The 288,358-nt window shown below is 37.1% G+C and overlaps 1 protein-coding gene across 1 annotated transcript; it reads left to right on the top strand.

The window, feature by feature from the left end:
• Positions 1–112,091: 112,091 nt before the first annotated feature.
• On the top strand, positions 112,092–229,560 carry LOC131033405 (AT-hook motif nuclear-localized protein 10). The gene is made up of 6 exons (XM_057964641.2): positions 112,092–112,765; positions 154,951–155,003; positions 189,288–189,419; positions 189,766–189,927; positions 190,019–190,328; positions 229,083–229,560. The coding sequence occupies exons 1-6, from the start codon at positions 112,294–112,296 to the stop codon at positions 229,142–229,144; spliced, it is 1,191 nt and encodes a 396-aa protein (XP_057820624.2). The 5' UTR covers positions 112,092–112,293; the 3' UTR covers positions 229,145–229,560.
• Positions 229,561–288,358: the final 58,798 nt, after the last annotated feature.

Here is a 288,358-nt window from a genome sequence, read left to right as displayed (position 1 = left end):
TGTTTATGGCATAGTCGAATGCGATATTGGTATAGTTGGCAGTATTTTTTTATGCATTGGAACTAGAAGCCTTCCCTTTGTCATGTTTGATGAAAGGATCCTTAAAAATGGTATGATCTATTTTTGGTGCCTTATTGGTATCCATAGTAATGTCACCTTGATCAATGAGATCTTGGATGAGGTTTTTCAATTTGTAGCAACTTGATGTCTTGTGACCCTTATTGCGGTGATACTCACAAAAATAATTGCCATTCCACCAAGAGGGCTTGAATGGACCTGGTTCATATGGTCTAGCTTCTGGTAAAGTTATGGCATTGCTCTATATCAATTTTTTGAGTGTTGATTCAATAGGTTCACCAAGGGGTGTAAAGCTTCTTCTAGGTATGCTTGCCCTAGGTGGTCTTCAATTGCTTGATTATAGTGCATTGGTGTTGTTTATCTGAGTTTGATTCGTATTGGAAAAATCAGCTGGTCCTTGCAAAGATAGTGTTGGTTGAGCTCTGTTTACAACATAGGCATCAACAACTCCATCATTTGTGATATTCTTATTCCTAGGCTAAAATTTTGGCCTTTCATTGTTTGTACTTGGCCCTTTATCTTTGTGGTGTTTTCATATCCCTTGTTCTAATAGGCCTCTTTCATATTTGATGCCTTTTTCTATGATACCTTTAAAATTGTTTAGGCATTGCATTTGTAATGGATACTTAATTGGAGGTACAAGATTTTTATTGAAAATATCTACTTGCTTAGCTTCAAGGATGTGACTAAGACATCTGCGGTATAAACCTCTCCATCTTTGCAAGAATGTAGCGAAGGTTTCTCCTTCCTTTTGCTATGTTGCACATAAATCCATCAAGGTAGCTGGATTATCTATATTGAATGCAAAGATTGATATGAATAACTCATCCAGTTCACCCCACGAAGTAATCTTAGGTGGGAGGTGTGAAAACCATTCTAATGTTGTCCCTCCAAGACTTTTGGAAAATAGCCTCATTAAGTATGTATCATCATGAGATACCTCGATACATGTCGTGAATAATTCTTTGACATGATCTCGAGGATCACCTTTCCCTCTATATTTGTCAAACCGTGGAGTTACAAAATGCGTGGGAAAAGGTGGCATGTATAACATTTTGTCAAAACGATATGGACAGAGGTCCTCCATTGAATAGCTCTTTTTATCATTAACTATTTGCAAATTGGTCATATGTTTCTGAAGATTCTCTATTTGTTGAGTCAAAATCTCTATTTGTGTCAATGGTGTATTGACTTGATGAGTGTTTCCCATAAAAGGGATAGTATTGGAGTACCTTTGAGCTTGTTGAAATGTAGACTGGCCATGTAGTTGTGTACCATAAGTCCCACTAGGTGGTGTAAAGTATGAAAATTGTACATTGACATTCGGCTGAGATGAGCTAGTTATTCCCTGATTCACATTTTGGCCACTATAGGTGGATCCACCTGAAACTAAAGGTTGAGTTATACTTGTCGAAGCGGGGTTTTGAGCTATTTTAGCTTGCATTGTTACACTGAGCATCATCTGAGATATAACTTTAGTACTTGTTGATGGAACTGTTGACAGTGCTGGAGTTGCAATCGCTTGAGTATTTAGAGATACACCTTGGGTTGATGTAGCAAGTGTTGCTTCACTTTGTGTAACAGTAGGTACTTGAGGAATATTCAATGTCACACCTAGCAGCAATATAGCTGAAATGTCCATCCCTGGAGGTAATTTTGCCCCATTTTGGACTAATAGTGTGAGATATTTGTCTCTATCATTATTGATGAGAGCGTTGAGAATCATAAGTGTCGCAGGATCTTGTTGGGCTGCTTCCAATTCTTCTTTTGTCAAATTATATTGTATTTCATTAATGGAAGGCATCATGTTTGTGTTTGTTGATAAGGTTGTGAGTCTTTGACCCAGTGTTTGTTGATTTGTGGGCAAGTTCATATTCCATGTTGGGTTAATTGAAGGGTCATTGTTAGGCTCCATCTAATATTTCACCTTTTGAGTACGTGTTAATGGTATGAATGTTATTCCAACGTGATCTTGACTCTTTAAGACTCTAAAATTCAAATGCAAGACTCAACTAAATGTAGCTAGATATGCTTCTAAGACTTTCTAAAGACTAAAATGCAGAGAATGCAATCTATGAGTGAAGACTTGCTATCAAGGATTTCAAAATTCAAACACAAGATCTTCAGCGTATTGCTGAAATGCTTCAAATTATGCCTCTTCTTTGATTTGATTTTTGAGGTCTATGTCAATTTGTACTAACTTCCGAACTTCCTCATCTATGAGAGCTTGGACTATGTCGAATTGGTCTTGATTAACTATCAATTCCTTAGCAAGTATGTTTAACCCATAAATTATTTCTAATTGAACATTGTTTGACCCAAGATTAGGTTGTTCAAATGGGAATTTATTGTTTCCTTTTAGACCCATGCGTTGAAGACTTTAATGCAGACTATGCAGGACCTAAGAATGATTGAGACTTTTCTCTGAGGAATTTTAAGGAGGATTAAGAAACTCTGTTATGGTATTTTCAACCAATTGTCTGATGGCTTCTTTTTGAGATGCCTTTTCGATCTTTTTCCTCAATTTTTCATCAATATGAACAGATTTTCAGATCTCATTATCTATGGCAGTTTCAACTATATCGTACTGAGCATGATCAACTTTTAGTTTACAAGCAAGGTTATCCAAACTATCATTTATTGCTATTTGGTCATTGTTTGGTCCAAGATTGGGTTGCTCAAATAGAAATTCACCGTCTCCTTTCAGGCCTATGTATTGAGGTATGTTCCTTATATTCTAATGTAATACTAAATTCTATTTGAGTGGATGCAACTTGGTTGAAGACTACTCTTTTTGTGATGTGAGGACTTGTGCAAAAAACTTTGTGCAGTATGATGACACTAAAGGACTTATGCATGAACTAGATGTCGAGGACTTAAGATCACTTGAGAATACCATGTTTTTCAATTTTGTAAAAGTTTTGGTTTGATGTTGACGTTTGACACTTGACTTTGAAGCATTTGATCTTGTTGATATTTTTTATTATGCCTGGTTGAGATTCCACTTTGTTTTTGGTATATTGTAAAATGTTTTAATTTGGTGAAATGTAGCAAAGGACACAATAGACACATCAAAAAGAATAGTAACACAGAAAGAATACTTGTTTAAATAACTTTCTCAAATAATCATTAATATTAGAGTCTTTTTCAAAACCCCATTTTGTTTTCATTGTATTTGGGCAATTCGATAGCATATCAAGTAGACTCTCCTAAGGTCAAAAGGTCACAAGTATTATCATAGCCCACATCTTGATACTCTATCGGCTTAAACAACCCTGACACACCCTAGGGTGCGCCCATTTTTTTGTCTTTTTCTAGAAATTAGACCAAAGAAGATTGCTCCTCAATTGGTCCGTTATCCTGGGAGATATATGGTGAGTGTCTTGGGGGCAGATTCTTCCCCACCCTTTCACTATGATAATCGAAGTTTCTGGTCACTGACTTGGTTTGGCTTCTAATTCCTAAGGTTTTTAGAAAGGGTTTTGTTTGAGTGGTCACAATCAGTAGTGTTTTACACTCCATTAAGGGAGGCCTGCCAGTCTGTAGAGGTTATGCTCTATAGATTTTAATGTACCTTATAGGCACTAGGGAGACATAACATCATTGTGACAACATGTAACACTCTTCGCATATGATTTTCATTACATATGCATTTATTTATGGTGGCTTGGATTACTTGGCTTTAGCCATTACCACTTAGGTCATTTCCCTCTCACCAACTTAATGGTGCCCTAAGGGCAACTCAAAAGGGCAAGCCTTCTAAAGGATGTAAGTACAAAAATTTACTGAAAGCATAAAAGAAGAGAGTCTGGTTTTCTAATCACCCATTGGAAGGGAGAGAATAATACCTATCCCTTTGAAGACACAAAAAAAAAATTTCTTTTTATCCTTTCATTGCAATGATTTTTTATTCTAAGTGGAGATGTTTCTCCAAAAAAGCATGGGGTTCAGTTTTATCCTTCATAGCAATGTGTGAGAAAAGATAAAAGGAAAATTGAGTTTGCTCTTTTTAAGAGCACCACAAGGAAATTTTCTATTCTAACCTTGCAGAGAAAATAACATTAGTAGACACATGGTGGGCTATCCAGCCTAATTTTTCTCAATTACAAAGCTCTGTCTTTTCACAGACAGATAGCAATTCTGATAAAAAGCAAAAATAAATTAAAATAGAATGAAACAAATCTAATCTAGCAATTGCAACCTAACTACTGAGCAAATGCAAATTGATATACCATCAAATATGAATTATTGTTGTAGCAATTGCGAATTGATATAAGGTCAATTGCTCATCAGTAAAAAAATAAAAATAAAAATTATTTTGAATTTAAAAAAACAGCAGAAAGAGATAGAAGATAGAGAAGTTATTCAACAATTATGTTATCCCACACCACCTAAGCCATCACATCAATGTCATCGTAGAATTTGTACTTGGCTAAGAAGCGGTGGATATTTCTATGATACTGGGCAATCTCTTCTTTTTCCTCAATCTCACGAAGTTCCCTTTCTGCCTTTAAGAGTCTTTGGTATGTTCTTTGTTCTCTCCTATGTTGTTTTTCCCTTCTTGCACCTAAAATTATGAATGTTACCTTTCCTTCCATTGGATTAGATACATTTTATGCATAAAAAAAAATGAAATCTCCAGAATTTAATGATTTTTCTGGGTTAGGTGCACAAGTTTATACAATCAAGAAGCGGCATTTTTAAAAAAAATTTGCAACCCTTTCAGTCAATTGCGAGATGTTTTATCAATTGCAATACAATATCTGAACAATTGCAAAGTATTATGATAGCAATTGTGAAATGTTATGAGAAATTGCAAATTTATGTATATGCAAGTGCAAACTGAGGATTCCTATGCACGTACAGATCTGCAAAATCATTCAAAATAGGAAGTGAAGGTTAGCATGATTCACGTCAGGTTCATCAAATGTATCTAGGGGTAAAATAAATTTAAATTGTATAATTAGATATCAAAGAGTGAATCACAACTCTAATCTAATTAATATTACTCCTAAATTACAATGGAATGATAAAAAATCAATTGAAATGAAAGAAAGATCTATCTAAAACTCCCTCAATTGACATAGTGAGGCTTCCATTTCTCTTCTCTATTATTGTTGATGTAGGTGGCTCTCAGGTATTGCACCGATTTCCTGCATAAGATGGACTAAGCTTTGAAGACAATGATTCTATCTTGAATTGAGAAAATAGGTTGAATTTATAGATTTTCAATACAGAGGGGGTGAGAAATAGAACTCAAGTGTTGATTGATAGATAATTTATTTAGATTGATCAGTTAACAGAGTTGATTGATTTATTAACTTAATAGATTGGAGAGTAAACTAAATAGATTGGCTAGTGAACTCAATTGATAGATCAATAGACTGAATTGACTAGCTAGTTGACTAGATTGATTAGGGAGATGACTAATTAGATGGATTAGTCAAAAAAAGGGGATTGAGAGTTAAAAAGGATGATTGATGAGTTAACTGAGTTAACTAATTAGACAACCGATTTGATCAATTAATTCTGATTTTGGCATGTGTTGTAGGATTTTGAAATTAAATTTGATTCTCCTTTTCAATTTGGATTTGAATTTGGACTTTCGAATACTGAAATGCACATGAAATTAATTGAAATTCAGATTTGGTGAAATGTGAATTTGGAGGAAATGAAATTAATTGGAATTAGAATTTGGGAGAAATTAAATGAAATTAGATGGAATTAATTAAAATTATAATTTGAGGAATTGGAGGAATTTAATTAATTAATTTGAATATAGGAAATTGAATTAATTAAATAATAAAGATTATTTAACTAAGTAAAAGGTCACAATTAATTAAATAATTGATATTTAATTAATAATTGAGATAGGGTTAATTAATTGGAAATGCAGAAGTTGAAATTGGACAATTAATAATGATTTGAATTGATTAGAAGAATAAGTTAGTTTAATTAAATAATTAAAGAATTACTTAATTAAATAGACGAACAATTAGTGTAAGATCGATGAGACATTTTTAGGTGTCTACAGTGTTTATCATAGAATGTGATGCAAGTGGCTTTGCCATAAGTGTTGTCCTAGCCTTTTTCAGTGAGAAACTCAATGAAGCTAGCCAAGAAGTAGTATTCATCCTATGACTTGGATGTATGCCATGGTGCAATCATTGAAGAAGTGGAGATATTATCTCCTTCCTAAAGAGTTTATTGTGTATATTGACAATCATGCTCTTCAATTTCTTAGTAATTAGGACAAATGATGCAATACAGAGAGGGAGAATTGTCGAATCATGGGTATGACCCTAGTTGTGAATTGTTCAACCAAGTTGAATTCATACAACAACATATATGTACAGGAAACAAAGGAATTGCATAAAAATGACCCTTTAATATGATGCCAATGATTACAAAATTTTGAAACTTAGTTACAGAATCAAATTTAGAAATTTAAATTCTCATATTACTCCTTTCGAAATCATTTTTCAACATTGCTATATAATTTGTACCTTCCCGCCATGACCGTTGGACTACATGACTGTTCGACTACCAGATTTGAAAAAAAATCAAATTTTAACATAGACATCGGAATAACAATTCTGAATTGACTAAACACTACTAGATACCGATGTTGGGATAGAAATCCCAAACTAAAGTCTTTTTCCACCCATCCGAATAACCAATATCAGTAGGGTAACCTTTCTGTGCAATTATGATAACGTAAACTTACCCAATGTCCCTATGTTGATGTAGCTATACTTAACGAGGCAATTGGACAACTATCAAGATAACCTTCCATAGTTGGCTAAATAATATTTGCCAATCCCAATAGAAGAACCTATCTCAATGACTCTTTTATCGGGATAACTATCCTTATGAAAAACTTGACACTTCTTTTACAACAGTGACACCTCACTGAGATAACTATCTGATAGGTCAATGATGAACCATTAGTACCAAATCAGTACTGAGAGGGGGGGTGAATCAGTACAAACACAAATACAATAAAAAACCGGTTTGACAACAAATGCTCCAAATGACTGACAAACAGGGATACCGGTAAAGAAGAGTGCAACCGATAACATCCAGTATAGCTCAATCAGTTATGAACCGGTCACTCAATAAGCTTTCCTCTTAGCTCAATACTACAGTATCATTATATTCTCATGCATAAACCAGTAAACTTGACCATCAAATCTTCACAACAATGAGTTCAATATGTTTTATAGACAGGCATAAAACATAGAACCTTCATGTGCTTAACAGGTAAAACAAAGAATCACAAGATAGAAGCATTTCACATGACACACATATTTTTCACATGGAAACCCAACTGGGAAAAACCACGATGGGGATGAATACCCACAAGCTACTTTTTGAACTCTTTAGAAGTCCACTCTGTTAGGAGCCTTGTCCGGTTAAGGACATTACAATAGGTTCTGGTAGGAACCGATCCTGTTAAGGATCACCTGGTTAAGGGATACCCGATTAAGGGTTAAACCCGGTAGGGTCACCTTGTTAGAGGATTTCAAGAACTCAATAGCTGAAAGGATCTCCTAAGCTTCTCTAACTTCTCAGAACTCATTAGCCTGGAGTTACCCGGTTAAGGGATTTGAAACAAGCCGGTTAAGACCACTCGATTTAAGGGATTTTTTGAATCAAGCTAGTTAAGGCTACCCTGTTAGGGGATTTTACAACTGTTGAAGTGGTTAGAGATCAATAGGTATTACAATGATCTGTTAACAACACTTAATGCTAATGTAGATCCATTTAGGCTCCTCATTTCCTTCTGCACATTCACTTTGCAAGTATCTCTTCTCTTCTTTGGTCTGGCAAGAATCACGTATCACTTTCCTTGGATACACACTCACAATTTTTGCCAACAACCTCAGAAAGAAACCCAACATCAACCTTATAAGAAACATACAGGTTGGTAGCAAAAACCCTAAACCCTAAACCTGTTAGGTTAAGCAATTCAAATGGTTCGATCCTGACCGTTGAATCATGTTGCATTAAATGCAACAATCTTGAATCGATCTCAAGACATTCTCCATCGACCATTATCCACCATTTTTATGGTGGCTAATAACCCATCACACATTATCACTGTTTGACAGACTTTGCACATTCCCGAGGTAGATAGGAATATTCATCTTCATGCAAGATCCTTCACGCACATAGAGCTTACGTGTCAACATGATCTGTCCTTCATCATACTGCTAACTCATCACACAAAGATCACTGATTGAGTCACACAAACTTGAGGTACTCCAACCAGAAACCCCGAAGTGGAAGCTACCTACCAACTAGTAGTCATACAATGCTTCCATGTGTCGGTTGCCATAACTGCATGCCGGTTCACCTTGAACAAATATGCCGCTTCACTTTCCTTGAACAAATATGTTGCTTCACTTTGGCATATAAACCGGTTCATACATATGTCGGTTCCTCTCTCTTCACTTATCACATGTGCCAGTTCACACTATGTCCCATATTGACATCAATGACAACATATAATATCATTATGTCTTCATGCCAGTTTACATAATGCCAACACTATCCCAATGACAACATTGACAATTTTTACAACAATGACACTTTATGGGTATAACTTATCCCAATGAAAACATTCACAACTTTTACAAACTTGTAAAATATGACTCCAAATTTGACATACAGACCTAAAAACATGAAATGACATTACAAATGGTCTCCATAGACCTTATTGAATCAGAATGACATGACCCCTAACTTCTGAGACTCAAACATCTGATTGACATAGAAACTAAACTCTAGGTACTCCTGCACCATACACCCAGAGAGGAAAGATTTCATGCTCCTAATGAAATAAGTTCTGCAACTGAGACCCCATGTTGTGCTATATCCCCCTCTGACATCCAGGTGGCATCTTCATTTGGTAGTCCTAGCCACTTGACTAGGTGCTCCTTATGAACTTTCCTCCTTGTCCTCTTCACTTCTCTTGAGTCTAAAATGGCTTCAAGTTTCATAGCTTGATTAGGTGGAAGGTCTATGACCCATTCCATATCATCATCTTCAACTCCTTCTTCTCCTTGACCTACAAAATCAGGTTCCTTATAGGGATACAAATCTGGTACACTGAATATAGGTGAGATAGCAACCCCCGGTGGGAGTTAAATCTCATAAGAATTGTTGCCATACTTGTGAGCCACTTTACATGGCCCTATCTTCTTCATCATCAACTTTTTATACTTGCCCTTTAGGAATCTCTCCTTCCTCAAATGTGCCAATACTAGATCACCCACCTTGAATTGTACATCTCTCTTCTTCAAGTATTCCTTCCTCTTATACTTGTCCACGGTCTTCTCAAGTGTCTCCTTGACCTGTTTGTGGATGTCATGCATGGCTACTGCAAAGTCTTCACCTTGGGCACTCCTCCTATCCATTCCACTCAAATTTATCAATTCATAGATACCTCTAGGATGCACTCCATAGAAAAATTCAAATGGACTCTTCCCTATGCTCCAATTGATTGAATTGTTATATGCATACTCTGCCTGTGGTAGGATTAGATCCCACAACTGATTGTGCTCCTTAGTTAGACATCTCAGCAGGTTGCCTAATGACCTATTGATAACCTCAATCTGCCCATCCGTTTGAGGATGATAGGCAGAATTAAAAGTCAGTTTGGTTCCTAGTTTTCTCCACAATGTTCTCCAAAAGTATCCAATAAAATTTGAATCTCTATCAGACACAATGGATAATGGCAATCCATGGATCCTTACAATCTCCTTAAAGAATAAGTTTGCAATGTGGGAGGGATCATTGGTTGTTTTGCATGCAATGAAGTGAGCCATCTTGCTGAACCTGTCCACAACTACATACACATTGTCATATCCCCATTTGGTCCTTGGTAGACCCAAAACAAAATCCATACTGATGGCTTCCCATGGTCTATTGGGTATGGGCAGAGGTTGATATAACCCTACATTAGAATTTGACCCCTTTTCTCTCTAACATATACCACATCCTTCCATAAACTTCTTCAAATCTAGGTGCATATTAGGCCAATAGTAAAACCTTTTGACCTGATCCAATTTATTATCACATCCAAAATTTCCACCAAAATTGCCACTATGCTTCTCTCTGATCATATTTTCCCTCATAGAACACTTTAGGACACATAACTAAGCTCCCTTAAATAAAAGACCACCTTGTACTACATAATCTGCACACTCACTTGAAAAGAACCTGATTGCTCACAAACAACAAACACTTCATGAAAGTTTGCATCATTCTGATACATACCTCTTAAGGAATCAATTCCTACACTTTGAAACTACACCTCTTGTATCATCATTGTCCTCCTGCTCAAAGCATCAACTACCTTGTTAGCCTTCCCTTTCTTGTGCTTTATGATAAAAGTATAGGATTTCAATTTCTCTACCCATTTCATTTTCCGATGACTCAACTTCTCTTGAGTGTTTAGAAAACTCAAAGCATGGTTATCTATGTATACCACAAACTCCTTGGGCAGTAGGTAGTGTCTCCATTTTTTGAGTGCTTTCACCATGGCATATAGCTCCAAATCATAAGATGAATACTTATTTTTGGCTTCATTCAATTTCTCACTAAAGAAAGCTATTGGCTTCCCTTCTTGACTTAATATAAATTACCCAATGTCCCTATGTTGGCGTAGCTATACCAAATGAGGCAATTGGAAAACTATTCGGATAACCTTCCACAGTTGGCTAAATAATATTTTTCAATCCCGATAGAAGAACCTAACCCGGTGACTCTTTTATCGGGATAACTATCCTGATGACAAAATTGACACTTCATTTACAACAGTGACACCTCATCGGGATAACTATACCAATGACAACATTGACAGTTTTTACAACAATGACATTTTATCGGTATAACTTATCCCGATGACAACATTGACAACTTTTATAGACTTGCAAAATATGACTCCAAATTTGACATACAGACCTAAAAACATGAAATGACATTACAAATGGTCTCCAGAGACCTTATTAAACCAGAATGATATGACCCCTAACTTCTAAGACTCAAACATCTGATTGACATAGCAACTAAACTCTAGGTGCTCTTGCATCAACAAACTAAGCCATAAACACATCAAGTGGGTAGAATACCTACTAAGATTCACTTTCACCATCAAGCACAAGAAGGGGCAGTCCAATAAGGTGGCTAATGCATTGAGTAGATGGATATTAATGGTCCAAGAAATTCAGTTACAAAGTGTAGGTATTGAATCCCTAAAAGGTATGTATGTTGATGATGATGATTTCAAGGATATCTATGCTTCTTGTAGTCAATTTAATAGGGTTTTTCATGAAGAAAATTCTGATTTTTTTATCCAAGAAGGTGTTCAATTGGGCTCAACTTTGTGTGCTAGGTGCTCAATGAGGGATAATTTGATAAAAGAGAAATATAGTGGTAGTCTTGCGGGTCATTTTGGTCTAGATATGACCTTAAAGTAGGTAATAAGGCACTATTATTCACCTAAGATGCAAAATGATGTGAGGACATTTGTAGAGAAATATGTTATATGTCAAAGAGAAAAGGTATGTAGCACCAATGCAGAGTTATAGCATCCTCTTCCCATTCCATATAGGCCTTGGGAGTCCATTGGTATGGATTTTGTCATGGGGTTACCCAAAATAGAAAGGGGTTTTGATTCAGTGTTTGTTGTGGTAGATAGGTTCTCAAAGATGGTGCACTTCATTCCATTAAAGAACACTAATGATGCCTCATATGTTGTAGGTTTTTTCTTCAAGGAGGTGGTAAGAATTCATGGTGTACCATTGAATATTGTTTCAGATAGGGATAGCAAGTTTATTGGTCATTTTTGGAGGACTTTGTGGGAAAAAATTGGTACTAACTTAAGTTTTAGTTCGGCCTATCACCCCCAAAATAACGGGAAGACCGAAGTGGTTAATAGGAGCCTTGGGAACCTTCTCAAATGTCTCATCACAAAGGAGCATTCAACCAAATGGGATTTGATTTTGCCTCAAGTTGAGTTTGCATATAATGATTTGATGAATAAGAGTGTAGAAAAGAGTCCTTTTGATATTGTATATGGTTTGTAGCCTAGGGGTGTGTTTGAACTCAGAGTGGGATGGAAAGGAGGAGTGCTAAGGGTGAGAAATTTGTTGTGGCTATGCAGGAGATCCACCAACAAGTCAAGGATAATCTCCAAAGGAGTGTGGACAAATACAAGCATCATGTTGATCTAAAAAGGAGAGAGGTTCACTACAAGGTTGGAGACTTGGTTTTGGCTCATTTAAGGAAGAAAATATTTCCTAAGGGGCAGTACTCTAAACTACAAATGAATAATATTAGGCCATGCAAGGTGGTGCACAAGTTTGGAGATAATGCCTATGAGATAAAGCTCCCTCCCGGTATTGCCATTTCTCCTATTTTTTAATGTCTCTACCTATACCCTTATAAAGGGGATGTTGTTGCAGGAAATAATGCAGGTTCCTTAGTGCTCTTAGATGAAGATTGGGTCAAGGACCTTCCACCCAGCAATCCATTGGAGTTGGAGGCCATCATTAACACTAAAGAACTCAAAAAGACAAGGAAGAATATTTACTATCAATACCTAGTCAAGTGGAAAGGCCTTCCCATATAGGATTCCACTTGGATGTATGAAAATTATATCATTCAACATGGATGTACTATTATAAGCTTGAACTCAAGTGGAACTTGAGTTTTTCTTCCTTGGGAGTATGGTGCAGGAGCACCCTAGGGACCTAGGTTTGGCCAAAAGGGTCAAAATTTGATATTTTTGTTTGCTTGTGTTCTTTAATGTAAATAAGGCCATTTGAGGCCATTATGATGTATTTGGACCTAGTTGGGAAAGTTTGAGGTCCACTGGGGAAAAAATGTAAAAGTTGTAAAAAGTTGTCATTATTGTCATGACAACTTTTACAGCCTTGTAGCAACTTTCTTAAAATTTGGTTGGGAACTTGGTTTTTGGTGGTTTGAGGGCATAACCCATTTTTATGGGAATAAATAGGCCTTTGGCACACCATCCAAGGGTTTCTTGTTGATTTTTTTTAAGTTTTGATAAGAGAAACTGGAGATTTTTGTGCATACAAATACATTGCAATCTGATTCTCATTAACTTTTATTGTTAAATTCATCCTATTTTCATTGGAAGTTAATTGGATATGGTAGAGTAGTGAATTAATTTCATTTTATCTTTTGTATCATCGAGATCCATTGAGATTTTAAGAAGATATCATCATTTTTTTTTAAATTGTCAAAACCCTCAATAGGGTTTCCAGTGAGTGAGAAAAAATGTATTTTTGGCCTTTCCAACATTATGACCTCACATCAGTGATTGGAAAGGCTTTTGTAAACATGTATTTATATTTTATTTTCTTACATGGCTCCAAAACCTCTGAGGCACGTGCTAAACTAGATTGATTGGTCTGATATCCATCATGTATCAGACCTCTAAGAAAACATAGAGAAAGTGGAATATTGTTGGAATCCAAGAACACTGAGAGGGGGGGTGAATCGGTGTTCTATCGATAATGACAGTTTTGAACTTATTGATTATTAACTAGTTAACAATAAATAAAATTAAAGTGCATACTGTAATACCCTAAATTGGTCACCTAAACTATGGGCCCCTAATTTCGACAACATCACCAAGGTCCTAACCAAAGGCAATTAAATCAACTTTGAGCACACAATTAATTAATTCTTCAATCATCAAATATTACATGGCAAGTGAATTATTCTATATTAATTAAATATTTATTTAATTAATTAAATCATTCCAAGGAAATCATTATGATCAATTATCCTATTTAATTTATTAAATATCCTTGCATATTTAATTAATTAATAAATTTGCCATTTAATCATAAAAAAGGATTAATTTATTACAAAAGAGGAATTAATATCACAAAGCAAAAGTTAAATTGAAAATAAAATAAAAGAATTGAATTGAAAGAGAAATCAAACTTGAGATATTGTTTCTTTCTTCTAAATTGAGAACTTGAAATCAGAAAAGTAATTAAATGAATTTAATCATTCTCTAAAACTGGAACTCAAAGCTTTTGAGAAAAGAAGTTCAGTTGCATTGAAAAGACTCTTTTCTTGAATAAATCAAAGAATTACCTATTTTTATCTCAAGTGCATGGAATTAATTGAATTATATCTCTAATGCAAACTAAAACTTCTTTTCTGAATGCATTTCAATTAAACTATAATTGGAATCTATCTCAAGGTTAACTGAATCTGATTTCTCAATTATTTCAATTATCCTAAATCTTGCTTTTTCTTGATCTCTCTTGTGATTCTCTATAAATTCAACCTTCATCTCTCATTCAAAACACCCTGGAGATTTATTGTTATTATACAGTTTTTGCTCTGGAGTCATTGAAGATTTTGTTCTTGCTTTTTGAGATTATTGCATCCTAGTTTAATTTCTTTTTGCATATTTCATGATTGCTTAAATTCATATAGATTACTATTCATCCATCTAGCGTAACCTTGCATCCATTTAGCTTAATCTCATACTCATATAGATTAAATCCTTCATCTTGGTGTAGTCTAGTAACTGGTATTGCTTATACAAATATGAGAGAAATCTTATACTTGCGTCTTTTAGAAGGCAATTAGTTGATTTGTTATGGTTTTCATATTCATTCTTATATCTGTCTAACCATACATGTAATGACTTAATTGAAGTGTTGTGTCTTGCAGCTTACAAACTTATTTCACTTTTTCACACACACATTTTTGGTGCCCACAGAAGACTACATCTTTTGGCCTCAGAGACTAACTTTTTTCTTATTTTTTAGATTTTTAATTTTTGGATTTTCGTCCATACAGTTTCTGCGAATTGTCATATGAATTTTCCCACAGTGCCAAATGACAAATTGCAAATATCGTAGATCTCATACGAATTATCGTACGACTCAGTGAGAATTATCGTACGGTACTCTGTGTTTCTGGGCTAAAAAGCATATTTCTTTCTTCAAGTTTTCTCAATCAATTTTCATCATACTAACGTTTACCGTGGCTTGTTGTTCGTCTGCCTGAGAAATTTTTACAGCCTAATCAGTTTTTGTAGAACGCTTGTCGAAGAATATACTTGTCAAACAAAGACAATATGACTACTGATTCGTTGTCTTTGCAAGTTGCCTGAGGAGATTCGAGCAAACATTGTGTATTCATTAAATTCATTTTTTTTAGGCACCTAACTTGCTGTCTAGTTAATGAACAAATCTATCTTTCATGTTTTAAGAAAATTTTGAGAGGTAGGAGAGTATGCTCTTGTCTGCATAGACAATCAGAAATACAGACCCTTGAGGCATTTTCTTTAAGTTTGAGATTTGTATATCTTTAGCGGGACTGCCCTCCCAAGGAGCTAATAACTCAAAGCCATTACGAGCAGAGAGAGGGGAACGTCCCAAGTGGGAACATCTAAACACCAAGTACTCCAACCCACTAAAAATAAACGTGATTTGATGAAAATCAAGTCAATGGCATTGCTCGGGAACAGCTCTCCTCTGTACCTTTGGGTATATTAAACCTTGGTTTTCAAGGCTGGGAGACCTCTTAATTGCATTTATACCCCAACACACCGAATGGATCCCTTACTAGTTCCAATTAAAATTAGAAGCTACCTGGTTCACCTCCAAAAGGAGGAAGAATCTTTGTGTAAGAGAGATAGTAACTCTCCCAAGATACTTGTCATTTCATGCCCCCATTAGCGTTTGGAGCCAGCTAATATGACGTTGAGAATCCATTGCATGAGACTCAATGGTTGTATTCTTATTAGCTATTGGGTGTGTACCTGAGTCTACAAGCAAAGGTTTTCTTCTCTCACCAATTTCCATAGGGTTTGCATGTTGTGATTGGAGTCATTATACGTATTGCGTGTTTTCTGTGTTTTCATCCCTGAAACTGAAATTGAAATACCAAAACTGAAGAAAATAATAAACAACTCAGTAGTTGAAACTTTGTCCCTATCAAAAAATAGTCTATCCTAGTCGAAACTCTATCTGTGTCAAAAACTAGTCTATCCTAGTCGAAACTATGTCCATGTCAAAACTAGTATATCTCAGCTATCCAAAAAAAGAAAAAATCAATCCATCTCAAAACCAATCGTCATCAATCATTAAAAACTCATCCTGTCAGAAATTTTGTCTCTGTCCAGTAAACTCTCGTATGAGCCTTCTGATTTATCAACCTGCTACATATGTATTTCATATGAAATTTAATCCGGTCTAACAGTCTATCGTTTGAGTGTGCATTTTGTGTCGTACGAGACTTGAAAAACTATCGTTCTATTTAGGGAACTATCATTTCACCTTTGATCCTATGTTGTATGATAAAACTTTGCTTTCATTAGTTTGTCATTTCAGACTTACCCATGTGTCGTACGGTCATAGGTAGCAACTCGTATGAAATACTACTAATATCATCCTGGAGCTATCAAACTATCATCTGGTCCTGTAAAACCTATCGTATGAATCTCTAATTTTGTCATTCTAGAACAGTCAAACTTGCCTAAAATAGTCTACAGTGAGCATAAAACTGGTTATCATCATTCTGAGCATAAACAAATCTAAACAGTGCACTATTGTCGTAGTGTTGCATGATTTTGTCAGTCATCTTTCAGCTAGTTCAATCAACCATTTATCAAACTTGAATCACTTAGATAACGTCTTACACAGGATAGATCATCCCTGAAACCAGACTGAGTCTTAGTCACTTCTCTTAAATCAAACTAGGTAACTTAGATAAACGTCTTACACAGGATAGATCTTTCCTAAAACCAGAGTAAATCTTAGTTGCTTCTCTCAATCAATACCTTAAATGAACAACTAGCTCCAAATTTGATCTTGACTTCTACATCACAAACAGCTCTAGGTCACATCAGTCAATAAAAATGCCTATTCAAACCATAAGCTCTTCTAAAAATTCTGATAAAAGTAAAAAGCCCGTGACTACCTTAGCTCAACAAATTCAAGTTCTCAAGAGAGAAATATATGACATTCAAGCTCAACGAAAAGATTCAATGACTCCTCTTGAGATGAAAATTCATGATATTAAGAACAATAGACTTCAAGAAATGCTAAAACAATTACATAAGATGGAACAGAAAGTAATTGAAAACAAAAGTCAAATCTCATACAAGATCACAAGGCATCTTCACCAAGACAAAAAGACATATATTCCCTAGATAGACAGCTTACACCTTTCGGGCAATCTATTAAGTCAACTTTGGAAGAGCTTCTTAATATAATCTTATCATATTACCTAAAAAGACCATAAGGGGATGTGAAGTTTTGAGTAAATACTATGAATACCATAGGCATAACAAACATAAGACTTCAACATGTATGGAATTAAAACATAAAATTCAATACCTCCTTGATGAGGGTGTTATTGAAATTGAAGATTCTGAAAATTCACCTAAAGAGAAACCAGATGTCATTACCAAGCATGATCAAACTTATGAACCTATGTCTAGCAATGGCTTACATGTAGCCTCCATATCTTCCATGATGCCTCCATCTCCTAATGCTTCTCAACAACAATCCATACCATGTCTCTCAAATAATGAACCTAATGATGAAACTTTTCACGTTGATCCTCAAGGGCTATCTCAAGGGCCATCCTATCCAATGGTTGAAAAAGATCCCATCTCACTGGAATCCCATGATGATTACCTTATACCTTTCCATTTATTCCTAGATGATCCCTTTCCATCTAAAGAGAAAATAATACTTCTTAAGAAAGATCATGATGCCTCTTCCACCTTTTCAAATGATCCTATTTGAAATGAAGAGTCAAACATCATTCCTACTCTATCCAATGACCCTCTTCCATGTCAAGATCAAATTATACCTTCATCTCCTTGTCCTAATCCTCCACATTCACCTCAAGGATCTGTCATGCCTAAAACCCCTCTCATGATCCTACAAGTCAAAATATTTATAAACACAAAGGGGTAGACCTTCACAAGAAAGAACCCCTCCATGTTAAAGACAATATTAAGGGTCATGGCCTCAATGACATTCCTCAAGATGGTGGTATCCCTACTAAACCAAAATCCAAATGCACGCCTTCCCCTTCATCTCTTCCATCCATTTTAGGACACTATATTCCTCCATCCCTTGTGCAGGATCAACAAAGGCATACATCTTCGCGTACCTTCCATCCATATAAAAGGACACAAAAGCCCACTAAGCAAAAGAAATAAAAATCAAAAGTTATATGGGTTCCTACGGCACTTGTAGATGTGATGCGTTCCAAGAAAATACAAAAGCATGAAAAATCAAAAGCCATGTGGATCCCTAAGCATCTCCTTGAAGCACAACAGTCTAAAGAAAAACCCAAATCAACAACCAAGATTGTTGTTCCTCCATCCAAACCTTCCAAATCTATTTCTCCATTACCTCCTTCATCCATTTTGGATCTTTATACCCCCAAATCCCTGGTTGTTCCTCCATCCAAATCTCAAAATTTGAGATCCACTTTTCCTCCATCAATCCACCATCCCTCAAGATGTGTGCCAATGGTGATACCGCAAATGTTTCCATTCACTTATGCACCAAACTTTCAATATCTGGTCCATTATCCAACACCTCATTTTCATCCTTCTATACCCCTTATCTAATCCTTTGCATAATACTTTACCCAAGTTTCATCACAAAATCCAAAAACTAAGGAAATCAACATTGGAGATGATGGACATGTACACTTAGCTGAGTCCTTGGAAAGCCATCTTTATGCTGGACCAATGAACTACCTACACAAAACTCCTTGAACCTATGAATAACATGCACCTTAAATGATATATATCTAAGGGTTGGGTTAGTTTTGGTTTTGGTTTTTGCATTGCATGTCATTTTATTAAAAGCATTGCATCACATATAGTTTCTTTTTCAAATGCATCTCATTCATACAATTTCTGCATTTGCATATAGCAGCATCAATAAAATAAGGCAACTATCCAAGTTTATCATTTGTTTGCATTCAAGACAAACAAGGGTCATCTCCTTTCTTAGATATTCAGAAATGAAGTCCTTGAGGTCATAAGGTCATTCATTTTCAACATTACCCTATGACGACGCTTTACTTATGGTTGGGTAGTGATTTCACTATTTGAGACTTGTTAACCCAAAATCCATCAATTTCTATATCTCAAACACATTAAAAAATCTCTAATTCATTCTAGACACCTAGTTGATCATATGACTAGTGAAAAATCTAAAATTGTACTTCAGCGCCGTTGTAATTGTCACACCCAAGTAGGTTTCATTACTTACAAGTCAAGGCAAGAAAAAAGAAAAAAAAGAAAAGTGTCATGCCAAATATTCATCTCAAGGCAAAAGAGCAATGATATATAACTGAAATATCATGCATGCAAGTGCGACAAAAATCTTGACTATGGGACCATGTGAATAACTCCATCAGGGCTATGAATGCCTACTGGAAATGGAGCAATATTTGAGAAATTACAATCTATAACCTTGTCGGAGCTCTAAATGCTTGTTGGCAATGAGGCTCTATTCGGAATGCTTTTGAAGTTAGAATAAACCATGTAGCTAGTCATATAGTATGCTAAGGATCTTTAGTGAACACAAGAGTGGGAATTAACTCATTTGCACTCATATGGGCAAAAGAAGATCAAAGTTTCAAGAACCAATGGGGAAGTTTTTTGCGTCTCCATTTGTAAATCCTAGTCACTAAGTGTGTAATTCGGATGTTCCAAGGGACCTATGGATCAATTGACCGCTTATCTATGAAATGTTTTGTACCTCCAATTCAATTGGTGTATTACAAAGTGCTAAACAAACATTGTCATCCTTGTTCAAATAGGAAATGCATCTTCATCATGCATATTGCATTAATATATATCATATCAAAAATCATTATCTCTGCATGCATTTTGCAGATCATCGTGTCATATAGGTTTGCATACTAGTGGCATAGCTAAGAAAATCCTAAAAAAAAAGTCATAAAATATCCTAAACAGAGTCCTAAAAATCATAAAATGTCTTGAACAAAATCCTAAAAATAAAAATAAACTCACTAAATCAAAAACTGAAAAAAATCAAAGCAAGAAAGCATAGACTATCCTTCAAACCAAATCAACCACAGACAAACTCTCAAAGCCTGCAATCAAACTTATCGCATGTCTTGTTAATCTATCTATCAAACTCCATCAAACATCAACATGTCTTATATAGGGAAGGGTACACTCGAAACTAGACATATCGGTCTTATACGGGGTACCTACTCTTTGAAACCAAACATTCCTATCAATGGTCACCAAATAAAAACAATGACATAGATCAGTATGGTTGTTGGATTTTGTCCAGGTTAGTCTTATCTCTTGTACTAAAGTGCTACATCTACGATTTTGTTTGTACATATATTTTAGTCACTTTTATGACATCCTAGTTCTTTTAAAACCCTCATGGCTTGAAACTGATCAATGTCCTAGTATTAGGGTAATCGACTGAGCAATTTACATGTCCTAAGAAGTGTCAACCAAGTCATCATTCTATTAGTGATACCTAGTTGTCCAATCTGAGTCAATCACCTATCTCCTAACTACTGAAGAGTTTTATCACTAAGTACACAAGAAAAACAACATAACTAAAAACAACCACTAAATAGTTTGAGACATGCATGAAAATTTTCTGTGTGTTATCTTTTATATTGTTTTTTTTATTATTATCCCTCTGAGTAACTCAAGGAAGTCTATCTTGACTAAGAGGATCAAGGATTGGGGGCATAATATTTTCTTTGTTTTCTACTTGTAGGAATGATTTCGATGATCTGGAAACATCTAATCAACTGGGTGTCTGTGATAAGAGCCTTCACATCAAGGTGAAATCGCCACACATACCTCAACTCCACTTATTTGTATGCTACAGGGAGGTTGGCATCATTTCTTTGTCTGTTTTGAGGGAATTTCTTTAAATGTGCAATCTGAGTCCATGCATAATCTATCCAAGGATATGAATGAAAAAAGGGTCATTGCGGACAAGATAATTAATATTGCACATGAAAAGGAAGGAACTCTAATCTGCTTGCTATGTTTGTAAACGCTCAGTGATGAACATTAAGAATTCCAAATACAATGACTAGTTTAAGTTGCATTCATTTTGCATTTTCTGCATTCCGAGTGATTTTCGCATGATAACAATGAGCTCTTTATCTTCTGAATGAGAGTTTGAAGTTTCATCATTTCTAAGCTAAGTGGTCTCTCTTTCATCATTTCTAAGCTAAGTGGTCTATTTTTCATCCTTTCTCCGATCGAGTACTTGTGTATTGAGATGTTAGTTGCATATATACGCATCTTATATAGATTTACACATTCATTTGCATTCATATTATTGCATAGAAAAAAAGAAAAAAATTGTAGTACTCATTATTCATTTTCATCATTTATTTGCATATGCAAAGAAACAAAAATAAACATTCATATTCATTTGCATTGCATACATCCATACTGAACAGATATGCATACATATAGAATAAAGCATATAGCAAAACATCTCATAATCAATCAACACAAGTATGATGAAATCAAATCAAGAGCTCGTAAATCAGTTGTCTTGAGTCCATTTTCAGGATCGAAATTGAAATCCGAGATCATTCTCCTAGTCAATTTCGTACAACCTAGACCACTTAGCGCTTTTCATCAAATGCTCATTATTTCTCCAATTTATGCTCAATTTCTCATCAATCATCGCTAAATCTTCAAATGTTCCTCCAACTCATTGTTTATTCTCAAATAATTATCATCGCCAATAATTGCCTAAAATCATGTACCCTCGCTCTTTTTCGATTTTGCTCCTGAGGGGGCGGGCATACTCAAATCCGTATGACCTCATATCTTCAATGTCAAGAAGAATTTTCAAATCTTCATTAAAATTCGAGAAAAAAAAATTCAACTAAAGAAAATCAAACAAATTCTTATTGCTAAGGGGCATCTCAGCTTCATCGCTTCATATCAAGTTGAGATCTTTTGTTCATCTGAGTTGAATCAATCGCTAGGGGCATATCAGTTTCATTGCTTTAAATCAAGTTGATATTTGCCTTCATCTAAATCAGTCTCTTAATGTTAATCCATTTCATCGCTTTTCATCAAGCTGATTATTCATTTAAACTCAATCAAAATTTTAAAGAGTATCTTTGATCACACACTCAATCTAAGCAGGTGTTCAGTTTCATCGCATCAAATCAAGCTGGATAGTTTATCTTCGCTCATCGTGTCTTGATCCATCAAGTTCAGGAATCAATTTTATCTTCACTCACTGTGTCTAGTTCAATCAAGTTCTAGATTAGTAAGATCCGCTTCTTGAACAATCAAGTTCAAGTTCAGTATCTTTTCTCTTCATTGGTCCTAGTTCAATCAAGTTCGGGATCGGTTTCGCTTTAATCAACTTTGTTCAGCTTCATCGCTTCAAATCAAGCTAAACACCTCGCTTTGCATCTAGTTCATGATCAATCAAGTTCAGAAATGGTAACTCCTAGACATCAACTATTCTTTGAACCAACGCACTGCTCGCACATTAATTCAAAGAGGGGCAAATATAATACCCTAAAATTGGTCACCTAAACCATGAGCCCCTAATTTCGACAACATCACCAAGGTCCTAACCAAAGCCAATTAAATCAACCTTGAGCACACAATTAATTAATTATTCAATCATCAAATGTTACATGGCAAGTGAATTATTCTATATTAATTAAATATTTATTTAATTAATTAAATCATTCCAAGAAAATCATTTTGACCAATTATCCTATTTAATTTATTAAATATCCTTGCATATTTAAGTAATAAATAAATTTGCCATTTAATCATAAAAAAGGATTAATTTATTACAAAAGAGGAATTAATATCACAAAGCAAAAGTTAAATTGAAAATAAAATAAAAGAATTGAATTGAAAGAGAAATCAAACTTGAGATATTGTTTCTTTCTTCTAAATTGAGAACTTGAAATCAGAAAAGTAATTAAATGAATTTAATCATTCTCTAAAACTGGAACTCAAAGCTTTTGAGAAAAGAAGTTCAGTTGCATTGAAAAGACTATTTTCTTGAATAAATCAAAGAATTACCTTTTTTAATCTCAAGTGCATGGAATTAATTGAATTATATCTCTAATGCAAACTCAAACTTCTTTTCTGAATGCATTTCAATTAAACTATAATTGGAATCTATCTCAAGGTTAACTGAATCTGATTTCTCAATTATTTCAATTATCCGAAATTATGCTTTTTCTTGATCTCTCTTGTGATTCTCTATAAATTCAGCCTTCATCTCTCATTCAAAAAACCTTGGAGATTTATTGTTATTATACAGTTTTTGCTCTGGAGTCATTGAAGATTTTGTGCTTGTTTTTTGAGATTATTGCATCCAAGTTTAATTTATTTTTGCATATTTAATGATTGCTTGAATTCATATAGCTTACTATTCATCCATCTAGCGTAAGCTTGCATCCATTTAGCTTAATCTCATACTCATATAGATTAAATCCTTCGTCTTGGTGTAGTCTAGTCACTGGTATTGCTTATATAAATCTGAGAGCAATCTTATACTCGCATCTTTTAGAAGGCAATTAGTCAATTTGTTATGGTTTTCATATTCATGCTTATATCTATCTAACCATACATGTAATGACTTAATTGAAGTGTTGTATCTTGCAGCTTATAGACTTTTTTCACTTTTTCACACACATACATACACCAAATAACACAAAAAGAGGCAACACTATAACACTATGATTTATACATGGAAAACCCTGTAAAGGGAAAAATCGCGGTGGGGATGATACCCACAATATCTATATACTTGATCAAGGCATACAAATATTACATGAGGGGTCTGCACATGTAGAAAGGCCAACTGCCTAGAGCTCACTGCTCAAACACAAAATAAGAAGTCTCACTGACTTACAAAATATTACAGTGTTTACAAATGAAAATGAACTTATAAATTGCATCTGACCATGTTGGATAAGTTCTAGTGAATGCTCTGATATCCTTTTCTGTATATCGATTGTCTAATGCTTTGTTCTGCTACTGGTTATGTTGTGCACATGAAACTACACACAGATGCTTCTAATCGCTGACCAAAATGTGTATCGATACTCACTGAAATATTCGCAACCAAAAATTTGCATTCAATTCCATCACATATATGAGCTATCGCTGAAATGATCCTCTTAAATATCCTTCCAACTTTACCATGTCATCTTTAATGAGAAATATAAACATGTCGATTGTCGGTACATAATGAGTTTCAAACATAATCCTAATGACCATGTCAGCCATCACACGTTACCAAAAAATCCATGAAAGAAATAATCAGGACCAAAAGATTTCCTATATAGGTCCTATCCATTACCGGGTTCCATATACAAGTTACCAGGATCGGGACTTGGTTGGGTATGAAGTGAATGTCGATGTCGGTGTAAAGTAATGTGAATACCAATTAAGTGCAATGAATTTCGGTCAACCAAATAATGAAACCATTTACCCTTAGATGATGATTTTCCATCAATGACAACCCAAAAATTCCATTAACTCAGTGTCAATTGCCAACAATATCCCCCTTTGGCATTGATGGCAACATTGATGTAAAAAATGGTGTCAACACTGAATTTGTCTCTAAATCTACATAACCTCCTGACCATGTACATGAATCTTCTATATACATCTGATTCTCCCCCTGAGAAATATATACATTTTTCACTTATTCCTCCCCCTTTGGCATCAATGACAAAGCGGGGTGCCCCCAAAGAATTCAATATAGTTATAAACATGAGCCAGTTCTATACAAACTTCAAAATATCTGCATACATATTTTTCAAAAATAAAAAGTATGTATCCCAACCCTTCTTAAGAGATTCAAGAATGGAGATGAATCCATTCAAGATACCATCATAATACTCTGTTTCTTCTAAAGTAGTGGGATCCTCCTTCTGCAAATTAGAAATACACTTTGTTTTATGAAACAACAAATTAGCAAGTCGGGAACCAATCAGATTCTGGAGCTCATTTTCTCTCCTAATTATTTTGTCCATATCCTTCTCCAATTTCAAAATTTGATCCATAACCACCAAAATTGGACCATCCAAAGAGTTTGTTAGATTGGCTATCGAGTTGTAAGAGTTAGAAATCTGAATTAAGTTTTTTCTTACAGTCAGACAGTTGCTTGTCTATGGAGTTGGTGATCTTATCAAAATCTAGACAAGTCTTATATATATTGCCTCCTTCAGCCAAAGCTACATCAATGGATTGCAAATAGGTCTGGAGTTTCTCCTTATCAATCTCAATCATTTACAAAAATGTTAACTTCTGGGCAACCAAAAAATTTCTTTAGCCTCTGTTAGTGAAATTTTCAATAAAGAATCATATTGCTTAGGGATAAAATCAATAATTTCTTCTATTTTACCTGAAGAGCTTGCACAATCCCAAGCTTTAAATTCAGGGACTAACCGGTTCAAAACCTCAAAATTGTGTTCAATCAATTTTATGTCCTTTGACTCTTCTTGAGCCAATTCCTGAGTCGCCTGTACCTGAAGAGATGATGTTGCCAAAAACTTCTCTGTCGGTGATATTTTGTGGTAGGGTTTGTCAAAACTGATGGAAAGTTGTGGTAAATTTCCTTTAGCTATGGCAGAAGTGTCAATTGCCAAGCCAGAGGAGAGATCCACCATAGTCTCCTTACCCTTATCAGTCGATGAGATAACTTAGAATCTTTCAGCTCTTATGCATCGGTGGCTTCGCCACTTGGTGCCTTATCCAAAACCTATACATCCTATGTATCCTTTACAATCTATACATTTTCTGTCAGTATATCCTTTGTTACAAAATGAGACTCAGTAATTAGTACAGTGGTATCCAATGGAGTGCTAGCTAGTTTCTCAGTATCTACACTTTGTTGATCTTATGATTGCTTATCCTTAGGCAGCTGTATATTCTGAGATTCCATAAAACTAGAAATCAACTCATAGCCTAAACCCAAAATAATCCTTACCTTGATATCAATTGTTTCCTTCCTAATCTCCTCAAATTTTTCCAACATAAGACTGTTAATTCTGTGCTTAGGGTTGAATTCTGATGATCCTATTTTATTCATCAAGTCCTCCATTTCTGGAGGAGTTATTGTGGGATAAAGATTGACCAATTCGATCTCCTTAATATATTGGTCCAAAGACTGAGCATTTAGTTTCACAACCTCTAACTTATCATATAACTCCTTAGGAAAAAAATTCTCCAATTCAATCAATGTCTTACTAAAAGAATCAAGATACAAAAGAATAGTCTCTTCAATCTACTTCTTGTCCACCTCATTAAAATTATCAAAGAATGAACAAATATTATCTAGATTACCATCTTTTATTATCTGATCAATTAAATCTTGAGTGTTCATATTCTTCTTATCGGTTCTTCTTTTTGGTTCCGATTTGGATTGCTCATTAGATTTAGGTTTTCTCTTATGTACAATCGTAACCTTTGGCTTCCAAGGAATCTCCTTAACTGGTTCTTGCTTTGTTCCTCTTTCTTCTCCCTTTCTAATGCTTTCTTCTTTGGAATTTCCTTTACACCCTCATCTGATTATGTTTCCTGAGAAGAAACAGTCATGTATTGTCTGGTGGCCTTCTGCTTGGCCGGTTTAGAAGTAACAGGATCAGCTGTGGATACTTTCAGTTGTTTGGAAGTTTCTATTGTAACCGAGACCATATTGGGAGTGGCCTGAGCTTCTTTCTAGGCTTCCCTTTCCTCTTTTCTCTTATGCTTCATTTCCTCCTTCCTTTGTCCTTCCAAAATTTTGACTTTCTTCTCAACCTTGGCCATGTCATGATCTTCACTAATCAATGTTTTCTCTGCCACCTTAGTCATTTTCTTTCTAATTGCTAGGGCAACATGTTGGTTCCCAAAACCATAGATTGGGAATCAAAAGGGCTTGCCAAATCCCCAACTGATCCAATCAGCCTTGGCCAACGAACAAGAATGGTCAAAGACCAAATTCCTCTGCACTTTAGGCTCCACTAAACCTAGGTGGGTATACCCTAATCTCTAAAGCATAAAGAGATTTCTTTATAGTGAATTTAAATTGTTAAAAACAGTTGTTTACAAGACTGGCAAACAATTTCCTGCAACTACGCTTTATTGATATGCTTTTAACTTGTTTTAATTTTAAATTTGATTATAATTGGATGCAAATAAAAGTTATAACAGAATGCTGCTGGAACTAAGAGTAATTATGAAAGAATGAGGCAAGTAAAAACTAGCAATATATTTCTCCAATGAGGACTTTGTGCACACTTAATCTATTCACAAGAAACCAGAAACAAACCAGTGCCTTATCTGACAGTTTACATGTCACTTAATGGACAAATACTTGTAATATTTGGAGATAGTGTGAAGAAACAAACTATCACTGCAATATATTCAATGTAAGCTATAAGAACAAAAAAACAATTATGCTATCTCTATACCAACAGATGATAAAACATTGCAACAAATCTTCTTCAAATTTATCTGAAAGATTTTAAATCATCAACATCATATGACATGAAACGATCTGAAGATGAAAACAACGAACCTTGTATATTAATTTATGGGAATAATTGGTGTACAAAAACTACAAATTCACAGATACTTCATGATTACACTTGTTTGCACAAAATGGATTTTCATTTCTATAGACTTATCTTACATAACACTATAGGTTCCAATAGACAATCTATAAGGAATAATCATAGTCCCCCATAGAGCACCAAATGACTCATCATATATACATGACTTAAAAAATGTGAATGAAAGGACACACCCTTTCATTAGCACAAACTAAGACTAACAAAAAACTACCTATCCCTCTTAACTGCTATAACTAAAACACATTACAATGACATAGACTAACTCTTTCCATCCAACCGCTGACCACATTTCTAGATATGTCAAAGATATTTTTTCTCTTTATATGTGCAAGTGTTGAAGATAATATCTCTGACTACTATCTCTGTTGTAACAAAAACTTCAACATGTTCCCCTATTTCATTCATATCCAACGCATCCGCATGGGCAATGCTAAGGGCTGAACTGAGTAGAGATCTACATTCGGTAATCCACTGGTGCTTATCCTTCATAACCCATGTATCATCTACCACACTTGGAAATCCATGATTAACAATCCCTTTACATTCCTCATATTCAGTATTCAACTCTATTGTGAATCATTAATGAGTGTCAATTAATTTTTTGACTTTATTGATCATTTTGTCACTCAGTGTCTGATCCTGCAGTAGCATGTTTAACCTATCAAGGATCCTTTGATGTGATAATGTATTATCCATGGTTTTTTGGTAAACAGTCCAGAATTCCTCCAATACCTTCTGCAGATTTTCAAATCATTTTGACAATAAGACACGTGTTGTGTCTGTCCTTATGCTCTATATTCTTTCCTTCAATTTTTTGTTTTCCTTGTACAATTCTTCACACTTCTTTTTTAGTTTGGATTCGTCTTCTATCTGGGGTACAAGCTAGGCCCTACTTCTCAAAAGTTCTTCATACAATGATTTATACTTTCCTGCTTCTTTCATCAACATCTTCATCTATGGTTTATTTAATTTTGAGATATCAACTCCCATATCTATCGTCACCATGGGATCAACCTCTCCAACCTTCAACTTCATCATGTGTCCAAAATCCTTGTCCACGTCTATGATCTTTGGCCTTTTTTGTGGGGGATAAAAAGCCAACAAACACATAACCTCATCACCTGGATCATATCTTGATCCAATGAAGATGTCATTCACACCCTGAATGTCCAATTTGAAATCCTTCTTCTCTAAATGCAATAGGCTATAAAAAATAAAAGATGCACTAAGATCCAAGCCTGGAAAAAGGATGATTCCCGCCTCTACTAGAAGTTGCCTTCCCCTTTGAGGGGTCATGCCTTCTACCTCTGCATCTATATCAGCCTTCAGTTTCCTAATAATCTCTACCTCATTCTTTGGTGTGATATCAGACATTTCTTCTCTTAGCCTTTTTCCTTTAAAATGATACAAGAAGGACCTAAATTCCTTTGATTTGATGAACTCATCATCAAACACAAAAGAGGTATGCTCCTCTAGTCTAACATCTACATCTGCATTTATCCTCGCAACAGTTATGTCCTATGCTTCAGACTCTTCTCCCCTTTTAGGCCTCCTAAATCTAGAAATGGCTTCATTTTCTCCTAACTCAATCTCTGCCTCTTCTTCCTCTCCTATCTCCTACAGCCGTTGTTTCTTCTTATCCAATTTCTATTATAAATCTTGGAATATTTGCATAGCCTCCTGAGACTCCTTGTTCCTAAAGATATCACAGGCTTCAACATACTCATGAAAGTAATCACCCAGATTTTAATTTTTCCTGCCCTGGTGGATATAGCCCTCAGGGTCATAGTTCTTCTGACCTGTGTGCTCATAGAGGTTGTAATCTTCTATCAACCTCTTGTAAATGATCTCATATGCCTTTGTGGAGATAATTTTGAAATCACTGAAATGTAAGGTCCCAGACAAGAAAACTTGCTTGTGAGCACCCCCAAAATGCATTGCATTTGAGACACTCATCTGCCTTACAATCTCTAGGTAAGTGATTCTGTTAGGTGCAGGCTTCGGCAGAACATAAGGAGCTCCTTCAAATCCAAAAAATCTAACATAGGTGAAGTCCTGGCACACATACCATTCACCCTAATTGTGGTTTACTTTGGTATCCCCATGTTCATGGGGTCTAAGGAATCTTTTGATTTCCTCTGAAAATGACCCATCAAAAGAGACTCCAAAAGCTATTAATAAAGGCTGCACAAAAAACTCTTCAAACTTGATATAGTGGGATCTCATGAAACATGAATCCCACAATGACCACCATAACTGTACAGGCTGCTCCTCTCCATCTTTACCATGAATATTCAGCTTTAGCTCCTCAATCCACATTCCCCTGAGTTGTCCATAAAACAAGACAACATGCATCAACAAAGAGTAAAACTTAAAATATTTGTCAGGGTTATTTTGAAGGCTTAAGAAATCTTCATGTATTTTCTCAATAATATAAGTAGCATAGTCAAATTGTCTCGGCCCATGCATCTGTGTGTCGACAGCAAGGACCAGAGGTCATATTTGAGCTATATTTGGGACTTCAACTCCTCCCACTTGACCGCCCACCATATGGGTATACTGCATATACTGCCTGAAGATATTGATATCAAATGGGGGCCCGTCCTCTTCTATCAATTTTCCCTTTTCAACCTTATGAATGGCCAAATTCCACCCATTGTACATGGTGTCCATCTTTGTATACTCTTCCTCTAGTTTCTCAAAAGACAAAGGAACATTAGATTCAAAACCTAGACCAAAAACCTCCTGGATGGTGGCTAATGAGATATGGATGAAAACGTTGCCATTGGGTAACTGAATAGATCTTTTTGCAGCATTGTAAGCCCTAGCCAATGTTTTCATTAATTGGACATTCACAAAGACGTTAGGGACTACAAGCTTACCCAATCCAATCATCCATGGGTTTGAAATTGGGGTCGGCTTATTTCTCTTTGTATAATGATACAAGAACAATTCATGACCTCTAATCTTGGTCCAGACATCACCAATTTCTTTGAAATCATCCTCTAACTAGTCACAGATGGGTAGTTAACCTTTGATCTCTAGGATTTGGCTCCTGGTGAGCTCATTTGATCAATCATATCCTGGTTCAACTTTCATTTCAGTGCACCTTCTCCCCCTTTAAACTTCTTAGAAGCACTTTCAGAGACTTTTGTGACCTTCCTCTTGCCCTTGGAACTAGAACCATCCATATTTGAATCCTTCAAGCTTTCTGTAATTCAATTCTCTATAGTTTAACTTTGCTTCAATCTCTTTGTTCACTTCAAACTATTATGCAAAATCCTCATATTGACTCTTCATATAAGGATCTGACAGATTAGAAGCATTTACTCAATTGAAATCCTGCTATGATTTTCCTCGTGTGAACACCAAGCTACCCATTCTCTGCATTTAATAATGGCAGGTTGATTCATTTGTAATCAGATTCTGCAATGGCTAATCGACATAACCTTTTCTGATAATTCAATCATTTGGAGCAACCTGTCCTTCAGTCGGCATAAGTCTCACCAATCACTTCACCTCCTGGCTAGGTTCTACTTTCACCTTTATATCACATCAATGTAGGTCATTCTGATGTACCCTCCTTTATTCCTCCGTGGCATTCTGCTTGTCAGGTTTCCGCACAACTCCAAATATGTTCCTCTGATAGTGAAAAGTTATTCCGATGAATCCTCCTTAGTAGTCTGTATCTCATTCATTACATCGGGTCACTTTATCAGGTATCGGGACAACTTATTTTATGTTTCCCCGATGACCCGATGACATTTACTTCATGCTTGTGCTTCCCTTTTACTTCTCTGGTATATCGGCATATGATTTCCTGATGAAACTTCCCTCTTAGTCATCATGTTGCAAATTTTATCGGGTGTCGGGACAACCCTTCCTGTGTTTCTCTGATGACCCAATGACATTGGGCTCCAGCCTGTTTGTTTTCAGATCCATCGGCTTATGCTCCCTCAATGAGGTCTCCTTCCCGATATGCGCTTTAGATTCCTCATCGGGTATCGACATAGCACAAAATGTCTTCCTCCGAAGGGCTGATGTCATCCTGATGACTTTACCTTGTCGCTCTTTTAGTCACTTACTTCAGTGTAGGCTATCCCGATGAAACCTCATTTCTATCCATCATGATATCTACCCTATCGGGTATCGGGGTATCTTTTTCTTACACTGTCTGATATCCCGATGATTTCAAAAAATCTGCTCCGCATTCTCCTTAGTTGGTGTAAGTCATACTGATAACCTCCTCCTTTGTTCTTGGCTTTGTCTTTCTTATTGGGTATCGGCATAACCCAAAACTCCTTTCACTGATGGTTTGAGTTATCCTAATGGCTTAGTATTCCTACCTTTTGGTATTGCCTCATTGGAATAAGTCATGCCGATGACACCTCCTTTTCCATCTAGCCCATCAGGTATCGGGGTAGCACGAAATATCATTTTCTGACAACCCAATGATATTTAATGTCTACTTCACAATCTCTTTCATTGGTGTAGGTTATACTGATTACCTCATCGACTATTGGCACAACATTTTTCTCATGCCTCCGATAGTGAATGTTATGCCAATGAAAACCTTCTTCTAAACTTCCTTTTGGTTCTCCTTCGGAGTGATCGGTCTAAGTCATGCCAATATGTTCTCTCATTATTTATACCAGTTGGTCTTATCGGGGTAACTTACACCGATAGTTAAAACTTGATAATTATGCAAATTAAGCTCCTCTTCATATATCACTTGCACTTGTAACCTTTTATGGAAACTCTGCATATGCTAATAGATGACAAAGACTATCACATAGGCCTAGAGAATGCCTTATAAGGATCCCAATGTTGTCATGCTGAAATTTCCTCATGTAGTTCCTACTCAAGGCCAACCCTTAGCATGCCCTAGCGGTGCTTGTCCAATTCTGAAAAACAGGTCATAGTAGGGCTTTCCTAGTACTGCAGTATACTTCTTGCATATAAAATCCAGCAATAAATGCTCTTATGTTTTAAATGTACATATAAAACATCAAAGAAATAGCATAGAATATTTTATAAAAATGTGTGCTAACACAACCTATTCCTAATAAACTTTTAGACCTTTTTCTTGGGCAGTGCCAATTTTTTCTTCCTTTTTATCTACTAGTGCCTGCAATGGGTGTTGTGCATAGGAATCCAATGTGGCCTCGTCTACCTCATATCCCATTGGCATTATCCAGATTATTCTAGGTTGTACAACCTCCATCATACATTCATCTTTATTGACCATAAAAAAAAATTGTATCCTGATACTTCTCTATTATAGATCTAGGGATCTGGGAACTATTATTCATTTCCTCTTGAAATGTCTTGAAAAATGCCCATAATTTTGCTTAGCCAAGCTTGTCCCGTTTCCTATCCAAAATTTGTGCTATTTGAGTTTCTACCAGGTGGTCAAAAGCCTATTAAATCTTGCCAAAACTGGGAATTGTGCACAATAAGTAAAATACCAAACAGAAAACTAGAGATCCATACCGGAAAGTGTTCTTCTTGTCTTGCTTGATTTTCTGCAGGTTAGTCATGAGTTCTTTCAACATTACACTGCATAGATCATAATGTGCATCCTCCTTAACCATCTGATGTGTCATCAAAATTGTGTTACTAGAGATAGAGTTTAACCGGTTTGACTAATAAACCTTGTATTTGATAATCATCACTGCAAACCTCACATCTATATCCCTGACATCATCTACTCTTAAAGAATGCCCATCAAAAGTTGTGCCAGTAATTTTATTGAGCTCAGTGGTAGATAACTTACACCTTGTGTCAGGAACGCCTCCGATTTTGTGCAAACAGGTAACATTTTTTATGACTTCCTCTGTAATCTTGTACGATCGGTCCAACCAGATGAAATCTCCATGAATGTGGCTCAAAACATATTGCACCCATTTTGCCTCATCAAAAGCTGGAAAATCAATGAACTGTGTAAAACCCTTCCTCTGTAGGTGTGCAAATTCTAGTTTGAGCAGGTTGTCAGTAATTAGGTTTTGGGTAAAAATGCAGGACAACTCATATCCTCCAGGTTCCTCAATATCGCAATGGATATAGGCCCTAATATCCTCAATATGAATAACTCCATGGTGAACCTTCAAAAATGCACCCAATGGTTCATCCAAAAGTGACTTAAAGGGATGCTTCTTGAAAACTAGGTGGGGGCAGTTCTTGATCTCAACCACCAAAGGAGTGTCAATGTTGGATGATGAAGAAGCCATAATAACCAGATATTGAAACTAGGGTTTCTACAAATGAAAAATACCTCAAGACACTGCCGAGAGATGAAATTGCTTTTGAAAGAAAGTGCTCGCTCAAATTGCCTTGAACTCTGAATTGCTTTGGGAATTCGCTCATCTGAATGCTTGATCGTTGTGTGAAGAAAATAATTTAACCTTTCCCTTTTATCGTCGTTAACCCTAATTTTTCATTGTCATAAATATTGTCGAGAAGCATTACTGATTCACATAGTATGCAAGTAGGTTCCAATAAACTCCTAAAATCTTCTAAGTACCTATCCGCAATCAAAATTTTGTGACTACAGACCTAATCTGGGGTATTCACATGATTTTCAATGATTTAACTTCCCCTAAGGCAAAGTATCATAGTTACCGGTAGTATCTGTTACCGATGTAGGACCAAATGACTCTACCAGTTGTTTTGCCTGTGGTGTATCAGATATTCTTACCCATCTCATCTCATGTTGTTTTATGATGTCTTCCACTTTTGCTTTTCCCTTCTCATTTGAATTTCCATTAGTTGTTGATGGGTTCTTACTTCTGCAATATTTAATTAGCAATATGTCCAACCTGTTGCATGCATAACAGACAATATTGTTCTTCTAAACTACCTTGTTAACCCCTTGATTTCCTTGATTTCCATTTGATCTAAATTTGCTAGCCATGTGTCCAAATTTGATACATGCATGACATCTTACATTTCCAAGAGCGGTGAATGATGCATTGTTCTGATTATTCTTATTTATGCACTGACTAGCCATATGACCATATTTATTGCAAACAAACATGTACCATTGACTTTGTGAGCATTAGGTTGTCTTACCGGTGATTTTTGGTTACGGTTGATGGTATGATTTTTCTTTTGTTGTACAATGCCAAAGCTTCACCTTCTTCATAACCAGGACCTCTTCTCTCATTAGCCTCTCTCTGATTCTTCAGCAATTCATCAAGTTTAGCAGAGCTATCCTTAAACTTGTCCTTGTACTCATTTGCAATAACCATACCATCCCTCATGATTATAATTTGTCTCTCAAGTTCCCATTCATTGTTTTGGGATTGAACCAATTCAAGTTTCAGCATATCATTCTCATGTGTCAGTCTGTTGCATTCCGCAAAACTATCCTTCAATGCATGAGCTAGGTTTTCTTCATTTTTCTTTTTGTCCTCAATCTCCTTGCACATTCTCATGGTTAGGGCTTGCATCTCATTCTTTAAGATAGTGTTCTCCTAGGTGAGTTTCTGACATTGATCCTTCATAGCATCTTCCTCATCATTGTTCTGATTTTGCAATTGATCATAAAGTTCCCTTCTCTTAGCCTTAACAACTAAAAGCTTTCCTTGCAATGAAATGATGTGTTCTTTGGCTTTCTTCAGTTTATTATTTTTCATCTGCTCATTATCAAGATCCTCAAGAGCAAGCCGAAGTTGATGTTGCAGACCGGTTTCCATTTGTTAGGGTTTCAAGCAGATTCGAAGCAAATATGAACTAACAATTATATGCAGATTTAAATACAAAAGATAAAGAAATAAAATAGGACACAGATAACACAGAGATTTAACGTGGTTCACCTAGAATGGGTTACGTCCACCATACACAGCCGTCCAATCTTTCTTATTATCCAGCAAAAATAGTACATCAACCTTACAATGCCTTAAGCATCCCAGCTGCTTATAACATGCATTTTTAGGGCAAAAACAAAGTCGGCCTTTTTAGGGTTTTATTACAATGTCGGCTTTCATCAACAAAAAAATACCCAAAAAAGGTGAGGATACATGCTGAGTGTACAGTACTTTGTTGATCAGTCACCACATTTAAACAATCTCCCACTTGGAGACTGATCAAGCTCCACACCGAACAATCTCCCACTTGGAGACTAATACTACACGACACCATTATACATGTAGCATCTGTTGGATAAAACACTAGGACTCGACTGGTATAAATTCCACAATTATCAATCAAGAAGACCAACAAAAACTGATGAAGAAATCAGCTTCTCCTATGGAACTTCCTTCGTGAACATATCGGCAGGATTCTCACTTGTGTGAATCTTCTCAAGCCGTAACTGACCCTCCTCCAAAATAGTCTGGATGAAGTGGTACCTGAGCTGAATGTGCTTTGTCCTTGAATGAGAAGTAGAGTTCTTCGCAAGATGAATGGCACTCTGGCTATCAGTCTACAATGGGCTATCCTCCTATGTCTAACCCAATTCCTCAAGAAAATATTGTAACCAAATCATCTCCTCGTTGTCTTTTGTAGCAGCAACATACTCAGCTTCAGTGGTTGAAAGTGCAACAACCTTTTGCAGCCTAGAAATCCAACTGACTGCAGTTCCCCCTATAGTAAAAACATACCCTATAGTACTCCTCCATGAATCAATATCACCTACCAGATAAGATTCAACAAATCCACTCAAAGCAACATTAGATCCTTTGAAACATAATGTCTTCGTAGTAGTTCCTTTCAAATACTGAAGAATCCATTTCACAGCATTCCAATGTTCCATACCCGGATTACTCATAAACTTGCTCACAACTTCCACTGCATGTGCAATATTTGGTCTTGTGCATACCATTGCATACATCAGACTGCCAACAGCTGATGAATATGAGATGTTAGACATTTTATTAACCTCTTCCTGTGCCTTTGGGCACATCTCCTTGGTCAATTTGAAATGACTAGCCAAAGGTGTACTAACTGCTTTTCCATCCTGCATGTTAAATCTTTTCAACACCTTCTTTATATACTCACTTTGGGACAAATTCAAGGTTCTATTTTTCCTATCCCATGTAATCCTCATACCAAGAATTTAATTAGCTGCACCCAAATCCTTCATAGCAAATGAGCTGGCTAATTTCTATTTAAGATCATTTATATGTTGCATGTTAGACCCAGCCACAAGCATGTCATCAACATAAAGCAACAGGATAATATAACTGTCATTATCCAATCTCTTAAAATATACACAATGATCAGAATGACATCTATGATAACCGTGTTCAGCAATGAAACTATCAAATTTTAAATACCATTGTTGGGGTGCTTGCTTTAGGCCATACAAACTTTTCTTCAATCTGCACACCAAGTTCTCCTTACCTTTGACCTCATATCCCTGTGGTTGCAACATGTAAATTTCCTCCTCCAAATCTCCATGGAGAAAATTTGTTTTGACATCTAATTGTTCAAGATGTAAATCATCTGCAGCTACAAGACTAAGTACAGTTCTAATTGAAGTCATTTTTACAACTGGAGAAGATATTTCATCATAATCTATACCCTTTTTCTATGCAAAACCTTTTACCACAAGTCTGGCTTTATATCTTTTCTGACCTCCTTCCTCCTCCTTCAACCTATAAACCCATTTGTTAGGCAATGCTCTTTTTTCTGCAGGTAAAGGGACTAAGTCCCAAGTCTTATTTTTCATCAAGGAGTCCATCTCCTCTTTCATGCCTAGCTCCCACTGTTGTTTGGCATCTACCTGCATTGCTTCTTCATATTCTTCTGGTTCACCAAAATCCATTAATAAAATAGAATACAAAGAAGGAGAAAATATTTTAGGGGGTCTACTTGACCTCATAGAACGTCTAACACTTGCAGGAGTTTTTGGGACAGTCTGTTGTTGCTGAGCATTAGGTACCTGTGGCATTTCATTTTCAGGAATCTCATCCAACACCACATATTCTCGTTTGTCCTATTCATGCTTCTTTTCCTCCATCTGTTCTTTATACATGACCTTCTCATTGAATATAATATCTCTACTTCTAATTATTTTCTTATTTTCAAAATCCCATAACCGATAGCCATATTCATCTATCCCATATCTAATGAAGGTACATTTCTGAGATTTAGCATCAAGCTTGGTTCTGTTTTCTTTATCAACATGGACAAAAGCTTCACAACCAAAGGTTTTCAGAAAAGAATAATTTACCTTTTTACTAGTCCATGCCTCCTCTAGAATACCACCATCCAAAGGGGTTGAAGGTCCTCTATTTATCAAATAGATAGCAGTATGTACAGCATCTACCCAAAAATGTAAGGGCAATCCAACATGCAATCTCATGCTCCTTGCGCGTTCCATGATAGTCCTATTCATTCTCTCTAACACACCATTTTCCTGTGGAGTTCCTAGAACTGTCTTCTTCTTTTGAATCCCATTTAAGGAGCAGTAATCTTCAAATGCTTTGCTACAATACTCACCTCCATTATCCGATCTAAGACACTTCAACTTTTTCCCTGTCTCATTCTCAACCAAAGTTTTCCATTTCTTAAAAGTTTCAAAAACATCTGATTTTTGTTTTAGGAAATATACCCATGTTTTTCTGGTTGAGTCATCAATAAAAATAACATAATAAAAAGAGCCACCAAGAGATGATACCTGAGCCGGTCCCCATACATCTAAATGTACAAGCTCTAACTTCTCACTCTTCTTCTCTTTCCCAACCTTGAGAAATCTGACTCTTTTCTGTTTACCATAAACACAGTTTTCATAGAACTCTAAATCAATATTCTTTAGTCCTGGCAATATATTTTTGGAGTGAAGGGTTTTCATCCCTTTCTCACTCATGTGCCCAAGCCTATGGTGCCACATTATCGAATCTATTCTTGCAACATCTATTATTATTGTCCCTGCAGTAACTTTATCTATAGCAGCTAGGGTAGAGTAAGTGTTACCTATACATAGATATAATGTGCCTACCTTTGCACCTTTAGCTATTACTAATGATCCTTTACTGACCTTCCACATACTTTCTGAGAGGGTAACTATGCAACCTTCACTACCTAGTTGCCCAGCAGAAATTAAATTTCTTCTTAAATTAGGAACATGTCTTACCTCCTGTAGAAACCAGTCATTTCCATTCTGCAACTTGATCTTTATCTTTCCTTTTCCAACAATTTGACAGCGCTCATCATCACCCAAATATACCTGTCCAAAATCACCTTGAACATAATCTAGAAAATATTTTCTATGGGGTGTAGCATGAAATGAAGCCCCAAAATCTATAACCCAGGAATCATTAACATTATCCAAACATAAGATTAAAGCATCTTGTAAAGTATTACTTGCAATATTAGCTTCCTTACTGTCATTTTCATTTTTGTCTCCTTCTTTGTATTTCCGAGACCAACAGTCTTTCTTTAGATGACCAGGCTTTCCACAGTACTAGCAATCTTTCTTTCCTCTAGATTGAGAGCGTCCTTTCTTTGACTTCCCTCGTGACTTCTCATTCCTAGGGCCTTTTCCTCTTTCCTTTGATCTTCCTATGTTCTCCACATTCAAAACACTACCCAATGATGTTGGAGTCTCACCTGTGCTTTTCCTTTGCATTTCCTCGCTTAAGATAACACCAACAATATCATCAAATACCAAAGTATTTTTACTAGAGACAGAATTACTTACAGCCATAACCAAGCTATTCCAGCTTTCTGGCAAAGAACATAAAATCAAGAGAGCCCTAACCTCTTCTGCAAAGGTAATTTTTACTGAAGACTGTTGACTGGTAATTGTATTAAATTCATTTAAGTGCTCTGCTACAGATCCTCCCTCACTCATTTTCAAATTAAACAAACACTTCATAAGAAATACCTTATTCGAAGCCGAGGGTTTCTCATACAACTTTGCCAATGTCGCCATCAAATCTACAGTCATTTTTGCTTCTGTTATATTGAATGTTATAGACGGTGCAAGGCACAATCGAATGGATCCCAGTGCCTTTCTATCTAAAATGTCCCACTCTTCATCTGACATTGTGGTCGCTTTCTTTGCCTTTCCTTCCAATGGCTGCCACAAATCCTTTTGATATAGGTAATCCTCCATCTGCATTTTCCATAACTGATAGTTCTGGCTGTTAAAATTTTTGACCTTGAATTTGGAATCCTCCATTGCTCCCACTCAAATCTGAGAGTCCTACCAATTTACAGAAAACCTCTCTTTGATACCAATTGTTAGGGTTTCAAGCAAATATGAACTAACAATTATATGCAGATTTAAATACAAAAGATAAAGAAATAAAAGAGGACATAGATAATACAAAGATTTAACATGGTTCACCCAGAATGGGGTACGTCCACCATAAACAACCATCCAATCTTTCTTATTATCCAGCAAAAATAGTACATCAACCTTACAATGCCTTAAGCATCCCAGCCACTTATAACATGCATTTTTAGGGCAAAAACAAAGTCAGTTTTCATCAACAAAAAAAATACCAAAAAAAAAATTTCTCGAGGGCTCTCGCCCCTGAACCCCTGCTTTTCTTGGGGGCTGCCACCCCCGAACCCCTGCCCGAAGCCCGGCCCGGCCCCGGACCCCGGTGAGGATACATGCTGAGTGTATAGTACTTTGTTGATCAATCGCCACATTTCAACACCATTGATTCCAAATTCCAGATCTTCCTCAAGTGGTTAAACTTTTTCCAAGGAACCTGGCTCTGATACCAATTGTTGGAATCCAAGAACATCGAGACGAGGGGCGAATCAGTGTTCTACAGGTAATGACATTTTTTAACTTATTAATTATTAACCAGTTAAAAATAAATAAAATTAAAGTGCATAGACCAAATAACACGTAAAGAGGCAACACTGTACCAACAGGATTTATACATGGAAAACCTTGTAAAGGGAAAAACCACAATGGGGCTAATAAACACAATATCTATATACTTGATCAAGGCATACAAATATTACATGAGGGGGTCTGCACATGCAAAAACACCAACTTCTTAGAGATCACTACTCAAACACAAAATAAGAATTCTCACTGACTTACAGAATATTACAAAGTGTTTACAAATGAAAATGAATATATAAATTGCATCTAACCATGTTGGATAAGTTTCGATGAATGCTCTAATATCCTTCTCTGTATTTCGGTTGTCTAATGCTATATTTTTCTACTGGTTATGCTATGCACGTGAAACTGCACACAGATGCTTCTAATCACTAGCCAAAATGTGTACCGATACTCACTGAAATATTCGCAACCAAAAATTCGCATTCGATTCCATCACATATATGATCTATCGCTGAAATGATCTTCTTAAATATCCTTCCAACTTTACCATGTCGGCTTCAATGTGAAATATAAACATGTTGGTTGCCGGTACATAATGAGTTTCAAACATAATCCTAATGACCATGTATGCCAATCACACGTTACCACAAAATCCATGAAAGAAATCATCGGGACCAAAAGATTTCCTATCTGGGTCCTATCCATTATCGACTTCCATATACACGTTACCGGGATCAAGACTTGGTCGAGTATGAAGTGAATGCCAGTGCCAATGTAAAGCAATGTGAATACCGGTTAAGTGCAATGAATATCGGTTAACCAAATAATGAAACCATTTACTCTGAGATGATGAGTTGTCATCAATGACAACCCAAAATGTCATTAACTCTTACCGAATGAGTGTCAAATGCCAACAATATATAAGATAAGAGAAAGTAATTTACCTTGGACGATGTGTTGGGAGATATGTTTGGAACCCTTTCACACCTTATAGAAGCAGTTGAGAGTCATAACAAAGGGCCATAGACCATGTATTAATGAATGTCCTAGGGGTATTGACTATCACAGTCATAGTTTTACCAGTGACTGCCTTTCAAACAAAGTTATGTTTGGAGACCCTAAGTGGGGATGTGTAATGAAGATATGAAAGGATTTAAAAGAAGTCCCTTACACTAGTAAACACAAACCTTGGTGTCACAATGATGCTGGTTTGGCTTTTGGCCAAAGGTGATTGACTGTCACAATTAGGACAGTTATCTTAGTTTCAAACTACCAATCAAACATATGCTACAAAGTAATGAAATGTTGAAGTCATTCTTGGTTGTAATGACCATGGGAAGTGTGAAATATTGTGTAGGGTCTTCGTAACCTATCCTAAAGGAGTTTGGGGTGTTGATATCATAGAGTTGTATTATTTACCCATCAAGTAGATAGTCCTAATTGCAAGGGACTGATTTGTTATCAAAGGAAGTGAAAGTAGAAACCTTGAGGCTAAAAATTGATTTTGTTGCATTGACACATGCCCTAAAATAGTATGTTCACCTTGTCCAAGTTGGTATCCAAGGTTCAATGAATTCCCAAGTCCTTTTGTAAGGAATCAAGACTTGTAGTGGCCTATGGTGGAGATTAGTAGGTATGTCAAATGAGTTGTTTTCAATTTTGAATTGTAGAAGCCCTATATGTTGAGTGTACCTTTGTGAGTTTAACCCCTGCCTCTACATCACTTATGCTTTTTGTCCTTAACTCTTTTAAATTAATTTCAAATTACTTCTTTCCAAGTATTTCTTCTTGATCGATTTCTTGATCTCATTTTCTCTTCTCTCTTCTTCCTACTCTTGCATTGCTTGGGGATGGGTCCTAGTATGGGAGTCGTGACCCTTCATAACATCCCTTTATATTTTTATTCATATTGAAATTTCATTCATTAGTGATCATAGTTCCTCTCCCAAATTAAATTCAATCTTCTTATCTTTAACTATTCCTTCTTTCCTCAATTTCCTGATACTTCTTCTGACTAATTCTTCTGAATATTATTCTTGAAAGGACAAAATATTTTTTAGAGTTTTAAAAAAATTCAGAAATCTATCATCCAACCTAATTAATAGGTTTTACAGACCTAGTTTGATCTTCATACTTTTAGAGAGTTGTGATAGGAGTGGAGCCTTTGTGCTACTAAAATATCCTAAAAATAACTCTTTCAATTTTCCGTAATATCTTGTCCTTCTCTAAATTGGTTAATATTTTTCCTACTTTTTCCACCTATAACTTGACTTCTATGGGGTCTTCCATTATTATTTTATATTTTCTTTCCCTCTCTCTTTGAAAGCACCCACCTTGGTATGCTTCGCAACACCCCCATCAGTGCGCTCAATCCTCATCTTCTTCGTATTCTTTTTTTTTTGTAGTGTCTCTCCTCTCTCTTATAATTTTTTATTTGTCTTGTTTCTTCTCCATGTGGCCTTGCCATGTTCATTTTCTTTCCTAATTTAATTTATTCTCTAATCACTCTTAAGTTTTTCTTATCTTCTTTGGTCATGGGTGTGTTTGGTTTTTTATTACATTACTTTATCTTTTCTCATGGTACTTAGTTGGTATATTTGTATCAGTCACATATTTTCAAGGATTCCCTTTGAAATTCCTCCCCATTTTCATTCTCCATCCACTTGGTGCCTAATCTTCTCCCATGAGGCAAATGATAAGAGAACAATGTTATATATTATCATACACCCCTCAACCTTATGTCTTCCCTTATATTCAATTTAAATTTTTAAAATTTGTCCCTAGTGTCCTTTATACAACCTAATTAGGGTCTTGACAATGGAACCAATGTTAGAAAGAAAATGGGGACCACAAACCAAAGTTTTGAGCCCCAAGTACTTTTTTAGTGTTGTATTTATACCTTGGACTTAGTTATATAAAGGGAGTAAGGAGTTAATCTAGACGAAGTACTATCTAGTTAACTAAAAATAAAATAATATCACATAGCACATCATATATATAATTTTGATATATTTATATTATCAAGATCAATCAAGTACATTTATTTATCTTTATATATACTTTTACATCATCTATCTTTCTTATTCATTCTCATATATCTTCTCTTTATAGTAAATCCTCATACACAGTCTCACTTTGTTACATATATCTTTTCTTATACATATATCTAGAGGATGGGACTCGAATAATCTATTATATCCCTAGCCTAATGATATCTTTTGAATCTTAGGCTCCATAAATGCTTTGCAATGGAATGCGGTAAGATTTCCTCAACTATGTTTGCACTATTCTACTTTCTTTCCAACAATGAGTTTTATACAAAGATAAATACACACACACCCATCTATAATGACTTGTTTTTTATCCCCTCCATGTGCCCAATATAACCAATGTTACTTCATCATTCACCCATCTATCGACTTAATCATCAAGTACCATTTTAATTGTCATGTGTCACATCTTATATACCTTGTAAAGTTCCTACCTAATTATTATCACTCTTTTAAGAATGAATCAAATGATTGCCTTCATATTTTAGCTTCATATATAAAACAAGCTACTTGGTATGTTTTCATTGTATTGCCAAGTTCCTTTGCATGGACAAGCACCTTCTTCATTTTCATGCCACTATATAATATTTGATATGTGCTTCATTTCTTAATGAAGTGAGATACTATAGGTACATACATTATTATCCACATCTTTCAATTTTATTCCATGTGGATATTGAATTTATCTTAGAATGTGGACTAGTAATTTTGGAACTCATAGAGAATCCATACTAAATTTCATATTCCCTTTATATTGAAAAGTTCATAAATAGTTCTTTAATCACATCAATGCTATGCATGTGTAGTGATTAATTATTTCATACTATTCTGTTTATTTATAATTAAAGTATATACATAATCAAATACTATAAATATTCATTTTAATATCACATGTTGCATTCCCTTCAATCAAAAGTTGGTTCCTTTACATTGCAATAAGTTTTTGTCTCACTTCACCATTGTGTGATGTGAAATGTGCTTTGAGTAGAATTATATGTGGATTGTACCATGGAAATGAAACTACTCTCAAAACATCCACATTTCAAGTTATAGAGTGATCTCAACTTTGGTGTATAGTATAATGTAGTATAAATGGGATTCACTAGTCTAATCATGCCAACTAGGAACCAAACCCAATCCCACAAATTTCATTGGAGAATAATCAAATAGGCCCAACTATAGACCCTTGGGAGAGTTGGGTATTGTGGTTTGATTGTTCTCTTTTTTAATTGATTGGATAAGTTGGATGTAAGAACTAGGTTAAATGGTGCAAAATTGGTAATGAACAACACAAATATAGACAAATGCAAATATGGAGATGAGTTGAGATGTACAAAACTAAAAAGGAGATATAGAGAGGAACCTATTAGACAAAACTGAGCTAAAACTAATTGGACACTATATCTAGGCATTGTAGTTCTAACAAGTGTTTGGGTGTAGAACAAGAATCTAACCAAACTTGGGACCTTCCAAACATCTTTTTGGTCAACCCTCGAGTCAAACCACCTAGACTATGGTGCTAGGCGCCCTAGTCCTAGTTGACATGGGTGCTAGTTGTCAGTTTCCACCTCTATTTTAATAAAATTTATCATTGGTCCTATTTATTTCTATATTATGCTCATGTATCCATTGTTTGAGCTTGAAACCTATTTTTGGGCCCGCAAATGCACAAAAGAGGAAAAAAAGGTATTGGGGTGTTGTGAATTAAGGTGTCTCAACCTTAGAAATTCCAAATTATGTTTTTATTATTATTTTATATTTTCTTATGGTTATTTGGTATTCATGTAATTAAATAATTATATTCCATCATAAGGGGCATTGATTTTATTAGTTGGCACTTTTGTCATATGTTGATGCTTTAAAATTCAAGAATTGGCTATCAAAAGATGCCCATCCAGTGGTATAACATGGAAGACTTATTTTTAGGGATGTTATGAGATTCTATGACAACTGTAAGGGCTAAAAGTAGGGTAAATTATTTTGTGTTGAACCCACAACAAGACTGAGAGGGGGGTTGAATCAATCCAAATCTTCTAAAATATTGATCTATCAAACTTTAAGAAACTTATAACTATTCTACAACAATAGTGAAAACATCAACACATGAACACCAATATATACATGGAAAAACCATGGTGAGATTCACACTCACAATATAAATAAAATTGATTACAATATTTTAGGCTCACTACCAAGGAGAAACATGCACTTGATGGACTTTCAAGGCTAAGAGACACAGCCTTAGGGAAAGATACAATGACTTGCACAACTGAAACTCACTGCTTTATGACAAGATACAAAGAGTTACCAAGAGACTCACTATCTTCTGACAACAGAAAGAATATGAGAACTGAATTGAAAAGAATATCTTGATCATGAAACTATCCTTGAACCACTATGTCAAGCAACCAATATCATGGCAAATACATCTAACATCAACCACTATCTTAAAAAATTGTCACGCCGAATATATCATCAAGGCTCTTCACAAACTGACTTACGAACATTTGTTGTATCAAATATGATTGCTTAACATCCACATTCACTTCACATTAATTTACACATATTATACACATAAACTCACATATCCACACATCTTAAATATAAGTTAGATCATCAAAAACCTAGTTGAGGGTCGACCACAAGTAGAATATAAAATATCACATAAAATAAGCCACCTAGACTGCAAATACTCAACGTTGTCCACTCCAAGAGATAAAGGGAGCCCAAATCCATCACAACACATCCTTCTAAGTCAAATCCAATTAATTGTATATGCTAAAATATCCTCCAAAGTTGACATCAAACGTGATGTGTTAATAAACAATACAACTCAGCAACTAGTCAGCCCAAATACCTTCCAATGTAAATTACTTAACATGGATCTCCACACACCATGGTGAGACCCATAACAATATTCTAACTTAGCCTCTAATGCATATCCAAACCAAAAAGTATGATCCAAACAAGATAATTCAACTAGGCATGCTAAAAACATAACACAATTGAACATACCAAGCATAGACCAACATAACTCGCTTACGGAACAAAAATACCACCAAAGAATTGCACTAGAATATTGTACAAACCAAATAAACATGTCCTCAAAACCATAACACCCAAATTCACATATCTAAAAGCTATCAAGCATATTATGAACCAGTCTGACAAACACTCTTACTATCAGAAAGTAACAACAACCTCATCATTTGAGCAATCAAAGAAACCATAAACTTGACAGTACACTACTCACAGAACATTAAAATTATATCCAAATTTGCACACCATACTCTTCATAATCTGAAAGAATATAAAACATTCTTCCATTGGGACATTAAGTATTGTTTCCTGCATATTGAAACTTCTACTGTACCACCCTTCTGGAAATACTTCATTTGAACATCTGCAACAATTTGCTACAACTTTTTCAATACTACATACTATTGATAAAGACAATACAACATCGGTATAAGCTCATCAACAACATTAATAAGAGACAACACACATTGTTAGCCATTAGGTTGACATCAATGACACCATATATTGCCAAAAACTCCCAAGTTTCCAACCTATGTACACTATTGAACATCTACAACAACTTCTTCATTCCCACATACACCCAACTATGAAAAATAACCATACAAGTTTGACATCAATGACATCACATCATATCACTGACAACATTCACAAGCATTCTCCAAGTTTCCCACATTTTGGATGTGAGAAATAGCTATTATGGAATCTGTAAGAGGATCTTACATTTGTTATTAATAATCTATGATGCATGTATGAGTATATCCTTTACTTGAGGGATTCTTATGACAATGTGTAAGCAAGTGTAATGTCATGTAAGAGGCTATGTTCGACATGTAGGGGTCATGTGGATTTTTACCATGGTTTTTTAGAACCTTATTTTGACCCAAGATAATGTTTTATGGTGGTAAATATAACATAAGCTATTTTACAGGTACACATATGCTACTTAACTGAAGAAAGATAGAGGAAATGTTTTTGTATTGTAATCCCTTTGAAGAGTAATACAATTTTTCCCTCTTTTCTTGGTGGATTTTTTTTCTCGAAAGGGTTTCTCCACCTAATCATAGTGTTATGTGTTCAATTGTCTATGGTGTCAACTTATTGTTGTTATAGCTGATTTTATTTTCATTTAATAAACATTGTTAGATCTGATTTATAGTTTGATTTGAATCTTCTATTATTATTTTTCGCCTCTTCTTTTCTAACATTTGGTATAAAAACCTAGCTATTTTTGTGTCTTGGGTGGTAGGAGGGAGGTTTTTTGAGCCTTTGTGGGAGTTTCTGCTGATCCATTTTTTGCAAATCTATGTTGATATCATTGCTGAAACTACATCTAACTTGGACATTGAAATGTTCAATGGAATGGGTTATGAGTTGTGGAAGCTAAAAATGGAAGATCTCCTTAAAGAATGAGATCGATGGGTGGGTGTAATAAATAAAGAGAAACTCAATAATATTTTCGATGAAGACTGGGAGAAGGTGGATAAAAAGTCATCTAGGGTACTATCAAATTGTGTCTTTTTTATTTTGTTCTTTTGAATGTGTCAAATAAAAAGACTACACATGCTTTGTGGAGCTGAATTGGTGAGATGTACCAAGTCAAACATCTTGTCAATAATTTACTTGAAACAAAAATTATTTTCTCTAAAGATGAAGGAAGGTGATACAATAGTTGATCATTTGAATTCATTTAACTTAATTTTGACTCAACTAGCCTCTATTGATATTTTAGTTGAATAAGAGGATAAATGTATCATGCTTCTTTATTATTTACCTGATTCATGGGAAAATTTCATTCTTGCTATCACTTCTAATCTCAAATATCCAAAGATGGATGCACTTGTTGGATCTTTGTTGGCATAGGAAATGAGGAGAATGGATATGGATGGTTCAAGCGATGCTCATATTTCAGGCAAAGGCATAAAGAAAGAAGGTATAAACGAGATAAGAATGGGCCTAAGGACAAGTCTAAAAGCAGATCTAAAACTCTTGGTAAAAAAATCATAGTGAAGTGTTGGAACTGTAGTAAGAGAGAAAATGTCAAGAAGGAATGCAAGAATTCAAAGAAACAGTTTGATTCCTCTATAGAGAAATCCTCAAACTCAAGTGATTATGCTTTTATTTATATTCTTCATGTTATGACTAAAGAACATTGGTTAATTGATTCAGGATGCCCGTACCATATGAATCCTCATAAGGAGTGGTTTTCCACATGTGAGAAGTATGATGGAGGAGAAATATACCTCGGTGATAATTCTTCGTATCCTATTTGTCCAAAGGGGTAAGATTCAGTTGTATCTCAGTGATGGGAGAATAAAATCTCTTTTAGTTGTTTTTCATGTAACAAGTCTAGAAATAAATTTAATTTTGTTTCTATGTTAAATGATATCGGATTGCATGTAAAATTTGACAAGCATGGTTGCATGTTAGTAAGAGGAAACTTGGTGGTAGCAAGAGGGATAAGGAAGAGGACTCTTTTTAAGCTTTAAGCCACTACAATTGTAACTGAATCTAAATAAATACTTGTATGTTGTGGCACCATAGAATTGGCCACATTAGTGAGAATGGTTTGAAAACTATTTTGAGTAAAAATTTGTTAGACATTTTGCCTATTTTGATGAGTATTTTGAATTTTGTGAACATTGTGTGTTTGGAAAACAAAATAGGAAGTTATTTCCTTTAGGAAGTGATAAATCTAAGACTAAATTGGGAATTATTCACGCAGATGTATTTAGTCCATGGGATGTTGAATCAATTGGAAGATATAGTTATTTTGTCTCCTTCATTGATGATGTTTCTAGATATACCTAATTATATTTTATAAGGCATAAATATGAAGATTTCACTAAGTTTAAAGAATTTGAGGCCTTAGTTGAAAATCAAACAAATTTTAAAATCAAGGTTTTAAGAATTGATAGTGGAGGAGAATATAGTTCTAAGGAATTTGATGAATTTTGTAAGCATGCAGGAATTGTAAGACAAAAAAAACTACTCTATACACTTCACAAAAAAAGAGTGGCAAAAAGATTAAATTGGACAATAATGGAAAGTAGGAATATGTTAAGTGGTTCACAGCTTGATAGATGCTTTTGGGTAGAAGTTGTAAGTATGACTTGTTACTTGTTAAATAGATCTTCATGTAAGGATCTTGATACAACACCTTATGAAATGTGGACAAGTAAGAAACCTTCCATTTCACATTTAAGGGTATTTGGATATTAGGATTATGTGCATGTGCCTAAATAAAAATGAACCAAGTTGGATCTAAAATCTAAAAAGTGCATTTTCATTGGATATGGTGATAATGTAAAAGGATATAAGTTATGGAATCCGCTAACCAAGAAAATTATCTTTTCTAGAGATGTGATTTTCAAGTAACTTAATGTTATTTCTAATTAAGAACAACCAAAAGAAAAAGATAAGGAAAAGAGAGTGCATTTTAAAATCAAGCATGAAAGTGCACCTCAAGAAGAACAAAGACATGGACATGAGGATGAGGACAAGGAAGAAGAAGATGAGAGTTTAGAAATAGTTATCTATCAAATTGAAGAACAAGAAGAGGTTGAGAAAGATCAAGAGCAACAAGAGACCCATACTCCTCTTCTCAAAAGGTTCACAAGATAATAAAATATAGTTAACAGGTATAGCCCACTATATTTTCATCTTATATTTGATTTATTAAGTATTGATGATGAACCTAGATCCTATAAGGAAGCTATTTTAGAAACTGATTGTGATTCTTGGCATCCAGCCATGCTAGAGTAGATGATGGCATTGGAATCATATGATACATGGGATCTTGTTTGTTTGCCCAAAGGAAGAAAAGCCATAGGATGTAAATGGGTCTACAAAAAGAAATTTAGAGTAGATGGTTCATTGGAAAAGTAAAAAGCTAGACTAGTAGCTAAGGGCTACTCCTAGAGAGATGGAGTTGATTTTTGTGAGTTTTTTTCTCTTGTTGCTAATTTTTTCTTTATTTGATTGCTTTTATCTATTGTTGTAGCTAATGATTTTGAGACTGAGAAAATGGATGTTAAAATTGTTGCAAGATGTGTGCCCTTGGTCTCCTTGTGTTGTTCAATGCAGTGCTCAGGTTTGTGGCATGGCTTAACCACCGCTTGTGGATTTTTATAAGTCTAGTGGTTTTATCGGGCATTAACAAGTCAGTCTTTTGGTGCAACAACAACCACACTTGTAACAAGTGGTATCAGATCTTGGTCATAGGTTCAAACTCCTCGCTTGCACTGGGGGGAATTGTTGCAAGGTGTGCACCCGTGGTCTACTTGTGTTGTGCAATGCAACGCTCAAGTTTGTGACATGGCTTAACCGCCTCCTGTGGATTCTATAAGTCTAGTGGTTGTATTAGGAATTAACAAGTCGATCTTTTGGTGCAATGACAACCACACTTGTAACAAAAACTACTTTTTTGCACAAAGACTTGGAAGAGGAAATTTATATGCAACAACCTAAATGATTTGAGATAAAAGGAAATGAACACTTGTTTTGTAGGTTAAAATGGACTCTTTATGGTTTAAAACAATCTCCCTAAATGTGGTATCAAAAATTTGATTCGTTTGTCATGAAATTAGGTTTTGTTAGAAGTGAAGAAGATTATTGTGTATACATTAAATGTATTGATGATCATATTCTAATCATTGTCTTGTATGTGGATGATATTCTACTTATTAGAAATTTTAAGGAAATGGATAGTGAGCTTAAAGCTTAGCTTTTAGAGGTATTTGATATGAAATTTTTTGGAGCTTCAAAGTACATACATGGTATGGAAATCAAAAGAGAGGGTAAACAGAAAGCTTTGGTTATCACAAAGTAAGTATGTTGGCACTATTTTGAGGAGATTTAATATGTAGGATTGTAAACCAGAATTACTTTATAGGTTGGCACTAAGATTTCATTAGATATGGTTCCTAAGAATGATGATTATTTATAGGATATGTCTAATGTGCCTTATGCTAGTGTTGTAGGAGGTTTAATGTATGCAATGGTTTTCACTGGACCAAATATTGCACAAACAATAGGATTTTTAAGAAAGTTTATATCTAACCCTAGTAGAGAACATTAGAATCATATTAAAATGGTGTTTAGATATTTGCAAGGAATTACTAGTTATTCTTTAGAATATTCTAGGAATACCAGTGTGAATAAGATGTTGGACATATAGGGATTTGTTGATGCTCATTGGGCAAGTAACTTGGATAGTCAAAGGTCCACAAGTGGGTATGTGTTTACTTTGTTTGGAGGAGTTGTAAGTTGGATGAGTAAGAGGTAGCCTATGATTTCTTTATCCACTATAAAGCAAAGTACATGGTTGCTACCCATGCTTCTAAGGAGACAATATGGTTACAAAGGTTGTGTGCAGGTACTGGATTTTATTGTAGGATAAATTAGATTGGTTGTGATAGCTACAGTGAAATTCATTTAGCTAATAATTATATGTATCATGCACAAACTAAACTTGTGGATTTACAATACCATTTTGTTTGTGTGTTGGTTGAAAATGGATAGCTTGAGTTGAATAAATTTGACACTCAGGTGAACGTTGCAGATTGTCTCACCAAACCATTGAGCATAAAAAAATTTACTTGGTTCAGAAAGGCCATAGGCCTTGTTTCTTGTTCCAAAGTTGATTCCATGATGGTGTAATTCCCTTGGATCTTGCAAGGTATTCAACAAGTGAGATAATGTAGGGAATTAATGTTTCTCAACCTTAGCAATTTAAAATTATGTTTTTATTATTATTGTATATTTCCCCATTATTATTTGGCATTCATGTAATTAAAAAATTGTTCTCCATCATAAGGAGTGTGGGTTTTATTAGTTGGTAATTTTTCCATATGTCGGTCCCTTAAAAATCAAGTTTCTAGTTGTCAAAAGATGCCTATCAAGTGGTATAACATAAGGTCTATTTTTAGGGATGTTATTATAGATTCTCTGACAATTGTAAGGGCTAAAAGTGGTGTGAATTATTTTAGAAGTGAGAATTGGTTATTATGGCATGCGTAAGAGGATCCTTATATTTGTTATAAATGTTCTATGATGCATGTAAGAATGTCTTCTATATTTGGGAGATTCTTATGACAACTTATAAGAAGGTGTAATGTCATGTGAGAGGCTATGTGTGGCATGTAGGAGTTGTATGGATTTTTACCATGGTTTTTTAGAACCTTGTTTTAACCCATGATAATATTCTATGGTGGTAGATTGAGCCTCCAAGGATCTATATATTGAGGGGTTAATATGGGGACAACATAAGTTATTTTATAGGTAAACAAATGCTGCTAAAATTGAAGCAAGATTGATGAAATTTTTTTGTCTTCTAATCTCTTTGAAGAGAAATACAAATTTTCCCTTTTTTATTGGTGGAGTTTTTTCCTAAAAGGGTTTCTCCATGTAATCACGGTGTTATGTGCTTAGTTGTCTATAGTGTTCTCTTGTTGTTGTTATAGCTAATTGTATTTATATTAAATAAACACTATTAGATCTGATTAATAGTTTTATTTGAAGCATCTATTATTCATGTTCACCTCTTCTTTTCTAACGTTGGGTTGTATGGGGGCTTGCCTAAGGCAAACCCTAGGTTGGACTCAACCCTATAGCAATGATGATTATGAAAGAAATAGAAATCTGAAATGAAATGATTGATTGATAATGCTCTATTGAAATGATTATAGCTTCAATTGATGATACAATTCTCTTAGGATAGGTCCTCCATGTGTTGATGAATGACATGATAAATCATCACAAAATCCATCATGAAAATATAATTGAAGATGTCTTGTTGCTCTTATTGCTCCTTAAACTCAATATGCTCTTGAAGAATACTATTTTCTCTTGAATAAGAATGATAGGATAAAAATGAGATGAAGAAATGAATTAGGGAGTGATGTTTTATATAGGATTATTAAGGTAAATTCACCTTTTGGTTGACTTAAAATAACCATTTCAAACTTTGAGGATAATCTGGAAATGGCAAGGTTGACACTTTTATCCTTTGGAAATTTCAACCCAAAAGTGTTGGACACTAGGGTACCCTAGTGTCCCCACAAAATAGGCTCTGATACCAAATCTATAATTTATGTGAAAAATGATAATTTTTAAGTGGGGGAAAAGGTGCAATGAAATTTAAAATGAGATAAGACCCATATATTCTTAAAATGATATGAGATGAAGGGCACACTTAAAATAAGGGCCCAATTATAATTGTGTTGAAACTTTAAAGTAAAATAGGACTCCTATTCTTGAATTGAAGATTAATTCAAGGAAAGAGAAGGTCCCAAAATACTTAGAGTAATGGGAATATTAAAATAATTTCCAAGGAGAGTGTGAAATTGGACTCGTAATTAAAGGAGTATAATTTACGACACTAAATTTAGCCCCCTCTTTAGTGGAATATGAGCTTACCTTCATACTCATGGTAAAATAGAAGTGAAGAGATAGAGTATCTAAGAGAAAGATGAGATAGAGTATCTAAGAGAATGATGAGATAGGGATATGATGTCACTAAATTTGGGGGATGTGTAAGGCTCCAAGAATAGGATCCTATCATTCCATGCAAATAATCTTCAAGTAGACATAAAGCAAACAATGTTATTACTAAAAAAAATAAAAAAAGGTCCCAAGTGTAGTACCCCTTCTCAATTGGACTTATTAGATTGATATTTTGGTTGCAGTTTACTTTTCAGTTGATACATTCTGCTAAACATTATTTAGACATATTGGATATTATTTCATGTTTATCTGGATATGAGATGTATGAGTTATTTTCAGTATTTCAGTACTTGTAATTGTAGCATTTATGGATTATTGCATTGTAATGACACCATACTTTATCTATGCGATGTGTCATATATATATGTTGCGTGTCTGCGATTGTATTGGATGCAAGGGGACGATTTTCCTTCACTCACTTCGGTGAGACAGGGAACATTGCAATTCTCCTTCATCGGTGTGTGTGTCATGTACTCTATATTTATATACATGCATGTGTGATTCGATGATGCAGGATATTGCAGGTACAAGTACCGGGTAAGTACGGGGTATCGTCTCCACCTGACTTCATAGGTCTGAGCATGCCTTATATGTCGAATGGGAGTGGAGGAGATAGTTGTTGACCCTAATTCTTACCCTCAATCTACTCTTGTGAGTGTCGTTAGTCAGTCATCCGTTCCTTTTGTTTGGCCTTCGAGTCTTCTTGCTTTTTCCTTGATTTGCGTGTCATAGTGGGTTCGGTTATTTATTCAAGTTTAAGTCATCATTTCATAGTGGTATAAGAAATTTATGTATTATTATGCCTTTGTGTTATGAGCTTAGCTTATTTGGTTAATTTATTAGATTTAAATCTATGGGTGTTTTATTTTGAAAAGTAACCATGTTTAAATCATATAGAAAAATAAAATATATAAGGTTAATTCTATTGATTTTAGATTTAAAAAAAAAAAAGAGTTAAAATTATTGATTTTTACTTTTGTTGAAAAAGTAATTAAATTTCATTATGTGAGAAATGTATTTTTTTTCAATAAAGAAGAAATTCCCATTTATTTTTGAAGGAAAATAGAAAAAAGTCAATTTGTTTATTAAATGTTTTTCATGAGAAAAATATTTCAACCTAAAAGCTTAGGTTAAAATATTTTTCCCTATTTATCCCTAAAAATATTTTTGGAAGAGGATGCTTGTTTTTGGAGGAGAAAACAAATTTTGGAAAATTGCTTGGAAGGAAGATTTTGGTTTTGGTCTGGTAATTTGTTAAAGGAGAGAAGCTCACAAATTTCTTCCAGGAAGCTCCATAGGTTGAATGATTTCTATTTTGTTGTTTTAAAAAAAAATATATGCTTCTTTCCCTTCTTCTGTGTGTTGTTAAAAATTTGATTAAATGAGTGATATGTTATGGAATTTGTTTGCTATGAAGATTATTGATAATCCCAATCTATTTTGTCATTAAAATGCAATTTCAAACTCTCCCAAATCAATTTCATGAAATTTTTGGTTTAAAAATCCATTCTTCATTTTGATTATGCAAGAAATTTCATTTCCTGGTGATGGTAGTTTTGTTTATTTTTGTGATTTTGGGTAGAGTCATGCTAGCAAAATTTTGCCAAAAAATTTCCCTTCATGCCTTCAATTTAAAAAATATATAATCCTTCCTGGTATTTTCCAAATTGGGGAAAAATTATGAGTTAAATTCTCCTTGTTCTATTGTTGTTTGGGAAAAATTCCAATTGGAGAATGGCAATCAATTCATTTCCCAGCAAATTTGAATTTGGAATTGAATTTGTTTGATTTGGGAAACAAATTCTTATCTCTATTTGTCTCTGAGATTTTTCTTGCTGGTAAAATTTAACTACCAGTCATAAATTTAATTTTTTCAATTCTGTTTTTTGTTTCAAAAAAAATAAATTTATTTTTGTTTTATTTAACTCTGTTTTCTCAAAGTGAGCAAGAACAGATATTTAAATCTTTGTATTCCAATGTGTTTTGGAATTTATATGTAATTGTTTTATGTTAAAAAAAAAAATTAATAAAAAAATAAAAATAAAAATGAGGTTTGGGGGCGGTGGCAGGGAGCTGGGCTCAACCCAGCGCACGCACCCCCCTTGGCAGCTTGTTGCGTCCCCTCTTACCAGGGCTAGCAACAGCGCTTCTACCTCATACTTGAGGTAGCAAGTGCTGCTGCCGTGGAGGCCTTGGGCCCCAGGTTGCATTCTTTTTTTAATATTTTTTTTTTGTTTAAAAAAAAAATATTAATGTTTAAATATAATAATAAAATTAATGCTATTTAATATTAAATAATAATATCAATGTTATTTAAAATTAAATAATAATATTAATATTATTTGAGATATTTGTTTATTTATTTTTTTGTTTTATGAAAAATAAATAAAATAATAAGTTATTATTAACTTTGGAAATAAAGGGAAATTTGGTAAATTAGATATTATGTTTTTTTTTTTATATATATGTAATATAATATAATCTTATATATTATATTCAATGAATATATATTACATTGAGATTATATATATATATATATATATATATATATATATATATATATATATATATATATATATATATATATATATATATATATATATATATATATATATATATATATATATATATATATATATATATATATATATATATATATATATATATATATATATATATATATATATGTTTTATTTGGATTTAAATGTAAACTTGGTTATAGTTGATTTGGTTTAATTATAAATTAATCATGATCAAATAATTGGGGGGTTTAGATTTTTTTTAATGTGGTTCAATTAATTAGACATGTGACTTTATCGTTTCCTTATGTTAAAATAGATATGATTTCTTTATTTCTGGAAATCTTTATTGCAAGTATTTTATGCTATCAACTGCTTAAAGAAAAGATTGCCTGTTTAGGATCTTGTGTTAATAATAATTGCAGTCTAGTTTTAAATGTCATTGCAATTTTGGTAAGTTGTCATGATGTCGTTTGATGTTTACCCCTTAGTCGGGTGTCATTGTTTAAACCCTGAGGATGTGAGCCATGGTGAGTCATGTTTCCATATGGTCAATCTTGGGTTAGTGATTGTGAACCCTTCACTTGTGTTATGTCAGGATTATTTATCGCAGTCAGTTTCGCCATAGAGTTCTCATAGTGAGGTACTTTTCCTGTTAGTGTCCTAGGAGAGAGAGTGGCTTTCGAGCGGGGGCTGCACCGAAGTGGATGGCAGGATAACCCCTCGGAAGTCAGATAATAAATGATAACGTAATAATTGATTAGGGGGTGAGTAGTTATTTAAATTAATTAAGATATTGTACCCCGCACACGGTTGAGTGCTTGTATAGGCTCAAGGTGTGTGGGAAGGCCTGGAATGGCAAACCTACCATCGTGTCTTCGCGAAAGGTTGGTAGGGTCCACATGATGCTTAGATGGAGCCGGTGGTTCGGGAAAGGTTACCAAGATAACCCAGGATGGGGGTCGGAACCTATGGAGACCTACCTAGGGTAACCATCTTAAGCCATGTGATGACACTCTCTTTTTAGGGTCACTAGTGTTTTATGAGTTGAGTCACTTGAGTTCTGCGGAGTCATGTGTACTATTGTACTTGTCTTATTGTTTTCTTGAGGGTCTCCTGCTATCTCCTAGCATGGTGGGGTGGTTCCATTATGGGATCACATGGTCGGGTGGTAGTGCCACTTCCCATCGGATATCTTGGTTCTTACCTTCTTGCGAGGATCGGCTTCATTGGTGGTTCTTGGTTCATGATTCTTGTATCAGCTCTTGTTCGAGATTATTGTACAATTGTGACCATGTGGTCATTGCATTTTAACTTTGTAACCTTGGCTTTATAACCTATGTACTTTATTTGTTCTATTGAAGCCATGTAATTTATGGAATGTTGTAATTTGAAATTCAATGAAATGTATGTTATTTCAGTCATCCTTCATCTTATGTATAAATGAATCATTGGAAGTATATATGTTGTAATTCTTTAAACCTATCTATTAGGAATCAGTTATTAATTTGAGTTAATTAATCATAATTGATTTTCCCTAATTTAGATGGATAATTGGATTAACATTGTGATGTAGTTTGAAGTAATCTTCGTTGGTAACCCTTTAGGATGTCATTGTTAGACTTCCACTTGTGTTATTTATGTGCAATGTTGTTATGAATGCACTTAAACTTTTTAAAAAAAAATTATTGCACCCTATAGTTGCCTTGTAGTGTGGTTTTCCTTTAGGGTTTCTAGCGGGGCATTACACCAAGTCAACTAGTTGAAGAGACCTTGGCATCAAAAATGTCTTAATCACTAATATTGTTCTCCGTGTGTAATTGCAAGAGCACAAGTGGACTTATAAAAATAACAAGGACATACACCAATTGATGAGGTGGGGGGGGAGATATGTGCCTTCTCGATCTAGTAAGGCGATGTTTTTTATGAGGCATATGAGAAGAGAGAAATAAGAGAGACATGAGTTCTTGGTCTAGTAAGGAGTTTCTTACTATGAGTCATATTAGCAAAAATAAAGATTACAAAGAAAAACTTTAGTTTGCTGGATATTCTAAAAACTAGACTACAAAATGGGTGTTGCAACATGCATACAGAAGTATTACCAAACAAAACCTTTTGTTTGTAAGGAAATCCAAAAATTCTATTGCAAAATGGGTGTTGCAATGACACCAAGTAGAAATAAGAAGTGGGCCATACATATGCCCCCCTTAAGATGTTAAAATAGTCGTATTGTTATATTAAGGTATAAAGAAAAACACACCAAGGATAAACACATTCACTACCAAGGAGATATCCTTAACAATAATGCATGTTTTTCAAGATAAGAAAAATGATCCTTGTACACAATTCATTTTTTTGAGAAAGAGAGAGATATTTGTAAAAGACATATCTTGCAAAAAGTATCAAGGGATCCTTTTCAAGGATACATGGCTATCAAAAGGGGGAAGAGATATTTGCCTAAAGATATCTACCTCTAAAAAGAGATGAGCTCCTTAATAAAGATGGCATCTTTAACTAAAAGGAAAAGAAGATCAATGATACACACCTTTCCTATTTATAGGAAAGAGGATTCTTGGTGAAGTATTGCACACTTCCTATAACTAAGAATATATCATTTATAAAAGACATATAATTTAAAGATAGGAAGAGGTCCTAATCAAGGAACACACATGTCCAAGAAAGCAAGGAATCTGAATGAATGACAAACAATTCTATCAAAAAAGGATATCAAGTTATAAAAGATACAACTCAACAAAGGGAAAGTGGATCCTTAGGAAGGAGAAATGATTGAAAAATATTCTTGTCCCCTAGCATAGAGACAAGACTAAATAGTTTTTTGGATCATTTTCCACTCTGGCAGGTGCTCTACCCCTATTGTTGTTGACACCAAGGACCGTCCATGCCCTGTTTTCAAGCAATGCCCTCATATTACGAAGGTCAATGATTCAGTTGGCACATTTTATAGGATTCCTGAAGGTGTTATGTATGTTGAAGATGTTTGTGCATACATTCACTATACTTTGGAGGTTTTAGGTTTTGTTAAGATCAAGAACATGTATATTGGCACTTTGGTGAACCAGGATGGGTCGATTAAACTAGAATTTCAAATTCTGAAGGATAGGGGTTTTACCGAGAATTTGGAGATGCCATAATTTGAGGATGAATTGATCTAGTATGCACTAAGCCGAGTCCATGGAGAATTCATATGGCTAGACCGACCCCACAAGATCACCAAGGAGGCTATTCGTGCGATCACCTGTTTACCCCAGACCGGTCCAACCCCTGGAAGGAAGAAGTGGTAATTTTAACACTTTCAGATTGATATAACTTAGAATTTAGACTTAGTTTCTAATTAGTTAGTTTAACTGAAAGAAAATGATAATATAGAAATGAACAAATTGAGAGCAAGACACAGTTACCCTAGGAAAACCTCCTAGGAGGAAAAACCCAGCCAGAAAAGATCCTTAGATCTGATTATGGATTATAGTTATGTAATCATTACAACACTTATCTCTTGTATTTGCAGATTCAGATGTTGTTGTCCAAGAGGTGCCTTCAACATTCACTTGCTATCATATGCAGAATAGATACTGCTGCTCCCTTCTCCAGATTATAGGCTTCTAAGAATTATGTTGTGTATGACCTTAAGTTGGTAGTCCTTCAATTAGTACTTCAGTGGATATGGATGGCTGGTAGACCTCCAATCAGTTTGTTGTGCAACCTCCAATCAGTTTGATGTGCATACCTTGAATGTTGCCAAGTACCCTAAGGTGAATTTCACATCTTCAAATGGTGAATGAGGTTGCTGCTTGAAGTTGACTGAAGTTCGCACTATGTAGACATATGAATTTTTGCATAGGATGAGAGAGATTATGTTTGCTTGATTGAATAACAAATGAATCTTAATCTTTATCTATATGGAGTGAACCCCTTAACTAGGTCGGCTTCCCAAATAATTAATCTTTTAATTATTTCCTTTTAACTGCCTTTGTTAATAGGGTCGGCCCTATTGGACAACATGTTGAATGTTTATTTGATGTAGCCTGGGGGATAGGGCCACGTTGGAGGAAAAAGGGGCCAGCCCCTTTTTGGGTGGATTCCAATGTTGCCCAAGGCAATATGAATCCACCCTTCACTAATTAATATCAACACTCCCTCTTAATTAGGGAGGAGAACATAACTATAATCTTCCATCTTGCATACACAAGCAAGGAATGGAATTACATAATACAATCTTCCATCTTGCACACAAGCATAGACTAGATCCACCTTACATTACCCGCAGAGGGTGGAGAGGATCTTTTCGACCATCTTACATTTCCCGTAGAGGATGGTCAACAATTACACTAATACCATCTTACATTGCCCGTAGAGGATGGTTTAACAATTACACTTCTCCCTGAGAAGTTTTTACAATACCATCTTACATTGCCCACAGAGGATGGTTTAACATTTACAATACCATCTTACATTGCCCGCAGAGGATGGTTACTAATTACGCTTCTCCCTAAGAAGTTTACAATACCACCTTACATTGCCTGCAGAGGGTGGTTTAACATCTACAATACCATCTTACATTGCCCGCAGAGGATGGTTAATAATTATACTTCTCCCTGAGAAGTTTACAATACCACCTTACATTGCCCGCAGAGGGTGGTTTGATACAACACAACGTATCACTGAGATTGAGACTCCCTCTCAATTAGGGTTTCATTTTCCATAATACTAAGTCTATCCTTGAAGTACGCAAACTTCACTTTGGATAGAGGCTTGGTAAGAATATCTGCAACCTTCTCATCAGTGCTGACATACTTCAGCTGAATAGCTCCTCTTTGCATCATATCCCAAATGAAACACTGGATTGATGGACATTTTAATACAACTCTGGTTATCATAGTGAATAACTATAGGATCCCAAGCCTGACCAAACAGCCCTGCAAGAAGCTTGTGAAGCCACACTGCTTCTCTAGAAGCTACACTTGCTACAATATACTCAGCTTCAGCAGTACTTAATGCCACTGAGGATTTTTTTCTGCAAGCCCAAGAGATTACTGCAGAACCCAAGCTAAAACAAATACCGAAGGTGCTTTTCCTATCCTTGACGCTTCCAGCCCAGTCTACATCTAAATAACCTTCCAAGGTTATTGGAGTGTTAAGTGGATACTTCAGCCCAAAACCAACTGTGCCTCGCAAATATCTTAGGATGTGCTTGGCCGCAACAAGATGAACATGTTTGGGTATGCTCATAAACTGGCTAAGAGAATTCACAGCAAAACATATGTTTGGTCTAGTGTTAACAAGATACATCAGTGATCCAACCAACAGTCGGTACTCTGATGGATCTGCAAAACCATAGTTAGCTGCAAAAACACTTAAATTCTTTAAGTTAGATTCCATAGGAGTACACATGGGTTTACAATCCATCATTCTAAATCTTTTCAAAATGTCAATAGTATACTTTCCTTGACTTAGAAAAATTTCGTTAGATCTTTGCCATACTTCAAGACCTAGAAAATAATGCATTAGACCTAAATCTTTCATTTCAAATTCTGAAGCTAGTTCTTTCTTGCATCTAATAATAAGTTCATCTTTACCAGTAAGGAATAGGTCATCCACATATAGAACTAGAATTAGCATTTCATCATTGGCTACCTTAAAGTATATGTTAGAGTCAACATCATTTTTACAAAAACCTAGACTTAGCAGGTATTTATCAATTCTTTCATACCAAGCACGAGGAGCTTGTTTAAGACCATACATAGCTTTCTTCAACCTACACACATGAGTTAATTTATCCTGAATCTCATAACCCTCAGGTTGCTCAATATAGACTTCTTCCTCAATGACACCATTAAGGAAGGCAGTCTTAACATCCATCTGATGTAGTTTCCAACCCCTAGCAGTAGCAATAGCTATTATCATTCTAATAGAAGTATATCTAGCAACAGGAGCAAATGTTTCTTCATAGTCTATGCCTTCCTTTTGAGAAAAACCACGAGCTACAAATCTAGCCTTATATTTTTCAATACTACCATCAGCATTATGCCTAATTTTAAATAACCATTTAGAGGAAACAATAGATTTACCTTTGGGTCTGGGCACAATATCTCACACATCATTCTTGATGATTGACTGATACTCTTCATCCATAGCAAGCTTCTAGGCATGATGACTCAAGGCTTCTTCAACATTGCAAGGTTCAGTTTTGATGAGATTGCACATCAATGTAACATAGTTAGAGAAAACTTGAGGTCTCTTAGTTTCACAGAAGGTGCCACTGGGGGCTACAAATCTTTCGGCTTCTTGAATTGTGTTTCTTACCCAAAGAGGCCTCTTTTTGGTAACGACAATGTCGCTAGGAATATCATTGGGATTCATGGGCTCTGGTGGATCATGAAGATCATCTTGAGGAGGAGGATCAGCAGGCTCCCTCTGAATCTCAGGGTTAATATCAACATTCATATCTTGATTGTCATTAGTTTCATTGATAACACAAGAACCTTTTAATTTCTTAAAAGAAATATCTTCTTCAAATGTAACATCTTTACTTACCTCAACATACCTTTGACCTGGGATGTATATCCTGAATGCCTTGGAGAATTCACTGTAACCGACTAGCATAACTTTCTTTTCGGAGGGTTCCAACTTGGTCTGCTTTTCTTTCGGCACATGAACATAAATAGGACTTCCAAAGATTCTGAGGTGACTGATGTCTGGTTTGGATCCTATGAAGGCTTCTTCAGAGTTCATGTTCTTTAGAACACGGTGAGGGCATCTATTATGGACATATACTGTTAATCTGGAGGCCTCTGCCCATAGGGAGGTCTGCAAGTCTTGATCGTGAATCATAGCCTTTGCAACCTCCACAATAGTCCTATTCTTTCTTTGAATAACACCATTTTGTTGAGGATTGTATGGAACACAAAACTCCCTCTTAATTCCTGACTCAACACAAAAATCATAAAAGCTACCGGAGGTGTACTCACCTACATTATCAGATCTTAAACATTTAATTCTTTTACCAGAGGAGTTTTCGGTTAATGCTTTAAACTCTTTGAATTTACTTAAGACTTCATCAGATTCTTTAGATTTCAAGAAGTAGATCTAAGTTTTCCTAGAGAAATCATCTATGAAGATTACATAATAAAGAAATCCACAAGGAGATGCTATAGACATAGGACCACATAAATTAGAGTGAACAAGTTCTAGTTTGTCTTTAGCTCTATTTTCACTTTTATGAAATGGACTTTTAACATTTTTACCTATAGCACAACCTTTACAAGTGTTATCATGGATTTGACTGAGTTTAGGCATACCTTTGACTAACTTTTCAAGGGATGGAAGAGCTTGATAATGCAAGTGTCCAAGCCTTCTATGCCATAACTCATAAGATTCAGGAACCTCATTAATGAGTGCTTGGATAGGGTTAGTAGAGAGCTTATAAAGACTATCATATCTATGACCAATTATACGAGCAGATTTAAAACTAGATTTCTTAGGCCATGCAAGAACTTTTCCCTCAGAAAATGCAATTTGATAACATTTATCTTCTAGAGAAGAAATGGAAATTAGGTTTCTTTTAATTCTAGGAAAAAACAATATATCACTGAGGTGCAAGGAAATACCAGAATCTAAATTTAGAGAAGTAGAGCCAGAACCTCTTACCGAATAACAAACGTCATCACCAATTACTACGTGAAGGCTGGTATCCTTTTCTACTAAGTCTGAAAGGTGATCACAGTAGCCTGTGACGTGTCTGGAGGCACCACTATCAATCAACCAAGTATTGTTATCTGAAGGAACACTGCTAGACAGAGTGGAGATGAATAAGAAGTCATCATTTTGTTTTGATACTTCATTTAGGTTGGCTTCACTTTGGTTAGGGTTATACTGACATTCTTTAGCATAGTGACCAAATTTGTCACATCTAAAGCATTAGACACGTGAGGTATATCTTGGTTTCTTCCAAGGGTGTTGGGAACTAAATGGTCTAAATTCCCTATTTCTTTTTGGATAAGGTTTCTTCCAATTTCCCCCTTTCTTGCATTGAGCTGCAAGCATGTGATGATCATCTATATGGGAACTTTTGGTTTGCTCTCTTGTGATGAGGTGAGACTCTTCTTGGATACAATCATTCTTAAGGCGATCAAGGGTAGGTAACTCAGTCCTGCCACTTATGGTTTGGATAAATGACTCCCATGAGTGAGGTAGACCATTTAGGGAAATCATGACAAGGTCTTTGTCTTCCATGTTATGGCCAATTAAACCTAGCTAATTCTTTAGTTCTGAAATTCTCATACAGTAGGAAATAACAGAATCTCCTTTTGCCATTTTGATATTAAGTAGTTGTTGTCTTAAAGTAATTGCCTTACTGACATTGTTAACTTCATATGTACCTTGTAAATGGTTGAAAATTTCCCTTGCAGTGGTAAATGAGGCAATAGAGGTGACTAGGTGGTCTTTAACTGAATCAATGAGAATCTTCTTGGCCTTGACAGCATCCTTTTTGAATTATTTTTGCTCGGCTGCATCCGTAGCTTCAGTTAGCTCTTTTGCTTCTATGAATTGGAGAAGATCTTCTTCCTCTAGAGCCAACTTGATTTGAACTTTCCATGTAGTAAAACTGAGATTCCCATCAAGCCTATCTTCAACTTTCAGCCCCATTGACCTAACCTGGAAATGAGACACCAATCTGGAAATAAAGGAGCACTGAATTCTGAAATCTAAAAGTTGATCTAGCCTATAGCTCTAATACCATGTTAATTTTAACACTTTCAGATTGATATAACTTAGAATTTAGACTTAGTTTCTAATTGTTTAGTTTAACTGAAAGAAAATGATAATATAGAAATGAACAAATTGAGAGCAAGACACAGTTACCCTGGGAAAACCTCCTAGGAGGAAAAACCCAGCCAGAAAAGATCCTTAGATCTGATTATGGATTATAGTTATGTAATCATTACAACACTTATCTCTTGTATTTGCAGATTCAGATGTTGTTGTTCAGGAGGTGCCTTTAACATTCACTTGCTATCATATGCAGAATAGATACTGCTACTCTCTTCTCCAGATTGTAGGCTTCTAAGAATTATGTTGTGTATGACCTTAAGTTGATAGTCCTTCAATTAGTACTTCACTGGATATGGATGGCTGGTAGACCTCCAATCAGTTTGTTGTGCATACCTTGAATGTTGCCAAGTACCCTAAGGTGAATTTTGCATCTTCAAATGGTGAATGAGGTTGCTGCTTGAAGTTGACTGAAGTTTGCACTATGTAGACATATGAATTTTCGCATAGGATGAGAGAGCTTATGTTTGCTTGATTGAATAACAAATGAATCATAATCTTTATTTATATGGAGTGAACCCCTTAACTAGGTCAGCTTCCCAAATAATTAATCTTTTAATTATTTCCTTTTAACTGCCTTTGTTAATAGGGTCGGCCCTATTGGACAGCATGTTGAATGTTTATTTGATGTAGCCTGGGGAATAGGGCCACGTTGGAGGAAAAAGGGGCCAGCCCCTTTTTGGGCAGATTCTAATGTTGTCCAAGGCAATATGAATCCACCCTTCCCTAATTAATATCAACAAGAAGATATCTAACAATGAGGTGGATAAGTTAAATGGTGAAACATCTAACAACCGATCCATGAGAATCAGTACAATCAAAGACAAAGTAGTTCAATTTGTAAGCATGATCATCAGTTACAAGGTAACCCAATCAAACCAGTTGAACTCTATTTCCAATCCATGCATTTTATGCACCCACAAAATTATTAAGGAGAATGAAAAGATAGATCTATGTCAATGGATGTGTGATGAGTTGGTTATAAACTTAAGGAAGATTAAGGGTGAGAAGAAGGGTACTTTCTGGGATGGCAACTTTGTTGTTTGTTTAATGCTTTACTTTCTGAATGAGTTACCCAAAATTGGTAAGACTCAATGGGCATTTGATATACTGGTAGCAAAACAAATCAAAGATGCTATAAATAATATGGGATAGGAAAAGGATAGGGACTCCATTCTTTGGGGTAATTTTCAAACCATTCCAAAAGGCAATGAAGAAGAGAGAAAGAGTTCCAAAACATATTGTAGATAAGTACTCAACTGAAATATGTTTTATGGTGAAAAAGGATAAACACTAATGGAGGCAGTACAACCTAGGAAGATCTAGATAACTGAGATGGGCTATGAGGTAGATGCTGAGATCTTGGACTTGTATGCCAAGACTCTTATTGATGCCCTGGTAGATTAAGCAGAGAAAGCCTTTGGGACTGCTAAGAAAAAGAAACTGAAGTTGAAATTGGATTCAGTAAGAATAAAAGGGAAGGAAAGATCAAGAAGGTTGGGGAATTTGTGTAGACGATGTCCACTAAGATAAAAGAAGATTATTGGACTAGCTGAAGGGTCATCTCCAGCAGTAGTGCAGGATCCACCGGTAGCAACAACCGGCAAGGGTGTAGTAAAGAGGAAGAAACCGAAGACTTATATTGCCCCTGTTACATCCAGTTCTGACACTGATATTGTGCCCTCACAAATTCCTAAAACTTTTATGAGGATACCAAGGAAGAAAGCTGAGGAAGAAAAGAAGCAGATAGTGAAGGTTACCCCTCCGACAGCACCAAAGAAAATCTCGAAGGAGAGGAAGCCCACAGAGAGAGGAAATTGGCTAAGGAGTCTACTTCTACTCCTAACAAGAAGAAGAAATCAAATGTAGATATTACTCTCAGATTAGGTAAGAGTATTGAAGTCATTCCTCCTTGTTCAATTGGTGAGTTGATTGATCAAATCACTAAAGATGGAATTTTGAGTAATATACAACACTACTATGTACATATGGATGATAAGGAGAAAATGGAGATGGAGGAATCAATTTTGTTGTACTTAGATAAATATAAGAAAGAACTTTTAGAGATTGAAAAACAGATACTGACATATTTGTATAGTAAACTAGATGCTAGAAGGTTATCTGTGGTTGAAGAGGATAGACATATAATGGTACAAGAATTGTTAACTGTGTGTGGTGCTAGAAGTGATGAAGAGATGCAGTAGTGTTTAGAGTTTTCTAATAAATCAATTTTCTGAAGCAAACACTGGCATGTGAGTCTCATGGTAGGAAGAGTGAATGAGATAGTTAAGGAGACACATGAGGCTTGGGTAAAATTCTTTGTAGATAAACTAGGATTCTTTACATCACCAAAAGTTTCTCAAATATCTAACACTCAAGATATCCCGATAGATGATGAAGGGAAAGGTATATTGGGAATGGATACACTAATTTTGGATCAAAAACTAATAGAGGATATTCCTCTGGTAGAACCACTTGTACCTTATATAGAGATACTGGTAGATAACATTGGTACTATACAGGATAGGCAGGATACACCAGAACAAATCATTTCAGATATAGAGGTTATTGATGTGGAAATAGAAAATAAGTAGGTTGAGGATATTGAACCTCTGACACTAAATGTACATACTAAAGAGGTTAAGGTTGAAAAGGTTACTACACCAAGTACCGAAGCCACCAATGCAAGTCTTGAGGCTGAATCTTCCCTAAAGATTTTGGACAGTCATTCATTGTTGGCACTTGACTCATCCGGTCAAATTGATTTTGCACAGAAGAATATTGAGCAGCTGAGTAGTTTTGAGTTGATGTATGTTTCAACTCAGAAGTTAAGGAAGGAAGGGATTGAAGACAAGCGGGTTATTGAGCAGGCCATTCTGGTTTTGTAGCAGCTTGCACTGGAATATAAGGTAGATTAGATTGGTATTCCATCCAATAAACCTAAAGGTTTGACTAAGAATATTTCCAAAGAGTTTAAAACTCTTGAATAGGTATCAAACTAGCAATTGATTGAGTGGTATAATGCAGCCCGGAAGGTCACTTGTGACAGCATGATTTCATCTGACAAGGCCAAGCTAACATATGAGATATCAAAGATTGGTGTGGTTCTAAATGAGTGTAGCAATATATATAGGTCTTGTACTAATACTGGAAAACTAACAATGAACTTTGAGGTGAAATTGAAGGCGGGAAAGGCTCGATTAGATCTTTTGGCTAACAGTTTTGATGGTACTAAGACACTAACCAGTACCATTGATGGTCAGATTTTGATAACAAAGTCTGAAATTTCTAGATTAGAGAAGGACATGGATAGGCTAATCTGGTGTGCAAGAGAATTAAGAGGTTTGGTGAGTCCCCGGTTGAATACTCGCTTACTTCACAAGAGGGAAAGCATAGAGCTAATGAATAAACCTACTCCGACAGACCTATCAGAAGAAGAGCTTCATGCATATAGTCTTAATATTTTTGTATCCATTTTGAGCACATTGAAAATAGGTTGGGATGCATACTTAGGATTTTTGAAGAATGCTTACCCGGATATTTTCAAGTATATCTAGATCCAGTAATCACATTTTGGTTTGTACAAAATTTCATTTCTTTCATTCATTTGCCCCGGCTTTAGCATTGTTGTCAAAGGGGGAGAGGTTGATGTGAAAAATGTCTAGGGACATGAGAAGTAGTGTATAGCTCAGAGGGATTAGTCTTCCAATAGTTTTTGAGATTAGTTTTGGATTTTTTGGCAGGAAACCAGAACAACACTTCAGTGATCCATTTTTCACATGAGTGTTGCCATCAATGCCAAAGGGGGAGATTGTTGGCAACTGACACTCATACGACTTAGTTTTGTTTTCATTGATGGCAACACACACCATTTTGGGTTGGTCACTTAACTGGTACTCACCAGTATTCATTGTTTTACAACCGACACCGACAGGAAAGGGAAATCAGTAATCTAGGAACCGATATATGAGGCCGACATAGGAGATTGATTTGACAGGTCTACACGGAAATGATCAAAGGCATCGGTCTTGAAGTTTAATGAATTTATTTTTTCTTAGGTTGACATGTAAATAAATTGTAATATCCTTGTAAGACGACATAAGGCATTTATGTGTGTGTTTGGGAAGGGTATTTAAGTCAATCTGATTAGGTTATTTTGGTAATGAATAAGGATGTATAAGAAGGTAATGGGATATAGTAATGTTATGTTGTATGAGAAATCTTGATTGATAGAATGCAAATGTAATATTTTGTAGTCGGTCTTGGATTTTGGTTTAGAGGTTTGGGAAGCGAAGCAAGATACCAGTAAGGAAGGACACAATGTAAACCGGTACATACTGTGTTTTAATCGGAACTCATCCAGCATAGCAGATGCACTCTCAGAGTTCAGAATTTTGTTTGTAACTCCATATGTGGTGTTTGTAGTCAGTGAGACTCCTTTTGCGACGAGCGGTGTGCTCTATGTTGTTGGCCTTCCTACATGTGCAGGCCCCTATTGTAATATTTATTCATTTGGGCAGTGGATAGATGTTGTGGGTCTCCAATCCCACTATGGTTTTTCCTCTTTGAGGTTTTCCACATATAAATCTTTGTGTTATTGTGTATGCTCTTGTGGTTGCTTCATTTCTATTTGTTGCTATATTATTTCATGTTTACTGGTTACTGAATTGCATTGTTAATAAGGTTAAAATTGATTATATTGGCAAAACATTGATTCACCCCCCCCCCCTCTTAGTGTTCTTGGATTCCAACATTATGTCGCTACCCAAGTATGCTTTCACATGAAATTCTACCACCATGAATGAGAATGAGCCTCAAGAGGTAAGCTATCAATGTCACATGTTGAGGAGAAACACAATGGGAAATAAAGTTATTTAGAAGGGTCACGACAAAGGTGCCACTTGTTATCACTTGTCATTGAATGATACTAGAATCAATGAATTGTTGAATTTTAATGGTCAAAGCTTGAAATTAATTTGTGGAATGGGCATACACTTTATGATACATACAAATAGAATAATCCCCAATAACTTGTCTCGAAGGTCAAACAAGATACTCTCTTTTTAGATAAAAAGTTAGGAGATGAAGACATAGATGCATTAGATAATGGTGGAGGGGATGCTGACAAAGGAGGAGGTTGGAAACCTAAACCCTCTTTTGAAAAGTGTTATGTAGATTTCTTATGACTCTCAATACTTTGTTACACACATCCTAAACCATGTCTACTGTATCCATGTTTAGAAAGGATTTTGAAAACAACTCCATAACATTTTTCCAAATTAAATTTAGAAGTTTTAGTGGATGTTGAAATGTCAGGAGAGAGTTGACTCTAATTTTTAATTGGATTTAAGTATAAGAATCCCCAATCATCATCATGACATGTGCTGGAAGAAGAGGTTGGGATGGATTTAGAAGAAGCTTGAACAAATGACACACCACACTCCTTCAAGGTTTGAGTCTTAAATTCAAGGACTTTATATTGTCCACAAAAAGAGTGTGTTATGTCTAATGAACCCCAATAATCCTCCAAAAGTACCTCATCAAGTGAAGGAGAATCTTTAGGAGGAGACGATGCATTTGTTTATATTTGAGAAAGAATTAAATAAAGTGAAGGAGCTTGAGATTTTGTTTCCATATGCAAACAACTTTGTTAGTTCTTATCACCCTCTAAGATATACATCTTGTTGTTGTAGATAAAATTGAGATTGTGATGAAGAGCAAAAGGGACTCCTTGCATAGCATGAATCCAAGGTCTACCTAGAAGAAGGTTGCATGTGAGAGTATTGGGCATGACATGGATAGGAATGGATAGGGTCACAAGACCTACTTTAATATGAAATGCAATTGTACCAAATGGTTTCTTACCAACAATATCAAAGCTACAAATAGAAAGAGAAACATGTTGAATAAGAGAAGTATCCATGCAGATTTTATGCAACAATTCAATACTTCACGCATTAATACTTGATCCATTATCTAATAAAGTTATTCTTATAGCATTACCATTAATACTTGTAAAATAATAATAAGAGTCCATCATATTGGTTTTGAGCTTCCAAAGAAGGTAACTCATCTTGGGAAAATATAATATCCGTCTTTTTCATTCATATCATCAAGAACAACTTCTACATCATTTGGTCTAGTACAAGATGAGACAACTACCTTCTATAAGGCTTCTTCAAGTATCCCATGGTATGTAGGTGAATTTTTAATCAAATACCAATGGAAGATCTTAGCTTGGGTAGCATGAAGTTGTTCAATAAGTGAGGGGGTGGAGGAATTAAAGGTTCAGAAGTGGGAAGAACATTGGAATATTTCTTGTTGTTTTGATTATTATATGTGTGAGATACTGCATGATAATTGGGTTGATTATTCACTCTACCTTCAACATCAATCACTAGTTTTTTTTTGAGGTTGAGGGACATCTTGATGAAGGTGGACAACATTTTTAGGCTTCAAATGACCAACACCATGAATGAAATTGACTTAATGAGAGAGCATCAAAGAAAATTCCAAGGACATCATACTCTTGCTCTAAGGTATCCTCAAGAGTAGGACAAAATTTTCTAGAGGGATTACCAATATCCATTAATAATTCATCTCTAAGAGAGATACCATGTATGGAAGGTAGAGTGGAATTAAGGAAGGTGTTTATGATATCACCCTCTTCCACTAAAAGATCCTCATGGGGGAGGTACATTTTAGGAGAAGGATCAACATCATTCCTCAAAGTCTCATCCTTGGGAGGGAAATGTTTGAAAGAAGTGTTGATAATATATTCTTAGACCAAAATATCCTCACATGGGTGGAACCAATTTTCGGAGAGGGTTAATCATAGTTATGGATGAAATGAAGAGCGAAGTTATCATCATAAACATCTTGAATAAAACATGAAATTGAACTAGTAAAAGAAGATAACAACTTCATGTGCTATGATTAAATAATATACTCATATGCCATATTAACGAACAATGATGTAACCAAAGAAATATTCAACCAATTCATGCAATTAAATTATGCAAAATTAGATATAAAATTAGAAGCTATGGAAATGCAAGAAGTGTCGGTTCACCAAAATGTAATGTAATAGAAATGGGGTTCACTAGTCTAATCATGCAAACTAGGAATCAAATGTTAGGATTTAGGTGACATCAACCTTATAAATCCTTGTATTAAGTATTTTGTAATTTTATTTATAAATTGCCCATAATAGATTAAATCATTTCACCAACAAAGGTAAAAGATCTCATGTAAAGATGGAGTTATGGACTTTGGGAAAAAGACAAAATAGCTAGGTGTCCCATTTGGAATCTTCTATTTTGGATTATTGGGACACATTAAAGATGTTTTAAGAGTATCTATGACAATTATGATAGTTGTCATAAGATTCTATGATGACATCTATGACCGAATATTGCTATCTTGGTCCCTGGGTACCCAGTTTGGTGAGATGCTTTATGAAAATTGTAAGAACATCTATAAATGGCTATTCTAAGCTAGATACAGGATTACAAGATGGTGGGTTTTATGTATTTTTACCATGGTATTTTGGAATCTTGTTTGGCCCATGGTAATGTTCTATAGTGGTATTTTGGGCCTCCATAAGCCTGTATATTGAAAGCTTGAGATAGAGACATAATGGGAGCTCATTTTTCATACACAGGTGTTGTTGGATTGAAGGTTGAAAAGGATAAGGAAGGAAGGATTGTATGTAATCTCTATTTCATGAATATAAAATAATAATTGGCCTCTCTTCTTGGTGGATTTTTTTCAAAAGGGTTTCTCCATGTAAATACCATGTTGTGGAATGTTCTTCTTGTGATGTTTATTTATACTGCATTATTGCTGCTATTTTATGGTGAAATGATGTTCATTTATGTGATGTTTTATGTTCATCTAAGAGAGGTTTATTAATCATGTTAAAATGGTGGTTTTCGACATAACAAAGAAGATGAATATCTAAATGGTTTTTTCGTATTAAGGCAACTTAATATTTAGATTTGCATATAGTCATAGATTTTTATTTGGTATATTCTAAGAATTGAATATCAATAATACTTTTATTGGATTAAATATTTCCAATAATTTCTAGCAATGTTTAACCAGTGTATGCAATGAAATTATGCAAAATTGGACCTAAAATTAGAAGATATGCAAGTGTAAGAAGAATTGGGTTCACTAAAATGTAATGTAGTAGAAATGAGGTTCACTAGTTTAATCATGCAAACTAGGAATCAAACTCAATACCCCAAATTACATTGGAGAATAATCAAATAGGCCCAAGTACAAACCCTTGGAAGAGTTGGACAATGTGCTTTGATTTTTCTCTTTTTTATTTGAATTGATTGGATAACTTGGATGTAAGAAGTAGGTTAAATAGTGCAAAATTGATAATGAACAACATAAATAGACATATGCAAATATAGAAATGAGCTGAGATGTATAGAACCAAGAAGGGGATGCAGAGAGGAACTTTTTATAGAAAATTGAGTTGAAATTGACCAGCCATCGTATCTAGGAGCCCTAGTGTTGACAAGTGTCTGGGTGCTAAATAAGAATCCAACTAAACTCAAGAGCTTCCAAACTTCCTTTTGGTCAAATTTTAGGTCAAAATACCTAGACTATGGTACTATGTGCCCTAGTCATGTTGGACAAGAGTTCTAGTTGTTATTGTCCACCTCTTTTTTGCTAAACTTTGTCTCACTATTCCTCTCTATTTGGATTATGCTCCTATATCCTTCGTTTGAGCCTAAAAACTTTTTTTGCACCTGCAAATGCATACATTAGGAGAATAATAGTATTGGGTTGTAAACGAGATTGCCTAATTCAAACCTTGAGTTGGACTCAACCCTACAACAATGATGATTATGAAAGAAATAGAAATAAAAAATGAAATGCTTGATTGAAAATGCTTAATTGAAATGATTATACCTTCAATTGATGATGCAATGCTCTTAGGATAAGTCCTCCATGTCTTGATACAATAATATGATAAATCATCACAAAATCCATCATAAAAACATAATTGAATATTCCTTGTTGTAGCTTGTTGCTCCTTACACTCATATATGCTCTTGAAGAATAATATTTTCTCTGGAATTGGAATATGATCAGATAAAAATGAGTTGAAGAAATGAATTAGGGTGCAATTTCTTATATAGGTTCCTAAGGTAAATATACATTTTGTCTAAGTTAAAATAATCATTTTCTAACTTAGAGGATAGATCTAAAAATTTCAAAGCTAACACTTTATCCTCTTGAAATTTCAACAAAAAAGTGGAAGATAGGGTCCCGACAAAATAGGCTTGAATTTTAAGGGTCACAAGATAATATGGCCCTAATACCAGATCTGTAATTTATATAAAATATGACAAAATTTAAGTGGGAGAAATGATGCATTTAAATTTAGAATGATATGAGCTTAAAATGATATAAGATAAAGGGCACACTTAAAATAAGGACCCAAACATAAATGTGTTGAAGCTTTAAAGTAAAATAGGACTCATATTATTGAATTGAGGACCAATTAAATGCAAGAAAAGGTCCCATAATAATTAAAGGAATGGAAAATTAAGAAAAGTGCTAAGGAGAATGTGAAAATGGATTCATAATTAGAGTACACTTACGACAGTACATATAATATACTTTATATTTATGAATAGCCAATTGCTTTGCAAGTTTATATTTCCAAAATGTGTCTACATTATTGTTCCTTGTTGAATTAATGACCCTATTTTTATCATACCATGTTCTAAGTCCTTAAATTATAGCACACTAAGATGATAAATTCATAGATATTTCAAAGATTGACAACTCTACTTAATTTAAATTTGAAAAGGCTAACAAAAGTTAAGAAAAAAACATGCAATTGAAGTAGTATGTATCTTTCATAGAAATATTTGTATTGTCCTCATTGATTCACTAAATTTGAATCAACTAATTTATGTTTATAGATGCATTTAATTACTCATTCAAGATAAAAATAATAATAATCACTATAATTTAACTAAATTTAGTCATACTTTTTAAGAAATTGTAAGAAAATGTGACCATCATTCAAAGAAGACATTTAAAGTTCACATGGTGTAGAGCATTTCAAAGTTGACGAAGTAAGTTCAAAATATCCCTCCATATATTTCTCTATCATTATTATAGTCTAGAAGGATAGGATTTGGATCTTAAATTCAAGGGTTTACATTTTCTAAATTTATAAGGTCTTGATCTCTATTTTTTTGTATAAGAGTTTACATGTTACATTTATTTTTATCATTAAGAACCTTAAAAAATCTTATTTTTTATCCTTAGCACATAGAAAATATATTCTATTTCATCCAAATTTTCTATTCTTTTGGATTTAATAGACCATTGAGAAAGGGTGTGTATAGAGATCACCTACAAGATGTATTTTCATATATCAAGGATGTTTTCATCCCTAGCATTCAGTATGACCAATTGGAATAATTATTTAACTAATCATTTAGTTCAAATATATTGAGTAATGCTTTAAGATTTAACTTAGGAAAGCTCATTGTCCCTAAATATGTCTTAGACGTGGACCCTCTTAGATATGGTTACAAATATTGTTATCCCTGCATTAAGGAAGTTAGAGATACAAAGGCTACAAATATTATGATCCAAAATACTAAATTGCAACCACTTAATATTTGATAAGTTAATATTATTTCAAATTAAATTATAAGGAAATATTATAGTTGATTAGCAAAAATTATAAGAGGAAAATTCAAATTAGGATGATTATGTAGATACATATATTCAAAACCCCTATGTCAACAAATTATTTGAGTATGGAATTATTGGTTTTGATTAAGATAAACGTGGGAATGGGCCCACACCCATTAGTAGTCATGATGGCAAATGAAATAAGTCTCACCAAGAGAGAGACTAGAGCAAAACAAATACTAAAGCGAAAATAGGAAAAAACCAACATTAAAAACTAGGACTCACAAACAACCAAAAAATGACAACTACAAAACAACAAGTAGTTCCAATCCTTTGATGGCATGTCATTACCTATTGAGAAGCTCTATCTTCTACTCAAATGACACTTCTTTTGAAACACCACTCTGATATTACCAGTATTAGGAAGAATATTGTGTTTATTAATAGCCTTACCTTTGACCATCTTCTTTTTATTTTAGGATTTGTTAGTAGTGCAAAGAGATAGCCTAAGTAGTTGAATCTTCCACCTTATGTTTAGTTTACTTTTCTTCAACTCAATCTAGTAAAATTGAAGATTAGTAGTGTATTAGGTGGAAACATTAGGGTTAGGGTTAAATTAAGATAATAAAACCTCTATATGACCTAATTAACCAATACATTTGGAAGGAGAAGGAATCTAATAGATCTAGCCTTAGAAGATTGAGATTTTGATTAGATTCACCCTCTTTTGGTAGGGCCTTTCTCCTTCTAACATTGAATTGATTTGATTATTAATGATTAGGGAAAAATAGGTTATAATTGAAGTATTTTGATAGAAAGAGTAAGCTGCAAATATCCCATAGATCCCCTAACCTGGATTTGGGCAAAATAAGTCATCTGGAATTTGTTCTCAGAAGTTTGGCTTAATTTTTTGGGACCATGTAGTATCCGGACCATGTAGTATCCATTCGCTATGGTCCTCTAAATTTTTCATCATCAAAAGTTGAACCTGTTCATCTTTGTGAACTTTGCCATCCCTCTCGAGTACAACTTTGCACCTTTTCTCGCACATAGAAAGAAGGGGAAATATATTGAGAATAGGGGTTTGCCTTATGTCAAACCCCGATTTTAGAATCAACCATGAAATTGAACCGATAAATGCAAATGAAAGACTACAGTAAAATACTTTCCTTTTGAGGGAAAGGATAAAAATGCGTGAAGCACTAATGATATATCTCAATAAATTTTTGCTTGAACTTAACAAAGGAATTAGGGTTTCATGTAGGTTGTCTTCATAAAACATAGATCATGGATGTCATCTTCAATGTCTGAAACTTGAATTCACTTTTTCTCTAATGCTTGATGAAAGACTGATTGCTTTCTCACTTGAATTTACTAGAGTGTAATTGAGATCTTGAATAAGGTTAGGTTTCTAATGAGAGGATTAGAGCTTCTTTTATACATGTCTATTTGAAAAGCAAATTAATTTTATAGAGTAGTCTGACACGAGATCTAGGTCCCCACCAAATTATATGACCAATATGAGGCTCCAAATTGGGCCCTTTTTGAGAGGACCATAGCACTGGGTGCCACGGTCCTGATTTAGGACCAGGGTGCCTAGTGCCATGGTCTTGGAAATTAGGGCTCCAAATTTGGGGGGAGACTGTGAAGGTAGTAAAAAAGCAGGTTTGATAGGTTGTGTAAGCAGAATGAATACTTCAATCAAGCCTCGAAAGCCAAAGCACAAAAGTGAGGTCCAAGTGAGGATAAAATTGTAGGTGAATGCAATATAGGATACTACATTTAGCCCCCACTTTAGCGGCAGTATGAGACTAAGCACACTCATGGTAAAGTACAAAGGTTTGCATTGAAAATTTTCATCAAGATATCAAAGAGACAAGACGCATTAAGCCCCTAGGGACTATAGGATCTTACTACTCTAATATCAAGATAAAAGGAACATCATAAGAGAGAGAGAGAGAGAGAGAGAAAATGACTGCTAGCCTAGTAAAATTCGCTTAGTATGAGTCATGAAGAAAAAATACAAAATTACAAATAAAAAGGATTAGTTTGCAAAGTAACTTGAGTATCGAAACATGCCATGGTGTGTGCATAAAGTGTAACATTGAGTGGAGTGTATACCCCCATGTTAAAGTGACTGTATATGCCTTATCGAGAGCAATTGCTTTAAGGTATCATGCATCCAAAATACAAGCATGTTATCACAATAAGATGCCCCAAGAAAGGACAAACCAAAGGATAATGATCACAAAACATAAAAGCACATAAGGGATCCACTATCTTTGGGGTTAATATTCTCTTATGATAAACAATTTATATCAAAATATTTGTATTGAATCAACCTCATCCTCCAAAGCTAGTGGAACTACAAACACAATAGAAGAAGGGAACACGTGTCTTTTGAGTCAACATGGAAGAGACCAAAAGAGATCTCAATGCTTTGCATCATCCCCAAGTAGACAACACAAGGGACATCATATAGAAGAATTGAGATACAAATAAAAGAATGTCACAACAGATTTGGCCTCTTTATTACCTTGTACCAACAAAGTAACAAGGGTCATCCAAAGAGAGCCTAACATAACACAAAAACACATCACGGGGGAAGCACATTGAAAACAATCAAATAGACAAGAGAGGATCTATGACACAAATGAAGCTAATCAAGAAAATAATCTGCCTCTCAATCTTGTTGAATATTATTTTGGGAAGGTGGACAAGATGTGAGAGGATCTACTTCAAGCATGGTAGATGGAGCTACTACAAGTTCCAAACAAGGACCATGCTGTAATGATGAGTCACTTTATTTGTCACTAGGAGCTAGGATTAATGCTTTTGAGAATTTTGTAGATATATCACGATTAACATCAAAAAGCTCATACATATAATTAAAATTATTTGAATCAACATTGTTAGCATTAACAACATTATCATCCATTTCATCATCTATATTAATAAAAATATGATCTCTAATATGAAAAGAGCATGAACCATCACTTTTCTTAAACATTTTTAATCTTGGTAATTTAGGTTGAACTTCCTCCCTAGGGTAAGGTGAAGGATGGAAAAATGGGATCATGTCAACATTTGGTGTCTTTGGGAAGGAAATGGTTTGGGAAGCAAGTTCACGATCCTTAGCATGACACCTTCATTGACATTCTATCGTACAATAATTCCTTTTAGTTTTAGCTAAGTGTTGTGAAGGTTGAGGATTAATGGGCATAGGCTTCTTGTTTTCCTGTAAAGGAGGAGGAACAAAAGAAACCACACTAGGATAAGACATATAAGATGCCAAGTGCTTTCCTTTGTAAGATGTAGGAGGTGGGATTGTGGTATATATGGGAGGAATAGAAGGTGTAGGAAGGATACTGGGTCCATCACGAGGAGGAGGAATAGGTCTAAGGTCTCTAGGCTTACTCAAGATGTGTTCATCTCATTTTTCTACTTGTGATAAGATAAAAAAAGGGCGTCACTTCGACGCTTAAGAGGCTTAGGTTGTTTAGGCCAAAAGTAATCAAGGGTGAAATTTTCACACTTCGTTGTGGGTTGGTAAAGGCTATGATTAATTGTTAAGATAGTGTCATTATGAGATAATTTTAAACATTTATGGATTTTAGAAGGGATAGATTTCATGTAATAGAGTTAAAGGATGTCCCAACTTCACATGAAATTGATCTGATGTAGGAATATTAGAAGAAGTCACATCTAAGCACTTAGTACCAACCTTGATGGGAAGGGTAATAGAACCAATAGTAGGGCAAAAGAAACCATCATACACCTTGACCATAACATCAGATTTATCATATGTTAGTTGATGGCATTCTAAAATGTGAAGATATTCTTCAGTGATCGCATTCACCGTACACACTAGATCAATGAGCACTCCTCGTGATAGTTTATCTTTGATCTTTGCAGTGATACAATGGGCCATCAGGTGCAACAATAGTCTCACTAGGATAAAAGTTAATATATAGGACTTTAGGAGGTGTATGTTTGTCAACAAGATTCACAACATTATTAGATTATACACCAATGTCATCGAGAGAAAATGCAAGAGATTTTGACTCAACAACATTAATAGAGTGAGAAGGAAAATGATTGGTGAAGATTTGGATATTTTGATTAGGAGGATCTATGGATTTGGTTCCTTTGTCATTCACACTAGCTACAAATATAGTATTGTTATCAATATAGTCTTGAATCATCTCCTCAAAGTATAACACTTCTTAGTATCATGGCTAGGTTGATGATGATATTGACAAAAGGCTTTGGGATCATGATAGGGTGGAAATGGTTTAGAAGAGTCAATTGGTATAATGGGAGGAAGTTTTAACACATTTACATTTATCAACATCAACATTATACTATGCAAAGACTCAAAAAGAGGAGTTAATTCTTTCTAAAGTATTTGGATAAATGGGCCACACCTGATGTGTGGTTGCCACTTGAGTATTGATGTTGTCATTTATCTTGATGTGTCCTTTGTTAGGTTTCAACTTCATAAAATATTGTTGAGCACTCTCATTCTTATCAACCAGAACCATTGAAGGAGATGATTCAAATTGACTCACTTGAAGCTAATAGTTATGAAGTATTGCACACAATTGCATAAAGGAAGTAAAATTAGAAAATAGAAGCTTATCTCTAATGTATTTTTGTAAATTAGCAATGAAAATTCTTTGAACATCATGATGAGGCATAGGATAAGCAATTTGAGAATAAAAATGTTAATATCTACCAATAAAATTAGTTACTTTTTTTAACTCCTTGCTTACAATGAATCAAATTAGTCAGAGTAGTCTTACGACCAATATTATTTTGAAATTGTTGAATAAAAGCATTAGCCAATTGTTGAAAAGAAGTGATAGAATAAGGAGAAAAAGAACAATACCATTGCAAAGATTTATCCATTAGGGTTCTAGTAAATAATTTAGCTATAAGTATTTGGTCATGAGAAAAATCACTACACAAAGTTTAAAATGTTTTCAAATGAGTCAAGGGGTCACCTTTTCCATTGTACAACTCCAATTGAGGGACTTCCCTATGCCTAGGAGGGACAACACAAACAATGTCATCAGATAATGGGCTTGATACATCAAATGTAGGGTCATTAAACTTGGATTGAGTGATGGAAGCCAATTGATGTCGTAAGGATGTAATAGCATTGGCTAAGTTGTTGATGGTTGTTTTGGTAGAAAGATTGAAATTGGACATATTGGATTGTGATGGAGGAGTAATATTGTTGTATGTGGGAGGAGGTTGAGAATAAGGAGGTGGAACATTATGATATATGGGTATGGGAGATGAATGGGATACAAATGGAAGACTCATGGAAGGAGGTACATAAGAATATTGATCAATAGGATTGCCCTCATGACTAACATGAGTAGGATTAACATTTTGTGTGAAAGTAGTCATTATGCAAGATGTAAATGTAGGCACAACAGGAAAGGATGTACGTATAGGAATGCAATGATTGGATTGACTAGTGGTTTGAGAGTAACAAAGGACTTTAGAATAACTTTTGATTGGCATGATATTAGTGTCAAAAATATGACCAAGGCCACACAACAAATCAACGCCAATTTTATCACTTTGCACCATTCTTTTTAATCCTTCAATCAAAGGGGTTGCCTTGCTTTTCAGGCATTGTTGAATCATCCATTGTTGAATATTTTCAAATTAATTTTAAATATTCTTCAATTGGTCAATGGTAACCCTCGTTAGTGATTCACCCTCGTCATGAGAATTATGAGGAGAATGGGGATAAATGATATCATTTATTGGATTACAAGAAGCACCAACATTCTCATGAAATAAGTTATCCAAATTAGGCTCCATATCCTTAGTAATTAAACCTTTGGAAGCCTTAATTCTATAACTTCTTCTCCCAAGAATATTGTATGTAGGACTAATAGTAACAAAACACATGGAGGCAGAGGCGAGAGGAGTCTCCTGCGTAGGAGTTGTAGAAGATGGGGAAGACGATGGTACAGATGAGGATGATTCCATCCCTCTCCTTCTTTCACCTTCTATGCCATCTAATGGGGCTCTTCGTGGCTCTTCTTTGCTGGAATGGTGGGTGGAGGAACTTGGTACTGAGGAAGGAGTGGAGGCTACATCAACGATGGAGGCATTTTGGCAAGGGTTTTTTGTGGCCTCTATTTTTGGTCATCAGGGGTGTGCGGTGGTTCCTGTCAATGGCCTCTTTTCTGCTCTTTCTTTGGTGGGGGGTGTTTTCCTGTTGGTGTTTGGGCAGATCTAGGACCCTGGCGGATCTCTTGTGGAGAGGCTCTATGTGTTCTCTCCTCTCCTTTGTGTTGAGGATTTGTTTTTGTTCTGGCCTTTGGCGTTCTAGTTCTTCAAAGGAGCTTCCTTTTTTGGTTCTTCTCTGTTAGGCTACTCTCCTTTGGAGGTGGAGAGTTGTCTTTGGTGTGAACCTTTGAGAGGGGTTTCTTGGTTCTTGCTCTCTTCTCCTCCTTGTTTGTTAGAGGTGACCATATTTCCTATGGAGGTGGATTTTTGGTGGAGGGGAAATGGCTGGTTTTTGCTTGCTGTTGGAGTGTGCTGGTTGTTGTCTTTCTGCTTCATTCTTCATCCTGTAGAGATGGAGCTCTTTCCTATTGAGGTGGAGAGATGGAATGTTGGGGATTTTCAACTTTTGGTGCTCCTCTTGTAGAGTTGTCTTTGGTGTGAACCTTTGAGAGGGGTTTCTTGGCTCTTGCTCTCTTCCCCTCCTTGTCTGTTAGAGGTGACCATATTTCCTATGGAGGTGGATATTTGGTGGAGGGGAAAGGGCTAGTTTTTGCTTGCTGCTGGAGAGTGTTGGCTGTTGTCTTTCTTCTTTATTCTTCATCCTGTAGAGGTGGAGATCTTTCCTATTGAGGTGGAGAGATGGAATGTTGGGGATTTTCAACTTTTGGTGCTCCTCTTGCTGCTGGCTATGGTTGTCGATTTCTTCTCTCTTGGGAGTCTCCTTAGGTGGGGCTAGAAGTTCTTTTTTCCAGACTCCCATCTTGTCTCTTGGACTGGTTCCCTTTTGTTGTTTCTTGGTTTGGCCTCCTTCCTTCGGGTTTTTGGGGTCTTTGTTCCCCCTTCTTCTAGTTGTGGGTTCCTAGTTTATCCTTTAGGCAGGACGGTTGCTAATAGTTTTAAAGGGCATAGTTTGTATTTTTGTTGTCTTTGGTTTGGGGAAAATCCTATGTTTGGATTTCTGAGCTCATCATTTAAGGTTGAGGGTGCCTAGAAAAACCTCTGGTTGCTGGTTTTTGGTTCCATTTTAAAACCCAGTTTGAAGGTTGAGGGAGCCTTTCAAAACCCCTTCTGGCCAGATTCAAATTGTATGGATATCTGATGTAATCTGGTGTTGTTATTGAAGGTTAGGGGTACCTTTCAAAACCCTGATAGTTGGCTAAGGGTGCTTGGTATACCCCTCGATTATTACTATTTCATGCTATAGTTTGGAGCTGTAGCTTTGTTGGGTGTGGTGTGACTATGGTGGTTGTTGCTGGTTTTAGTCATCTTTACTGGATTTTGGCTGTGGTTTTTCATAGTTTATTTCTTTTAGCAGCCTACTTTGTTGGGTTCTAGATCTCGGTAAAATCTATTGGGTTTCGGGTCCCTCCAAAACCCGTTGTATGGGGTTTCGGGTCCCCTCAAAACTTGTTTTTCCCCTAATCAAAAACAAAACACATGCACAAAGGAGGGAAAGTTAAATGCCAAATTTGAAAATTGTGATTAAACAATGAAACTTTTTGTAAAAATGATTGATTGACTAATTAATTAAAAAATTTAATTATTATTTTGAATGATAAATACATCTAAATCATAGCATAACATGTCATAAATATCAGATTTGAAAATAAATTTGAAAAATTATGCAACCCACAAGTTAATTTTAGAATTCCAAATTAGGGTTTTTGTGAATTTAACCTCTAAATTTATGTAATTCAATTAAAAACAAAACTTATGAGTGCAAGTTTGCATTTAAAAATGCATGCAAATCAGATCTGAGATCACAAGTAAAAAATTAAGGTGCACAAATTCAGGTTCACCAAAAATGTATTGGTGGAAAATTAGGGTTAGGGTTAAATTAAGATAATAAAAAAACTAGATGACTTAATTAACCAAATAAATTTGGAAGGAGAAGGAATCTAATAGATCTAGCCTTAGAAGACTAAGATTTTGATCAAATTCACCCTCTTTTGGTAGGGCCATTCTCCTTCTAAAGTTGAATTAATTTGATTGTTGATGATTAGGGAAAAATAGGTGATAATCGAATTATTTGATAGAAATAGTAAGCTACAGATGTCCCACATAGCTACTAACTTGGATCTAGGAAAAATAAGTTGTCTGGAATTTGTTCTCAAAAGTTCAGCCTAATTTTTTGGGACAAAGTAGTATCAATTTGGTATGGTCCTCAAAATTTTCCACCATTGAAAGTTGAACCTGTTCGTCATTGTGAACTATGTCGATCCTCCCGAGTAAAACTCTATACCTATTCCTACACACAAAGAGAAGAGAAAATATGTTGGGTATATGGATTTGCCTTAGGTCAAACCCCAAATTTGGAATTAACCTTGAAATTGAATTGATAAATATAAATTAAAGATTGTAGTAAAATACTTTCCTTTTGAGGGAAAGGTCGAAAATGCTTGAAACATTAATTATATACCTCAATGATTTTTTTTTACCTTCACAAAGGAATTAGGGTTTCATGTAGTTTGTCTTCGGGATACCATCATCAATGTCTAAAACTTGACTTCACTTCTGCTTCAATGCTTGATGAAAGATTGATTGCTTAATCACTTGAATATGCTAGAGTGATTGAGATCTTGAATGAGGTTAGGTTTCAAATGAGAAGGGTAGACCTCCTTTTATTCAAGTCTATTTGAAAAACAAATTATTTTTTTGGAATAGGCTGACACAAGATCTAGGTCCTTGCCCAAATTATGTGATGGTTTTGAGACTCCAAATTGGGCCCTTTTTGAGAGGACCATGGTGTTGGGCACCATGGTCTTAATTTAGGAATAAGGCACCCAAGCACCATGGTACTAGAAATTATGGCTCCAAGTTTGGGGGGAGACTATGAAGATAGTGCAAAAGAAGGTTTGATAGGTTGTGCAAGCAGACTCAATAATTCAATCAGGCCTCAAAAGTTGAAGCACCAAAGTGAGGTCCAAGTGAGGACAAAATTGTAGGCGAGTATAATTTAGGATGCTACAAGTAGTAATGTTTATCACTAATTATTTTCAATAAGAATTTTTTTTCTGTATATTCTTGTGGATATTTTCCTGATTCACTTTGAGTGAATCCACATCCTTATTTACACCTCTCCACTTGTTAAAGTTCCCAACCATCTTATTAACATCCTTCACCTCCTTTTTGAGCTATTCCTACTTATCAAGTATCACCACTAAGATTTAACATAATCTTATACATCTTATTTAATTTTATCATCTTGCCACTCTAGGGATTAAGATAGAGAAATGGATTCCAGTTTATGTATCTTTCTCTTGGAAACATGCCATTGGGCTAGTTTCAATTTGAGCATATCATTTTGAATAGTTAATTCCTTACACAAGCTATTCAATTTCTCCCCTATCTAGTCATAATATTTTTAGGTTGAGTTAACCTCTACAAGACCTAGAGGATTTTCATGTAGGGAGATCATTGGTAGAGTCATCTCGAGGAGTTTCATGTACCTAAAAAACATTAGACATACTATATTTAGGATTTTTAAGGACATGAAACCCATCCAAATTGACTAAGGAGGGTCTATAAACACATGGGACAAGAGTAGAGATCAACTTAAGGGTTACTATGTAGTAGTAAAGGCAATATATGAGCCCCTTGTGTAGGGTGACGACTTTACCATTAAGCATGATATTTTGAATAGAATCAATTAAAGAGGAATACAAACAAAAATAAATTTTCATCCTAATATTATGTCTAAAATTATTCAAAATAAGAATAGGTAAGCATAATCCTCTTCTAGTGGCTTTCAAGAGTGATATACCTCATCAAAACCTTGGTAACCCACTTTCAAATTCTAGGAAAATCATCTATGTTGAAACCAATCTATAGTCTATTAACCTTCTCACCTTTTTAAAGAATTTTTTCATATCATCTTGGTAATTTTGTTTCACCTAATTAGGAATGTGAACCCTTTATAAAGGAAAACTAATAGCCATAGCAATCATATCCATGGAAACCTAGAAGAAAATTCCTCTCACATAAATAGTTTTTTCTTTTCACGAGCTTTCAATGGAGAATGGACTAGACCTCTTTACAATTTTTAATGTCTTCACAATCCTTAGGCTCTCTTTGTAACAAGTTCCCTCCCATGATGGTTGAAAGGTAGATAATTATAGAATGACAAAAATTAACCAAAATCATGCTTTTCTTGTCAATAAACAACCAAAAAACTCACTTCTTCTTTCTTAAAAAATTCAAGAAAGGAAATCTATAATATTTTTCCTTAACTTTTCATTATCTGCTATTCTATCAAGAGTTAATTTCATCATGTTGATAAGAAGTGCCAATACATTATTTGAAAAGAGGATGATTATTACCTTACACTTCATTCTTACATGATTTCCAATATGGTCTCATAGTGTGGAAATATCATTCCAAATCATTATAGTATTGATTTGAAGGCTAAAGATTGCATGAAGATCTTTCATTGAACCTCTTTATAAATACATGTTGGATTTTATATTCATCAATATTTTAATGTTAGACATAGTCTCCCAATTATGTATTCATAAGTCCAACTAGGTTTAGCTTTGGAACTTAGGATGTAAACCATATTCTAAGAGTCCCCCTTGATAATAACCTTTCTAAATACTTTGTTGATAGTAATAAGAATACCATCATAAATAAAAATTGCCTTAGAAAAATTAGAATTTTGGATTCCTAAGTTCATGGTGAAAGCATATATTAATTGACCCCTATTTTCTCTCATAATACCAAAACCACTTGCTTGACTCAAGTTATCCTTGGTAGAACCATCAATATTAAGTTCAAACTAACCAAAATTAGGGGGGACCATGTAGTAGTCTTACGAGAGATCAAATTGGAGATTAATAATTAACCAATCTATTAAAAATTCCCCCCTTCTTTTAGCTAGTTTTATTTCTAGATATGAGAGATTATATTTAGATTTTTTGATATCTATCACTTTAATATTTTCACTAATTTATTGAAATATAGAATCAACTAGAACATCCCATGGTTTGTATTAGTCTCTAAACATCGTGTCATTGCATTCTTTTCAAATCCCTCAATGAATATGTAAGAATGATTTCTACCATAATTAATTAATTAGGGGATGGGAGAAGGGGAGGTTCTTGCTATTTGTAATACTTCTAATAGTATCCTATCAAACCTAAGTGATAAATAAGTTGGTAAGGGTACTTTAGTAGGTTTTTGATGCACAAGCATACTATTTAGGAGATGATAAATATTTTATTCATTATGTTTACATAAGAAGCATTTATTCACCATATGTAATCCTCTTTTTAAAATATTAGCTATAGTTAAAAAATTTCTTGTGATTACTAATCCACCAAAAAAAATTATTTTAGGAATAGTTTTATGCTTTTAGATATTCATCCATGTAAATGGGTAGGAATAATTGGCTCAATCAATTTATATCAATATTTGACATAACAATACCTTTCTTGAGAATCAACCCAATGATTTTTTTTAATCTTAGAACAAATATTTGTATAATCTATGATTTGAAATAATGCTGAGGAAAGGCAACTATACTAAGAGGGGGATCAAACTAGCTAGGATGAATCCTCCAAGAGGTGGGGTAAGAAGAAATGTTACAATAGTCCATAAATATTCTCAATTTTCTTTTCAAATCAATTTGAATAAAATAACGTATAGGATGAAACTCCAAAGGAACAAAACTAATCCATGGGTCTTCCTATAAACTAACCTATTCACTTACAATTTCAAACCCATAGTTAAAATATTTTTTGTCTTAACCATTTTTTTTTCAAATGTTCAAACCCCTTAGTACTTGTTGTGATTGAAATAAATAAATCTCGTCTCTACCATTTAGATGTTTAGCCTTCATTGTAGAGGACCATTTGAAATTCTACTTCAACAATTCCAACTTACTTTTGTTAGGAGGTTCTTATTCATCAAGTTAGTCTTTTTTATGTTGATACCTCCATTTTTATAAGGGGAGAAAATAGTATCCCAAGTAACAAGAGATAAAATTTATTTATTTACTGTTTGAACAAAGAAATTATCTTTTAATTTGTTTAATCTTATTAGCCATAACCCTGAAGAGGGAGAACGGATAGACAAAAGTTCTTTGTAGTGAGGCTTTAAGAAGTTGGAGCTTACCAACATTACTTAGAAGAGCACCTTCCCAAGCAATTAAATTCTTTGAATCCTTTTAATCAAATTAACCCAAGTAGAGAGGTGAATTTTTCCTTGAGTTAGGGAAATACCCAAGTAAAATGTAGGGAGGTATTAAATATTACAGTTGAGAACTCTAGCAATTATATTTTGTAGCCTAGTAGGGACATCAAGGAAAAATAGGCCAATCTTGTCTTGGTTAATTTATTGTCCAAAAAATTGTGTATAATCTTTCAGAATTATTTTCCATTATGTAGCTTCATCTATAAACACTTATCAATGCAATAAGAAACCATCATCCATAAATTGTTGATGGGTAAAAAAGAGAGGTGGTAAGTAGGTTTTAATCCTTTAAGACTACTTGGCCCGATCCTTTCCTCTATATTTATGTCCAAAACCTCAACAATAATTATAAAGAGATAAAGGGAGATAGACTCTCCTTTAATAATTCTCCTTGTAGCTTTAAAGTGGTCATGCAAACTTCCATTAATGATAATTGAATATGTTGGGGTTGAAAAGGATTTTCTCTAACATCCTAATATTTTTATTTCTAAAACCAAAAAATATATATTGGACTTTAGAGAGGAACAACCATGACACTTTATCATAAGATTTAGGTATATCAAGCTTTAATATCACACCTTCCTTGTTGCTTCTATCCATATAATGGAGAGTTTCATGGACCAAAACAATATCATCAATGATTTGTATACTAGGAACAAAGCCCTTTTAATTATAATGAATGATTTTATCTTAAAAAGGTTGGATACATAGGACCAAAATCTTAGATAAGATCTTATAAATTGTATTGGATGGACTAATAGGTTTGAATTATGACCCCTTAAGTTAGTACCATCCCGTTTTAGGGTGAACACAACAAAATTATTATTTATTTTCTCAAAGTAAAAAACTTCTTTAACAACTTGCACAATGTATTTTCTAACAATGTCCCTATAGATTTAGAAGATAGCAGAGCAAAACCACCGGTACTCAGGGCTTTAAACGGGTCAAGGAGAAGAAAAACTATTCAAATTTATTTTGCTAAAATAACTCTTTCCATCACAAACAAATCTTAAGGAGTAATAGAGTTCAGGGTGAATTGGAGTAACTAATTAATAACAATGCCATTCTCTTGATTTAGACAAAAAGATGGATTTAGTAGTTCCTTATAGAATCTAACACCCTGTTGAATTTGTTCTTCTAAACAAATGGCATTCCTATTATCCAATATTAACTCAAAAATTTGATTCATTTTCCTATGATTGAGATTTAGATTTGATGAAAGGATTTGGTATTTGATGCAGAGCATCCAACAAACTTAATTGACTAGGGAGATCCTTCTCCCAACTCACCAACTCAATGGGCGAAACTCTTCATTAAGTTCACAAACTACTCACTAGGCTTCAATAGCCCAAACCCACTTAAGCATGACAATCTCTTACCCAACCACACTCACACATCCTTCCACACATATCTAACCTTCTTGACCCCACAATATTGTTCCACAACTCATAAAAACCCTCAAACTTCATATTGTGACTCAACTAGGACTTCCCCTTAAATAAGACTCCTTCTCTTCATCAAATACCAACTCACAATGTGTAAGACTTCTCTCAAACACACACAAATTTTTTCAAGCCTTCAAGGCTTATAAAAAATGTCACAAAATACACTCTCTACCCACCCATCCCCCCATGAATACACAAATAAAACTTCTACTATATCCTTTGTTTTAGGACAACCAACTCCCATGTTGGGGCAACATAACATGTTTAGGATAGTCGTGTATTAGGGGATTCTCTCCACTCTCCAATGATTTTAGTAGAATTATAAGGAATTAATAGGGTCCCTCCAACCCCTGACCACAAGTTCCAACCAAAATAACCCAACCAACACTTATTTAACCCAACAAACAAGAAAGATTCACAACACTATCATATTAGGACAACCATGTATAAATTCTAGGACAATCATACTATTTGGTGTTTGTTTTGTTTTTATCAGCTCCAAAACCATAGGAACATGTCCACACACTCCACTCCAACCCTAAAATACCCTCAAAACCATTCCAAACCTTTCTCACACTTTTACACATTCAAAACTCCAACACTATGTTGTTGATCACAGTCATCTCCCTGTGACAGTCACATTCTTCTTGTTTTGCACATGCCAAATTTGACTTGCAGGCCTGCACACTTTATTGTAAGAAATAATAAACTATAATACAAAGTTCCATTCATTTGTGAGGTCATTCAATCTGGAAATAACTAATAAATATTTTTTGTCTGATCACTGGGTACCCTAGTGAAGGTTTGGACAGGTTTTACTAAAAATGTGATATCTTCCTCAAAAATGAATGAAATGACACGAGACCAAAATAAAATGAAAGAGGATTCACCCTTGAATAACTTCCAATCATTTTTACAAGCAAATGAAAAGGTTCTGGTATGGAAACTTTAGGTTTTCAGACTATTATGTAGAGAAAACTCAGAAAAGTGCAACAATCTTCCAAATTTTATTGATTTTCTCACCATACAATGATCAAAAACCTCTCCCACAAGGTTGGAAGGATATTTATATACCCACATAACCACACCAACCACCAAAAACCGAATTCTAACTCCATGTTATCATTAGAGACACAAAAACACTTTTTTGTGTGTTATTGACACATGACAACATTATCACAACTTTTGCAAAGTTGACAATTTCCAATCCTAAAACCTTCCATGACCTCAAATGGATCCAAATAAGTCCAAATACATCAAAAATACCATTTTACATCACAATTCCCTTTACATGGATCATTTTCACATATTTGCACAATATTGTCAACTTTTGACAATTTTGTCCATATTACAACTTTAGGACTCAAAACCTCAACAAATGGACTCATTGACACTTATTACATCAAAAATGGTCATTATTGACCTTATTACATCATAAATGGTCCCAAAATACCTTATTTACATCTTTGACACTTCAAAACACAAAAATTTCATACTTAGCCTCATAGAGGCTTGAGGGCAAATTAGGTGCTCTTGCACCATTATTTCTAGAATATTTCCTCCTTTTTTATGATGTTATGGAGGATGCTGAGGATTTTTTTCTCTATGGAATATAACTCCTTCAATTCCACTACTAGATCCATTTTAGATTATATTATCTTTAATTTTTCATTGGCCTCCTTCTTTTAGATAATGACATTGCCAAAATAATTTTTATTCCATCCCTAAAGGTTACCCTTGATATGCTTCAACTTATTGACTACTTTAAACATAGCCAAAATAGGAATATTTTCCACCAATTTTTAATAATATATTTTAATTTTGAGTGTGTTGATCTCTAAAATTGATGCTTAAGAAATACAACCTATGGGAAGTTTCATAAATAGGAGACCTAATTGCACTTTATGAAACAATCTCTAAGATTTTAAAAGTCGACTCTTTGAATTTGGGGAGGAAAAGGGGAGAGAAAGACTAAATACATGAAAACAAACTACTTTATGGTGATACAACAAATTTTTTAATGATTCAAACACATAAAATCATAATACAACTTTATCACATAGACATTCACATAAACTATGAAAGAGTTAAAAACATGATTCACAGTTTGCATATCAATAGCACAACTAAATCTGTAATAGCTAATCATTAACCATCTGTAATTGAAAATTCATAGAGATAGACACAAAGTATCATTCTATTTCATTCAACAAAGATATAATACATTACACATGTCATTCAATGCATAGTATAACATATAAAATCTTTCTATTCAGAATAAAAATTAAGGTCTAAAACTTTCTCCAATTATCAAACTATCATTGCTCCTTGATAAGCCTCTTTTCTAAATGAAATGGTGAACCCTTAAAATAAAAAATGGGAAATCTTAAATAGATCCTCCTTGACCTTATCAACAAAATACAAGAACAAAAAAATATTCCTCCATGTTTCACATACTACAACATCATGATGACCAATCGAATGGCAAAACCACTTAACAATGATAACTTTCTCATACATGTGAGCCATGGGAAACATGAGCACCATCTGGAACACTCTAAGAGTGGTAGGATGCCTTTTACTTCTAGATGTCTATAGGCCTACTGGATGTCTTAAATTTCACCCACTCTAGTAATGACCTATCTAAAAACTAGCCAATGGTGCAACTTCAAAACCTATGCAATGCTTAATACTGGGGATTGGGATTTTGCTCTAAAAGAAACTTGTGCAAGGTTGACATGTGGTAACCCTTAATGCAGGATTAGAACTCATTTGTGTAAAGGAACAATATGGCTTGTAAAGGAAAATGGAGACTAGTTGAAAGAAAACCAATGGAACCAAAGTGAATATAGGTTGAGGCATAAAATTTAGCATGTTTCTATCAATGCCTCTCATCAAAACTAGGAAAAAAAATTTGTGGTAGATTAACTCTATAGGGATGATGTTGGTAGGGAAAAGGGCATAGATACAAATTGAGAGACCTTGTCGCATCTTACTACAAGAGGTCTATGGAGGATAAAATTTGGAATATATAATGTAATCTAGGGATACTCTCTAAGGGCCACATCCTATATAATAAAGATAAGTAAATCATGAGATCCATTCACCAGTTTCATGATGAATAGGGAGGAGAATATGAAAGAGCAGATATAAATGAAGAATGATATATAAAGGAACATATATACAAATATAAGGAGTTATAAGGATATATGTATCTCATATACCAATTGAATATGAATGAATACAAATACTTTCAAAGTCTTGATTCATATGTTGTGTATGTTATTATTCTGATTTACAACTAACCTTCATTTTGCATATAATTCTATGTTTTCCTCCAATAAGATTGAGTCTAGGGTATAAAGACTACAACACAAAAAATCACTATGGTATAGAACTCTTGTCTATATTCCTCAAATTTCTTACTAACAAAACCAATTCAATCTACTATAGTATTTGCCAAGAGTGGGCTACCCACTTAATCGAAGACTGTCCAGATTATACAACCCTAAACAAGATTGGAGGAGACCATTGCCATCATGAATTCCACAATCACAACTATAGTGTAAATGAAAGGAATTATGGGGGATACAAGAATCCCCCTTGGAGAGACAATAGAAATGCTTGTGCTATGAAAATCAATTCATGACCAAAATACATGGAGGATAACTGGTAATTCAACTACTAGGGGGGAAGACGTTGAGGTTGGAATATAACAAGGAAAAATGATGCCACATGTTTCAACTATGGTACGATAGGGAAATATGCAACAAAATGTTGGGAATTAGAATAAAATAATAAATGTCCATTCTACGGAGATGATGATAAAAAATTGGCCAAATGTGACTAGGCTAGGCAAATTTTTCAAAATATTGGAACATCATCTAGAAGTGATGACCTATAAAGAGGAGCATAGGTAATAAATAGAATAGCACAACAAGGGGTAAGACATTACCAACTAGTGGATATCTGGTAGTCTAAAACATCCAATGAGGAATGTTATAGGGAAGAATGAGAACTAAACATAGAAAAGACAAAGGAAACAAGAAAAAATAAGGACACAATCCTTACAAGGAAAGGGATTAATACCACTAAGAATAGACCTAAGGACATTGAAGATAACTATAAGGAATCTAAATTGGAACAAGTGATTCAAGAATACTTTTGACCAGGGCAAAACCAACATGAAAAAATCATAGATAAAGCCAAACAACATATCATGCAACAACAATAGGATGAGGTAGGAAGTTTGAAAGACGAAGAGGTAAAAATGTTGAAGGACGAAGAGGTAAAAATGTTGAAAGAAAAACTCTTTGGCATGATAGAAAGACCTAGTAGCCAATATTAGAGTAAGAAGAAGCAATAACAGTTGGGAAAATATTAGAATAAGTAAAATCAACCAACAATCTGAAGAATAGAATTGCAAGAATAATACCATCCTCATCAATGTACACTTAAATGATTATAAGGTGAAACATGCCATAGTATACCTTGGCACAAATTTGAATATCATTTCAAAAAGTACATGGGAAAAACTTGGAAAATGTAAGCTTGTCAAGGAACCTATGAACATAAGTCTAATAGATGGATCCAACATGGAGGCATTAGGTAACTAGAGAAATGTTGAAGTAAACATTAAAGGCATTAGAGAAATAATAGTCTTTGAAGTGGTTGAGATGGAGCCATTCAACACTTTAAGAGCCTTGCTAAGACTATGATGGTTTATTAATGCCAATAGTGTGGTGGAAACCTAGAAGGATGAAATTTCTTTTATGAATGACAATAGGATGGAACACATCTCACTTGGGGAACCTAAGGAAAAAACACATGTGGAAGAGGTGGTGTAAGATAATGAAGGAGACATTGTTACTCTATATTTGAAATTATGGATACAGAAGAGGAAGAGCACAACCCCAATAGCTCCAGACAAATTTAACTTGAAAGTGACTAGGAAAGTATAAATAATGATGAATTCCTTAACATGCCTAGATGTAGAGTGAACAAGAGATAACATCCCAGAAGGTCTATGGATTCTAGAGAGCCTTTCTAATACATAATAAACCCATTAAATCTCCTAAGCATCACAAACTACCATGGGTAAATAAGTATGACATCAACTCACCACCAAGACATCCCTACAAACTCTCTAGACCTAAACAACACATGCCAAATCTTAAAAACTGTGACCCTAACCAAACCATGGAAAATTGAACAACAAAAGAAAAATAGAGATAAGGCCACTCACACTTACTAGGAGTAAGGCTCACAAACCCTATCTAGCTAAACTGCAAGCACAAAAACTTCAAAATTGAAACCCTAATTACATGCACTCACCCTAACAAAACCCATTGCGTGTAAGAAAAAAAATATATTACTCATGAGCTAACCTAACTATCTAGCCAATGGCTAAATACTTGTATTGTAGTGTAACATAACATAGATAGCTACTCTCAAGTCATCGAGAAAGTAGTTGTAGAAAAATAATGGGCAAAAAATAGCGGGGAAAGAAGAAATTGGCTATGTAATAAATGTTTCCATTCTCGAAGAGTTTATAAATATCCCCCATCTCTATCTAAATTTTCACTTATTTACTTTAACTTTTTATTGCTATTTATGTTCTCTCCTCCTATTGTTATCCTCCACTTCTACAAACTTAGTTTCCCACTACGAACATAACCCTAGATCCCTACTACTCTACCTACAATTTCTCCCTACACATAACCATCATGGCAACACCTATTCTTATTCCCCTATTAGACAAAACTGTCCTAAATACAAAAAAGTTTCTCTTAAGAGAACAAGACAGTTTTGAAAGTGCTCACCAAAATTATTATGTAGAAGACATTTTTCAAATATATTCAAGCCCCAATTGAGGTGGATCACATGAAGTTTTAGGAGATTGAGGTGATCCTACTATAACCGAAAACAACAAACTATATGCCTGAAATGCAACCAAATAGTTGAAGAAAAGTTGGATGTCTTGAAGGATTGGGTTATGAGCACATGGGGAGATTACTCCAAACAAGGACATAAAGAATAAAAAAGTGACAAAATTTACCAGAGCCACATTTGATGGAAGAAGTCTGGATATCAATAAAATCACCAATCCAACCATCAAGTATGCAACCACGAGGATCACCTACAAAGTATACTTCACAAACTTAGATAACTTATCAAGAACCATTGCTATACACACAACATATCATATGGTAGTGGATATGAAATAAGTGGATTTGTCTGAAGTCCTACGCAAGGAACTATTAGAGAACACAACTTGTACTAAAAACACAGGCTACCAATTTTGGTATGGTTCAATTTTAGTCTTTTTTTTTTCCTACTTTATGAATTCCCTACCAACATATGAAGGAAAAATATGGATCCTTACTAGAGGCTAGTTGTTGCATGAATAGAATACCATGTCCAATATTACAAAGGTTCCTCCTCCTTTACCAATATATGTTCTGGATTTTTATCCACTTTCTAAGAAAGTATACAAAATAGAGAAAGAATGTTACATAACATAGTCCAAAAATACAAAGATAAGATAGTTTTTCATGTAGACATAAACTCTACCATGATGGAATCTATAAAACCTTGAACCTCATGGATTTGTAAATTTCTCTATGAATTATCCAATGCTAAAATTTATTCCCATGGCACCAACCTTCTCAGCTTCCATAAAGACCCTAAAGCAAAAAACACATTCAAGAAATTCATGAATTTTGTGATCAAAGTAAAAGTCAAGGAAATGGGGGATTGGTATAGTTGAAATAAAGGAACCATCAATAGACAACCCTATGAGATTCATATGGTTACAACTAGACTCTACACAAGGTGAGAGAATCCAACCAAGGAAAATGCAACCTCCCACTATCCCTCCACAAAGGGATCTAGTTGAATAAGAGGAAACTAGAGCACTACTACAAATGAGTGCAAAAAATAAGCAAAAATGGTGAAATGAAAAAACACACAAACCATTCTCCCCATAGGCAACTAAAATTGAATAAGAAGTAGAAGAAGGTTTGAAAGAGACCTTAGGTTAAGTATTGCTAGGACCAATTGATGAAGATAACACTATAGTGAGTTATTCAACCAAGAGGTGATGAAGAATGTCCTTGAAAGCTACCCAAAACTAACCACACCTAACAAGGTGGCACAAAAAATGATATCGTATGACACTTAATGACTCAACAAAACAATGGAGGATCTGATGCACATCTTTCAAGACTCCTTGATCGAAGCACTAAAGGCAAGAAGGGAGAAAGAAAAATAAAATAAAAGAGTATCTCAAACTCCAAGACATTGACAAAGTATCTTTGATAATTACTCTTCAATAGAAGAAGAAAATTATGGAGACACAAACAAAAGAACTCTTGACCAAACAAAGGTTGGAGAGATTGATGATAGACGAATTGGAGGTCACTAACATGATCCGAGAAGAGATAAAGGAAGTCATTGCAAGGTCTTATCGAAGGCTATACAAGAATGAAGAAAAAATTAAAGAAACGTCATTAGAACAATCCTCCCAACCTACAATGTCTTGAGAAACCTCATCATCCTCTGCATCACCCATACAACAAATTAGGGACTTCCTGGCCAAATGGAAGAAAATCCAATCGGTCACCTCTCCACAACTCTTTTAGCTACCTTTGGTAAGATCCAAAGTAGATTTCAAAAACATCCCACGAGTCCAAAAGTTTCAGTTAAGGGATATTTTACATCACAACTTGAGAGGAGCTCCTTGAATAACACATGGACATTACAAATACATTAGAAGATATGATCAAATATATCTAGCTCAAGTTCCCTCATATTCAAGGAGACTCTTCCTAGCCACTTTTGGTATAGTTATGGAACATAATGAATGCATTATCAAATATACAACACTACAAAAAGATACTTTGAAACAAAAAGTGACTACCAAGCTGAACAATGTCAAAATGGATGAAGAAAAGTGAGTAATGGCCTGCTCCGTATTGGAGAGCCATATCAAGACAATGGAGAATATTGAGGGGGATCCTAATAGACTAGATCTTTTTTTCTTACATTGGCAAACAGTAGTGGCCCCATTCAAATTGAGATGGATAAACTGGAGTTGAAGATCACCAATAAGTCAACTACCTATGATGCAATACTAGATCCAAAAGGGAAGAATTGAGTAGATATCAAAACCTTGCACGAACAATATCAACACCTACAAGAATAAAAGGACACGACTTGGCAAAAGTTTCCCCAACTCTAATAATTAATTAACATATGGTTGGCACATATCACTAGCATACTACAGGATGACCAACACTTCTCCCAAAACCTCCAAACTACTACCACCATTCTAGAGGCATAATAAAAACTGTTACAACTCCAAATCCATATTCATCAACAAGATTCTTCCATAGTTGAATGGGGAAATAATGCCAAGAGCCTCCAAGAGATATACAAGAATATTCTTCTGACACAACAAAGTTGACCCGAGGACAAGTCAAAGTTTAGAAGGGAGGATAATGTTTGTTGGAATAGGGTACCCATATAGACTTCCAAGAATCAAGTGCATCTCATTACATCAAGGCCACAAAGCACAATAATTGGAGCATAACATATAAGGTAGCGACACAATATATGGGTGACATGGAACCTTGTGACTATATATATATTTAAAGATACATTGACTAGTAGTAAGATGAATGTAGGGAAAAACACCGAAGGAAGAATAATAGATATAATATATAAAGGAAGGAACATGATATGAATGTATACAAATATATAAGGGTTTAAATGATATTCCATATGAATGCTATCAATACAATAATTTTTGGGTCTCAATCTTATGTGTTATATGTATGCTATCTATGTTTTGCTAACTAAGTAATCAATTATTTGGATATGATTCCCTACTCTCCTTAATATGATCGAGTCTAGGGTGTAAGACTACAATTGCAAAAACTCATTGGGGGGTATAACTTTGGTCTATGTCCCCATATTTTTCTAATAGGACAATTCAACCACTACAAACTAAAGGGAGAGAAGGAACAACATCCAAAAGACAATCAGGTACAAACTAATGACCTTTTTCTCTTGAAAGACCACACAAGGATGGGATGATTATGGAATTATCAACCTCCAATACACACCATGAAAACCATTTCAAACACTTACAACACACTTAATAAATTGACAACAATAAAACATGTCTAGGAACCAACAATGCTCGACTAGATGAGAAAAATAGATGGTATGGAAAAGCTACGAGGTATAAAAATTAAATCCAATCACAACATTAGATTATAAATACTCCATCAACTTGAGATACATAGGATTTAATCTCTAGTTTTGCATGGGGAATAGGGTCTCCCAAACACAAAGCAAGGTCACCTATGTTTGAACAAGGTTGCCCAAATAGAGGTGTCTAAATTTCAACTTTTTATATCTATAATAAGGTCACCATAGTATGCTATAGGGCTAACCAAATAGGTTATAAGACTATCCTATTGAGTACAAAGCTTCCCAAATACATTTAGATATATTTTGGGCAGTTTTAAGCTAGCTCCAGGTAACACAAGGTTGTCTAGACACATGACAAGACTGCCTAACACACAGAATAGAAATTAGGTTCAATTTAAGCCCAAATTAAATATTCCATATTAATTTTACCAAAATTACATAAGAATGAAATTAAGTTTAATACTATCATGCTTAGCACTGAGTTAATCCAATCCACAATCATAAACATGATCTAGTTCAACTACAATGCACTCCATATGAATAGAGAGGTCCATAAAACAACATTACAATAACATCACAGGGACTCAAATGTCCTTTTATTATATGAAGTATTGTTGAAAAGAACTAACTAGAGTACACATGTAAACACAAATATAAGATTACTTGATTAATCTCAATCTTCTATCCTCTAGATCTCAATTATGGTATACATGCCACCCAACCACGTGGAATCAAAAGATCAACTCCACCATGCTAGGAGATAGTTATGCCTAACACTCACACACATAAGACACATGGGGAGAAAGCATAAACACATCCAAGCATGAATAATATGTAGGATTTGAGAAATACAAATCCACAGAACCCAAAAGAAACCTGCATGCAAGAAACCTGTCACAGAGAAAGAGAGAGAACGAATACAAGGGTTTTGGCTCTGACAAAGAGAAAAGATGTATTATCAGAGAAAAATGAATCAAGAATATGAATAATACAAGAGATCAATCCTTATAAAGGAGATCAACACCAAAAGGAAAACCTAACCCTAAGGTGTGAGCATTTAATAATTAAATATTAATTATTAAATGACTAATGTATGCATAAAGAGAAATCTTAAGAGGAGAGCAAAGTTAATTAATTACTTTACTCTAACACCCCCCCTTAAGATGAGCTACAATGCAGCTACAAACAATGCAGAAGAAAGCAAAGGAACTACAATGCAAAAGAGGGTCCCGGCAACAAGGCCTGATGAGGTACCCAAATACAAGAAAATCTCTATAAAGTGGAGTAAAGGAGAAAACCCAGTGGGAAAAAACTCCTCTCCAAAAAGAGATAAAGAATCATGCTGAAAAGAAAACATGAATGAAGGAAGGAAGGCCTCACTGAGACCCCCCAAGGACAACTTCCTTCACCCCAAGCATTGAGCGCAACTGAAGATAGCGCGGAGATGCCAAAGGTTTAGTGAAGATGTTTGCAACCTGCTCCTCTGTAGGAATATACTCCAAGATGAGAGAACCATCCTGAATCAACTGTCTGATGAAGTGCATGTGGATTTCAATATGCTTTGTCCGCTGATGCTCCACTGGGTTGCGAGAAATGTGAATGGCACTCTGGTTGTCACACCAAAGAATAGTGGGACAATCTAGAGGAAACCCAAACTCTGTCATCGATTGCCGAAGCCATAAAACCTCCTGACTAGCTAACACTGCTGCACGGTACTCAGCCTCTGTAGATGATAATGCAATAGCAGATTGCTTCTTGCAAGACCGTGTGATAGGACCAGAACCAAGGCAAAAAACGAAGCCAGAAGTAGACTTCCGATCATTGACATCACCAGCCCAATCGGAGTCAGTGAAGCCAAGGATGTGAGGGGATCCTGAAGAGTAGTGAATGCCATAATGTGTGGTGCCCCGAATATATCTCAAAATACATTTGGCTGCTTGCCAATGGCTCTCATGAGGATCATGGGAGAACCGAGAGACAAGGCCAACCACAAAGGAAAGATCAGGACGAGAATGTGTCAGGTACAACAGACTGCCAACCAACTGCCTGTATAAAGTGGGGTCTACTGAAGGAGTAGAGCAAGTGGAAGACAAAACAACACCTGACTGAAATGGAGTGGGGGCAGACTTGCAATCAAGCATGCCAAATCGCTGAAGCATATCAAGAGCATACTTCTCCTGAAAAATGGAAATCCCATCCGAAGACTGAATAACCTGTAGACCCAGAAAGAAGTGCAAGAGACCAAGATCGGTCATCTCAAACTGCTCCATCAAAGCTCTCTGAACACTCTGAATCATGGAGGATGAGCTACCTGTAATGATGAGATCATCTACATATAGCACTAGAATCAAAAGATCACCCTCCTGACGCTGAATATAGACTGTGTGATCGGAATGACAGCGTGTGAAGTGCGAGGAAAGCAAGAAGGAGTCCATCTTCTCATACCAAGCCCTGGGGGCTTGTTTGAGACCATACAATGAACGTCGAAGTCTGCAAACCAAAGAAGTGTCCTGCACAAAACCCTAAGGCTGCTCCATATAGATCTCCTCATGTAGGTCTCCATGCAAGAAGGCACTCTTCGCATCCATCTGAAACACTGTCCATCCCTGTGAAGCTGCAAGTGAAAGTACCAGGCGTATAGAATTCATCTTGGCGACAGGAGCAAAGGTCTCAGAGTAGTCAATACCCTCTACCTGAGAAAACCCCTTCGCAACAAGACGGGCCTTATACTTATCAATAGAACCATCTGCAGCATACTTGGTACGATACACCCACTTGCACCGAACCAACTTTCTTCCCTTAGGAAGAGGACAAAGATCCCAAGTATGATTCTTCATCAAAGAAGAATACTCCTCATCCATGGCCCTATCCCACTCTGGGTGTCCTGTTGCCTCTGAAAACTTTTGAGGATCATTTGAAAGGGTATGACTCAAAAGACTAGAACCAGATGTCTGAGCACGAGTGCGACGAGTATCTGAAGGATCACCTGCCAAAGAACCAGCTGCATCAACAGTATCACGGGCCCACTTCGGCAAAGACGGAGCAACTGGTGGTGGTGGAGATGGTGGATCATGATCTACATCATCCTCAAGAGATAAGTAATCCTCAAGAGATGAAGAGGAAGGAGTAGGCAATGAGGGAGAAGCTGGTGATGGAGAATCCATCTGAGGATAGCACTCATCAAACTGGACATCCCGCCGAAACAAGACCTCTCTGGAATCAGGATCAAACAACCTGTATGCCTTAACATCCTCACAGTAGCCAACAAATATGAGTGGTCGGCTCTTCCTCTCCATGGCGTTCCGCTGAGCATCAGGAATAAATGCCCAAGCCTCACTACCAAAAACTCGGAATGTAGAAACATCAGGCTTGACATGGGTCCAAGCCTCCTCAGGAGTCATATGTCGTAATGCCTTATGGGGCATCCGATTCTGAATATAATTGGCACAATTGACTGCCTCAGCCCAAAATGAAGAACTCATAGCTCGAGACTGTATCATACAATTTGCCATCTCCCGTAAGGTTCTGTTCTTTCTCTCAGCAACACCATTCTGTTGAGGGGTATAAGGAACTGTAAACTGATGCTGTAAACCATGCTCAGTGCAAAAATCTCTGAAAGCCTGATTTACATACTCCCCCCCATTATCTGTGTGTATCCTCCTGATAGAAAGTCCAGATTGCTTCTCCACAAATGTCTTAAACTTCCTGAAAGAGTCAAAGACATCAGACTTGTACTTAAGAAAGTACACCCATGTACGTCTGGAGAAGTCATCAATAAAAGTGAGTACATAACGAGCCCCTGAAAAAGGAGTCGGAAAGGACATAAGATCACTGTGTACCAACTCTAGGGCTGCCCTAGCACGAGAGGCTCGACCCTTAGGAAAAGGATCTCGATGATGTTTGCCAAGGACACAACCATGACATACACCATCTGTACAAGAAATCTGTGGAAGCCCAATCACAAGTGCCTGTGTACTCATCTGCTGTAGATATCTGTAATTGACATGACCAAAACGATCATGCCAAAGCCTGCTCACTGAATCTGCATGTGCTATAAGAGAGGAACCAACAGTGTCTGAACTCTCAAAGCCATCAAAACTATACAAGTGAGATGCAGAATCCACACTCCCAGTAGCCACAACCAAGTCAGGATCATGAAGATCTCGAATAACCACATCATGTGGAGAGAACTCAACTGTCTTACCAGAGCCAGAGTGGCAAATCTGATAAACAGATAGAAGGTTTGTCGAAATGTCAGGAACCAAAAGCACATCCTGAAGACAACCACCATCCAATGAAACAGTACCAGAACCCTGAACGGAAAGTTGTGCTGAGTCACCAACTGCAATATGTCGAGTGCCTATAGGAGCAAGAGCGGTGACCAAATCCTGTGTGTGTGTCATATGGTGAGAGGCACCAGAATCTAGAATCCAAGTGGACGCTGAGGACAATGCTCGTGCAGAAAGAGCATGACCTTTCCCTGTGGGCTGTGAAGGAGGCTGTGGTGCACTGATATTATGCTGCTGCATGGCTTCCTCCAAAGCCTCTAAACGTTTCCAACACCTGGAAACAGGATGTCCTTCCTTGCCACAAAAACTGCAAGGATCACCTGATTTCTTCTTAGTCTTGGAGGAAGACTCACCAGACTTTGAAGATTTGCCCTGTTTAGAATTGAATTGTGGTTTTGAATCAGACTTAGGTGGTGGCTTGGAGGGATTCTCACTAGCCTCTGAATCTTTCTTAGGCTTCGGTTTCTGCTTCTGTTTTCTTTTGGAGGACTGGGCTACCAATGCTTGGTTCTGTGAACCTGAAAGTGAATCCAACTGCTTAAGCTTAGCTTGCTCACGAGTCAGACGATCACAAAAGACCTCAAAAGAAGGCATGACATGTCGAGCACCCAAGGCATCCATGGTGGAATAGAAGGTCGAAGAGAAGATCTGAAATGGACCCCGAAGCTTGGAGAGAATCAGGAAAATGCACTCTGTATCAGTCTTAGTCTTACCACAACCCTGCAAGATAGATCTTTGCTGTTTGAACTTCATTGGAAAGTCCTCAATAGAAGGAAATGAATCAGGTACCAAGGAAGTTAACTCTGCCTCAAGCTGCAAAGCTCTGAACTCGTTGACAGTACCAAAAATTCCCTCAAACTTGGTCCAAATGGCTCAAGGAGTGATACAACCCTCAAGATGAAACTGGAGACTGTCGGAAATGTGTAAAGCCATCAATCCCATAGCCTGATCCATATTGTTCCTGTGCTGCATAATCTCAAAAGGACGTGTCAACTGAGGCTGAACCTCATCCAAACAGGACCATAACCCTTTTGACTGGAGAAGAGTCATCATGCGACCCTTCCAAGTGTGGTAATTATGCGGTGTGAGAGATTCAATAGGTCTGTCTGCCATCCTGTAAACTGTGCCTCAACTGCTCTGAATTTTTAATTATTATTAAGTGGTCTTTCAGAACTAGACAGAAGATGCAGAAGGGGGTTTGATTTTTTTTTGTATTGGTGTTTGTAAATTCTAGTTTTCTGATGTAAATAACAGAAAGCAAGAGAAAACACCCCCCCACAATGCAAAAAACTAATCCCCAGTACAAACTGAAAGCCAGAAAATGATAGAAAACAATAACGGGTTGAGACAAAATTTGGAGCACTTGAAGATTTTTCTGATGAAATAGACTGTAGATCTGAAAAAAGCACAGAACCACCTTTCCGACGCCTATTCGCTTTCGAAAAACGGAGTCCGTATGCAAAAGATATGGCTCCTGGAGTGCAAAAAACTTGTTCTGACTTCGACTGGCAAAAAACACTACAAAACGGAAAAATCAGAAAAAAAGATCTGCATCTTTTAGATCGGGCTCGGAACCAGCTTTCCAACGCCTATTTTCATTCAAAAATCCGAGCTAAAATGCCCGAGTTATACCCGATTTAGTAAAACAGCTCCAAAAAAGCTCAAATAGGCCCTTTAAGCCCTCAAGGGCTTAAAAAAATAAGCCCCTGGTCCTCTGGGCGACTAGGGGCTAGCGCTGGGGCTGGTGGCGCAGGGGGCAGCGGCGGCGCGTGGGGTGGTCGCAGGCGGCGAGCGGGCTGGGGCCGGGCGGCGCTCGGGCGGGGGCTGTGCCGGCGGCGCGGCGGTGGAGACCGGGCCGCGGCCGGTGGTGACTTCCTGCGACGGTGGCCGCCGGGCTGCGCGCTTTTTAAACAAAAAAACTGCATTTTTAAATTTTTTTTTTGATTTTTTTTTTTGAAAATCCACCTCGGTTTTTGTGCCCTAGGGCCGTACGGCCTTGGGGCCAAAAAAAATTTGCCTCCTGGAGCAACTGTGTCCAAATCGGACAAATTTTATATGGAAATAGGGGTTTTTGGGCGCTACGAGCTCAACGGTGAGGTCCGTTTGGGCTCAAAGTGCACCAAAAAAAATACCCCCTATTCCAAAATAAAAACAGAAGACAAACACAGATCTGATGCAACCAAAACCTGGATCTCAAAATCTTTCAAAAGTCTGAACAAGCTGCAGCAGATCCAGCTCTGATACCATGTAGGATTTGAGAAATACAAATCCACAGAACCCAAAAGAAACCTGCATGCAAGAAACCTGTCACAGAGAAAGAGAGAGAACGAATACAAGGGTTTTGGCTCTGACAAAGAGAAAAGATGTATTATCAGAGAAAAATGAATCAAGAATATGAATAATACAAGAGATCAATCCTTATAAAGGAGATCAACACCAAAAGGAAAACCTAACCCTAAGGTGTGAGCATTTAATAATTAAATATTAATTATTAAATGACTAATGTATGCATAAAGAGAAATCTTAAGAGGAGAGCAAAGTTAATTAATTACTTTACTCTAACATAATACACAGCATTGAGTCACAAATGTCTCACAACATCGAAGACCAAGATCGCATGGCATCCAAGTATGCACCAATAAAGTCAACACAAATAGAAAAGGAATAAATTATCTTGTAGGTGCTACTCAACTACACTAGGACTAGATGCTAGAGAGCTAGTTAAGGAGTATCATCATAGAGCTTAAAGGGATGACTTCATGTGGAACCTAGTACCCTCTTGTATTGACAAGGATTCTCAATCATACAAATCTCATGTTCCATGAGCAAGCATGTCTTCCCAAGTCATCATCCCTAGCCTTTATGAGTGCTCAATGTACGTAATGGAATCCAAAGTCATCATCCTTAGGCTATGAAATAACTCAAGGTATGTAAGGTGCTTCCATTATCTTGGTTAATTAGTTACTTAAGTTTCATTAGTTTTCACTTGATTAATCGACCCCCACATATGATTGCCTCCCTTGTACCACTTAGGGTTTGGGACATGTTGGGAGCCACTTTCATAACCCTCTCTTGTACCTAAATCTTAGGCTTATCACATTCACCAAAAAATGTGATATAAAATCAAACAATGCATAATTTGCTTAAAGCACTCAACAATGAATCATTTTCCCATTTTAACACATTTTTCTCTTGAAACACGATGCAAATGGGTTCATTTTCACATTCTATGAATAACACCTTTGTTCCACATAATAATGTATCATAATTCACCATAAATTTTCATTTATCCATTTTTCACAAAATTCCCAAAACCAACAAAATTCTTAGAACTCCATTAAAATAGCTTCACATTCATAAAAAAATTAGAATTTCAAAAACAAAATTCCTAGAATACCCTTTTGAAATAAAGTGCCCAACACCCCATTTTTGACATAAAATACACAAATTGACCATTTCGTGAAAATTTTGGCATAGTAACCCCCATATTTTTGAATTTAAAAAAAAAATCACACAAAAAATTATACACATTTGAATCAAATGAAATAAAAAGAAATAATGAATGAAATTTCCCTACCAATTCAATTCCAAACCTTTGAAAACAATTGAAAACAATCATAGATCAAGGATTTCATAAAATACCTCAATCCAAATAATAGTTTCAAATAAATACCACTTCAAATACATGCAATGAATGTATGGCAAAATCAAGGCAGCATGTCCCTTGCCAATTCTTATCCAAATACAAGTACTCCCATGGAAATCAGTGCACAAATTCTCCCACCATGAACAAATCAAATTTTCTTCACAAAGAGGTTGTTTAACTCATTTCTCTCCAAAAAATATGCTAAGTATAAAATGAATTCTATTTTCATCATTTTAATCCCAAAATCATTTTTCAACATTGTGAAAATTAAAAATAAAAATAAAATCCTTTTTAATTTCCAATTAATACAATTAACCCTCGTTTTTCCAAAACACATAATAAACACATGCATTAATGTTCATATTTCTATTTTAACATTAAATGATGATTTTTAAACCATAGAGCATTTTTTAATTAAAATTTATAGAAATATGAAAGTACATTGGATATTCAAAAAATCATTTAATGGACATCCACATAGGGATTATTGTTTCTAGAATGCTACTAATCATAATATCTAGGCAATTACAAAAATAACCTAATAGGAAATCATACTCAAATTGAGTACGATGGATAAGGCTAATTTTTATGGACAATGTTTCTCCCATATAACTATTGTTGGGGTATAACTTAAATCCATGGAGCTAGATGAAGAAATACCTTGTACTTGTAATCACTCCATAAACATCAAGTGTATCTATGCATGCACATAATAGTCGAAACATAACAAAATCACCCAACAGGGTTCAATATCATATTTATGAATTCATTTAATTTAACTAATATAAATCACATTATCATTTAATTTCAACATAAATATTAATGCCTTAAAACATCATAAGGGCGTAACCACATTTAATTCACATTTCATTAATATCTCATACATCATTGAATTACAACATAATAATAATCAAGTTTGTTACCATCTCACATGCATCATAGGAAATACCACCCTAAAAGATTACATCAAGTCCTTGCAGGGAACTTGACACAATAACATACATGCATCTCAATGCAAATAACACTGATGACCGATATGTTGAGGAACAACATCTCGAACATGTGGGTGATCTAAACACACCATGAGTCATGATGGCACTGGCCAGTCACAATGATCACAATAAAGTAGAAACAATGAACAATCACTCATAAGAAAAACACATCCACCACCTATGCATCCCTACATACATAGTCAAACTAGTGCCCAAATCCATACATCTCTAGGATGCAAATAGGAAGGGTATTACACAATGACCCTAAATTTCTATTAGCACATTCTATAATAACCATACATGTAGAAGTTGGATCTTTCTAAGATATACAAGTAGAGTAAGAATCACCTAGCCATATCTAGTGTATGATTCATATGAAACACATACTTCAAACTTAAGTTGGTCAACACTCAATAAAATTTCATGATATTAATCACTTAGCAACTAGAAAGCATGTTTTATAGATGTGAATAATAAATATTAACTCAAGAAAATCCTTTGAAATTTGTCTCTTAAAAATTTATGACAGTGAATAATAAAAATACATTAAAATAATCTTCAACCAAAGTTTACATGCACACAAACATACAGACAAACATACACACACATACATACACATTCATATACATACACAACACACAACACACAACACACAACACACAACACACAACACACAACACACAACACACAACACACAAACACATATACATATACTAATTTTTAGTGTGAATGGAAAGTCCATATATAAAATATCCAAAGTAATCAAATCTAAAGATTGACAAGGGTCTCAACACATGCCATGCCATTTCTAAGAGGAGAATTAGGCTAATAATCTTAAAAAAAATAAAAAAAATAAACTATAATAGAGAAGGTGATCTAAGCACCATGTCAAACACTTAGAAATATCTTGAAATATAGATCTTAATTTTGAGTTTTAACATGAATCATTCATGAATTAAGTAATAGACTACAAGATTTTATTTTATTTTATTTAATTAGACTTATGAAACTAAGTTTATGAAAGGATATGCTATTGTGTTTTAAAATATTAAAACTATAAAACATCTTTTAACTAAATAAAATAACTTTCTATATATAAAATAATTCTTTATAAGTAAAAAGTAGCTAGATATATATAACAATTAAATATAAATAAAATAATTTTCATTAATAAATTTATTTTTTAAGTAAATAAATAAAATAAGACAATTTTCTCTAAAGAAAAATGAATAAATAAAAAAATCTTAAATAAAAAATTAAAATGAAATAATCTTCTATTAATAAAAATAATTTTCAAATATAAAGTTAATAAGTGCCACTTAATGGGGAGTACTTGCCATCATAGTATATTAATAAAAATATTTATTTTAATTTTTAATTATTATAATTTTTTATCATTGTTGTTTAAAAATTATATTAGTATAATTATATTTATGTAATATTAACTACAACTCTTATTTTAATAAAATAATTTTAATTTAATACAAATTTTATAGTTAAAATATGTATAATACATATAACAATTAAGTTTATTTTTAAATAGGAATAATTATATTTAATTTTTCATTTAATATAAAGTGAATCAAATCCTATAATTGTTTTTATTATCTATATTTTGAGATAAATATGAATTATTAAGATTTATATATCTATTTAGAGAAAATATTTTATTTATAATATTATAAATAATAAAAAAAAAAAAAACTATTTAAAATACACATTTCATTTTTAGAATAAAAAGAAATTTAAAAAAACCTAAAAAATCTACAATTCCTAAAAATTTGCTCCTATAAAACTAATTTTTTTAAATCAATCATAATGTAGATAAATAATTTTTATCATATCTTAAATTTAAAAATATAAAACCAATTTTTTAAAAAAATAGTATTGGCTAGTACCAATAATATTAATATAATAAGATAATTATTTAAATCTAAATTAAATGTTTCTTAAGGTAGATGAACTCAAAGATATCTAGAAATAAAATATTATATAAATGATATGAATTTGACTTGTGTAATTGGTTCATAATAAGATATAAAAGATTAAATTGAAAATAATTAGTATGTGTTTTTTATCTTAATTTGTAAATATCAATTTTGAAAACTTTTTCAAAAAAAATGTGCAGTTGTAGTAGATATTATATACATCATTAAATACATATCATCTTTTTGAGGAGTCATAATAATATTTGAAAGATTAAATTTGAAAGTAATGAGTATGTGGTTTTTTTATTTTAATTTTTAAAATCAAATGATTATTATAAGAAGATTTTTCAAAAAAAAAATTGATTTATGTTTTAATTCTATAGCTGCAAGGTGTCCAACCAAGACTCTCGAATTTTTTATATGATGCTTAATACAAAAAAAAAAATGATTTGCGATTTTTGTTTGCAAGCATAATAAAAGACTAAAGAATTTTAAAGAAGTAGATTTGTAATTTTAAGGTTTTCTAAATAAATGTGATTTGTAATTTTATTTTATATATACATATCATAAAAAATAAATATTTTTGATTATTGTACATTTAGATTTTAAAATAATTATTTAATAACTCCATACCAAACATAAAGGATGGATAATTTTTAAAGTGACTATTATTTTCCAAAAGAAAAAACACAAAAAAGTTACCTCACTACCAATTTAAATATCTTACATGTGTTAATTATTTTTTGCAAATAAAATAAATAAATAAAAATATTAGTAGATATAAAGTGAATAATTGATAATTAATTATTATTTTTTATAAACATATAGTAAACTCCTAAAGTAAACAATTATAAAAATAGGATGAAAAATAGATAATAATTTTTCACACCTTCTCAAAATAATTATAAAGAATAATTAATAATTGAATATCATTTTACATATTTATTTAAATAAATATAAATGCATGACTTGAGTTGATATAATGGGGGAGAATTTGTATTTCAAAAAGGAGGTAAAAAATTCAGCTTATGAGGGGGTAAGGTATGCACATTTTGTTTGTAGCACAATTAGGTGTCATGCAAGAGTACACCATACATTATAAGCCATCTATAAATCCATATCATGGACCATAGAAGGAATTGCCTCCTACATGGAGTATGTCATATATTATAAGCCATCTATAATCCCATATCGTTGACTATAGAAGGAATTGCCTCTTACGTGGAGTATGACATACATTGTAAGCCATCTATAAACCATCTATAATTTCCTATCCTGGACAATAAAAGGAATTCCCTCCTACATGGAGTACATAATACATTGTAAGCCATCTATAATCTCATATTGTGGACTATAGAAGGAATCACCTTCTACATGGAGTACAACATACATTGTAAGCCATCTATAAACCATCTATAAACCATCTATAATCTCATATCGTGAACTATAAAAGGAATTGCCTCCTAATACAACATACATTGTAAGCCATTTATAATCTCATATTATAGACTTTAAAAGGAATTGCCTCTTACATTAGAGTACGCTGTACATTATAATCCATCTATAATCCCATATCATATCTATAATCTTATTTTGTGGACTATAAAAAATTTACCTCTTATGTGAAGTAGACCATGCATTGTAAGCCATCTATAAACCCAAAAAATATCATGGATCATACAAAAATCCATTTCTATCATTTCCATAATATATGTTATAATTAACATACACTCGTCTTGCTAATCCAAACATCTTGAAAAAATAAAAAAAACCACTTCACATAATTAATTGTCAAAAACAATTATTTTGAATAAGCATCCATCTACCTAACTAATGAGAAAATAACCTCACATCACAATGGAAGGATGAGTTAAGGGCCATGCCTTTATGGCATTCCATGATTAAGATGGAGACACACCACCCTGTCCCTTCTAATGCCACCACCTCAATTGCCACCTATATAATGTCTCTCAACTCACCTCCTCGAATTCTCCCAAAAAATGGGAATGGCATGCTCAGAGTCTACCAAATTCGTCTGAGAAGCTGTATTACTCGTGCCTACACTCGTACATACTACATACGTGCAGCTGCCCAACTATATTCTACTTTACAAAAGAAAAATATCCCACCCACATTCAAAACAATCAACCACAAGCGCCGAATTTCTCTCCGAGTTTTATGAATGGAAGGCGGAGAATCCACTCCCTTCTATCACAGAAATTTCACTCCTTCCAATCACAGTCACAATCACAATCATAATCCCATTAGCAATCCCAATAACAATGACAATAAGCTGAATCCTTCAACAAATGCTGTGTACAGAGCAGGATGTGAGAGAACCATGGTGAGCCTGGAGCAGCCTATCAGCATTTCCAATAACAATACCAATACCCACAATGATAACGCCTCTTCCCCTTCCCCTCTCTACTCAGAATGCAAAATTTCAAGTGCAATGTTTGGTCACTCAGTTAGCGAAAGAGCAGGCATAGGAATTGGAATGGCTGGGCCAGATAGCTTCAAGAGAAAGAGAGGGAGGCCTCGAAAGTATGGCACCACTGGTGATGGATTTGGAACAATGGGTCTTCCATCGTCACCAATTTCACCAGATAAGAGAGGAGTTGGATCTGGTAAAAAAGCTCAGATGCTGGCTCTTGGTATGTTTATCTTGTTATCATGGCCTCTGTTTAATGTATTTGATTCGGGTCTTACAAAATTCAGTTCATGGTGAACACTTTGAAGTTTTGATTATGTTGTGTCACAGAAACGATCTCCATTTGCATTGGGTGTGAATTGGTGAGACTCCCCCAACCCCTTTTGATTTGGGTTTTACAAAATTCTCTTCATGGTGGTCACATTTTAAGTTTTGATTATATTTTGTCACAGAAATTATCCCCATTTGCTATGGCTGTGAATTGGTTACACTTTCCCCTATACCTTGTAATTTATTATTGAACTTAGATTACAGTTTGTCTCGGAAGTCACGTTCCATAGTTTTCGATTATGAACGCTACAACACTAAATGCAATGTCGGTATCTAGTAGTTTGTTGCAGATCATATATTTGTTGCTTGTTAAATACTTTAAATAGTGGATATATGCGACAAATTCACTTTTGTGCTAGCATTTTTTAAATAAATTATATTGGTATCTGAGCATGTTTGACAATTGGGCTTCTTTTTTTCTTTGGAAAATAAACTTACTATATACTTTTATTCACATTCTTCAATGCTTGAACTTTCACAATCACTTTTTTAGATGTTTCTTTTGTCTGCAACCTAAGCAAATCGTGTCTCTAACTTGGGTATTTTTGTATTTTAATTGTTCCCTTTTGTTTGCACGTCTAGTAAGATTACCCACCAAAACGTACGATATTAACAATAAAAATTCCCTTTCTTATACTTGGGTATTTTTTTGCTTTCAGATCTTTGCTAATTAATTTTGGTACATGATTTTGAATACTTTGCATATCCACACTATTGATGTTTTGCAGTTTTGTTCTGGGCATTCTACTCCTTGTTTGAAATATATATGTAGCATGGTTGGGCATATGAATCTTGTTCGAAGTCCTATTTCATCTATGATTCAGCATGACTGGTTACATATATTGACAAATACAAACTATGTTATGTGCTTCATGCTAGTGTGCCTTACTGCATTTATGTGGAAGATGAGTGACTCTTCTACCAGAGTACTTTCGTTTGCATTCCTCAGATATGGTGGGAACACTATGGCCTGTCATAATAAGCACTTTGAATTGTTTGCTGGAGGCATTTTTGAGAGAAGACACATTTATTCAGTTGTCAGTCTGTGATCCATTCCTAAGAGGATAGGTTTCCATCTCAGAATTTTGTTTAATTGGACTAGTTGGTCAATCGGGTTAATATTTTTGTAGCATGCTTCTTTGGATTAGCTCGAATTTTTTGATTCATTTTTGGGGTAGTAATAGCGATTGATTGTCTCATTAAATGGCTGAGATATTTTGAAATACACTAAAAATATTGGAGCATCTATCAGTTATGTGTCATGTTTATGGGGTGTTTATTTTTTGCATAGACTTATTGGTGGCAAGATAAGAAGTTTGTATTGTGATAATGATAGCTACCATCAAGCGCTTCATCAAGCAGTCTGATATTTTTTCAACATTGAAAATTGAGAGCATAGTTGAGTGGCATTTTCACATAAAAGTTTGTATTGTGATAATGATAGCTACTGTTAAACACTATAAATTATCTTGCTATTATATGCAATTTGGTGTTTCCATATCATTTGATTGGCAAGGCTCCCAAGAAATAAAAAAGTAGGAAAAAACTAAAAAACAAAATATTTACTAAACTCCCGAGATTCATAATATAAGGAATTAAGTCTAGTTTTATTTTTGATGATCCCAGAATCTATTTGCTTTCCAAATTCTGTTGCTACTGGCTTTCTGTCAAGCTGTATACAAGCAGAAAAAAACAGTGTGATATGGGTTAAAACTGTGGCGTTATTATATCAAAAAGCTGGATGTGGTAGACTGAAATCTTGATAATGTTAAATGTTTATTTTTCAATAATTTTTGGCTGGTATATTTTTAAAAAGCCCTTGTTTGGCACATATGCAATTTTTATGTGGTTGCTGGATTCACTAAAAACCATCTCTTATCGAGCAAAACAAAATAAAACAATTACACCAATTGTAATTCTAATAAATGTGGTTTATGATTTCACCCCTAGATGGTAGGGAAGCAAGCGAGTGATTGGGAAAGGTAGAGGATTTGCCATAGGATTCAACAAGACTAGTAAGGGTGAAAGAAATGGCAGTAGTGGAAAATCATGAGAGAATAGAGGATTCGGCACAACCCTGGCATTCTAGAACAGAAGTACAAGTGGCAGTCAGGAGTCTCTTCTTTGTCTTCTTCTTTTTTATTTTGATAAAAACTGAATCTTCCAATCAAATGTTTAAACTTAAAAATATGCACAATGGCCAGCTCTATTCATCACTGAGTCAAGGATGTTTGCATTACACTGCATGAAAATTTAAAAATCAGCACAGAATGGGATAAATCGATAAAAGTCAGAAAAAGAGTGTGTCAAAACTAATTACTAGCATAAGTCTTCTCACACATGAAATTCATCTCGGATTAAGAAAGTGCTTCTGCTGTTAATCTCATCATCTATGGTACATGAGAAAGCCACTACTTATAAAACACTATGTGCATATGAACTTTGTACCTGAGACCCTTTCTGAGATCACATTGGCAAGATTTTACAAAATTTTCCTTTGTAGATATAGCAGTGGATCATCTAGACAGGCTAAGGTCTTTCCGATGCGGCTAATATGCCCCTCTTTTCAGGCTGAGATGTCCTTCTGGAGCTGTGCCTTGGTTTCTTTTCCTCCATCGGTAGTATAATATCAAACTCCTCAACATTTGACAACATCCACTATATTATGCCTCCATGGAAAACTTTGATAACATTAATGGTTACATGATAATAATGTATGCCTCCTATAAGATCCACTCCAAAAAGTGAAATCTTTCTCTATAGTCCTCACCGTTGGAAAGTGGAATTTCCCATTTTATATGCTACAGTGGATGAATGAATTGGAAGGAAGAGCACATTTTATTTTGGAGGAGCTTTTGGCATGTTATTTAGAGAATAAATCGATACACTTGGTAGTTGGGATTTGGGAAGAAGGAAAAAAAATACTAGAAGAGGATGCCAAATGAATGAACCTGGCCTGGCCTGGGGATGGGCAGCTAGGAGACATCAAGTTCTAACAAGAAGAAAGTTGAAAAGAAAACCAGATGAATGAATCAGAGTTTTGGAGATGGGGAAGGATAAGAATAAAGAGGAAGATCTGATAGTGGGATTGGGTTGAAGGATGGGCACAAAGGAATGAAAGTAAATAATATTTATGTATGGATAAGGGAAACAAGTTACACAGGGAGAATTACCCTCATGGCATTAAATTCAAAGCATCCCTAGAAGACTTGGAGTTAGAACATATACCCTGCACCCTAAGTTTTTAAAGATTTTTTTTTAATAAAGGTGAAAATATTGTATTATCAGTAAAGGAATTGAGTCCCACTAGTACATCAAGGGACATGTAACAAAGTTTTAATAATTGCAAGAAAGAAACTATCTTTTATTTAATAAGAACCCAAAATTAGTCCTACAAGTACATCAAGGGACATGTAACAAAGTTTTCATAATTGCAAGAAAGAAACTATCTTTTAACTAATAAGAACCAAATATTAGTCTTAACAAAAAGCTGTGTATGTTTGTTGTGCTCTGTAATTTTTGTCTAAAATTACTGTCTTGTTGCAATCTCTGTGCAACCGGTTTCTTGATATTTTTCCTTGTTGTTTGGCTGGGATTTTTTGGCCTTGTTATCTATCTTTGTTAAAAAGGGTTAGGGGCCTAGGGCCCTTTCAAAACCCCTATCTTTACCCTTATAAAAAAAGCATGCATGTGGCATTTTGATTTGCAATCAAGCAATTGACTACATGAATATTAAGTTTCTTTTTTTCTCTAATTTTTCCTGTAGGCTTGTGTTTTAAGTTCTTTCCAATCGTTTCTTCCAACAGAGATTGAGATCCCTTCAATATATCCACCATGGTTTCTCTCTTTATTTGAAAATGAGTGTCACTTCTAACTCTTTTTCCCACTAATAAATTTCATAATTTTGTTGGGTTTTTCTACCTTTTCAGTTAGATTAGATTCCTCTTCTCTGATGTTTAATGTTGACTGAATTCATGATTACCATTCTCTCCTTCCTCTTTCCCTTCATGTTCAATCTTGTTGGTCATGCTCCCTTCATGCACTATCAGCTCAAAATCCAATATTTCTTAATTGGCTTCTTTGAATTCATATCCTTCTAGGAGATCCGTTTCCTTCAATGCATTTCTTTCCAAAATTTCACTGTTGGTCATTTCCTGTGGCTACCCAGATGCTTCCAAGACCTTGTTATGCTTTGCACACACTCCCCGTCGTCGACAGGGTCCCCCTTTCGGTGTTTTCTCGTCTCGTCCTCGCTCAGGTCCTAAGTAGGGAGTTCTGGTAATTTGCAGAGATGATGCAGCAATTATGAATTCGAGGTATTATGGAGAAAGGAAATTCGCCTTGGAGTTTGACTGCAATTTTGATTGCAAAGTGAGAAAAGGGCGAGTGAGCATAGCGTTTTTCAAATTTGGCTTGAAAGACCAGAACGCCTAAAGGCTGAAAATCGCCTAAAGCCAGAATGTGAGAAAAATATCTAAACTCGCCTAAGTTTGAAAATGTTGTTTTGGGCCAAAAATGTCTAAACTTGCAAAATGGCCAAGTAAGCCGAAAAAGACATTAAGTTATAAATCGCGCAAAATGTTGTTTTGGGCCGAAAATGTCTAAACTTGCAAAATGCCCAAGTAGGCCGAAAAAGACTAATAAGTTATAAATCGCGCAAAATGTCGTTTTAGGCCGAAAATGTCCAAATTCGCGAAATCCTACAAGCACCCGAAAACAACTTAAAGTTTGTAAAATCGGCTTATAGCCCGAAATTGGAAGAGGGAAAAATGCCCAAAGATGAAGGCATGAATTTTCTTCAAGAGCCCGAGTTTTCAAAATGGTCTTTCACGCCGAAATTCATAAAGTTTGAAAATGAGGTTGTAAGCCGAAAATGACTAAAGGGAGAGAATCTCGCAAAATGAGGTTGTAAGACGGAAGAGAAGAAAATAGCACAAAAGGTCTTCATTGGTCGAAAATCGTGAAGGAGACTTAACTTCACAATCTTGCCAAAAGCCCGAAAAACGTAAAAGCTCACGAATTCTTCTATTTTGCCAGAAAAACTCAGAGGAGAAGTTTATAAAAGAAAAGTGTGAATGCATATTCATTTCATGTTGAAACCCTCAAATTTCAGTTCGTGCGATTAGCATTCTTCTTGCCGAAATCTTTCATTCTTTGCACATCGTGCGAATAGTCTTAGGAAGCCAAAGTCCTCAAATCGCAGAAGCCGTCAAAATCGCACAAAACCCTTGTGTAAGCCGAAAATCGCAAAGCCGGCTTCCAGCATTTTGAAGTTCTCTATTGGAGTCTGAATTCGTGCAAGGCGACTAAGGAACCCACAAGCAAGGGGAAGCTGAAAACGGAGGAAAGTATTAAATCGCGCATTAAAACTTCATTCCGCTGAAGTCCACAAAATCGTCTTGAAGGCCGAAAAACAGTAGAGTTTGAAATTGCGCAAAACCTTTAGTTAAGTTGAGAATCATTCGAGCTGAAGTTAGGATCTCCAAGTCACGTGATCAAGTCAAAAATCTCCAAGGAAAATCGCGCAGAAGAAGTTTCAAATTCACCAAATCATCCTCTTGGCCGAAGATCGTTCTAGATTCCTAGTCACGTAGGAGAAATATATTGGGCAAAGTGGTCATGATAGTTAGCCTAGGGTTAGAGTGTAAGTGAGAGTGAAAAATTTGAAGGTTATAATTTAAGAGAATATCATCATAACGTACCACAACAACCAACTAGCAAAATCGGCCTTTAGATTGAAATTTCGAACTTAGAAATTTTTTAAAATTCAAGTCTAAACTAAAAACACAAAACACTCTTTTCCAAGTGCATTATCACGAGCAATCAACTTTCAATTATCAAAACATTTAAATGCTGAGTTGCAGGCCAGAACTTTTGTAACTTTCCACCATTAACAATCAGGAGTAACATTTCGAAATCCGCTCCAAGAACAATAGTTAACCAAACCAACTTGACTTTCGGCTTCAAATTGCATTTAGCTTCCAGACGATCAGATTTAAATTGTTTAAATGTCGTGTTTTAGCAATATTTTCAAATTTCGATTTACCTCGTTGATCATCAATCTTAACGCTAATGTCGTCTTCTGTTTTTGCTAACCCGTTTTTGTTACCTTAATCTCGTCTCGTAATCCGTGTCCGGTTGTGTAGGATAGATGCCTAAATCGGCGACTGAGTCTTCAAAGGCACCTGGTGCAACTGGAACATCCCAGATTTCCAAAGCTGACATTCCCCGCAAGGTTGAAAAAATAAAGTACCAGTACCAAGGAGGAGGAGTTAGGGAGTCGAAGGTCCAGAGTGTTTGGGAAAACATAGGAGACACGAACCTAGGCCATATTGATATTCAGGATTTTAGGAACAGAGTGTACTCTCCGAATGCCTATGGCAAGCCCAGACGGATGATGGAGAGTGGTATTGCTCAAGCAGCTGGTTTCCCTCCGACCGTGCAAAATTATGAATTAGTGGTTGAGGCTGCTAAACATTATCAGCCAGAAACCAAATTAGTGGTGTTGAAGGGGATGGTACTAGCTGACTTCACGCCTGAAGCCCTTGGGGAAGCATTTGATATCCCATTTCCCGATGATCCCATTGCCACAACTATCGATGAGGCTCAAGTTGTTTATGACATGAATCCTGCTAAGTGTAAAACATTGATAAATGAAGAATGGTTCAAGGAGAGAAGACCCCCAAGCACTAAATTAGTAAAAAGACCCCTAGAAGCGATTTTCACAATGAGTATGGTGATATGGTTACCTTACTCAGCTGGGTCATGGGACTTCCTCAATCCAATCTCTTTGAGGAATGGATGTTCTACTTCACTGAGCAAGTCTTCGCTGGGAAGTCTAAGTTCGATTGGGCTCAAATCATCAGCGACAATATTCATACACAGCTGGTTGAGCTTGAGGAAAAAAGGTACTTTGCCATGACTTCCTACTTGGTCTACATGTTTGCTCAACACCAGTCGTTGACGAGATTAATTAAGAAAGGTGAGATTGGGAACGGGTCGAATTAGGTGAAGGTATACGACTGCTACCCTCAGCTACATTACTATGACATTGCCCAAAGAGAAAAGAATAACATCGCATACGCAATTGGTCAGTATGAGCATGTTAATGATGCTTTTACAATGCGCCTGGTTAGATTAATGCAAAGAGGATTGCATATAAGGCTATCAAAACAGGCTACAACCCTGATCCGGAAATATGGTGCATGGTTCATCCAGTTTCCCAGGTTCACCTACATTAGAATAACAGGCTTTGAGGGAACACCATTCCGGCTTCCGCGCTATCCATCAGACAGAGTAGTCCTCATGGAGGTAGCAAGACAGGCACACCCAGTAGGCAACTTACTCAGAGACAAAAAGCAATTGGGGTTCACCTTCTCCATGATTTTGGGTAATCTTGATGCACACTTCTAAAATTCGGTGCAAGATGAAGAGTCATTTGCTGAATTAGCATCCTATTGCTTACAGGAACATTTCCCTAGGAAATGCTTTGATCATGATAAATTGGCGAAGAGGGCCTGCGACAAACATTACAGGGCCAAGGCGTCGATAGAGGACTATTGGAGCAATTGTTCTGATGACTTTGAAATCCGTCGGTGGGAATATTCTAGGTTGAGTGTTCAGCAAATGCGGCTTTATGAGTACCGCCAGGTCCCAGATCAGGTGAAGGACTATGGAAATTGCTTGCAAGTCCGAGAATCCAAAGCAGTCAAAGACCTCCCGCTAGCCATTGATTGGACTCGAGACCCAATCACAAATTTTGAGGTAGTCATGAAAGCTCCAAGAAGGTACACAGATAACTAGTTATCCCAACAAATTGAGAGATTGACCCATGAAGGAACCCAATTCACATACAATTTAATGGGTAGTCTCGATTCCCAGTCTTCAGAGGACGAAGGAACCTCAAGCGTGCCAAAGGAAGAGGTTGAGAAACCTAAAAAGAAGAGAAAGAAAGCAAGGGCCAATAGAGGGACTCAAACATCAAAAAGATCAAGGAGAGAAAAGATCCCAATCAGGAGGCTAGAGGTTACTTCATCATCCAGGGACCCCAGTTCAGAGGATGATGTGGTTGAACTCGATTACATACCCACTCCACCTTCACAAAGTGATCCTGCTGCATTCAAGGAAAATAATCCTCAAACACAAAATGAGCAAGAAGCAAAGGTGAGGATCATTGGCTTGGATAAACCTGGAAATCAGGTCAAGGAGGGAGAGATTGCATCTGATCAAGGGACTGGTAAACATGAGCTCACACAAGAGAGTAGGCATGAGTTGCAACTGAATAGCGGCAACAAAGATGACACCACTGTTGAGGGAGAGCAGAAAGGGGATGAGACTCAAGAACCCAACAGAAGTGAAGAACAACCATTACAAGAGGATACCCAACAGTTGCTCAGTGAGGTGGGAGAGAACTCAGCCACGAGTAAGGGATTGGATACTGCACCCATTCCTCCTATGCCTGATCAATTACAGATAGGCAACGAGTCAGCTGAGGCCTCCAAAGAACAAAGTGAGGATCTGGCAATTACATTGGGACAGACCATCCCTCAGGACTGGCTAATTGCTCGTGCACAGCGGAAAACAGTTTTCAAGCCACCAATTAACCTGGAGGATATCTTCTCTCGAATAGGAGAAATAAAATCCAAAGGTAGAAAAAGGCCGAAGACTTACTCCAGGATTACCCAAGACGAGCAAAGGAACCGCTTGATTCATATTGCTACCCCACTTGCAGACAAACCGGCAGATCAGATTGCAATGGCTGATTACAACGTCACGACCATCCCCATAGGGCGAGCAACCAAAGAGCAGGAGAGGAAAGAAATCAGGGATTCCGTGCAGAATATGCTTAGACAACTCGACGAAATGACCGTTGAGAGAGATATGTATCGGGCTTGTGCTGAGCAAGCTGAAGGGTACATAGATCACCTATTGAGACCGCTGCAGCATGCCCCTAAATCCCATGTTCCCCCATTGGCGTTAGCACAAAAGACTACAGCTGAATTTGACGGAGTGTGATACCGCCAAGGCCGTTAGGGAATGGATTTAGGGCATTAAGGAAAAGGGAGAGAAAATCTTCAAAGATGTGCGATAAATGGCTCTCCATAGGGAATCCACTCTTATCAAAATGTGTAAGCTGAGGAAAGAATGTTATAATGCTCATGAGGCAATTACCAAGGCATTGCCCCTCATAAAGGCTCTATTTTGGACCTACACTCATCTCCACACTTGATATTATCCTAGATCCCTATGATGTCAATACCTTCAAAGAATGGTATTAGATTCTCAGCATGAAGAACGACATGAAGGATAATATCAACAAAATGCAAGATAAGTGCGATGACGTTTTGTCAAACTTGAAGGATCTTGGTGAAAAGATCCTCAGATCAATGGTCCCTGGCTGGAAGAGTAGTATGATAGATAATGAGGTACAACCATAGTGGGAGGACAGGTTGAAAACCAAAGTCACCTACTCCATGGAGGACCTAGAATTTGCTAGTGGGCTACAGGTAGATATATTGTGTTTTGAGGATCATAAATAATATTGGAGAGAAGAGCCGGAGAATGTAGGTAGCCTCCTAGAGGGTATTCAGTATAAAATGTTTAATCCTCCTATAACTCTAGCAACCGAACTGTTTGAGTTGTGCCTAAGATTCCAGGACTACGTTCAGGTAGAACGTGTAGCGGATCGGGATATCTGGGGAGAGTACTTGCACGACGAGGTCGAATTTGTGGAAAAAGAGTCTACCTCGGGGAAGGAAAAAGTGCTTTCCTGAAAATATTTGTTTCTTTCAGATTTAAGTGCACTTTTTCAACTATAAAGTTTCTTTCTACCAAAGTCATTGTAAATTTTGAGCTTCGTGCAAGTGCACTTTTTGGAGCAGCTTTATGTTTAGTATTTGGTAGTTATTAGTTACTTTATGGTTGGTGTTGATATTTTGCTTCCCATTTATGGGTATGGGCAACCTTGTTTTAAGGCATGAATCTGGCCCACTTGTTTAAGTTTAATCTTGGCCATTCATCCATTTTGAAAACTGTATATAAAGGAGTTGGTTTCTCCTTTATTTGAGGTAGAAAGTTAAAGATTGTTGCAAAAGCTTTGGCAAAATTTATTCAGATTTTTAATGGATGTTAAAGTTGTGTCATTTTACTGTGAGTGCATGGTCCTCTTCTCCACCCCTTTTTTTTAATTTCTGCAAATGTATTTAATTTTCAGACAGTTTGTTTACATATATATTTGATGGAAACCTTGGTTCATACCATTAAGAAGTAACTGATTTTTATTCCCCCTGTATGGTTAGTCTGAGCCCAATTTTATGCTAAGTTCGGTTGTTAAATTTGAATGAATGGGTGTGAAAGTCCAGCATTTGTATTCAACAATTTTAAAATTTAAAGTTCCTAGATGATTGCATTGGTTTTTACCTAGTTGTGCTCGTTTGCTAGCAAAGTAATTTTTGGTTATTTTAAGATTTTTGTCTATGTGTCTCAATATGCTATCTTAGTTAAGTTAGCTAGCTGTTCTTATTACTCTCTATCCTTATCCCCTTTTTCCCTTTTTTTAAACCCGCTAGTCAAGCTAAAGCAACATCATGTTAAAGGTAAATCAGATGAAATCAAACTGTAAGATCTTAGGGAACCTGTGCGAAACCAATTCCGTCTAACCGTAAGTCCCTTTTGTGTTTCCAGCAAAACACATCAACTGTTGAACTATCCTGCAGTCAAGACCTGACAATCGAAACCTTGAGGTCATCCCCCATTGATCAATTTAAAACAACATTAGGGATTTCCTTATCTCAAGAGAGGATAGGATACTTAGCATTCTATTCCGCATTGGCCAGATGGAGTCGTAGTTCCGTGATTTTAGCCACGTCAATAGACCTCTTCACCTTTCTTTTTAATTTTTCTTGCTAGTTCCCCTATTTTAACTCATTTTGTCTTAATTATATATTTCTTTTTGGGCTTTTGGAAGTGCCATCTTCCTCTATTCAGATGCCTTTGCATATGGTTGCTGCTTTGTTTCAATAGCCATTGAATCAAAAACTAGGTGGCCATACTCATGACAGCTCCTGCACTGGAGAGGAATACATTCATAGTTAATTGGCTAAATCCATTCTAGATCCCTTTCTTTGAAGAGTGATTCTGTTGGGAAGAGGTGGATCAGCTGCAGTTCCACACATTTTAGACAGATTTGGTGTTAGACAGATTTAGTGATCTACTTGATGCATTTGATGTTGGGTTTGGAAGTCCTTATTTGTATCTTAGGGATGTTGTATTCAAGAGGTGTCAAAACAAATTCAAGTGAATCAAGGATGTGGTCAACTACATTGTAAAAGAACATCAAAGCAAGACTTAGCTTGACATGGTTAGTGCTAACCAACCCAAATATTCAATGAGGCAAATAAGAGATTTTGTTTACTTATTTTGAAGGATGAGAAACAAGATGAGATAGAAATATCAAAGATTAAAGGTGCTATCAATAGAATGCAATAGTTGGATGAGTTGCTGCAGTCTTTTCATGGAGTGTTTGAAACTCCAATGAGTTCATCCATTGCTCAAATCTCCTCTACTGAAATTGGCTTGTATAGCTAAATAGCTTTTGGAGAGTGACAAAGAGAACAAATAGATCTAAGAGTTGTTGGAGCAAGATACACCTAAGTGATTCTCCATTTGAGTCATCCATTGTCTTGGTACAGAATAAATATGGCTCTTGGACTACATGCATAGGTTATAGGATCTTGAACAAGATCATCATCAATATTAGGTATCCACTCCTATGGATTGATGACTTGCCAGACCATCTTTAATATAGAAAATATTTTATGAAGTTGATCACAAATCTTGGTACCATCAAGAGTGTGTGAAGGAGGATGTATGGAAAACAACCTTTAAAACAAAACAAGGTCTTTATGTAAGGTTGTTCCTTCCTCCTAGTTTATATAATGTGCCTATAAACTATTATAGTTGTGAGACTGATGAATGAATGCATCAAGCCCATTCATGGATTCGTATGTCATAGTGTATCTAGATGATATTTTAGTTTTTGGTGATACATGGGATGGACATCTAACTCAGTTTAAGTAATTCTTGCAAGTATTAAAGGAAGAAAACCTTTTTGCGCAATGTGAAAATCTCTGAGTCTGAAAAGAAACCACAATTCTATTTGGGGCATGTGATTGGAGAATAAATAAGAGTTGATCAAAAAAGTTTGAGGTTAACCAATTGGGTCACACCTAAGACTGCTAAAAAAACATGGAGCTTTGTTGGAACAGTTCAGTATATGAGGAATTCCATTTCATTGTTCTCCACAATAGCAGAACTTTTGCATGCAGTTGCAACAAGTTGGAAGACTTCTAATTGGGGAAGGAATAATTCATTGAAATATAAAATCAGCTATACCCTCATCCTTGCTTTTCCTAATTTGCAGCACTGTTTGGAAGTGGAATTGATGTGAATATGGATGTTTTGTTTTTAAAGTCTACAGAGATGTATATCCCTACTATCAAGCAGTCAACTCTATGAATGATTAAAAACATAATCTATCAGCTCACCCGTAGAAACTAAAAATCAGATTCAAGATACAACAGCTACATCAAGTTCGAAAAAAGTTTAGCATAGAAGTAGACATATTAAAAAACCTAGACAACCAATAGTGTATTCAAATATCACTATTAATATGCATGTCTCTCAGCACTGTCATCTGGATCCTCTCTATCAAGTCCCTTAGGTGTAGTCACATGAACTGTATGCTTGGTATGTTGTTTAGACCTCTTAGCATCAATCATATCAATAGTCTCATGCATTTTTCCAATAATAGTGTTGATAGGTTTCTTCATAAGCTCTGTAACACAAGAAAAGTAGACTTCTTCACAACCAGAGGCAAAGATGGGGGATCAATACATGAGGAATTCATAGAAAGGGACCTTAATTGCCCCTTCCCTGACCCACAACAGACAAATCAAAAGGTAGATGATTCAACAGTACCTCTTCCTATACTTGATTTCTTTCTAACTTGTCAGCCACATTCTACAAAGTATCCATCACATCATTGATTCTGTTCTCATCCCTTTTACCAAGATCAACTGCATTCTTCCCACCACACTGAATCCTATCACTAGTTTTTCAAGAGCCCTTTGTTGTTTATAATATGAATTCTGCATGATATTCAAGCCATTCTCCTTAGTTACAACCTTGCTATCATTAGAACAAAGCTGAGTCCGCTTTGAGAAATTTTCTCTGCTTCACCTTAGTAATTTTGAGGTACATTTACCTGCATATTCACACATTATATAATGACTTTATTGATGAAGTCCTTAAGTACTCTCCTTTTTTTCTAAGTTACTAGTACAGTTATACTGTTATATTGATGTGTCAAAGAATAATTGGGGTTGAGTACATCCATACAATAACATATAAAAGCCACACACATGTATAAAATGTATATAATAAAGAAAATAAACATAAAATAATACTCAATAGTCGATGTCAATTTGTCAAACTCAAATTTCATGATAGACATTCATTGTTCAACATTAAAATAATAAAATCATAATTCGTCATCATAATGATCTTCATAAAGAGCACCATCGTCATCATCATTGATATTAGATGGAGCTACATTAACAGGACCACGAGGAGTGCCATCACCATTGGCACTAAAACTATGTTGGCTATATGGCTTCTCTGAAAAGTGAAGATTGTTGGGTAGTATCAACATCCAAGTTAGGCTATTTCGGCTCTACACCCCACAGCTTCATTGTCCCTTACATTTAGTTTGCTTGTGCAAAAGAAGATGCAATTTGGAATGCACATAAAATAACTCCTTTGCCTTTTTTGTGCCAATTGGTTGCAACTTATTGAATGGATGAAGGAATTTGTACTCTAATTTTTCTAATGAAGATGCATTGAGAAACTATTGAAACTTCAAACTTGAAAAAAATTATTACAAAGATGAAAAGAAGTTCAAATTTAGAGTTAAAAAATTGGGACAAAATTTTGATTTCAAGAGGTTGTAGGCGTGGAAATGTTTGGCTTTGAAGGTACCACCAATATTGAGCATATTTCTTATACTTGTCATGAAGAGTAGAAAGTTTTTAACCAATGGAGGCCACAAAATCATCAAATTCACTTGTAACTATATCCTCCACATTAGAATTAGGGAAGAGTCGAACAACTACTAGCTTGTACCTATTGTTGACTTCCACTTCTTTGTATGGTTGTGTTGGTGTCTGTTTTATCATCTACCAAACATTAGAATAGGATACCCGAAGGTATTCTATCCTCTCCTGAAAAATCACTACTGATTCCAAGGTCTATATGTGTGAACAAGTAACTTTAGTGGAATAGGTGGAGTCCTACTGGGCTGGGTCTCACCATCAGGTTTGAACAATCCGACACCAACTCAGTGCGATCTTCTAAGGGATGCTTCGAATATATTCAAATTGTACACCATCAGACACTGATCACCATTCAAGTTAATGCGTGAACAATAGACGCATAACGACTTGAGATTAAGCTCATTCTATGCCAGTTGACCATGCAGGGCGCACTTACAGTTAGCAAGAGGCTAGTGGTTTGGACTAGGCGGATTCCATGCAAGTGCATTCAATAACTTCATTCATTCAATCTAATCATTTACCATCTAAGATTGAAGATTCAACAAGAGACCATGCATATTGCAAAGAAACAACACACTGCACCATAACTTCAATGAAAAATGGAGTTCATTTACACTCAAGGCAACAATTCCTTGCCTTCTCTTCCTAATCTACTCTAATTGCTATTTTATTCACTATTCTAGCTACTAACTCTTAGCTATTAACCTTTACAAATGAAAAGCCAGAGCCTTATATAGGGAGCTCTTTAAAATTTGATGGCTTTGATTGATTTAGAATGAATGGCTAGGATTACAAGATAGAAACCCTAATTAGGGTTTGTTACAACAAACTCCTTTAGCCAATGAAATAATTACATTCAATATTTGTGAACCAATAGGAAATCAGGGTAGGTGCCTCGAAGTTTGTGCCATCACTGGTGAGTCAGGTACATTGAATCTGGACATGCTGAGGTGGAGCTATCTGACTGGAGGAATAGTGACTGGGATGCCACCTTGTCTGGTACTTGCTCGTATCTCTTCGAAGTTTTATAAGATCTTTCTTCTGATATCTTGTGGTTTCTCAATGTGGCAGAATGAAGATCTTGAGGATAGCTTGCAACTCCTTGAACACTTGAAGTCTTCCAACACTTTAGAAGCACCTTGAGTCCTCCTCCATGCATTTGAAGTGTCCTTAATGATGATGAAACTCAACGAGGTTGCCCTTGTCCTGGCCTGATCTTCCTTCTAGCCCGACCTTCTTGATCTACAAAGAAAACAAAAGATGATAAAGAATACATGATATATATTCATTCTAACATGGCATTTCTTACATTAAATCATCAATAAGAAGATATTTGAATCAATATCCCTTTGAAGATAGGAGGAAAAGACACACTTTTAAAAGAAATTTGCTTCTGTACCTTAGAGAGGGTCGGGAACGAATTTGACATTTGTGGATAAATTCATCAAGTTTACTCATTTCTACTAGCTCAAACCATGATTATAGGTCCTTAAGGCTTGGATGAGGTCATTATTCCTTATGCAAAGTTCTTGAACCAAGGATTCTACCCAAACTGAAGGTGAGATGTATATTTTGAAAGAATTCGCTCCTGTACCTTTGGAAGGGTCAGGAGCGAATTTGATCCTCTAGGCTCAATTCATACTCCTTTCCACTTAGTCTTGTCTTAGACTTGACCTTTCGATCCCTCTCTCTTGAAGACATCATTGATTTGACCTCCAAAAAGGCCTAAAATAAGGATTTTGCTTTGGACCTTGGCCAAGGACAGGACCTATAAGGAATTTCGCTCTGGACCCTTTGGAAGGGTCAGGAGCGAAATTTGTGATTTAGCTTCAATTCTATCATTTCATTGCCTCAAATCACTTTTCAAGGGAAAGTACATATCAATTGTTTCCCAACCATGCCTTAGAAATCAAGATCTTGGTCTCAACAAGGAGCAAATAGAGGTTTTAGGAAATTTCGCTCTGGACCCTTTGGAAGGGTCAGGAGCAAAATTTGCATTTTGACACCATTCTTTTTCTTTTCAAATCTTCCTCCATCATCATCAAGTGAATTCGCCCTCAATTTAGCCTAAAACAAGATCTCTTGGGTGCATTAGATGAAATAAGGAGTCCTCCTAAGGATTTCGCTTTGGACCGTTTGGAAGGGTCAGGAGCGAAATTTGCATTTTAGGCCCAAATCCTCCACCTTTTCATCCCTCAATTGCTTCCAAGGCATGATGACATCCTAGCTAAGGCTTCAAGGCACAAAATTAGTTCAAATTTGAAGCAAAGGGAGGATTCTATAAAATTTCGCTCTAGACCCCTTGGAAGGGTCAGGAGCGAATTTTTTCTTTTGCCCTCAAATCCATCATTGCCTTTACTTCCATTCAGTTCTTAAGGCAAGTATATATCCATCCTCCCTCAACCATGTCCTAGGAACAAAGATCTTGGTTTGAACAAGGAGGAAAATAGTGTTTTAAGAAATTTCGCTCTGGACCCTTTGGAAGGGTTAGGAGCGAAATTCTTCCTTAGGCTCATTTCACACTTCTTTTTTCTCTTAAATCACCTTAAACTTGCCTTATCAAACCTCTTCTTACCATGATCAAGTCAATTTGCTATCAATTTATCTTAAAACAAGGTTCTTTTAGTGCATTAGGCAAAATAAAGAGTCTTTCTTGGAATTTCGCTCTGGACCCTTTGGAAGGGTCAGGAGTGAAATTGATGTTTTAGGCTCAATTTTCCATCATTGACTTCATTTTCAACTTTTCCTCATCAAAAACAATTGTTTTGCCTTCAAGAATGCTTAGGAATGGATTAATTCAAAGGTTGGAGCAAGGGATAATGCTTCATGAAGAAATTCCCTTTGGACCCTTTGGAAGGGTGAGGAGCGAATTTGCTCTTTTTGCACAAATTCCTCACTTTTCCTCAATTCACTTGGTTTAGCTTATTTCCAAAGGCATGTATAAGTCCATTTTTCATTCAATCAAGGCATGGAATCAAGGATTTTAACCCATGTTAGAAGCAGGAGAGGTTTTTAGAGAAATTCGCTTTGGACCCTTTGGAAGGGTCAGGAGCGAATTTCATGTTTTAGGTTCAGTTTCCTCATCCCATCTCGTTCCAACTTGTTCACAAGGCAAAAAAAAGGTCATTCCTCACTCAGTCAAGATGTAGGAGCAATCTTTGAGGTCTAGACTAGCAGCAAAAGAGGTTTCTAAGGAAATTCGCTCAAATTCTTTATCACTTCCTTGACTAAATGTCCTAGGTCTTAAAGGCAAGGCCACCCTTGGATTTTCACTTAGACTCATGGCAAGGTACAAAGATCCCCCTATTCCCAATCAAGACTTAACAAGCTCCCAGGCCTAACCAAGAGGAAACCCTCAATAGAGACCCTGACATGGACCACCTACTGACCAAATTTGAGCCTAAGCAGACCCTGCTCTTCTAATGACCTCCCTGACAACTCTCCAATGCAAAGGCTAAAAGCCAAGACCAAACAACTAAGAAAAGAAAACTAACCATAGAAAGCAAAAGTAGGGGTCCCCATTTACAATGGGGCGATGTGTGAATATGTCACAACAAAACCCAAATGGGAAAAATCACGGTGGGGATGAATACCCACAAGTATTTTGAACTCTTCCGAAGATCGCCTTGTTAGGAGCCAAACCTTGTTAGAAGCTTATACAATAATGTTTTGTTAGGAACAGATCCGGTTAATGACCACCCGGTTAAGGGATTGACTACAAATACCCTGTTAAAGGTAACCTCAGTGGAGGATTTCAAATCCAAGCTAATGGATCACCTGGTTAGAGGATTTCAACAACAAGCCTGTTAAAGCTTACCCGGTTAAGGGATTTTACTGCTGTAATGGTTAGAGAACAACAGGTTCTTTGACCGATGTGGAAATAGCACTTCCTTGCTGAATCAGATCCTTTACCGCTCCTATCTGCCTTCACATCATTCTGTAGACACACCTCCTGGTTCGGCAACAATCACTTTCACACTTAACCAAATTTTCCAACCACTCATTCAATCAATTCATCGACCTTAAGAACAAATCCATTAAGTCGGTAACACATCACAAACCCTAAAATTCTCATAGAGATTACAAACACATCGGTTCAATCTTGACTGTTAGATTACATGCAATCAACTTTACATTCTTCTAGGCATCTACAACCGCTCCTGGATCATTGCACTTTGAATCTTGTAACACATCATGCGTTTGTCACTTCATACTATGCATTTGATCGTTCCCAAGATAAACGGTTATCTTTACGCGCCAAAACCTTTTCAAAACTCATCACGTGCAACATGCTTACGTGGCATCTTCATCACCAATCATCATTCGGTCATAAATCATCACAACCGATCTCCAAGCTTCATCGGTTAGGGTTCTGCTTCTCAATTGGTTAGGGTTACTACCGGTTGATCTTCACTACATTATTACCGGTTGCTTTACTGCTTCATTACCGGTTGCTATTGACATCAATGACAACACTTCCAATCTTCATGCAATGTCAACATGTGGATGATATGGATTGGCTATGGTAAGATTTTTGGCATTATGAGGGTGTGATGAAGGATTTTCATCCTCAAATGGACAGCAAGACAATATTCAAAAGGTGGATGATTTGTGAAGGGAGGAGACTCCAATTTATAGATTGGAGGAGGCCAAAATGGAGGACCAATATTGATTTGGAATGAAGGGTTGAGATTGAAAGAAAGTGGGAGAGGATTGAGAGAACAAGGTGTGGGATTCAAGAGATTTGCCATAAAGGCATTTCTTGTCTCTACACTCCTCAAGTACATGGGGAAGAATTCCTCAAGTACATTGGAAGAATAAAATGAATTAAAAATTCCTTGGGGGAGAACAAAGGAATTAAAAACTCCTAATTAAGAGATTGTGTGGGAAGAATAAAGGGATAAAGGAATTAAAAATTCCTTGGAAAGAGGAGGCATGGGGAGAATTAAAAACTCCTAATTAAGAGATTGTGTGGGAAGAATAAAGGGATAAAGGAATTACAAATTCCTTGGAAAGAGGAGGCATGGGGAGACTCAAGGGATTTGAAATTCCTTGAAATGACCAAAGTTGGTGCCTTTAATGTTTGGAAGGTGAGAAGAACAAGCCATTATGACAAAGAGTTGACTCATCCTTAATCAAGGTGATTAGGGATGTGCAAATGATTAAGAGGACAAAGTAGTTGGGTTAATGAGGGATTAGAGTGCAAGTGGAAAAGTTAGGAGGATGTGACATTGTTGTGACGTATTCACACATCGCCCCATTGCAAATGGGGACCTGTTGACGTGTATTTTGTACACAATCATACACAGAATAAAATACCAACATGCATCTTATCCTCTCTTGAGAAAATAGTCTCTAACTGCTGAAGATCTGCAAAAAGGATCAGTTAGATGGACTCCAAGGTTCTTTTAGTGGGGTCTCCACGTGTGGACAAGCTTTTTAGTGGTATGATGTGATTTGCTGTTTCCTCTAAGGCGTCTTACGTATTCAAAGCTCGAAGATTTTACTAGTCTAAAAGGAATTTTCAAAAAAAATGGAAAAAGGACAGGGTTTAAGAAAGTCTAATCTAGCCTAACCCTATGAACGACTTAGCATGAATGAGATTTGGCAAGACTCAACTAACTTCAATTTTGCCATAAGGTAACAACTCAATTGAAATTAGTGCGATCTTCTAAGGTAATATAATGGTATTCAATGCATCAAAGACCAAGGACACTACTACGAAGGTACATATCCTAGATGCAAAAATGCTTGAAGGTTAAGGACTCAAAATGTTTTCCAGTCGACCACGCAAGGCGTTCCTACAATCAGCAAGAAGCTAGTGGTTTGGATTGCGAATCCTACCAAATATCAAATCTCACACTTAGCCTTTCAAATTAACAAACTACTTTGATTGAGCGTGATTCAAGTACATCCAACAACCATGAAGATAACTTAAGAGATTTGCAACAAAACACCATAACTTCAATATTTTATTGATTTCCAAGTCATCATATACAACAATTGCTTGAATTTCTCTCTTCAAGACTCAATCTTGCTACAAAATAAAAATTGCTTACAACTCTAATCTCTCTATTTCACTCTTAACTCTATTACCTATTGAAATGAAAAATGGGGGTATAAATAGCATCCCCAGTTACAATGAAAGGTCCAGATTGAAAGTAAATCAATGGACAAGATCATGACACCTAAACCCTAATTAGGGTTTGTTACAAATGACCTCCTTTTTACTGAACAATATTAAATACATAGCCAAATATTAAATTTGGCACAAAAATCTAGGAGGTATCAACCAATGAGAAATAAGATGTCATGTCATCTGTAACAACCTTTCATCTAGAATCTTATTCCCTTTCCAATTCTCTTTCTTAGCATATGCAATGAATTTTGTCACGATTCCTTCGATTTCTGTGCTTGGAATCTCGGGAAGATTCTTGATACTCTCTTCTAAGTGGATAACCTGATCAAATGCATCTAGAAGAGCTGTGTCCCAAGTAGGTTCAAGTTCCTTTGTTCTATCAATTAGGAGCATGGTAGCATACATCTGATCATACTGCTCATCTGTAACATCTGCGTCCTTGCGAAAGATGATCTTGATTTTATCTTCAAATTCTTGTAAATCCACATCTGTCTCGACCTCGATCCTTCTGCCAAGAATGGTACGAAGTACCTCAAATACTCTATCCTGGATCGGATTGATCACCTCCTCAACTTGGCCACATCTAACACTGATGTCCTCAAAGAGAACACTCTTTATATGGAGTAAGGTTGACCACTGAAACAAACTGTGAGAATCACCTTCTAAGATCCTCTCTTGTGCTAAAATTCTTCTGGATGTATGTCTTATAACTTTCAAGACAGGGATGACAACGTCCTTGGTATGGGCAAATGCAGCTACTGTTGCCATCAATCTGTGAATAATCTCAAGAACTTGGATAGCCTGATGGGTGATCTTCGACATCCTTGTAACAAACTCAATGGCCACCGTGTGAGATCTATCCATCCAACTACATGTACGCTGGACCATATTCCTGAATCTTTCTGCTTCATTGATTGATTGAAGGGGCAATGCCTGCAATGGTGATCTAACTGGATCCTGACGTCCCAAAGGTTCATTGATGTGACTGAAATATGTCCTCCATGCACCGACCTCTTTCTCCAGCTTTCTATTCTTTTCTACTTCTTCTCTAAACTTGTCCTTCAATGCCTCAAATGTGTCGGTGGCATCATCTAAAGTCTGCTCTGCTGTGGATGGTCCTAACTCAATAGTCTGTATATGATAGTCCTCTGCTAGGATCTCACCCTCATATTTGTCTGCTGCCGGTGTAGCTATCTGCAGTTTTCTTGATCCAGTCTCATCTCGAATCATCTTGGACATCTTTGTAGCCTTCTTCTTCTCTGTTGTCATATGTGAACGTCCAACAAGGCTCTCTAAATCGATTGCACTGTCCTCGTCCTCAATTACGATCACCCTAGTCAATCTTTCCTTCAACCAATCTGGGATATTCGATCTTGTCTCTTGAACTTGAATCTCTTTATGTACCATTTCTTCTTGTCTGGGAGGAGATGTTACTTCATTATCATTATCTAAATCATAGTCTTGGAGAGATCCATCGGATGAAACATGCTGTGCCTGTTCTTCTTCCTGTCTGTCATTCTGTACCATCGATTCCATGGATTCTTCCACTCGAACTGTTCTATCCTCTGGCTTGGAAGAAGTACCTGGTGTTTGATCTTTGTTAGCACCTTGCTTTTTCTTGGAAGGCTCTTTCTTTTCTGATCTTTCCTTTCTCTTTGAACCTCTCGAATGGAGATTGCCCTCACTGGCACATCGAAGGTTACCTTCACCTGAATTCCTAGGATTAGGATTGCCTTCACTAACACTGGCTCCACCTTCGGCTGGCTTTTCTTCTAAAGTAAAAGACATGGCTATGCCTTGTTCTCTCAACTTCTGATGCTGAACGTCTACCCACCTGCGAGTACAAGACAAGACTGGTGCCATCAAATCATCTAAATCCACGGCCTCAGGCTCATTCCAATTCAAACTTATTGTTTTGCTTTCTCTATCATATGAAGATTGGATGTGCCTGCCGTTGTCCTGAGCTTGGTCGGCTACTCTGTAAATCTTACATTTCCTGATGAAATCCAAAGGCAATCTAGAATGTATCTTTCGTTTTACTTCGAGATCATCTAGGAGATTCATCATAAAATCTTCAATCTGGTACTCATGTCTAAATCTTCTACCGACCGTCTCCTCTAAATGTCCATGTGGATCAAAACTATTCCTCCAAGCAAAAGATGAAAAAGGATACAAGGCTAACTCCTTCTCTGCGTCATCCATGGCTAAGACATTAGGACATACCTCAACTGAATTACCCAAAATAATAGGTACCTGAACTCCATTCTGATGTCTGTGTTTGAATGCCTTCACATATGCTGCCAACTGCCTTGTTACTTCAAGTAACACAATTCTATCTGTCGGGTACCTCGGCAACATGTATGGAGGTAAAGGACATCCATACACTCTAATGTAAGTGAACTTGGGAAACTGAATGAACCAAGCACCATACCTCTTGATGAACTCCTGGGCATCCTGAGACAATCTGTTGTGAATCCCTCCTTGCAACGTCCTTGTGATGTTCATCGTGAAAGTATCATTGATTAACTTGTAGTTCTTCCCTGGTGGATGATGCAAGTAGGTATAGGATTCACAAACTCTGACCTCGCCGGGTCCTCTTCCAATCACTCCCCTGTGAGGTAGTCCTGCGTACTCAACGCTCCTGATTAAGGCATAGATGACATATGAACTCATGTGGAAGGACTTAGTGGCCCTGAGTCTTCTCAACTGTACGTCTAAGCAATGGCTAATTATCCTAGCCCAATGTATTGTACCCTTTCCTTGAACAATCACCTGGATGAAGTAAAACATCCATTTCTCAAAATAGAAGGCATGAGGTGCCCCTGTAACTCTGTTGAGCATGGTGATCAAATCTCTGTACTCCTCTTGGAAATCAATCCTGTGTGGTGTATTCGGTACTTTGCTCAGACGGGGACGACTCTTAAGTAGCCAGTTCTTGTTGATTATGCTTAGGCAAGCATCTGGATCATCATCGTACACTGATCTGGCTCCTTCAATGCTCTTGTATATCATGTCCCTGTGCTCTGGAAGATGGAAGGCTTCACTTATGGCTTCCTCTGAAAGGTACGCCAAAGTGTTTCCTTCATTGGACACAATTGTCCTGGACTGTGGATTGTAATGACGGGCACACTCGATCATTAGCTCGTGGCACTGAATGGCTGGAGGAAAACCGGCCGCCTTGATGATGCCACTCTCTATTATTCTCCGGGCGACAGGTGATGGCTTGCCGATGTAAGGGACCTCTCGGAACTTCTTCGTGCTAAAGTTCCCCAAGTTGGTATCTCCAATGTTGCTCCACTTGGACACGATCTTGGTCTCCACTTCTTCGGTCTTCTGATCTTCTTTCATGAGAGCCGAGCGACTGGTGGATGCTCCCGCCTTTGGGGTCGCCATACCTACACAACATTTCATTATAAGAAATAGATTTTTGCAATAAATAACGTAGATAAGAGAGATAAATTTTAGGAAACCTCATGATAAGTCTCTAGAGTTATCATTTCCTAAAATACAACGATTGAGCCAAGAGATATTCAAGATTCAAAATTTCAAAATTTGAAATATGACGATAAATGAATAAAGCAATAACAATTAAATCGCCATACCTCGATAGAGAGCTAACTCTAGAATGCAAAAACAAAATTTGCCTAGGCAAAATTGAGGTATAAAGATAATCTTCAATATGATCTCCTCAAATTTGACTTCGCCACCTCTGGAGAGAATGTGATCTTCACTTATCGCCTTGGACGTGGTCTCAAATGGATCTTCAAATTCGCACTAACAAATCTCCAAGTCCTTAGCAAATTCCCCTTTGGCGTGGTCTTAGATGGATCTTCAAATTCGCATCACCTTTTGATTGCTTACGCCACCTTGGATGGAATTCGCACCTCTCCAAACACACTTCGCACTCCACGCAAGATGATACTAGCGCCACCTTTGGTTTGAAATCGCACCACCTTTGGATGAATGAAACTCGCACTACATTCGCCTCTTCTCAATTCGCATGAAGGAAGGTAAAATAATGATGTAGAAAATGATAATTCTACCCCCCTTATATAGCGCATTCATCCTTCACCCCTTAGGCCGACTTAACAAAAATAAAACCATTTTAAACGATTTTTAAATGATTTGCAATGACATGACAAGGCCGACCTCCATATATGAGCGCTCCAATTGATTTTTCTATTAATTAATTAATTAATTATTTAATGCCTTGCGTTTTTTTTATTTGAGAATTTCGATTTTAAATAAAGGCAAAATAATTAATAAATGTCTAACGCCATATTAAATGCCAATTTAAATAAGATTTTCAATTTTTAAATCGATTTAGCATTTAAGGAAATTCGAATTGTTTAATTTGGCGCCAAAAATATGAAAATAAAGGGACGTACCTCATCGCTCTGGTCCCTTGGAGAGGGACAGGAGCGATCCATGATTTTGGTCTAGATTCTTGCGTTTTCAACGTTTAACTCCTTTACTTCCACGTCCCAAATTGATCATCTGGTGGTCCTTTCGAATTTGAATGCCTTTCTTGTGCGAGCAAATGCATCTCATGATCATTATCGCCCTGGTCCCTTGGAGAGGGACAGGAGCGATCTCCATGTCTTCATGTTCATCTTGTATCTTTGACCTTCGAAATATCAATGCTTGTGTTCTTTTGCGCTTATTCCCATTTGCTTTTATTATGTGTTTGGATGCATTAAAGGGACCATCGCCCTTGTCCCTTGGAGGGGGACAGGAGCGATCCATTATTTCTCCTTGATCTTGGCGACTTTTAAACTTCGATCTCCTTTGCAATGTCCTTCAAACGTCGTCCTTCGCACTTCCTAACCTCGCTTCGCCTTGATCTTTGAAGGAACGTGAGTGTTTTGATAGTATCGCCTTGGTCCTTGTCCAAAGGACAGGAGCGATGTGGGGCCTTTACACCATTTGGCGATGTTTGGACGTTCAAAACTCTTGTTTATCACCTTGTTGTCATACCATGGACCCTCCAGAACATTGCAATATATTGTCCTTACGTGAATTTTGCATGAAATGATCAATACATCTAATATCGCTCTGGTCCCTTCCTGAGGGACAGGAGCGAAGTTCATCATTATGTGCTTGTTCTTGTTTGTACCAACTTGCAATCAACTTCATTGCGTGGAATGACGTCCTTTCGACCTTCTTGGTTGCTCGAAACTTGTTTGCCTTTTGAAATCTACGCCATTATGTAGATATCGCTCTGGTCCCTTCCCAAGGGACAGGAGCGATCTGGGTCTTTAGAGCGCAAATCCTTCCATGTGATGACCTTTACAACCTTGCGCTTGATGGAAATGCCTTGAAATGTCTTCGCCACCCTTCGTCTTGACTTGGATCGGTCTTGAACCTTGGAGTGGACGACCTTGAACTTGCGTAGAGAGTATTATCATCATCATCGCCCTGGTCCCTTGGAGAGGGACAGGAGCGATCCTTCCCTTGTGGCCACTATCTCACTTTGCCTGGTTCCAAGTTTATATTCAACGGACTCGTCCTTCTTCCCTCTATTCGTTCATGCCTTGACATCATTTGTAACTTTGCAAGAAAAGCAATTATATCAAAAATCGCTCTGGTCCCTTCCTGAGGGACAGGAGCGAACTAGGCATTTAATACTGTTATGGACGTCCCAAAAATCTTCAATTTATATTCAATGCATTCATCTCATGTTCTCCTTCGTTTTTGAACGTAAACTTACCTTGACCCTTGACTGGATTTTGCAAAATGGAGGAAATCGCTCTGGTCCCTGGGAGAGGGACGAGAGCTACAAGGTACCTCGCCCTGGTCCCTTGGAGAGGGACAGGAGCGATTTAGTCAATATAGGTCATTTTCCTTCGTTTTTGCATCTCAAATTATATTCATTTGGCAAAGCATCTTCCTTTGGGCGTCCTCAAATCGTTAAGTTATCAAAATCTTGCAAGGACAAAACGAAATTTGAATCGTAGCTCCGGTCCTTCACTGAGGGACAGGAGCGATTTTCTTCCTGGAGGCATTTCTGTGCTCATGAAAATCTTCAATTTATATTCAATGGAAAGATCTCGTCGTTCTCCATCACTTCAAACGTAAAATTTGTCTGGACTCTGCAAGGATGATGAGATATTTGAAATTGAGCTCCCGTCCTTCACTGAGGGACAGGAGCGATTTTGCTCCTACAGGCCAAAATAACAAGATTTTTCACATTTTAACACTTCACGAGGCGAAAACGAATCAATTCCAATGCCCAGGATCAAACTTCAAAAAAGTCAAAATTTGGTCAAAATATTCAATCAAACAAAAATTCATATTGACGGTCAACACTTAGACAAGTTTAAGCTCTGCATGAACATTCCAATTGAAAATTAGACCATTTTGGCGAAATCATTGCATTCAAAATTTACATTCTAGAAAAGAAGCTCAAAAGCTCTCAAAAATGACTGGATTTTGGCTTGAAAAGGCAAAATTTAAAACCCTAAGGCTTGGCCCTAAATCCAGACGACCAACTAACTGACAAAACCCTAAAAACAAAAGCGAAAACGAGCGAAAAACAACCAAAATGAGGGGGTCCCCATTTGGTATGGGGCGATGTGTGAAATGGTCACAACAGGACCCCTGCTTTTTGCCTTCTGGGGTGTGTTTTCTAGGTCTTTTAGGGTTTTGTCTTTTAGCCTTTGCTTTTTGAGAGTCACCAGGGGGATCACTAGGATGGCAGGCTCTGCTTGAGCCGAGGTGAGTCTTTGGGGCCCCAGAATTAGGGTTTCTTTGAGAGTCTTCCTTAGGGCCTGGTTTTGCTCTTGTTGCTAATTGTGTCTTGCTTGGTGAGTGATGAAGTCTGGAATGTCATCCTGATCTTCAAATGCCCTGAAATTTGGCTAAGTTTGGAATGTCCTGATCCTGAAATTTGACTGTTTGGAAAACTGAAGAATCCTCCAAAAACTAGATTTTGCAATATAACTCCTGGAGGTCCGAAACCACTCTCAAACATCCTGACAGTTTATATGGAATATAACTTAAAGTATAAGTGACATTTCCTTACTTAAATGTTATATTCCATAAAATGATCCTGACGGAGAGTCCAAAATGTCAAATTTCGCTCCTGACCCTTCCAAGAGAATTTCGCTCCTGACCCTTCCAAAGGGTCCAGAGCGAAATTCATCATAAACTTCATTTGCTACCTTGGTTGACCTTGAAACCTTCTTCCTCAGGTGGAAAATGATCTAAGTTTGCTTCTTGAAGTGGTTTGAAGTTTGAAAAGTGAGTAATCTAGCCTAGAATGAGATTTTTGCTCCTGACCCTTCCAAAGGGTCTAGAGCGAAAATCTTCCTAAAGCTCATTTCCTCCCTAGTTTGACCAAATTTTGATTTGCAGAGCATCTTGAAAGGAAGGATGGACGTGTTTGGACTTTGGAAATGTGTGAGAGCTTTGAAAAACTGAAGGATTCTAGCCAAGAAGGTGAATTTTGCTCCTGACCCTTCCAAAGGGTCCAGAGCGAAATTCCTTGCAAGCCTATTCTTTTGACCTTGTTTTGGCTTAAGACCTTATCCCTTGGGTGAAGAATGATGTCTAGTTGTCTTCTAGAGTGGATTGGAGTTGAAGAAATGGAGAATCAAGCCAAGAATGAGATTTTTGCTTCTGACCCTTCCAAAGGGTCCAGAGAGAAAATCCTCCTAGACCTCATTTCTTTCCTTATTTGACTAAAATTTGATGTCCAAGGCATGATGAGAAGGAGAATGAACATGATCTTGCCTTTAAGAGTGTTTGGTAGCTATGAAACTGAAGGATTTTAGCCAAGAAAGGAAATTTCGCTCCTGACCCTTCCAAAGGGTCCAGAGCGAAATTCCTTACAAGCCTACTTTTTGACCTTTCTTAGGCTTAAAACCTTGTTCCTAGGGCGAAGAGAGATGAGATTTGTTTCAAGTTGAAAGAATGATGATTTTTGGTCAAGAATGAGATTTTCGCTCCTGACCCTTCCAAAGGGTCCAAAGCGAATTTTCTCAAAACCTATCTTTTCCCTCAAATTTATGCCAAGTCTAGTGTGGGTCAAGATTAGAGGTGTCTTTAGGCATGTCCTTGAATGGTCAATAATTATCAAGTTTGAAGGAATTGAGCCAAATGATGTAAATCGCTTCCGACCCTTCCAAAGGGTCCAGGGCGGAAATTCTTCAAACACCTATTTTCCCTTGCAAAATCAAGTCAAACTTGGGTTGGACGTAAGAGGAGAAGTGTTTTCTAGCCTTTTGAGGTGAATTCAACTTGAAATGATGGAAGAATAAGCCTAAATTAAGAAATTCGGTCCTGACCCTTCCAAAGGGTCCAGAGCGAATTTTCTCTAAATCACCTTTTTTCCCAATTTTGTGCCAAGCCAAGTGTTGACTAGGGCGAGTTTTGATGGGAGAGGTCCTCAGGAATGACTTTGACTTAGCAATGATTATCAAACTTGAAGGAATTGAGCCAAAAAGTGATTTTCGCTCCTAACCCTTCCAAAGGGTCTAGAGCGAAAATCTTAAAACCACCTATTTTCCTTGCAAGTCTAGTCAAATGTTAGGTTTTCATGGCCTGGATGGGTGCGAGGAGACATTTTCTTGCCTTTTGAAGTTAATTGGTGTTGAAAAATGATGGAAATTAACCCAAACCAAGGATTTCGCTCCTGACCCTTCCAAAGGGTCCAGAGTGAAAATCTTAGGATCACCTACTTTCTTTGCAAGACAAGTCAAAATTTTGATTTTTATGGCTTAGTTAGGAGTGAGGCAATGTGTCCTTAGTCTTGGAGGTGAATTCAAGTTGAAATGATGGAGGAATGAGCCTAAAACAAGATTTTCGCTCCTGACCCTTCCAAAGGGTCCAGAACGAAAATCCTAAAACCCATCATTTTCTCTAAAATTTGTGCCAGGCCAAGCTTAGACCTAGGTAAGATAAGCCCTTAAGATTGCCTTTGAATGGATTTTGGCCACCAAAAATGTAGATTTTGAGCTAAGACAAGGATTTCTCTCCTGACCCTTCCCAAGGGTCCAGAGCGAAATCCTAGATAGGTCCTGTTCCTGGCTAAGTTTTTGAGCGAATTCTCCTTTTTGGGCCTTATGAAGATCAAACCAATGTTGCCAAGTTGAGGAGTGGATTCGATATGAGGGAGTCTAGATGAAGTGAAGTGGAAGAAGTGAAATTGAGTGTGAATAAGCAAGCAAAAATTGAATTTCACTCTTGACCCTTCCAAAGGGTCCAGAGCGAAATTCTTCATCTACCTATTTCCTCCTTGTGTCAAGTCAAGACTTGGAGTCCTAAGGCATAGTTGGGATGGAAGGATGTTATTTAGCCTTGCAAGATAGATTGGAGTGAAGAAGATGAAGGATCAAGCTTAAAACTTGAATTTCGCTCCTGACCCTTCCAAAGGGTCCAGAGCGAAATTCCCAAAATCACCTAGTTTGCCCATGAGGAAGGTCAAGTTGTGGACTCCTAGCCTTTGGTGAGGAGAAGGATAGCGTATGCTTGCCTTGGAAGACATTTTGGATTAGAGACATGATGGAATTTGTCCAAAAATGCAAAATTCGCTCCTGACCCTTCGAGAGGGTCCAGGGCAAAATCTTTTGAAACTACTATTTTTCACCTTGTTTGGGCCAGGCGAGGAGTTGGTTGTGAGGTGACGTTGAAAAGAGGTCCAAGTTGGCCAGGAATGCTAATTTCGCTCCTAACCCTTCCAGATGGTCGAGGGCGAAATTCTTATAGGGCCTGTCCCTGGAAAGAGTCTTGAACTGACTTCATTCTAATATCTTTTGTTGATGATTTAAGGTGTGAAATACTATGTTGAAATGAATTTATTATGCCCTTAATCATCTTTCGATTTGTTTTTGTTGATGAAAGAAGATCAAGCTAAGACAAGGACGACCTTCTCCAGTCCAACATCAACAAGGACGGCCTTCTCCAATCCAGCATCAACAAGGACGGCCTTCTTTGGTCTAGCATCATCAGGGACGACCTCTTCCAATCCATCATTTGAAGGAAAGGTACACCATCCATCCTGCACATCAAAGACAAAGGAGGTCAGAGCAAGGGTCCGTTGGAGAAGCAAACAGTTTCAGAAGAGTTAACTAAAGTTAGCTTCTCAGCATCATCAAATTGAATATCTACCAAGTTGCAAGTGTCAGACAAGGTGGCATCCCAGTCATCACTCCTCCAGTTGGATTGGTCCACCTCAGCGTGTCCAGATTCAATGTACCTAAGTCCTCAAAGATGGCACAAACTTTGATGTACCTACCCTGGTTATCCATTGGTCGAATATTCCAAAGAAGACATGTGTCCAAATAATGCAATTATTTCATTGGTCAGAATTGAGTTTGTTGTAACAAACCCTAATTAGGGTTTTTATTGTAAAATCTCGTCCATTGATCTCAAATTGATCTTAGCCATTGAATTGTATTGAGGGCGCTATATAAGCCCTGGCTCCTCATTTGTAAAAAAAATAGTTAGTCAGGAGTTAGAAGGTGAATAGTTAGAAATAGTGAATAAGTCAGTTAATAGTATAGCAATTAGAGTAGAATAGAAAGAGAAGGCAAAGATTGTTGCCAAGATGCTGTTGTAAAAGGCTTGTAAAACTTCATTGAAGAAATGGTGAAATCTATGGGTCGATTCAACAATTTGCATGGTCTCTATACTTCTTAGATTTGATTTCATGTTATTAGATGAGTGGAAGAAATGTGTTTGATTGATGGTGAAATTTGTATATCCATACTACTAGCAGTTTGTTGATTGCAGACTTGCCTTGTGTAGTCAATTGGAATCATTCAGCTTAAGCTTAACTTCAATTGTCGCTTCTTCATTGATATGCATCAGCTTGATGGTGTCTATGCCTGTAGCGATGATCTGAACATCATAAAGTTTTCCTCTGAAGATCGCACTAACCTTGTGGAGATGGTCCTGGGATGTCAAGACAAGACTTAGTTAGAATTTCATCAAAGGTCATTCATTGCTCCTACATTCTTAGTATCAGAATTAGATCCTTCCCTCACCCTCATCCTTTTTTCCTTTTTAAAAAAATCTAGGCTAGTGAAATCCTGTGATTCCAGCAAATCAGACGTTTAGGTTGTCAAGTGTTAGTCCCCTTGTGATTCTAGCAAAATCACATCATACCACAAAGAGCTTATCCACACGTAGAGATCCTACATAACAGAACCTTGGAGTTACTCTGACTGATCCTTCGGCGAGATCTTCAGCAGTCGGGAAACTTTGCTCAAGAGAGGATAAGGTACCTTTAGGTATTTTATTCTGTGTTTGCATGTGCATGAAAGACACATCAACAGACATGAGGAGAGAGAATGAGTGGGGGTATATAAAATTGGGGGATAATGATAAGAATGGTTAGAGAAGAATTAATTAGGCTAAGTGGTGGGGGTTAAGAGGGCGATTTGTAGGAATCACATGGTTAACTTAGTTAATTGAAATTAATTAACTAATAGAGATTTAGAAGAAATAATGATTGAGGTGACTTTAGAAGAATGGGGAGATAATTAATTATAGGACTATAGTGATAAAATTAATTTAATATAATTTAATTAATTTTAAGAAGAATGAGACACAATTAAATTAATTAATTATGTGAGAGGCTTAAATAATTAAATATTAATTTTAGATGTCTATAGGCGCCATCTCAACTCTTACACGTCTTGAAAATTTTCTTGTCTCAAATCCGTCTTGTGTCCTTCAACATGTTTAACTTGTTCTTCATTTTGGATTGCCATCCTTGCACTTGATATCATTCTTTTCCTCTTGGAGGCTCCGGATCTTGACCTCTTTCACATCATGGTATCTTTCTCCTTCATTCTCTATTGAATGAGTTTATAACTTTGATTAGCTCTTTTGAAACTATCAAAATGCTTCCTTGGTCTTCATTATGCATTGCCATCTTCATCTTTCACCTTCCTTTTCTAGAGTTCCTAATTTGTTCATCCTTGTCGTAGTTTCTTGGCTTGATATCATCTTGGCTTATGTTGTTGAGTTCTTCTCCATCATTTTTATTCAATATCTTGGACCTTGATTTCCTTCATCATTCTCCGTCATCTTCCTTGTATATCCTGAAAAGAGAAGAATACCTTGGATTAAAGTTATGGATAAACAATCTTATCAATTACCGATTTGGAATTCCTTGAGTGAACTACAAGAAATTCATGATAAGAAAATGATAGTTAAAATCTTGCATTCCTAATTCGATTGAAGAACTTAAAAGTACTCATGAAAAATCATTCTTCCATTGTGAAATTGTGAAACAAATTTTATTTTAAGGAACAAAGTCAATTGGATTTTCACAATATCATCAAGAATTCACAAAAAATGCATGACAAATACTTCCAAAAAATCTTTTGATCTTCACTCCCTTCATAAAGTTTTCTAGAAAATTAGTCCTTAATGACTTCTGTTTTTTCCTTCAATAATCTAGAAATGGCACTTTTAACTTAGAAATTTTCTGAAAATTGATGTTCCAAATCAGGAAAAATGTTCAAATTGATAAGGAAATTCGCTCAGGTCTGCTTGCAAATCACTGGTTTTTCTTCCAAGAAATCATCTCCTTTTAAGGTCTGATTTGTTTCTTGGACAAAATTCACCTTCTTCTCACTCCACACTTTGCTTGGAATCTTGTTTCTTTGCATTGAATTCATTCTTATCTGCTGGAATTTGCTTCTTTTCTGCCCTTGGAATTCGCTTGGAATTGCTTTGAATCTGCTGGGAATTCAATCCCTTCTCTGTTCTACTAGAATTCGCTTTTCAATGCATGATCAAATGATCAACTTCACCCTACCTATATAGGCACTCAAAGGATATTGTCTTTCTCTTTGTCTTTCTCTTGTCAAGGGGTCGGCTAAGGTAAGGATTTTCTTGTTTTTCAAATTGCAATTTGCCTCTACTTCAAGTCGGCCTCCTTGATAGTTTTTTTTGCATTTTAAATTGATTTTTTTGAAGGCAATTTTATTGTTTTCTTCAATCATGTCAGCCTTCTTCATCTTGATTTTATCATGTCTTGAATGCCTATATAAAGATAAGGTTGAGTGCTCACTTTCTTGGAATTCAATTCATGTGTTCTTGCATTAATTCAAGCGGACTTTTCCCCTAGGTTTGAATTTTCTAGTGGATTTCAACCTAGGTCTGAATTTTCCAGTGGATTTCTGCCATATATCTGGATTTTCCAGCATATTTCTGCCCTGCTCAAGGATTTTCCACTGGGATTTCTCCTTGTATGTGGATTCTTGGGCGGAATTTGAGCATGGACAAGGATTTTTGAGCAGAGATTGCAGTTGGAGAAGGATTCTTGAGCGGGATTTGAAGGTAGAGGCGGAATACCTAGCAGAAATCCACCTCATTCATGGATTTTTTGATGAAATTCCATGCGGAAATTAGAGGTGTTAAAGGATTTTTTAATGAAATTCTATGCCTTTGTGACTTAAACTATGGAATCTTCCTTCATTTTTCCCCTATGTTACCCCGAGTTCCTAGGACGGGGACGGGGGTACGCGTTTCCGAGATGGTGATTTTTTTTGCCAATTTTGGGGATGGCTAGGGGACGGCTATATAAAAATAGGGAAAATTAAATTATATAGGGAAAAAGCATGCACATATACATTTTAGAACCTTAACATATTAGAACTAGCAAAGTTCTTATGCCAATTTTGTGTTAAATTGAGAGTCAAAGTCAAATTGCTTATAGAATTCATTGTCAAAATTCACTGTCAATATGCAGAATTTATGGGGACGTCCCCTAAGAGTCCCCTGTCCTTGGGATGGGGATGCCTAAAAAAAAACCGAGGACATGTCCCCGGGTTACGTAGTTTTCCCCTTCTTAAGCCATGGAATTTTTCCAAATTTTATCTTTGGTCCAAGGATAAAACCCCTATTTCCTTTTCATTTCATGGATAAAATTCTTCTTTCATTTTCATTCCTTATCCAATCTCTAGAATTTCCTTGATCTTCATCGAAAACCCGGGAATTTTTTTCTCTCCATTCTTGTCTAATCTTTGAATTTTTTCTTCATTGTCAACTTCATTCTGAGGATAAATGTGATGTTCCCACCCTTGTCATCATACTATTGATATTTCATATGACTTATCAATTTTGTGAAGTCTCTAAAAGAGAAAAAATTGTAAAAGGATAGACAGTTCGAGCATGTGAAGTCTGATGAAAATCACCAATACATTTTAATAGTAATACCATTACCAATCTCCACTGAAATTTTCACGACAACTATGATGTCAAAGATAGGATGAAGTATATTATGAGGTAAATTGGTATCGGTGTTTTATAAGATTCAAATTGAGAAGGAATGAGCGGAATATTATTAATATTCAGTCCTCACATCGTAATTACATGAAAAACAATACCTGATAGGAGTTCTGGAAGCAATGATGTATTCTATTGAATTTTGTGTAAGCCAACATATGACAAGTTTATAACTATCAAAGGTATATGTATATATCATCATTCCTTGTGGAAGAGACAACCGTGTTGTTATTGAATTGATAGTGCGACATACCCAAACAAGCTTGGGGAACATGAATTGTAGAAGCTGATATCTCAAGAGCCCTAATAGATCGAATAAGAAGATCGTCCCTTCATCACAGTATGAGGAGAGGGAATATCAAGGACCGATTTGAATTGCCAGTCATCCCCTCTAATTGTAACGATGATCTTCTACAAATGTAGGGATTACGATCCTCAAGGAAGAAACAAATATGTTTGATATCAAATTCACTAATATCATTTGAAAACAGAAGCTATTGAAAGGATTAAGGAAACCGCCATCTCAAGAGGATAATGCTTGCGCTAACTAATCACAATTAATTAACCAATTAATGAAGAGGCATGAATGAATAGATATTGCAAATAGACGCAAAATGGGACACATCTGTTCACCTCATAACTCATCATGGATATTAAAGGATGGTCATTAACTCCGCCCAAAGACATCATGGATAATTTTATATATTTTGTTTTATCGTCCAGTATTGGATTGCTCATAAGAGAAAAGGCCAAAGGCCCAATTATCGTGTGCATAATCCGATTAGAGGCATTTTTCAGAAGCAGCACCACTGATTGCAAGAGAGAATCGTATATATCAGAAACAGCATCATCTACTTTTAATGCAAGCACTTCAAGTAACAATCTGAAACAGCACTCTATCGCTGTAAGCAATATCTTATCTTCTGCATATTCATAATGGAATATCAGAAACAGCGACATCTCATAAGGAACAGTAGATCATCCATTGATGCAAGCAATTGGAGCACATATATCTAGCATGCTTCTCACTGTCATAACAGAGACAGCTACCGTCCAGCATAGCATACTTTTTCATTGTCATATCAGAGAAGGCTAATATCTTTTAACAGTAACATGTATTAATGTTAAGATCGTCCTTGTATATTTGTCAACCATTCATATCAGAGACGGCAAAGATAATCTTATCATTATTGAATTGCATTCGGTGTTAATAATCATTATTTGTCAACCAAATTACAAGTGTAACCCATTGTATGTTATAAGTATTATTGGTTAATTGAGGAAAGAAGTCTCTTGCAATTGCTCTTTGCAAGTTAATTGTCCTTGTTTATAAGTTATTAAATAACGGGACATTACAAGTGGTATCAGAGCTTATAATCCTGCCAGCCTGTGAGAAGAACCTTCCAGATGGGCAGAAGATGAAGATCATTTGAAGATTGATACAAACCATGACACAATACAACAGCACTCAAGAGAAATTAGATAAATTGTTGAGCAATCTAACACCGGTATACAAGAATGGAAACAAGGAAGGTTATAGAAACCAGTTCATTCAAACTCCAACTCAACAAGTGGCTACACCTAGTTCAAGACCAACATTCCCATCTAAAGTTGAAAGGCAAGAAAACAGTAAGTGAGCATCATTAGATCTACATGGGCAAATTAGACAAGATTGGGAAGAAAGTGGATTGCATCATGACATATCTCTAGAGGATTACACAGAGCTAAGGGTAAAGTATGCACCTAAGGAAAGTAAAGGCCATCACCTTAACCTAAGGAGACAAATTGAAAAGCATGATCAACCAATGTCATTAGAAACTCTGAAGGTTGTCACATCAAAGGATGAAATGATCTAACTAGGATTTGCTCTTGAAAAGTATGGGAATTTTTACTGATTCTCTTCAAACAAACCGAACCTTCTTCTAATTATTGGAAATTGAATGCATGCAATAGTTTAACTAAAATTCTTCTTTAATTTTTCTCAAACTTTACATGCACAGGATTATTATTATATGCATGAACAATAGACAGTAGTTACAATCTGTTTTCCTAATCTGCATGTGATAATTTTTTCAAAGAACTCACTAATGAAATGCCACAGCAGTGAGATGGATTGCAGTGTTAAGGGTAAAAGAAAGGCAATGTAAGCTGCTGCTTTTATCTCGACTCTGTTAAGTCCAGAAATTCTGCCGTTGATTGCTGAATTCTGGGAATGTCTCCTCCAAAACACAGCAATAGTGATAGCTGTATTGAATTGCTGCTCCAGCTGTAGGGAAATACTGAAGATTCACCAAACACAGGCCTGGGGCTACGTCCAGCCTGAGAATACAGGGGTTTCGTCCTGTAAAATGCAGAAATTGCAGAGCACAAGATATAATAAAGTTTGATGAGTGAATAATAATCTTTCTTCTAGCATTGAACCCCCTTATATAACAGCTTCTGCCATCTCCAAAAAGCAATCGATAATTCTAGAGGCTTCTCCCTTGGCAACTTAGGAAAATAAATATAACTTCATTAAACATTAAATGACTCCCAAGTAATATCGCCTAGATGAAATAATGTTATGACTAAAAAATGGCCCCTCTTTAAGTCATAATGAATAATTATAATAATTATCCATTATACATTAGATTTTTGGCTATAATTCAATTATTCCCTTTTATTGTTTATTTATTCTAGCCTACGGAATAAGGTAGGCTAGAATTTGGCTTCCTGCAGCCTGTCAATTGAGAAGGGACATTACAAAGGAGGAAGAAGTGAAGTATAAGGACTTGGAAAAGATTAATACAATTTATCAAGCACCACAAGGATATTTCAAGAATCCACAAGTGCAAAGAAAGGAAATAGAGGTTATTGACTCTTCATGTATCACAAAGAAGTTAAGTACATGGCTCCATAAGAATGACAAGGATGATCTCACATCGTTGCAAGGATCATGCACAAAGGATGACATAATTAAGGTTGAAGCAAGGGATCATAATTCAGGTTATGTGAAATTTTTCAAGGATATCAGCCACAACTCTCCTCCATCCATAATTAATGCAAGTAAACCAAGGGTTACTTCATGCATCCCACTTCATCATTTCGAAGTTGATAAACAAGAGATGTTGACACTAAAGGTGTGGAAAGATGACATACAAATGCTAAATAGAAGTAGAAGAACACCTACAAGTCATGGAACCACAAATCATAACAAAGGAGATGAAGATTACTTGAAAGGTTACCTGAAGAAATTAGATAGTGAAGAGTTGGAAGAAGCAAACCTTGGATTTAAGAACAAGGATAAATTTCAACTCATCCGTAATCCCTTGTTTGAAGTTGAAATGGACAAAGTTTATGACAACCCCCTCTTTGAATTGAATGAAGGGGCTGAATTGAAAACACACAAAGGCGAGGATGAAAATGAATTTTGGGATCCTGGTGCATCTTCAATCAAGGAAGCCTTGAGGTCCATTTGGAACAATATAACAAACCCTATCAGTGCCATCACTAAACATTCAACATGCAATCTAAAAAAGGATGAAGTTCAACAAAGGATTCCTTCCTTGGAACAAAGATCAAATGTTGAATGTTCCAGTTTGGTAAAAAGAAAGAATAAGCTTTCCCATATGCATCCTACACAAAGCAGTTATTATTTCATAATAATGACACTAGTTGATAAGCAAATAATTGTGGGATCATGGCACACTTTAGGGAAGCTAATAAATCATACAAGTACCACTCCAAAAATTGAAATCAGAGTAGCACAGCAAAAGCCTGATGATACACCAATGAGGATGGTTTTGATAAAGTTTGATCATCTCAAGGGCACTCACATGTAGCAAAGGATAAGAGTTGAATCCTTCCACATATCTACTTGGGATCCAGGAATCATGATCTTAAGTGCTTGTGGGCAAGCATTTTCAAGGAGGGGAGACTGTGATGTTCCCACCCTTGTCATCACACTATTGATATTTCACACCACTTATCAATTTTGTGGAGTCTCTAAAAGAGAAAAAAATGTAAAAGGATAGACAGTCTCCACCGATATTTTCACGACAACTATGATCTCAAAGATAGGATGAAGTATATTATGAGGTAAATTGGTATCAATGGTTTATAAGATTCAAATTGAGAAGGAATGAGCGGAAGATTATTAATGTTCAGTCCTCACATCGTAATTGCATGAAAAAAAATACCCTATAGGAGTTCTGGAAGCAATGATATATTCTACTGAAGTTTATGTAAGCCAACATATGACAAGTTTATAACTATCAAAGTTATATGCAGATATTATCATTCCTTGTGGAAGAGACAACCGTGTTGCTACTGAATTGATAGTGCGACATACCCAAACAAGCTTGGGGAACGTGAATTGTAGAAGCTGATATCTCAAGAGCCTAATAGATTGAATAAGAAGATCATCCCTTCATCACAGTATGAGAGGGAATATCAAGGACTGATTTGAATTGCCAGTCATCCCCTCTAATCGTAACAATAATCTTCTATGAATGTAGGCATAGCGATCCTCAAGGAAGAAACATATATGTTTGATATCAAAATCACTAATATTATTTGAAAACACAAGCTATCGAAAGGATTAAGGAAACTACCATCTCAAGAGGATAATGCTCGCATTAACTAATCACAGTTAGTTAATTAATTAATGAAGAGACATGAATGAATAGATATTGCAAATGGACACAAAATGGGACACATCCGTTCACCTCATAACTCATCATGGATATTAAATGATGGTCATTAACTCCACCCAAAGACATCGTGGAGAATTTAATATATTTTGTTTTATCGTCTAGTGTTGGATCGCTCATAAGAGCAAAGGCCAAAGGCCCAATTATCTTGTGCATAATCCGATTAGAGGCATATATCAGAAACAGCACCAAGCACTGTATCGCTGTAAGTGATATATTACCTTCTGCATATTCATAACGGAATATCAGAAACAGCGACATCTTATAAGGAACAGTAGATCATCCATCACTACAGGCGATTGGAGCACATATATCTAGCATACTTCTCTCTGTCATAACAGAGACAGCTACCGTCCAGCATAGCATACTTTTTCATTGTCATATCAGAGAAAGCTAATATCATTTAGCAGTAACATGTATTAATGTAAAGATCGAGATAATCTTATCATTATTGAATTGCATTCAGTGTTAATAATCATTATTTGTCAACCAAATTACATGTGTAACCCATTGTATGTTATAAGTATTATTGGTTAATTGAGGAAAAAAGTCTCTTGCAATTGATCTTTACAAGTTAATTGTCCCTGTTTATAAGTTATTAAATAACGGGACATTACAATAAATTCCTTATTTCATTTTTGGAATTTTGTTATAATCCTTTTTTTAACTTAGGAATTTTTGTAATGTCCCCACTTTGAAATTTTTTTTAATAATAAATGATAATAATAAAATTAAAATATAAAATAATATAATTAAATATAATTAAATATGATTAATTAAAAATTAATTAAGTTAATGAAAAATCAAAAGACATGAAAGGAAAAGTTGTGACTCCCTCAACAATGAGATATAAAAGGGAGAAGAGAACCTCATTTGAGAGGGGGAATAATTTGGAAATGAGAAGTGCAGATCTGATTTAAATAATAAGTGCACATCTGATTATGAAAGGCTGTGTCCCTTTCAAAGGGTAGACATAATGAAGAGTTGCATTCTTTCAAAGGGTGCTAATGGTGAAAGGGTCTGATTTAAATAGTAAATGCACATCTGATTATGAAAGGCTGTGTCCCTTTCAAAGGGTAGACATAATGAAGAGTTGCATTCTTTCAAAGGGTGCTAATGGTGAAAGGGTCTGTCTCTTACCAAAGGGCATACATGATGAAGAGGTGTGACCTCTCCCTCAAATTGAGAGATATAAAGGGAAGGAATCAAAAGCATCTAGTGACATCACCATGGATCAGATCAGATCAGAACTGTTTTTAAGTTACAGGCAGTAACATCCTTGTTCTTGGTGGTATGCATGGGATGTGTTTAATAAGTATGCTTAATATATGTAGCCCAATAAGGTTCTTATGCAGAATTAATAGTAATACTAATATGGACTGCAATATGTATGACAGTCATACTTAATTTCATATATATATTCATAATACATAAGAAATATATATACTTATAGTCTAAATCATGTTATTACTTTCTGTATTTAAGAAGATGGGATTGAGATGTTCCAAAGAGGGGCAGTCTAAATCCAAGCAATAGGTTCAGTCCCAAGATAGGGTGGGGATCAGCGACCCATAAGCCTTGAGGGTATAGACCCAAGATAGGTAAGGGCTTGGATCTGTAAACTTTGAGGGAACCTATTGTAGTTGGTCTCTAAGCGCTTTGGTAACATATGTAAACCCTTCTCCCTTAAAACTGAAGTAGTAGCAGGGTTTGATTTCTATATTAAGAACTATGAATAATGAAATTAATCAGCTAATGAGGAAAATAGACAAGCACTTGTTAATAACTTATTGAAGAAAATCTATCAATCTTAGTAATATTTGAATAGATCAGGTAGGGGACATTACAATTTTCCTCTCTATTCTTTCTCCTGACAACTTTTCAACTTTTCCTTGACAACTTTGACAACTTCTCAAACTCCATGGTTTTGCCCCTCTATTCTTCATCTTTCAGGTCACTCATTCATGGATTTTAGACTTGGTGAACTTCTAACTTGACCTACCCATTCTTGACTTAAACATACCTTTTCCAAGGATGAACTCTTGCACTCCTAATCATTCCATGGATTGACAAAACATTTCTTCCTTCTCCGAACAGCGAGGACCAGGAGACTAAAACTGCTGCCAAGCTAAGCAACATTAAGCAAAACAACTAAACTAGCAAGCAAAAAGGGGGGTCCCCATTTGCAATGTAGTGTGTGTTTACAACACAACACACCTCTCACTAACTATGCTAGCCCCCAAAACTTTTTTGCCATTCGGAAAAAAAAGTCCAAGTCTTTGAATTTGTTCAACTTAGTTGCCATTTCTTTCTGTGCTTAGTCTGCACCTGATTCTCTTCATTCCAACAATTTTCATGTGAAATACTCAGGTAATCAGTCATTGAAGTACACCATTGAGAATAAAGTCAAATACCATCATCGATAAAATCAAAACAAATCTTCAAGCAGATGATGATGCCTAGGTTAAGTTGATATATTTTCCTTAATGACAATTAAGCCTCCAACATGTTGTTGAAAATATCTAACCTTTAGAAAAATTATCTTGTTAGCATGCCTTTGAATCCCTGTCCAACTTTCTCTTCTAAGTCCGTTGAAGAGTTCTTTCTTTCCTTTCTAGCAAATCTTATCTTGTAAATAGGGTGAATCTTGGTCAGAGTTTCATGTTGATTGTCAATCATGAATGCTTCCCTAGTTGAACATTTTTATGCATTGGATTTTTTCTCTTTTTATTATTTTTAATATTGTTTTTATTGCAACTATTATGGAGATGTTCACTTGTTTAATAATATTGTCCATATTACATATTACTAGGCTTATTACTCTTTCAGTATTATCAAGCACTTGCACAAAAATCTGCTATTACTAGGATGTTACTTATAGTTTTGCTTGCAGGGAGTGCGGGGCAGGGATTCACTGCACATGTCATTACAATTGCAACAGGAGAAGTTAGTACACTTTCTTTATCTGATGCTTTATAAAGACATCTTTTCTCTATAAATGTTGGGTGATATTCATTGTTAATTTGTTGTGCACCTCATGAGCAATATGTGTAAGCTCAGATTATATTTACTGAAATAAATTTAATGACTATCATTGCATAATTTTTGGTTTTATACATGGGAGTGGGATCTGATGCTATATTTCCTGCTTTCAAATGAGAAAATAAGCTATATCTACACTGTAACTGTTTTTCATGTATGGTTTTAATTGTTGTGCTATTTTTATATGGTATTATAATTGGCGATGCTGCTAAATGAAGGAAACAACATTTAACTTTTTTTGGAATTCATGTGTAGAAATTGTATTGCAAGAACAGAATTGGATTGCATCACATATTTAAATGAAGAATCTATAGTTACACATTGGTTCTTTATCTTATGTGGCAGAGCGTATGATTACATTTGGCTTCCAAAAGCCTGCCATAAACTTAGTATCTGGAATAAACTAGAGATTTATTCTTTAAATGATTCAATTACATATGGTAACATATCTTGGGCAAAGATAGAACAATTAAATAGAGACTAAATAGTGGAAAACTCATTCAATTCATTCAAAACACTAAGAAAATAAAAAATATGTTTGAATCCATTCTACTTCTAGACTTTATAGTGTTTCTTCCCCCAAGTATATAAAATCAACATATCAAAAATAGAGAAGAGAATTGAAGTTCAAAATGGTGTCCTGTTCCCTTTTTAGAAATAAACCAATTGGGAAATCCAGCCTATTTCTTTATTTAGAATAGGCTACGGGGTAAAGTTAGAGAGATATTTTAATAATAGTATTTGAAGTTAGTCTTGGACTCTTAGTAATATAATTTTAAAAACATTGTAAAAGGGAAATTTTAGTATTATTAATTTAAAGGAGGTTTGTCTAAATGGGACATAATAAGACCTTATGTAATAATTTATTTCAATGTTTAAATAGAACTTTTGGAGGGAAAGTTTCGAAGGGAAAAAGGAATCCTGAATTTGGGTGCCAAATTGGAGTCCATAAAAGAGAGGCATTCACTCAAAGGAGATGATCCAATATATGAAATCGAAACCCCTTTTTATTTGATAGTTTTAGCACTTATGTTCATCTATTTCTCCTAAGGATGAAAACACTTGGAGTGCAAAAATCTGGAGGATGAAAACCCTCTTAGTTTCCAAGCAAATGCAAAGGACAAATACCCTCTATTCTTTGAATCTTTTTCACCCAGGAATTGCAGTCATGCAGAGAGGATTGTAAATTATTTTCAATTTCTAGTTATCTATAGTGCCATATAGTCCTATTCCATACCACTACTACATTGCTGCTATAGTACAACTATAGTACCTTGTCATTGTAATGAGTATTTATAACAACAGTATGTATTAGCAATTATTGTATTTATAACAATAATTTGTATCAACAATTATTATATATTTCTAAAAGCGAATTTGTAGTGTGCTTTTGGTGTTGATTCTGGCTATAGACATTATAATATTTGTGGTGCTGCTTGCATTTGTTGTACCTTGGCAGTCTTATCCCTATTCAACTCACTGTGTAATAGATTTGTGAGTTAGGCCTTTGCAAGTGCTTCAACTTATCAGTGTCATTTTAAACAATGTATGCATGAGGATTTTGGATGTAACTTTGTTGTTTATAACTTTATATCAATATTTTATAAGTGCCTGACAAGTTGCAATAATAAAAATTGTAATACAAAGGGTTGTCAAAAATAAATGTTGATATTTAAGGCTACTGATAGTATTTAGTCATACATAGGTGGAATTAGAAAAGGCATTATTCTTGTTTACATCAGAAATTCTGTGATTTATTAGAGTTCAGTAAATTTATAGAGGAAATTCCTTATTCCTTGCATAGATAGGAAATACAAAAAAATGTAGGTTTAATAAAAGTATTGAAAAGGGATATTGTAGTGGTATCAAAGCTTTGATCTTGCTAGCCTACAGTTTTTGAAGTCGACTTATTAAATGTAGCCTAGTAAAAGTGACATTAGCATATACCAAATAAAAAATAAGGAAATTTTAAAATCAAGGTGCCACAATAGAAATAGAAGAATAAGTGATGCAAAGAGGTAAGAGAACTCAACTAGGGGAACAAAAGGCATAAATCTAGTATAATGCTATGGTCAAGATGAGCCAAGGCTAGTAGAAAATGGCAAACCTTGTGGCAAATCATTTTCAGACAATATAGAACTTGATTTTCCCAAGACCAGTTCAAACTACTCTAGGTGAAGGTATTGCCTTTGTGATTGATTTAGTATCTAGACCCTTCTGGACTAAGTCCTTACAAAGAGAAGAAAAGCAACTAGATGTAGAAGAGAGGAATCAAATTGGAGATAACTTTAGAGTTTATTTTGACGAGTACAGAGCTCTTGGACCTGAATTTCAAAAAAGGATGTCTCTTACCAACTTCTATAGCCTGAAAATGAAGAATGGACAAAACAATGAGAGAAGGAAAAATACAAATTAGCCTCACAAATATCTAAAATGTAGATGGGGTAAACTAACCATTCTTTCTCTTGATGGTTCAAATGAATGTACAACTTGTTCTTGGGCTAAGAAACTAGATACATTTAAACCTTGTATATGATGATGAGACCATAAAATTTGTTACCCTTCATTTAGAAGGTATAGCACAAGTGATGTCACTATGAATTGGTCAACCAAGGGCACAATCTCATTGGTACATATGATAAATTAAGCCAAAGATTAATAAATAGATTTGACAAGGGAGACCTTGATATCCATTTCAGAAGGTTGCCTCAGTTAAGGCAACACAATACTATAGGTAGTTATGTGGCATAGTTCCAATTTGTCATAATAGTTCTTGATGTCTTAGAAAGGATTCTTACTATCTTTTCATGGAAGGTTTATTTGAATCTCTCAAAGGTTGGGTGAAAGATTTCTATCCACCATCTTTGTAGGAAGCCACAAGATATTCTTGATGCTAGAGATTTCAGTACACAAAAACAAATTCTAATCAGAAGTGCAATCTTTGGGTCAATAGAAGAAAACATTCTAGAAGGGAGTATCTCATCTTAGAATATGCCACCAAGGAGGAAAGAAGAAAATCTAGAAATAATCTCCAAAGAAAGAAACTGTGTTTTTCTTCCATCTAGCCATGGAAGCCTAGTCATAGATGTCTTAGACTATGTCAAATGCATTACATAGAGGTGATACTAGATGAAGAACAAGTTCAAAGGAGCCTATACCAAAGATTGAAGAAGAAATAGAACCTGAAATGAAGGAAGAGGAAGAAACTTTAGGAGGTACCCTTGCCACACTTTTTGGTGCTCACAAGTATCACCCTTTCAAATTGCATGGAGTTCTGTATGGGCAAAATATTACAGTGCTAATTGATAGTGACACAAAACACAATTTGGTAGATAAAGGTTTGGTATCCAAAAGAAGATTGGAAACATAAGAGCTTCGCCATTCCTTGCACAAAGAATATCCAAAAACTAATTATCACCATGGGTAGTCACAAGGTGTGTGATGATTTGTATGTAGTGGGTCTAGGAGAGACTAAAATGGTCTTAGGAGTACAATGGTTGCATTTTTTTTTGAGACTTTTCATACAACTGTCAAACCATGGAACTAAAGTTCAAATTTGAAGGGAACGAAGTAGTTTTCAGGGAGGGTAGTTTCAACAAAACGGATAGAGAGATATTTTTACCATAGATGGAAGACTTGTAGAGTACTCATCGAGTCTTGAGAAACTCGCGAGTTTTTCTTCTCGGCAAGTATTTGTGCCATAAACTTGCATGGTTTTTGGGAAAACTCACTGAGTTTTTCACAAAAATTCGGCAAGTCTCGGGCAAAAACCTGGCTGCATAAAAAAGAGAGGCCCAAACATGTCACAAAATTATCTAATTTTATTTTTCAAGTCGGTCTCATTTTCTTCATCAAAATATATACATGAAATATAGCATTTAAGTATAAGAAAAATGTTACTTTAAGTTATATTTCATGTATATATTGGCAGGATGTTTGAGAGTGGTTTCAGATCTCTAGGAGTTATAATGTGTGATGTCCCCACTAGACTCCAACAATCTTGCGTTGGCTTGCCGTGAAAGCTTGTAGTTGGAGGAATCGAAGAAAAAGTTTTTAAAGTACAAGGCTATGGTAAAGGTATCAAAATTATCTTAGTCGTAGAAGATGAAGAAATCGTAAACCAATACCAATTATGGAAGGCGTTCTATATGGGTGATCTTATGAGTATCCGAAGATAATTGAAGTCACGATGATGGTATTTATTGATCGAGAGAAGCAAGCATCGCCAATTCTTTATGTGTGTGTTGCCATAATCATAAACATCGTGGATATACTTAGTGGTAATGACTGGAGCACGACACTATGATTTATTCTCCGTAGTCGTGCACCTCTATGTAGCTACACGATTATGTGGAAGAATACTGGTTTTGTAATAGAGGCCTCCATCTTAGTTATGATTTGCTATCTCTCTAAATGTTAAAGCTCGAATCTAATATCATGCGGTTTGACTAGCATCTTCAATGGCGTCTAAGCAAAGAACAATTACCAATACATATAGACAAACTACAAACCATGCGCGGCGATGACTATAAGATGGAAAGTAAGAAACGATATGGCTCAGGTGGCCTTGCACTATAGGAGGCTCTTGATAAGTCCCAATCAATGCAACTTTGTCTCTTTATTGGCACAGTCCGCATATCCTCTCCCGTCATAGAGCCCTTCTCCGTAGTCACGCCTCACAACATTAATTCGCCGATATTGTAACACGACATATATAAACCCTTTGATTTGACGGTCAACTTTGCGTGAGGAATGAAGACAGCTCAAGATGGGTTGTGGTGATGCCTCCTCCGCTTATCATTAACGATTCTTCTCCAGACACGACATGTGTAAACCCACGACTAATAGATTTGATTGGACCTTCAATAAAAGTGGCATCGATCATCCCGGCATACTACAAATCAATCATACATGGAGTAACGTAATTACAAGTAATGGATTTATGGACTAAGACAAGCATATGAGAGAAGATTTAATAATAGTATAAGAAGATACGATTGTGATTAGCATAAAGTCAGATCGATTATGAAGGCGATTCTGATCGTTAATCATAAATGTCATGAAATGGTGCGATTAGTAAAGGGGGATTAAGGATAGGTATGAATCAGGTCTTTTGCAATGTGACTTATCATTCCAAACACAAGATATAAGAAGGCATTCAAAATCATTCCACGAGGGGTATCGGATTTGGATTTTATTTATTCTTTGATATTTACGGGACTACTCTTCATGGATCATTGCCTTTGACACATCAGGTTGTATGCATACATAGTCATATCTGAGTCAACCCCATTACTCTCAAGCATAATTCTCCAGATCAGAGGGAGTAACGTACCATCGTCAGTGAAATTAGTGTATTAAGCATTACTTAAATATATCGACACATCAGCTATAACAAGTATGGTTACCAGTAATAAAGGAAAAAAATCTTAGATATAGGAAAGCACTTAAGAAGAGCAGCAGATCACATCAGAACTGTTATTAATTACAGACAGTAATATCTTTGTTATTGATTTGGATCTCTTTTAGTAGAGCAGAGGTTTATGATATAGAAGAGCCACTCTCAAATATATAAATCGGGAAATCTATAAAGATAAGTCCTATTCTTCTGAGTTATTCTTAAAAATTTAAATTAAATATCATAATGAAATGCCTTCCGTTTGGGTCAATTTTATATTCCAGATCTCACTTTAGGTTTGAATGGTTGTCTCAGGATTAAATTAAGGGAATTCCCAACTGGGGACATTACATAATGCAAATACTAGGTTTTAGATCTTTTAAATTTTCAAACTTCATCAAATTTCAGTTAATAGTAGGCTCCTATCAACATTCTTTCGCTCTCTCTATCTCACTCACTTTATTTGCCCTGAATTCTAGACCTATCTACCTCCTTATCACTCTTCCTCTATCCCTCTCTCTATCACTCTCTATCTCACTCTCTCCTCTCTCCCCCAAGATCTAGACCTATCTCTCTACTTCTCTCTCTCACCCTCTGACCCTTACGAGGGTTGCAACCATAGTTCCTAGACTCGGACTCGGCTCTGACTCGGCAAGGCTGACTCGACTCGTGACTCGGCTCGGACTCGGCAATGACTCGGCAAAATAAGAAAACCCTTGAAATTTAGAGATTTTTAACTATTTAAAACTTGTTTCATACACCCATTATTGAATTAAGCTTAAAGACACTATAACATCATCAAATAGAAGCTAATTTGATCACATACATAAACATACATCCATCACATGCGTAGAAATGTAAATTGTAGCTGAAGGAATTAGAAAACATAGATATATAGAGTTATAAATGTTGTCCAATGTATAATATAAAATCCATGACTACAAATGTTCCCAAACATATATCTAACTGTAAAGTGTAAAAAAAAACAAGTCTACGGCTCAGGCTCTGGCTCAGCCTTGTCTATCTGCCTCCTACAAAGGCGTCTAAGGTAGGTCCTGGATGACTGAGTAGCCATAGTCTTTGCCTGTGATGTACCAGTCTGAGTAGCCATAGGTGCTGTGCCTGATCGTGCTCTATCCTCCTCCTCTACCATAGCCGCAGCCTCAGCCTCTTTGTCTGCCTGGTCAACCCACTCAAGGTCCTCATCAGTGAAGACTGGATCGGTGGACTCAGTGAGCCAATCGGACTCGGGGTTGACTTCCTCTAGAGTGATCGGAGAGGAGTCATCGTCCAAAATCTGTCTGGTCCTGAGACGAAGGTTGTAATGAACAAAGACTAGATCATTCAACCTCTCCACTCGCCTCTTCGAGTGGATGTGCTCAAACATGCTCCAGTTGCGCTCACATCCAGAAGCGCTGCACGGCTGGCTCAATATGCGGATGGCAATTTTTTGAAGGTTTGGGGTTGAAGGCCCAAACATTTGCCACCATCTATCTGAGATAAGGAAAAGAAAAAAACATTAGTCTCATTTCCAACTTTAAAGGTAGATTATAAAATGAAAAATTAAAATGCATGTCATAAACTTTAGAATTTTCTACCTGGCTGCAATTTTGTCCGACCTTCTTTACACAATTGGCTGGCAAAGATTGCCCTTGATGCATTATTAAATGCATCCATCTCAAGAAGTGTAGTTGTGGTATCAGTGACCATCCGTTGTACTACTGAATATAGCCCGCTAAGAACCTCCTCATCCGCTTTGAAATCAGCACGGAAACGAAATGATGGATTGAGGTAATAAGCTGCTGCATGGATGGGCCTATGAAGTTGGTTATGCCATCTTCTATCAATTATGTCCCAAATGGGCCTATACTTATCCTCAACTCCAGCATATATGGATCTAATGGCCTCCTTGGCCCTATCCATGCCCTCATATATGTAGCCCATAGCGGGCTTCTCCCCATCAACAACTCGTAGGAGAACTACTAGGGGCTCAGTGACCTGCAAATAATGTTAAACAAAAATAGTTAACTCACAAGTGTGCATGAAAATAAGAAAAATTGCAAAGTTGCACAATACAAACAAAACAAAAATATGCATGTAATATTATAAATTTATAAAATTACCTGCACGATCTTTGCACAAGGGATCCAAAAACCTAGCTCATCAAAAATGCAATCTACTACATCCATCCCTGCAGTGGTCGTAGCATAGGATGAGGAAGTCCACTCCTCACCAACAAACATGCGCCTCAAAGATGCCTTTGATTTTAACAAGGATTTCAATGTGAGGAAATTTGAGGCAAATCTCGTTATACCAGGACGAGCCAACTCCCTTTCCCCCGTGTATTGCCTCATAATGCTAAGGACCAATGCATGATTGTAAATAAATTTGCATATATTCTTGGCCCTTTCAACGCATTCTTTCACCCATCCAAGCTTACCTATATCCTCCAGCATGAGGTCAACGCAATGGGCTGCACATGGAGACCAAAAGATTTTTGGGTGCCTCTCCATCAAAAGTTTTCCTGCAACAATTTTAAATTAGTTAAAGAATTAGATGTGATAACTTATAAGTATCAAGAAATTTTACCATTAATATTTAAAAGTTAAAAACTTAAAAGTTTAAAAGTTAAAACTTAAAACTTAAAAGAAAACTTTTAAAGTTTACCTGCAGCAACATAACTTGCTGCATTATCCATCACCACTTGCACCACATTTTCTTCCCCCACCTCATCTATAACTTCCTCAATGGCCTCACATAAGTATGCCGCATTTTTGACATGTGAGGAAGCATCGATGGACTTCAAAAACATGGTGGATCCTGAAAATAAAACAAATTAATTATCAATAAATTAGAATGTAAATTATTCAATTTCAATCACAATGCATATAGAGAAGTAAAATGATCAATCACCTCCGCTGGAAACAAGAAAATTTAGGAGTGTTCTATTCCTCCTATCAGTCCAACCATCTGTCATGATGGTGCAACCCTTCTGGCTCCAAGATTGGCGGTGGTCTTCTAGGTCAACTTTCATATCTTCCACCATTTCCAACAAGAGAGGGCCACTCAACTCAGTATCACTAGGGGCTTTAAACCCCGGCCCACAAATGGTTACTGCATCAATCATGCCTTGCCAATAAGAAGACCTGTCACAAATTGAAATAGATTAAATAAGAAAAGTTCAATTTCAATTTCAACTTTCAAATTCAAACCATAAAATTTTAAATTTTAATTTAAAACAATCAAATAAAAAAGTACCTGGCTGCAATAAATGGAATGTTGCAGAAGTACCAAAACTTGCAAATTGCTTTTCTTCCTGCATCATGGACCTCCTTGTTCCAAGACATGCTCTCAAGCGAGGGCTGTGCGCCAGGAGTAGTGCGTGGTACAAAAAAATTGTCTATCTTAGATTTTCGCACTCTAGGACCAAAAGTGTGACTAGGAGTAGGAATAGAAGTACTGGCACTAGCAGAAGCACTAGGACGAAAGGGAGGCATAGAAGAACCCTCTCCAACACAACCTACGGATGCAGCTGTGGATGTGGAGCCAGATGCGGATGTGGGTGGAGGGGAACCAATATGACATAACTCCTCTCTTTGTCTTTTTTTTGTTTGCTTATGTATTTCAAAGTTTTCTAATAAGACGTAACAAAAACGGATTGCTTCAGGAGTTGCCTTGTCAAAAGGCTCAGTATCATGACCACGTATGCCAGCAATATGATATTTTAATCTATTTATCCCCCCATGGTTAATTTCCTTACAAAACATACACTTGGTTTGATTTCTTTGTCTACGAGGAAATTCTTCAGTGTATTTCCATGCCTCATCTTTTTGACCATGTTTCCTAGGTGGAGGATTAGGATGAGCCATTAGGAAAAAAAATTGTTTTCAAAACGTGAGGGCTGCTGCAATAAGACAATTTTACAAATCACCATTTAAGCATTGTGTTTGACAAAGTTTTAAATTTAAAATTTTAAACTAATTAAAAAAAATCAGCAAAGACTAATTTGTGCATTGTGTTTTTTCTTGAAAATTTTCAAATTTCAAAGAAAGAAATTAACAATTCAAAAAAATCAGCAAACCCTAGGTTTTTTTTAGAAAAAATTATAAATACATGTATACAATTTTTTCAAAAGAAAAAGTCTAGGGTTTGCTATGCTATTGTTCTATTTATGTCATTGTGATTGAATCATTGAAGTATGCAAGCAGCAATATAGATTTGGAAAGCTGAAGTTTAAAAAAAAATAACAAAAAAATGAAAAAATCCATAAATATAGAAAAAAAACCAACATAATCAACAAAAATTAACACTTACCTCTTTCAAATTTGTTGACAAGTGTTTGAAATGAACTCCTTGATGCTCTCAATGCAACTGTAGTGCTGCCCCAATGTGATTTGTGTTAGCTTTTCCCCTCTTCCTGTCTGCTGGTTGCACAACTATGGTTTTCTTTTTTCCTCTCTTCCTCTCTTTTTTCCTCTCTTCCACTCATAAAACTAAATGGCAATCCCTTTTAGGGTTATAACAAAGGCAAATGGCACAAAACATAATAAAATTGTGTTGTGTTTTTTTTAATTTTGCGTCCACTTTTTGCAAGCAGCGCCGGTTGGGTCACGACCCTCGGACTCGGCGAGTCAGAGGGTGACTCGCTGACTCGGCGAGTCAGGCGAGTCACACCCTGTGACTCGTCCGGGCCCGGGTCAGGGTCGCCGTGACCCGGTAGAGGTCACCCGGCCCGAGACTCGCGCGACTCGCGTGACTCGCCGCGAGTCTCGGAACTCTGGTTGCAACCATCAACCTCGTATTAGCGAGGTGGAGGAGCCGCATTGGACTCCTAGGACTAGACCCTCTAGTTCTACCTCTCCCTTAGTTTTCACTAGAGTTGGGAAGAGGAAGATGTAAAATGTTTTGATATAGTATTTACTCTTAGTTTTACAAAAACAATTTCCTATTTCATTTTGTTTTAGACTATCAGCCATCATCATTCCACATGATGCCATTTTGTACCCAATTTGCATTTAAATCAATCAAATATATCAAGACTCGTCTTGTTTCTTTTGTGTACTCATTTATTGATTCATTGGATGCATCTTCTCATTGGATTTTGTAAAAAAATTGCATTTCTAATTAAATTTAAGCAAATTTTTAAATTGCTGAGTTTTGACAATTTTTTGCCGAGTTTTTTTTCGGGCTTTGCGAGTTTTTGCTTTTGGCGAGTAGTTCGACTATGATTATTACAGAGGACCTATAGCATGGGCAGACCACTTTTTGGTGACTACAACTTCTTTAGTAGGTAAGAAATTGTATCATGTTGACATTTAACTTATTCTAGATCAACATAGCATGGTGTTCAAATGACATACATCTAGGATTTCCACCTAATAGAGGATTTCAGCACATAGTGGAACTTAAATAAGTTTCAAACTTGTCATTGCTAGTCCTTATTGCCATCCCAAAAGGCTCAAGGACGAAAGAGAGAAAGCTATAAAAGAGTTTTCAGAATGCATCAAATCAAATTGAGCTCTAGTCCTTTTGCTTCTATTGTAGTCTTGGTTAGTAAGAAGGATGGCACAGTGAGAATGCGCATTTGATTTCATGGCCCTCAACATGAAGACTATCAAGAATTGGTACCCAATTCCCAAGATTTATGATCTGATTGATGAGCTTCATGGAGTAGTGTGCTTTTCCAAGATTGATCTTAGATTAGGGTAGCATCAACTAAGAGTAAGTGAGGATGCTCACAACACAACCTTTAGGCATCATTATGGACACTATGAGTTTCTAGTCATTCCTTTTGGCTTAACAAATGCACTTGCTACTTTCCAATCTTGTTTGAATTAGATATTTAATAAACAATTGAGGATATTTGTGTTAGTATTCTTTGATGACATTCTCATCTATAGGAAGACTTGGCAAGACCACTTCAGACATCTAGATGAGGTATTTTGCATTTTAGAACATCACTCTTTTTTCACAAAAGAATTAAGTGTGAGATTGAGATGATAGCTATTTTGTTCTTGGGGCATATCATCAATGCCCAAGGTGTCCAAATAGATTAGTAGAAGATACAAGCAATCCAAGATTGGCCCCCTCTGTAATGTCCCCTTCTCAATTCTAGACTGATGGATGGAGTCTTAGCCTATTTTGGAAACCCGTAGGCTAATAAGAGACTAAATTAGGGTATTTGTCTTCAGGAAGGTTTTCGGAGAGGTGTTTGCAGGAGTTCTACAGTTTGTTCTCTACATTCTTTTTGGGTTTTCCATGAGCTTTAGGATGGTATGACATGCATTCCAATCATAGAAGATTTATGAATTTACTATTTTTAGTAAATTGCAATAGGTCGACGACTGTTTGCTTTATAGGGTTTTCTGGGTTTTTTTAGAGCTCTAGCGTGGTTTGACATGCAAATTCTTCGGAGATGATTTCCAGACTTACTATTTTTAGTAAGTCATGATTGCTTCTCAGAATGTGATGAAAATGACTTTTTGACACACTTACTATTTTTAGCAGTTTGCTATTTATAGTAAGTACTATTTTTAGCAGTGCTATTTTTGGCAGTGGTTCTACAGCTCAGCTCAGTGGCTATGTTTGGCAGTGTTATTTTTGGCAGGATCCTGTGTTCGAACTTAGATGACTATTTTTAGCAGTTCAGTTCAGAGCTCCAACTTAGTTCAGTTTTGGTGATTTCCAACACTTCAATCTTCGACTCAATTTGGCAATAATCAGTATTTAGGGAGAAGGTATTTTTAATATATTAATACCTTAGGCATAAAGTTTTAATATTTGATTATTTTATGGATGGATGACTTAGGAAAAGGAGAAAATAATAATTCTATCCTAAGTCTACTTGGGCGAATTATTTTGCCCCCTTGCTGGACGCCAAAATACAATGCATTATTATTATTCTATATACTTTATGTTATCTCCAAAAGTTCGACTTAAGAGGGGTCATGTTTGGACACCATTTGCTAAGGGGAAAATATGAAATGCAACGCCTAAGGGGTGAAATGAAATGTAATGGAATTTTGGCCATTTGAGTGGAATTTGAATTTGAATTTGGCTGGCGAAAAGTTATAAATACAGGCCTTGGGCTCTCATTTGGATATCCAATCTTGTTATGATAATGAAGTGCTGTCTAAATGTCGTCAGATTCTTACTTCGAGGGATGCATACCTCCTAGTGCCTCAGTTTCATGCTTGAAAGATAGCACCTAGCTGAATGTATGATTGTTTCTCATCCAGAGGAGCAGATTGGGCTCAATGTGGTGAAGATTTGTGTGGATTTCTAAGTGTCCTTGTTGCTGGTCGAGAAGTGTACTGAAGTGGATTTTTGGTCGTAGGTCTTAGTGTATCATTCTACTCATTCTGGGTATTTCATCTATCTTTCTTTATGGTTTAGGCGATTCATTTTGCAAGTTTATAGAGCTTAAAATGGTGTTTTGGATTTATTTTTGCAAAATCGTACCTTAGCTGGTTGTATCATGTGGCTGGGCGCTTTGGAATGTGTGCATAAATTGTTGGGGTCGGTTTGCCACGTTTTGTTGTCCTAGGAATGATCGCCTACCTCCTAGTGATCATTTGCTTTCAGTTTCGTGTCATTTAATTAAGCATTGGGTGAGTTGTGAGGTTTTTAGTGGGATTTGGTGTTGTTGGTCTGTGTGTTTCCAACGTGCTGGGAGTATATCAGAATTAGAGTTTTTGGTGTTTGGAATTGGTTTTAGGGTGTGTGAGTTCATTGGTGTGAAGAGAAAGGACTGGGTTTCATTTGTAGTTGTTGGTCATGTTATTGCACTTGGTTTATCACTCTTATATGCTATGATTCATATTGTAATGCTGTGTTGTCCTCATTTTTGTTTTCAAAAATGAAGGACCATTACATAAAATTTTTGTGAAAAAATGAAAATTTTACTCTATGGCATGCTTCCCGAGGCAGAATTTCGACTAATCCTTGGGTTGGCTTAATCCTCAGTCCATCCTCGAACTACGTTTCGAATTTTGTCGCATTCTGGTTTCGTTTGCTATGTCTTTCCTTCAATTTCGGGTTTTTTCTCCAGGCGGAGAATTTTCCTTGAACTGCAAGTTTCAATCATTTCCATTGTTTTGGTCTTTGTAGGGAAATTTTTAGCTAATTACAAGTGCACTTTATTGAAAAATAAAAACTTGTAATTTGATTTTTATTTCCCCCTTGATGTGTTTTGGCTTTTTCAGTTAAAATAGGGATTTTTTGGTTAAGTTACAAGTAAACTTGTAATTCTTTTCTAAAACCCCTACTTTAATGGTTTTTGCTTGTAATAGGGATTTTAAACCCCTATTATATGTGTGCAAGTGAATTCTAACTTGTTGTAGGGATTTTATTTTCCCTTTACAAGTCATTTTAAACTTGCACATCTCTCTCCAAAACCTGATTTTGCCTTGGAATGAGAAAAGTGACATTTAAAACTTGCTATTCTCTCCCAAAAACCCGATTTTGCCTATAAAGTGCATTTTGGAAGATTTTAAACTTGCTATTTGGTTTAAAAAACCCGATTTTTGCGTTATAGTTGAAAAAGTGCATTTTAAACTTGTTATTTTCTCCAAAAAACCCGATTTTCATTGTTTCATGCAAATTCAAACTTGCTATTTGTTCCAAAAAACCTGACCAGCAAGAAAAAACGGTTTTTGAGAATTTTAAGCAAGATTTTGTGGAGAAATTTTTGGAGGTAGAAGGCATTTGGGATTCTTCCCTATTCTTGTCCATTCTCAAACATCTTTCACGCCATTCTAGGGTTTTGGGAGTTCGATTTATTGCTGGTTTCTTGGTGTCAAAAATGCAAACACGTTTTTACCAAAAACCACGTTTTTCTCTTTCAAGGATGCCACGAATCAGCAATCTTCCAAGTCATTTTTGCATCTCATGCTAAGGCGTTGAGGTTAGAGGGAGATTTATCCACTTTCCACGCCATTTCCTTTGGATTTGCTGCCACGTTTTTATACAAATGGCGTTTTTGTAAAAACGTGGCAAGGGATTGGGTTGCGGATTGTCTTTATTTATTGGATTGTCTTCTTCATTCCAAGATTGATTGCATCTTTTGGAGAGGCATTTTCAGTTTGAAACAAGGTATGTTTTCTTTTCTTTTCTTGTTTCATTTTCTTGTTTTCTTATTTTCCTTTCTAGTTGTAAATATGTAAATATGTTGTTCTTATCCCAAAAATCGGTTTTTGTGAGAGAGTTTTTCCCCCTTGATATGCAATTTTTGGATTGCATTGTTCTTCCCCATTTTCCCTCTTTACATGTATTCGGGAATTTAAATCCCGATTACAAGTTGGCTGGAAATCTTTGTTCTTCCCTTATGGTTGAAGAATTTAACCATTTTTGGTTAAAATTCCAATTTAAAAAAATGTGAAATACCCTTCCTTTCAAAATCCGGTTTTAAGAACCGGATTACATGTTGAAAAGTTCTTTCCATTTTCATGAAAATGACATTCCTGGATTTTCCCATTTTTTATCCATTCATGTCACCCATATCCGTACTTTCCATTTTTGTCATTTTCCGCAAGTCTAATTCTCATTTTCCATCCATTTCTCCATTTGCAAATTTACAAGTGTACTTGCATTCGGGTTTTAAAAATCCGATTGCATGTATGCCCTTTCCAACTTGTATACTTGCGGAAATTTCCCCAAGATTCGAAATTGTTCAAAGTCAAGATTCCCGCATTTCCATATATTTCCCTTCTTTCTCTCACAAAGTCGTGAAGTTCAGGAGTCGAAGTTTTTCCCATTTGAAGAAGGAAAAATGTTATTTGCAGCTGAATATGATGTTGCCTTAACGCTTTCAAGTCTTCACCACAATATTCCACGTTGTCCATCAATGTCAAATTTGCCGTCATCTCCAATTCCAAAAAAGATGAAGTACAAATATGACAAGTACCAAAACGAAGTTGCGCCTTCCCAAGTTTCCTCTCCTTTGGATCATATTAGAGATACAAAGATAGGGCATGTAGACATGTCAGAATTTGTCAAAAGGGTTGAGGATCCACAAGATAGCAATATGCAGCAGTTGTTGGATAGCCATATCCATCACGCATCTTCTTTCCCAGTGGCTGCCCTCGAACCTGAATTTGTTCTCGCTTGCGCCCATCACTTTGACAAGGAGACAAGAATCGTTAAAAATGATGATGGCGAAGCAATAATCCCCCTTGATGCAGACACAATTGAGGAGGTCTTCAGAATACCTCCCGCACCTGTTTACATGGAAATCTCCAAAGAGAGTGCAGCTGAGTATTATGTAAAAAGGGAAAAAGATTGTAAACGACATATCAACAAGTGGATCCAAGAGCCACAAGCCGCCTTCTCAAGGTGGGCTAAGTTGTATCGCTGTGACTTCAAATGGGAAATAGGAGACATCATAACCCTCCTCAATAGGATAATGGGCCTTGAACATTCTAATGTTTTTGAGCCCTGGATGTACCAGTTCATCATGTTCATAAGGCAGTCCCATCATATATCATGGGGAGAAGTCATTAGCGATGCCTTGTGTGAACAACTTGCAGTAGTCCCTTCCACCATGACTTTCTATATGAACTCATATTTGGTGTATTTGGCAGCATCACTTAAACATTTTCCAAGTCTTTCTACCAAGGGTGATCACTCGCTTATACCGGTATGGGAATATTATGATCAGTTGCCTTTGAGACCCAGCAGATTGCATTTTAGAAGAGTCCAAGATGCATTCTTCGGTTACTTCATGTGTCAGTTTGACAGAACTCTGAAGAATAAAAGGGTATTAGGTGAGGCATGGGAAAGGGTGAGTGAGTATGGATGCTTGTTTATACAGTTCCCGACCTTCACCTATATGAGAATTGGATGCTATAGTGGGCAGCCATACATGCTTCCTAGATACCCAACTGATAAGATCATTCTTATGGAGTTGGGAAGACAAATGATGGCTGTCCATACTCATCAGTCTGCCAGACACAAGGTTGGAATGGGGATCTCTACAACAAACCCACTAAAAATTGGCCGGTATTCTCTTGTCACGTCTGTTAAAGCCAAGGCCATGGAGACCGAAATGCAGGAAATTAAGCTCAAAAGGTTTAAGTCCAGAGCTAATTTTGATTACCGGGGTATGAAGGAGAAGATAAAAAAATCCTTTGTGCACGTGCATCGCATTGAAGATATCTAGGTAGATCTCCACACAGAGGTCGAGGTTTTGAAGATGGATTACTGCAGGCTCACTGTTGAGCAGGTTGTTGATTTGAACTTGGTGGACATTCCACAAGGGATGATTGATGATGGGCACGTACTTGATCCTGAATATATTTCACGAAGGGTTGAGGAAGCTCCACTTCCTTTAATCCAATGGTCACACAAGGAGTGCATATCCATTCTTGAGAGATTTCAGCCTATCTTGGCTAACACCAATGCTTGGCTGAAAAGTAATGCTATTAGACTCATAAAAATCAAGATTGGAAAAGAAGATGATTCTACGGGGCCTCTTTGACAGAAGTTTGAGATTCAGGTTGACAACAAGGAAGGCGCATCATCTTCGGGCACAAGGATCAAATTGCAAGTTAGTTGGGCAGTAGTGCTTCCTCCTGAGGAGGCGACAGTTCGTGGAAAGGAAAAGTCATGATTTCATGTTCAAGTGATCGATCTGGATAATCCAGAAGAAGGGCAGCAATCTGATGATGCTCCCAAGTCTCCAGCATCCGACTCGCCTCGTGAGATTATTCCTCCAGTTTCCATTGAGACACCCCTTTCTCCTCCTGACTTGCTTGTTGATGAATCTCTTCAGAATGCCATTCCTATTTCGGCATACGAGCCACCTCCTGATCATCAACAAGAGAATGTGCAGGAAGTTCCTGAAGATACTCCTGCTTGTGTCCAACTGTCAAAAATTGATACCTCCACTTCTGGTTTTGAAGAATTCATGAGGCAATCTTCATGCCCATTGGTTATTGAGCAAACCGTGGTCGCCATCCAAACAAATAATCCTCCCAGGATGACCACGGTTATACAAACAGAAACTGTTTTTCCTTTGCCTACAGCTGCTACAGAAGGAGAGTTGATGGTTTTACCTCCATGGCTTAGTTCTTTTACTCCAAAGAGGAAGAAGCAAGAAATCTCACCTGATGCCTTTGATTATCAGCAACTAAAACAGTCCAGATCCAAGGTTGCTAAAAAGGCCAAGACTATCTCCAGAGTAACTGTTGACAGCAACAAGATGAAGGTAGCTGAAATTGTCTAACCCATTGCAGATAAGCCACTTAAAGAAATGTCAGCTGCTGATTACAAAGTTACAAGGATAGAATTGGGTAAACAAACGCATGAGGTGATTAAACATGATGCTTAGTTTCCTGTAGCTTCATTGGTACAGTGGTGTGATGAACTTCTAGCAAAGAAAGATAAGCTAGAAGAGGAAAACTGACAACTTATGGCAACTGTTCATAAAATCACAAAACCTGCTGCTGAAGGGAGTAATTGCACAGGTTCTTCCGGTTCTCAAGAATCAATTCGTGGAGTGGAAAGGGCTGCTCAGAAGGTACAAGCATTGGATTCCTGGGTTGATCAACTTCATGATCTATGTGCACAAGTGATAAAAGACATTTTTCAAATGATGTCTAAGTTGGAAACCGTTGAAGAGAAAATGGATCAGATTTCCGATACTTTCAAAAAGAATCTGGAAAGTGTTGAAGATAGTTTGACAATCTGGCGTACCATGCCCCAACAACAGTTGAGCGTTCTACAAGAGCATGCCATCATCTCTTCCAGGGTCATGTACTTGGAATTTGAAGAGCTTTTGGAAAATAAGGCCCTTGTTCTTAAGTCCCTCATTGAGGAGATTGGTGATACAATGAGATTACGGGGTGAAGTTTTCCAAGATATTGTCTCTCATTGTGAAAAGGCCTCTGGCAACATACTAAGTCAGGATGGAGAGCTGATTCTAGAAGAAGAAGTTCTTGCTGATTTACAGATGAGGATACATAATGAATGGAGGAGAAAACAATTCTCGATCGCTTCAATTCAAATATTGATGAAGCACCAAATCTTTTTGCATGAAATCCAGTCCATCCTAGATAAAAACAACTTTGTGCTCCTCCGATGTCATGATACTATTGTGAAGACCATGGTTGTTGCCAAGAACACCCATGAACCGGATCCCGATGAACTACAAATGATCATCTAGAAGTTTGAAGGATTCATGTCTTTACGTCCTGCAACTTAAGTGTTTTTCAACACTTAGTTGTATTTTTCCATATTTGTAATCCTTAGTTGTAGTTTTTCTTTTGACAAGTTACATGTAAAAGTCTTTTTGTAAAACGCAAGTTAACTCATTACTTGCACTTTTGTAATTACATGTAAAGCAACTACAAGTTGTGTCCAGTTAGGACTGTAGTTGGAATAAGTCTTAGTTAGTTATTGAAGTCTTAGTTAGTTATTGAATAACTCTTGGTGGTTGAGAGAATCTCTCAAGTTAGTTAGGATCCTCCCACCTTTTTCTCAAGGCTCCTCTTCTATAAATACTTGAGGGGTCTATTGTAATTTTTATCTTTTGGAAAGCAAGCAAAAACTCTACCAAATTTACAACAAAGAAGTCTTTGAGCTTTCATGTGTGAATTCAAGAATTGAAAGGAATAGAAGGAAATTGCTCAAGCTTTGAATCTTTGTGCTACATACTTGAGTTTGTGTTCTATATTATCTTTCTTGCAAGTGTTTCTTAAAGAGCTTAATCACATCTGATTTGCAGTCTTTGTGCTGCAAGTAGTTGAGGTTAATATAGATTAAAATAAATATTTTGTTGAGAGAAGCTGCAAGTCTTTGTGCTTTCACTTGTTCTTAGGAGAATTTAGGAGTAGATTTTGTAAGAAATAGCTGTGTAAGTCTTTGAGCTTATACTACTTCCCATGGTTTTAAGTAGAAAAGAATAAGATATTCCAGTCTTTGAGCTGTTATAATTTGTTTTTTATAGCATTAGTATAGAAAAGGGTAGATAGGACTTCACATAATCAAGTCTTTGAGCTTGATATTGCTGTCTCGTCTCGAAGGAAGTGACGGAAGTCTTTGCACTTTCAGGAAACTTCATTTCTTTTCTCTCATTTCATTTTGAAAGTGGTTACTGCTGTTTATATCAAATCGCTATCCTTTTCTGTGAAGAGAAAAGGATATTGTCTTTCTTGAAAGAAGAAGAAAGATTGTTGTCCCATCCTATTTTATTTTCAAAGTTGTAGTTAGATAGGGGGAGCCTTCCTTTAATTAGGAGAGTTTTACTCACACGTTGTGGTTGAAACCACAATTTTGTATATTTCCGCAAGTGTACAAAATTTTCAACCAACATGCTGGTAGTAGTACTAACATCAGTTTCTATTGTTCTTTCTTGTCCCACTGCATAAGTGGAACAAGCTGGCCTTGCTGCCTATCTTTGGAATAGTGATTTCCCTTAAATTGTAATCCATATTGTGCATTGTAGATACTAAAGATGGTTAGTAGTACTAACAACTATCTAATTGGATTATTGCTCTTAGTCCCATTGCATAAGTGGAAGAGGTTGGCTTTGCTGCCTATTTTGAATATTGTAATACTGTCCTCCCACCTTATAAGCGGTAGAGTTGATTGTAATTTCATTTCTAGTCCTCCCGCTGGATAAGCGGTTGAGTGATTGCTTCTTCAGTTTCTTGGCTTGTCCTTGGTTGGTTTACCGCCAAGTGATCTTTCAGTATTCTCATTATCCCGCTGAAAAGTGGAAGGGGCTGGCTTGCCGCCCAAGTATTGTAATCAATTTTAGTTTCTTGCATCTAATGATCCCCTCAACACTATATGCTCTCACCCTCCCAGATTGGGCTCTTAGTGATCAAAAGGTGGAAAGGGTTACTTTCAGTAGTATTGGGATTTCATTTTCTAACCCTAATGGGTGTTTGTGTTGATTGTAAACTGAAATAATTGAACAAAATTAAGGGGGATATTACACCCTCCAAACACCTTGACATGGTTGAGAGCATTCTTTTGTATAGATACTATAGGAGGTTTGTTAAAGGTTTCTCATAGCAAAAAGAAAATCCCAAACACCATTTTAGACTCTACAAACTCACAAAATGAATTGCCTAAATCACAAAAAGAGATAGAAGGAATACCCAGAATGAGAAGGCTAACACTTTGAGACCTGTAATCAAGAATCTACTTCAGCACACTTTGCGACCAGCAACAAGAACACTCACAAAATCCACACAAATCTTCACCACATTGAGTCCAATCTGCTCCTTTGGATGAGAAACAGTCATACATTCAGCTAGGCGCTATCTCTCAATCATGAAACTGAGGCACTAGGAGGTATGCATCCCTCGAAGTAAGAGTCTGACAGCATTTTGGCAGCACTTTGTTATCAAAACAATAATGGATACCAAAACAAGAACCCAACACTCTTATTTATAGCTTTTTGTGTCTCCAAATTCAAATTCACATTCCCTCCAAATGGACGCCAAAGCCAAATGCACATTCACTTCATATTATTTTTGAAATTTACATTTCATTTCTCCTTTTCCCCAAATGGATCTTCACTAAGAGGCAAATATACTTTATAAAAATATCAATAAAGCATAATGTGGCATCCAAAGGTGATAAAGTGCACTATATTATAAAATCAACTTATTCCTCCTTGGGCGTCCAATATGAACAAGTGAAATATATTGCAAAATTAATTTATTTCTCCCTTAGGCGTCCATTATGCCTTAGCTAATATTTCACTTAATAAAACATTTTTCCTCAACAAAGAGTCGCCCAACATAAGCACTTGTCTACGCATTTTTAAAGATTGAAATCTTTAATAAAATATTTTTAAGATGGACACCCCCAAAAAGTAGAAATAACTCAAGTCATTTAATTAATAAATGACTAGGTTCATTTGATCATATAATCAAGCTGAAGAAGCTAAATCCAATTTGCCTGCCAAAAACATAACTGAATCTCTGGATCATCATGCCAAGCTGGACTGCCATAAATAGCCTGTGTTGCACTGGCTCAACCCAAAACCCTAAAAATAGTGTCTCCAAACTCCGTTAGGGCACAAACCGGGAAGCAACCGTCACTTATTAAAAATAGCATATTGCTAAAAATAACATACTACTAAAAATAACATAGCAAGTGTGTCCAAATGCAATTTAACCACATATTGAGCAGGTGTCACAACTTACTAAAAATAGGAAGTCCGGAAAAGTCTTCAAATTTGTTTGCATGTCACACCATCGCGAGGCTCTTTGAAAATCCAGAAAAACCCAGAAAAGTAAGCTGCTCTCGCCTCCACTTACTAAAAATAGTAAGTTTGCCAAACTCCGCTGCTTGCTATGCGTGTACCATCATTGCGAAGCTTTCCAAAAACCCAAAAGGAATCCAGAACCCAAAGTGACAAACTCCAACATGAAAGCCACCAAAAATGCCGAAACATCTTTCTAGAAAATAGGAAACCCTAATTCTGCCTCTGACTAACCAACGAGTCTCGGAATTGGCCAACAGTCCCCAAAACAAACTAGAGTGGAAAAGGGGACATTACACTGCCAGAAGTTGCCCCCTTTGCCACTGGAGGCTTGTCATTTTTCTTAGTTGGATTCTGCCATGAAGCTAAGCTGCAATTGCTGTTCACCTTCACTTGTGGGTTGTCTTTTGTAGCCAATCCTTTCTCCGTTCTGCTGCATCATTGCTCCTACTCATCAGACAATATAAAGTAAATACTGAATGGTTTAATGAGAGAATGGGATCAAATATTAAAAACCTTAAAAAAGCTCTAGGGATTAGATGTTAAACTTGAGATGGAAGGGGTCTCTTTCACAAAGTGTTTTCTCATGTGATTGCCTTGATTGTGTTGCTCATTAACTTCATTAAACATTTTTCCTCATTTATTTTGATGGTATGATCGATTGGGAATTCTAATTTTGCAAAGAGAGTGAATAATTTTTGTAGATAGTGGCATGGAGCATTGTTTTATCATAGTTACATGTATTTGATCTATTGAGTACCTTATTTGAGCTGTAATAATGAGAAATATTATAGGGGAACATATGTACCAGCCTAAGAATGTCTTAAGTATCTGATTTTCAGTAGTGTACTTTTGTATTTGAAGCATGAACACATTGGTGTCAGCACAAAGGATTTAGATGACAGTTTCCAGTTATAGCAGACATCAAATGTCAGCCTATGCTGGATTTCATTAGCTTTTCCATGGATGAAACTAAAGGTCTATTGTGATGGTTTGTATCAAACAACTTAAGAAAATTACATCAGTTTGGCAAACCTTACAAATTTATAACATGATAAATATGTTGCCTGTGGCAAGTTCCTAAGAAGAATAAACATTTCTTATGTACTTGATACAAAAACAGAGCAACTAGTTATTTTAGCACACTCGAGTAAATTTTTAACTATATCATTTTTTCCATCACATATTTGTAGATTTTAGACCTTAGGTATGTTAATCAAACTTAGATAATTAACTATGCCCTAGTTTGTAATCAGATTCACAGTATTTTAATAGACTAGCAGAAATTAAATATGCCCTAGATTGTAATCAGATTTGCAGTATTTAACAAGTCAACATAAACCAGAAGTAAAACAGTAGACAACAAGCATACCCTGGGAAAACCTCTAATGAGGAAAAACCCAGCATGAAAGACCCACAGGTCAGATTATATATTCTCCTCTTAAAATGCACAATTACAATACTTAGCTCTTTCTATCAGATCTGATCTGTTTGTGTAGCAGATCTGCTCTTTCAAGTTCTTCAAGATGCACAACATCACCTAGGTTATCTTGCACCAATTCGCATAAGTTTGAATGAGTTCGCCTTCTTCCTTGTCAATTTGCACTTGATAAGCAGAGCTGTTTTCCCATTCGCATAGGTGAATGATGAATGAATGTATAATAACTTGCAATTTGTCACTTATTTATATATGCATCTTTTATTCCTTGAAATGCAAGTTGGCCTCCTTGGGTTTTGGCGCTAATATTAAATGGTGAGTATTTTTTTTTTTCATAGCGTGGTAATTGTTTGTGCAAAGATAGGGTCACGTTACCCTAGGATAGGACCCGGTCCTAAATGGGGTTCGGATGTTACCTTAAGGCAATCCGAACCCATATAACCCTAGTTATAATCAACACTCCCTCTTAACTAGGAAGGAGGAGAATACATAATCTGAACCTTTAAGTTCCATCTAGCACACAAGCATAGAATGGATCTAGCACACAAGTATAGAATTACATCTTCCACCTAGCACACAAGCATAGGATGGTTCTAGCACACAAGCATAGAAAGTGTAATACACCAGTGGGTCTTTACATTATTACAATTATCCATCTAGCACACAAGCATAGATTGGATGTAATTCATTCTTGCACACAAGCAAAGAATGACTCAAAGTGCTACCAATAGTCACTGTGATTGAAGCTCCCTCTCAATCAGGGTTCCGTTTTCCATGACACCAAGTCTATCTCTGAAGTACTCGAACTTCACTCTGGATAAAGGTTTGGTGAGGATGTCAGCAATCTGTTCATCTGTGCTAATGTACTTTAGATGAATGGCACCTCTTTGCACCATATCCCGAATGTAATGATAGTGTGTTTCCACATGTTTGGACCGATCATGAAATATAGGATTTACTGACATCTTTATACAGCTTTGATTATCACAATGAATGGTGGTAGGATCATTGACTTGACCAAATAATCCAACAAGGAGCTTACGAAGCCACACTGCTTCTCTGGATGCAACAGATGCGGCAATGTACTCAGCTTCTACAGTGCTTAATGCTACCGAAGATTTCTTTCTACATGCCCAAGAGATCAGTGCGGAGCCCAAGTTGAAGTAGATGCCTGAAGTGCTTTTCCTGTCCTTGACACTTCCTGCCCAATCTGAATCTAAGTAGCCTTTCAAGAGGATTGGGGTATTAAGTGAATACTTCAACCCATAACCAATCGTGCCACGTAGGTATCTTAGAATGTGCTTGGCAGCAACCAAGTGAACATGTTTAGGTGAGCTCATGAACTGACTGAGAGCATTCACAGCATAACAGATATCTGGCCTAGTATTGACTAGGTACATCAGGGAGCCAATCAACTGCCTGTACTCAGAGGGATCTGCAAAATCCGAGTTAGCTGCAGAAACACTTAACTTCTTTAAGTTAGATTCCATAGGAGTACGCATAGGTTTACAATCTATCATTCTAAATCTTTTCAAAATATCAATAGTGTATTTTCCCTGACTTAGAAAGATTTCATTAGCTCTTTGCCATACTTCTAACCCTAGGAAGTAGTGCATTAGACCTAAATCCTTCATTTCAAATTCTGAGGCTAATTCCTTTTTACATCTTATGATTAATTTATTTTCACTCGTGAGAAATAAATCATCTACATACAAAACTAAAATAAGCATCTCATCATTATAAACTTTCAAGTAAATGTTAGCATCAACATCATTCTTGGAAAACCCTAAACTTAGTAAGTACTTATCAATTCTTTCATACCAAGCGCGAGGAGCCTGTTTGAGCCCATATAAGGCTTTCTTCAACCTGCAAACATGAGAATCTCTTTTATGGATTACATAGCCTTCTGGTTGCTCAATATAGACTTCCTCCTCAATGACACCATTAAGGAAGGTTGTCTTAACGTCCATTTGATGCAACTCCCAACCTTTGGCTGCAACAATAGCTATTATAGACCTAATAGAGGTATATCTAGCAACAGGGGCAAAGGTTTCTTCATAATCTATTCCTTCCTTTTGAGAAAAACCACGTGCTACAAACCTAGCTTTATATTTTTCAATACTACCATCAGCATTATGTTTAATTTTAAGCAACCATTTAGAGGAAACGACAGACTTACCTTTGGGTCTGGGTACAATGTCCCAGACATCATTCTTGATGATAGACCCATACTCTTCATCCATGGCCAATTTCCAAACATGATGGGACATAGCTTCTCCGATATTGTGGGGTTCAGACTCAATTATATTGCACATCACAGAAATGTAGTTGGCGTGATTTTGGAAACTCTTGCTATTTCTGAAGGTTCCTCTGGGAGCAGCAAACCCTTCAGCATCTTGAATCGTATTTCTAACCCAAAGTGGTCTCTTCTTGCAGACCACAATATCCTGAGGTATATCGGTAGATTGCATGGGTTCTGATGAGTCATTCTGAACTTCCTGATCTGGGAGATCAGTAGACTCCTCCTGTAACTCAGGGTTAGCATCAACAATTGAATCTTGTTTTTCCATCACCATATCATCATTGTTGATTAATGAACCTTTAGATCTTTTGAAAGCAATATCTTCTTCAAAAGTTAGATCTCTACTTACCTCAACATACCTTTGACCTAAAATGTAGATCCTGAAGGCTTTGGAAGATTCGTTGTATCCTACTAGGATGCCTTTCTTTCCAGATGGATCCAGCTTGGTTCGTTTTTCTTTAGGCACATTAACATACACAGGGCTTCCGAATATCCTTAGGTGACTGATGTCTGGTTTGATTCCTAAAAAGGCTTCTTTAGGTGTCACATCCTTTAGGACTCGATGAGGACATCTATTTTGAATATAAACTGCGGTTTTGGATGCTTTTGCCCATAGAAAAGGTTGCAAGTCCTGATCATGTATCATGGCTCTTGCAGCTTCAACAATGGTCCTATTCTTTCTTTCAGCAACTCCATTTTGCTGAGGGTTGTAGGGAACATAGAACTCCCTCTTAATTCCTGCTTTAACACAAAAGTCATAGAAGCTACTTGAGGTGTATTCACCTCCATTGTCAAACCTTAAACATTTAATTCGATTTCCTGTAGTATTTTCAACTAAGGCTTTGAATTCTTTAAATCTGTTTAGGACTTCTTCAAACTCTTTAGTTTTAAGAAAATAGATCCATGTTTTCCTAGAGAAATCATCTATGAAGATAACTGTTGGTGTAAATAATTATTCATCATGGATATTGTTACACTTACTTAAGTTTACTTAGGATAATGCATTTCATAGTAGTTTGGATATGAGACACTTGGGTGTTTGTGCCACATTGGGATAGTGTGTGTAGGAGAAATTCCACCTCTTATGGTGTTGATCTTGTTATTACACTATCATATCCACTTATAGTGGAGTGATAATTCCACCTTCGGTGGGTGATCCACCTCATGTGGAATATTATATTATTTCTCCTACCTACCCACACCTATTTCCTACCTACCCTTGTTTCTTATTGAGCCACATGTCATGTTTGTGTGCTCATACATATCCCTAGCCTTGCCTATATAAGCAGGCTTATCTACATTGTATGTAACTATTGAACAGTTGTTGATCATTTTTCTATTGATGAGAATACAGTTTATTCTTGTCCCATATTATGTCTCTATCTTGTACATTTCAATGACTTCTTGATCTTGGCAAAATCCAACATGGTATCAGAGCTATTGGAGTCTCATTGATTCGTCTTGAAGAGGCATTATTGTGACGTCAAGAGGCAGATCTGAGGAGCATCGTCATTTGGAGGCGTCCTAGACCAGATCCGACCTCGCCATTGCGTCCGGAAGGCCATTTCCATGAATTTTGGTTATAAAGTTGGCCTATTTTGGTGAGAAAAATTTTTTTCCCCAATTTTGCTAATCGTACGGATTTTTCAAATATTCATTATTTTTTCAAAAATTTCTTTCTGAAAATTGTTTGAAAAATTGAAAAATCAAAAAAAAAAAATCAAAAATTGAAAAGCAAAAATATTGAAAAGAGAAATAAAAAAAAAAAGGATTTTTTGGTTTGGGGGTCCGCAGACCCCCGTACCCTACGTACCTGTCAGCAGTTTCGTGCAGGTACCCGCAGCTGACACCGTACTCCATCGCTGTCATCCTCGCCAACCGCGCCGTGCAGGTCCTCCGTTCCCTCCACGTCCCCAGGCTGTACCGTCCCGTCCGCCGCTGCGCCTGCGTGCACCTCCCGGCCTCGGCTCCTCCGCCGGCGCCGGCACCCACAGCTCGCCCCGGCAACTCCCGCCACCTCCGGCACGTCCTCGCCGGCTCCACTCCCGGTTCTCTCCTCCCGCGCGGCGCCGCTCCTCCCTCGGCTTCCGGCACCTTCGGCTTCGGCGCCCACACCGCCTCCCTCGTTCCGGCTCCTCCCTGCGTGCGCCTGCTCCGCCTACCGCACAGTGCCTTCTCCGCCACGCGGCATCCAGGCAGGCGAATCCACGCCCGCCACGTGGCAGGAGGCCCGTGGTCCGTGGACTAAATCTGACACATCATTTTTCCGTACTGCCACGCGTCTTCTGTACGGATGCCACAGCAACAGCCCATTTTGCCACGTCAACAATTCCGTACAGTACGGAACATATACAGTCAGCAGGCCACGTAATCCGTCCGTACGGTACGGACGCCCAGTCAGCAGATAGACGAAGTTTTGGCGACGGCCATACAGCCGTCAAATTTAACCTAGTGAATTGCTGACGTCAGCGCCACATCAGCAGGGTTTGAAATTTTTTTGACCCCCTCTCATTTGCATTTTTGATTTTGCAGTTCAACTTCAAATGGCCATAACTTGCTCATTTTTGCTCCTTTTTGGGTGCAATTTTTTTTGAAATGGGCTAGAATTTCGTGCTCTCCGCAGTGGTGAAAGAATTTTTTGATTTTGATGCACGGATTTTTCAGAAAATGCAGTTTTTGGTGACTGTCCCTGAGTAATCCCAGTTTTTGCAACTTCAGAGGCTTCGTTTGGGGTCATCCGACCTCCTTTTTAGGTGCCGTTTTTTTTGAAAGTGCGTATTTTTTCGTCTACTTTCACATGATGCTATCAGATTGACGTCATTGTAAGTAGAAATTGTACTTTCAGATTTAGGCCATTTTTGGCTCTCTTGGTATTTGTATATTTGCTTGAATCTCAGTTAGATTCATTGCACTATTGATTGAAGTCTCTTGTATCTCATTTGAGAAGTTGTAAAATTTTCATCATAAGCCCACTTTGCCTTGTTTTGCAAGTGGCTCATTGTAATCGCACTAAGTATAAAGTGCCAAAATCATCACTTTTGGGGGGGTACTTTGATTGATTGAATTTGGGGGGTGTCTCTTGTGCTTTTGTGCTCTTGTGTTCTTTCCTTTTTGCTGCTATGGGTTCTTCTAAGTTTCCTCTCTTAACTCCACATAACTATGCTACTTGGAAAATTGATGCATGGAGTAAACTTATCGAAAAAGGACTCACTCATTACATTGATGGAACTATTGTTGCTCCAGCTGATCCTAAGGCTGATCCAGTTGGTCACTTAGATTGGCTCACTAAAAATATCATGGCAATTGGTACCTTAAGAAAGTATGTATCAAAGGATCTCATTTTTCATATTGAGAAATGTACTCTAATCAAGGATGCTTGGCAAAAGTTTCAAGACTTGTATGGTCAAGTTGATGAGATTAGGGGATATCAAATTGATAGTGATCTCACCATGTTAGATCCCAAGAACTTTGATACTATACAAGATTATGTCACTAAGGCAAATGAGTTGAGGGCACAACTCAAAGATTGTGGCATTGATAAAAAGGATACTCAATTGATATTCAACTTGATAGGGAAGCTTCCACAAGAATATGCAGCATTTGTTTCTAGTTTCCAAACTCATAGAATGACAATGGGTTCAAGCTACAAAATGCCTACATTTGATGCTTTCAATGAAATGTTGATGATGGAACAAACTAAGTTGATAAGCATGGGCATTCTTAAGACTTCTTCTAAGTCTCAAGCATTAGTGGCAAATCAAGGGAATCAAGGGAACAAAGGAAATCAAGGAAAGGACAACTCAAACAAGAAGAAATGGCAATCAAAGCCTAAGGAAAAAGCATCATCTTCTCCACAACAAGGAGATTCATCTTCTTCCAAGAAAGATAATTCACCAAAGAGAGAGAGACCTACTTGTGCTTATTGTAAAAAGATTGGTCATGAGGAACATCGTTGCCATACTAAGAAGATTGATGAGCTCACACATATCATCAAAAAGCATAACATTGATTTGCCTAAAGTCTACAAGAAGGATGATTCATCAACTTCCACTTCCTCACATTCAAAAGGAAAAGGGCAAGCATTCATGGCTTCTACAAGTGGAAAGACTCACTCTTTTGGAACAAGAAAAGGACAAGCTCTATGTGCTACAACAAATCATACTTCAGAGAGATGGCTTCTAGATTCAGGGGCTTCTCATCATATGGCATCTTCACAGTCTATGTTCTCTACATTTGAGCCTTGCACCATGCCACAGATTTTGATGGGCAATCATACATACATGGATGTGATTGGGAAAGGATCTATTGACATTGGGGATAACTCCTTCAATGATGTGTTGTGTGTACCCCACTTGACAAACAATCTCCTTTCTATCTATCAAATCACACATGGCGCAACTAAGAGAGTTGTGGAGTTCACACCTGACTCAGTTTTTATTAGAGACATGGAGACTAGAGCTATCATTGCAACTGGGGTGGTTGATCATGCATCTCGGTTATACTCCTTTTCAGATTTTGTTGATGATGATGATTTCACATTTGATGATTCTACACATGATGATCACACTTATTGTGATGATTCAGATTTTGAGGAGAACTTTGGACACTTAAACATGGGAATTCTCACATGTAACCTAGTTCTTGAGTCTTGTACTTCATCTCCTCATATTGATATCACATCACCTATTGTACCTGATGATGCAGATAGTGCGACAGTTTTGCCTACATGTGATTCAGTGCAGCAGGATATACATTGTCTTCCAGCTTCAGATTCATGGGATGATTACATGACAGATATTGCAGGTTTGTTTGTGGAATCCTACATTGCAGATTTGGGAGACATCATTGATGACATTCATCTTCTCTTTGATGAAGATGATCCTTCTTCGATTGTTGCGAGGGCACACTCTGACCCTCTTGTTCATTCTCTACATGATCATTCTTTCGAGGTTGACATGATTGTGGATACTTATGTACAGCAGTTGGAGGAGGTCTCTTTATTCTTTGAGGAGACACATGAGTCTTTGGATATTGTTCTACATCCATCTCCACTAGATGTTGGAGTTCCTTTTTCAGCAGTATGGCACAGTTTACCATCTTTGGAAGGGGTATCTTTCAGCATCGACATGGGGACACTTGAGCAGTTTTCAGAGATTCCTTTCATCATGAGTTTTCTTCATACATCTTCCCTTCATGATTGGGGAGACTTCATGGATACACCTTTGGTTTTGTTTCTTCCTAAGGGGAGGAATGTTGTTCGACGTTCGTGGAGCAGTTTCTTCATACATCGAGCTTCTATCATTGGTGCAGATTCTTCATTGAGGGATGATCACAGTTTGACTTCTCTTCTTCTCTCATATGGGGGGGACTTTTTCCTCACATGGGGTTTTGTTCCTCACATACTTCTTTGAGAGTTTTCTTGTATTGCTTTCATCTCTTTTTTGGGGGAGGGTTTTTTCCCATTGGGTTTTTCTCTCTTTCCCCACTTTGTGAGAGATTTCATTGCATTGGTTTGCATGCATTTGCATTTGTGCATGGGTACCTAACATGGCCTCGTAGCCGGGACCCATCTTGCATTGCTTAGTTGCATTGTAGACTTAAGTGCATTCCCCTAAGTTGCACTTAAGGGGGGGTGTTGGTGTAAATAATTATTCATCATGGATATTATTACACTTACTTAAGTTTACTTAGGATAATGCATTTCATAGTAGTTTGGATATGAGACACTTGGGTGTTTGTGCCACATTGGGATAGTGTGTGTAGGAGAAATTCCACCTCTTATGGTGTTGATCTTGTTATTACACTATCATATCCACTTATAGTGGAGTGATAATTCCACCTTCGGTGGGTGATCCACCTCATGTGGAATATTATATTATTTCTCCTACCTACCCACACCTATTTCCTACCTACCCTTGTTTCTTATTGAGCCACATGTCATGTTTGTGTGCTCATACATATCCCTAGCCTTGCCTATATAAGCAGGCTCATCTACATTGTATGTAACTATTGAACAGTTGTTGATCATTTTTCTATTGATGAGAATACAGTTTATTCTTGTCCCATATTATGTCTCTATCTTATACATTTCAATGACTTCTTGATCTTACCCATTGCACATAAATCTACTGACATAGGACCACATAAATCTGAATGAATAAGCTCTAACCTTTCTTTAGCTCTACTATCGCTTTTATGAAAGGGATTCTTTACATTCTTACCCATTGCACAACCTTTACAAGCATCATCATGAGATAAACTGAGTTTAGGCATACCTTTGACCATTTTACCGAGAGTGGGAAGAGCTTGAAAGTGAAGATGACCCAATCTTCTATGCCATAGCTCGCATGATTTAGGGGTCTCATGAATGAGAGCTTGAATTGGATTAGCTGCAAGCTTATATAAACTATCACATCTATTTCCAATAATACGAGCAGATTTGAAGTTAGATTTCTTAGAGCAAGCTAGTGCTTTCCCTTCAGAAAATGCTATTTGCAAACCCTTATCTTCTAAAGCCGAAATGGAAATAAGATTTCTTTTAATACCAGGTACAAATAGAATATCACAGAGTTGTAAGGAAATACCAGAATCTAGTTTTAAAGAGGTAGAGCCAGAACCTTTTACCGAGTATCGAGCATCATCACCGATTACTACATGAAGATTGGTGTCTTTTTCAATCAGATCTGAGAGATGCTCACAAAATCCTAAGATGTGCCTGGAGGCACCACTGTCAAGTATCCACGTATTGTTGTCCGTAGGAACATTGCTGGAAAGAGCAGAGATAAGAAGGTAGTCTTCACTTTGTTCGGCAACTTAATTTAAGTTGGCTTCCCTTTCCTTTGGGTCATTCTGACAATCTCTGGCATAGTGACCATACTTGTCACATCTGAAGCAACGAATGTGAGAGGAATCTCTTGACTTTTTCCTTGGATCATAGGAGGAGGATCTAAAATCTTTGCTTCTCTTTTCTTTCTTCCAATGACCACCTTTCCTAGATTTAGATAAGAGAACATGATTATCTTTGAGAGAGTTCTTGAGTTTTCCTCTTACCTCAATTTGAGATTCCTCTTCGATGCAATCAGATTGAAGACGCTCAAAGTTGGGATGATTGACTCTTCCACCAATGCTACGAATGAATGGTTCCCATTCATCAAGTAGACCATTTAATGCAATCATAACAAGGTCTTTATCTGAGATTTGGCAATCAAGAGTGTTTAGCTTGTCCTTTAGTTCATTGATCTTCATGAAGTAGGCTATGATTGAGTCTTCTTCTTTCATTTTCATGTGTAGAAGTTGTTGTCTTAGGGCAAGAGCCCTGCTGAGATTGTTGACTTCGTAGATCCCTTCCAAGTGTTTGATCATTTCTCTGGAAGATGGAAACTTTGATATGATAGTGACAAGATGATTCTTGACGGACTCAATTATGATCCTTCTAGCCTTGAGGGAATCTTTCTTGAACAGTTTCAGCTCTTCAGCATCTTCAGGAGGAGACAGCCTTTCTTCTTCTACAAATTTCAGTAGGTCATTTTCTTCAAGGATCAATAGAATACGAAGTTTCCAAGCAGCAAAGTCAATGGCTCCCTCAAGCCTATCTTCAGCCTTCAAACTTGACATCTTTAATCTGAAAACAACCAACAGCTATATGCAACAATTGATTTGCTAAACTCAGAAGTTAATGACACCTTAGCTCTGATTCCATGTAGATTTTAGGCCTTAGGTATGTTAATCAGACTTAGATAATTAACTATGCCCTAGTTTGTAATCAGATTCACAGTATTTTAATAGACTAGCAGAAATTAAATATGCCCTAGATTGTAATCAGATTTGCAGTATTTAACAAGTCAACATAAACCAGAAGTAAAACAGTAGACAACAAGCATACCCTGGGAAAACCTCCAATGAGGAAAAACCCAGCATGAAAGACCCACAGGCCAGATTATATATTCTCCTCTTAAAATGCACAATTACAATACTTAGCTCTTTCTATCAGATCTGATCTGTTTGTGTAGCAGATCTGCTCTTTCAAGTTCTTCAAGATGCACAACATCGCCTAGGTTATCTTGCACCAATTCGAATAAGTCTGAATGAGTTCGCCTTCTTCCTTGTCAATTCGCACTTGATAAGCAGAGCTGTTTTCCCATTCGCATAGGTGAATAATGAATGAATGTATAATAACTTGCAATTTGTCACTTATTTATAAATGCATCTTTTATTCCTTTAAATGCAAGTCGGCCTCCTTGGGTTTTGGCGCTAATATTATATGGTGAGTATTTTTTTTTTTCATAGCGTGGTAATTGTTTGTGCAAAGATAGGGTCACGTTACCCTAGGATAGGACCTGGTCCTAAATGGGGTTCGGATGTTGCCTTAAGGCAATCCGAACCCATATAACCCTAGTTATAATCAACAATATTAATCTTTAAACATTTTATGTTAAGTGCTTGACAAATAGAAAAAACGTCAACAGGAATTTCCTTTCTATATGACATTCCTAATCTATTAGAACTTAGGTTTAATTGTAGTTATTCTTGCATATGAACTAACTTAGCTGCACCATTTAATGGGGATAAGTACTTGATTAGTTTGCACAGTGTTTATGATATGTCTATAGATGAATCGATTGGTCTAACTTTTTTCTTAAAGATAGCATTTTCATTTGAAGTTGTCTTCAACATTTTTTCACTTTGCATGTATAACTTGTGTTTTCATAATATGAAGGAATTTTGAGAATTAAATGGATTTGTTTGAGAAAAACTTGAAACTTTTATAACGATGGGTTTGCAAATAGAAAGTGACATCATGGTACATATTAAATTTGGTATATGATCTACAGGATGTGTGCAAGAAAATTATGGCTTTTATGCAACATGGGCCATGGGCAGTTTGTGTACTTTCTGCAAATGGAGCCATATCTAATGCAACTCTTCGCCAACCATCTGTGTCAGGAGGCATTGTAACATATGAGGTTTGAATTTCCAGATGCTTAAGTTATTATTTTGAGTTTGTTGACATATAGTTATTGACCATAGTAGCGGTAGATCGCAAGTTTCTAATATAAAGAAGAAAGTAATATTATAAATGGTGTATTCCATACAGGATTTCTATTATTTCATTGCTTCTTTTCTTAATCATTTTTTGTGCTAATTGAAGTTATACTAGTGTCATGTTGCTTTCTTTTCTTTAGCATTTTCCTTTTAATCAAATTTCAATTCCTTTTCACCTAAACAAAATTGGAACCTCCATTGCATCCAACTTTTCCTTTCATTCTGTATGTTTATTTGAAGGTGTGATTCAACTTTGTACATTTTCAGGGACGGTTTGAGATTCTATCATTATCAGGCTCCTTTCTACTAACTGAAGTGGGAGGAACCCGCACAAGAACTGGTGGCCTAAGTGTTTCTTTAGCTGGTTCTGATGGACGTGTTGTTGGGGGTGGAGTGGGAGGCCTTCTCACAGCAGCAACCCCTGTTCAGGTGATATTATTGCTATTGTTATTTTTTCTTGTACAATTTGCAGAAATATCACTCGTGATCTCTAGATGTGTTTGTATTTGGCTATTTCCAGGTAGTAGTCGGTACCTTCTTATTTGACAGCAAGGACCTAGTATGTATTGGAAATGATGAACCATCAATGGGCACTTCATCAGCTTGTATGCCAGGGGTTTCTCCTTCCCCTTCTCTTGTTGTCATGCAACCTAGGGTTGAAGTCTGTGGTGGCAGTAATCTGGTCAAGAGTTGCCATGAGCAAAATGCTGGAAGTGGTAGTTACAATGTGCAATCTCAAGTTTTAAATATGACACCCCTGCAATCAATGGACTGGCCAAGTCCCCACTTCGAAGCTGAAACAAAGAGTGACAGAGGTGTAGTGTTGGCAGGTTGGTACTGTGTAATTAAATCTTTAGTGTACACATCCATTTCTTCAGAGTAAAAATAAAAGTGGAACTCTTGATTTATGTGATCCTCCTTATGAAGTATTAATTTCTTGGTTAAAGTTGCATTGGTCTACTAATGATGATGGATGTTAATATTTAGATTTCAACATCAATCCCTTCTTTAGCTTGCTTTATTAGAATATTGTACCTCATAATTGAACTTCTGCCTTGTACATCTGTGCATTGACAAATTATATTATCATCTTTGAGTAATATAAGTATTAATCTCAGGAAGTTTGAATTCAGTATGAAATTGCAATCAGTGATATTTTCACTTGTTATCTTACTTTAATCTTAATGGTAAGGCAAAATTTTTGGATCCTTGGTCACTGTTATAAAATTCAGAAAAAATTGGGGTTAGCTTGAGTGGAGAAATTAAACCATTTTATAACTTATTTCCAATTCCTAGAGTATTAACTGTTATATCAAGTGCACATTTTAAAAAGATTAAGGGCACAATTTAGTCATGATAATGTTCTACTGTATATTTCTTGGAATGATGTAAGAAAAAATAAAAATTTAAACTGGATAGTACAGAAAATCACCATGATAAGCTGTATGATCCCAAGACTGAGGGCTAGTTTGACACAAATTAATGGCTTCTCTGCTATTTTGCTTGTGAAAAAACCAAATTAGAAGCATTTATTTTACCTGAATTTGAGCACTCCACTTCCTTCGCAGAACTCAAGATTGCCCTTCCTCACACTTTTGAAGTTTTAACTCAAACCAGGTGGTCAAAGTGCGCTTGCCACAATTGCTTTGTTAATAAATATGCTGAGGAACAACACTAAAAAGAACATCAAATTTTGGTAGCATTAATCAGGTTCCAATTCTCTTGAAGCACAGCCAAGGACTTCTTCCAGCCATCTTTGACCACTCTGTTCCCGTTCTTTCCAACTTTTTTTTCCTCAAGAGTCTATCCTTTCTCCTTTAGCTGTTTCCTAATCTTTGCCTGACTAGACATAGTTCCCATTATGGCTTTAAGATTATTGCTAACACTAAAAAGAACATCAAATTTCGGTAGCAATTATCAGGTTCCAATTCTCCTGAAGCGCAGCCAAGGACTCCTTCCAGCCATCTTTGACCACTTTGTTCTTGTTCTTTTCAGCTTTATTTTCCTCAAGAGTCTATCCTTTCTTCTTCAGTCTTTTTCTAATCTTTGCTTGACTAGACATAGTTCCCATTATGGCTTTAAGATTATTGATAACATTCTAGATTTCCCTAAATTTTTGTTTATAATTGATCATAGATATGTTAAAGAGAAAGAGGAAAACTATATATCATACTATCGATCGATAAATAAATGATATAAGAATTTTATTGACAATGAGGAGTGGGCGGGGCAATTTTTCAATTTTTGTTGCAGAATATCTTCTACACATAACACTAGGAAAGTGGTTAGGGAAAGCTAGCAACAACCTGCACAGTATTCAGAGCTTGTTTAGTGATGGGGACACCCAGCCGATCACCAAAACATAAAGAACTTACAATCAAACCATAGGGCAATAATGATAGGAAGTTCAGGAAAATAACCAGTGTCTATAGGCTTCCTATTAGAACTATGACAGGAATAGAACAGAGAATAACCGAATGCTGTATCAGACATATAGGAGACAGGAACTAAGAACAAATTAACCTTCTCCAACAAACCACTCACCAGGTGGTGACAGGGACTTCATAGTTAAAAAGATAGTTCTTAGATTATTAAACATACAATCGTGAATTCAACTGAACAAACAATAACCAATAAATCACATGGACAAACAAACCCACATGGATAAACATATATTCAGACAATAACCAGCAAGCATTTATTTATTCATTCAACCTCCACATCAATGATTACAATAATAGGATAGTTCCTTTATCTAATAGCTGCTCTTCCCTCTGTCGCTTTTGACATCTTTGCCGCAAGACTCGTTCTCGTTGATCTTCCTTTACTCTGTCTACTCAACATTTCCAGCCCTCTTCTCTTTGAACATATCTGCAACTCTACTGTTTCAATCTTCCTTCATGAATCCTCTTCCCTCCTTACAGTCTCTTCCTGCCGCTCCTCTTCACTTGGCCTATATGCCAACCTTCTCTTCTTCTGAGAAATTCGACCAATTATCCTCCAGTCTAACCTCGACGTTTTGTCCCTTCTGATGCCTCAACCTTTCTTCTACGCTACAACCGCACTATTCTGGTTTCACCTGATTCACAAACTATTTGGCTCTCTTCTACATTCAAATCGGGGCTCTCTTTCTCGTACAAGACCATTTCATCTGTTTGGCCTATTTGGCCTCTTTCGTTGCTCTCTCAGTCATTCCTCCCAACCGTCAACTATGATTGCTCCTTTTTCTTCAACCCTGCCAATTGTCTTCCATTCACAACCGTCCCAAACTAGCCCAAACTAATTCCAAACTGAATTTTAACAAATCAAAAATAGACAACTAAGACAAAATACGTTTTATGTAACGATGCTCCTGCATCAGACTCCCCAAGAGACAAAAGAAAGCATGTGCTACTACACATGGGAGTAACAATCAACTCCTACTTCACTTCGTTCTTCTTCCTCTTTTTCCAACATCGCTCTAACTCATCTTCCACATTCATTCAACATTGCTGTCCACTTCTTCACTCCGCTCTTATGAAGTTATCCCTAGTGTCTAATAGCCTTCTGCAACCTCTTCGCATCCTTTCATCCACACACAAAACATTAGAAATGAATAGATGGAAATTAAAGATTTCCAAGTCTTCAAGGTCACTGAAATATCCCATCCTATGATGACTGAAAACAAGGAATATTTTGCTCTCCAAATTGCGTGTTATGCTGTTCTGAAGTTGTGTGTTACGCTGACAGAGTTTTCAGTTTGTAATGAAGACCATCATATATGAACATTTCATGAAAAATCAATTACTATATGACTCTTCTTAACCGATAGATGACTAGAGATGCTTAAGCAACAATCTATGGATGATATTTATGAGTCTAAGTCATCAAAATCATGACCTACAACAGACTGACATTAAGACAAACACTTGGCATACATCCTCAGACAATCATAAATGTAAAGGTGATGTAGATGCAATCCAAACTCCTTTCTTATTTATTTCATTGGACCATCCAAAGACATTACATAGGCAACAAAATGATCAAATATAAGGACTGCTATTATAGACCATTTTCAGACATTCTGAAGACACATGACTGCAACAAATTCATTCCTTCAAACTGAGATTACAAGGAGTCTAACAATGCCAAAGGAACCTGTAATAAGTCGCCTTGAAGAAGCAAGCAGTATCAGATGATAGGGAGCCTCCAATATACCAATTCGGCCTGCTACATAAATCAACCCTGCTGCTGCAACTATGGTCTGAGATATCAGTGTTAGACAGTCTGAATGCACTCCAAATCTCATCCAAAATGATCGCCCTTATCTCATGAGTGAAGCACTATCCTTATTGGTGAGTCTAGATGCCAAATCGAAAGGGTATGAGCAAAATCGATGGTTCTCAGTATACTGGTTCGAATCCGATTTCAAACTGATATGAAGCCTGATTCCTCCACAAAACCTTCTCAAATTGCCACAAGAAGAATCGCCTTTGTCCTCCAATAATATCACTGCCCTCCAACTAGGTATTTGATGCTTCAATGGTGAAGGATGGGCAAAGTCGTGGATTTGGGTTTAGCTGTTCGACTTTTACTTCAGACCTGGAATATGACCAGCAAGCTCACAATGCCCTCCACATACTCCTTCAATAGGATCGCTTAACCTTTCTAGCCAAAATCGATATGCAATGAACACCTAAATTGCCAATTTGAAAATTCAACAAATCATCCACCATGGCAAACAACAAACTTGATAAGCACACTTAGAAAGACAGAGATATCGCCCTCTCACAATAGCAACCCCTCAGAAGATCTTTCACCTCCTCAGTTATGCCAACCATCGGGAGTTTTCGTTCCCTAATGATTATCTGCAGAAAACCCTTCGGCTCCACAAGTCTACACAAGAAAAGATATTCAACAACTGATGCCCAACAATGAATCATCTTACTCTATTTATTCTTTACATATCCAATCATGTGATTCCTTCTAGAAGATTTTCTTCTTATCCTGTAGGTACACTTTATTATTATTTTATTACACATTAATTTAATTGCACTTTATAAAATATTATTATATTAAAGTGCACACGTCTTGCAATACGTGTAATTTCCTTATTTCGCTATAAAACCAAATAAACATGAAATGTGAAGCCGTGAATCACTGCAACTTGACCCCCTAATCAATCCTCTTGGCCTACGAGGGCCGGATGATAGGCCAATCTTGTGAATATCTGAGGACTAATGAGAAGGGGACATTATAGTCCGCCTTCCCTGAAATTGCTTGTCCTCAAGCAATCTCAATGCTGGATGTTGTAGAATGTCATCTCTCTCCCAAGTGGCATCCTCAACCGACAAATCTTTCCCCTTCACCAAATATTCCCTAATGACTCTATTCCTTAATCTACGTTGCCTGGAATCAATGATGGCCTCAGGTACTAATATCAATTTCCCCTCTTCATCAAGAGGGGGCAGCACTGTGGAGGGTACTACATGATGTCCAATTGCCTTTTTAAGGCGTGATACATGAAAAACATTATGTACCTTTGCATTTGCTGGTAGCTCAAGCTCATAGGCCACCTCTCCAACTCTCCTAACAATCCTGAATGGCCCATAATAGCGTGGCTTGAGCTTTTCCGCACCACTCTTCTTGAGTGTGGATTGCCTGTATGGATGCAACATCAAATACACCATGTCATCTACCTCAAATGACCGCTCAACTCGATTCTGATCTACTACTATTTCTGCTGATTTTGTGCCTTCTGTATGTTCTCCTTCAATGATCTCACAATGTCCCGACTCTCCTGAAGAAGATCCTTAGCACTCGGCACTCTGCTATCACTCAACAAAAGATCCAAGAAGTTGGGCCCATCATACCCATACCAAGCCATGAATGGTGTCTTCAGGATGGACATGTGGTAAGTAGTATTATAACAATACTCACATAGGTGCAACCACTTAACCCATGCCCGCTGCTGTCCGACTATGTAGTTCCGGAGGTAACCTTCCACCCACTTGTTCACATTTTTTGTCTATTTATCAGTCCGCGGGTGGTAGCTCGTACTGGAATTAAGCTTGGTACCACTGAGTCTGAATAGCTCCTTCCAAAAATGATTCATAAATCTGCTATCCCTGTCACTAACTATGGTCCGAGGCAACCTATGGAGTTTGAAAACCTCTCGGAAAAATAAATCTGCCACCTCAACTGTTGAATAGGTAGCTGAGATCGGAAAGAAGTGGGCAAAATCTGTAAGCCGATCGACTACCACATAGATACAATCACTGCCGTGGACTCTAGGCAATCCTGTAATGAAATGCATCGATAGGCATTCCCACTTTCTATCAGGAATGGGTAGTGACTGGAGAAGTTCTGCTGGATAAGTATGTTCCTGCTTGTTCTGCTAACAAACAAGACACTCCCTAACATACTGAAGAACATCGGACTTGAGCCCTTTCCAAGTAAACCGTTCCCTGACCTGTCTATATGTCTTATAGTAACCTGGATGTCTGGCCATGGGAGAATCATGCAAGGCTCTCAAAATTCTGCTCTTCATCTCTGATCCTGGTACAAAAAAAATTCTCCCTTTGTAAATGATAAGATCATTCACAATGGAGTACTTGTTGTCCTGCGTTGTACCATCCATAATGCTAGAGGCCCATGAGTCCTTAGCATATTCTGTTGAAATCAAATGTCTCCAATCCTCAGTAATCTCAATCATAGCATTCAAATGTAGCCTACGAGACAATGCATCAACAACAACATTATTCTTCCCTTTGACATAGGTGATGTCAAAGTCATACGCCTGTAGCTTACTAACCCACTTCAACTGGCGGTCATTCAAATCACGCTGCCCAAGGAAGTGCTTCAAACTGTTATGGTCCGTTTTGATGTTGAATTTTGAGCCTACCAAGTACTGCCTGAATTTGGCCAATGCATGTGTTGGCGGCATTATTGTACACGGGAATAAAATTAGTTAATTATGTGTAATTGTTTTGGTTAGTTGGCAACTGAGGGGTGGTAGTTGTGGTGCGACGGTCGGCGTGTTTGCCCTCTCGGGAAACGGTTAAATGCAGAAAGTAAATGCACAGAACATAATGGAAATATATTAAATAACCAATCTCTGTATTAATTCAATAGTCCATGTACATCAATTGCTTATAACATTACATTTGACACGACTATCATGATCCCCTTCGAAGGAAAGGTACGCAATATATAATACCCGAAGGGGTGCGACCAATCGTCGTGTTCAATTGCCCTTCGGGACGACTAACTAACTGACCGCCGTAACTCATTATTACCGACGACAACATAAACATAATATGACAACATAACATAATGATTATTCCCAGCAACATCATCCCCCCCAAGAAAAGAAGTCGACTACGGACGACTTAATTCAAAATAGAGATGAATGGCAGGAACTACTGATGCCAGTCGAGCTCGGAACTTATACACTTGCTGCGTCCTCGTCGGAAAACCCTTGTTTGCTACCATCCGATGCTCAAGTGTGGATTTCACCATTAGTGCTCCCTTTGGCATCACAGTCCTCCTGTGCCTAAACCAAACTTGTCTGCAAAACACGCTTTTCAGTCTCAGCCTCCACCAACTGCTACTCAAATGAGACTGTCTCCCTAGCCAATTTGTCCTCGATAGCCACTTGCGTTGCCCTCTCAACATCCAACTCCTGGGTACGTTGAACTATGTCTCACGCTAGTACTGCCTCCAACCTGGTGGTCAACTCCTCTCGAGCCCTCTCTGCATCCACCAAGGCAACCTGAGGGATGAAGGACGGAGCTATAGGGAGCCCAACGACGAAGGGATTCTCAAACTAGGAAAGTGCTCCGAGGATGAGACAGGGTCATTGAACGGGCTCTTCCATTGGCAAATGGAGGATTACGAAATGTTCCAGAGCTACAAGCTCGAAGTAGAGGAACCAGAGCAAGCAACAGAGGAGGTGTACTTGCCGGAATACAGAGAGTATTGGAAGGGAGACGCCCCAAACCTTGATGACGTAGATAATCCCAAGATTATTGGCAACGATTGGAACCCTGTGTGGAAGGCTGCAGCCTTCAAAATATTTATTATTCTTCTTTTTCTTATGTACAGGAAGGAGACTGTGGTCCCTGTAGAATTTGTGGTTCCAGGTCTTTGGACGGACATTGAAAATAGATTGGCCACCAACGGGTGCAAATTGAAACCCTACCATGCGAAGCGTGCAGGGGACCCGAGAGGCTGGCCGGACACTCGAGAGCCTGGAGGGGGACCCGAGAGGATGGAAGGGGACTTGAGAGGCTGGGCAGGCGACTTGAGAGGCATAGGACCAACGCGGGAGACTCTTGGGCGAGGAAAACTGAGAAGGATGAAGGGCAATCCCAGCGGCATGGGACCCGAGCTGAAGACTCTTGACAATTAGATTATAAATAATAATAATAAAAAAAACAGTACGACAGTTGACCGTACGGCTGAAAAAAAACAAAACTCGCACGCCAGGTGATCGTACGACATGGGGAAAAAAAAGTCGTGGGGCCACTGAAGGTGGAAACACTGTGCGGTGGGACCACCGACAGTGGAACCATCATACGTGGAATCACCGTACGGTGGGACCACCGACAGTGGGGCCACCGGCGGTGCATGCCACCGTACGGTGGACACCCGCACGCTACACTTAAAACAAACCCCTGCACCACGCAACCCACACAAGGAAAAAGAAGGAGAAGGAAACCCCACGGAGGTGTCAGTGTTGTTGTTGACCGTACGGGGAGGTTGCATGGCCGGGGTGACATTACAGAGGAAACAAAAAAAAAACGACGACGAGTAGATTGAAAAGTTATTTGATGACATCTGGAGCCAGGACACTGAAAATATTGGAGTGTAGAAGAAGGGTTTTGACATCATAAAATATCACAGAAATGATGCGCTGCCCCAGACCCCGCGAGGGGCGCTGCCCCTCGACCCCACTGGGGGTGTTGCCCCCAGACCCCCAGTTTATTTTTGAGCTACAGAATACCACGGGAAGTGTTGTGGTTGTCCGTACTGTGAGAAAGAAGCCTGCAGCTAAGCATTGGCGAGGAAGCCATAAGCCGTAGAGGGAGACGGATTTGGAGGTTGGGAACAAACAGAGTTTGAGGGAAGGCATTGCAGATCCGTGCGACACTAGGGAGTTATTTAGTTCAGTTATCAGCCTTTGGGGAGTGTGATGGAGGATTTGAGGTGTCTCGTAGCCTTTGTGACAGCGGGTTGTGGCCACCTCCAGGTAGGAATGATACGCTTGAGGAAATTGGAGTATGTCTCGGCTGGACGTGAGGTTGCCTTGGTGGATGCAGAGAGGGCTCGGGAGGAGTTGACCACCAAGTTGGAGGCAGTATTAGCGTGAGACATAGCTCAGCGTACGTAGGAGTTGGATGCCGAGAGGGTAGTGCAGGTGGCTATCGAGGACAAATTGGCTAGGGAGACAGTCTCATTTGAGTAGCAGTTGGTGGAGGCTGAGACTGAAAAGCGTGTTTTGCAGACAAGTTTGGTTTAGGCACAGGAGGACTGTGATGCCAAAGGGAGCACTAATGGTGAAATCCGCACTTGAGCATCGGATGGTAGCAGACAAGGGTTTTCCGGTGAGGACGCAGCAAGTGTATAAGTTTCGGGCTCGATTGGCTCAGTAGTTCCTGCCATTCATCTCTATTTTGTATTAAGTCGTCCGGAGTTGACTTCTTTTCTTAGGGGGGATGATGTTGCCGGGAATAATCATTATGTTATGTTGTCATATTATGTTTATGTTGTCGGTAATAATGAGCTACGGCGGTCAGTTAGTTAGTCGTCTCGAAGGGCAATTGGACGCGACGGTTGGTCGCACCCCTTCGGGTATTATATATTGCGTACCTTTCCTTCGAAGGGGATCATGATAGTCGTGTCAAATGTAATGTTATAAGCACTTGATGTACATGGACTGTTGAATTAATACAGAGACTGGTTATTTAATATATTTCCATTCATAATTGTGTATGTTACAAGTTACATTCCGAAGTATATAAGGATACCGAGGGGGTGCGAGCGCCAACCGTCGCACCGCAACTACCACCCCTCGGTTGCCAACTAACCAAAACAATTACACATAATTAACTAATTTTATTCTCGTGTACAATAATGCCGCCAACAACATGCATGATGGCCAACATCTCCTTGTCATATATGCTATAAGTCCTCTTAGGCCTTCTCAGTTTCCGGCTGTCAAAGCAATAGTGTGCTTGTCTTGCATGAGAACTGCACCAATACCCTCTCCTAATGCATCACACTGAAGCTTAAAGTGTCTAGAGAAATTTGGGACAGCCAACACTGGACATGTGGTCATCAACTGTTTGAACTTTTCAAAACACTGTTGTGCCTGATTAGTCCAAAAAGCCCCTTTCTTCGTCAAGTATGTCAATGGTGTTGCCTGTTGAGAAAAACCCTTGATGAAGCATTTGTAGAAACCACATAATCCCATGAATCCTCTAAGTTGTGTAATGTTCTCAGGAATAGGCCATTATGTACTAGAACGAACCTTATCGGGATCCATCCGCACCCCCTCAGCACTGATAATGTGTCCAAGATACAATAATTCTGTCAATCCCAAAGCACACTTGGACTCCTTAGCATACAAGGACTCCTTCAAAATACTCAATACCTCATCCAAATGTGCTAAGTGCTCCTGCCATGTCCTGCTATAGACCAAAATGTCATTGAAGAACACAAGGACAAATTTCCTCAACTGGTGCTGGAAAACCCTATTCATCGTGGACTGGAAAGTAGCTGGGGCATTGGTCAAACCAAAGGCATGACCAAGAACTCAAAGTGTTCACAATGGCATTGAAAAGCTGTCTATTCTATGTCTTGCTCCCTTACCCGAATCTGATGGTATCTTGATCTCAAGTCAATCTTTGAGAAGTAGCAAGCTCCATGCAACTCATCAATAAGCTCATTGATGCATGAAATAGGGTATCGGTTCTTGATGGTTCTCTTATTCAAGGCCCTGTAATCTATGCACATCCTTAGAGTACCATCCTTCTTCTTAACCAACACCATTGATTAAGAAGGAGACTTACTTGGACGTATATGGCCCATGTCCAGCAACTCCTTGATGGTCCTCTCAATTTCATCTTTCATCTTTTTCGGATGCCTATATGGTGTGATCATGATGGGTTTGGCACCCTCCTCTAGCTCAATGATATGCTCAATGCCTCTATCAGGAGGTCTTCTTGGTGGAATAGCACTAAACACCTTGGGGTGTTTAGTCAACAAGCTCTGAATATCAGGGGCATATTCGACCTTTTGCTACTCTGTCTACGTAGGCATTATTCTACATGTTGCTGCCCACTCTAGCTGATCATGGCGAATTACTCTCTCCATCCTCCTGAAAGAGATCATTCACAAGCTCGTGTCTGTGATGGATTTGAGCACATGCTTCCTCCCATTCGCCTCAAATCGCAGCTCCATATGTTTGACATTGAGTGTGAGCTCCTCAATAGCGTGAATCCAAGTCATCCCAAGTACCACATCCATATCTCCCATATTGACTACATATCAATCAGCCTTGAATTCATAGTCACTCAGATGCATAGGGAGATCAGTAATCATCTTATTACAAGTGAGGGAAAAACCATGAGCAACTCTCACACGAACCCCCTCAAAATCCTGTGTATGTATTCCACGCCTAGCTACCAACTTCTCATAAATGAAGTCGTGTGTTGCTCCTGTATCAAAGAGAGTGATGACTCGCTGCCCAGCTGTGACTCCCCTCATACGAAAAGAACCCTCACGATGCAAGGAAGTGATGCACATGGTATTCTTCTTCCCTTCTGTCTCTGTTTTTGATACTTCTGAGGCTTTTTCAGATTTTGCATCCTCATGATCAGTCCGCTGGTCTGAAAAATCAGAATTCTCCTCATGCTCATAAACCCATTCCATCTGTTTTGCTTTGGCCTTGGGTCTCATGGGACACTCATGATTAGGTGTATAAGATGCTTTACACCAAAAACAAAGTTTTTTCCTCCTTAAATCGTTCAAACTTTCTTGATTTCTGCCCATTGGGAATTTATTTTTGAAATCTGATTTTTCATTCTTCTTATGCGGAAATTTACTCTCTTTGTTGGAAGAAAATTTGGATGGAAACTAACTTCTAGGTGCTGCAAGCTCCATACTGCGTGCTTTCTTCATGGCTTCCAACAATGTAGGTGGGTCGAATGCCTTAACCCAACCTCTCAAAGGCTCCAATAATCCCTCCATGAAAAGTATGACCAGCAAAAACTAGGCACCATCTTCGCAAGCCTCTGAAATTCTCCAATATATGTCTCCAAACTACCAACCTATTTCAACTGTGCCAATTCCCTGAAGCACATCTTTGGATCCTTGCGATCATTGCGATCAAATCTCTCTATCAACTTGTCAGTGAACTCAGCATAGGTAGTGATGTGATTGTAGCCAAGTGTGACTAACCTGTGATACCACCATTCTTGAGTAGCACCTTCCAAATGCAATGTGGCGAACCTGATAGCATCCTCTTCAGGCATCGGTCTTAGTGACAGATAGTTATCTAACTTTTGCACCCAAGCTCTTGCTGTACTTTTGTCACTACCATCAAAATATGGCATGGTAATCTTCCCAAGAGTGTGCTGGTAGTCAGTTCGCGCTGCAGTGTGGTAATCATTCCTTCCTCCCTTTCTCCTACTCCTCTGGTTCATGAATTGATTGAAAGACCACATATCCCTCAAGTCGGGAGGCAAGGTAGTATACTCCAAATATGCTTTCCGAGCTTCATCTGCATAAGGTACAGGGGCAGCAACCCGCGGTTGTTCTTCACGTGGAGTGAAGGTGGGAAAAAGTGGTCTTGTGACTGATCCTCTAGTTTAGGCTGTTGGAATACAAGGGATCCAAGAACACTAAGAGGGGGGCGTGAATCAGTTTTCTGCCGGTAATATAAGATTTTACTTTATTATAACATACACATATAAACCGGTAAATGAAGAAACATATAACATGAAGTAAATAAACCAACCACATGAATGAACACCATAACACACTGAATTTTATGTGGAAAACCTCAAAGAGGAAAAACCACGGTGGGATTTGTGACCCACAATATCAATTCACTGGCCATATGAAAGATATTACATAGCATGGGGGCCTGCACATGCAGGAAGGCACACTGCCTAGAGCACACTGCTCAACACAAAAGAGTCTCACTGACTACAAGCTTCTGTTGAGATAAAACAGTAATGGTGAACTCACAAAATGCATCTGCAATGCCAAAAAGAGTTCCGGTTATAGCTTTGTTCTGTACCGGTTCATAAACCCTAAACCCTTTTACCGGTATCTCCTTTCCTCCAAGAATGTTTTACAAACCATCTACTGATCATTGCATGATATAACTTTCGCATACAAATGACCTACATACATATCCTTCGCATCACACTGTTCTACTTCCTTGTCCTATATCAAAATGACCTAATAAACTGACTTATATACCCTTTACAAACAATATGCCTTATGTCGGCTTACAATATATTACAAAAGATATTCAATGTCAACCCTATACAATAATTACAAAATGATTTTACAAATAAAACCTTTCAGATCCCATACTGATGTCGGCTTCACTGAAGTGTTGGATGTCGGTGTCAGTGTCTGTGCTGGTGATGACCCTGAATACTCCAATGTCGGTATCTGCCGGTATATGCCTTCTATAGAATCTTGTTGCCATCAATGACAACATATGAATCCAATGAGTGTCAATTGCCAACATAGGCATCATTTTGATTGGCTGATCTGTCTCTTCCTTCCACTTCATTGTGGCTACCACTCCCACTGTCTTCTCCTGAATTAATTGTACGATTTTGTTCAGGTCGCTGATTGTGATGTGTTTGATCCATTTTCCCTAGCAACCAGGACATCATGTCAATCATGGTGTCGAATTTTCGTTCCATTCTTGCATTTTTATCCTCCTCGGCCATGTTCGGAACTGCCTTGTCTTTTTCTTTCTCTCACAATGCCTCTAAAAAAGTGTCAACTTCAGGTACCTGTGGAATGTTATATAGCTGCCTTCACTGTTCCCTGTTGTAGTATCTTATTTCTCTTTTACTCATCAATCACAGGATGGCAGGATCTTGGCTCTAATAAAACTGAAATATCCCATCCTATGATGACTGAAAACAAGGAATATTTTGCTGTCCAAATTGCGTGTTATGCTATTCTGAAGTTGTGTGTTATGCTGACAGAGTTTTTAGTTTGTAATGAAGACCATCATATATGAACATTTCATGAAAAATCAATTACTAAATGACTCTTCTTAACCGATAGATGACTAGAGATGCTTAAGAAACAATCTATGGATGATATTTATGAGTCTAAGTCATCAAAATCATAACCTACAGCAGACTGACATTAAGACAAACACTTGGCATACATCCTCAGACAATCATAAATGTAAAGGTGATGTAGATGCAATCCAAACTCCTTTCTTATTTATTTCATTGGACCATCCAAAGACATTACATAGGCAAATGCAATCCAAACTCCTTTCTTATTTATTTCATTGGACCATCCAAAGACATTACATAGGCAACAAAATGATCAAATATAAGGACTGCTATTATAGACCATTTTCAGACATTCTGAAGACACATGACTGCAACAAATTCATTCCTTCAAACTGAGATTACAAGGAGTTTAACAATGCCAAAGGACCCTGGAATAAGTCGCCTTGAAGAAGCAAGCAATATGAGATGATAGGGAGCCTCCAATATACTAGTTTGACCTGCTACATAAATCGCCCCTGCTGCTGCAACTATGGTCTGAGATATCAGTGTTAGACAGTCTGAATGCACTCCAAATCTCCTCCAAAATGATCGCCCTTATCTCATGAGTGAAGTGCTATCCTTATTGGTGAGTCTAGATGCCAAATTGAAAGGTTATGATCAAAATCGATGGTTCTCAGTATACTGGTTCGAATCCAATTTCAGACTGATATGAAGCCTGATTCCTCCACAAAACCTTCTCAAATTGCCACAAGAAGAATCGCCTCTGTCCTCCAATAATATCACTGACCTCCAACTAGGTATTTGATGCTTCAATGGTGAAGGATGAGAAAAGTCGTGAATTTGGGTTTAGCTGTTCGACTTTTACTTCAGACCTGGAATATGACCAGCAAGCTCACAATGCCCTCCAAATACTTCTTCAATAGGATCGGTTATCCTTTCTAGCCAAAATCAATATGCAATGAACACCTAAATTGCCAATCTAAAAATTCAACAAATCATCCACCATGGCAAACAGAAAACTTGATAAGTACACTTAGGAAGATTGAGATGTCTCTCTCTCACAATAGCAACCCCTTGGAAGATCTTTCACCTCCTCAGTTATGCCAACCATCGGGAGTTTTCGTTCCCTAATGATTATCTGTAGAAAACCCTTCAGCTCCACAAGTCTACACAAGAAGAGATATTCAACAACTGATGCCTAACAATGAATCACCTTACTCTATTTGTTCTTTACATATCCAATCATGTGATTCCTTCTAGAAGATTCTCTTCTTACCCTGTAGGTACACTTTATTATTATTATTTTATTACACATTAATTTAATTGCACTTTATAAAATATTATTATATTAAATGCACACGTCTCGCAATACGTGTAATCTCGTTATTTCGCCATAAAACCAAATAGACATGAAATGTGAAGTTGTGAATCACTACAACTCGACCCCCTAATCAATCCTCTTGGCCTACGAGGGTTGGATGATAGGCCAATCCCATGAATATCTAAGGACTAATGAGAAGGGGACATTACAGTCACTCCCCACATACATTTGCATTACAATTTCAGCAACATTTTCTACCACTGCACTTATCATTTTAATTTCATACTCCACCTCCTCATCCAACATCCTTTCCAACCACTCTTCATCCATGGACAACTCTTCATCCATCGCTGCCATAACTTCGTCCTCTTTAGCTGTAATCTACAAATCTGAGTCCTTTGGAACTCTACTTGTCTTCACGCCTTCAAGTTTGTCTTTCCACTCTTGCTCTTTTGCTGCCAATTGGATCCACAAATCTTCATTCTTATCATTATTGCTTGCACCTCTGTCCAATTCCTTTGCTGCAATATCTTCACCTTGCCTCTCTTTGCCTCCACTGTCTTTAATCACTGTTACTCCAACATATACTTCTTTACTTTCTGCTGTCCTCTCTTCCAATTCTTTCTTCCTGATCTCTCCATCACAAATTTCTTTGTCTTTTAGTGCTGCCCCTAAATCTGCTTCTGCATCTTCTATATCACTTCTTCATCCTTCATCATCCATAGTGTCTGTAGTATAGTCTTGAGTCTTGTTGTTCTAATCTAACCCTTCGTTCATATCCATTTCCAACTTGTGATTGTGCCTTCTATTCTTTCTAATCTGTCTATGTGTTTTTTTCTTCTTCTTCTTGTATCTGCTCCTCACCTCTTTTTCATTTACAAGCCTCCATAGATTCATTTCCCATTCACATATGTCATCTTCATTACTTAGTGCCACATCCTTCTCCTCTTCTTCTTTTAAACTCTTCCTTCCAACAACTTCATCCAAAGGTTCAAATACATCAACATTGTACAAACTGAAATATTACCTCTTTATCTTCTACATTTTGGACAATCTCTATCTTAGTTGCAACCTTTTCCATCAAGTCTGCACTATCATTTGCATTCTCCCTGCTATGATCTTTGCCAACCACAAGACCTTCTACAACAGCTGCAATCTCACGGTTTACTTCATTTTTAGCTGCTAATACCCTTGTCTTCTTATCTTCAGTTGTTCCTTTCATACCCTTTGTAAGACATGTTCTTGTTGCAAATCCTTTCACTTTTACACCCACAAACTCAATCTTCTCTTCACATCTTCCATTCACTTGAAGTGTTTTTCCACCATCATATCTTGCAACACCTCTTTTAACTATCACACGCTTGGCCACCCACACTTTGTTTTCCCTAGTTTTGGGCTGATGTCATTCTATTTCTGCACTTGTTTTCTATAACCCATGGTCTACTTTCTACCTTGTAGCATCTTCTTTATGTTTCCAGTCTTAACAAGTTGCCTTACATTCTTGTTTCCCCTTAAACTCTGTCATGCCTTTCATTTGATGGGCCTATTTGCTACTATAAACTTCAACATAATCATCTTTTTCCTTGCACTTTAATTGTTGCCTCTCACCAACTGGTTTCCTTTGCCCAATGTGGTATCATATAACCATGATCCCAACCAAGATTTGGGAACTCCTTTCTTCTTTTCTCGTCATTAGCTAGCATATCTACACACTTTGTTCCACCTTTATGATCAAAATCAACACTCTCACTTCTACTTACCTTTGCAATATACTACTGTCCTGGGTTTCCTCCATTCCTGTCTTCACTTCTTATCAATTTCTTCACGCTGAGGATTTCTTTTCCTTCATTTGCAACATCTTTTAAAGTATCATAAAACTCTAGGGCCTCTTTGAATCCTAAATTTTAATACTGGAAACTATCAACATCATCCTCCTCATTTTTAGATACTTTATGATGTACCTCTAATGTGTATGGTTTCCCCATGGCTTCCTGGCAGGCTGCTGCAACTTGTCTTCTCTCATTCTCGTTCCCAACACTTTGTACAGTTGGTATACTTTCTCTTTCTCTCATCATCTACAAGGTCTTATTCTTGACCTTCCTTTTCAGATTTCTCATGCCTGCAAACACATACTAAAACACAACATTAAACAAAACAAGAGACCAACATGTCTCCCTGTGTGCCTCCTTCATGGACACCATCCTTGGTTTCTTCCTCTTTTGAGTGCTTCCTCCTACACTACTCTACCTTCTTTCTTATTTTCTTTCATGTTCTCCACAATGAGAACTTCTTTCACCTCTTCTTTGACATGATTCTTACACAACAACTTTCTGTTGTCCAAACCTTTTCCATCTTCTCTCTTCATGGCAGCCATCTTCTGCCTTCTTCTTTCCTTGACAATCTCCTTTATAGGCCACTTTACCTTCTTTCTCATTGGCCAAACCCAAACATATTCTTGGCTTCTCTCCTCAAGCCATTCCATCACCATGGTCTTTCACTTCTCGATATCTCTTCTCAAATCTACCATTTCTTTCTCAATCTTTGCATCTTTCTTTTCCACATTTTCTTTCTTCTTGTCTCTCTTCTTGATACTCTCTCTTCCAAAATGTTGTTGTATCTTACAATTTTCTCTTGTCTTTGCAATAACACACCTAGGGCTTCTCTCCTTTTACTCTGCTCATTCTTTTGGTACCCAATCTGCAACACACATAACTTCTCCAAAGTCAATAAATCATCCCCACTTTCCCTGCCTAGATTTTTTGGGCTTTGATACCAAAATGATGGCGATGCCCAGCCGATCACCAAAACATAAAGAACTTCCCGGAACTTACAATCAAACCACAGGGCAATAATGATAGGAAGTTTAGGAAAATAACCAGCGTCTACAAGCTTCTTGTTAGAAATGTGACAGGAACAAAAGAAAGAATAACCGAATGTTGTATCAGACATATAGGAGACATGAACTAAGAACATATTAACCTTCTCCACCAAACCACTTGCCAGGTGGTGACAAGAACTTCATAGTTAAAAAGATAGCTCTCACATTATTAAACATACAATCGTGAATTAAACTGAACCAACAATAACCAATAAATCACATGGACAAACAAACCCACTTGGATAAACATATATTAAGACAATAACCAACAAGCATTTATTTTTTTCATTCAACCCCCACATCAACAATTACAATAATAGGATAGTTCCTTTATTTAATAGCCACTCTTCCCTCTGTCGCTTCTAGCATTTCTGCCGCAAGACTCGTTCTCGTTGATCTTCCTTTACTCTGTCTGCTCAACATTTCTGGCCTTCTTCTCTTTGGGCATATTTGCAACTCTAGTGTTTCAATCTTCCTTCATGAATCCTCTTCCCTCCTTGCAGTCCCGTCCTGCCGCTCCTCTTCACTTGGCCTATACGCAAACCTTCTCTTCTTCTGAGAAATTCGACCAATGCTCCTCCAGTCCAACATCGACATTTTGTTCCTTCCAATGCCTCGGCCTTTCTTCTACGTTGCAACCATATTGTTCTGGTTTCACCTGATTCACAAACTATTTGTCTCTCTTCTACATTCAAATCGGGGATCTCTTTCTTGTCCAAGACCATTTCATCTGTTTGGCCTACCTGGCCTCTTTCGTTACTCTCCCGGTCATTCCTCCCAACTGTCAACTATGATTGCACATTTTTCTTCAACTCTGCCAATTGTCTTCCATTCACAATCGTCCCAAACTGGCCCAAACTAATTTCAAAGTGAATTTTACCAAATCAAAAATAGACAACTAAGACAAAATATGTTTTACCTAACGATGCTCCTACATCATTTAGCAATGGCGTCAACGGAAGTTTCACTAGGCAGCTAGCCCTACTTGGAGATGTTCTGCGATTTTAAAAAAAATCCATTATGATCCCTCGCCCCATCCCTTCCAGTGCGCCCTTCAATCTGCCTCTTCCCAAGGAGCATTGAACTTATCAAATCAGCTGGCCTAAAAATGCTTCCATCCTAGAGGCCTCTCATAAAGGCTATAATGAGGATAGGGTTGGCCAAGGGCATGTAACGGGAAATAGGGGTTTATTCCTCCTCGACAAACGTAGCATACATTTGGGCCTCCTTGCAACCAAAAGTTCAAGCTAGCCACAACCCTCTGCACCAAGCACTGAGAAGAAGAAAATGCAACAAAAGAAGAAAGCAATCTGTCAAACCTAGTAGAAAGCATGCAACCTCATACACAAGGAAAAGAAATGGGAAGCAGCTCAAACAAATCTTGGTACCTAAAGCCTCGATGGCTATGCAAACAAACACTCAAGAGATATTTGTGGGCAAGATTAATGCAGAAGTGGGGCTTCAAATTTCATTTGGTGAGGAAGCCTTATCTTCACAAGTCCAAGATCTTAGAGACCGTGCATTGATCTATAAGTTTTGGAAACTTGTCCCTAGCCATGCCGTTTTATATGTGCTTCTGGAATATCATTGGGAGGGTGGTACTGATGTCTTCTTTATCAATCAAGAACTAGGTTTTTTGTAACTGTGTTTACATCTAAGCCAGATAGAGGTGTTATTCCTAAGAAAAAATCTTGATTCCTTGATGGGTCGGGTCTGCACACCTAACCCTGGATCCCAAATTTCAAATTCTCATTGTCTCACATTAAGCTTTCTGCATTTCGGATACAGTTTCATTTTTGAATATAGAGAAGTAGACAATATAGAAAGCCTAGGTAATAAATTGGGTATATTCTCAAGAATATATTTTTCATTTTTTGGTAACCTTGAAGCCGCAATCCGTTTCTGTGTGCTTCTAGAAACAAACAAGCCATTCCCACAAGAAATAACCATTTGTACAAAGATGGGTACTTGGAAACAGGATATTTTCATTGAAAACCCAATAAATGTTTACTTAAATTGTCACTTGCTTGGTCATCTAAGGGAGGTGTGCCCCAATAGGCATGGGATCCTAAAGAATAATTATCAGTCCTGTTGATGTGTTTTTTATGACACCTCAAACTTAGAATAGAATACTATGTATTCTATCCTCTCTTGAACAAAGACTCTTGAAATGCTAAACTGCGCTATCAAATGAGGTGACTCCAAGGTTTCTTTAGTCAGGTCTTGACTTTGCAAATGGATAAACTCAGTTGAATATGATGTGATATGCTGGTATCACAAAGGGACTTACATTTATGAATTGTAGCTGGAACTTGATCATCTAATCTAACAATTCAGTGATGCTCTTTTCGTACACTAACTAAAACTCAAACTAAAGGCAAAAGGAAAAGGGTTTAGAGAGACTAATCTATGCTAACATCAAGGGACAATGATAATAATGAATAATGAATAATGCTTTGATAGACAAACTCCTTCAAACCAAGCTTTGCTTTGTCATGATAACAACAACTACACAAAACTGGTGCAATCTCCCAAGGAAATGAAATATTTTCATAATGTGAACCATTCATTCAAATACCCAATGCTAGTGCAATCCAAATGAAACATTCACAATTGAACTTAGCAATAATGAGGTTCAGGCTAACTTTGCACTATAGCTTACAATTAGCAAACCACAAAAAGTATGAACCAAGGAATTCATCACATTTGTCTACCATAATCAATGAACTTTAACCAATTGAGAAGTAACAATAAACCATGCAAAATGTAGAACACAACACAAAGAACCACCATAACTTCAATGAAACTTATGTATTGATGTTTCTACTTTCGGAGGCTATCCACTATTGTCTATTGTCTATTCTATTTACCTTTACAAATGAGAAGGCTAGACCTTTTATAGCTCTTCCATTACAAATGAATGGCTCTGATTGATTCTCAAATCAACAACCAAGATTTAACAATAAAACCCTAATTAGGTTTATTTACAACTAACTCCCTCTTGACCAATGAGATGATTACAACAATTTGGCTACATGTCCTACATTGAATGTGGACCAATGAGAAAATTGGAGTTGTTACATCGAAGTATGTGCCTTTCACATGTATAGTTGTCATCTTGGGATGAGTTAGGTTCAGTGAACCTGGATGAGTTGATGTGGCATAACTTGATTGGGTTGATGATGACTAGATGCCAACTCAGCATGAACAACTTGTAGATCATCACAAAGAAGTGTCCCACCTTGAGCAATATCTCTTGACACTCAACATTATCAAGCCTGGTGTGAATGTGATGGGTCATATTTATAAATTGCATCATCTTCTAGCTTTGATTAACTCTTCTAAAACTATCTACTTGAGAGATGCATTCACTGATTTCGTCCTTTGCACTTGCACCTTTATGATGTCAATGCTTGATCTTCTTGTGCATGATGCTGTCATAACTCTTAATTATCCTTTTTTTTTTAAATTATAATTTAATTGATATCATATGAGAGAAAACCATAGAGTTGAGTTGAGATATAAAAATTAGATGGTAAGAGGAATTTATAGTGTGAAGTAGAAAATAGATAATATTACTCATCATGAAGGAATAGTTATTATTTAATTGGATTTTTATTTAGCAATAAATTGTGGCAATGAATATGAAGCTAACACTTTAAAAGCCTTGCTCATATATCCAAAGATATCGTATCAAATGTGGGATTTAGTTCATTGATATGATTAGTAAGGATTACACAAGGTTCCTTAGCAAATCCTTTTTTTGTTTATAACATTTTGAGGGAACGCATTAGTTCTTTCTTATTCCTAAATTAGCAAACTATCCTTGTTATTAGTATGAAGCTTATGACTTGTCAAAGATAAAAGAATATGCTTAGATTGATACATATTAAAGCATGAAAGCGCTTGTGTAGACTTGAGCATATGCCTAGATTATTGCATTGTAATTATTTGTATTCTTTGAATGCTCATGCATGCTTGTGTAGACTTTTATATGCCTTGTAAGAATGTATGTGCTCTTGTAGGCTTTTGTGTGTACTTTTGTTCTCTCGTATGCCTTTGCATGCACTTAAGCATTCTTGTAGCCTTTCTATGCTCATGTATGTTGTGTGAGCTTCTATGTGTATGGTTGTGTGTTCATCGTATTTCATGTGTGTAATGGATGGGTGCCAAATATGGAACAACAGGGGAGGGTAAATCTCGACACCTGATTTACCTACCGGTAGTCAGCATAAATCTTTGGCCAAAGTGTTTAATCAATATAATGTATGTTGATTCCTTTTCTTACCTCTTGCCATATCATGGAAATAGAACTGCATAGTCATAGGCTAAGTCACCAGGTTCGAATTCGAATTCGAAGTTCGACAGCTTTGAAATTCGAATGAAGTTCGATGAGGAAAAAATTCGAAATGTATAAAATTCGAATTAAATTCACCATATGAAATTTTTAAAAAATTTTAATAAATATTATGCAATATATCTATAATATTATATTAAATTCTTCCTAATTGAAATTAAAATTGAAAAATCAATTAATTGAGCAATTAATTTTCAATATTATTTTCCAGAAATAAAAATTATTTATAACACGTCATCTTTATACATTACTAAATTAAATTAAAATTATTAGAAATAAAAATATATTATGAATTTATAACACATCTTTATACATTACTAAATTAAAAATACATCTATCATAATTTTAATACATTATCTTCGGGGTGGGGGGCTCACCACAACTAAAGTATATCGAGCCTTTAATCATTATCTTTATATATTAATAAATATGTTTAACGAATATGGAGCAATATTTCATCAAATCGATGGTTTTCACCCATTCCTCCCGCCACCGAAGAGTAATCTCCTTTCCACAATTTGTTGATCCTACGGACGTGGCAGGCTGGCGCCGTGGCGGACTGGGCGGACTGCAACTCCCGGCAACTCCCGTGGACGCAGGGCAGACTGGGCGACTCCCGCAGGCAATGGCGACTCCCGTGAGCGTGGCGAACTGGTAGCAGTTGCTAGTGTGGGCAATGGCGACTCCCGTGGGTGTGACTGCAACTCCCGTGGCGCCCTATTTATTAAAACCGCGACGAAACCCTAAAACGCAAACAAAAAAAACTTTTTTCGGCAACCCTAAACTTTAATTCAAATTTAATCGAATTTTTTAGGGTTTTTGCAGAATGTTTCAAGTTCGGCGAATTTCGAACTTCAAGGTGGAAATTCGGCCAAACCTGGTGACTTAGGTCATAGGTGATATGCTTGTCAGATATTTTCATGCTGCACTAGATTCCATCCCCTGCTAGTTTCTAGTCGCTAGACTTCTTGGTATAGGGTTGGCAGTTCTTTGTGTCAGGAAGAACTCCAGGGAAGCGTAAATGCTTTGTAGTTGGGTGGTAAAGCGCTCCGGTAGTGTTCTCGCCTGTGGCATAAGTGTGGTAGATAGGTGCTGGGAGTCCCTGTCATGATGATATTGATCTTTGTATTTTATATTCATTGTAAATTGACCTTATGGTCTTTTGTAACTAAAGTAATTTTTTTATGTTTTGCAAATCTCTTGGCTTATGTAACTAAACAATGTGTTAAGTTATAACATTATGTAACTACTTTTTGTATTTTGAGCATAATGGATTAATTCATAAAGTGCATTTTTCTTAATTATGTATAATTGTATGCAATTGTGTATTTTGTTATTTTAATAATATGGAGGTCGCTACAGATGTCCTTGATTGGGATCACTTCCTTGTCGTACTAACCTTGATTCTTGGATTTCCAAACAAAATTCAAGATTGTTGTAGCATCTCTTTCATCATCATTGTGATGTCTTTCTTCCTCTTCTGTTATCCACCTTCTTAAAATCCTCTATCTTGATGTTATCTTATGCATTTCATCTTCGTTTTGTACTATCCTTCGCATGGTGGTGGATTTATCTTCTTGTACAAGTTCTAGAGCTCGTCTCAATCACCATCTTGCATTTGTGAAACGTAACCTCTTTACTGCATTGTTAAGTTCTTCCATTTGGGCATCCTTTGTTCATCATCTTGCATATGTATAAACCTTCTTGAGTGGCTTTGATCTTTGATTGGCTAGTTCCTTTGCCTTGGCATGAGTTACACCTCCATCTTTGTCTTTCACTCTCTCCCTTTTGAATGTGTTGATGTCTTCTTCTATCATGATGTTGAACTCAATGTTAGCCTCCCTCTGCATGCATAGCTCCTTGCATCCATCATTCCTTGTGAAGCTAACGCAGTCAAGGTGGGGAGATCCAATGAAGGACATTCCCGCCTTGCAACCCATAACACAAAACATCATGCAAGATACCAGCAACCGGTAACAACTAAATCCATCATTATAATCATTTAATGAATTACATAAGCCTTCAACGGCTACACATGCTGGACCGCAGCCTAGGATTACAAAACAATCCATACAACACAAATCTAAGATCTGCAGATCTTGTGCTTGACAAATAGGCCTCCGGTAACAGTTTGCATTGTTCTGCACTAATCTTGACTTCAGTCCCCTCGGACCAGAATCTCTCCGGAAACTACATCTTCACTCGATCTCTTCTTCTTCGATCGCTGTCCTCCCAAAATGAATCTCTAAGCTTTCCCTTTACACTATCCGCAAGCGATAACAACTCGATCAAGTCGGCCAAAGACCAACCGGTTCATGATGAAATGTGTAAACGATAACATGTCGGCCCAAATCACCAAGAACATCTTCAAATGCATAAAACTACACGCGGTCCTTTGGGAACATCGGACAAGGCCCAAAACAACATTGCTCAACGATCCGCAAGTTACGGAAACCACCCGCAACCCGATTCATCTTTGCTCCATACACTCAAAACCAATCGGTAAGAACACACCTATACCAAGCCAATACCGGAATCGATGTCTCACTGGGATCAAATCCAAATGCCGGTTTGAACTACTCCGATGCTCCTGCATCAGACTCTCAAGGTTAATTGAAAAGTGAGTCCCATCATTTGATCTGGTTCGGCGTTCTGTCAGTAGGTACTTGCAACTGCCTTAGGGGTTTGGCGGTCTGACTACAAATTTCGGTTGCCTCTCCTCGGCGATCTACCGATCCAACCTGCATCCTGCCTTAGTTCGGCGATTTGTTCAAGTCTCCACCCACTAACTGCCTCAAGCTCAAGCTCTAGGTTCGGCGGTCTACTTGCAAACCTTGTACTGCCTCATGTTCGGTGATCTGAACAAGTCCACAAGCTGCCTCATCTTCCTTTCCAACCAACCGGTACATAACCAGGTCTTCTTCGATCAATAGGTTCACAAACCAGCTCTGATACCACTTAATGCAATCAAGGTGGGGAGATCCATTGAAGGACATCCCCGCCTTGCAACCCATAACACAAAACATCATGCAAGATACCGGCAACCGGTAACAGATAAATCCATCATTATAATCATTTAATGAATTACATAAGCCTTCAGTGGCTACACATGCTGGACCGCAGCCCAAGATTACAAACAATCCATACAACACAAATCTAAGATCCGCAGATCTTCTGCTCGACAAATAGGCCTCTGGTAACAGTCTACATTGTTCTGCACTAATCCGGACTTAAGTCCCTCCTGACTTCAATCCCCCTAGACCAGAATCTCTCTGGAAACTACATCTTCGCTTGATCTCTTCTTCTCTGATTGTTGTCCTCCCAAAATTTCCCTTTATACCATCCGCAAGCGATAACAACTTGATCAAGTCGGCCAAAGACCAACTGGTTCATGATGAAACATGTAAACGATAACCTGTCGGCCCAAATCACCAAGAACATCTTCAAATGCATAAAACTACACGCGGTCCTCTAGGAACATCGGACAAGGCCCAAAACAACATCGCTCAACAATCGGCAAGTTACGGAAACCACCCGCAACCCGATTCATCTTTGCTCCATACACTGCAAAACCAACCAGTAAGAACACACCAATACCGGGCCAATATCAGAATCGATGTCTCACCGGGATAAAATCCAAATGCCGGTTTGAACTACTCCGGTGCTTCTGCATCAGAAGTCCTTCCAACATCAACTTTGCTCCTATTTCTTTATTGCAAGGACGTTATGCATGCAACTAGGATTTTGCATTTATCATGTAAGATTTCAGAGATTTCATGCCTTCATGTAGGATTTCAGAGTTTAGTAGTGGTCATGCATAGGACGGAAGATATTTGGTGTATACATGCATTGACATCATGAAGCAAAGTGAATGAAACCCCAAATACGAGCGGGAATCCCTCCTAGCCATGATATGAAACCAAGGTTGGAATTAGGCAATGTTTGTGTATAAAATACAAGGGCATGAATCCTCTATAGTCACACATTGAATCACTCAAGACAAGGTTGGGTTTTGAGGATGGTGGCACATTGAAACTCCCAGAGGTTGGATTTCCTCTATGCTTATGCATTGATCACAAAGCTGGACTTTACACACCTCTTGCACTAGGTCAAAGGGTAAAAATGTATCCTATACTTGCGAAGATTGAAAGCAACATTAGGCAAAATTGCAAGGGAACCTTGCAATTCCACCTCAAAATGATCAAAGCACCCCTATTCTTCTAACTCTTAATTTTGCATTTTGACAACTTCGCAAGATTGACAACATTGACAACTTTTGACAAGATTTTGCAACTTTCACAATTTACCCATCAATCCTAAGTCTTGACACTTAGTCATGATTTTGGACTCAAAACAAGACCTCTTGACCTGATCCCACTTATTTGACTCAAAACTTATCCTATCCCTGATTGACAAAACTAATATTTGCCACAAGCAAAAGACCAAAACTATGAAACTATTGCCAAGCCAAGACAACTACCTAAAACACTAAGCTAGGAAAGAGAAAAGAGGGGGTCCCCATTTTCAATGGGGCGATGTGTGAAAACGTCACAACAGGTCCTTCATTCAATGTATACATCAACAACTCCCATCTAAACATCTGCACTCTCTCGAGGTTCAGTTTTGAGGGGCGAGAAGCACTAGACCCTCTATTGTTCCTAGAAATTGTCTCGGGCGTTGGAGCCAAACTCAGTAATTTTGAAGGGATCCAACCAACCAACAAAGTGGACAATTTCTCCTACCACCAAGCACTGGGAAATTTGTTCAGAGTCTTTGACCATAAACTCAGATTTGATATCTTTGCTCTCAAATGTTCTAAAATGTTGGAACAAGGAGATATACTCTTTAGCCCCTGCCTACAATTATGTAAAGAGGGCCCTAACATAACACTAGCTGCCAACCAATGGAAACCTCCTGCCATGATTTTAGGGCAAGAGCCAATAGGAAAATCTGCTACTATTAAGATACTTAAAAAGGACTCTCACAAGCAGCTGTAGTTACAAATAGCTAAGAATCAAGATGAAAGTGGTCAAAAACATTTGATTACACAAATAACTGAACATCAAAGTGAAAAAGGAAATAGTCTTCTGGAGTCCAAATTTTTTGAAGATTACCTACAAGAAATGTCAGTTTTATCAATCGGGGAAATTCCAGAACACCAAGATACAAACCTGCCTGAAATGCAACATCCTGAGATGCAAGAACAAATACATAAAATACATAACTCTCCCTTCAAGAAGCTGACTTCTATAAGTACTTTGCACAAGGTTAGAAGACCTTGCTGAAGATATAACCCTTCATGCAGCCTCTGAGAAACTAAGGGGGATAGTAGATGAAATTGCAGCAGAAAACAGTGATATGGAAAGGGTAAAGGAGCATACATTTGAGGCTATAGAAGAGGAATTCCCAATCAACAACAAAAACTCTGGCCCGGAAGACATATTTCAAGAGGATATAGGCTTTGACTTCTCCCAAACATTATCTATATCCCAGACACCCTGCCAAGAATCTGTAACAAAGAAAACATCTAATAGACGAGGCAGAAAATCGCTTGCAGCCAAAACATAGGAAGAAGTTGCAGCAAGGAAACAATCCACTTTGGATAGCACTTTACTCTCATCTCCAAGGTTGAACCAAAGTCCAACAGATAAAATTATTTCTATTATCAACTCCATTCTAGAGAAATCAAACACCTCATCTCAAGGAAAGAAAATTAGACCAAGAAGAGCTTTCTGCTCTTCTTGTAAAATATGAAACTCCTATCATGGAAAATTAGGGGCATTAATGCCCCTAACAAGAGAAGTCTCATTAAGTGTCAAGTTGATGCTTGTGGGGTTGATATAATCTTCCTCCAAGAAACCAAGTTGGCACCTAATTTGAAATGTTCAATCTTTAATTGCTGGAAAAAATGTAAGTATTCTTTTTCACCAGCTCAAGGTGTGCCTGGAGGTCTTGTAATCCTCTAGAATCCCAGTCAGGTCCAATTAGAAGAAACTATCATTCAGAGAAATTGGATATTGGCAAAGGTATCTCATTTTGATAATACATTTTGGATTCTCAATGTTTATGGTCTTTCCTTGATAATTGATAAATAGAGGCTCTAGGGTGTTTTATTTGATGTCATCGACCAATTGGAAGAGAAAAAAATAGTTATATCAAGAGATTTCAATGCCTTGGTATCAACAAAGGAAAAGAAGGTGGGAATTCTCCCTCCAAAAAAAGTTATGGAGGACTTTCTGCATTCATCAATGACAACGCTCGTGGATTTAGCCCATAAAAATGGGAAATATACTTGGACCAATCAGAGAAAATATTTTTTGCAAATTGCTGAAAGATTGGATAGGTTCCTCTTGTCTCCTAACTGGTCCCTTGACAATTTAAATATCTATACAAAAATCACTCCTTTTTCAGGATCTGATCGCTACGCCATCTCTCTAACTATCATGAAGAATGGGATTGATAGGAAACCGTCTCCCTCTTTTAAATTTGAGTCCATGTGGTTCAGGCATGAACAGTTCCTCCCCCTCCTTCAATCTTGGTGGTCTTTTGTACCATTCATCCAAGGTATCCGAATGTTCCAACTATGTAATAAGATTCAATTTGTAAAGAAAAATATCAAGTCTTGGAACAAACATGTCTTCAAGAACATTTTCAAGGAAAAGGAAAAAGTACAAAAAGATTTAGAAGCAAGAAATCAACACATTATTGTCAATGGCCTGGATGAGTCAATTTTCCACCAACAAAAAGCATTGGAAAAAAAATGGTCAGAACTTCTTGCTAAAGAAGAAATTTATTGGAGGAAAAAATCACAGGAATTGTGGCTTAAAGGTGATAAAAATACTAAATTTTTCTGTGTCCACACAGAGCATAAAACAGAAAAACTCTATCTTCTCAATCAAAGAGATGTCCATAGGAAAGACTATTGATGATAAGGAAAGTATTGATCAAGAGGCAATCAAATTCTTTTTCAGGCCTTTTCTCCAAACAAACTCAATCCACATACTCACCCTCACCAAGGATGGATATTCTTGTAGACATTCCAACTCTAATATCCCAAGAACATAATGCCTCATTGCTTAAACCATTCACTTTGGAAGAACTAAAAGAGGTTATCTTTTCCCTTCCCCCTGAAAAGGCTCCAAGTTTGGACAGTTTTACAACGCTTCTTTTTCAAATAAGTTGGGATTTTACAGGCCCTAATCTCCTTCGAGCTTTGGAAGAATCCAGAAAATTAGGTACACTTCTGAAACAATTCAGTGCCACTCATATGGCAATCATTCCAAAGAGTAGCAATCCAAGTTCATTTTCAGATTTCAAGTCAATTTCCTTATGCAGTACCATCTACAAGATTTTTTCTAAGGCTATTTATTTGAGGCTTCAACCCCTTATTCCTAAAATCATTTTAGAAGAGCAAGGGGTTTTGTTCCGAATAGAGTTACATCTGAGAGTGCTTTAGTGGCTCATGAAATCCTTCATTCAAATCATACTAAGAACATCCCTTCCTTTGTTGTCAAACTTGATATGACGAAAGCATATGATAAGGTCAACTGGGATTTTTTGATCCAAGTTCTGAGAAAATCTGGCTTTTCTCTTTATTGGTGCAAATGGATACTCTCTTTTATATCAGGAGCGAAGTTTTCAGTGTTGATAAATGGGAAACCAGTGGGATTTTTCAATTCTTCCCAAGGTATCAAGCAAGGGGATCCTATCTCCCCTGCCCTATTTACTATAATGGCAAAGGCTCTTAGCAGATCCATTAAAGGTAAATGGAAAGGTGTTCAAATCCCTGACACCGCCATCTCTACCACACACTCTCTTTTTGCAGATAACACAATACTTTTTGGCAAAGCATCCATTCAAGAAGCAAAGCAAATAAAAAATATTCTAGACAATTATACATCTGTCTCGAGGCAACATTTCAATGTATCCAAGTCAAAGATCTACTTCTTTAATGTCCCATGTTCTCTTCAAAATAAAATCAGCCAGCTTCTAGGATTCCAAACTGCTACTTTACCTTGCATGTACCTGGGCATTCCCCTTTTCAGTGGGGCAAACAAAACTTCATTTTGGTAGAAAATCATCAATAATATTCAATCAAGCATCTCTTCATGGAAGGGAAGATGGCTCTCCCTGGCTGGGAAAGTCCTGATGACCAAAACAGTCCTTCAAGCTATTCCTAACCATTATATGGCAGTCCTTCAGGCTCCGAAGGCCATAATCAATAGCATTGAACAAATCATTCGTAAGTTTCTTTTGAGAGGAAATATTGAAAAAAAAAAAGATCCCTTTTACTTCATTACTCTCCATTTGTAAAGATAAGAAATGTGGTGGGGCTAGAGTACATAATCTAGAAGCCAGAAATCTAGCGTTGGGAGCTAACATGGTTCAGAACATCTATAAAAAACCCTCTTCAAAATGGTGCCGCATGATGCAAGGTAAATATCTAGATTCACAATTTACCAAGCAAATCTTCACAATATCAAATCCCCCTCGGGGATCAGCAATGTGGAATTTCTTATGCAATTTCAAAGAAGTCATTATCCCCTACCTCACATGGGAGATTAATGATGGGTCCCAAGCACTATTTTGGGAGGACTCTTGGAATGGCCACCCACCATTAATGGAAAATCGGGACTTAAAATGTGCAAGGCAAGTTCTTTCATCATCTTGGGACCTCAAAGTTCAAGACTATTTAGATTTCTCAACCTCTAACCCATATGTTACTAGGTGGAGGGATTTCAAAGATGAGGATTTCCCTCATCAAGAAAAAGTCCTCCTTCGTGATATTCTTTCAGCCAGAGTGATCATAACCTCATTAAAACCAGATAGACTTATTTGGGCCCCTTCAAAGTTGGGCAATTACTTTGTCAAATAGGGATATGGATAATTAATGAGTCAGGGGGATATGTTTAATCAAAAGAGAGCTTATTCTTTTTCTTGGAATAATATGATCCTTCCTAAGGTAGGTTGCTTTTCATGGTTATCCATTAAAAACAAGATACTTACGAGCTCAAGGCTTTGCAAAATGGGGATAATAGATCAGTTCAATTGTGTTTTATGTGACCTACAAGTCGAAGATGTAGATCATTTATTCCTACACTGTCCTTATAGCCAAAAGTGTTGGGAAAGCGTCCTAGAAAAATTGAATTGGCATGCTCTTCTCCCCACTAATATTTGGGACCTCTTCTCAAGCTAGCCAGTTTTGTATACTTACTCACTCTTTCCCGGCATTTGGAGAATTTCTCCTCCTATGGTGATATGGTGTATTTGGTGGGAACGTAACAAACAAATTTTTAGGCAACATGCTTCAAATCCAAAACAAGTCTCCATTAAAATTGAATCAGCAATTACGGAAGCAGTAAATGCATATGTCTACAACAAGAAGGAAGATTGGATCAGCTTTCACTGATTGGGACTCATAAATTATGAAAAAATGGAAGGATTTAGTGCTACCTTTTAAGGGTAGCCTCTTTCTACAACAGAAATAGGAAATTGATCGGAGCAAAATCTCTTAGAGCCTCCCCCCCCCCCCAACAATTGGTTCAAACTAAATTTTGATGGTGCCTCCAGAGGCAACCCTGGTATCTTAGGATGTGGATGTGTGACTCAGAACCATCAGGGGAAGGTTATAAAAGAAACAACTTACAATATTCCCCCAGCGACAAATAATATGGTAAGAGGCTGTAGCTCTCCTTAAAGGAGTTAACTTGGCAAAAGAATTGTCTATCCAAAATCTTATAATAGAAGGATATTTTTAGTTTTGATTAATGCTTGCAGGTCCAGAGAGAACATAAACTAGAAAACCGGATATATCCTCCAGCAAGTCTGGGATATCCTGGATTCCTTTGATTCCAATGAAATCCTTCATAATTACAGGGAAGGGAATAAAATGGCGGATTGGCTAGCAAACAAGGGATGTGAGCTCCCCTTATATGTGGAATTACCCTTCTCGCATGATGAGATCATAGCTAACCCAATAGTTAACATCATATTGGTTAACGACTCTCCAGCTCAACAAGATCCTGGCTTCCTTTTGGAGGGAACAAGAAATTCAAATTAAAGGGACCATCCAAGTGTGAACCCACATCCCCAATCCAACGTGGTGACCAGGATACTCCACTTTTTTGGGTATCAATGATTAAATGGATTCCCTATTATTAAATTCCCAAAAGGTGATGCAGGTAGGATGCGTTAGCATATTACTTGCAGGTTGGAGTTTAATCTAACATTTTGTGTTGTAGGCATTGTACTCGTGGCATATCATCACCAATTTGCAGTTTTCCCTCCCCCATCATTTGTGATGTGCCTTAATTTTGTGGCCCTCTCCACTTTTCTCCTTTTTAACTTGCCATCTGTCCTTGCCCTGCCTTCACTTCATTCAAAATCCTGCCACTTTGATCATAATCTCTCCTTCACAAGCTGTGCATTTATGAATCCCTTTACCCGCCCTTCAAGTTGCCACTCCCACACAATTCGAGCCATCATTTCTTGGCGCCCCATCAGCCTTTCGCATGTGCGGATTTTTTGGGTGGCTTTTCCAAGAGGCTTTCCTTCTTGGTGGCATGCATTCCTTGTACTTGCCATTATTGCTCGCCTTTATCCTCTCTTTTTGGCTTTGCCTATTTATTGCCCACAGCCTTTCTTTCTTTGCATTTGCCTCTTTCTACGTCTTGCGTCTTTTATTCTAGTTTGTTTCCCTACTCCTCGTCTGGCTTCGCTTTTGCTATCTGCACTATGGACATCTCCCCAGTTAACAAGTGCATTTCTTTGCCCATTCCAGATGTGAATACCCAAAATTTGGTGAATTCTCCTTTGCTATGTGTTGTGACGTTTTCACACATCGCCCCATTGCAAATGGGGACCCCTGTTTTTTTGCTTTTTAGGGTTTGTTTTCTAGGTCTTTTAGGGTTTTGTTAGTTAGCCTTTGCATTTTGAGTGCTGTCGGGGAGATCAATAGGATAGCAAGTCCGGCTTGAGTGATGTCCTGATCCTGAAATTTGGCTAAGTCTGAAAGTCCTGATCCTGAAATTTGACTAAGTCTGGAAACTGAAAAACCTCAAAAAACTAGATTTTGCAATATAACTCCTGGAGGTCTGAAACCACTCTCAAACATCCTGAAAGTATATATGGAATATAACTTAAAGTATAAGTTTCTTATACTTAAATGTTATATTCCATAAAAATTATCCTGATAGAGTTCAAAAAGTCAAATTTCGCTCCTGTCCTTCATTGAGGATCCAGAGCGAATTTCACTCCTGTCCCTCTCCCAAGGACCAAGGCAAAGCGCTCCTGTCCCTCACCAAGGGTCCAGGGCGAAAAGGCTTATTTGAATCATTCCTGACCTTGTTTGGTCAAATTGAAACATCAAAGACACAATGAAGGACGAAATGAGCATGATAGAGCATCCAGACTTGACAATGAAATGACGAAGTTTTTTGCCTAGAAGGTCAAATTCGCTCCTGTCCCTCACTGAAGGACCAGAGCGCTTTTCTTTATATGCACAATTTTAGACCTTTTTTGGACATTAACTTTTATTCATAGCATGAAGTAAGGTGAAATCTTCCCTAGCAAAGGAAATTTAAGATGGAAATTGTAGTGATTTGGCCTTGAGGACAAAAATCGCTCCTGTCCCTCACTGAAGGACCGGAGCTTGAATTCCGAATTTGCATTATCCTCGCAAGATTTAAGTGATTTCGCGATTTGAAGAGGTCAAAAGAAGTATGTTTTGCCCGTTGAATATAACTTGAATAGGCCACAAAGGAGAGAATCAACCCAAGTTGCACTAGGCGCTCCTGTCCCTCTCCAAGGGACCAGAGCGATTTTCTCACAAGACAAACTTCGGGCAAAGGCAAAGCAAGTTTTATGTTTGAAATGAATGAAAAGGGGCGTGATTGGTACAATGAAGATAATTTCGAAGGCTAGCAAAACACAAGTAAGCTCATAGTTGCAAAATCGCTCCTGTCCCTCTCCAAGGGACCAGAGCGAAATCTTCAAAATGCCTAAGTGCCTAACATTTTGAAATGCTATTTCTTGTTGCCAGGACTCAAGATGAAGTGGGGAGTGATGTTCTACGTCTAGAAAGTAATTCGAGGTTGATATGATCAAGAGTTTGTGCAATAAACCAAAAGTCGCTCCTGTCCCTCACCAAGGGACCAGGGCGAAAATGCCTTAAGGCAAGCTCCTTCCAAAGATCACATGAATTGAACTTAAAGTTCCAGATAAAATGCCATTTTGAACGTCAAGGATGAGGTTTTGAACGTAAAAAATGAAGGATGGAGAACAAAAATGCAGGAGCGCTCCTGTCCCTCTCCAAGGGACCAGAGCGAAGTTATCAAAATTCATTATTTTTTGCCTTATTTTAGCAAATCGCACTAGATGCCAAGTTCGCCAAAAAACTTCGAAATATTTTTAAAAATTCTAATTAAATTGGCATAGCACTTAAATTCTAATGAAAATCGCATAGCACTTAATAATTAATTTTGAGCCTTGGAAAATCGTTTTTTTTTATTAATTGAGGCATTTCGAAATTAATTATTATTAATTTAAAATTTAAAAGAAGAGCGCTTGAGGTATCATTTTTTATTGCTTAATTAAGTCGGCCTCTTCCTTTTTAGTTTTTTTTTTTTTTTGGCCTATTTTCATCAAGTCGGCCTATGGGGAGGTGAAATGGTGAGCGCTCTATATATTTGGGGTGTGTTTTTCATTATTCAAATCATCCACTCATTGTTTCAAGTGCGATTTGGAGAAGCAAGGAAGGAGGTGCGAAATCTAGCTTTTGTGGAGTGAATTTCTACCAAGTGTGGAGACTAAGGAAGGCGAAATTCATCTTGAAGGCTATTAGAGAGGCGTATTTCTTGCTAGATTGGAGGATAAATTCCAGATGTTTTGAAGGTGTTGAAGGCTAAAGGTGGTGGAGTTGATGCTTGTGAAGACTAAAGGGGGCGCATTTTGCTAAAGGGAGTCTTGATCTACATTTTGCCTAGCGAATTCTCCTATTTTTGCATCATTTTTTAGAATTAATTCCCAAGTGAAGGTATGGCGTAATCACCTTGGCACCATTTTTGAAGATTTAAATTTTGCTTTGAAAATCCTAAATTAGGAAATGATAACTCAAGATTTATCATGAAGTTTCCTAATTAAAATCTTGAATCTTCCTTTTAAAGTTTAATTTTTAGATTTCAAGATATATTACTAATTTTGAAATGTTGTGTAGGTACCAAGATGGCGACTCCAAAGCCCGGAGGATCTACAAGTCGGCAGGTTCTCATCAAGGACAATCAAGCAAGGACAAGGGTGACCTCCTCCAGCCTAGCATCGACAAGGACGGCCTTCTTTGGACTAACGTCATCAAGGGCGACTTCTCCAATCCAGTATTCCAAGGCGAGGTACATCAATCATCCTGCACATCAAGGACACAAGAAGTTAGAACAAGGGTTCGTTGAAGAAGCAGATAGTTCCAGATGAATTAATTAAAGCTAGCTTCTCAACAACATCAAGTAATATTTACCAAGTTACAAGTGTCAGACGAGGTGGCATCCTAGTCATCACTTCTCCAGTCAATGTGGTCCACCTCAGCATTTCCAGATTCAATGTACCTAACTCATGGAAAGTGGCACAAACTCCGATGTACCTACCCCAGCTATCCATTGGTGGAATTTTCTAGAGAGGACATGTGTCCAAGCAATACAATTTTATCATTGGTCAAGCATTAAATGTTATGTAATGGTTGTAACAAACCCTAATTAGGGTTTTCATTATTGAATCTTGGCCATTGATCTCGAATTGATCTAAGCCATCGAATTGTATTGAGGGCACTATATAAGCCCTGGCATTTCATTTTGTAAAAGGCAAGAGTTAGAATATAGTTGGAAGCAGTTAGAAGACAGATAGAGAGTAGTTAGAAGGTGATTAGCTAGTTGATAGAATAGCAATTAGAGTAGAGTAGAGAGAGAAGGCAAAGATTGTTGCCAAGATGTTGTTGTAAAAGACTTGTAACTTCATTGAAGAAATGGTGAAATTTATGGGTCGATTCGACAATTTGCATGGTCTTTATACTTCTCATATTTGATTTCATGTTATTAGATGAGTGGAAGAAATGTGCTTGATTGATGGTGAAATTCGTATATCCATACTACTAGCAGTTTGTTGATTGCAAACTTGCCTTGCGTAGTCAACTGGAATCGTTCAGCTTAAGCCTAACTTCAATTATCGCTTCCTCATTGATATGCATCAGCGTGATGGTGTCTATGCCTGCAGTGATGATTTGAACATCATAAAGCTTTCCTTCGAAGATCGCACTAACCTTGTGGAGATGGTCCTGCGATGTCAAAACAAGACTTAGTTAGAATTTCATCGAAGATCAATCATTGCTCCTACACTCTTAGTATTAGAATTAGATCCTCTCCTCGCCCTCGTCTTTTTTCCTTTTTTTAAATCAAAGCTAGTAAGATCCTGTGTTCCAGCAATATTCAAAGCAGATCAGACATTCAATCATCGAATGTAAGTCCCCTTGTGATTCCAGCAAATCACATCATACCACAAAGAGCTTATCCACACGTAGAGACCCTACATCGAAGAACCTTGGAGTCATCCTGATTGATCCTTTTTCGCGACATCTTCAGCAATCAGAGGCTTTATTCAAGAGAGGATAAGGTACCCTTGGGTATTTTATTCTGTGTTTGATTGTGTACAAAATACACGTCAACACTATGCTTAGCAGAATCTTCACCATTCAATGTGCAAGGGTTGAGAATGCTATTAGGTGCGTCATAGGAAACCATATCCTTGATGCTTTCCCCCACCTGCTTTATCCTACCAAAATGGCAAGCATCTTCCCAATTCTATGGAGCTTACTCAATCCTATGCCCTTGTGGTTGAATTTGTAGTCAACTATGTGGATGAAAGGCTCTTTACATGGAACACATTCAATGTTGCAATCAGGGAATATGACCTACATTTTGGAAAAGCTTTGGTTGGCGAGCTTTTTAGGAGGGAAGAACTTATGAAAAACTCAGTCTATCTTTGTGTCTATTCGGCTTTGCAGAGGTCTCTGTTTGCCAAGGATGAGACGGACCTCAATGTGGCTTTATTTGCCTACAAATTGGAATTGGGGACCCGTTTCTGTGAGAAGGTATTGGACAAATACTAGGCTATGTATTTGCTATCTACACATCAGAAGCACACCCCTGTTTGCTCTCACAATCTCCTCTACGGGGTGCAGGAAAATGGCGAAGCTCCAGGCAATGGCAAATTTCAAGGTGAAGATGCAGAAGATTAGGCTTCAAATGGTGAAGTTGCAGACGAGCCTGCTGCCAACTTGGGTGTCAACATGGAAATTGTGGATTGAATTGTAATGGGTATTTCCTTTTTTCTATTTCTTACTGAAACAAAGTTATCATGCAAATTTCGTGGAACTTGTTTTGGGATGTTGCTGGTTTTTTTATCGAAGCCAACAAAGGTGAACGTCTATTCTTCTGCTGCTAGGCATAAAAATTTCGCAGTTCATACAGTTCCACCCTTTTGCTTTTCTATAGTGCTGTCATATAATTATGTAAACAATTTTGTTCAAACGTGCGAAAGGGATCAAACCTTGGCTTATAGTTAGACACATAATAGCATAGATGATGGCAGGTTTCTTTGTCGACCAGCTTGTAGCTACATTATAGTTTCTGTTAGCATGATAAAAATGACATATCATATTGTACACTTACTTCATACTGTGATACGTAAGAACTGTTTGAAGGAAGAGTCATTCCCCTTAAGCAGTATTCAAAAATCAATATTGTCAAGTTTCTAGCTACAATTTTGTCTACATGTAGCCGAAGTTGTAACACACTTTTGATATTACATATGTATCCTAATTCTCAGAAAGTAATACAATTACAGGCTTAAGGCCTCTTACCTGAAAAACAAAAATGCTGAGGAGAGTCAAGGACATGAAGGAAATTAGATTCTTCATGATTTGCCATGATTTTCATGCATGTATGGCTGTGAAATCCAAATAATATGGTAACAACTCATCTGGAATGACTTAAATGGTTTCTTCTAAGTGAAGCCAGATATTGAAGGATTAAGGATGAGTGAAATCAGACTTAGATATCTTAGTAATTCTGTATACGGGGACTTTAACATCTTATCTTAACAGCTAATTCCATAGCACCAAGTCGTTACTCTTCTAGACAAAAAATATGGCCCATTTCATTCCTTTCAATATGGTTTTATATGGTAACTCATATTCTATATATAATTGCAAGTCATACCAAGACCATGCTCTTGTGAATTGTGACAACTTATTGAACTGATTCCATTAGAAATGGTTGTCCAAGGAAGGTATCTGTTTTCACCAATCATCTTGAAAACTTAGATTTTTATATCATGCATCTCTCAAAAAACCATGTCATGTAGCATGCTAACACCTTTACACTGCCTTTGAAATGGTAGTAATACCAGAAGATAAATGAAGGGAAGTAAAAACCATTGAACATTAAACAGCTTTGTAAAAAAATTGATTTTCAGTTGGAATATTAAACAGCTTTAGACTTTGGTCATGCACAAGGCATTTGAAACAATGAAATCAGGGTTTGAAGGCCTTCGTATTGTTTCTTATGCAAAACTTTCATTTTTTTAAAGAAGTAGAGGCAAGAGAATTGTCCATATTAACCTTTTGTATATCAAGCATTGAAAGAATGAATATGCAATACAGCCTAGCCAGATATTAAACTTTCTTTGTATAGATGTATTACTAACTTATTTTTTCCCATGCAGGAAGAGGAAAATCCATGGACCAGGTTGATGGAACTCAATCTATCCAAAGAGATGAAGAATGAAGACCAGAATTTTACATTTGAATACTAGCATTCTTGAGATAATGTTTCATACACATGATCTTGTGGTGTGGTTGTTAACACAACAAGAATAGAGTCTCTTATCACAGAGAAGTTTTTGTCACTTTCCGATTTATTGACATTTTCCATTTTGTGCAATTTATACTAGTTTTGTTACCTGTTTTCAATTCATGGGAATCATCTCCTTCCCATTTGAGAAGTGTTGCATTAGATTCAGATTTCCAGCAGTGATGCCCTGATATTATATACTCCTTTGTGCAATTTAGCTTGTGTAGATTTTGGCTAGATACACGAGATTATTTATTGTAATTCAGTTCTAGGCATATGTCAAGAATAAATGTTGAAGATCTAATTCTCCTGAAAAACCTTCTTATGCAGCAATATATGTCTTTTTGTCATGGGTACCTGTTATTTTAAATTTTGCTACTCATCCCTGTGCTGTGCCTGATCATTTGATATCTCAAACTTGTCGTGCATACAGTTGGATGACAGGCACCGAACAACATAAAGCTGGCATTATTAACATGAGTTGGATTTATTGAAGGTAGATAAGCGTGATGGTTATATTGAAAATTGTTAATTATGATGCTCTTGGTCCCATAGACTGATAGTCTCGTGGATGTCATCGAAACTCATTCATTCATTGATTCATTTTGCATGTATTTGATTCTTAAATTGTGTTAAATTGCATGCATCAATCGACGTTTCTTGAGGCTGCTCCATCTGTCCTTAATGCAATGGTGGAACTCAACTATTTCATTCACTTTGTCAAGGTTTGGGTTAGGGGAACAAGCTTGGTGATTGATGTTAGGGTTTAACTATATGCGTGAAAAGACTTACACGAGTTCCTTGTATGGATTATATACCCTAGAAATCTTAGACCCTAAACCCTTAATATTATAAAATTATTCACTCCAATTTGATCATCATGGAATAACTGTAAGGTTCATTCTTTGCTTAAAAAATATATTAAATATATTTATTAAGCCGAGAGGCTTCCTACAATGGCAGCAAAAGTATTGGTTTAAATTTTAATTTTTGAATAAATTTGATATGCATACGAATACTTGAAAAGCTGAGGTGGCAGTTATGTTTTTCCAAATGACAATCTATATAGATAAAATTTGACATAACTAGTTGGGTATTTGTGGTAATTGTCAGAAGATTATGAAATTCATCGGTTATTGGACTGTCAAAGGAGTGTCAAAGGAGTGGACGTCTTAAAAAGAAAATACTGAAATAATTGGGACTGCGTTGAAAGGTTAGTGGGATAGTGGGGTCGGACCTTTAAAAGCAGAAGGCAGGAAGGATGTTGGTACAGGCTGTGGAATTTGGTGTTACACCTGCCAGCTGCATTTGCTTAAAAGTTTCTAAAGCCTTTTCAACAAATCAATCCGGTGCATATCCTGAAAGGGAAGAAAGAGGCCCCGTCGAGGCGCTGGAAGGGTGGGCATGATGAAGAAAGTGCTGGCTGCACATCCACCAACTTCAGTTGTTTGAGAGTTTCTAAAGCCTTATCAACAAATCCACTTGTGCTAATCTTGCAATCATTGCAGCCCGTGAGACCACTGAGAGGGCAATTGCATAGTAGAATTACAGATGAGAAAAACAGCGAGGGAATGATTCTCCTTCATTAATAAATTTCTTCTGCCTCTATTCAGGCATCTTCTTCCAAGAATGATTCACGATGAGAGACCCTTAATGAAGGGTGACTTTACTCAGTATAGATAATGTTTGGATTCACATTCATTTCGTTGCATCTGCAGAGTCTTAGGGTTTGAGGTTTAGCGATTTGGATACTTTTTAGCCTCTCTGGCTGGTTTTTGTTTTTTCATTCTGTCTGGAATCCAGCAATGTGGTTTGATATTTCTATGATAAATGCTGTCAGAAATCTTGAGTCATTGACAAGTTCATATGAAAATAAATGGTTTTTTTGCAGAAAGGGAATGGCTTTACACTTTTCGTGTTAGATGTTACTGGGGTATTAATTTCTGCTCTTCAGTCAACTAAAAATATTTTTGAAGGAGTGAATAGTCTCTTTGTAAGTTTATTTTGTAATCATTTTGCTTCTTTTGTAACATCTTTCTTACGGTAGGCTCCTGCACGCTCTTACAAACTCAGAGGACTCCAATCCAATTCACTAAATAAATGAATGTTAGTTCACTGCTTGGAACCTCAATGGTTCAAAAAAAAAATCTTTGTGAATCATATACTGAATATTCAACCAACATGTGGCACATATATTATTTTTGAAAACTGGTAAAAAGCCTGAAATGGAGCTACAATGTTCTATCCACAAAGCCATTGATGGCCTTAAGAAAAAGATGAGAAGAAATGTTTATCATATAACCTTTTACCCGTGCTGTTATGTTTATCATATAACCTTTTACCCGTGCTGTTAAGGATTTCATGGATTCTGAATAGTTTAACATTATTATTTCCCCTTTTTTTTTTGAAGTCATGGAGGAACTCTTCTTTAAAATCATCTCAGAGCAATGGGGACAAGTGAATAGAACAAATAATTAATAATATAATAATTTAATAATAGATTTGAACAATGAATTGTATAACCCAAATAATGATACAATCATTTAATAATATTTAATAATTTCCAAAACATATCATTACAAAGAACTTTGAAAACAAGAACAGTGGTAAAGTTAAACCCTTGCAAAAACAACAACCCTGCTCTGCAAGTTTTCAAATTTCAAACCCCTATCGTTCATGGTGGACTCTGCTGGTGGGGATCTTCCCCCACCGCCTACAGACCCCGTTTTGGACTGCGATGTTGACATTGTTTGTCACATCCTCTCTTGGTCCCATGATGGATCCTCCCTCCAGTTCGGCTGTGATTCAGCTTGACAGTTCTTCGGAGAGCTCTCTGGTCACACTCGTGGTTTTTGATCCTATACCTGACGTGCTGGTTGTTCATGATAAACAAAATATCTCGGAACCTCCTACTGTTAACACGAATCTCAAAGGCTAGAAAAACGTGTTGGTCGGTAACATTGAGTGTGGACCCCAACATCATCCTCGTCTACTTGCAAATTGAGGAGGGAACGTCTTCAGAGCTCCCTGACGTTGTTTTGGACCACATTTTGCAAAACATGGCTAATACTCTGTTGGGAAAATTTTTCTCCCTACGCCCCACGGTGGAGATGGTTAGAAAATGGGTAAAAGACAAATGGAAACTAAAAGGGAGTGTTTCTGTTAGCGCCATCCTTGGAGCCCTCTTCCTCTTCAAATTCACTGTTGAGGAGGATGTCGCTCTTGTCCTTTCTGGCTGCTGGTCCTATGATCGAAACAATCTTTCCCTTTGTCGTTGGAAGGTTGGTTTTGACCTAGCGGTTGACTTACAAAAAACTGCTCCGGTTTGGGTTCGACTCTTGGGGCTCCCCTTGAATATTGGGATGAGTCCATCTTTAAATGGACTAGGAATTCCTTTGGTCATTTTGTTGGTGGTGATGAAATTACCAGAACCAAATCGCACTTGGTCTATGCTCGTTTATGTGTTCAAGCTAGTGTGAGCATGAATCTCCCCAACTTTATAACCCTCAAATCCAGGCTTGGTAGCTAGACTCAAGCCCTTGTTTATGAAAATGCCACCCTTTTCTGCCAATAATGCTGCAAAACTGGGCATATTATTTCTCAATGTAAAGCTCCGGCTCCCTTGCCTCTTAAGCTTAAGGGCCCAACCCTGGTTGAAAGCCTTGTGCCAAATGTTCCTCCTATTCATCAAGACCTGATTATGGGGCATGTTGTGGCTCCTACTCCTGGCTCGGACCTGCCTCCCCCTGCAGTCGAGGTCCCGGTTATGGAAGAATACCCCTTTGTTGAGAGTATTATCAACCTTCTCAAATCTCCTGCAAAGTATGTGGATGAAGCCTCTAAATCGGCCCTGAAGGAACAATGCATCTCCCCAATGACCAGCTTGGTTTCACTGGTTGATCGACTGGAAGATGGCGAGATTGCGAGGGGACCCATTCTTGCCCCGGAGACGGCTCGCTGCTCGATGGTGTTATCTCATCCCACTCTGAATCAGGGTATCCTCTCCCCTAGTGCTCCTAGTGCATCATCCAGTGGTTGCATGACTCCTGTTGACAAGGGATGGATTACTCAAAGACGCAAAACCAGGAACGCAAAGCTTGATGTGGGGACGAACCTTAAAGCGGACCGGCCATCGCAGAGACTATCGAGACAAAAAGAAGCAACAAGGGATATTGCCAATGGCAGGCAACGGACCTTGGAGACGTCCATAAAAGGTAAGAAATGAAGGTCCTCTCATGGAACATGAGGGGCCTCAACAGCCCCCAAAAGCAATATGCTCTTAAGAAGTGTATTTTTGAAAATAAAATTATGGTCCTTCTACTCCAAGAAGTTAAGATGTCTATCTCTTCCTTTTCCCTTGTTGTTGGGAAAATTTGGCCCGTGCTAAGTTTGTTATCAGTGATGCTACTGGAGCCTTCGGTGGCTTGGTTACCATGTGGGACCCCTCCCATTTTTTTGGTAGTCTTCTCTCCTCCTCGACCAATCTTTTGGTCTTTGAACTCTCTTCCCCGATGGACTCCTGCATTCTCGTTAATGTTTATGCCCCCAATGTCAGATTGAGTAGACTGAATCTCTGGAACGACATAACTGCTCTAATACAAAATAATGCCAATGCCCACTGGTTGATTGCGGGTGATTTCAACTCTCCTATGATCCCCTCTGAGAAGTTGGGGGGCCTCCCAGAGTACTCTGACAGTATGATTGATCTTGTCGACTTCATTGGAAGGAATGGGCTAATGGATGTGGAACTAACGGGGCAAGTATTCACTTGGTCCAATCTTAGGAAGGGAAAGGATCTTATTCAAGTTAGACTTGACAGATTTCTCATCTTGGGCAATTGGGGAATCGGTCCCTCCTTGAAGTTCATTGCCCTCCCCAGAATAGTCTCTGACCACAACCCCCTGCTCTTTTGGAATACCACAAATGCTGCAAGGAAAAATCATCCGTTTTCAGTATGAAATTATGTGGAACTCTCATCCGGAGTTCAAGGATTGCATTAAAAGATGATGAAGCACTTGCATCCCTGGCACGCCTATGTTCTGAATTGCCCAGAAGCTTGATTTGGTCAAAAGGAACGTCTGGAGTTGGAATAAAAATACCTTCGGGGATATCTTCAGGCAAAAAAAGGAGCTCAATAGTAAACTGACTGTTATCCAAGAGTGCATTGATCAAGGTGACTCCGTTGAAGCTACCCATATGGAGGAGGTTGCTCTTCGCAGAAAATGGAAGGAAAACTCCCACAAAGAAGAACTCTACTGGAAACAGAAATTCGGGGTTGAATGGCTCAAAGAGGGTGCCAAGAATATGACTTTCTTTCACAGATCTGCTATTATCCACAGGCGTAGAAACCACATCTCCTCCCTCTTGGATGATAACAATGAAGAGGATAGTTTGAGCAGACTGACTACTAACTATTGTGCCACTTTGTTTAGGGAAGATGGTGACTCTAGGGCCCCTGCTGGGGAGGATCTTCTCAACTGCCTCCCACCACCCCTCTCGATGGAAGATAACAACCTCATTTTGGCCCATATTTCTGAGGAGAAAGTCAAGTCCGTTGTTTTTGCTATGGGTTCCTTCAAAGCCCCAGGTCTTGATGGCTTCCCCCCGACTTTTTTCCAAGTTTTCTAGGATTTGGTGGGCCCTGATGTTGTTCTGGCCACTAGGGATTTTTTCAAATCTGGAAGGCTTCTCAACAAGCTCAATTACACCTTCATTTCCTTGTCCCTAAAATTCAGGAGGCGTCAAGTCTCAAGGACTTCCGTCCTATTAGTCTCTGCAACATTATTTATAAAATCTTCAGCAAAGTTCTTATTAATAGGCTCAAACCTTTCTTGGATCCTTTGATTAGCCCTTCCCAGAAAGGTTTTGTCTTGGGTAGACAAATTCTTGATGCGGTCATCTCTACTCATGAGATTATTCACTCCATGGACAAGTGTCATCAGCCAGGGATGGTGCTCAGGCTTGACATCTCCAAGGCTTATGATAGAGTCAACTGGAACTTCCATTTCAAAGTTCTCAAAGCTATGGGTTTTGGAGATAAACTCATCAAACTTATTGGGGAATGCATATCTACGCTCACCTACTTTGTGCTCCTCAACAGGAGCCCCTTGGAGAAGTTCAGGGCCTCCTGAGGTCTGCGACAAGGGGATCCTCTCTCCCCTTACCTTTTCATCATTCTTGCCGAAGTGTTGGCTTCTAACTTGAACTCCATGGTTCACAGGGGAGCTCTCTTGGGCATCAAACCTGCCTCTATGATGCCTCTTAATGTTCTGCAACAGTTCATCGACGACACTATTATTTTTGGTATCTCCTCTATGTAGGAAGCTAAGGCTTGGAAATCCTTTCTCAACTCCTATGCTCTGGCTTCTGGCCAACACATTAACTATGAGAAGAGCAACATTTACTTCTTTCACACTCATGTCCAACTCCAAGATAAAGTTTGCAGAATCCTTGGTTGTCAAAGGGCCTCCCTCTCTGGCACCTACCTTGGCCTCCCTTTGACTGTCAATGGTCTCTAATTCCTTCAGGATCTCTATCCTCGAAAGAATGCAGAAGAAGCGGGCTGGTTGGAAAGGTAGATTCCTCAATAGTGCTGGGAAATTGCAGTTGCTCTCCTCCTCCCTTTAGGGGATCCTTGTGTACTTCCTCTCCCTTTTAAAGATTTTTGCGGCTATGGCTGCTAAGATGGAGAATATCCAAAAGAATTTCCTTTGGACGAGAATGGAAGAAAAGAAGAGGCTTGCCTTGGTGGGCCGGGATAGAGTTTGTCTTCTGAAGGCCATGGGCGGGTTGGAAACCCGCAAGATCTCAAATAAGGTCCTTATGACCAAAATTGCCTAGAAGCTTTTGAATAAGGATACAGATTGGAGCAGGATCATCAAGGCCAAATACCTAGGTAATGGGGACTTTTCCTCTGTTCTGAAAGAGGAGGGCCTTCCCAGGGGTTAAAAAATTTGGAACAACATCTTGAGCTACAAGGACCCTTTATCCCATGGTTTAAGGTGGCTTATTGGAAATTGAAGGAATATTCTCTTATGGGAAGACTGCTGGTTGGGAGAGAAACCCCTTGCTTCTTCCCCCTCCCTTAAAAGGCTCCAGGATGCTGCCAAAAGCTTCTTTGGAGAAAGGGTCAGTGATTATTTCAGTAACTGCACTTGGAGGGCCTTGTATGATTGTTGTATTGATCATCCCTTCCTCCTCCCTGCTACTTGAGATCTCTAGAAGCTTTTGGCTAGTACATTCCTCCCCCTTTTTCCTAGGGAAGATAGATTCATTTGGAAGCGGGACCCTTCTGGAGATTTCTCTAACAAAACTGCCTACACCAGCTTGCTAAGAGAACCTGTTTGCACCTCTATCTGGAAAGAGGTCTGGAATCCCCAACTCATCCCCAAGGTTAATTTCTTTTGGTGGACTTCTCTCCTCAACAAAATTTTGACCCAAGACAATTTGGTCAAGCGGGGATTCCAATTCCCTAATAGATGCATCCTATGCAAAAATGATGAGGAAAGTCATGCTCATCTCTTCCTCCATTGTGCCTTTACTCGGGAGCTCTGGGGGATGGTCTACAACAAGCTCAATATATGTTGGATTATGAATGACAATTTGTTAAATTTGTCCCAAGAGTTTCGGGGCCCCTCTTCCAACCCCCTTATCCAACAAATGTGGAAGCAAATCCCCCCTCATGTGAGCTGGTGTATCTGGAAGGAAATGAATGACAAGATATTCAGAGACAAAGAGGCCTTGGTGGAAACTGTGTTTGCTCGATTCCTTAAGTTGATTCTTGAGAATATCTCTGTTTCTAAAATCCGGATGGTGTCCAAGCCCCCCTCTACCTGGGATTGGGAAATTGCTAGATTTTGGAACATCCCCCCCTCGCTCTCTCTTGTTGACTGCTCTAAGAGACTCCTAAGGCAAAGCATGGTCTGGTCCCCTCTGGCAATACATTTCAAACTCAATTTTGATGGGGTTGCTAGGGGGGTTTGGTTGCTGGTGGAGGGGTTTGGTTGCTAGTGGAGGGGTTATTAGATCCCATTTGGGGGCCCTTGTTGCTGCTTATGCAGGTAACCTGAATGGGCATTCCTCTAATCAGGATGAAGCTATGGCCTTAGCCTAGGGAATTCGTCTTGCCCTCACCATGGGAATCAGGGTTATGGACATTGAGGGTGACTCCAAGCTCATTGTTGATGTTGTCAAAGAGTGGAATAAGCATAATTGGACCATTGAGGGAACCATCAGAGACACCCCGAGGCTCATCTCCGGGCTTGGCTTGTTTAAAATCATGCATGTCTTTAGGGAAGGCAACAGAGTGGCGGATTCCCTAGCGGCCATTGGCCTAAATCTCTTAGGCTTGAGATGTTGGAGGAGCCATAATTCCCTCCTAGACCATGTTAACTTCCTTCTCCAGGAAGAGAAATCCAAAATTCTTACTAATGATTGAGTTGCTGCCAAGTGTTTTCCTTACTCTCCTCTCTTCCCTTGGGGTAGTCTGGAGGTGTTTGTTTCATAATTCAAATTATGAGAATATCCCTTTGATCTTTGCTGATATGGTGGTGACTCATTCAGCCATGCTGGCAGTGATGGACGTGCTGCTTTGTTGGCAATTCCTTTGAGCTTATAGCATCATGATGAGGTACAATTGGATTGGTAACGTGTTGGTTGCCGCCGGTATTTGCAGCTCTTCATGCCTCGTAACCAAAAAATCATTTCTAAAAGTGATTTCAATTTTTCCCATGCGCCCAACTTCATGTCTCATTTATTGACGTCAGGCTCGTACACTTCCCATTATCTTTTCTCGGCTTGCTTCTTGAAGGGTCTCTACAACTTTCCCTGCAATTTTTTTTTCATGACTAAAGAAGCTCTGTTGGCGGAGGATGTGGGGGGCGATAGAGTTAGATACGAATTGGATAATCTGGATGATTTAAAAAATGACCCCCTAGTCTGGAATTTGTACGTTGAAGGAGGGGTTGCCAATTTTTTGGAATGTCTGCAGGGCCACGATGAGCAGCTCTCGGCTGCTTTTGCCTCCTCCTGGTCTCGGAGGCATGTCTCGGTGGGCGGCATTTCCTTTGATGTCTCTAAGAAGACTATTGCCCAGGCTACGAAGCTGACCCTCGATGGCCGATGCTGGAAGCGTACCATCCATGTTGCCAATAGTGAAGGTTTGAAACAATTCTTTTGCAACCGCGAGGAACCTATCAAACTCCAAGGTGGGTTTGCTCGAGAGGAGCTCAAACACTCGTGGAACATGATCTGCCTTATGATCATGAAGTACTTCACTCTCGAGGGAAGGCACAAGGTATTCTAATACTATCATTTGCCCCTTCTGAATCATTTCCACAATAATGATTTACTTTGTCTGCCCTTTTATTTACTGCATTCTATTGAAAGTTCTGTTAAAGACACCATGGATCCCAAGCATGGGGATAAGCCGCCCTACCTCCTTCACCAAGGCCTCATTTATAGGTTGTACAAATTCCATGAGGCCCTTTTCCCCCTGGAACCTCTTGCTCTCTCAGCCCCCCATGCCTACTCCTCAACAGCTTGCCGCCTTGTCTATGGCCTTCCCCAGATTTTTCCAGTATCCTCATGAAGGCTTTGCTACGACCACTATGTCTCTGCTTGCTTATGCCTCTGTTGTTTCCTTATCTGCGGTCTCCCCCAGTTTGACTATGTCAGCCTCTCCCAGCGCTTCCCACTCCCTATCCAAGGGCAAAGGCAAAACCCCTGTTAAATGTAAACGTATTGTCTTTGATGACAATTCATCCTCTAAGGATGCTGAGAATGACAATCCTTCCCCTGATTCTGAGGGTAAAAGGAGATCCTCTAGATTGGCTTCCAAAATCCGTAAAAAGAAGATCCCTGTGATCGAAAATATTGACTCGGAGGAGGACCCCATTGGGGACAAGGAGGGAGAGGAGCCTACTACTACTATGGGGGCCTGTGATGGGGATGTTGTGGATGTGGATATGACTAGGGACCCCATGGTTCCGACCACTGTTGGTGCCGTTGACACGAGCAATTCTGAGATGCAAACCCAAGACTTTGTTGATGTTAAGGATACGACCCCTATGAACATGGGCACTGAGGGTGTCATGGGTGAGGAAATTTCTGATAACAAAGCCCTGGACTCTGATAACTTGGACCCAGATTTAAAGATGGCGGAACAGGTGATGTACTCTCTCCCCTTGATGGGCCTGAGTAATGATATTGATGGTCCCCTGCTGAAGATGTGCCCAAGGAGATGGATAAGAATACGGATGACATGGATGCTGTGAACCCCCAGGGTGTCCCTACTCTACAACAAATGGAAAAGCTGTGCACGGATGTGTTGGGCGTCACGCAAAGGATTGAGAACCTGGGCCCTATGCTTGAATTGCAGGCTATCATGGATGATGTCAATCGGCTTAATAGCAAGATGGAAGCCTAGGATGCCCAAATTGCAGGCCTTAACAAATTTTAGTTGCAGGTTTTACACAGCTCGACGCTCACCCTCTCTCTGGTGAGGGAATGTACTGCGGACCCGGAGGAGGACAAGTAGGAGGCTAGGGACCTGTACAAGTTCTTGTCCAATGAATGAAACTGTGCCATTGATGCCACTGGGGTGCGAAAAACACCTCTATAGTCTATTTTTGTGTTTTTTGTTGTTCTTTTTTATTTCTAAGACTTGGGCTCTTTTTGTTGTTGTTGTTATAGTGTTGTTTTTGCATTGTGGTCTCGTTAATAGTTATGCTATGTAAAGGGTTAGTGCCCTTGTTCTCACTGCTTTTTTAATAAAAAATATTAACTTTAAAATTTAACAAAAAATGAAATTAAAATTGCTTATATTGCTAATACCATAGCTAGTCTAAATTGTTTAGTGAAAGTAAGGTAATATAGATTGGAGCTTCAATCCATGCTGATTGATAATTATTTTTTTCAAATTTTACCATGATATTTTTTTACTCAACGACATTAATATGGAATGTGGAAATCTCATGCTTCTAATGATATTTTTCTATTGCATATTGTTCTTGGAAAGAAAATAGATAGGTCATATACATGATAAACCCTATGCATTCATCACACCATCATCTCTCTTCATAATCAATTTAAATATATTTATGAACACATTAGAGTTCATATTTCACAATAATTGTTGACACATAGTTCTTTTTAATTTTAATATAAAAAATATTTTATTATAACCATTATATATATATATATATATATATATATATATTAAAAAAATCAATAATTTTAAAAATCTTAAGTGAAAATAAATTATTTAAGACAACACGTTTACTAAAATAAAAAAAATGATTGCAATAAATTCTTCTCTATAAATATTCCCATTTATTACAAAATAATAAAGATCCATAAAAAAATCATAAAAATAATAATATATTTGATAATCAATAATAATATTCATTATCTTTATAAATAAAAGTTCAAATAAGTTTCTTTAAAAATTACAAAATAATTATAAAATAAATTAATATAATATTTTTTTTTTTAATCGATAATTTTTGTGTTATATTCATTTCCGAAAAAGAGCTACAATAATCCAAGGCCATACAGATTTCAACATCGGCCCAAAAAACTAATAGTCCTAGCCTACTATGGAGAGCGTTCAAGCTAAAACAGAAACAAAACCAATATTGTGCATTTCCGCACTAAATATTACAGTCATCCATAAAATATTGTTTTTTTTTAAAAACCCGCAAATAGCAAAAAGCAAAACAAATTTTTAGCACCGTAGCCACTCAGTCGGTATCGCTTTGGTTCATCTACTTCTCCTCTTCATCTGCAATGTCTACCAGAGCTTTTCCTTTGGCTGCTTCGGTCTTCATCTTCGGGATGCAATCCAAATTCCCAAAATCTGGGTCTCCTTCTAGACTTACTAAAAACTGGACCGCCCGCCCTTCCTCAAACCAGTCTCGCAGTTCTTTGCCCACCTCCATGCGCGCCACCACCTTAAGGGCTTTCAGTACCTCATCTGTTCTTATTAGTTTGACACAGAGCTTCGTGGCTTCCCAGCCTATGTGAGCTCGCTCTCTGCATTGCTCCTTTATTCGATTCTCTGACCCTCAAACAAAGGGTAATATCTCCTCCTCGACATTTCCTTCCCGAACATGGATTCCAGTCTGAGGGATCACCCACTCCAAAATGGAGGCAAGGTTGATCAAATAGTCCCCGTCAATCAACTTTGTCATTGTGAGCTTAATTTTTTCCACCTCTGGTTCAAATTCACATGCCCAAGCCATAATCAAGGAATAAACCTCCATATCCGTCCTGTACCTGAAGTGAATGTGCACCAAATCCTCCCCCAGCATTAGATGCGCTGCACTCCACAGTTTCTCTTCCTTGTATTTGAAGAGTCCTTGCATTCTTTTATCCGACACCATTCCCAGAAAAGGAACCAATTTCTTCTTGGTTCTTAGAGTAAAATTTGCCTCCATTGAACTTGCTCAAAAACTGTTAACTCCAAACATTACACTGCAAAAGACATAAAAACTCTCATTAATCCGATTCTTTGATGATACATTGGTCATAAACCAAATTAGTAATTCCTCCGCTGTCATTTGTGATGGGTCATAAATGCATAATCAATGATATAAATGGAAAAAGATTTCATGACAGATTTGTTGTCCTCCACCATTGTCTCGAACAGATACTCTGCGCTCGGTAACTGCCTCATTTATTGCAGTGCCTTTGAAAGGGCGTACTTGTCCTTACGGGTTGTCTTGTGTGCTTATTGATTTTTTCATGCTTCTAGGACTACATTAATTCCACTTCCACACCCTACCATCTCCCTTCCACCACTTGGTCATTAGGCTTGTCATGTCACATCTAATGTTGGAGAGGAGGTCCGCCACTGCATTGGCACCTCGCCTGACATGGGAGACTCAAAACTCCTCAAAGGAATTGAGTTTTTCTCGAATGATCTCCACCCAATGGGATAATTTCCATGATGGGGTGTTACCCTTCACTATTGCGTTGTTAATCACTTGGGAGTCTCCTTCCAGATGCAACTTTGGGATTTTCATGTTTATAGCCAATTCAGTGGCCATTAGTGCCGCTTGTGCCTCTTCTTCGTTATTTGTTCCATCTTGCAATCGTCTTGCACCCTTGAAAAGGATGACCCCTATATTGTTTCTTGCGACTACTCCCACTCCTGAGGTGCTCGAGTTTCCCCTAGATGCCCCATCAAAGTTTATTTTTATCCACTCCTTAGTTGGCGGCACCCATTTAACCTCTTCTTTTTCTAAAGGGGGATTAACCCTCAGAGACCCATTAACGGGTTGACAATTCACAAGTGGCCAATTGGCTTGAATAATTCTGTCCTCACTAGTATAGGGGTGTTTTGCCAGGTTATGGTTTCTGGCTACCGCTAAGACTGATTCAGCTATCGCTCTTTCAACTCTTAATAGAAAACTCTCCGTTGAATCTTCTTTCTCTTGGAATATCCTTCTGTTTCTTTCCTTCCAAATCTCCCATACTACAAGGGATGGTGCCACTAGCCATAGACTGGAAAAGACTGATCTATGGCTCAGTATATTCCAGCTGGAGAAAAGGTCAAGGACTATATTAGGTAGAAGAGCCATCCATCCTAGCTTCCCTAAAAGGAAGCTCCAGACCGTTTGCGCTTCCTCACATTGTAGAAGCGGGTGATCCAGGGATTCCTCTACCTTTTTGCACATTATGCATCTGAAAGAGCCCAAAAAGCCCAGTCTGCGCAATCTTTCCCTTGTCAGGATGCACTTTTTCAAAGCCAGCCATGTGAAGACTCCTGCGTTTGGTAGAATTGGGGAGCTCCACATAAGTTTTGTTGGCCATTCCTTTCTTTCTTCCATTTTGTCAAGAATGTTGTAACCAATCTTCACCGAGTACTGCCCCGATTTTGAACCACGCCATCTCATCATGTCTTCCTTTGCAGACAACATAGGGGTGTACTCCTGCATGATCCCCTTTAACATCTCTTTTTGATTTGTTGGTAATGGTAGATTTTCTATGTCTTTCCATTCGCACATATCTACCCCCTGGACCCTTCTTTTCAAGATAAAATCTCCTACCTTTTCTCCCCACTAGATTCTAGTAACCTGTTTAATATTCTCAATATCTTGTCTATTTGAAAGAGCAGGTCTCCCTTCCCATGAATCTGTCCAGAAATTGGTCATTGTTCCATTACCTATTTCCCAAGTGATGTGTTCAATGATGACATGTCTGCACTAGGTAATAAAATTCCATATGGCTGAGCCTTTTGGTAAGGTGGTGATTGTGAATATTCGTTCCTTGCTCATCTGATCTAGATACTTGTGTTTTAAAATTTGTACCCATTTCTGATTCGGCTGAGTTTAAATCTGCCAAATCACTTTTGCCCCCATTGCTTCATTTAAAAGTTTCCAATTTCTCAGTCCTACTCCCCCTGCCAGTTTGTCTTGACAGACTTTATCCCACGCGACCAATGGAATTTTGTCATTTGTTTCTTTGCCATTCCACAAAAATTTTCTCATCCCCTTGTTTATACAATTTATCACTTTCTCTGGAATCTTTAGGGCTATCATGGAGAATATGGGGAGGGCGGAGAGGACCGTTTTGGTAGCATGATCCGCCTAGAAAGAGTAAGCCATTTACTTTTCCAACCTTCAAGGTGGTTTGCACAAGCATCAATAAGGTTGCTCCACAAGGTAGGGCCGTTCTTCCCTCCAAATAAGGGGGTAACCAGAAAATTTCCAGGAAGGGTACCCATTCTAACCCCTAAGATATTTGAAATTACTTGTTGTCTATCCACCTCTGTGTTAAAGAAAATAGCTTCCGATTTGGTCCAGTTAACCTACTAACCACTTGTTCTGCAGAAAACATCTATTGTCTTTCTAATCACTTGTGCCTCTTGAAGTAAAGACTGTCCACACAATAGGGTATCATCCGCAAATTGCTAATGAGTAACTGGCTCCATCCCTTCTGCAATTTTAATTCCTTTCCATCTTCCTCATTGTTGCTATGATCGAATTAGTCTTCCCAGGACTTCTGCTAATATAATGAATAGGAAGCTGATAAAGTATCTCCTTGTCTAAGATCCCATGTGGTTTGAAAGAAGCCTTGTGGGCTACCATTGACCAATATAGAAGTCCACACCCCCCCTATACAAGCTCGTATCCAGCTAATCCATTCTTTGGAGAAGCCAAACCTCTGCAAGACTTGGAGAATAAATTCCCTATCCACCATGTCATAAGCTTTTCTAATATCTAATTTAATCATCATTCGATCCACTTTCGCTTTATGGACTGTGTGGATGGCCTCCTGGGCAATTATTATTCCTTCCACAATCGACCTGCCTAGGAAAAAGCTGCTCTTTTCTTCTAAGATAATAAGACTCAGCAGAGGTTTTATTCTATTTGAGATCACTTTAGTTATCACTTTGTAAATGGTGTTGCACAAAGAAATTGGCTTGAATTCATTGAAATTAGCAGGGTGCTCCACCTTGGGTATAAGGGCAATAAGTGTGCAGTTAAGCTCCTTTGCAACACTCACCCTGCCTCGTGATTCCTCCACTACTGCCCAAACCTCATTTCCTACAATCCCCCAGAAAGTTTGGTAGAAAAAAGTTGGGAAACCATCCGACCCTGGCGCTTTATCACCTTCCATACTGAAAACTGCACTTCAAACCTCCTCAACTTGAATGGGTTTCATCAGTGCCTGATTTATTATTATTTATAAAGTTTTAATAGGTTTTTCTTTAGGAATTATATAAAATACATATCTAATCCAAAGCATACATTTTTAATTAATTAAACCAAATAGTAGTAAAGTAAAATAAAATAATCCATGACTCTTAAATTAAGTCAATTTTATAATGACTAATATTGAATTATGGTTACATTAAAGTAGTCAATAAAGGTTCAATTACAGTTAGGGTTTAATCAAGGTTATGATTCAACTAGAATTACAAAAATCATTCAATTAGGGCTACAATTAGTGTTATGGTTATATTTAACAATAGGGTTTTACAAACAAAATGGGTTAAGATTATGGTTAGAGTTCTATTGCATTCCTAAAATCATTTAGTTTGATTTATAATTATATTTTTTGTTTTCAAAATTTTAAAAAAATCATTTGTATGCTTGGATTATAATTTACATTCAATTTTAAAAAAAAAATGTTAATTACTTTTTAATTTATGAAGTACATTTTTATAGATTTTGTTATTATTATTTTTTACCCATACAAAATGATTTCTTGTGATTTTGAACTTTTGAAAATTTATCAACTATTAGTCCACATGTGTGTAGTTTCTTATTATAAAGCAGCCAAAACTGGGGGCTGACCCGAAAGAAACAAAAAATAGCATTACAAGCACACACACCGCAGACACGCGACAATCAGCCAATCCCTACTCTAGTAATCAAAAACAAAAATTGTCTACTACTATTGGATAACCTGAGATCGAAACCAATCTCGTCCAACAAGCGCCATAACCAGCAGTAAACCATCATAATGTCAATACTATAAAAACTGTTAAGAGTACCAATATCACCATGGAACCAAGTGTTCCAACGACAAACACTATAGCAAAAAGGAAGGAAACCAACCATACAACCTAATTATCAGCACCCGTGTTCTTGGAGAGCATAAGCCCTGTCCAGTCATCAGTCAGGAACTGGAACAGTTCCTTAGTGGTGTTGCTTCCCAACTCGTCCAGATCAGCCTTATCATGGTGGAGCAAGCACAAAGAGGTAGTCGATGAGTGCATCATTTTGACAATGAATTTCCCAATCTTGTTGACATAGGACTCCAGGTGCTCCAGCTTTTTCTTAACACCATTTAAATCTTTAGAGATAGCTCTGCAGCCCAAACACTACACCATCTCTTCCTTCTCACCTTCTTCAGCATTAGTCTTCCCGCCATCAAAATGTCTACCATCCCCCTCAGAGGTGTGGGGTAGGGAAGTGTTAGAATGAGGGGAGGTGTTCTTGATATCCTCCTTGATGGTCTCTAAGTTAGGGACATTAGTGCCCAAATTGGAGGAATCCGAGCCCTCCATGGCCTCCAAATCCTCCTCCCCCTTCTCACTTTCTGCTTTCTCATAATCATCCTTTTCTTCGTTAGTATAATTCTTTCTCACAACCATTTGCTTCATCCTAGATTTTTTTTTGTGGGATCTGCGCGAGGTGATACCCTCCTCTGCATCAGACTCAACAAGGAGGATTTGAGCTCCTTTTTGGGTTTCTTGGAGGTGGGTTTCGCAGCAGAAGGGTTGCATTTATTTTTTTCCCCAATTTTGAGGGGGCAGGGGGGCCTTGGTCAGGGGATTGACAAGGAGTCATCGAATTTTTTGAAGACTTTTTGAGGCCTTTTTTAGAGCCTTCAGGGGGACCCAGAATGGAGGGGGCGAGTTGAACAGAGATAGGTTTAGGAGGGCAAAGGGCCTTATGAAAATTGTAAAGCCTAAACATCAACCCCTGGTGGAGGATGGTAAAATTACCCTCTTGACTCATACAATTGCGGACATCTTTGATAGTAGACTCAAGAGCATGCAACAAAAAAAAAGGAAAATAAATGGTGTCATGGTTGCGAAAGTGGTTTAGCAGCGGGAAGTAATAATAGTAGAACACACCATACCTTCCCTCAAGGGTGAAGTATTTCATTATGATTTTGCAAACCTGATCCCACGGGTAGGGTAAACATTCCCTGTTGAAACCCCCACGCATTCTGGCCTATTCCTTGCCCTTTTTGAAGAAGCGGTTCATGTTGTTTTCGTCCGCAACCCTGCTATTTTTCTTCCATTTCCTGCTTTCGGTGGAGAGACCTGTAGCCTGGGCGATAACTTCCTCACTGATTTCAAATGAAATATCCTCCATGACCACCCTCCTGTCCTTCCAACTATTGACAAATTGCATGGAGAGGTTTTCGTCGAATCCCTTCATGGCTTCCATGAACGGGATGATTCTTCCTTCTTTAACATACATCTAGACACATGGGTCATTGCAAAAACAATCATCAATAATGTCTGGTTCTACTCAGACTAAATCCCCTCCCATGATAGCTTCCTCCAGAGTGAAGTTGAGATACAACGTAGGCCTGAAAAGAGAAATGCATAGAGAAAAACTAGAGCTGGAGTTAAGAGAAAACAAATGCTAATTAGCCAAAATATTGTGTGAGGTGTAATATTGATTTTTGGTGGTGTTTCCCAAGGCCTACGTCTGCCAGCTCCGGGAAGCATGCGAAGGGACACCTCTTGATGTCTCCTCCAACTTGCAAAGATCGTCATTATGGCGAGTTCTAAGTTTCCAGTTAAGGTAATAATTAGGGTCCTTGCTGTGATTAATGATCAAAAGTTGGCACTCCAACCCATCGACAATGCAGGAATAGGTGGCCAACAAAGTCAGCGTGTGGCAGAGAAGGTGGGGACCACGAGAAGCCAACATGGCAAAGCTCACCCAATTTGAATTTAAATTTCCCGCCAGCAACGTAGCATAGCAACCGGCCCAAAGCAACCTGTTGATTAAAGGAAAGTGGCACTTCATTGATGGATAGAGGCGATTTGTTCATTCCTAATAAGGTCCTTCTGCTTGTCAGTGAGAGAATCTAGGTGCCTCCAGCACCTCATACCTTTTATCTCCAGTCCCATCGCATCTAGTGAGTCCGCTACCGCATTCCCCTCTCTATAGATATGTTGAATTTGAAATTCCTCCAGCCAGACAATCATGGACCAGATGTCCTTGATGAAATTGTTGATTCTCCAGCTGATCCCTAAAGCGCCTTTAGTGGCCTCGATAATCAGTTTAGAGTCCCCTTCAATGATCAGTCTTTTGATATTGGTGCCAAGGGCTAGCTTAAGCCCCCAAAATAGAGCAAGGGCTTCGGCCATGTTGCTCGAGACAGAGTCAAAATTTCCTACATAGGCCAAAACCAGGTTGCCCAAGCTGTCCCTAATAATTCTGCCCCCTTCCAATGAACCTCTACGAGCAACACCATCAAAATTGAGCTTGAGCCAAGGGGCCCGGGAAGTGTTGACCATCTGGTATTAAGCCTCTCCATATTTTTTGAATTGTCACATCGAAGGAAGCTATCTGACAAATTCCATGTTTTAACCCACCTCCAATCCAAAGCCGTAGGGCCAGATTACGAGGTTTTCCACTTGCTGATGAGGGTGTTCTCCCTGAGGTAATTCTCAGCTATGTCAGTCACCATGTCAACCGAGATACTGGTGTCACAAAATATCCTATTATTTCTTTCCTTCTAGATATGCCAATAGACGTGGGGAAGAATGAGTCTCCAAAAAAGTATGACTGGCGGGTGTGCGAAGGGGCACTTCCAGTTGCTGATAAACTGCTACAAGTCTTCCAAGAATGTCCACGCCAAATTAAATTTTTGTAGAACTTTGTACCAAACCCCGAAAGTGAAGGGGCAATGAATAAAGAGGTGATTAATGCTTTCCTTAGCACAATTACACATAACACATTTGTTGGCAAGCATAAATCCCCTCCTCTTCAGATTATCAATAGTAAGGATCTTCCCGTGAAGGGCCATCCACTAGAAGAAGTTAATTTTAGGGATGAGCTGAGAGTTCCAAACTTCTTTCCAGCTATAGCAATCATTGAAGGAGGCAACCAAGAGATTGTAGGCCGATTTAACACTGAAATACCTTGAAGGATTTGCGGTCCAAACAAGTTTATCAGTGTGAGTGAAATAGGGGATCCTGGTCCCTTTAAGAAGGGATTGCAGCTCTTCAGCCAAATGAATCCATTGGGGGGTATTCCCTAGACTATCAGCAAGCCTTAACCAGCAGTGGGAGGGAGAGATGTAGTTTATCACAAGGGAGTCAATCGAATCCTTGAGAGTGATCATGAGGCAACTGAATCGGGAGGAGGCAAGGGGTCTGTCACCAATCTAGTTGTCCTCCCAAAATCTAATTTTCTAACCATTACCAACTTGCCACTTTAGACCCTGCTTTAGAAGTTTCCTGTTCTTAACAAAGTTGTTCCAAATTTTAGACCCAGGTGGGAGCTCATTGGAAGAGAGGGATGGGAAGGGGGTGTGATTGAAGTACTTGGCCCTCATAATCATGCTCCAATTATTTTTGCCCTTCATAAGGATCTATCCGATTTTAGTCAACAAGGCTTTATTCAGATCAGAGATTTTTCTAATCCCAAGGCCACCCATGACCTTCGATTTGCACACCTTTTCCTAGTTGACTAAGTTGATTCTAGCCTTCTCCTCCAATCCCGTCCACAAAAAGCTTCTTTGGGTTCTCTCAAGTTTCTGAGCCATAGAATTGGAAATCTTGAAAAGAGAGAGAAAGTAGACAGGGACACCTTGAAGAGAGACGGCCAAGAGCTAGAGTTTACTCGCACTACTCAGAGTTTTTCCAACCCAGCCCGCAAGTTTCTTTTGCATTCTTTCTAGGATTGATTCCCAAAAGTGGGAGGTGACCTCCTTGATAGTGAGGAGGAGACCCAACTAGGAATCGGGGAGATCAGCAACACTACATCCCAGGATTTGAATAAGTTTACCCTGGAGAATTATGTCTGCGTTAAAGAAGTAAACCTTGCTCTTGCAATAGTTAATCAGTTGACCAGAGGCAAGGGCGTACTCTTCCAACATATGTTTCCATTCTTTAGCCTCTATCATAGACGATAGGCCGAAAAGGAAGGTGTCATCCACAAATTGTTGTATAACCATAGGAGGGAGTATGGAAGCAGCCTTTACCCTGAGATTCTATTGGTCCTGATCAGATTGGAGAAATTCCTACTCAAGACTTTAGCTACCATAATGAACAAATAAGGTGAGAGAGGGTCTCCTTGTCGTAGTTGTGTGTGTGAAAAGTGAAATAAGACTGTATATCTGCAAGACACAACACTTCAATTAAGTCATTACATGTATGGTTACACAGATATAAGCATGAATAATAAAACCATAACAAAGTGACTAATTGCCTTCTAAAAGATGCGTGTATCTCTCAGATTTTTATAAGCAATACCAGTGAGTAGACTACACCAAGACGAAGGATTTAATCTATATGAGCATGATATTAAGCTAAAATGGATGCAAGATGGATGAATAATTTAAGCAATAACGAATTCAAGCAATATGGATTCAAGCAATATGAGTAAACTAAATATGGATGCAAATAATCTAAAAAAGCACAATATATTCAATGACTCCAGAGCAAAAATCAGCGTAATAATAATCTCCAAGTGTGTTCTCAAAAATCTCTGGGGTGAATTGGATGAGAGCTGAAGGCTGAATTTATAGAGAATTACAAGAGAGATGATAAAAAAGCTCAATTTAGGATTAATTGAAAATAATTGATAAATCATGTTCAGTTAACTTTGAGATAGATTCCAATTATAGCTTAATTGAAATGCATTTAAATAAGAAGTTCAAATTGCATTAGAAAATATTATTAAATTAATTCCATGGATTTGTGATAAAAATAGACAATTCTTTTATTTATTCAAGAAAAGAGTCTTTTCAATGCAACTGAACTTCTTTTTCTGAAAAGCTTTGAGTTCCAATTTTAGAGAATGATCAATAATTCAATTAATTGCTTTTCTAATTTCAAGTTCTAAATTTAGAAAAAGAAATAATATCTCAAGTTTGATTTTTCTCTTAATTCAATTCTTTTGTTTTATTTTCAATTCAACTCTTGCTTTGTAATTAATTCTTCTTTTATAATAAATTAATTCATTTTTGCATGATTAAATGACAAATTTATTATTTAATTAAATATGCAAGGATATTTAATAAATTAAAATAGGATAATTGATCAAAATGATATTCTTGGAATGATTCAATTAATAAAATAAATATTTAATTAATATTGAGTAATTGACTTGCCATGTGATATTTGATGATTGAAGAATTAATAATGTGCTCAAATTTGATTTAATTGCATTTGATTAGGACCTTGGTGATGTTGTTGAGATTAGGGGCCCATGGTTTAGATGACCATTTTTAGGGTATTACATTTGCCCCTCTTTGAATTAATGTGCGAGCAGCACGTTGGTTCAAAGAATATGTTGATGTCTAGGAGATACCAGTTCTGAACTTGATTGATCACGAACCAGATAAAGAGCAAGGTGTTTAACTTGATTCGAAGTGATGAAGCTGAATGAAATCTGATTAAAGCGATACCGATCCCGAACTTGATTGAACTAGGAATGATAGAGAACAAAGATACCAAACTTGAACTTGATTGATCAAGAAGCGGATCTTACTGATCTAGAACTTGATTGAACTAGACACAGTGAGCGAAGATAAAATTGATCTTGAACTTGATGGAACAAGATACAATGAGTGAAGATAAACTGTCCAGCTTGATTCGATGTGATGAAACTGAACACCTGCTTAGATTGAGCGTGTAATCAAAGATACTCTTTAAAATTTTGATTGAGTTTAAACAAATAATTAGCTTGATGAAAAGCGATGAAACTGATTAATGTTAAGAGATTGATTCAGATGAAGACAAATATCAACTTGATATGAAGCGATGAAACTGATAGGCCCCTAGCAATTGATTCGATTCAGATGATCGAGGGATCTCAACTTGATATGAAGCGATGAAGATGAGATGCCCCTTAGCAATAAGATTTTGATTGATTTTGTTTAGTTGAAATAGATTTTTGCTCAACTTTTGATGAAGATTTGAAAATTTTCTCAACTTTGAAGATGTGAGGTCATAAGGTCACGAGTATGCCCCCTCGGGAGTGAAATCGAAAGATAACGAGGGTACATAATGATTATAGGCAATTTTTAGCGATGATAAGTTGTTTGAGCACAGATGATTGACGAATTTTTAAAAGATTTGGCATTGATTGATAAGAAATTGAGCGCAAAGTTGATTTGTAGAATAAAAATTGAATTGAGATTCAGCGTTGATTCATGAGAAATTGAGCGCAATTAGAAGAAAGAATGAGCATTTGGTGAAAAAGCACTAAGTGGTCCAAATTTTGGAAATTGAATAGCAATATGATCTCAGATTTTGATTTTGATCCCGATAATGGAATCTGAATGGGCAAATTAGCTAAGGGTACAATTTTCATGTCCATCGGAGCAAGTTGAAAAATTAGGGTTTTGGCCATATATGGGGTAAAAGTGTCATTTTCAATTCATTTTAACCCTCTAAGTTTGAAAATTCAAAAAGCCTTATGCAAAGAAAATGGTGGTCCCTACTCGTGAGTATCGATTTGAGAGCTAGAGATGACATAATCGACCTTGACACTATGATCCAGCGGTAAGTGATCAATCTTAAGCCCCTTTATGTTCTCAATTTTGAATTTTTTTGTTGATTTTTCAATTTTTTGGCACGTCAGAAGTCGGCTTTCTCATTTTGTCATGCGAGACAGGATCCTATCTCGTACGACAAACTGTTGAAGTTTGTTTTGTCGTTTGAGGCCATTAGTTTTGTCATTCTAACCCTACCCTTCTATTGTACGACAACATTCATAACCATTTTGTCATCCGAGGTCTAATCTTTTGTTGTATGGTGATCTTTTATTGTACGAAGCCCAATCATGACTCGTATGAGTTGCTGCCCTTTTGTGTTTTTTTGTTTGGGAAACAGTGAGCATTTTTGAAGGTCTAAACTTGAAATTTTGATTTTGCAATTGACATAGTTGGATTTGCGTGATGTTTTACTTCTCTTGCAAGCTTATTTGGAATATTTTCTGATGCTTCGTTGTGTAATTTTTGCAGGTTTGATTACCTCATGTGCTTTTCAGATACGTTTATCCACCCACCATAATATTAGTTCAATAGTTATCAGAGGTTGAGCAGGCTCATATTGATTTGTGTGGTTTGACCCACCTTCTTGGTTTACTAGATATCTGTGTGAATCATAGTATGCTCACAACATTGGTTGAGCGATTTCATTCAGAGCATAATACCTTCCATTTCCCAATTGGGGAGATGACCATCACTCTTGAGGATGTATATAGGATCCTCTGTATCCCTTTTGCTGGGGATAAGGTAGATTATGATGCAGGGCTGCTACCTAGATTATAGGAGGTCAGGCATGTCTTCAGGGATCCTGATATATTGACACATTCCATCAGTTGGGACGTCATGATGAGAAGGTATAGTGAGGAGTTTCCTCTAGCTTGTGTTCTAGCAGGGTTTATCGGCTATTTTCTGATGCTGAATAGGGGACAACAAGGATTCCAGTGTGGATGGGGCGGGATGCTAAAGAGATTGATGAAGACCCCTCAGAGGCTTGGCTGGGGTTCTTTCATATTAGCCTACATGTATCACAAGATCCATGAGATTGTGTATAGGGAGGGAAAGAGCATGGTTGCAGGTGTTTTGATTTTATAGGTTTAGGCTTGGGAGCACCTCCTAGTTTGTCGGCCGATTGTAGATGACAGCAGAGAGCCTGGGCAGCCGATTGTATATAGGTATGTACGTTATGTTATTCAGCCCCATCTGGGCAAGACCGATTTTTGGCGATGATAGCTAGATGACTTGATAGTCGTGGTATGGAGACCTTATAGGGGCTTAGAGCCATGGGATGACTGGCGGATAGTAGGCAAGGATCTTTTTGTTATGCGTCCACTTATTGGTAGATCACAGACTATGGTGGAGCGATATCTAGTATCTCGTGTGATGAGGTAGTATGGTAGGCCTCAAGGGATCTTGCAGGAGTACACAACATACGCTAGATATGTTGATGAGGAGAGGTGGGGATGGTCACTGAGGTTATCCTACACTTTGAGTATGTAAGAGTTGATTGGTTTACATCATCTTAGATGGGATTATATGGATGATGTTATGGATGCGGGGGTATTGCCCCAGTACAGGGATTGGTTTCAGCAGCATCCATTCCCCAGATTCATAGATCCAGCTGAGCAGGCTCCTCGTATTGAGGAGATTGATGATGATGCCCCTGCACAAGGATAGGGACAGAGACAGGGATAGGGACAGAGAGTCGAGGCTCCGAGATGGGTTGGTGGCGATCCTGGTGCTATTAGCAGCAGGGTTCCAGATGGGGTTGGACAACAGAGGGGTGAGGGCAGATCCCTAGGGAGTATAGGCGTGAGATTGGGTAGAGCTGAGGAGGAGCGAGTAGCACCGAGATAGGTCTGGCAGTGGTGAGAGGAGCATGGTGGAGCTGGAGGTGATGGGGTGGAGAGCCTGCAAGAGAGCAGGGACTTGCACGAGATGGTCGATGAGAGTACGTCTAGTGGAGCTACAGTCATAGTTGACAGTAGCTCAGAATCAGTTTGTGGAGCGAGACCGATAGCTACTAGAGGTGAGAGATGAGAGAGAGCGTCAGGTAGCAGAGCTGAGAGCTGAGAGAGAGCGTTAGGTAGCATAGCTGAGAGCTAAGAGAGACCGTCATGTCACAGCTATGAGGGTAGAGCGTGACGCCTTGCAGTAGGAGGTTCTTCACTAGATGAGTAGGGCGACGCACTATATTGCAGCTTACAACGTAGCAGTTCCAGTTGCACAATAAATTGTCCCCTACTCGTAGTAAATGGCATGGTTGGAGGGAGCTTGGGCACCTCGTCAGGATCCCAGTCAGTAGGTTACTCCTCCTCCACCTGGCGATGAGGGAGAGGCTGAGATTTAGATATTCTTTTTGTAGCTCTGAGATTTTTTTGTAGACACACCCATTTTTTGTAGCCTATACAATTCTTGCTCCGATGGGAGTTTGTATATGTCATTTGACATCACTTTGTACTCTGAGACTTTATACAATATATATATATATATATATATATATATAAGAGATCTATTTTGACTTCATCGTACTTGTGCTGATTCGATTATGAGATGCTATTTATATGCTTTATTCTACATGTATGCATTTCTTTCAGTATGGACGTATGTAATGCAAATTGATTATGGATGTCTATTTTTGTTTCTTTTCACATGCAAATAAATGAATGTAAATGAGTAATGAGTAATGCAAATTTTTTATTTTTCTATGCAATAAGATGAATGCAAATGAGTAAATAATGAAATGAATGAATCTATATAAGATGTTTATGTATGCAGCTAACATCTCAAAACACAAGTACTCGATCGAAGAAATGATGAAGAATAGACCACTTAGCTAAGAAATGATGATGCTTTCAGCTCTCATAAAATTAAGAGATCATTATTAGCACACTGAAATCACTTTAAATTCACAAAATATAGAATGAAATACAAAATGAGATGCAAAATGCAACCGAAACCTAGTCACTAGATTTAAAATGCTTAAGATTCATCACTGAGCATAACGAACATAACAGGCAGATTAGAGTTCCTTTCTTTTTAATGTGCAATTTTAATTATCTTGTTTGCAATGACCCTTTTTCATTCATATCCTTGGACAGATTTCGCAGGGACCCGAATTGCATCATAAAGACATTCCCTCAAAACAAACAAAGAAATGATGTGGACCTCCCTATAGCATTCAAATAAGCGGAGTCGAGGTATGTGAGGTGATTTCACCTTGATGTGAAGGCTCTTATCACATACACCTAGTTAATTTTATGTTTCCAGATCATTGAGATTCATTCCTACAAGCATAAAACAAAGAAAATATTATACCCCCAATCCTTGCTCCTCTTAGTCAAGATAGACTTCCTCGAGTTACTCAGAGGGATGATAATCAAAAACCAATATAAAAGACATCACACAAAGAAAATTTTCATGCATAGCTCAAACTGTTTAGTGATTGTTTTCTGTTATGTTGTTTTGCTTGTTTACTTAGTGATAAAACTCTTCAGTAGTCAGGAGACAGGTGACTAACTCGAAGTGGATGACTAGGTTTCGCTGACGGAAAGATGAGTTGGTTGATATTGCATAGGATATGTAATGTGCTTTGTCGATTAACCTAAGACTAGGACATTGATCAGTTTCAAGCCATGAGGGTTCCAATGAACCTAGATGTCACAAAAAGTGACTGAAATATATGTACAAGCAAAAGCAAAGATGTAGGAAAGCGAGAATGCCAATGTTGCGTTGATAGATGGAGCGCTTGAGTACAAGAGGCGTCTATTTACCAGGTTTTCACCTGCTTGGCAGAGATTCATTTTTTTTTTACCAAGATGCCTGTTTACCAGGTTTTCACCAGGGAATTTTCTCTCTTTATATATATATATTTTTATTTTTTTAAAAAAATTTCAGGACTTTTTATGATTTTTTTCAGGACATTTTCAGTTGTACAGGTTGCTAGAGCAGAGAATGCTAAGCAAAGATTTTCTCCAAGTGGATGGTGTTAATCGGTTCACGAAGTTGTTCTCCTTCCGAGTTTGAGAGTTGATAAGCACCAGAGCCAAATACTGCAGTGATGATGTAAGGACCCAGCCAGTTGGGTTCAAACTTCCCTTTGTTGTCTCGAAACTGCTAATTTTTAGGATTTTCTCTCAGAACTAGGTCACCAACCTGAAATTCTCTTTGTCTAACTTTCTTGTTATATCCTCTGGACATTCTCTTCTGATATACTCTGAGATGATCAAATGCCACTTGTCGACGCTCATCCAACAATTCAAGTTCTTGCAATCAAGATATTCTATGATCTTCATTAGAAACAAGACCTTGCAAAGAAACTCTTAGAGATGGTATTTCTACTTCAATAGGTAATACTGCTTTAGACCCATACACAAAAGAAAAAAGTGTAGCCCCAGTAGGTGTTTTGATACTTGTTCTGTAAGCCCATAATGCAGGATTGAGCTGCAGATGCCAATCCTTCCCAGATTTGTTCACTGACCTATGCAAGATAGTGAATAGGTTTTTGTTAGATACCCCGACTTGTCCATTACCTTGAGGGTAATATACTGATGACCAATGTTTTATTTTGAATTTCTCACAGAGCTCATCTAGGTCTTTATGCTTGAACTATCCTCCATTATCAGTCACGATGGACGAAGGTATCCCATACCTGCACATGATATAGTTTAAGATGGACAAGGCGACTTGTTTACCAGTTGCTTTGATGAGCGGAACTGCTTCTACCCACTTGGTGAAATACTCAGTGGCAGTTATGATGAATTTATATCCATTAGATGAAGCAAGATATATCTGACCAATGAGATCAAAGGCCCATTGCTGAAAAGGCCAATGTCTAGTGAAGGGTATGAGATCCTTTGCTAGAACATGTATGAGATTCCCATGTAGCTAACATTTCTCACAAGTCTTAGCAAATTTAATAGCATCTTTCTCCATGTCTGACCAGTAGTAGCCAACCCATAGTATTTTCCAAGCTACAGTAAGACCATTCAAATGAGATCCACAAATACCTTCACAAACTTCCGATAACACATGTTTAGACTCTTCAGTTTCTAGACACCTAAGAAATGTACCATCCAAACCTTGTCTAAATAAATCATTAGCAATGATAACATACCATGAAGCATTTCTGGTCAGGTTTCTTTTCTCATTAGGGTAAGATTTCCAGGTATAATTTGGTCTCCTAGATAAGAGTAGATGTGGCTGTATCGGGATGAGTCATGTCCAATAATAGAATAGACTATTTGAGATTTGAGGGAATCATAGGCCAAGTAATGTAACTCTTCCACTAGGAATTCAAAGCAAAAATTGGATTCTTGCAACTCAGGTATAGACGCCAACGTGGTCATAGCATCTAGTGCTCTACTTGCGGATCTAGGAATCTGTTGGAATGATACACAAGCAAAATATTTCTTGAGATCATCCACCATCCTCTTAAAAGGCATCATTTTCTCATCTCAAGTCTGATATGTATCATTGATTTGATTTATGATCAGCTGAGAATCTTCATAGATGTGTAATTCTGCAACCTTCCATTCAATAGCTAGCTTTATCCCATTCACCAAAGCTTCATATTTTGTAATATTATTTGTGCAAGGGAAAAAAATCTTATAAGACTTTGGGATTCTATACTTCTGAGGAGTAATAAATAGTATTCCAACACCAAAACCATTTTGAGAAAAAGACCCATCGAAGAACATCTTCCAGGGTTGTTGAGTAAGATGTGTAGACACCTAAAAATGGTCAACGCTTGTGGAGTCATACTTTAACATTTGCGCATTGCCTTATTTTAGGGTTTTTGTGTTGCATTAACATTTCTCCTATGTCACGCACTTGGTTTTTATCATTTGTGAGCATTGAGTCATTCTTCTGCATTCTTCATTTATCTCGCTCTCGAATTTGGTCTTGTCGATAACAATGTTTGTCATGATTTTGATCGATCTTATCTTGTCGCATCAATGTGCGTATTCATTTGTCATCATTTTGGACATCATCAATCCTAATTAGGGTTTTGTCCTCTGATCAATCTTATCATCTGGCGATCGATTTGTCATCAATCCTTATCATTTTCAATCTTGTCGTCTTGCAATCTATTTTGTCGTCGATTCTTGTCCTCTTATCAATCTTGTCATTTTGCGATCGATTTGTCATCGATCGTTGTTTGTCTCAATTATGTCAATTTGGATCAATTAGTCATTGTTCCTCGTCAATTGGCGCATTTATCAATCAAATCATTTATCACATTGGTCCTTTGTTAATCCGAATCATGATCGAGTCAATTATCTTTCATCAAAACCTAATTGTCATCCTTGCATTGCTAATTCATCTTCTAGGGTTTTATGAGTTATTCATTTAATCCTGTTTGTCATTTCTCTCTCTAGGTTAAATAAATTATTTATTTATCCTAGGTCTTCGAGTCACAATTAAATATTTATTTAATTGGCTAATTATTCCTCTTTTTGTGAATTAATTAATAAATGACAAATTATTAATTAATTTACCTAATTTCACATCATTCCTAATTTCCTAAATTCCTCAATTTCTAAATTCCCTTTTTGTGAATTAATTAATAAATAAAAAATTATTAATTAATTCACTAAATTCCTAATTTCCTCATTTTCTAATTTCCTAATTCCTATTTTCCAATTTTCTAATTTTCCTAATTTCTAATTCAATTTCCTCCTATTTTTGTAAATTAATTAATGAATGAGAAATTATTAATTAATTTACCTAATTTTCATCAATTTCCTAATTCCCAAGTCATTATTTCCAACTTAATTTTCTAATTTCTCCTAAATTCCTAAATGTCTATTTCTATTTCAAAATCTTGTCATAAATCCTTGCATAGCAATTCGTCATAAATTGTCATAAATTGTCATAAATCCTTGCATAGCAATTTGTCATACACATGTCATAATTTTGCTATTCTTGATTTGCAATTTCCATTTGAATTGAATCATGCTAATTTGATCATTTCTTCAATTTCTCTATAAATTGGATGAATTTCTTCAATCTCAATCTAATAATCATATGATCTAATAATCACTTGTTTTGAATTACTTTGTCGAATCAATCACGCTTCGAGTACTCTTGAGCAATCATCTTGTCTACTTGCTTTCATATCATGATCATGCACTAGTAGGTGAGATCCACAATAAAGCTATTTGGAGAAGAAAGAAGGACAATGGAGCCGCATGAAGGAAGCATTTAGATCTACATTTGGTTTGCATAGTCTTTAGTTTTGAATGTTTCATTTCCATGTCTTTATTGAGTGTGTTTAGGATAGATCATTGCATTTTAGCTTTTGTGATTGAGCTATTATTGATATTACTTGCTTTGATGATTTCCACATTTCCTAGCTACATTAATTGGTGAACCCGACATGAACACTAACCATCTAACCCCTTAACTGTGTTTTTGAGTGCTTTTGAGTTGATTTTGCAGGTCAAAAAACCCAAAAACAAGGTAGTGCAGGGTTTTCTAGGGACTTCTGTGCCTGTGTAAGACAACTTGCACTTGTGTTAAGCATTCTGTGCTTGTGTTAAAGACATTTTGCACTTGTGTCATGAGTTCTGCGCCTGTGTAAAGTCTAGAAACAGAGGTAAAAATGTAGTGTTTTACTTGAAAATTGTTTGTTTTGCATTTTGTTTTCTGCTTTTTGGTTTTTGGTACTGATTCTCTATGCAGCACCTTGGCATATGCATGGCAAAGACAAATAAATGAAACTACTAACACGTTTTGTGTAGGTTCGATAGTCAAAGACTAAATATATCAAACTTCTGACTTGGTGGTTTTGCAGGTTGCCTTGGACATACAACTAAACTTTGTGTTTGCAATTAATATTTAGGCACCTAGTGATTTCTAAATAGGATGGAATGAATCTATGTTTGCTTTGATTGTTGAGTTTGACATTGGAGTAGGAGAGTATGCTCTCATCCTTTTTAGGGTGATCAGAAATCTAGATCTTCAATACCATGCTCATGTCTTTGATTGTTTGTCACCTTTAGAGGGCCTGCCTTCCCGACCATTTGCTTTTGCAAGCAAGTGATAATCATGAGAAGGGAACGACCCAAAGTGAGTATGGCTAGAATACCTTGGCATTCTAACTCACTATAAACAAATACCTGATGAGCGAAAGCTTTGAAGGAAGGGTTACGTGGGAATTGTAGTTACTTGGGAAGTGATGACCCTTGAACTCTTTCTCATATCAACATCTAAGTAGGACCTCATGGTCTAAATCGTGCTCGTGTGACTACATTTGTTTGGTATCTTGGTGGGCTTAATGTCTCAATCACGCTTGCATGACACCAAGGAGTAACGCTTAACATAAATCCTTACTAAACACCTTGTTTTTAGAGGCCAAAAACCCTTCTAGTTGCTTGAGAAGGACAAGTTCGGATACTTGGAAGAGATACTAAGTTTGCCATGGGGAGATTTCCATGGGGACTGATGCTTGGCTGCCTTGAGAAGTGAGTGTCGTGGAGGGGAGCCCGTGGGGTCAAACATCTATGTATTCTCCTTGAATCCCATAATGAGTCTACCTCTCAAGTACCTAATGTCCTTGCCTACCATAAGAAATGTGTGAGTGAGCATGATTGTCTTGAGTCTAAGTTGAAATATCTTGTCTTCTTTACTTGTCAAAAGTTGAATTGCATCTCATTTCAAAAACAAGACAAATTGATTCAAAACAGGGCTAAACACAAGAACATTTCATCCAACAAAGTTCAAAGCATCTTCAAACAGGGTTGTCAAACATTGTTCAAAATCTTGTCTCAACATTCATGTCACTTAGATTTAGGTTCATCTTAGGTTTGCATTTTGCACAGTCATTTTTCAAGTACCAAGGTTAGGTTCCACCTAGGTCATACTCCTTTGCATATCAATAAGAGTCAACCATTTGCATGTGTCCTCTTGCATTAGAGTAATACCATTGTCATACATTCATATTTTCATACCCTAGGTCTCTTCATTAAGCTTAGGTCATTATCATATCATATTAGGGTCATTTGCATAGTAATTGTCCCTTTGCATATAGTGCCAAAACTAGGTTCTGTAATACTTGAGTAATGCAAATCTTTGATACAACCCTACATCATTGTTAAGAAGTCTAGACCTTATCAAAATTTTGTCTTTTTGTCATCAATGTCATTTGGTCAAACTTAGCTTAGTATCCAAGAATATAGGGGAGACATTGTCATTTTGTCCTTTTGTCACTTGGTCCTTTTGTCCTTTGAGGTCTAGACATCATTTCAATTTCCTAAGGGTCTCTTTTTTAGATTTGCATTCCAAAAAGTTTGTCAAAATTTTGAAAAACAACCAAAAACATAGGTTTCATTCTTGCCATAGATTGCATTTCCATCTGTTTAGTTTGCATTTAGTTGCATATCATACATCATCCTTGAAAAAAAAAAATTCCAAAAATATTGCATTTGCATAGTGACATGTTTGTTGAAATGAGGTCTCAACCTTCTTACGAAGCCATGTCATCACAATTGAGCAATCAATCATGTCAATCCAATCTCTACATGTCTCAAAACTTGGATCAAACTTATTATGATGAAACAAGTCTCCAAATGCAAAAACTAGAGGAGAAACTAGCTCAAGAAGAGGAGATATTGGAACAAAGAGTGAAAAACATTGAGAAGAATAGATCACAAATGTCCAAAATGTTTCAAAAATTTCCAGGTCAAAATCCAAAGATTGAGCCAATTGATGTAAGATCTCTTGTTGAACGATCAGACATACCAGCTCTCCTCTCCCAAATAGAGATGATGAAACAATTTCAAGAAAGGAGACAACATCAATTTCAACATTATGTGCCTCCACAACAAGAACAAGAAGGTGTTTACTATCAATCATATTTTCAACCAATACAACCAATGGTTCAACATTTCCAACAGACACAACCAATTGTCCAACATATACAACCAACACAACCAATGGTCCAACATATTCAACAGACACAACCAATGGTCCAATTTTAACAATATGTCCAACCAACTATACAATGTCCACAAATAGTTCAACCAATGGTGGAATATCAACAAGTTCAATCAACATATCAATGTCAACAACCACAACCAAACATTCAAAAACAAAGGTTGCAGCACACACCAACCCAAGTTTCAAACATGTCAGAACAATTGAACCAAGTCCAATATCAAAACATGACATTAGATCAGAACCAACTCCTTGCCAAACAAGTTCAAATTCTAGATACAACTATGTCAAAACCTCGAAAGAAAGGTGGCTTTATTGCAATGATCTTAAGGAAATGACCAAGTGAGTTCTTTGAGGAAGATCAAGATAATACACTTATGTCTAGCAATGCCTCATCCCCCCACAAACAAATCGACTCTCCAGTGGCATCTATCCCTACACCTTTAGAAGTTTCACAAGAACCTTCTATATCGTCCTCATCAAACAATACACCCAAGGATGCAATTATCCAAGGGTTATCCATAATTGATTGCCACGATAATCCAATTCATGATGCACATCCTTGTCATGTTTCAGAAATACTAGACCCAATGCAACCATGCACTTTATTGCCATTACCTATTTTAGAGGATCCCATTTGAAGTCCCTCTTCCTCATGTTCAAGCATTGATTCTTTGCCAGAATCCATCACAAATGTTCAAAGTGCATTTCCTTCATGCCAAAACATTGACCCTTGTCAGAATCCCCCATGCATATCCAAAGTCCAACCCCATGTCAAGAGGATAATTTAGAGCATGAAGAAATGTGTCCCAAAGAAAATCAAGATCAAGATCCTAAAACCTTATCATCCCATCCAATTGTTGACCAAGACCCCATGTTCCCAGAAACTCATGATGATTCCCCTATTTTTGTCCATCCTATCCAAAGTCCTATTGACACTCCATTCCCCGAGCAAGATCAAGATATCCCAGTCCATCCAATCCCAAATGATCCCCTTCCATTTCATGAAAAAAATGTCCTTTCAAATCCCATTGGCATTCCACTTCCTAAGAAAGATCAAGATATCCCTTCCATCCTTTCCGATGATCCCATTAAAAGTCAAGAGCAAAGTAACTTTAAAGAGGATTCCAATGATCTTCCTCCTTGTCAAGATCAAATTATTCCTTTAAATCCTTTTGTTCCTCCATCTCCTTGTCTTAATGCTCCATATACACTCCAAGATCGCATTTCTTTTGATGATCCCATTATTTCTCCCATTCCATCTCTTGGAGAGCCTGTCATTGAACCATGTCCACTACACAATCCTAGTCCCTCTCATGATCCTAATCCCTCTCATGATTCTAACGTGTCAGTGCAAGATGTTCATGAACCCTCGACATGCACAATGGGTTCTTCCACTTTGGTGCAATCCAATCCACTTCAAGATCTCATTATTTCTCTCATATCATATCCACCTCATAATGGACTTGCGTCTTCTTCCCAAAGAAAAGAGTATCCTACAAGTCAAGATATTCATAAAGGCAAAGGAGTAGATCACCATAAGCAAGCATCCCTTCATGTTAAAGAAAATATTAAGGGTCACGGCCTCAGTGAAATTCCTCAAGATGTGGGTACCCTTGCTAAATCCAACATCCCTTCAAAATCCAAGCATACACCTTCCCCATCATACTTTCCATCCATCTTAGGTCCTTATATTCCTTCATTCTCTATGCAAGGTCAGCAAAGGCATACATCCTTGAGTAAATTTCATCCATCCAAAAGAAGTCCATTTCATTCATATCCATCCATGCATTCCTTTCCCCCTCCAAGCAATTTGGATGCTAAGTATAAAAGTCATAAGTCTAGAAATCCACATATATTCAAGGATCAACATGTCCAATCTAATCAACATGTCAAAGCAAAGAAAAATATGAGCCAAAAAGAAAAGAAAAAATCCAAAAGGTCACAAAGGCCCATTGCTAAAAAACAAAAGTCAAAATCTATATGGGTTCCTAAATCCCTTGTGCAAGCAATGCACTCCAAGGAACCACAAAAGCATGAAAAATCAAAAACCATGTGGATCCCTAAGCGGCTCCTTGAAGCACAAAAGCCTAAAGAAACATCAAAATTGGCATCTACAATTGCTATTCCTCCATCCAAACATTCCAAGTCTATTCCTCCATCACCTTCTTTATACATTTTGGGCCCTTATGTCCCAAAATCCATAGCCTTTCCTTCGTCAAAATCTCAATATCCAAAATACGTCTTTCCTCCATCAGTCCATCACCCCTCAAGGTGTGTGCCAATGTTGATCTTGCCTTCATTTCCATCCATTGAAGCCCAATTCTTCCAATACCCTACCTATTATCCAATGCATATTTTCCATCCTTCCATCCCTTTGATCCAATCCTTTGCATAAATCCTCGCCTTAGTTTCATCTTATTTTCCATGTCCTTATTCTACCAACGTCTTTGAGCATGCTTTTAAAGGTCACGGTCCATTTTTTTCAAGGCTACTATCCAAACAAAAAGATGTTTGAGTCCTTCTTTCACCCCCTATCATGTGTCCATTTTCAACTAAAATGTCAAAATACAAAAAAAAAAATTTAAAAAAAAAAATTGAAAAAAAAGAAAAAAAAAAGAAAGAAAAAAGTAAAGCAAAAATAATTTGCCCTCTAGTGAAAACCTGGTAAACAAGCTCCTTGGGCAAGTACCGTGATGAAAACCTGGCAAACAGGCATCATGCGTAATCTATGAACTTCTTGCATACCATACTTGGGGGCAAGTTTCCTCCTTCATATCTTATTGCCCTTCACTATCCTATCGAACCCCTGTCATTACCCTTCATATCCTATTGTCCCTCATGTCTATTTCCTCTTTCCACCTTTGATCTTGACAAGGCCGAGGATCTTCATGAGCATCACACATCTTGTTTGTAGCTTTTAGTCCATCATAGCTTTTGGTCATTTATCCATTTGCTTATTATAACTTTTCATCCATATTCCCTGGCTTATTGCAACTTTTTGCCACTATCCCTTAGCCAATCCCGACCTTCAGTCCATGTCCCGTATCCATTCTTGGTCTTGCTTATCCTATCCATATCTTATCACTATCCATACACTTTTTCATTCCTTGATCTTGATCTGACATAAGGATGCAAAATTTAAACATGGTTTCAAAAACCTCTTGACATGTCCCTCATGCCATGTCACTGCTTTACATTGTCATATCCAATCTCTTGTCCCATCACACCATAGCCCTTGAAAATTGCATCTGCGTTGTCTCCATAATAAAAGGCCTTTGTCTTCCCTCTATCCACCATCATTTCAGCAAGCCTATTTATTCACCTGTCATATTCCTTGCCTTGCTAGACACTGGGGGCAAAATCATAAAAAAAAAAAAAAATGTCCTGAAAAAATCATAAAAATTGCAAAATGTCCTGAAAAAATCATAAAAAATTGAAAAATGTCCTGAAAAAATCATAAAAATTGCAAAATGTCCTGAAAAAATTATAAAAATTTGAAAAATGTCCTGAAATAATTCAAAAAAATTAAATAATGTCCTAAAAAAATCTCTACAAAAATTGAAAAATGTCCTGAAATAATTCAAAAAAATTGAAAAATGTCCTGACAAAAATCCCTAAACATCAAATACAGTCCTGAAAAAACGAACAAACAAATTGTAAAATATTGAAAAGCAAAAACAAAAAAATAATAAATATCCCTTTTGTGCATAAGACAAATCACTGAGCATACATCCAACAACTCGCAATCAACATTGTGCTTTACTGAAATCACGCTTAAGCAGATGAAATTTTCAATCAAACCAGAAATTCAAACTGATCAAAATTGTCATATCCATCAACCTCAAAATCATTCATCCTTGTCACCTTATCATGGGTCTTATACAGGGTGTGGTATACTCGAAACCAGACTGTGTCCTGTCTTAGACGGGGTACCGCATGTCCTGAAACCAGACAACATGATCGTCCTATCAGCACTTTCAACTTTTGACAATGAAGATCAAGATGTTTGTTTGATTTGTTGGAATTTGTGCATCTTATCTTTTTATTGATTTATCTTCGATCATGTTCCTATGTTTCTCGATGATGTCACAGAGTGATTTAGAGTGACCGAGATGGTTCATGGTCCTTTTCTTTTTGTTGTGATTGTTGTTTGTCTGTGATGTGTCTGTCTTTTGCAAAAAGGGTTGCATTTCAGCTCTGGCCTTCAATGTCATGATGCTATGCATCCATTTTGCTACATTAAAATAAAGGTTCTCACCTACAAAGTGCATTACTGAAAGCAAGTTTTTCTTCGTCTCTAACTGTCCTCTGTTTCATTTCTTCTTACTAACATTTCTTCCATCCATTCGGATAGTCAGTTTGGTCTAGTGCTCCGATTTCCCCAAACACATATGTTGCATCCTACATCCATTTGGTTAGTACATTTGTATTACATCAAGCATCATATCAAGCATTTTATCCATTTCATATTATAAATGCCTCAAAAACACAAAAAAAAAATACATCCATACATGTTCCACAATGGTACATCAATAATGCATAAGTCATCCATACATGAAAAATATAGCTATCAGTCATAACACATGGCATCCCATCATATTGATGCATATCATATCATATATCATCATAATATCAGAGTACAAAATTGGACTGTCTGTCCTAAGTATGGCCCACAGGTTGACTACAAAATGTCAAGCTACATAATGTCCAACTACATCTGTCTGTCATAAGGAGCATGTGCCTCTGTCACTGGGTGCTCCCTCTGTCCTCCTCATCCCTGCCATGTCTCGCGAATGATGTCCCTCCTGGTCCTGGCTGTGGTGGTCTCATAGGTCCACTCACCCCAATGCTACTCAATGACCTCCGAGAGCATGCCTTGCTCTCTGTCATCGATCGTGTCCGATATGATGTTTCTCTCTGCTCTGGTGGGACTACGCTCTCATATAGTGTCCTCTAATGGCGTATCTCCTCTCCGGTCTCTACCAACATTTGTGCCATCTCGCGTGCACTGGCATCTCGAATCGACCCAATATACTCAGTGACTCTCTGTTCTTCTCGCTGTGAGTCTGGCTATCTCCGCTCTAAACTACTCATGCTCTCTCTCTAAAGTCACAATATGATCGTGCTGACTCGCTATGGTAGCCCTGCACATCTCCATCTCCTCTATGCTAGCTGTCTCCGGCTCTATGGGTATATCCTGCCATGCCTCCTGCTCGTCATCCCCATCCTCATCTTCGTCCTCGTCATCCCCCTCCTCATCTCTGTCCTTGTCATCCACCTCATCCTCATCACCGCCCTCATCCTCCTCATCCTCATCATCTCCCTCCTCCTCTCCTATGAGTGGGAAGTCCTCCTGTCGCCTTGGTACTGGAATATCCGGATCTGTCAATGGCACTGGCCATAGTCGTGCAAACCATCTCTCATACTCCTTTGTTGTCCCAGCGTCCGCTACATCTGATCTCCAATCCCACTGTCTTTGCTGTAGCTGTGAGAAGTCAGCATATGCTATGTGTGGTTGAATCATACTCCCCCACTGACTCGTCTCTCTATGAGATCGGGCAAATTGTGCAGTCCTCCTAGGTACATCCTGCCTCTCTCCAAACTGTCGTCTGACTCTCTCTGGCAGGTACAACTCAATCACTCTCTGGCGATTCACTGGTCGTCCAATTAGGTACCTCTCCTGTCTGCAATATGGTAACTCCTCACTATCATCTGACCATCCCGGACAATCACAATATGGCCTCCATATGAACTCTCTCAATCTGTCTAGCTCATGTCGCCAGTACAATATGTATCCAAAAGGACCCTGTCTTAGTGCTCCCCCATAGCAGTACACATATGGTCGGTGTGGTACTACCTGTCTCTCTGCAATTGGTCGACATATGGCTATGTGCTCAAATGCCCATACATGTAGCAATGTGACTCCACAACTCAATGTCTGCACTCCCTGATATGCTATCTGATGCAGCTGAAAATATAGCATAGCTAGTACACATGGTCCCCATGCGTACACCGTCCCCTCTGTCGCCATCCACTCTAGTACTCTTCCCCATCCAATAGGGAATCCATGTCCTCATCCGTCTCCTGCTAGTAGACATGCTATCACCACTGCTATCACCACATATCGCCAATCATACTCTGATGCCATAGTCTCCCAGCCGATCTCCCTCTCTACGATGTCTAGATCCTCTGCGTCGCACTCAAATAATCTACACAAAGCATCTCTCCTTGTCACTGGGTCATACTCTATCATCTCTCCATGAATTGGAATGCGGAGGATACACCATACATCCTCCAGTGTCACAGTCACCTCTCCAGTCGTCAGATGGAAGGAGGAGGTCTCTGAATGCCATCGCTCTGCCAATGCGGTAAGTAGTCCTGTGTTTGCCCTAATCTCAGGCATGAACGTGATATAGTATATCCCCAGTCCTGCTAATGTATCTCTGTCTGTGCTTCTGAGTCTATGTTGTAACATGAAGTAGTCAGGTCGGTTCTCCCGTGTGATCAACGAATACTGTCGACTCTGCATCACAATAGGGGCATATTTTGTCAGTTTTAGGGTTTTCTCCTACGGGTTGCATTTCCTCATTTTCATGTCCACATCAGGGTGTTTTTCATCTATTCTAACTTATCCTACCCTTATCCCCCCTTTTTCGGATCATTCACATGTTGTTTTGGACCAAAATTGAGTTCCCAATGCACAACTGCACTTGTGTCAAGGAACCTGCACCTGTGTCATGTAACCTGCACCTGTGTACCCTACACAAGTGCATAAGACCTCACACAAGTGCAATATTCGCCCTACACAAGCGCAAAAGTCACTTTCTGCATCCCCTGTGGGCCTCGCAATGTCCCGCAAGCAAGTCAAATTCATAAAATTGAAAACATGGGTTTTTGAGATACATACCGCTGCTCCCACATCATCCGGTCATCTGAATGTGCATACACATTCTCCAAGGTGATCTGCCATTGGAATGTTCGCCATCTCTCTGCAAATGTCCTTGTCTAGAGCAACAAATTCTCCTCTTTGGCTAGTGCAAATGAGCTCTTTTCAACCTCTTGGTCTCATTTATAGATCTTTGTCAGTGCATAGATGGACGTGCACCCTCTCCATCTTATGTTGGTCACGGTCTTTTGTGTCGTTAATTGCTTGTCCTTCATGCATCCGGTATCCGATTGTCAGTCCGTTCGATCCTATCATTTTTATCGATCAATTGGCCTATTTTCTGCATGTTTTCGGCCAATTCCTCGAGGGGGCATGCATATGTCATTGTCATTGTCTAGGGCATTTTCATTATTGTTCTTTGAAACAACGCTTAAAATCACATTGTCTCAAAGAGGGGCAAAATGTAGACACCTAAAAATGGTCAACGCTTGCGGAGTCATACTTTAACATTTGCGCATTGCCTTATTTTAGGGTTTTTGCGTCGCATTAACATTTCTCCTATGTCACGCACTTGGTCTTTATCATTTGTGAGCATCGAGTCATTCTTCTGCATTCTTCATTTATCTCACTCTTGAATTTGGTCTTGTCGATAAAAATATTTGTCATGATTTTGATCGATCTTATCTTGTCGCATCAATGTGCGTATTCATTTGTCATCATTTTGGACATCATTTATCCTAATTAGGGTTTTGTCCTCTTATCAATCTTATCATCTGGCGATCGATTTGTCATCAATCCTTATCATTTTCAATCTTTTCGTCTTGCAATCTATTTTGTCATCGATTCTTGTCCTCTTGTCAATCTTGTCATTTTGCGATCGATTTGTCATCGATCGTTGTTTGTCTCAATTATGTCAATTTGGATCAATTAGTCATTGTTCCTCATCAATTGGCACATTTATCAATCAAATCATTTATCACATTGGTCCTTTGTTAATCCGAATCATGATCGAGTCAATTATCTTTCATCAAAACCTAATTGTCATCCTTGCATTGCTAATTCATCTTCTAGGGTTTTATGAGTTATTCATTTAATCCTGTTTGTCATTTCTCTCTCTAGGTTAAATAAATTATTTATTTATCCTAGGTCTTCGAGTCACAATTAAATATTTATTTAATTGGCTAATTATTCCTCTTTTTGTGAATTAATTAATAAATGACAAATTATTAATTAATTTACCTAATTTCACATCATTCCTAATTTCCTAAATTCCTCAATTTCTAAATTCCCTCTTTGTGAATTAATTAATAAATGAAAAATTATTAATTAATTCACTAAATTCCTAATTTCCTCATTTTCTAATTTCCTAATTCCTATTTTCCAATTTTCTAATTTTCCTAATTTCTAATTCAATTTCCTCCTATTTTTGTAAATTAATTAATGAATGAGAAATTATTAATTAATTTACCTAATTTTCATCAATTTCCTAATTCCCAAGTCATTATTTCCAACTTAATTTTCTAATTTCTCCTAAATTCCTAAATGTCTATTTCTATTTCAAAATCTTGTCATAAATCCTTGCATAGCAATTCGTCATAAATTGTCATAAATTGTCATAAATCCTTGCATAGCAATTTGTCATACACATGTCATAATTTTGCTATTCTTGATTTGCAATTTCCATTTGAATTGAATCATGCTAATTTGATCATTTCTTCAATTTTTCTATAAATTGGATGAATTTCTTCAATCTCAATCTAATAATCATATGATCTAATAATCGCTTGTTTTGAATTACTTTGTCGAATCAATCATGCTTCGAGTACTCTTGAGCAATCATCTTGTCTACTTGCTTTCATATCATGATCATGCACTAGTAGGTGAGATCCACAATAAAGCTATTTGGAGAAGAAAGAAGGACAATGGAGCCGCATGAAGGAAGCATTTAGATCTACATTTGGTTTGCATAGTCTTTAGTTTTGAATGTTTCATTTTCATGTCTTTATTGAGTGTGTTTAGGATAGATCATTGCATTTTAGCTTTTGTGATTGAGCTATTATTGATATTACTTTCTTTGATGATTTCCACATTTCCCAGCTATAAGATGCATTATTGATTCATCTGGAAACTCTATATGCAGAGGTTGAGTGTCTTCAAGCGGAGCTCCAGAAAGTTGATCAACAATTACTTGTCCTTTTATGGCTTTGCATTCTACATATTCAATGTCAAACTCTGTAAGGACCATGACCCATTTTGCCAATCTTCCAGTGAGTGTTTCTTTGCTGAGAAGGTATTTGAGCGGATCAATTTTAGCCATCAACTTGACTGAATGTGCTAACATGTAGTGTCTCAGTTTTTGTGATGCAAAGACTAATGCCAAGCATGCTTTTTCTATTATAGTGTAGTTCATTTCATAAGACATGAATGTTCTGCTGATGTAATAGATAACTCGTTCATTTTTATTTTCATCCTATTGTGCCAGAAGTGCCCCCAGTGATGAATCGGTTGTTGATATGTATAAGATCAATGGTTTACCCTTAATAGGTGGCATCAATATGGTGGATTCGATAGGTACTCTTTGATTTGCAAAAGATGTTGTTCATGTTCCTTATCCCAATTGTATATTACTTCTTTCCTCAATACTTTTGTGAAAGGTTGAGCTTTGTCTGCTAGCTGAGAAATGAAGTGTCTGATTGATTGGAGACGTCCCTATAGACTTCTCATTTGACTGATGTTCTTTGGAGGTGGCATTTCCATTATGGCTTGGACCTTCTCAGGATCAACCTCGATTCCCTTCTTTGAAATGATGTAGCCAAGTAGTTTACCAGATGTCACTCCAAATGCACACTTTTTTGGATTTAACCATAATTGAACTTTTCCATTTTGTCTAGTATAGGATCTAGCTCTTGAATATGTGTTGATCTCTTCATAGTCTTCACTAAAGTGTCATCAACATAATCTTCCATATTCTTGTGCATCATGTCATGAAAAATAGTAGTGACTTCTCTTTGATAGGTTGCTCCTGCATTCTTTAGCCCAAATGGCATGAAATTCCAATAAAAGGTTCCCCATGCATAGGTGAAAGTTGTCTTTTCTTGATCTCCAAGAGATATTTTGATTTGATTATATCCGGAGAATCCATCCATTAGTGAGTACATCTCATACCTAACCGTCATGTCGACTATCATATCAATATTTGGTAATGGAAAGTTGTCCTTCAGACAAGCTTTGTTGAGATCTCTGAAGTTTGTGCAAACTCTGATAGATTTTGTCTGCCTTTGACATAGGTACTATGTTTGAAATCCATTTGGCATAATCTATAGCTCTAATGAATCCAACTTTTAGCAATTTTTCTAGTTCAACCTTGACTAGTAGTGCCACATGCGGGTGCATCTTACGGAGTTTTTGTTTGACTGGTTTAACTCCTGATGTGATAGAAAGATGGTGCATGATGAGATTAGGATCCAGGCATGGCATATTAGAGTACGTCCATGCAAAGTTTATTTTCTTTTCTGAGAATAGATGAGTGAAATCCTTCAATTCTTCTACTCATAGTGATTGAGCTACATGAATGATGTGTGGTGTCTCTTGACTCCCAATGTTCACTGGCTGAGTTGGCTCGATCAATATGGAAGACCTTTCCTGGAAATGACTTGGCACTACATCAAGCATCTCACCTTTAGGCACCTCAGAGAGGTTTTCACCTTTAGGTACGTCCTTTATTTTCTCTTTTTTAGATTCTGACACCACCACAATGTGGTTTTCACCATCGGATCTTTTATTCTTATTTTTCTTGTTTTTGCGACTAAGATACTTGATATCCGCTTCAGTCATGTTTTCACTCTGTTCACTGGTGGAAGAGTCCATAAGTTCAACTGCATTGAGCTAATAGGCTAATGTATAGTCATTGGAAAAAGTAGGTATATTTATGGGCCGGTTTTGTAAACTACAGTCAATTAGTTCTAGATGTAGTAAGGATAAATGTTGGACAGGTTCGAGAGCATTCATGGTATTGCCATCACAATTGCAGATCGAAAAGTCAAGTTCTAGAAGGATACCTTGCGTAAGTGTCTCGAGACCAGAAAGAATCAGATCATGATTATTAAAGTTTGCATTAATATTTAGTTGACCTAATCCAATAGGCATACTTGTAGTGTTGTTTGTTATGCCAGATTGGACGTCATATCGTGGTTCGACAACAATAAGATTAGTAGACCGATTTTCATCATTTACATTAGATGATTCAAAATTTGATGCTGAGTAGATATTGTCATGAATAGGATTGTTGTCAGAGTCATCGGATGAAGTTTTCAAGTCTTATTCAAGTGATTTAGTGAGCATATATATGGTATCAACACCAACATCTTTAATGCTGCAAGTTCCTTCAAGATTTGTCTCATTTATCATTTGTATTTGACATACTTGTTGACATGATCTTACTATTTCTGTGATTTGTTGTCATCTACTCCATTCAGCTTCTTCTGGACTGATAACTAGTTCTTGTTCTATAGCTTCCAACTATTCTTATGTTGTGCTATACTTGATTTGTTCTATCTTAGTATAGGGGTACATAGATGAAAAACTTTATGGTATTCTTCCTTCTTCCAGCACTTGTTCATAGTCTTCTTGTCTCTTTTGTCTAATTTCCTTTATTTCTTTTTCTAGTTTTATGCGCATCAACTCTTGAGTATCATCTGTGATACCGCTAGACTCTTATGGAGTTTCTGTACTAGATGTAACTAAGAGGTGGTCAGGACCCCATTCATACTCGTTTGAGTCAGTCTCTCAATCGTCTATGTGCTGCCTACCAGTGTATGTGACTGGAACTTTCAGTGGTGCAAACAATTCTCTGATTCTCACTACTTCATCTCTTATATCCTCTAGGACCTCAACTCCTTGCATTATTATAGCTGACACCATCGGAGCTTGAGCATTGACTATTTCTTCTTTCTTGATTGTTGATTCCTCTTTCTCTTTTAAACACTCTGCTTGAGTTTGCTGAGTGTTTGTTTCCTGTAATGTTGAAGGTGATATCCTTTTCTGCCACTTAGACTTAGAAGCATGTTTTTGGTCTGATGTCTTTTTCGAATTGTACCCTAGTCCAGCCTTATCATTTGTTGATTTTGTTTGCAGCTGAATTGGTTCAATGATACCCTCTTGATGTTTTCCCAGGGGACTAGTACCTGAATATCCCATGTGTTGAATTATCTTGTAGCCAGGACCATATTGGGTTGAGGAAATCTCATAGTGTTGTACTTCCTCATTTTGACTATCTTCCTTAAAGAGCCAGTTAAGAACATCATCCTCTTCTATTTGATCTACCAAGGAAGTAGAAGACTATACAAAAAGACCATCGTATATGATATTCGAAGCTGAAGTTTGTGTTCTCATAGCCTCTGATGGTTTGCCTGACTGTTTTGGTGATGGAGGGAGAGAGACTAATGAAAGTATCGGTTCTATCTTGTAGCCATCCATGCCGATATTTGTGATCTTCAATTTCTTTTCCATGTCTTTCATCAAAGCTTCTGGATTTTCACTTGTAGAGGCTGCCCTATTATGAGGCACAAAAGTATCAACACCTTTTATTAATGCATTACAAGTGACATTTGTATCAGCAAGAATACTGACTTCTATTCCATTATAAGGAAATTTTAAGCATTGATGCTATGTTGATGGAACTGCCTTCATCTCATGAATCCACGACCTGCCCAATAAGATATTGTATGACAAAGGAAGATCAAGTTCCTGAAAAAGGACATCTCTTTCTATAGATCCCACCCTGATTGGTAATGATACCAGACCTTTAGAGGTCCTTTCTTCTTCATCATAGGCTTTAATTATTATTTTCTTGGCGAGATCAATGACATTTTCAAAGAATCCTAGTTGTGTAAGCAGACTGTAAGTACACATATTCAACCCCGTGCCTCCATCTATCAAAACGCGTTTGACTCTGTGTTTATGGATCATGGCTTCAATATGAAATGGCTGATTATGTGGATGATTTAGCGAGTTGTCATCTTCTTCAGAGAAGGTCAGATAGTGAGGTGAAGTTAGATGACCCACCATAGACTGAAACTGATCAATATCTAAATCTCTGGGAACATTAGTGGTGAGCAATTCTTTGTCTAGGATCTCTTTGTGAGCAAACAAGAGTTTTAGCAATTCAAAGATTGAGATTTGAGAATTTGTCCTTTTCAATTGTTCAACATCGCTATATCCAGAGGATGATGTTGAAGTTAGCCTTTTAAATTTATCCAAGGTCAATTCTTTTTGTTTGTTTGATGAGGATGGTGGGTTTGATGTTGCTTGAGACAGGTTGGAAGAACTAGCTCCTTGGAGAGTGACTTTCTTCTGAGAACGGGTCAGAGCTCTTGCATATCGTGATTCATTTGGTTTGTCTTGGACTATAATCACAATTCTATATTTTGATTGGGAAGGCTCAATCATGTTGATGGCGTTGTCATTGCTGGTATAAGTATAATTTACTTTGGCACCTCCTTTGGTGTTTGATGAATCACCTTGTTCGTAAACAGGTAAAGGGTCCTTAAATGCTTTGTGATCAACATTGGTCGAGTGATTCCTGACAACAATTTTACCAACATCTATGAGATCTTGAATCTCATGTTTGAGCTTCATAAAATTGTTTGTGTTATGACCTTTATTCTGATGGAAGTCACAATATTCATTTTCTCTCCACCATTTTGGTTTGATTTCTGGATCATATGGCCTGGAGTTATCTGGTAGTGTTATCAGGTTGTTTGCCAACAGAGTTTTGAAAGCAGATTCATATGATTCTTCGAGAGGAGTGAAATCACGCTTAGGTTTGGAAAGCCAAGGCTTCTCTTTGAACCATTCTTTTATTTTCTTTGGAGGATTTTCCGCTGCAGCTTCAGCAACTTTAAGTGCTTGTGTGCCACTAGCCAAGCTGAATATCGTGGGCTTTGAGTTGGTTTTAATAGTGTCTACTACTCCGTCATTAACAACATTCTTATTGTTGTTTTTGCCAAATTTCCAATACTTGTTCTTCTCTTTAGAGCTAGATCCTAGTTGCGTTTCTTTCCAAGGTGAGATATCCCCCTTCTTTATGAGCACATCTTCCATTCGAATGGCATTATCTACCATTTTGTTAAATGATGGGTGTAGTTACATTTGGATGCTATATTTCAATTCTGGGACCAAGTTGTTGACGAATATGTCCATTTTCTCAGAATCTGGGATAGGTCGTGAATACTTGGAGAACATCTTTCTCTAACATTGGAGGAAAGTAAGAAAAGGCTCCCCTGTTTTCTGTTTATTATTGCAAAGCTCGATCATAGTCACAAGATGTCGAATGTTGTAAGAATAGTTGGATTAGTTCTTCAAATGTTTTTACTCCTTTAGGTAGACTTGAGAACCATTCCATGGCTTGTCCTCCCAAACTCCTCAGGAAAAAGGCGCATGAGATACATTTGATAGTGCATGAACTCCATACAGGCAGCACAAAACTCTCTGACCTGATCTTGAGGATCTGAGGTACCATCATATTTGTCAAATTTTGGGATCTCAACTCATGAAGGGAATGGAGGCATGTATAAATTCTTGTCAAATGGAAAAGGGCATATTGTCTTCAGAGAATATTGTTTTAGGGACTTATCCTTGTTCTTCAATTATGTGATTTCAGTCTGTAAGGCTAGTAATTGTTTGTGTACCATGAGTATAGGTGATTCTTCCTTTTTAGTAACGAGTGTCTGAACATCATATCCAGTAGGGAGTTTGGCACCTTGTTTTGCTAATTCTAAGAAATAGTCTTCCTTTTCTCGAGCCAGGATAGCTTTCATCATTTTTTGGAAGTCTTTATCCTTTTGACAGTCACGGATTTATTTTTCTGGAGGTTCAATGTCTTCTTTAGCTTCACTTGACGAGGAATCATTATTGGTTTTGTGAACATTAAGGCTATCTTTGTCATTGTATTCTGTCTCATGTATAGTGGGAGATTCAAGTTCATCAAAAATTGGTACCCCTGATGATGAAGGTTTATCAATGAGTGGGTCCTTCACATAGTATGGGTTATCTTGATATGTGAAGGGTTGTCCTTTGCCTTTGGCCTCTTTCTTACAAGAACTCCTGGTTTGAGGAGGCATTTTTATGGATTAGTGTGACCTAAAACTGTTTGTGATGCAGAGGTCAAGATCAATTTTAGAGCTAGTTGTTTAGTTAACGTATTGTTTGAGAGAAGCAACTGAGATTTAGTCTGGTTTCAGGAAAGATCTATCCTGTATAATACGTTTATCTAAGTTGATTTGAGAGTAGTGACTAAGATTCGTTTTGGTTTTAGGAATGATCTATCCTATATAATACGTTTATCTAAGTTGATTCAAGAGTAGTGACTAAGATTCAGTCTAGGTTCAGGAATGATCTATCATGTATAAGATGTTATCTAAGTGACTTAGGTTTGATAGGTAGTTGATTGAACTAGCTAAAAGATGATCGACCAAATTGTGCAACGCAAATGGTAGAGGTACACTGTCTTGATCTATTTATGCTTAGGATGATCATAACCACTATTATGTTCGCTGTAGATTGTTTGAGGCAAGTTTGACTGCTCTGTATTGACAAAACCAAAGATTCATACGCCAAAATTTACTGAGCCGGATGACAATTTAATAGTTCCAGGATGACAACAGTTCTATTTCGTATGAGTTGCTGCCTAGTACCGTACAACAAATGGGTATGTCTAGAACGACAAAAGATTTAGTGCAGTTATGTTTCATACGACATAGGATTTAGCTTCAGACGACAAAGTGCTAGGTTTTGTATGACAAAGGATTGAGCTCAAATGACAAATTATCAGGCTTGTACAACACATGATATGGTGCAGGACGATAAATGATCAGATTCATACAACTGTTAATAGGGCAAAGACTAAAATTCTGAGTTTTTCGATAGCTGAGTATGACCAATTCTGAGATGGACTGATTTTTGACCAAGATAGACTAGTTTTGGATAGAATTTTGACTTAGGATGGACTAGTTCTGACACAGACAAAGTTTTTGATCACCGAGTTGTTTCTTATTTTCTCTAGTTTTTGGTATTTCAATTTTTTTTTCAGGGATGAAAACACAGAAAAAGCATAGTATAAATAGTAACTCCAATCACAACATGCAAGCCCTAATGAATTTGGTGAGAGAAGAAAGCCTTTGCTTGTAAACTCAAGTACGCACCCAATAGCTAATCAGAATATGGCCGCTAAGACTCACGCAATGGATTCTCAATGTCATATTGTCCAACTCCAAATGCTAATGGGGGCATGAAATGACAAGTATCTTTGGAGAGTTACTATCTCTCTTGCACAAAGATTATCCCCCTTTCGGAGGTGAACCAGGTAGCTTCTAATTTTAATTGGATCTAGTAAGGAGTCTATTCAGCGCGTTGAGGTATAAACTCAATTAAGAGGTCTCCCAGCCTTGAAAATCAAGATTTAATATGCCCGAAGGTACTTAGGAGAGCTATTCCCAAGCACTATCGTTGACTTGATTTTCATCAAATCACATTTATTTTATAGTGGGTTGGCGTACTTGGCGTTTAGCCATTCCCACTTAGGTTGTTCCCCTCACACCGGCCATAAAGGCTTTAAGAGTTTTTAAGCTCCTCGGGAGGCCAGGCCTACTAAAGATGTACAAATCTCAAATAAAGAAAAAGCCTCAAGGGTCTAGATTTCTGATTGTCTAGAAAAAGACAAGAGCATACTCTCCTACCTCTCAGAATCTTCTAAAAACATGAAAGATAGATTTGTTCATTAACCAGATAGAAAGTTAGGTGCCTAAAAATGAATTGAAAGAATACATGATGTTTGGTTGATTCTCCTTAGGCAACTTCCAAAGACAACGAATCAGTAGTCATATTGTCTTTGTGCGACAAGCATATTCTTCGACAAGCGTTCTACAAAAACTGATTAGGCTGTGAAAAATTCTAAGATAGACAAATAAACAACCAAGGGTCAGTTGTCAGAATAATCAATTTGAATAGCAAACCAAAATCATGAAATTTGTTTTTTTTTTTAACCAAAAAAATACAGAGCCGTACGACAGAGTTTACCAGATCGTACGATACAAGATTCCTTCTCGTACGATACAAAATTCCATTTCAAGATGATGCAGAGACTGTATGGACGAAAATCCGAAAAGTCAAAAATCTGAAAAATAACAAAAATAAAAAAAGTCAGTTTTGGAGGCCAACAATGTAGTCTTCGGCCCCATGGTGGGCGCCAAAGATGTGTGTGTGAAAAGTGGAATAAGGATTTGTATCTGCAAGACACAACACTTCAATTAAGTCATTACATGTATGGTTAGACAAATATAAGCATGAATAATAAAACCATAACAAAGTGACTAATTGCCTTCTAAAAGATGCGAGTATAAGATTGCTCTCATATTTTTATAAGCAATACCAGTGACTAGACTACACCAAGACAAAGGATTTAATCTATATGAGCATGATATTAAGCTAAAATGGATGCAAGATGGATGAATAATTCAAGCAATAACGAATTCAAGCAATATGGATTCAAGCAATATGAATAAACTAAATATGGATGCAAATAATCTAAAAAAGAACAATATATTCAATGACTCAAGAGCAAAAATCAGCGTAATAATAATCTCCAAGCGTGTTCTCAAAAATCTCTGGGGTGAATTGGATGAGAGCTAAAGGCTGAATTTATAGAGAATTACAAGAGAGATGATGAAAAAGCTCAATTTAGGATTAATTGAAAATAATTGAGAAATCATGTTCAGTTAACTTTGAGATAGATTCCAATTATAGGTTAATTGAAATGCATTTAAATAAGAAGTTCATGTTGCATTAGAAAATAATATTAAATTAATTCCATGCATTTGTGATAAAAATAGATAATTCTTTTATTTATTCAAGAAAAGAGTCTTTTCAATGCAACTGAACTTCTTTTTATGAAAAGCTTTAAGTTCCAATTTTAGAGAATGATCAATAATTCAATTAACTGCTTTTCTAATTTCAAGTTCTAAATTTAGAAAAAGAAATAATATCTCAAGTTTGATTTCTCTCTTAATTCAATTTTTTTATTTTATTTTCAATTCAAGTCTTGCTTTGTAATTAATTCTTTTTTATAATAAATTAATTCCTTTTTGCATGATTAAATGTTAAATTTATTAATTAATTAAATATGCAAGGATATTTAATAAATTAAAATAGGATAATTGATCAAAATGATATTCTTGGAATGATTCAATTAATTAAATAAATATTTAATTAATATTGAGTAATTGACTTGCCATGTGATATTTGATGATTGAAGAATTAATAATGTGCTCAAAGTTGATTTAATTGCATTTGATTAGGACCTTTGTGATGTTGTCGAGATTAGGGGCCCATTGTTTAGATGACCATTTTTAGGGTATTATAGTAGCCCCTTCCCAGCCTTGCAGAAGCCCTAGAGGGTGCCATTAACAATCACCGAATAGTGAACACTTTCCACCACCACCCTGATAATATTGATAAATCTTTCCTGGAATCCCATCTTAGAAAGGACTGCATACAGGAATTTCCAATTAACTTTATCACAAGCCTTAGAGATGTCAAGTTTGAGAGCCATACCTGGGTTGCAACTTTTATCCATGGAGTGAATGACCTCATGAGTAGTAATGACAACATCAAGAATCTACCTGCCCGGAACAAAACCTCTTTGGGAGGGATTGATGCATTTATCAAGGAGGGGTTTGATTTTGTTGACAATAACTTTAGATAAAATTTTATAAACTGAGTTACATAGGTTGATGGGCCGATAGTCAGTCATGAGTTTCAGATCAGGAACTTTGGGTACCAAAACAATGAAGGTGTTATTCAACTTCTTCAGGAGTTTACCAGTGCGAATGAAGTCCCTGGTAGCTTTAGTGAGATCATACTTCATAGTTTCCCAAAAAGCCTGGAAAAAAGCAAGGGGGAAGCCATCAAGACTAGGGACCTTAAAGGTAGCCATAACAAAAAACCCTGCTTTAACTTCTTCTTCAGACACACGGCTTATCAGCAGCTCATTATTAGTCTCATCCAGGACTTGAGGGATGAGACTGCAGAGTTTATCACTGATGTCAATAGGTTCCCTGACCCTATCATTTGAGTAGGCATTAGCAAAGTGAAGGGAATCCCATTGACCAATTTTATTATTCCCCACCACTTCCTTATTTTTGTTATTGAGAATGAAATGGATAGTGTTCCTCCTTTTATGCTTTGAGGCTAATCTGTGAAAGAATGAGGTATTCCTATCCCCCTCAGTTAACCATTGGATCTTGGATCTTTGCTTCCAGTAAATTTCTTCTAGATTCATGATTTCTTTCCATTTGTGTCTCCACCCTTCCTCCTCTATATGAGTGTCTATAGAGGAAGTCCCCTCCGCAGTGGTCCTCTGGAGGCAATCCAAATTGGTTTTAGCCTCCTTTTTTCTCTTGAAGATATCCCCAAAGGAAGAAAGACTCCAGGCTTTCAGCTCCCTTTTGATAATTTCCAACTTTTTAGAAATTCTGAACATAGTCGTACCTTGAATAGGGGAGTTCCACCAGATTTGTATGCATTGCTTGAAGTCTGGATGGGAGTGCCACATGATCTCATACCTGAAGGGTGAGGGACCGGAGGTCAACTTGTCAACCCAAGAGAGGAGGATCGGGGAGTGGTCAGAGATAGTGTGCGAGAGAGATAAGAGCGAGGAATTAGTTCCAATGTTCCACTTGGCAGAGATAAAAAACCTATCCATCCTGATTTGAATTAGATTGGAGCCTTTTCTATTGTTAGACCAAGTGAACAGGTTCCCTTGAAGGTTAAGATCAAGTAACTCATTATTTCTGATGAAGTCAACAAAGTCAAGCATGCTCTCATTGTAGTCTGTTGGGCCTCCTATCTTCTCAGAAGGATAAAGGGGGGTGTTGAAATCCCCAGCTAGCATAAACAAGTCCTCCTTATTGTTAGTCAGGAAGGTAGTGATTTCCTCCTAGATCAGAACCCGATCATGTCTAGTATTAGGAGCATAAATGTTAAAAAAGAACCAAGAGAAGTTATTCATAGTGAAACTGGTGGAAAGAAAGTTGTGAGAAGAGCCAACCACAAGACCATCCAGCTTGCTCTTATTCTAAAGGGTAGCAATTCCTCTTGAGGCACCATCCGCCTCTCCATAATGAAAGGCAACACTCGACCATAAACTGTCGACAAGCATAGCAAAATTTTGGTAATTCATTTTCACCTCCTGGATTAGGATAATATCAACTCTATTGGTGAGTATGCATTGCTTAAGAGCATACTGCTTTTGAGGGTTGTTTAAACCCCTTAAGTTCCATGAGAGGAACTTCATTTCTTACCCTTTTGTGTTGTCTCGAGGGTTAATTGCCTTCCACTAGCAATTTCCCTTGCCATTACTTTAGTTCTGAGGGTCCTCTTAGAGGGTCTACCTAGTTTAGGGTCATTTCCCACATCTGCCTTCTTGTTTCCTCTAGTTTTTCTTTTTGGTTCCTACCATTCCTCCTTTTCCTTATCCGTCAGTGAAGATAGGGCAGAGCGACTACCAATAGATAGAGTAGTGATATACCCATAGGATCTTGTAGCAAATGAAGAGGAGGTCGGGTCTAGACCAAGCCCAGTGGTAGGTGAGGCCCGAGCACAAGTGCTCTAGATATTCCTCCCACAACTTCCCATTGAGTTGGGTATCAGATGCACGATTGCTGGTGGAGTGGAAGTATTGAGCCCTTTCTTCTCCTTGATAGTTGCCTCCATATTGAGACCTTCTTGTTCAATCTTCGCTTGGGGGATCTCTCCTTCTTCTAGCTCCAGCCCCAAGCATCTCCTCGAGGGGGTAGGAGCCTTCTTGGAGTCAGGGGTAACTATCATGTTAAGATTACCAGCTAAGAAGGGGTAAACCTCCTTAGAGGTATCTTGAGGGCCCACCTTTTCTATCAGGTCCTCGGTCTAACCCATAGTCTTGTCGGAGGCTGGGGGGTTACCCTTCTTCATTGTCTTCACAATACCCAGGGACGATAGCTTCTCCTTCAGCTTTTCCTCTGGAGGTTGTGGGGTTGGCCAGTCCGCAATAATATGGCCAAGTGTTACCACATCTTTGACAATACAGGGAGGCATTCTCATAGACAATTACCTATGTCCATTTACCTCATTTGGATTTGAGGGCAATGAAATTAGGGAGTGGGTTGTTAACAACCACATTCACACAAAGGCGAGAATACACAAGTCTGGACTTCTACATTGTCACATTGTCGACAACAACAAACTGGCCAAACGAGTTACCAATCCACCTGAAAATGGTATCGCCCCAAAATTCCAAGGGGAGGCCTAGGAGTCTGATCCAAACCGATGCCAGTCTAAGGAGGTCCACACTTGGGTCAAATCTCAGCTTCCACTTGGAGAGAGTAAGGTAATGCTTACCATAAGACCATGAACCGGACATAATATAGATGAAGTCTTCTTCTGTAGTAAATCTAAAAAGGAAGAGTCTGCTAGGCATAGCAGAGATCAAGACACTACCTTTTATTTTCCATCTAGAGCCCGTACATCTTGTGACCATATCTATAGTGGGTCTGAAGGCTAGGAATATTCCTACCAGGCAAAGCTGAAGAGAGGAAGCAATATTATCCATGATACTGTCTGGGAGGCAAATCTCGAGGCCCTCCTCACCATTAGTGACTTTTGGCAGCAATGTCAAAATTTTTGACTTGGAGTTACCAACAAGGGCACCTTTCCAAGAGTTCACTTGAGCTTCCCTAGGCAAAGGACCCACCTCCTGAGTCTTGGGGTCCTTTTTGGGGGAATCCAAGTTGGGGGACACCAGAGGAAGCTTCATAAGGCAGGGGGCCTCATGCAGGATCTCATTGCAAGCAACAACTGAGGGAGTCCACCCATCACCTTGGGTGCGCAGTACAAGAGCTAGATCCAGACAAATCTGTAGGTCAACCGGGGGGGTCAGGGTTTAGGGAGGACTGGCCCTCCCCAGTAGAAATGACAGGCATAGCAGGAAATTCAAAAAAATGCAGAGTGGAGTATGTTAAATATCATGTGTGTAGTTACGTTGGAGGTAATAATATATTAAATAAATTTAAAAAAATTAATTTAATCTAAATCTTTTAAAACATATATATTAATTTAGTTAGCTTAGGGTTCACTCAACCATATATATTAATCTAGTTATTAATTTAGTTATGCATTGAGGGTTCACTCAACCATTTCTTCACTTTACAAATTATTTCGTAATTTCTATTTTAGTGACTTTCATCTAAAGTTGGATTCATTTTTCTATTTTAGATACTTTCTTTTGTTTTATGTAAAAATATATATTTTATTGATTTATATTGCTCGTTTGCCATCATGGATCTTATGCTTTTGTAGTTTTTCTTATTGTAAAGCAAGTAGCCTCTGCCATTATGGATCTTATGTTTTTTTGTCTCTAAATACATACTCTTGATGAGGTTATGCTTTTTGCAACTCGCTCCTCCTCTCATTGCTACCATAAGATGACATTTATTTTTAAACTAAATTTACAAACTAATAAATTGTATAAACAAACTACCACATGACCAAAATTTTCAATTAGTAGCATTTGTTTTTCATTATCATAATATTTTTCTTATTAAATTTTAATTTTATCTAAACATTTATATACCAATTTTAATAAAAAGAAATATATTAAAACGTATATGAAGTTGACTACAAAGTCCAAATGTTGACAAACATGTATTCACATTTTTAGGAGTAGTTGAATGAATTGTAACTTATGACTTCAAATATTAATCCAAATAACATAAATGAATCATTTCAAGGCCTTGGTTACAATTAATCTTTTATTTTAAAATTAAAAGGAAGATTTATATTTAAATAATATGGTTTTATTTTTTACTAGATTACTCTTTATTTTTGTCTTTTATGTCTTGCAATTTTCCATTAGAATAATATTTAAATGATATAATATAAGTAACTAAAGATTTAACCTAAGCCTTACCTAATGCCAATTTTATCTATAAATGAATTGTAAATATTATTATAATAATATATTAAATAAATTTAATTTTTTTAATTTAATCTAGTCTTTCAAAAATCTTATTTCATAATAAAATAAGTTTATTTTTATAATAGTAAAAAAAATATAATATCTAGAATAACAGTACTTTATTTATTATAATATTAAAATTATTTTTGTAGTTAGATTAGGGTTATCCTTATGTATCACTTATAAGTGGAATAGAATTAGATAATATTATAATATATCTTACTATTTCTAATACACTCATTGCTCAAAATCAAAATTAAAACCAAATTACAATACATATATTTTTAACCTGCAATGCATATATTTCTAAGTTTCAATTATAATTCAAAACACTGACTATTTCTATTTTTAAATTATATAAATCAAATCAATTAATTCAAACACCCAAATATAGTTACATATTAATTCAAACAACCAAATATAGTTAAATAAAATTAAAATCTTATATACTTATATTATTCCATTTATTACTTCTATTACAATACTAAAACAACAAGTACTCGTCACTACGTGACACTTGTTAATTCAAGATATAACACAATTCTTTAATTCTATTGATTATCCAATTATATCAGTTCACTTGGATTTATTTCATCCTACATAATGAATAATAAATTAATTGATGATATTTTTCTTTAAATTTTATACGACATAATGAATCAAATAATCAAATTGTCCACATCAAAAATCATTAAATGGATATTATCAACTATCATCTAAATTAATATTAAAGCACCAAATCAAACACAATGACTAAAGTAAAAACAAATGAGAAAAAAATATTGTATTTCAACATTATCTATTAGTTCCTTGTTGTGTAATAATAATTTTTTGTTTTTTCAATTCTTTTACTTTTTTTTCACTCATTTTGGTGTTCCTTTTGTCTTTGTGTTTTTATTACCTTTTAGCCCCTTGCCACTTTGTGTTTTTCCTTTCTCACATGATTTTTCCCCTTCTCATATGTTTTTTATATTAGTAAGAAACAAAAACAAGGGTGTTGGCTCTTACACTAACAACACTTAAGCAACATTCACAATAACAACACATTAGCAAAAACTAGCAGAAATAACTAATAGTAACCGAGAGTATAAGTCTTAGCAGCAAATATATAAACTATTATATAATATTGAACCAAAGTTTTAAACTTGCAAGAGACAACAAAAAGACCATAACATACTAGCCTAACTATTTTTCTTGATCATATTGCTCCAGTCTTCAATAAGGAACTTAAACAGTTCCTTATAGTTCTGTTTAGTGTTTGCATCCCTTCCAAGAATCTTTGTCTGCATTAGGCACATTTAGGTGCCCAAACTATGCATCACCCGTGGACTGAACCTGTAGATATTCACCATCTTTTTTTCCATCTCTGACACCTTCTTTAAAGCATCCAAATCTGCAACCATAGACCTACAAGTTGCACAATCATTTGCATTCTCCCCTTTATTCTCCACCTCCTCTGACATCACTTCTTAGGTAAGAAGACCTAACTCTGATCTAAATCCTCATTAGTTGATTTAGTCAAACTATCGGCTTTCCAAGTACCATCTTCTATCTCCTCAATTTCCTCTGCACCCACATTCTCAACTGAGTTCTCATCAAAATCTTCCTCATACCCCACCAAATTTTTCTTAATAGAATTCCCCATCGAGCATCTCACCAGTGTGTTGGAACACCTACAACTGACACTAATTATTTTGCTAACACCTACAACTATAAACCTCAATTCTCTATTTTTTGGTAAGGGGAGGGGGACCTTGGGTCTTTATTATCTTCTCAGCCTCATAGGAGGTGGCTTGGTGCAGATTATCTATGGAAGAATTATTAGGAGTCATAGGGGAGATAGGACAAGAGGGATTTTTGATAGAAAGAGGTAAATTTTAAATGTTTCTTTCTACCACCCCCCAGGGAGTCAAGAATAGTTGTCACAGAGGGTGAAATAAAGCTAGGGGCTTCATACTCTAAAGTTAATAGTTTTTTGGGAGGGATAATAGAAAGATGAAAATGATATAGATGAAATATTAAGTCTTGATGGAGCAGAATAGGTTTTTGCCCATGGGTTTTAGCCACCTCCAAGGCCTCAAGCACAAGGCTCTCAAGAGATATAAGAAGGAGAAATGAAAGCAAGAGGAAATTATGATTGTGAAAGTGGTTTAACATAGGGAAGTGATAAAAATAGTAGACCTTAAACCTACCTTCTAGGGTAAAAAGCTTCATAATCATTAAACACACCTTATTCCATGGCTCTAGCAATTTTTCGTGAGCAAAGCACCCCTATAACTCCAGAGATTCTTTTTCTCCCTAAAGAACTCAACCAAACTCTCATTATCTAAAACATGACTCTACCTCTTTCATTTTATGCCCTTGGTATAAAGGCTTATAACAACAACGATATCAACTTTAGTAACTTCAAACGAGACACCAGGTACAACAACTTTTCTCTCATCCCTGGATTTAGAAAATTGGATTGAAAGATTTTCATCATACCCAATAATCCCCTATAAGAACTCTACAATCCCTCCCTTAGTGAAAACATGCCAACCAAAAGGATAATTTTTTAATTCAGAATACACATTAGGCTCAATCCTAACCTTGTCCCCACCTAGTATGGACAATACAAAAAGCACGAAGACAAGCAAAAGATAGGCTCAAGGCCTAGCACTTAACACCTAAAAAATTAAAACAAGTGACAAACAAGGTGTTTAGGGCCTTTGAAATGATCTCATTTAAAAACAGAGAGGCGTATAATCTATAATAATAAAATCTCCATCCCCATAAATTCAAAACATGCTAGTCATTACTAGCAGCACCAAATGATAGATTTTGGCGAGATTTTCTGGACTGCTCACCATGACCACAAAAGAAAAATAATAAAATATGGTTATCTTTAAAGGCTCTAGTCATGTAAAAAACAATCGCACATGAAAAATGATAACAACTAGTTATCATGAGGACATCCTTGGAAAAAGACACCCCGGCTTGCCATGCATAGGAGAATCAACTCATCTTCATGACTCCCACCTTAATTTGAGGCTCCCATTAAATATTGGATCCTTCGAAACTTGGGACCACATTATCT

This window comes from Cryptomeria japonica, chromosome 7 (assembly GCF_030272615.1).
Source record: "Cryptomeria japonica chromosome 7, Sugi_1.0, whole genome shotgun sequence".
In the NCBI taxonomy this organism is placed as follows: domain Eukaryota; kingdom Viridiplantae; phylum Streptophyta; class Pinopsida; order Cupressales; family Cupressaceae; genus Cryptomeria; species Cryptomeria japonica.
This window is presented reverse-complemented; position numbering and strand designations above follow the sequence as displayed.

What these genes read in the sequence shown, in the direction of transcription:
- LOC131033405 (XM_057964641.2), top strand. Translation starts at nt 112,294, where the DNA reads ATGGAAGGCGGAGAATCCACTCCCTTCTATCACAGAAATTTCACTCCT. An exon ending in TTACAATTGCAACAGGAGAA is followed by an intron (nt 155,004 to 189,287) that starts GTTAGTACACTT and finishes TATGATCTACAG; the next exon opens with GATGTGTGCAAGAAAATTAT. An exon ending in CAGCAGCAACCCCTGTTCAG is followed by an intron (nt 189,928 to 190,018) that starts GTGATATTATTG and finishes GGCTATTTCCAG; the next exon opens with GTAGTAGTCGGTACCTTCTT.